The sequence below is a fragment of the Pleurodeles waltl genome, chromosome 6, assembly GCF_031143425.1.
Source record: "Pleurodeles waltl isolate 20211129_DDA chromosome 6, aPleWal1.hap1.20221129, whole genome shotgun sequence".
Taxonomy (NCBI): domain Eukaryota; kingdom Metazoa; phylum Chordata; class Amphibia; order Caudata; family Salamandridae; genus Pleurodeles; species Pleurodeles waltl.
This window is the reverse complement of record NC_090445.1, coordinates 342,130,001-342,376,988: the sequence shown is the minus strand read 5'-3', so window position 1 is coordinate 342,376,988 and position 246,988 is coordinate 342,130,001. Positions and strand designations below refer to the sequence as shown.

Genomic DNA, 246,988 nt, shown 5'->3' with positions numbered 1-246,988 from the left:
TAAGATGCGTTCTCTCAGCTTCAAAGACACGCATCCTTGGATGATTTGTCCCCTTATTTCCTCTGTTTCGTCAGTGAAGCGACACGTGGTGGCTAAGTCCTTCAATATCATATGAAAAGCATCTAGTGATTCTTCTGTTTGTTGTTTCGCTTGTCTGAATATGAAACGTTCATAATCGGTGTTGGCCATTGGCTCAAAGTGTTTATTCAGAGCAGCTATGAGGGTCGTATGAGTTTTTGGGGTGTCTTTGATGAGATTTTTTGATATTTTGTATACGTCCTTCCCCCCCTAAATGGAGGAGCAAAGCGCGCTTCAGCTCGTCTTCGACCTTGGTGGCTTTGAAGTATAGAAGGACTCTCTCCACCCACTCTTTCCACTTTGGCGCTTGCGCTGACAGGCGCCTTCAACAAGGAACGGTTCGACTGGTGCAATGGCCGACATGGTGGTGGGTGTGGGCGTGTGGGGGTGTCGGTTGCGCTGTTGCCAGGGCGTGGTTTGTCAGAGGAAATGCACAGCAGGGCTGGTTAACACTCACAGGTGTGTATAGTGCTCACTGCTTGAGTTGGTGGGCCCAGTATTCTTCCTCTGAGCAGGCGTTTAGGTGAGGGGCTGGCAGCTGCTGAGGGAGCACCTTGCTCGGTTGGATGTGCCACGTGTTGGGCGGGGCCTTCCGCCGGGACTGTGTGTGAGAGCTGGCTGGTGTGTGCTGGCGCCGTGTGCGCAGCCTTCTCTTGTTGCTTCTTTCTCTCTCACTCACCCCCGGCACGAGCACCGCATGAGTAGCAGCCGCCGCGGGGTGGAGTGGGGTGTTGAACCGCAAGGCACGGCTGGTGCGGTGTGCGCACCGCGTCCGGAACAGTCACCGCGGGGCAGGAGCGAGCGTGGTGGGGTGCTGCTCCACCGCTCGTCGCCAATGTAGTGTTGCTGGCGTAATGCCAGGCGACACTGAAATAAATACGAGGACCCGGTATGCTTTAGTGAAATACCCGTGTCCACGTGCGGTTCTGGTGAGCTCAAGCGCAGCACCCAGTTTCCTGGTGTGCCGCCGTTCGTGCCCTCCTGAATCGCCCGTGGCCACGCTTTCTTTATTTATACCCTCAGCCCCATGACCTTGGGGCAGACCATAACGGTACTTAGTATAGGTGTAACAAACACGGAGTGCCTCGGGACGCGCGCACATGAATCACCCTTTGCTGCGCCCCTTAGCAATTGGATGTGTCCGGCGGTCGGTTACGTCACCGACCCACGACACTACATGCACCTGCCTGCAATGGGATGTCTGGGGCACCGGAGGGCTGCCATCAGAGGGCACACTTAGAGTGTGCTACCTTTTTGAGAGCTTCTTTGTCTTTGCACCCGCATCTATAATATGGTGTTGTAAAAGAGGCAAAGAGATTCCTTCACCCCATGCAAATGAGGGAACACCCTCTGATGATAACGCTAGCGCTATATGTACACCAGCACTATCTGTTTTACTGAAGGGGTGCACAAGAGTTTTTGTAATACTAAAAGTGCCCAGGTGGCACACATAGACGGATCTAATGCCCATTGCGCCTCTGGGGCACTTTGTGTAATACAGCCCCTGGTGTCTTTGAAAGGCTGATTCCATTTAGATCTGTGTCTGGGTTTTTTGCACACTTCCCTCCTGTTGACACCCTTGAAAACCACTCTGGTTCTGAAGGAACAGGCGTCTAACAAGGCAAGCAGAAGTGAGCAGACCACACAAATTCATTGTGATAGTGGGTTCTGGCACTAGGAGCTGGGGACATGATATAAAGGCTTGGAATATTATCACTTAATCCCCCTGTGCCTACAAAAAAACATAAATGTGTCCTTGTTTAAGTTAACTGGTGCTCATGTAAAGTGCACCAATACCTTTGGGTCAAGTTTGCACTATAAAACTGCAAAAAAAAAAAAATAATAATGTAAAGCACATGAGCTAATTTACTTCTTCTAAGTTTGTGAGGCCACGTTCCACTAATTTCATATGAGTGTGAGCTACAAGAAGCTCTCTCTTCTTTACATACAGTTTTTCAAAAGCACCAGGCTAGTGGCGCAATGGAAAACACATATGAAACAAAATATTCCAGGTTCGATCCCAAGCTGACACAAACAGTTCACTTTTAAGCATAATTATGCAACAAACAGCATGTTAGAATGCCACCCTACTCCTTTGAAGCATAGAAACTTATTTGCAGAGTCCACAGGGGTTCTCGCTTAGCCCAACACTTTCCAACATATACATGACTTCATTGGCGGATGTTATCCAAACTCAATATAAACATCCTCACATGTACAGGAAACACACAGCTGATCCCTCCTGATACCTAACACCGGGTACAAGTTCACCAAATGCACAATGGTAGGTACCACCTGGATAAAGTCCAACAGCCTCAAGCTGAAGATGGACAACACAAAAGCGGTGGTATTCGGGAAATATGTCTCACCATAGGACTCCACATGGTGGCCTATGGATCTTTATCCCACCCCAAGAAGTAGCTCACAAGCAAGAAACCTCAGAATCATTTTAGATAAACTGGATATGGCCACGTAAACACAGTTGCCTCATCCTGCTTCAACCCCCCCTAAGGATGCTGAAAAAGATTTTCAAGGGGCTACCGCACAGTACCAGGAAAACAGTCACCGAAGCCCTCACCAGCAGACTGGGCTCTGTAAATACCCTAACTCAGAATAACCAACAAGCTCACAAGAATTCAGACCATCCAGAATGCAGCAGCAAGTATTGTCCCCAACTTCTCACGCCAAGCCCATATCACACCTCACCTCAGATAACTCTAGTGGCTCCCGATACACAGGCGTGCAGACTTCAAACTTCTCCCTCACACATATAAAGTACTCCACAATGCAGACCCTGCCTACCCGAATAGCCACATTCATTTCAACCAACTTTCTAGAAGCCTCTGCTCTACCAGACTTGCACTAGCACACACCCCACACATATACCAAAGCAGATACTGATGGGGTCATGCCTTCTCATACCTAGCTCCATAAGCTTGGAAGGACATCCCTCAACACATCATAGCCTCCTCCTCCCTTCTTGAATCTCACAAGAAAATGTTAATTTAGCTCTTTGAATAAGCTTTTCAGTGCTGGCTTCACACCTCTACCACAAGTGACTGGATACCCTGGTGGGTGATTAGTATGCTAATAAAATACAGATAACACAACAATAAGGTAGAGTATCTTCAAATTTAAAAAATAACACATTACTCACTTCAAGAATGTTCTTTCTTGCAGAGACTATCTAGCCGCAGACTCCTCGCCTTTTGAATATTCCCAGGTGTCAGAATGAATTTGTAAACTTTTCAGCATTACCTCTGCACACCAGTGGTGGTGACATGTGGCTCTGCACTGACACCATTCCACTCCAGAAATGACATGCAGAGGCTATAAAAGCACCACTCCTGTGCACTGACATCCATTGCTTTCAAGAGTGTCCATGCTACAAGACGGAGAGCCTCAAAAGCAGTGGCATAATGGAACATGATGGGCCCTCCTTGCAGAATGTGATGAGGAGCAGCAATGTCTCCCATATCTTACAGGTATTCATAGTCTTTGGGCTTAAAGAGGATCCCCTCCTGAAGCCTTGGGGGGCTCCTGACATGTTGAAGGGGACCCCTGCACCACAGCTGGTGCAGGGACCTGCATAATGCGCCTGCCCAAAAGCAAGTTAATGTGTCCAGATTCCTAGACTTGGGATCTTATTAATGGGCAGAGTTCAACCACAGAAGAGGGAGAATGGCAAAGTTAGTGAACAATCTGTGGCTAGACAAAGTCTCCACCAGAAAAAGTGTTACTGAAGGTAAGTAACCTGTTCTTCTGACAGATGCCTAACCATAAATCACCACATTTTCAATAGATACCAAAGGTGCATCTATTTGGAGGGGTCTGTGGATGAACTCAAACCAGAAAGTCCTTCAGAACTGTGCGGGTAAAGTGCACCTCTTGTTGAACCTCACTATCCAGGCAATCGTACTTTGTGCTCCCTGAACATACGGAGGGACACCAACGTGGCCACCTAGGAAATGTCTAGGCCAGGTAGCAGCTCTGGCCCTAGTAGAATTAACATGCAATCCTTCCAGAGGGTGCATTTTAACCAATGTGTAGTAGAGCATAACGTAGAGCACACTCAAGCAGGAGATGACCCTACAAAAAGCTGACCGTCCGGCTGGTGGGCTTTGGTACAATCTATGTAGAAGCCTGGCATTCTCTTGGGTCCAAGAAATGGAATCTCCCCAGATCATCAGAGGGGTGAGGTGGAGCATAGAACATTAGCAGGGTGATGGTTTGACAGATGTGGAATTGAGTCACAACTTTTGGCAGAAAGGGTGTCCGAGTCCACAGAACCAGCTTGGCTGGGAAGAAGGTGGTGTACAGCAGGTTGACAGAAAGAGCTTGAAGCTCACTCACAAGCGATGTTATGGGGATGAAGAATGTAGTATTTAGGGTGAGAAGCTGCAAGGAACAGCTGTGAAGCGGCCTAAATAAGATGCACATAAAAAATGTAAGGACCAAGTTATTATCATACTAAAGCATGACAAGGGGAGAGGGAGGAAGCATTTTGTAATCCTTTAAAAAATCATGTAATAGAGAGGGCTGATCTAGCAACTGCAAAACAGCCAAAAGGTGCCCTGGACAAGGCCTTGCCACCCAAGGACAAAACAAACCAGCTTTTGTCCTGAAGGAGGTCAATCTGCAGAGAGCCACACGAAACCACAGATTGGTCCCAAGGATAGCTGTATACAGTTTTAGTCAAGAGACGCCTGGCTGATCATCTACTTCTGGGGGAATGTCAAAAGTGTACATTTGTCGCTGCTCAATCTTTATGCATGAAGGTGGAGATTGTGTGAGCCCAGGTGCAGAACCCTGCCTTGTTGCTGCGACAGTCAGTCTTCACGGAGGGGCAGCCTGATCAGCGGATATATGCTCAAGCCATGGAGTTCTGGATACCATACGCTCTGTACCAAATCCAGAGCCACTAGGGTGACTTAGGCTGATCGGTCCTGATCTTTTTGAGAATTCGGGGTAGTGAATAGTATCAATGGAGAGACATACCAGAGTCCTGAGTTCCACTTGAGGCAGAACACATCTCCAAGCTAGAGACGCCTTGGAAGCTCTAACATGCAGAATGCTGCCATTGTGTGTTCTCCGCAGTGGCAAACAGATCAAGGCACATTTCTTTGTATTCACAAAAGGGACATCAGGCCATCTCTGGGTATAACTGCCACTTGTGATATACAAAGTGCCGATGGCTGAGTTAGTTCGCAGTGGAATTTAATGAACCTGCCAGGTAGCTCCCCACCAAGAAAATCCCATGGAGGTCCAGCCACTTCCAGAGGCGTAAAGCCTCCTGGCACATGGTCTATGACTCTACTCTTTCCTGCCCTGTTTTGTGCAGTACCACGTGGTGGTGTTGTTGTCTATGAGCACCTGAACTGGTCTTTCCTTGATGGACAGAAGAAAGGTGTTAGAAATGGGTTTCTGCTTGGCTAGAGTATGCATCCAACCACGCAGAAGTTACCACTCTAGTCAGGGCAAGAAGGTTACACAACAAAGATAACTTGTGCGCACCCCCTGGTAGCTTGGCACAGAGCAGTCAGGCTTACCCTCAGAGATCATGTGAAAGCTTTTGCGCAACACACTCACACAACTGACACAATAACTACACCACAAAAGAGACTCCACACAGGGTTATGTAAAAATATGTTTGTGTTATATATCTATCTTAGACCAAAGACAATATGAATCATAAGTACTGCACATATTATGCATTTACTGAAGTAGTTCTTGTTACCCTGGTATTGCACATGGCCAGAACAGTAAACAACATACTATCCAGGCATGAAATGCCACAGTAAACACAAACATTACCAAGTGTCACCATAAACACATGAAGTCTGATGATGGTGCACATTTTGCAAGTATTTCATCTTTCCTCGTTGTACTGATACTACCAGAATCAAAACAATATAAATCACGAAATGCAACAGTGAGGTTACAGCAGAGAATATATAATCACCGTATATCACAAAAACTGTGACTGCAATGCAATACTCGTTATCCGGACATTGAAGGTAGTCAGAACCCCATAGACCAAATCATCCTGGAAAAAGATGCAGATGTCAGGTTGGTTAGAACTCAAACGTACATGCCAAAGTACAATAGCATACCCTTAGAGCACCAAGCATCACTATAGAGGCATAGGTCACCCTAAATTTTCACCATCATGTAGGGCGCAGAACACCTGCACCCCTATCCAAGGTTATAAGATAGAACTGGGTCCCATGTAGAGCACGGGAGTACCTGCGTGCCCTTTAGGCAGTCTACAGTAATTGAGGTGGGTTCCTCTGGGAAACCAATCTACCTCTCTGTGGTGACCGGGGTCTCTGTCTCTGGGTCCACCCTGTAGGAGGGGACCCCAAATGCAGGGAACTAGGGGGCCCAGCGTGGGATGACTGGGTGGCCCACATTCCCCTCCCAGGACTTGCTGAGGCTTCTAAGTCCCTCGCTATGCGGGGAACATTCGCACTGCAATCTTCCAGCAGGGAAACCTCACTGACTGAATCAATCGATGGCTGTCAGAAGTATGCGGGGCAGTTAAGGAATGGCACCAGTCTTGACAGCAGGAGCCTGCCTCTCTGGAGTTCTCTTGCTTGCCAGGGCAGGTCTCAGATCAGTGTCTGGGAGTTTGCAAGCTCCTCTGACATGGTCGAGTCACACAAGAGTGTTTCCTTCTTATGCTGCTGAATGCGGCAGCTATGAAACTCCCCGGGGACCAGGCTGCGTCGGCAAATCCTCCTGTGTGAAGCCTTCCTATGGCTCCACAAGACAAGAGCTTCTCTTGGTGCTGCGGTGCCTCTTGGTCCCTGGAGAGCACTCTGTGGGATAAAGCTCCAGGTGCTTGGCCTCGCACTGGTATGTTGAGGGAGGGGTGTGAGCGCGCTTAACAAGCGCTGCAGAGTTAAGCGTACCGCACACACGCTGATCTGGGGTAATATGCTGAAATTGGGACAGCGCTCGCCCCACTTTGAGAAGAATGGTGGGGTACAGAAAAGAGACAGTATTGGCAAGACAGACCAGCGCATCCAAGCCAGAGGTTCTGAGCGATCTCCCCTGGCAGCACCACACGCTTCAGAGAGCCAAGTCAGGGAGCAGCAGGGCAACAAGCAGAACAAACAATCCAGTGATTCCTTTAAAGATGAGTCCTTTTGCAGCTTAGCAGTCCTTGTGACAGAGGTTAAGTCTCAGTTCCACAGTGCTCTCTAAATCATGGGGCCAGGGCCCTTCTACTTATACTCCAACATGGCCTTTGTTTAGGGGGTAACTACAAAAGAGCCATTTCAAGCAAAGCACAACACCCTTTCAACTCATCCCTGTCTCCAGAAATCAGTAGAGCATAATCAGTCCATTTTGTGGGGGCAGGACACAGCCTATTCACATGTAATGGATGAACAACCCTCCCTCTTTTCAGCCCAGGATGACTATCAGTATGCAGGTGCCTCTTCTGTCACACCCAGACCCTCCTGTGTGATGGCTGTGTGGAAAGTACGCACCAAGTGGAGCTATCACTCTGCCACAGATATGGATTAGTGTCCGGCTGCAAAGCACTAGAGCTATAAGCACAGAGAAATGCCCACTTTCTAAAAGTGGCATTTCCCAAATAGTAATGTAAAATCCACCTCACCATTAAGTAGGATTTCTCTCTACTATACAAAATATACCAAACACGCCCATGCTACTCCTCACAGAACAGGAATTACCACTTAGACACGTATAAGAGAATTACCAATGCAATCCCATGAGAGAAGCATAACTCACAGTAGTGAAAAACGAAATAGGCTGTTTGTCACTACTAGGACATGCAAAAACATAAAGGTACATGTCCGATCTTTTCCATACACAGCACCCTGCCTATAAGGCTATCTAGGGCATACCTTTGGGTGACAGGTGTAGTGAAAAGGGAGTTTAGGCCTTGGCAAGTAGGTTGACTTGCCAAGTCACTATGGCAGTAAGCTGCAGTGGCAGGTCTGAGACAAGTTTGAAAGGCTACTTCTGTGGGTGGTGCAATCTGCGCTACAGGCCCACTGGTAACGTTTACTTTACAGGCCCTGGGTATATGGTATACTACTTTACAAGGAACAGGCGTAAGCCAGTTACACCAAGTTTTAGGGGAGAGAGCACATGCACTTTAGCACTGATTAGCGGTGACAAAAGTACCCAGAGTCCTAAAGGCAACAAAAAGAGAGTCAGAAAAATAGGAGGAGGAAGGCACAATGTTTGGGATAACCCTTCAGAAAGGGCTATTTCCAACAGAAGGCTTTCAGCACCAAATGGACAGCTCTCATCTCCAGAAGGTTGCTATGGAGCTGGGACTTGGCTGGAGACCAGAGGCCTCTGATCTCCACCTCTCCCAGATGGTTGCCCTATCCCAGCAGCGATGCATCCATCACCACTGTGAGCTCTTGATGGGGAAAGGAGAGGAGTCTGCTGCAATCACAGTCCAGTAACCACCACTGCAGGTCTTTTGCAGTCTCCTCAGAAATATGGACATGGTTGGAGAGGCCCCCTTGATGTTTGGCTCACTGAGATTTCCGGTCCCACTGCAGAGCCAACATATTTCACCTGGCATGCTCGACCAACTGGGTGCAGGAAGCCAGCACTCTCAGTCAACCTCACTGAAATCCATGGCCGAGGCAAAAAAAATGAGAATCATAGCATGAATGTCACAGACTCTTTCCAGGAGAAAGACACAAAACCAAACTGTGACCAGAATGGCTCTGATGAAGGGGAGTGGCTGAGAAGGAGTCAGGTGTGACTTCGGCATGTTGATAGGTGAAACCCAAAGGTGACAGGAGGTTGCCATAGTCTGGAGGTGGCTGACAACTACCTGGAGTGAGGTCATCTTCAACAGCCAGTTATTGAGATAGGAGAAGACTGGCATTCCTGATCTCCAAAAATGTGCTGCAGCCATTTGCATGAACACCTGAGAGGCAATGGCGAGACCAAAGGGGAGCACAGCAAACTGAAAATGCTTCTGTCCCACCACAAACCTCATATAATGTCAGTGGGCCCACAGGAACCGTATATGGAAATAGGTGGGTCCATAGCTACCATCCAGTCTGCAGGGCGCAGACAAGACCTGGACCAATGTGAGCATTTTGAATTTTGCCTCCTGAAGGAAAGTGTTGATAGGGTGCAGTTCTAAAAGAGGCCAGAGGCCTCCTTCCTTTATGGACACCAAGAAGTTGTGGGAATAGGAACTATGCTCCACTTCTGGCTCAGACAACTTCTCGATAGCCCCTTTAGCCTAAACGGCCTGCACTTCCTACTGCACAGTGAAATTATGATCCTCCGTCAGCACATGGGGAGAAAAAAGAAGGTGCAGTGGAATGGAAAAGAAGGGCATAGCCCTTCCAAACAATTTGCAGAACCCACCTGACTGATGTTTTAGCCTGCAAATTCAGCAACAATCGTCAGATCCTTCCTTTTACTGGGTGGGTGTGCTCCACACAAGGCACTCTAAAGGGGATTTGTGGATGGGGTTGTGGGGGCAGGAGTGGGGCAGTGAACTGGGTGGTCCACTGACCTTAACTATGGGGTGGTGGGCACCACGGCTGAGACCATGGACCTGGTGGGCACCACGGTGGGGACTGATTGGCTGGCGATATGGGGTACATCTGCTTAAACCGCAAAAGGAGCGGAAAGGCTGATGCTGCTGGCAAGTTGTGGTAGACAAGCCTCAAGTATACCGTAGCTCTGCTTTTCTTGACACGCTGGAGAACAGAGGCTGCCTTGTCCCAAGCAGGTAAGTCCCATCGAACAGCATGTTAATGAGGGATGAAACATATTGCCTGAAAAACTGGTGGACTGCAACAAAAGCATAGCAGCAAATTGCCTGTTGGAATCTGTTGTATCCAAGCCATAACCGAATTGTTAACTTGGGAGCATACCGGCTGTCCTAAATGGCTGGGTAAGGATAGGTCAGAGATGTTCAGGGGCACCTGGGAGGACTTTACCTAGTGAGTGCCAAAGAGCATTGGAATAGTGCCCAAGTAGGCATCTGATGTTCACAGACCTGAGTGGCAAGCTGGTAGATGAAAATAAGTTTGCCAAAGGCTTCAACACATTTCAACTCTGACGGGGGAGAAGGGGTAGTGATCAGAAACGTGTTGGGATTGGTTTTACTTGCAGACACTTGCACTACCAAACTCTCAGTGGAATGGTTCTGAGACAGAAAAGCAGAATTGCCCAGGGCAGGGCGATGCAATTGCACAATCTGGTGGTTGACTGGTGGACCAGAGCAAGGTTTTGTCCATGCCCATAATAAGGTGTCTGTTAGGGCTCATTAAATGGTATGAGGGGCATGGAAGATGTTGGCACTGGCTGGAGAATTTCCATCAATACGTTAGTTTTGAACTCCAAGGTGGAAAGGTAGAGGTCAAGGACTTCAGCTGCCATGCATATTAGTATGTAGTAGGAAGCACATTTCTCAGTGGCTTGTCCGTGGGGTAAGAGGAGGCCTGTTTCAGGGGAGGTATCAAGACTACTCACCTCCTGCAAGTCATCATACCAACTTGATAGGTGGAAGGGCTGACAAACTCATCACCCACATCATATTCATTGTCCAAGTCCATGCCAAAAAGAGAATGTAAATTATGTTATTCTTTTAAAGGTGGCAATGCAAACAGAGGAAGTGGCACCTCAACTGCCGTCAGGCGATGGTGGACCAGCAGTCTCTTAGTTTGGCAGGACTACTGCAATTTTGTACCAGGGACTGGCATGGACCGCAGTGCAGGAGGCATGGTCCAGACTGTGGCCAGAGGCGTCAGGACAGACTCGGAGGGTCCAGCTAGCACCAAGGGTAAACTAGTAGGTGGTACTGAAGGCAAGCCAGAAGGAGTTGGTAAGAAGCCAAAGAGCCAGAGCACATCTGAATGGAACTTTTCAAACTGTTATGCTGAAGTAGGTGGCCCCAGAAACTCGGGTTGGGCATGAACCAGCTGTGGATCAGCTCTAAAGTGAGACAAGTCTAGGAGTGTGTACTAGATTTATGGAGTTGCACCTGCTTAGGAAAATGAGTGGCAAGAGGGGGCCAAGTCCCACTAAGATTTCTTATGTGTCTTTTTGGACTTACCAAGCTATTTGGGCTGCAACGAAGAACAGCCCCATGAACTGCTTTAACGACTCCTGGAAAGGGACTGATGTCCATGCATGCAAGTGGCACCTATTTTGACTCTGCATGTCATTTCCGGAGCGGCATCGATGGGGAGTATTAGAAAGGTGAGGAATCTCCAGCTAGAAGTTTCTTTCAGAAGATCAGATACTATAAAAACTCAACTGTCTGATCATTAAAGGGAGAGGCTTTGTGACTGAACTCTCAAGCCAAAGGTTAGGATGTTTGCTGCAACAAATCAGCCCTAGTTGAGGGCTGCTCTGGGGCTCCAGAAGCGGTGCACAGAAGTGACCTTTAGCATAGCACTACTTATAGTACTGAGGCAAGGGATGTGGTAGATTAAATATAAACAGCTATTTTTTTTTTACTGAGAAGGTATGCTGTGTGATCCACCTTACTCAATTTATAGGCTTGCTATTCTAACTTCTGCTAAACTTTAGCATAGCACCTAAAAGGAGGATTGAGTGTGAGGATGCTAGGAACTTGCTAACCATGTTAGGAATGTTCATAGTGTTTTCTATGGCCAGGCCACGCATTGCTACATTCATTTCCTTATACTGTGTGGTTACCCTTCAGATTTAATGCACTAGACATGGGTTTTAGAAATAGACCTTTTAAAATGTATCCCCATCTCTGAGGGTTTGGAGTTTCACTGTGTCCCTGAACTCATCTAGAGGGACTGATCGTGACCAGAAAACTCCATCCACACAGTATTGCTTAGTGGTTTAGGTATGGGTCGCAATCTGAATGGATTTCTAATTCAAGTTGGTGCATTGAACTAAGGCCCATAATTATACTTTCTTTAGCAGTGCATTTGCGTCATTTTTTGATACAAAAGCGGTGCAAATTTACAAAATACAATTATATTTTGTAAGTTTGTGCTGTTTTGCATCAGAAAATGACGGAAATGCGGAGCTAAAAAAAAGTATAAATATGGCCCTAAGTCCTTGCACCAGGAGTTGAAAACTACTCAAGCAGCAGCCACAGTCTTTGTCAGGACAAAAGTAATTTTTTTATTTCAAGAGTGTTTTATTGGGATTTCAGACAATAGGAAAATTAAATAACACAAATGAAAAGAATCAAAACATTGCGTGGTACCATCAAATTAAGTGGTAACAGTTGTTTAGGATATAGCATGAGGAGTCGGTTTACGATTATAAATGTAGAGGGTAGAGATAAGTGTATTTGTTTGCAATGGTGAGGTGAGGTTAATCAGTGAAACGTATTGTGACAGAGTGTTTTTTGATGCTGTGGTGAATGATTAAGGTACCTCAGTTGTAGATGAATGAGTCAGAGTAAAAGAGCAGAGATGAGAGAAGAAGAAGGTGATAGAGGGTGTATAGTAGGGAGTATAGTAGGGAGTATATGGGGAAGGGGGATAGGTAGGGAGAGGAGGGGCGGGAGAGGGTGGGAGAATGAGTGAGTGAATGCATGAGTGATCAAGTGATCAGATGGTCATGGGTACATAGATGAGCGAGACATAAAGGTGTCCAGTTTGCACCAGAGTTTACCATTCTTCATTGGTGTTGTCTAGAAGTATAAGTTTAGTGAGTTACAGGCAGTTCAGGTGAATTAGACCCATTCCCACCATGTGTGGGGGATAGTACGGATGAGTCTTTCCATTCATTGAGGACATCTTTAAGGCCAGTTTGGAAAAGAATGTCCCATAGGAGATGGTCTTCTTTGTTTAATGCCTGTTTAATGCCAGTGGGGAGGATGCTAAATGTAATAGAGGCTAAAGTAGGAGTCCAATTGTGTATGAAGTATTTGAGATATTGTATTACTCATGTCCTGCCAGATCCTTTTGGTGGAGGTACACTCCATTAGCATGTTTTTAAGTATCCTGTATCCTTCTCACAACTCCAGCATGTGTCAGAGGATCAGAGGCCGTTTAAAGTTTGGCCAGAGTCAAGTGGGCCATATTGGCAATCCAGTATCTGCTTTGTGCTAGTGATGGAGTTATTATGTTGGAAGTGAGATTACTTCACGTAGATGGCCAGTCCCGTGTGACCTTTGGAGTCCTGTTGAAGACTGAAGGTAGAGTTTCCCACTTGTCTTGTGTTGGTTTATTTAGTGAGGTTTTTGTGTGGGACAGGAGGGAGTACAACTTGAAAGATAGACGACCGCCTTTGGTAAATTTTTCTAATGTGTTGGGTAAGTCAGGGGAGTTGGAGGTTTATGTTTGGCTATAAGTGATTTTATTTCAAGGAAAAGGTAAAGGTCTTTTAGGTCAAATTTGTCTTTAATTTAAGAGAACAGAATGGGTTCTGAGGAGCTGCCCATATCTCTCACCAGGAGAATATCTTTTTCTGCCCATTTCTCTATATACATCGTTCTCCCTTCTAGTTTTAAGTTATTATTGTGCCATAGTGAAGCTAGACATGAGTGTTTAATTTTTTTGGGTAGTTTGTTGTCAATTTGTGGGAGTGCCTGTGCTGTGCTGGACAGAATGTTTATAGAGTGGTGTGTTTTAATTTTTTTGATGGATAGAAATTAAGTGAGGGATAAAGGTTTAGCAAGGGTGAGTGTAATAGGAAGCATGGCAGCGAGGGGTTGGTGGTGGTTAGGAGTCAGTGGCTCCCCTGTTTCGCTAGGAAGGCATGTTGGTATCTCCGGTAGTCGGGTAAGTTTTTTAGGAAGTCTCGGTTTCTTTAGGGCAATTCTAGGCTTTTTAAACTTCCAGAGGAATTCGGTAAGTAAAGTTTTTATTTTAGTAAAAAAATGTTAATGAGGGGGTAGTCCTCATTTTAATAGATTCTACTCTACCCAACCAAGTAACGAACCTGGTTGACCATTTGCCTAGGCTATCTTCGATGTTATCTAGCATATTTTTCTCATTGAGATCGATTGAGTCTTTCATGTTATGGGTATTTGAGTCCAGAAGGGCTGATGTGTTGTCCCCAATATGTTTTACACATTGAGAGGAAGAACCATTGTCTTTTCCTTTTGAGGCCGTAGCCTGACATCTTAGAGTAGTTGTTGATGGTGGATGTGATGTGCAGCAAGGCTCAGTCTGCAAAAGGAGAATGTCATCCGTGTAGGCAGCTAGTTTTTGTGGGCCTGATGAGAAAGGGATACTAGCGATGAATGTTATTTCTTTGATTAGTGTGAGTAGGGGTTCTAGCATTAATAGAAATGGTAGGAGGGGAGAGAGAGCATCCTTGTCTGATTCCTTGTTGGAGGTAAAAGGGATTAGACACATTTCCATTGATGTTTATTCTAGCTTCCGGTTCTTTGTGTAGAGTAAGGATAATTTTTGAGGGAGCAGGGCCAAACTTGAGGGAGGTGAGTGAAGCTTGGAGGAAGGTCCATGATACCTTATGAAAGGCCTTTTCTGCATCTAATGCTGTCACGCAGGCTGGTTGGTGCACAAGTTTGCCTATTTCAATCGCATGACTAAAAATTCTGATATTATCCATGGTGATTGAGAGGGATGTATTATGTTTTTGAGAATGGGCTCTATTCTGAGGGCTAGGATATTTGCATATACTTTGCAGTCTGTTTTTATGAGGGATATGGTTCGGTAGTTCTTGGGATTGGATGGGTGTAGGAAGTTGGCTCTGTATGCACTATTTCAAAGTAAGGAATAGTATGCACAGAGTCCAAGGGTTCCCCTTAGAGGTAAGATAGTGGCAAAAAGAGATAATTCTAATGCTCTATTTTGTGGTAATGTGGTCGAGCAGTAGGCTTATCAGAGGAGTAGTGTTAAGCATTTGTTGTACACACACAGGCAATAAGTGAGGAACACACACTCAAAGACAATTCCAGGCCAATAGGTTTTTGTATAGAAAAGTATCTTTTCTTAGTTTATTTTAAGAACCACAGGTTCAAGATTTACATGTAATACTTCCAATGAAAGGTATTGCAGGTAGGTACTGTAGGAACTTTGAATTAGCAAAATAGCATATACAGTTTTCACATAAATCACATATAGCTATTTTAAAACTAGACAGTGCAATTTTCAACAGTTCCTGGGGGGAGTAAGAGTTTGTTAGTTTTTGCAGGTAAGTAAACCACCTACGGGGTTCAAGTTTGGGTCCAAGGTAGCCCACCGTTGGGGGTTCAGAGCAACCCCAAAGTTACCACACCAGCAGCTCAGGGCCGGTCAGGTGCAGAGGTCAAAGTGGTGCCCAAAACGCATAGGCTTCCATGGAGAAGGGGGTGCCCCGGTTCCAGTCTGCCAGCAGGTAAGTATCCGCGTCTTCGGAGGGCAGACCAGGGGGGTTTTGTAGGGCACCGGGGGGACACAAGTCCACACAGAAAGTACACCCTCAGCGGCACGGGGGCGGCCGGGTGCAGTGTGCAAACAAGCGTCGGGTTTGTAATAGAAAGCAATGGGAGACCAAGGGGTCTCTTCAGTGATGCAGGCAAGAGTGGGGTTGGGGGGGGCTCCTCGGGGTAGCCACCACCTGGGCAAGGGTGAGGGCCACCTGGGGGTCGCTCCTGCACTGGAGGTCGGATCCTTCAGGTCCTGGGGGCTGCGGGTGCAGTGTCCATACCAGGCGTTGGGTTCTTAGAAGCAGGCAGTCGCGGTCAGGGGGAGCCTCGGGATTCCCTCTGCAGGCGTCGCTGTGGGGGCTCGGGGGGGGGGCAACTCTGGCTACTCACGGTCTCACAGTTGCTGGGGAGTCCTCCCTGAAGTGATTGTTCTCCACAAGTCGAGCCGGGGGTGTCGGGTGCAGAGTGCCAAGTCTCACGCTTCCGGCGGGAAACACGAGTTGTTTCAAAGTTGCTTCTTTGTTGCAAAGTTGCAGTCTTTGGTGAACAGAGCCGCTGTCCTCTGGAGTTCTTGGTCCTTCTAGATGCAGGGCAGTCCTCTGAGGCTTCAGAGGTCGCTGGTCCCTGTGGAAAGCGTCGCTGGAGCAGTGTCTTTAGAAGTGGGGAGACAAGCCGGTAGAGCTGGGGCCAAAGCAGTTGGTGTGTCCGTCTTCTCTGCAGGGTTTTTCAGCTTAGCAGTCCTCTTCTTCTTAGGTTGCAGGAATCTGAGTTCCTAGGTTCTGGGGAGCCCCTAAATACTGAATTTAGGGGTGTGTTTAGGTCTGGGGGTTAGTAGCCAATGGCTACTAGCCCTGAGGGTGGCTACACCCTCTTTGTGCCTCCTCCCTGAGGGGAGGGGGGCAAATCCCTAATCCTATTGGGGGAATCCTCCATCTGCAAGATGGAGGATTTCTAAAAGTCAGAGTCACCTCAGCTCAGGACACCTTAGGGGCTGTCCTGACTGGCCAGTGACTCCTCCTTGTTTTTCTCATTATCTCCTCCGGCCTTGCCGCCAAAAGTGGGGCCGTGGCCAGAGGGGGCGGGCAACGCCACTAGCTGGAGTGCCCTGGGGTGCTGTAACAAAGGGGCTGAGCCTTTGCCCTCACCTATGGTATAGTGCACCCTGCCTTAGGGCTGTAAGGCCTGCTAGAGGGGTGACTTATCTATACTGCATAGGCAGTGTGAGGTTCGCATGGCACCCTGAGGGGAGTGCCATGTCGACTTAGTCTTTTTATCCCCACTAGCACACACAAGCTGGCAAGCAGTGTGTCTGTGCTGAGTGAGGGGTCCCCAGGGGGGCATAAGATATGCTGCAGCCCTTAGAGACCTTCCCTGGCATCAGGGCCCTTGGTACCAGGGGTACCAGTTATAAGGGACTTACCTGGATGCCAGGGTGTGCCAATTGTGGAAACAAAAGTACAGGTTAGGGAAAGAACACTGGTGCTGGGGCCTGGTTAGCAGGCCTCAGCACACTTTTAAATCAAAACTTAGCATCAGCAAAGGCAAAAAGTCAGGGGGTAACCATGCCAAGGAGGCATTTCCTTACAATGGGTCTTTCCTTTCCTTGGGTATAACAATTATGGTTGCCTCCATGGCAGAGCCCTCAATGGAGCCAGTGGAGGAGAAGTGGGCGAATGAGTCTTTTAAGGGAGTGATTAGGGTGGTACCTCAAGTTTGATAGAATGACACCAGGAAGCCACCTGGGCCCGGAGCCTTCCTGGCTTTCACTGTTTTGATCGCATTTATGATTTCTTTGTGAGTTATCGGTTGTTCTAGTGATTCCTTTGATTCAGCTATCTTAGTTGCATTAATTTTGTTGAGGTAGTTTAAATGTCATAAGATGTGTTGTTACTTTTGAATTAGAGGGTATGGTAATATTTTTCAAAGTTATTTAGGATGTTGTTCTTGTTTGTTGATGTGACGCCCTGTTCATTGGTTATAGAGGTTATTCCAGGGCCAGCTTTTGTGTGGTGCCAGCGGTGTGACCGGACCAGGCACTGACCTCGACGGCGCTGTGTTTAGCAATAACTTCCGAAACTTGCGATTTAAAAGCACCTGCTGAAAAGTTCCTTGTGCGTCCAGCCTTCAGGAGGTCAAGATACCTCTTGTGATTAATGATCCTGCTAGGGAGAGAGACAGGAGTTTTGCCTAGCGGCAGCTTTGACTTCATAGAAAGTAGCGTACAGGGTTAATATGCCTGCTGCAGAAAACAGCACTATGGGGGATATTTAGTAAACCCCTTAGCACCCCCCCAAACGCCACCATGTGCGCGTCAATTTAAAATACAGCGCACTATGGCGGTAGTTAGGGGACTACCGTCAGAATTTTTTTGCTAGTCCGGCGCTTTGCAGGATTAACGTCAAACATTTTGACGCCAATCCTTCAAAGCACCCAGAGGCCTATTGTAACCAATAGAAACCTCCTTTCAATGCCTGCTCTGAGCAAAAAGTGCCGGAAAAAAGTGACACACAGAAATCTGATAGATTTCTTTGCGTTTATTTTGCCCCCCCCCAATGGGGGGATGCCCCCTTTGCATACAATATGCCTGGGGCAGGCATAATGTAGCACAAAGAGTTCCAAAGTGGCACAATGCATGCATTGCACCACTTTGTAAATATGGCGTAGCATTTTTGGCCTTGTAACGCCACATTATCATAAAATAAAAATGACACTAATGTTGCCTTAGAATGGCACTAGGGGCTCTTAAATATGCCCCTATTGGGCATATTTGAAAAAAGTGGCGCACAGTGCTGCGCCACTTTTCTTGTGCCCCTTAGCGCCCCTCTAACGTCACCAGGTGTGCGCTGTATTTAAAATACAGCACACAATGGCGGTAGTTAGGGAACTATCATCAGAATTTTTTACATTAGTCAGGCGCTCTGCAGGATTAGCGTAAAAAAAATTATGCTAGTCCTGCAAAGCGCCCAGAGGCCCACTGTAGCCAACGGAAGCCTCCATTTAACGCCTGCTCTGAGCAGGCATTCAAAGTGTCAGAAACATATGACGTAAAGAAATCGGTCACATTTCTTTGAGCCATTTTTTTGGCCCCCCTAACGGGGCGAATTCCGCCTTTGCATACATTATGCCTGACGCAGGCATAATATAGCGCAAAGGGTTACAAAGTGCGCCACTTGGTAATATATGGCATGGCATTTTTGGCCTTCTAATGCCACATTAGCGTAAAAAAAAAAAAAGACGCTAATGTGGCGTTAGAGGCTCTTAAATATGCCTCTACATTTTATGTGGATAGCTGAGTCGATTAGTAAACCAGCCTTTACAAGTGCTTTAAAACACATGAATGTATGGGAAAGGGGAGCGATGGAGAGATGAGGGGCACAATTGCCGGGTGGTAGTGAGTGAAACAGAGGAGGGGTTCATGGGGTGGAGGGTGCCAAAATAAACTGTCACACATAGCACCACCAGTCCTAAAGCCAGCCCTGGGTTATTCTTGTCTTCTGGCTGGACTGTTTTAAATAAGACACAGGTATTTTACCAGCTTAGTTACGTCCACAGAAATTCACGCCTTTATATATTTAGATGGGCTTTGTTACTCAGAATCTTTTTGTATTCATACTTGAGTTTAATTAGATTGTTTAATTGAGTTTTGTCTTTGGCACGATTGAGCTCTTTCTCTAATGGTTTTATTTTTAGCTCAATTCTTTTTAATGTTTTGTTGTCTAGTTTGTTTTTCTTTGACATAAGTTTAATCATGTGCATGCGGATAGTGCATTTCAGGGCGTCCCAGATTATTTGTGCATTTGGACCATAAGATCTATTTATTCATCAATCTCTTTTTTGAGTATTTCCTTGAAGGAGGATTCCTCCGTGAAGAGGTCATGCATTCTCCATGTTTTTGTTCCTGATGCATTGCAAGTGATTTCCTAGATTAATACAATATGGGCATGGTCTGAGACTAGGATAGGTTCCATGGTTGGGGAAGAGGTGGCTGGGACGTGAGTTTAGTCAATTAAGATATAATCGATGCGAGAGAAAGTATTTTGCGGATGGGAGAAAAATAAGCAATGTTCCCATGTGGGATTGAATAGTCTCCATATGTCTAAGTTTAAGAGAATTGCACGTTTAGCATTTGTTTATGGGATTTGCTGGGTTTAAAGTGACATGTAGAATTCCTGTCAAGGGTGGCATTCCCAGAGTAAATTGAAATCTCCCCCTAGAATAGTTCTGCAGTTGGGAGGTAAAGTTCAGAGTTTTTTTTATTGAGAGGAATCGAAAAGGTAAGGTTGTCGTTATTTGGGGCATAGATGTTCATGACTATAATTTCAGTGTTGTCCCTCTGTAATTTAGTAAGAAGCCATCTGCCTTCGGTGTCTGCTTCTGAGGATAGGATAGGATAGTGAGGCCAGAGGCTTTTGAGAGAAGGGTGATCAGCCCATTTAGTTTTTTGTGTGGCTGAGGCTCATAAGTCACTAACCCATGTTTTTTTGCCTCCTCTTTCATGGCCAAGTTGGTTTATTGAAGGAGAATAAGGTACCCTTTAAGTTTGTGTGTATAGTCTAGGATTTTTGCCATTTGGTTGGGTGATTTAGACCCTTGACATCAAGGGAAAGTATTTTTATGTTCTGCATTGAGGCGAGTCTTCTCTTTGATGCAACCAGCTAACTGCCAGTTATTTTGCTGCTGAGGCGGGGTAGAAAGGGGGATGGCATGGGTGAGAGAGGAAGGAGAGGGGTAGGGAGGAGGGAAAGGAAATAGAGTAGCATAGTAAATGACAGGAGGAAAGGTATGAAAGGTAAAAAGAAAATGGAGAGGAAAATAATAGTATAGTGATTGAATAAATATTTGTGATGAGAATGATACCATGGAGAGGTATCTGACAAAATCTAACTGAGGAGAGGCGACGGAGACCACGAGTGGTTGAGCCTAGATCCACAGTGCAGTCTTGCAGCGCCCTGTATAGAGTGGGGTGTGTATCAAGAGTCATGGCAGTGTCTAAGTATGGTATGTGTACCTATATTGTATGGTGGCTTGAGTTCCTGGTGTTGTTTCAGTAGTGGTGCCTAGTGAGTTAGTTGCCATTTAGTGGGTCTGGATAATAACGTGTGTTCTGTTGTTTATATTAATGTACTCGCAGATATAGTAGTTGTAGTATGTATAGGAGGTCTAATATTTGTAGTGAGTGAGCTGGCTATTTGTGGGATGGGTGTTAGTTGGCGACACGTGTCATTATTTCTGCTGAGTTAAGTTTTTATATTAACTGTTAGGGTTGTGAAAAATGGTATCCGAAGTATTTCATAATTATGGAGTACAATGTACATTGTGCAGTAAATTCTCCACTTACTCTCATTATAGTGCTAATGTCAACATAGAGCCAACAGAGTTTCAATGATTTATCAGTAAGGTGTCTACTTGGAACCAACATATTATCAACATCGTACCATCACAAAGTTCACACAGTGCCAGCATTTTCTCAACAGAGATTCAACACATATCGAAGTGAGTCGGTCATGTGACCCCAGGCTACTGTATTGCAGGTAGTGTAGGCAAACAATAGTGATTTTTGTATTGTCCAGCCTGTGGGTCAAAACGCAGTTTCAAAATCAGTTGGACAATAGATAAGTATCCATTGGATGGCACTAGATTTGTATGATATTATCATCAATGTGAGGCTGGCATCAATATTGATTGTCATTATGAGATTTGATAAATCTAAACTATATTGAAAGTGAGAAGATGAAACATTGCAATAAATCCGTCATCAGGTTGAAGGCAGTTATAAAACATCCAATTTAACCAGAGCAGAATGAAGGTCGTTATAGAGATGCATTACCAGTCACTGAAGAAGAGAAATCTTACCATTGGTTAGGGTTAACAGTTGGGTGTTAGTAGGTGCTAGTTAGTTAGTCTAGTTAAGGTTTAGGTTGCTGACCACTTTATTTATTCTGTCTCGGTTTGAAGAAGTGGAAGCAACTCAAACAAATATTTCAGCCTGTCAAAGTTATTATGGAAGAATGAACTTGTACGTCCATTTGTCGATCCCATGGGTCGTACAGAGTTCTGCAGAGTTATGGGAAGAACGTGACTTGGGTTTTGTTTAGGCCGTTTGTGGGCAGCCTTGATTATTGTATGTTACTAAGTGAGTAGAAAGTAAGTGAAAGTTAGTAGGAAGGATTATTGTTAAGTGTTAGCCATTCCTTCTGAGTTTTTAAGACCAACAGGTCTTGGATTTCCACAACATAGGAGCCCAGTTCCTAAGGGTCTTCAAAAATGATTGCTTTGCCATTTTAAGTTTTTTTTATTTGTGCAGGACCAATAAATTACAATTGTATTGACAGATCTTTCAGAGTTTTCCTTTGGGAAAGGAATGCCTTTCATTTCTTGACAGTGTCTTTAGTATAATCTTGAGCAATCCCAATGAAGGCGCCTTGCCACTTAATTCTCTGTATTTTCTTCATGTGTGTGAGGATGGCTTCAGTATGTGAGTAGCGGAGGGGTCTGAAAAGGAGGGATCTTGGAGCTTCGCTGCTTGCGGGCTTATGTGTGGGCACACTGTGCGCTCAGGATATTTCAAAGTCCTTGTCTAAGTTTATATTAAGTACTTGGGGGGGGATCCATTTTTCAATGAAGGTTGCACAGGAAGGAGCATGGTTTTCCCAAAAATGTGCAAGTTGCCCCTTCTGTTTTAATCATCGAGGTCAGTGACGTTCCTTTCCAGTCAAGCCAGTCTCCCAGTGGTGATTGATAAAGTTTTAGAAGAGTTGTGTATGTGGTCTTCCAGGAGGTATATCTGTGATTCTATTTCAGAGACTCTGCCACCGAGTTGTATCATTTCCTGTTTCAAAGGTGCAAAGTCGCTTTGTACTGTTTCTGTGGTGGATTTCGTCAACTGAGCAAGCATGTGTAGCATGTTGAGTTTCTGCATAATTAGGCCTATAGTTGTGTAGTTCTCAGATTTTGATTTTAGAGGGGGGTGGGGCCGAGGGGTCCTGCTTGTGTCTCTTTTGTGCTGGTTTAGAGTCTTTCAGACCTGCCCTCGCTTCTTTGGGGTTGTGAAGTTTGAAGTCTGCCATTTTGAGTGGACATTACTGTATACTTTGTATTGGGTGCACCGACTGGGATTTCGGTAGTCCTTGAGATGTTCGATGGAGGCGCCGAAAGTTTGGAGGTAGGGTGAGGTGCAGAAGTCTGTATCCTTCCTGGGTTAGTAACACATAAATAATTTTAAATGGTGCTGCAATGCAGATTGTTGAATAGCAAGATACAGCACTTTGGTGTGTAAGGGATTATTCTCAGCCACCTCCTGAAAGCAATGTGATTTGCTGTTGAGATGGAGAAATTCAGGATTCCAATGTGTGTAATTTAGAAGTAAGAAAGTTCTGGAGCATGCTTTAGACAGCTGTATTAAATGGAGGTAGTCACCTGAGGGTCAGGGATGGGAGGGGCCTGTGCCATATTTGCTCTGGTCGGTAGGTTAGTTTTCTGTATGATAGGTTCTTACCCTTATAGAGTGTTGTAGAGTAGTGCCACTAAGTGCTCAACTCTAGGGCTAGGATGTTCATAGTGACACAAGGGTAGTTGAGTAGAGATTCATCCACGTGGAATCCTGGTGTTGGCCATTTTATGGTAAGACGTTGTGAGGCAGCTTCTAAATCACTTGGTTATAAGAGGCGTTTCTGTACGTTTTTTCACCAAAAGCGGGTCATTGAAAGCACCTATTAAGCTGGACACTGTTTAAAATGTCAGTGGAGGCGGTGTATCAGCAGAGCGTGCTATTATTGTCACCTCAGCATGGCAGAGCTCTCCGATTAGGCAACCATTTTCTTCAGGTGGTAGTCACACCCAGGGCAAAGGTAATTAAATCAACCTATACTTAACCCTCTGGTAGCTTGGTACAAAAGCAGTCTGATTTAACTTACAGGCACTGTGCAAATTATGTATGCAGCACTCAACCAGTAATACAGTTAAAACACACACAAACATCAGACACTAATTTAGAACAAAAAATTATAAATAAAATGATACCATTGGGAGTGGAAAATAGCGTCAATTCTTCCCAAGTTTGGAAACAAAAAGAAGAAAACATGTTAGACCACCTAGAAGATAAAAAACTATTTCCCAATCTTGCGACTCCCATTGATGGCCAAGGTCCTAGAAAGACATCAAGGGCCAGATGTATGTCCATTTCACTTTGAGAGTCTCAAACTGTGACTTTTTGCGAGTCGCAATCAGAGACTTGCAAAATGAAATGTATAAATGTGTCTCAGACACTTTTAGCCATTCCCAATGTGGTCGCAAAGACCTACCTCATCAATACATTTTTGAGGTAGGTCGCCATTTGGGACCCCATTGGGAATGGCCACACAGGGATGGTGGCCTGCTGGGGTCAGACCACCATGTTTTTGCCTGCTTTTAAATAAAGCATTTTTTTTTTTTTTTTAAATACAGCCTGTGTTCCTTAAAGGAAAACAGGATGCATGTCAAACAAAAAAAATAGTTTTCTTTGAATTTTTTCCAGAGTAGGCAGTGGTACATGGGACCACTACCTGCTCTGAAAAAAATATTTACGCTTCCATTCACAAAGGGGAAGAGATCCCTGGGGACCCCTTCCCATATGCAAATGGGTTACCACCAACTTTAAGTTGGTGGTAACTGCAAATGTTATCAACCGCATTCACAGTCGCAAAACATTCCTATATGGTAGTGTATTTAAGTATTTGGAAGGGACACCCTAAACACGCCCTTTCCCTGATACCGAATCGCAAATGTAAAATGCAATTCGGTAAACAAGTTACAGATTTGCATTTTGCTTTGGTACCTAGAAAAAAGCATTTTTCCGGTCACCGATGGGCCATTTGAGACTGACAAACATGCTTCATACACCTGGCCCCAAACAGACAAAGGTGGAAAGGCAGCAGTGGTCCTGTTGGATCTATCTGCTGCGTTCAATAGTTAGCCACTCAATCCTAAAGAGACGTTTGGTGGACTCTGGACTCGGCTCTGAACCTGCTATGCTCTTTCTTGGATGAAATAATGCAATCAGTTGCTATGGCAGACTTCACTTCCAAACCATTTGCCCTTCCACGTGGAGTTCCTCAAGGGTCTACTTTAAGCCCCACTCTGTTTAACATTTATATAACCCTTCTTTTGAAACTGATAAGGGATTTTCATTTCCTTACAGTCTCATATGCAGATGATACTCAAATTGTGGTCCCCATTACTGATAAAATCAGTAATAAAGACCTGCGTTTTAAGAATTGCTTGTCCGCAATTGCCAACTGGAAGAGCTCTCACTGTCTAAAGCTAAACTCAGATAAGACCGAGGTCCTCCATTTTTGTCTGGATGCTTCGCAATGGAATGACTGGTGGCTACACCACCTGGGACCACCGCCTATCCCAATAACTAAAGCCAGGACTCTAAACTGTCTTAGACCACACAAATCAGTTAACATTGTTGTGCTTTTTTACTTTGAAAACAGTAAAAAAAGATTACCTCACGAGCTACAGAAAACTGTTGTCACATCATTAGTCCATCCAAAACTTGACTACTGTAATGCCCCATATGCTGGAGCCCAAACAGGGATCTTAAATAAATTGCAAAGAATTTAAAAAGCAGCTGTACGTCTAAAAAAAAAAAAAAAAGCCTGAAGAAACTTGACTCAGTGTCAAGGGCTGGAGAAGAACTTAATTGGCTTCCCATCAGCAAAAGAGTTGCCTTTAAATCACTCTGCATCACACATAAATCCCTCTTCCAGACTAGCTCGTTTCCCCTCAAAAACAGTATCGCCTGGCACATTCCTTCTCGGTACCTTAGATCTTTAACTGCCAGGAAGTTAATCACCCTGAGAATTTTTAAAGCATCCTAGGGTGGTAGGAATTTCTCCCAATACACTTTCTCACCTTTTTAACCTGCCACCTGTTCACTTCAGAAACCATCCAAATGTGCTATCTTTCAGGAAACTCCTTAAACATGGCTTTTTAATTTTTCTATGTAGCCCTAAGCAGCAGTTCACTTGGGAAATCAGCTAATTTGGGTCTCTTAGGAAACACATTAATTGTGGATTTTCAATCACTCTATATTTAGCACCAAGTGGTAGATCTCAATCCTAGGCACTTGAGGCAGCGCTGAGATGCCACTGGGCATGTGTTTGTGCTTTACAACTTGATGTACTCAAACTCAAAACAACAGAAATCCAATCAGTAGAACCACACATATGCAATTTTAAAGTTGTAGGGTAAAATAGTTTATTAGAAATTGGGTCTCTAGGAGGCAGAGGTATGGACCCTGTCCAAGTAGAGACCACAATCCTAGTCGGGGCAAGTCAGTTACACACATGAATTAACCTGTTCTCACCTTCTGGTAGCTTGCCACAGAGCAGGCAGGCTTAACTTAGGAGACAATGTGTAAAGTATTTGTGCAACACTTATAACAGTAAAAAAAGTGAAAGCAAACAAAGATACTACACACAACTGGTTAGAAAACAGAGCTTTATCTAATAAACAAAACAAGCCCAAAACACAAAATAAATGTTTTGGTTCAGACTCGCGCAATAACAGCGAAGCATGGATTTTTGAAATTGCAGCACTTTATACCCACTTCCAATGGCACCACTTGGCAGGGCAAGACTTGCAGCAAGCAAAGTCTGGGTGTTGTTGAAGGTTGTGTTGGAAGTGTTTTGAGTCCCTGAGATTTCAGCAGAACAGGAGACAAGCCAGCAAGCCTTTGGAATTCACTCTGGGTTCAAGTGAGATGAGCCCAGTCCTTCCTCAGTAGGGCAGATGGTTAAGCGGCGCAGCAGAAAAGCAGTTCTTCTAGAGCCGCAGTCCAGAGTGGCAGTCCATGTAGCAACACAGAAGTCCTTCTTCCTGGCAGAATTCTTCCCAGGTCCAGAAGTGTAGTGGCTTAGTAGGGTCAGTTGTTCAGTTCTTATACCCAGTTGTGCCTTTGAAGTGAGGGCCTTTGAAGTGCACAGAGGTCTTGCCGTCCTACCTGACTTACTACAAGGGGTTAAGCAGTTGTTTGTGTGGGAGCAGGACACTGCCTATTCCAAGTCGGTGCCTTGGGTATATCCTAAAGGTGAGGAATCTGCGATTTGAAGTATCCATCAGAACAGGCACCATCCAACTGCCAATGTACTTCAGTGCCTCATCAGTGTTTTCCAGAAATAAGCCCACACAGCAATATTTATGTATGTTTATTATGCAAGTCTCAGGGGAGTTCTAGATAGCTTTAAGATTATCTAACATTATTGCAAGATGCATGATACAAATTATACCCACTAACAAACAATAAAATGAAGAATAATGACATTTGTCATTAAAAATAAAAAACCTTTCATTGGTTGAGTTTATCTCAAGAAACTTGGACCCCATTCTGACTAGCCTCCACTCTAATTCTTAATCAAATGTTATCAGTAATATAAGGGATGATTAACAACCCAAGGCAACAAGCACTAAGCAACAAAAAGTAAAAAAAACCTTCACATGCTTGATAATTGCAGGTGTACAGGTGTGACCAAGTATGTGTCATTCAAAATCTTTCACACCTCATGACAGGCTTGACGGCTATCAAAATTGTCTTCAGTCTCTCACGTCCTTGGCTTGAGATGCTGCAGCCATAACAGGAAAAATATGCACCAGTATATGATGCAGGTTTTCACAGCTTCCATTTGGCATCATTCCAAGCAGCCTCTGTTCAGCACTCTGCTCTCAGACCTCTCGCCGCTGGCTTCAAAATCATGGGCTTTTAAAAAGATAAGGAAAATGTTACCTTGTAAGTATTGGTTTCTGGCATGTAGCGCTGTACATTCAAATGCTCTACATACTCATGTCATCTAATGTTGGGCTCAGACGTTTGCAACTTATTTTTGCTTTGAAGAAGTCTTTCAAGTCATGATGTATAGTGACTCCTATGGTTGGTAGGGCGCGTGGGCATTGGCTCCATAATAAGACTGTTTTCTATATGACGGGTGAGGATGAAGATGGAGCACAGGAAAGGAAGGTTTTATGACCATGCAAAATTAAGAAAACAAAAATACATCTGCAACTATCAAAGCCTTCCGGGGAGGTGCATATGAATCTACAGCATTATACACCACAAACAGATGCTTATACAGTAAGTAACATATTCCATCTGTGGTTTGTGTAGCTTTAAATTCACATGTTCTGCATAGACTGTGAAGCAGTACCCCACTGAGCAGTGGTTAGCTGGAGGATGTTGCAGAGGATTGAAATGAAGTTTGTAGAACAGCTTGGCCAACCTTTGATTGTTGGTATGCTTGGAAAGCCACAAAGTAGTGTTTGATGAATGTGTGTGGACTGGACCACATAACTGCCTTACATGCCATTTATGGGAATACAGCAAAGTAAAGCCATAGACGCTGCCAATGGGATGAACCAATAGGATTCACTTTAGATTGATCCTCAGAACAATCTTGTTGGCATGATCTTGTTAAGAAAGGTTCCTTGAAGGTAAGAACCTGTAGTACACTAAGCACCTTTAAGACATGATAGCAACAAGGAAGGTAACCTTCAAGAACAGGAATCCCATTGAGCACAAGTGTAAGGATTCATAAGGCGGGCCCATGAGTCTGCTAATGACAATATTGAAGTTCCAAACAGGGGCCAGAGGTACCCTGGGATGGATGATTTATTTGAGTCCTTCCATGAACACCGTGATGACATGGAAGTATAAGTTAAGCCTAATTTCTGAAGATGAAAATGGTAGAAAACTATATCCTAAACCAAGGGCCTGAGTGGGTCTATGTGCTTGGGAAGGCACAAGTGGACAAACCGTTTCCTCTCACCCGCATCACAGGCTTGTGTGGTAAATCTACGTGCCTCTTTAAGGATAGACATACATTCTTGAGATAGCTTAAGGTAACTGAATTCTAGGACCTTAGGAGCCAGACCACTAGAATGAGTTGCCTAGGGTTTGGATGTCTGATTGCGCCATGGTTCTGTTTGAGAAGGTTCAGCCTGTTGGGGAGGCACTGAAAGCTCTAGAAGGGTCATGAACCAGGGTTGTCTGGTCCATATAGGAGCCACCAGGACGAGAGAGAGAGATGTTGCAGAAACTTCAGAACCATGTTTGGAAGGAGTGGGAGAGACGGAAAAGCATAGGTAAATACCCCCGACCAGTTCATCCATAGAGCAATGCCCATTGATTCTGGGAACCAAACCCGGAGGTGAAGTTTTGGTATTTTCCGATTTGGGCAGTGGTGAATAGCTCGATGTTGGCAAACCCCCAACTATGGAAGTACAGGAGAAGGACTTGTGAGATGAGTTCACACTAAAGGACATGTTGCTGCATCCTGCTTAGTAGGTCTGCAAAGTCATCAACTCCAGGTAGGTAGTGTGCTAGGAAATGTATCTTGCGGTGAAGTGGACAACACCAAATGCTTTGCACCAGTGTTGACAGCTGTGGGGGAGTGTGTGATTCCCTGCTTTTGAAGGTCATACACGAACATCATGTTGTCTGTCTTTATAAAGACTACTTTGTACTGAACTTAGTGGGAGAAGACTTTGAATGCTATCTGTATGACCAGTAGTTCTGGGTAGTTTATGTGAAAGCCCTGTTGTTGCAGTGTCAACATACACTTCATGGTCAACTGCTGCACACGCACCCCCCACCCGAGGTGCCTGTTATAATATTCACCTACAGAACCTGGGTCTGGAAAGAGATGGCCCTGCAACAGTTTATTGCTGTTCCACCGCTGCAGAAAGCAATGGTTGCTGGTCTGTATCAACACCAGCTCATCCCATTGATCCTCCACTTGTGACCACTGTGCTGCTAGGCATTTCTGTACGGGACACATGTGTAATCATCTATGGGGGAACTATGGCAATGTAAGCGGCCATTATGCATAGGAAGTGCATTACTGCTCTGAACATCAGGTGAGTATGTGGGTGAAAAAGTGGCAGTATAAGTTTGAAAGCTTGTACCCGTGCTTGGATGGGTAAGATTTCTCAGTGACGGCAATGCATCCAAGAAGTACTTAACCTGCAAGGTTTGAATATAAGTTTGACTTTATTTATGAAGCCCTGATTGTGTATTTGGTTTATCGTGGTTGGTGTGTGTGGCTGACAGGGTAGCCTGTTTGCACTCTTGATCAGCCAATCGTACAAGTAAGGAAACACATGGATCCCGCTCTTCCCGATACGAGTGGCGACCACAGCAAGCCATTTATTAAATACCCTGGGGGTTGGAGTGAACCCAAAGGGCAGCACTTTGTACTGATGATGCTGGCCACTTACCACCAACCACAGGTAGCAGCATTGAGCAGGATGGATGGGTATGTGAAATAGGAGTCCTTCAGTTTGAGAGCGGTCATAAAGTTGCCTTGTTGCAGCAGAGGGATTAAATCTTGTGGTGTGATCTTAGGAAAATGGTCTGACAGGACGTATTCCCTGAGAGGCCTGATGTTGAGTATAGGCCTTAGGGTCCATCTTTTATGGGTATCAAAGTTCAGGGAGAATACTTCAGTCCCTAGCAAGTTCTATTGCTCCTTTGCTAAAAGGCACCTGTACCTCTTCTAGGAGAAGGTGCTGATATTCTGCAGAGTGCGTTTGCAGGGTGGGATGTTTGGTGAGGATACAGTGAGCCCTGGACAGTAACTGTATTGTGTGATGGAAAGAACCCACTTGTGAGAGGAAGAAACCCCTGTAACCGACCCCCGATAGGTGTGGTTCGATCAAGGGTTTGAAAGAGAGAGTCACTGCTTTGCAGAGGTGGCTCTCTTGGCTGCACCTCCTTTGGCCCTGCCTCTACGACCGCTACCTCTGACATCATCTCTAGAGTAACCCCGAGTTGTCTGCTGCTGCTATTGGTAAGAGGCAGTTGAGTCTGGGTCGGGGTCTTGCTGCCTCCACTGTATTGGGGCCTACGAAAGGAGACTTGGGGAGATGATGACTGGAAAGCACCCATCACCTTAGCTCTGTCTGTGCCTTTTAACCTTGTCCAGCATCCGATTCACCTGCAGCGTTGGCTAATTGGTTATTTAAAAAAATGCACAACACGCTTTATACTAAATGCACACAATTAGACATCAAATTAAATGTTAATTCTGAAATAGATTAATCATGCTAATTATGTATCATAGGGAGTTTCACAAAATAGTTTACAATAGTCTATGAAAAACGTAAGGTTCGTGTTTGAAGAGGTGGTCATTTTATTCTCTGATTGAAACTTTACAGGTTTATATTTGAAAATGTTAAGGCAAATGCCCGACTTTCTCCATAAATCAACTTATTGCTATCTAATACAATCCGTGGTAGGAACTTGATTTGCCTATTCTAATGCTCTTTGATTTGGTCTCCATGTTTATGCTATCCATTGGATTTAAACTGGTCAAAATAGCACTACTGGCCTGCCTAAATTACTCAACATTTATGTATTTGCACTGGCTGCTGATCTAGCAGACATATTTATTAGAAACCCTTAGCAATTAGGGACTTGCATAACCTGGGACCACTAACCCTCCAACAGCTATTATTCTGGTCCCCCTCCCCCCACCAAAATACAACACTTCTCTTCAGCTTTTTTACTTACAAACTCTAAAGATGAATCTGATCAAGGTGGAAGATCATTTGCCTACCAGGAGCCAAACCCTGGCATTTGCTACCATTAGAACTAAGAAGCCCAACTAATCCTTGTATATTTAGGAAACATATTAAGACCTGCCTATTTACAGTGTATGCCAAATATGGACAATTAAAGAAGTCTATCTTCTTCAGTGCCACAAAGCCATTTTGAAAATGGCATCTGAGTGCCATATGTTAAGACTAGTATTTGCTTTGCATTATGACACCCAATCTAAGTGATGTGAAGCATAGCCACCATACTTACTGTTGAATTTATTTTGGACACCATCCTCTTTTTGTGCCAGTGCACTCAGTGTAGACATAGAAGGTTCTCATGATATTTTTTTTAAACAAACTATAATCAAGATATTTTCTTCTATCTATGCATCACAGAGGGGTTTTGCCCCTTAATTAAGGACTCCCAACTGTGCTTCTACCAATAGCATAATGTATGTTTCCTATAGGCAATCTTGAAATACTAGGGGATAACATTGATAAAAAAGACAGACATCTGAAACCCAACCAGAGTTTGATCCAAAATCAGCTACATAACAGAGTGCATGTTTGTATACTTCTGATTCTAGTAGAAAAGTGGTTTGCTGATCTCAATGGAAACTCAAGATTGTTCAGGGAGATAATAGAACGATTAGGTGAAAACTTGTAGCACTTAACTTTTCAAAATCTAAATAAAGTTTATAAGTAATTAAAGAACGATTTGTTGCAAGTACCCACCTTTGGTGTTCTGGGTGTGCTCCTCCCATCAGTCGGGACTTCATTCCTCTTGACCATGGCTCAATTGTTAATATGTAAGTTATTCAATATAGATATTAACGAGAAGGAAAACCAAAGTTAACCAGTTTGTTCCAGAGCAGCAACTGGTCAACCATATCAATGGCCTTAGAGAAGTGCACACAAAGAGAATACCTGAGCATCGCATCACATCACTCTGCTAGCTTATAGTGCAATCGTTAATACATCGTGTATTATTGACATCCTTTTCTGGACTTCGGTCTGTGTTAGAGAAATGAATTCAATTCCAACTATCCAGCAATAAAGTTCACTCACACAGAAGCAATGAGATGGAAAAATAGTTTATACCAAAGCCAGCAAGTTCTATGGAAAAGCAAATCTTTTCTAATGTGTTAATGGCCAGCATTTTATCGAAAAGGCAAATTTGACAAGAACCTCCATGTAGATTGTGTGTAAATGTAAGTCAATAGCATTTCTAACACAACTGTAAATGGTATGGAGTTGTAGTGCTGCTGTTTGTGCTGGGTAGATTTTATCTTGATTCAGCATTGGAACAGATTATTTTGAATACTGATGGGTGTGTTGATTGGTACACACATTTGAGGATGGTGATTTTCTCTTGCAAGGTGAGTTAAGTGGTGCAAACTACAAAGGTGTAGACTAATCGCCGGCTCATCTCTTTGAGGAGGGGAAAGTGGTAGTACAGGAAGTCCGGCTAAACTGTCAATGATCACAGCTGCAAGTTCCACTACAAGAATAGGGCCAACATCACCACAATGTCTCTGTAGACTATCTAAGCTCCAAGACAAAACATCTGGCTTTAGGCTGGATTTCAAGGGGAGGGGCAAAATGTAATGGGATAATCAGTAAGGGAAGCATTACCTCCATCAAGTTCCTCATACCAGTCCTTATTTACTATGACAGAATGCCAGTGACAAGGGCAAAACCCTTCTCAAACAGTCCTGAATACTTTCACCCGCCTTTGATGTGGACTGACTTCAAGGACAGAGTTGCACAAATCATGTGTGCAATGCCACTGAAAACAGGAACCTGGAATACATGCCCCTTTGTCTGTTCACATACTCTTTGAAGACTACTGAATGACCATGGATTGATAAAGCAAACCGAATGAAGGAAAAAAGAATGGCTGACAATACCTTCCAATTCGAGGACTTAATGAAGTCCACCGTATACCACTGGTCATGAATCTAGAGACACCCCAACACTGCCCTGTTAACCACAACTAGAGGTGTTGCTGGTGAGGAAAACTGATGCTAGCAAGAATTTAAACAAAAACACACACGATGAATACTTGTGAGATTCAGAATCCTCTGTTTTATTAGAAATTACGATACTGTCTTTGAAAATGTACAAATTCTACTAACTATTCTTTTTGTTTACACACACTGCTCGACATTAAGAACATACGTATTTATAGGGAGACTCTACACTGGAGATGTCCCTACAATCTGCTTGTATGGTACACTGAAGATGAAGGTCCTATTGTAGGGTTAAGAAACTTCAACTTCTTAATTTTGTGTTTGGTACCTCATGCTTCCCCTTTGCCGTAATATCTACCTTCCCACCTCCACAAAAGGTAGCAAGTGCAAAACAGTAAGGGTTCGTTTCACACCTATAAAAAGCAGACTGGTTTCTTATCCAGTTGTTAAAATTACTTCTCAGCGCTAGACCTGCCAGCACACCATTACTTTTCACAATGGTGTAGTTAACATTATCTGTTACAGCTGCCTTTGAGTTAAGGGCAACTGTTTTAAAATTACATTTCAGGTAAAGTGTCCGTTATTTGTGGGTTCCTTTTCTCAATCCAGGAAATGTTCACTTTCGAACCATTGATAGCTCATCTAAAGGTGTCTTAAGAATGACTATGAGAAATTCTAACAGCGAGGCCATTGCACCCCGTATACATTGTGCCAGTCAGCGCTTGAGAAATTTTGGTAATCTGGTAACTCCTGTTCCTCAGGAATTAGAGCGCTTAATGGTGGAATGTTCTACAGGAGTTGTCCCTTTCCCCTGAAAGGAAAAGTAGATTTCGTGCAATGCAATGTGTGAATTAAGGTACCCAGATGAAAAGTTCAGTATAAAAATCACATTCAAAGGCACGTCTTTATTTTGTATAAATGTACTGTTTTATTTTGCAGTACCATATATGGTTTTATTATGCAATGCAAATTATTCCATGCAGGGGAATTTCCATTCCACCAATGCAATCCATTTAGAAATGTTTTTGCAATATGTATGATTCAATGTGTATGTATATTCAATGTATATGCTACCAGTCCCTTCTTGGATGTATGGTTTTATTATGTGTTCCGATGTATGGCCTTTTATTGCGGATTTCATTACGTTTCCTTGGTATAAATATTCTGAGGTACAGCAGACACGCTCAAGGCAAAATGTTCCTTTAGTGCTTCTTCAAGGCAGTTTACACTGACGGATAAAGAAAAAAGTGAAAGCAAGCAAACCTATACAACAAGGTTTAATTTCAGTGCTCTAGCATATAAGTAACTAAGTCAGATGAGCACTCCATAACGTTGTGATGAGTATGCGCAACACAAAACGCTTGTAAAAGGCAATATAGTAGTGAGGTTGAACCATGTATGTAAACAAAAAAGGCACCTTTAATGTCTTTGGACTCATGAAGAGCTAAAGAAACCAGTAATTTATATTGAAATACAGAACGGATAGTGCTTACTACAAAAAACCTAGAGCAACAGTGTGGAAAAGAGGAACACACACCTTCATGTAGGAGTGGGTCAGAGACTAAATAGTTAGGAGTAACTGGTAGTGAGCTAAAGAAGCCAAGAGAAATCCGTAATCAGACATAAAGCTACATGAGTTGAATTGTAACTTATGTCATACAGATTAACAGACACAACTTTTAATATCCTGCTCATCAAAATCCTGTTGTATGCTCACCTGACTCACTATTATTTTCTACACTTCCCTTAAATATCCACACAAAAAAAAAAACATTCTTTGTGCTTCCTTCCACCTTATTGCTGACTTGGTCAACCATAAAAGGCATGAAAAGGCTCTATAGAGTCAATCCACGTGCTGCAAAAGCATGTCAGCTGTACTCTGGAATATTTATGTTTAGTAAACACGATGAGAACACCACAAACTCCAATATTAGGACTTATAAGATTAAGAGCCTGATTTAGAACTCAGTGAATGGGTTACTGCATCCCAAGGGTGATGGATATTCTGTCCACCGAAATCTAAATCCCATAGGATAGAATGGGATTTGGGCTTCGGCAGACAAGATATCTGTCACCGCTGTGACTGAAAACATATCTGCCAAGTTCTAAACCAGGTCCTAAGTCTTTAAATCTGGAAACATGAATAAAAAACGTAATGCAGGACAGACTGGACAACATATGTTGGATCTTACATAATGATGATAATGTTTTTTTTCTAAAATGCACATTTGGACTGAAGTCATCTGGCACTTAAGAACTGGTACTGCAAAACAATCAACAAACTGTACATTTTCTCACTGTCTGCACTTCCAGATGCTTGCCACTTATTTACAGTTTGAAGGCCTCCTCATACCTGTGTATGTGTAAACCAGCAGTATACACATTCAGAAGTAAACATTGCTGAGGAGCTCATGCCTATGCAACCTGAGTCCCATCTCTAAATTCCCATGTATCCGGATCCTCATTGCTGTCCATGGGTTTGAGGAGAGAGGGACCTTCTCTAGATCTTTGTTCTGTAGAAGGTGGTCCATATCACAATGCTAATTTCCTCATTGATTGGACTTGCAAAGTTCCTCAAGGGCCCACTTGTTGGTGGCAATCTCCTCCTTCAGTCGTGTGTACTCCTTCACTATCAACTCAAACTCAGGGCCCAGGCTCTCATAGGGGTGCAGGAGCATGCGAGAAGTCATCACCTCTTGCTCTTGGACAAGGATTGCCTTTTCCAGACTGGAACTAAAACACAAAAGTGAAAATAAGAAGGCACAATAGGCAAGCCATGAAAGGAGAGAATGGTGTGCAGGGACCAAGGCAAAACTGAATTTAGTATTAAGGCAGAAATAGCACACATCTATTGAAGAATGTCGAGGGTGTTGAAAACGCCAAGGTGTAAATAAATGACATGGGTGCAAGGTCAATCCATGCAAAATCACCCTTTAAGACATGGAGTGGAAGCAGGGATGCAGACACACACCAGGACAGAGAAAGGAGATGAGGATACCAAAGACAAGACAGCCCGGAGCACGCACATTAGGTCACCTATGCAACATTACACTTAGAGAAGAGTACATGGAACAATATGAAGACAGTTGAAAGGCCAGGAACCTGAAATATAAGAACAGTACAATCCTTCAGTCGTACACACATGGGTCATCATGTAACATTGCCTAAGTCATTTTAAATGAGAGAAGAAAAGAACGAGGTTAGAAACTGTGTAGCTAAACTCTGCCTCAGATCTGTGGAGAGCAGGTATTAACTTACTTGTAACACAAGGTTACCCTGTGCCTTGTAATGCAAAGTTCACTCTTACTGTCATACTATGTAAAACTGAGATCATAAAATTGCGTGGCTCTGTGCTTGAACGTCTAACGCATATAGCTGTGCAGCAGGCAGGACGACAGCTCGGGGGGTTTAAAAATATTCAACATCCCTGGACCCACCACAGTTGCATGCTCAATCAATCAATCAATAATATTTATAAAGCGCGCTACTCACCCGTGAGGGTCTCAAGGCGCTAGGGGGTGGGGGTTACTGCTGCTCGAAGAGCCAGGTCTTGAGCTGCCTCCGGAAGGCGAGGTGGTCCTGGGTGGTCCTGAGGTTGGCGGGGAGGGAGTTCCATGTCTTGGCCGCCAGTTAGGAGAAGGATTTCCCACCTGCAGTGGTACGGCGGATACGAGGGACGGCGGCAAGTGCGAGGCTGGTGGAGCGAAGTTGACGGGTGGGCGTGTAGAAACTGAGGCGACAGTTGAGGTATTCGGGTCCCTTGTTGTGGAGGGCTTTGTGTGCGTGGGTGATGAGCCTGAAGGTGATCCTTTTGTTGACGGGTAGCCAGTGCAGGTGTCTCAGGTGGGCGGAGATGTGGCTGTGGCGGGGTATGTCGAGGATGAGGCATGCAGAGGCGTTTTGTATTCGCTGAAGACGTTTCTGGAGTTTTGCGGTGGTTCCTGCGTATAGGGTGTTTCCGTAGTTCAGGCGGCTTGTGACGAGAGTGTGGGTCACAGTTTTTCTGGTGTCGGCAGGGATCCAGCGGAAGATCTTTCAGAGCATGCGGAGAGTGAGGAAGCAGGAAGACGAGACGGCGTGGACTTGTTTGGTCATGGTGAGAAGCGGGTCCAGGATGAATCGGAGGTTGCGTGCGTGGTCTGAGGCGGTCGGTGCGGTGCCCAGGGCCGTGGGCCACCAAGAATTGTCCCAGGCGGAAGGGGTGTTTCCGAGGATGAGGACTTCCGTTTTGTCTGAGTTCAGCTTCAGGCGGCTGAGTTTCATCCATTCTGCGACGTCTTTCATAACATCCTGCAGGATGGTCTTGGCGGTGTTAGGGTCCTTGGTGGGGGAAAGTATCAGCTGGGTGTCGTCGGCGTAGGAGATGATGTTGAATTTGTGTTTGCGTGCAATGTCGGCGAGGGGGCTCATGTAGACATTGAAGAGAGTCGGGCTGAACGAGGAGCCCTGTGGGACGCCGCAGATGATCTCGGTGGGATCCAAGCGGAACGGCGGGAGGTAGACTCTTTGGGAGCGGTTAGAGAGAAAAGAGGCGATCCAGTCCAGGGCCTGTCCTTGGATACCGGTGGAGCGGAGGCAGGTTATTAGGGTGCGGTGGCAGACGGTGTCGAAGGCAGCCGAGAGGTCGAGGAGGATGAGGGCGGCTGTTTCTCCGTAGTCCAGCAGGGTTCGGATGTCATCGGTGACTGCGATGAGGGCGGTTCCCGTGCTGTGGTTGGCCCGGAATCCGGAATGGGAGGGGTCGAGCAGGTTGTTGTCTTCGAGGAATTTGGTCAGTTGCTTGTTGACGGTCTTCTCGATGACTTTGGCCGGCAAGGGGAGGAGCGAGATGGGGTGGAAGTTCTTCAGGTCGCTGGGGTCCGCCCTGGGTTTCTTCAGGAGAGCGTTGACTTCCGCGTGTTTCCAGCTCTCGGGGAAGGTGGCAGATGCAAACGAGCTGTTGATGATGGTCTGGAGATGGGGGGGCGATGATGTCGTCGGCTTTGTTGAAGATGAAATGAGGGCAGGGTTCCGAGGGGGCACCGGAGTGGATGGTGTTCATGGTAGTTTTGGTCTCTTCGGCGCTGATGTGTGTCCAGGCGTTGAGGGTGATGGCTGGGGCTGTGGGTTCTGTGGTGGTTGGCTGGGTCTGTGGACCGAAGCTGTCATGTAGGTCGGTGATCTTTCGATGGAAGAAGGTAGCGAGGGAGTTGCAGAGTTCTTGTGAGGGCGTGATGGAGTTGGAGCTGGCGTTGGGATTGGAGAGCTCTTTGACGATGTTGAAGAGTTCTTTGCTGTTGTGAGTGTTCTTGTCCAGTCTTTCTTTGAAGGATGTTCTTTTGGTGGCGCGGATCAGCTGATGGTGTTCGCGGGTGGCGATTTTGAGGGCTGACATGTTTTCTACGGTGTGGTCTTTGCGCCTGGTTTTCTCGAGGGTACGGCAGTTTTTTTGGGATTCCTTGAGGGCGTCTGTGAACCATTGAGGTTTCCTGGTGTTGGTCTGTCTTGGGAGGGGTGCGAGGTTGTAAGCGCAGTTGGTGATCCATTGTGTGAGGCTGAGGGCTGCGTTGTTGGCGTCGGCGGTGATGGTAGGTTGGTTGTGGTTGAGAGTGGAGAGTAGCTGTTCAGTGGAGATTTTGTTCCAAGGTCTGCGTGAGATGGGTTGTGTGCGAAGGTGGAGAGTCTTGCGTCTGAAGGTGAAGTGGACACATCTGTGGTTGGTCCAGTGTATTACGGAGGAGTGGCTGAAGGATACGTGGTTGCTGGCGGAGAAGATGGGGTCGATCGTGTGTCCGGCGATGTGGGTGGGGGTGTTCACCAGTTGCTTGAGACCGAGGTTGTCGAGCAGGGTGGTGGTGTTGGTGTCGTTGTTCTGCTCCAGGCGGAAGTTGAGGTCTCCGAGGAGGATGTAGTCTGGCGAGGCTAGGGCGTGCGGGGAGATGAAGTCTGTGATGGATTCGCTGAAGAGGGTGCGTGGTCCAGGGGCCTGTAGATGAGAGTTCCTCTGAGGGTGGTCCTGGGGTCGGTGCGGATCTGGAAGTGCATGCGTTTGGAGGCGAGGGGGTGTCTTCGGTGGAAGTAGCGACGTTGATGGAGTTCTTGAATATGATGACGATTCCTCCTCCGACTTGATTGGTGCGGTCTCTCCTGGCGATCTTGTAGCCGTCGGGGATGGCTATGGCGATATCGGGGGCCGAGGAGGCGTTCATCCAGGTCTCAATGGCGTGCTTGTGGACGGAGCGTGCGTTGATGAGGATGCATTTGAGGTGGTTATTGGCGCGTGGGCTGGCGGGCGGGGTGCAGTGGAAGGTATGCTTGCAGGTAAGACATGCGAAGGGTCCATGAGTGCGTTTCGGGTTTGCTTGGAAGCAGGTTGTAGAACGTCCCGGGTTGAGTGCGTGGAGGGAGGCGGGGTCGTAGCGGCGCTGTGGGGTTTGGGAGTGCTGGGGGCCAGGGGTCGTGGCGCTGGGCGCGGTCCAGGCGCGGACGGGCTTGCCTTTGGCGCGCCAGCGGCGCGGCCGCCATAAGAGGGAGGAGGGGGGAGGAGGTGTCAGCTGGGGGCGGGAGGGGGTGCGACGAATGGGAGCGGGGCCGCACGGGTGGCGGCGGCGGGAAAGCAGAGGGCGGGGGTGGGAGGGTCAGAAAGAAGGGAAAGAAGAGAAAGAAGGGAAAGTGTGAGAAAAGGAAAATCCACAGGAGAAGGAGGCGAAAAACGAGGAGCAAAGGCAGGGGGAGCGCAGAGGAAAAGTGAAGAAGAATGGACGAGGGAGAGAGCAGAGATGGAAGAAGAAAATGGACACCAGAGGAAGAGCAGAAAACGAAGGAAGATGGACACCAGAGGAAGAGCAGAACACAAAGAAAAATGGACAGAGGAAGAGCAGAAAACGATGGAAAAAGGACAACAGAGGAAGAGCAGAAAATGAAGGGAAATGGACACCAGAGGAAGAGCAGAAAAAGAAGGAAAATGGACAGTAAATGGACAGTACAGAAAAACGAAGGAAAATGGACAACAGAGGAAAAGCAGAAAACGATGGAAAATGGACAACAGAGGAAGAGCAGAAAACGAAGGGAAATGGACACCAGAGGAAGAGCAGAAAACTATGGAAAAATGACAACAGAGGAAGAGCAGAAAACCAAGGAAAATGGACAGTAAATGGACAGTACGGAAAAACGAAGGAAAATGGACAACAGAGGAAGAGCAGAAAACGATGGAAAAAGGACAACAGAGGAAGAGCAGAAAACGAAGGGAAATGGACACCAGAGGAAGAGCAGAAAACGATGGAAAAAGGACAACAGAGGAAGAGCAGAAAACGATGGAAAAAGGACACCAGAGGAAGAGCAGAAAACGATGGAAAAAGGACAACAGAGGAAGAGCAGAAAACGAAGGGAAATGGACACCAGAGGAAGAGCAGAAAACGATGGAAAAAGGACAACAGAGGAACAGCAGAACACGAAGGAAAATGGACAGTAAATGGACAGTACAGAAAAACGAAGGAAAATGGACAACCGAGGAACAGCAGAACACGAAGGAAAGTGGACGAGACAGAGGACCGCAGAAGAACAAAGGGAAATGGACAGAGAGAGGACAGCAGAGGTACGAAGAAAATTTAGAAGAGAGAGAGCTCAGATGGCAGAAGAGAGTAACGAGGGGCTGGACAGGGGGGAGCGCAGGGAGTACTTACAGTCTGCTAGGAGGTGGCAGGAGCCTGGGCAGGGGGAGCTGCAGCGGCGGGGGAAGCGACCTACCCTAGGGTCAAGGGTCGCTCATGCTGCAATTTTCGAGTAAGGCATGACACTACCCAATTTTACAAAAAGTATTTAAAAGGACGGACAGAATGAAAATTAAGAAATATCCATATTTCTGAAATCAATTTACATGTACATTTTCATTCTCCAGCATCTTACCTACCAAGTATTGTTTGAGAAATAAATGTGAGTTTATTATGGGCTTCTAGAAGGATGTTTAAAAACAACAGGCCGGGATAACTGGAATAATTATTGCTCCCATATCCCTATGGTCAACATGTTTTAGCCAATCCTACGGCCACCATAAGGAGTCCACGTCTTTCTTCAGAACTGCGATATCTACTAACAATTGACTTTCACTCAAACCATGCAATCACACTCACTAATGCGCAATGCATGTGGTATTGGCTGTAGATTATACACTTCTTATAAGAAATGTCCTATATTTCAGTACATACCCTACGGGGGAAAAAACTGAGTCACCTCTAGTCACACAGTTATTAAGGAGGGTCACTCGTCATTCATGATCTGCTAGGCAATGCTAGCTGAGTTAGTCCTTCCTGGTATTTAACGATTCTTCCAGGTGTTGAACAATCATGAGAAATGCCCTGATAACGTGGCAAGTTTCTAGAGGCAAACACCCTACTGGTACAGTAATCATGACCCTATGTCCTTGAGGATCTGCATACGTTCCTCCTTGATGGTTAGAGGAAAGGATTTTATTCCCAAAAGAATTGCTCTCGCCCACAACTCTAACACTTACAAGTGGAGAATGGTTACTGCCGGAGACCAGAGTCCTCTGTTCTCCACCTCTCCCAGAATCCCTCCCCAACCCAGCAACAATGCATTAGTCATGACGGATGCATGTATCTGAGCTCTGGGAGAGGTAATGAAATAGGTCTGCTACCAGTCTAATTCGGATCCAAAAACCACCACTGCAAGTCGTTTGCAGTCTTCACTGACACCCGGATAAAATCTGACAGTGTTGTCAATGACAACACTGTCCAGAAGAAGACCTCATGGGGTTCCGTCACCAACATCTGTTTGTGGAAATCCTTACAGGGTTTAAATCTTGCTGTTTTTGAGGGTGGAGGTGGTGATGAAGGTCCTTCTGATGTGGCAGCAGAATTAGAGGACAGAAGCTAATTGGCAGATGTTTTGAGTAACACACTCTCCTGACACAACCCGGAGCCACAAAGATGACTTGGGCATGGTTTTTCCTGATCTTCACAACTCTGATCAGGAAGCAGAGGTGGGAAGGCATACAGAAGTCCTGTGCCCCACTCTAGGTGGAATGCATTTCTGAGAGGAAGTCTTTTCCCAGAGTGCAAAGTGCTGATGTAGCACGTTCTCTGGGGTAACGAAAAGATCAATTCAGGGTTCTCCTCACTGCTGAAGATGCCTTGCACCACCTCAGGTATTATTGCCATTTGTGATCTGCTGGGCATTGCTTGTTGAGTAAGACCGTCCTCCACAGCACTATTTGAAGGACCAACATGTTGGATGTAATCCTCTACCAACCGTGGAGGTAATCATTTATCCTGCTTCCTACGGAGGGATAGGGGGCATGTGCTGCCAAAGAAACTAAAGCGGGAGGGGTAGGACACTAGGTAGAATTTTGTCCCTGCTAGCCTAGAGTGTCTGCTGCTGAGGTTATTAGTCTTGACGTGTTCTGTACACTGTATACATTCGGAAGCTGTGAAAGGAGTGGAATTGTTGGGGATACAGTCACAAGGGAACAGAAAGTAAGAGGGAGTGTGCTGTGGCCCCGCTTGCTTTGAAACATTCTAGTGCAGAGTTTGCTTTTTCTGCAAAAAGAAGAATGCCATCAAACCAGACTTTCATTGGTGTTCTGCAACAGAGTTTGCCTCTGCGATCCCTGAATGCCTTGAGATTCATTGGGGCACTGCTCGCAAGACAGAGTTCTGCAAAGACCTTAGACACCAAACACATACCTCATGATGATCTGACACAGACATTTGTTTGTGACAGTCCCTTCAAGTCTTAAACATTGTGTTGGTGGGGGCATGTTCCCTTGTATACTGTGAAAAGAATTTGAAGAAAGTTTGTCAAAGACAAGGAAAAACATTTGGGAGCAAGCTCTGAAACCTGCATCTGAAGGTATGGAATAAAGAAACAGAAATCAAAGCATAGGGGTGGCAATTGTATGCTGCGCCAACGCCACTTCCAGAGCAGGATGAGGCAGACGCGGAGCAGTATGACGGTATCTGCTGGTCCGTGGGAGCAATACTCCGAGTGCATCTTTTTAAAGCTAGGACATTAGTGCAGAAAGCAAATGGGCAACGGTTTTAACTGGTGGGTCCACCCCACACCAATTATTGATTTTGTTTCTAGAAAACTAGTGTACTATGTGCAGATCTGTAAATTTTGAACATAATTCTGTCTTGATATAGGAACCAATCCAGGTTGAAGTGATATAGGCATTTGGCACTTCTAAAGCAAAGCTCCAATATCTGCAATAAGTGTGGACACTTGTCTGAGCAAAGTGACAAATAACTTTGCTCTTTTTCTCATTCCTGGAAATTGGGAGTAGGTTAGTCATGATCTTAAGTTGAGTATGGCTGTAGTGCATATGGTCTCCCAAGGCTCTCTATGGGCCCTGTCAAATGTGCACCAATGTTCTGGGTACTTACTGCGTAATGATTATAACTTCAAAAACTCCTGATCATTCTGAAAAGCTTAAGAATGTATTTTATAAAGCCTGGTACTTTACTGCCTGTCATTTATCTCCTGTATTATTACTTGTGCAATGTACCAAGGTCTAGCAGAGATGATAACTAGTGCCAATACCTTCTCCAATAATATCTATAGTGGATGCCACAGTGTTCATCTTGTATATAGAATCTTTCCTGCATGCTCTCCAGTCACATCTTTTTGACTTTTGTTGGCTGGTCAGCAGGACAGTGATATATAATATTATATAATGCAACAGATTTGCAGAGCACTACTTACCATTAGTATGGCTTTGCAGTGCGGTGAATGGCCCAGTGGAAATGTACCTCATCTGACAGCCCCAGCATGGTTCCCTCGGTTTACTGGTTTTCTAAGTGCTTCATTATTAAGGATGGCCAGTGGTAGGCTAATTGGGTACCATACGTACCCCATGATAGCTTTACTTTTCATGATAGCGTTACTGTAAATTCCATGTGCTCAGGGACCGTGCAGTCTAGTTGACAAACACACAATTGTGCGGGAGCATGACACCATTGCCTAGAGAGGATTGCTGGCCAGCGAGACATACTGGCCATTGGACAGTAAGTGGAGTTTTGTGGACTAATACTGTAAGTCATGCAGGCGCTATGAGGAGTATTGTGGAAGGTTCCCTCTTGAGTTTGTGAAGCACTCTGTGGATAAGGGGAAAAGTATGTTCAAATATCCAGTATCAGCTCATCAAAATGGGTTCCCACTTGTCCCTGGTTGTAAATGCAAGCCTGTGACAAATTTTAGTTTTTTTCTAGGTTACAAATAGGTCAAATTGCAGCATTTCCCCACTGGATGAAGACTCTGAAGGTCTGGTCTGGATGACGCTCCCGCTCACAATGTTGCCACTTGTCTTACTGAGCCCTTATGCCTAACTGTTGGGTATCCGAGGTAGTTCCTTGGCTCCTGAGGCAATGTCCCAGGCTAGAAGGTCTTAGCCTCCTCCCACAGGAGTGTGATCCTGGGTCACCTGCTTTTTCGTGTAATAGACTGAAGTGTTGTTATCCATTCTGATACAACCAAAGGAGTTGTTTATTCTGAGATGAAAGGCCTGGAACCCAGGTGTATCATACACAGTTCCAAGACATTAGTGTGTAATAGATTGTCTGCAGGCTACCAATGTTCACTGTCTTTCAACCCCTACTGCACTAATAAATCCAAATGGTCATGTCAGACTTTGAGGTAGCTCTTTGAATGACACCGAGGGCTTTTATTTCAGGAGTAATGGAATGCAGACCATGTGATCTTGTGTGTCAGTGGCCCCTATCCAGACAACATCCAATCTTTCTTGCACTAAATATATGCAGAAAAAGCAAAATTGGGTGAGAAGGATGCAAGATGCCTCAGAAAGAACTTGTGCACCATCTTTTCAGTCTTTAATGGGTTCACAGATTTTTTTTTACCTTGTGATGAGGCAGAAATATGCTGACTAAGGGGATAGCCCCCTCTATCTTGGAGGATAGCCCTCAAGAAACATGCAACTTGCAAGATACACACTTATTTTCTTGGTTGAGGATAAGGCCCAGATCGCTGAAAAGTGTAAAAAAAGAGCTCAGTTTGCACTAGGATGTCTGGCCCTTTTGTGGTCTGGTCTGCAAGCCACCTCAACATCTGGCCAATAACTGGAGTACTGCTAATATAGGTATGGATGCATGTGGTACTGCTGCTGCTACTGAAATTGATATCCTTCTCCAAGTGTCTGTCCGCTATGTCCGTTGGCACCATGAAAGGGCTATGCCTTGTGAAACTGAAGTTTGTAACCAGCATGTCTGTCTGCCTTTAGGTGATGCGGAACGTCAAACATGCTGGACATTTATGGATTTGCCATAATTCGATAAGTAAAAAAATATTTTTGCACCTCTGTTGTAAAGGAGGCACTCATGAAACAACCTTGGTGTCCTAAAGTGCCATACGTCTTGCATAGGTGGCCTTCATAACAGCCAATGAAGTTCTCAGTCCTTTGATAACAGTTCTTGCCCTGCTGTTCAAACTGGAGGTGAAGAGCTTAGACTTCACCCTAGACAATCAGCTCTATATGGCTTCACAAGCTAACAAGGCAGCAGATAGTTGGTTTGGTCTCCTGAGAGCCCTTAGAAAAATTATAAAATGGCTCCCTGTCGAGCCTCAAAGGATAGTGATCCAAGGGCTGATTCTCTCACTCATCGATAATGACAATTCTCTCTACCTGGGCAGTCCGAAGGCAGTGATCGGAAAACTTCAAATTATTCAAAATGCTGCAGCCTGGCTATTACTATATAATCCAAAATCACAGTCATCCCGGGCAGCCTACAAAACCCTCCACTGGTTGCTCCTAAGTCTTAGAGTACAGTTTAAGGCACTTTGCCTGGTACATTGGACCAAAGATAAGGTGGGCCCCAAAGTTCTTCATCAGTTGATTACACCTTATCAACCGAAAAGGGTCCGTAGATCTAACAATCTTGGTCTCTTGGCTGTGCCCAGAATAATTTGAGCCAGATGCAGCAGAAGGTTGTTCTCTATTTTTCTCTGAAGCTCTAGAACTCTCTGCCTCTTAACTTGAGACGTAAAAACATTTTTTTGAGTTTCAGGAAGCAGTTAAAACATATTTTTTCTCATAATCAGCTCAGTATTTCCCCCCTCACTTTTATCCTCAAGTGATGGGAGTCCCGGTTTGATTGGTTGGATAGAACTGTTCTTAACCTGTTTGCTGCTTTAATGAAGTTTGCAGTCATATCTCTGACTTTTGCCAGATGTGTTTATCTGGTCACCATTGCCACCTGGTCTGGCAGGCCAGTACGTGACAAAGGAACTGTGATTCCTTTAGAGACAGTGAGCTACCACTGAAATGCCAGATTCAGCTTTTGGATAGTCTCTCCTGATAGCTGGACCATTATACATAATTTTAGACATCTTTGCCCTGGAACTGTAGCAGGTTGCAGCATCTTTGAACTCCTCCACCCTTTTTTCTTACTTATTTATTTTACAGAGGTCCTCAACGGTTATGTGTTCAATGATATTGGCATGGTTTGTGTTGTCATAAGTCATGCACAGAGAGATTGTACCATCGCCAACTGTTGAAAAATGGGTGTTGACTGGTACATCGCTGAATTGACAACAATCGGCTGTGCAGTTTTTGGCTGCACAGATGTCAACAACACTAGCAAGAAAAAGTATGGCAGAGAAAATTCCAAAGGTCCCAAGTAAGCAGTTGAGGCTTCAAAATGAAGAGTCAATGGGGATCATAATTGATGCGGATGGACTTCAACAAGGTCTTAGTTGATGAATACTTTATTTTGGTTGTCAACATGATGCCAAAGAAGATTCAGGCAGCAATTCAGCCATTTTATTGACCACCTTTGGAAGAAGACCAGTTCCTCGTAAGATGCTGGTCTTTTCCAGCACAACATAGTTTGAAAATTCACCATCAAGACACCATATATGTGCCTTTTTGTGAGTGCAGGAGAAGCACCCCTCACATATTCTTACCCATACAAGGGGATGTCTTTGGTGGGGAAGGGAGGGGCTTCCCTCAGATCCTCAAACTAAATCATTGACCTCCATTGTTTAGAGCATGGGTGGGTACTCGCAAACATTTTCCCAGGGGCCAACAAATTTGGTCTGTGACGTACCTGGGGCTGCACTGATGGCAGGGCGGTGGCGGTGGGGTGGGGTGGGGTGGCTAGGGGGATTGGTGGCAAGGTAGGTGTAGGGGAAACAAAGGATATACATCTAGTGGCTGAAATAAACAATGGGAAACCAGAAAACCTGGAATTAATCCCAGCTTACCGACTTTTCCAAATTGTGTGATCTTAGGCAATTGTTTAGTCTCACTTCACTCCTTTTTCTGCATTATCACATTTAAGATGACCTCGAAATACATGATTCATGGTGTGCGCTGCACATAACCTGCTTCTATGTTTGATTTAATAAACTATAATGTTGTTTATGTATGATAGGAACCCAGGCCACCGATAAAGTGCACATACCAAGTGACTTGCCTCTTTAATTTACTATTGGTGGTGTTCTCAGGGTAAGGGAGATAATTAAGGTATCCAAATTTATGTTTGAAAACTATCACTTTAAAATAAATACACCTCAATGCACTGATAAAATAAATTGTACTAAGGCAAAAAGGTTCTGCATGTTAACTAAATACACAATTCTTTTTGAAGAGACTGTCTTAGTTTTACACTTATGCTGCAAGATGTCTTTAAAAATGAAGGCGCTTCCAAAGTTAAGTGCAGGAGTTCCTTCCTTTCTTTAACACCAATTAAGTTTGAAATAAAAGATTGTGTGTGTATTTAATATTTTTGTCAGTGCGGAGTCGAGCAAACAGCTGCCCAGTGCTCCTGTTGCCCCAGGGGCCGCATGTAAAGGTCAGAGGGGCCGCATGAGGCCCGCGGGCCGTACTTTGAGTATCCCTGGTTTAGAGCAACTAAAGAAAAAGTACAAAAACTTTGCAGCTGTTGACCTTGTATGGAGGATGGAAGCAAAAAAGCATTTCATGAACACAAGAGGGGTGTTGGTGATGCCAAAGGGGAGCACAGCGAACTGAAAATGCTACAGTCTCACTGTGAACCACAGGTAAGACCTGTGGGCCTGTAGGGCGAGGAAATTAAAATGAGCGCCCTGTAGGACCAACACTACCATTCAATCTCCAGGGTTGGGGCAGACAAGTCCTGGGCCAGGGTGAGCATCTTGAACTTGTACCACTCTAGAAAGGCACTGAGAGGACAAAGGTCTAGTGTGAAACAAACGGCTTTGCCCTTCTTTGGCACCAGGAAGCAGCAGGAATAATAGCCAGTTTCCAATGCGGATACCAGCGCCTTCTCTATGGCTCCTTTGGCCATAAGGGCCTAAATCTCTTGCTATATGATGGACAGATGGTCCTCTGTTTATCGAACTAAGGGTAGTGGTGGAAGGTGGGTTGGGTTGGAAATAAATAGGAAAGCATAACCCTGACAATTTGTAGCATCCACTTGTATGAAGTGATTGTTTGCCACACTGGGAGAAAATACAGGATCCTCCCACTACAGGGCACCTGTACACATGCAGGCTGCTTGCTGACCCAGTTGTCTGCATGGTCTGCGGAAGGAGCGTAGGGTCAGCTGGGCTGGCTGCATTTGAGTCTGCTGGAGTTATTGAAAGTCCTACAGACTCATTGGAGCAGGCAGACCCAAGGAGCATGCTATGGCTCTGCTGAGTCTAGCTTCTCGCCAAAGAGGCAATATAAATCGAACGGCATGTCCATCAGGGAAGATGGGACATGCCTGAAGAAGCCCGTAGATCTCATCCAGGCATGTGTCCAGAGTGTCACACAAGTGCCAATTGTCTGACCAAGGCAATCTGCTGTTCTATCGAACTACTGCAAATTTCGCTGCAGTGCTGCCATCTTAAGCAAGGAGAGGGGGTGGGCTCGCTGGATCACCGAGGCAGAGTGGTGGCCCCTATCTATGTATTTATCAGTGGTCTGGAACATAGCTTTGCCTTGTCACAAGAAAGGTGTTCATGAGGGCCTTACCGAAAGGCAACAGGGGCTTGGGAGCAGTTTGTCTGGGTTAGAGAACTTTGGTGAGAATGTTGTTTTTTTACTTCTTCCAACTAGAGGTCAAGAACCTCACCCGCCCTTTAAATCACAACTGCAAAGGAGGCACTTTCCTTTGTAGCTGTCCCAGGAAGACAGATCAGCCCAGTGTCTGGAGACGTATCCAGCTCACTGGCATCTTGTAGCTCATCATACCAGTTGTGTTCAGTGTACAGTTGAGCAAAGTCATTCCCTTCATCACATCAGTCATTATCAAAATCTGTGCCAAAAAGATTGTGGATGATCTGGGTCCTTCCTTGAGACAAAAGCAGTGTCAGTCTCCAATTGGTTGTCGAAAGGCTATGGTTCAGTGGGATTAGGGTGCAGCCTCAGTCTAAATTGAAGTGGAGTCAGCTTAAAATTGGAAAGCACTATTGGCTGTGCTTCAAAATTTGATGGTGTTAGCATTGGTGCTCCAGGATCTGACATGGGTTGCAGCACCAAACTGATACCGTGAGGCATGGATGCACCAGAGGGAGCTGGCAGAATGCTGAAGAGACAGCATAGCTTAGATGAACTAGTGGATTTGCTGCAGTGGTGCCGAAGGATCTGGTAACTCCGGATGCCTCGTGGCGAGAGCCTGAATTGACTTCTAAGGATATCAAGTTCAGGGTATGTCAGGGAGGCACATTTAAGCCTTAGCGCCTGGTCAGGAGTTTGAGGGTATCAGGAAGGAGCTGCATCCCACTAGGGCTCCTTGTGATTCTTTTTTGGACCAACCCGAGGAATTTGACACCAACGATCTGTCACAAATAGATTCGGGAGAGGGAAAAATATCTTCCCTGCAACCTGTCGTGGCATGGAGTCTTCTGTCATCTAGCAATATACAGCTTTGCCTCAAAGTCTGAGATGATCTTCGGATTCATAAAGGCGCAATCCCTACAAGCTTTGGAGACAAGGTCCTACCCCAAGCATTAAAGACAGATCTGGTGGAGATCTGTCAGACAAATGCTTGTACCAGTCCCTACAAGGCACGAACCTTATTGTTTTAGTGTGTGACATTTTCCCTCGCACATCAGTATTTAGTAAGTCTACTTTTTTGGAAAATTTGTCTCGTGCTGAGACAAGGGGTAGCTCAGGATCCACTTTAGGTGGCGCGAAAAGAAAGGAACTGATACCAGAGTGCATTGGTGGTGCCTGCATGCGGCTCCTCATGTCACTTCCAGAGCGGAACAACATCAGTGCGGACACGCCCGACTTCAACTATCAGCATGCAGGGGTACTACTGAAGATTTTCCAGATCCAGCCCGACACCTGTCCCCCCCCCGCCATCAAGGAGTCCAAACAAATCTGCAGACACCTCAAAAGAAAATGGCGCACCGACAAGACCCCACCAACCACGAAGCCTTCAAAAAAGCAATAAACACACACCACCAACTCATCAGGACCACAGCGAGAAACACCTTCCAGGAATGCATCAACAACAACGCACATAACAGCAAGGAACTCTTCGCGATCATCAGCGAACTGACCAACCCCAGAGCGAACTCCACGGATATCCTCCCCTCAAAAGAACTCTGCAATAACCTCTCTACTTATTTCCACCGCAACATAGCAGACATCTACAACAGCTTCCTGACTCAGAACCTTCCCATGCCCACCACCGGCATATCCAACACCGAAGGTCCTCGAAACCCCCACCACCTACTCTGCTGGGCCAACATCTCCGACGAAGCAACCCTCAACATCATGAACTCCATCCACTATGGCTCTCCCTCCGATCCCTGCCCCACCACATCTTCAACAAAGCAAGCAGCACCATCGCACCCCAGCTCCAGCACCTCATCAACCGCTTCTTTGAAACCGCCACCTTCCCAGAAATCTGGAAACACGCCGAAATCAAGCCATTACTGAAGAAACCCACCGCAGACCCAGACGACCTCAAGAACTTCCGGTCTCTCTCTGCTCCCCTTCCCAGTTAAGGTCATCGAAAAGGCTGTCAACAGACAACTTACCAGACACATCGAACTCAACAACATCCTAGACCCCTCACAGTCAGGCTTCCGGAGCAATCACAGCACCGAGACTGCCCTCCTTGCCGCCACAGATGACAACCACATCCTCCTAGACAGGGGTGAGACCGCGGCTCTCATCCTCCTCGACCTGTCTGCCGCCTTCGACACCATCTCCCACCGTACGCTACAGACTCACCTCCACGACGTTGGCATCCAAGACTAAGCACTAGAATGGATCACCTCCTTCCTCTCCTACAGAACCCAAGGAGTCCGACTCCCCCCTTCTACTCAGAGGCCACCAAGATCATCTGCGGCGTTCTGCAAGGTGCCTCACTGAGTCCCACTTTCTTCAACCTCTACATGGCCCCCCTAGCCACCATCGCCAGACACCATGCACTCAACATCATCTCATACTCCGAAGACACTCAGCTAATAATTTCCCTCGCCAACGACCCGCACACAGCCAAAACCAACTTCCACAACGGAGTGAGGGCAGTCGCTGCCTGCATGAAGAAGAGCTGCCTCAAGCTTAATACCGAAAAAAATTCCTCTTCATCGGCAACAACCCCTCCGCCTGGGACATCTCCTGGTGGCCCAATGTCCTCGGAAGCGCTGCGGACCCCAACGACCACGCCTGCAACCTCGACTTCATCCTGAACTCAGCACTCTCAATGAACCGTCAAGTCAGAGCAGTCTCCTCCACCTGCATCAACACCATGCGCATGCTCCGTAAGATCTTCAAATGGATCCCAAAGAACAGTCACCCAGGCCCTTTTCAGCAGCCACCTGGACTACGGCAACGCACTCTACGCTGGAACCACCACCAAGGTACAGAAAAGACTGCCAACGCATCCAGATCATCATGAACACCCCGAAACACAACCACACCTCCGCTCTACTGAGAGACCGGCACTGGCTCCCAATAGACAAGAGAATCACATTCAAGCTTCTCACGCATGCCTACAAAGCCCTCCATAACACCGGACAGAATACCTCATCCAAAGACTCCACTTCTACACATCCACCAGACAGCTCCACTCTGCGGACTTCGCACTTGCCGCCGTTCCACACGTCCGGAAGGCCACAGCAGGAGGAAGATCCTTCTCCCACCACGCCACCAAGACCTGGAACTCCCTTCCCATCCACCTCAGAAGATCTCCCACTCTACCGCAATTCAGAAAGGATCTCAAAACTTGGCTCTTCACCTGATCCCCGCCTTTCATCGACGACCTCTCACTTACTGCCTCCCCCTCACCCCCACACCCTCTCAGCGCCTTGAGACCCTAGCGGGTGACTAGTTGCACTTTACAAGTATTATGATTGATTGACACCTGAGGAAAATTCAAAAGGTGAGGAATCTGCAGTTAGAATATCCTTCAGAAAAACTTCTTTCCAGTATTGTCCTGCTTACACCACAACAGCGTATGGGTTCAAATAAGGAACCCTATTAGTTCGGTGAGGATATTTAAATACCATGATGGAAATGTTGGATCAGACTATTTAAATATTCCATATATTACTTTGTTACATGCAAATCAAATATGGACATAGTTCCCTATTGTACAAATAAGCTGCATCAGCTTGAGCGCTAAAAAAAAGCTTCATGTGTCGAACCACTGCATTTGAAATGTTACTATGGCTTCTAATGCAGTGTGAAGTAAAACATTCTCACTTTTTCAGAATAACAAGCACAAATCATTGCCCAGTGCACCTCCTTGAGGACTGTTATGCATTCTGACTGTACATTTATATAACCAAATTGACTGGAGCTCTATTATCATGAAGTTCAGCGACTGAGGAATAGAGCACAATACCCTCCATCACTGCTGACAGAGATGTTTGTACAGACATTTCTACCAGATGGCAAAAGCGCGGCTGATGTGCCTGTGGAAGTTAAACGGACTACCTTTACTGGTTGGTGCTTTGTGCATTTCGCTCACTGTATACTGAAGAGCTGGCATTAAGTAAAATCCATACTCTGATATCCCACAGTAATCTACAGCAGGTACATAACCCTACATCTTGATAGCAGGAGGCAAAGTTTAGGAACTTGTGCATTTTTCTTAGTCTAGTGTGTCCTATTCTTGAAAGGAAGTTTGTAAAATTGTGAGATTCAACTGTCACTCTTGAGACTGTTGGTGATCTCTGCTCGGACTGTTTGCTGGCTCATTCTTTACAACTATGCTCTGGCAGGAGATGCATGCGCCTCTCTCTGTGCCCAAAGCCATATATTGTGCCATTCTGGTCAACTGATGTAAATGTGCCCCTTCTTTCCATTTTAGAGAACTACTCCATACATAGTATGCTGCCTGTTCTCATTAAAATCTTGTTGTTATGGTGATCCTTGAGTGCTGCTAGTGCCAAGGCCAATTATTTCAATTCAAACAAATAAATAAATGACTAAGTGTGCTCCTTTAAAAGTCCACATACCCTCCTTCATGAAGTTATTCACGTGAGAGCAAAATACTGCCTGCAATGCATCTGTACTATTGGTCACCTGTAGCTGAAGGTTTGCCAAGGCTCAGCCCTTCACCACAAGACTATGGGGGTTTCAAACTTTAATCTGTCCTGCATCTTGGCATTATCATCACTAGATCTTTTCAGGACCAGTCACCTGAGAACATGGTATTGCTAGTCACTTGTGGAGCAGTCTCATATGAAGCCTTGTGTTAGGATTTAGTGCAGTACACAATGGCATCAAGCCCATTAGGAAGGCTCCCTTCTTTATCATTCAAGAATGGTGTCTGGTAAAGAGGACACCATCTTCATGTCTAGAAATTACAGCATCCTTTCATGTGCAAGGTGATCTATTATGGTCTTTCAATCGGGCCTCTAAAAACAGTTGCATAAATTAAAATTTAAAGGCGAAACTCGGGCAAACAGCAAATACTTTGTCTAATATGACGCTTGCACTGCTGGAATGTTAGATGGATTCAGAAGTAGGCTCACTATGATCCGATGGCTAGGAGCAACACCTAATTCCAAGAATGTCCTGGTGCTGGCATTAGCTTTAGACTAGCCCTGCCACACAGTTTATTTAGCCTTCTATTGTGGCCTTAAGGTAGGTTTTGCATCAACTCCACTGTGTTTCTTCGCATTAAAACAAGTCACAGCAGCTCTGCAGACCTTAGTGTCCGCTGTACACCAAATCAAGCCTTCCCCAAAGACCACCATTCTTCCCGTTACTACAAATGCTTACTTCTCTTTGGATGTATTATCTGCTTGCAGTCTGCATGACCAACATAGATCTGATTCCACATGGAATCCAATTGAAAAGGTTCCGGACGAACTGCTATATATTAGCATTCAATTAGGAGAACACCCAGCCTTGTCTTCAGTAAGTGTTACACAATGTTACTTCCCTGCTTCCCTGAATTCTTCAATATGGCAAGTATTCAGTCATTTACAGGGAGTGCAGAATTATTAGGCAAATAAGTATTTTGACCACATCATCCTCTTTATGCATGTTGTCTTACTCCAAGCTGTATAGGCTCGAAAGCCTACTACCAATTAAGCATATTAGGTGATGTGCATCTCTGTAATGAGAAGGGGTGTGGTCTAATGACATCAACACCCTATATCAGGTGTGCATAATTATTAGGCAACTTCCTTTCCTTTGGCAAAATGGGTCAAAAGAAGGACTTGACAGGCTCAGAAAAGTCAAAAATAGTGAGATATCTTGCAGAGGGATGCAGCACTCATAAAATTGCAAAGCTTCTGAAGCGTGATCATCGAACAATCAAGCGTTTCATTCAAAATAGTCAACAGGGTCGCAAGAAGCGTGTGGAAAAACCAAGGCGCAAAATAACTGCCCATGAACTGAGAAAAGTCAAGCGTGCAGCTGCCACGATGCCACTTGCCACCAGTTTGGCCATATTTCAGAGCTGCAACATCACTGGAGTGCCCAAAAGCACAAGGTGTGCAATACTCAGAAACATGGCCAAGGTAAGAAAGGCTGAAAGACGACCACCACTGAACAAGACACACAAGCTGAAACGTCAAGACTGGGCCAAGAAATATCTCAAGACTGATTTTTCTAAGGTTTTATGGACTGATGAAATGAGAGTGAGTCTTGATGGGCCCGTGGCTGGATTGGTAAAGGGCAGAGAGCTCCAGTCCGACTCAGACGCCAGCAAGGTGGAGGTGGAGTACTGGTTTGGGCTGGTATCAAAGATGAGCTTGTGGGGCCTTTTCGGGTTGAGGATGGAGTCAAGCTCAACTCCCAGTCCTACTGCCAGTTCCTGGAAGACACCTTCTTCAAGCAGTGGTACAGGAAGAAGTCTGCATCCTTCAAGAAAAACATGATTTTCATGCAGGACAATGCTCCATCACACGCGTCCAAGTACTCCACAGCGTGGCTGGCAAGAAAGGGTATAAAAGAAGGAAATCTAATGACATGGCCTCCTTGTTCACCTGATCTGAACCCCATTGAGAACCTGTGGTCCATCATCAAATGTGAGATTTACAAGGAGGGAAAACAGTACACCTCTCTGAACAGCGTCTGGGAGGCTGTGGTTGCTGCTGCACGCAATGTTGATGGTGAACAGATCAAAACACTGACAGAATCCATGGATGGCAGGCTTTTGAGTGTCCTTGCAAAGAAAGGTGGCTATATTGGTCACTGATTTGTTTTTGTTTTGTTTTTGAATGTCAGAAATGTATATTTGTGAATGTTGAGATGTTATATTGGTTTCACTGGTAATGAAAAATAATTGAAATGGGTATATATATTTTTTTGTTAAGTTTCCTAATAATTATGCACAGTGATAGACACCTGCACACACAGATATCCCCCTAACATAGCTAAAACTAAAAACAAACTAAAAACTACTTCCAAAAATATTCAGTTTTGATATTAATGAGTTTTTTGGGTTCATTGAGAACATGGTTGTTGTTCAATAATAAAATTAATCCTCAAAAATACAACTTGCCTAATAATTCTGCACTCCCTGTATTATCACCGTCACACTGAAGAAAATCTTTGATTTCTCACCAGTTTCCATTACCCCTCGTTGAGGGTATGACATCCTCTGAATAACTGCATTACATGCTGAAGTGGCATCTGATGGGGATGCCTCTTGGGGTAGGAACACAACTGCTCTTCATAGGGGGGATTCAACTGGAAATATTATCTGCAATCAACCTATTCCCAGTACTCCTGCTGTGTGGGTCATGCCAATGAAACTGGCGAAATATATAAGCCTCCCGTGTGTCAAGAAGTGGGCAATAAACTGTGGCCGATTGGGTTTGGAAATGTGGTTGTTCCCCATGAATCTTATTTGCCACTAGGTTGCGAGTGAGCCCTTGGTGTAGTGGAAACATCATTTAAAACCTTCTTCTACTTGTGATAGAAAATACTTTATGTTCCTGCAAGAACGTCTCTTAAACAGCTCATTTTTAGAAGCAGTTTCTACTTAGCGGTAAGAGGATGCTGGCAAGCTGAAATAGGCTTTATTTCAGGGTTAACGTGGATGGTTGCTCTAAACCTTTGGCCAAGTCCAGTCTTCAAATACTTGAATGAAAAATTTCTAGAACTCACAATGTTATCCTCTGCAAAATTGGCTTCTGGGTTGAGGCCAATAGTTTTTGAGGTTTTAAAGTAAACACAAACAAGACTATTGACTTCAAATTGTCTTCAGGAGAAATAGGTTTCTTTTAAGGAGGAGCGCATGTTTCCCCTTGGGGTCGTTCATTGCCCAAAGTTTTTTTTTTTTTTTCCATTATAGTTTTTGCAGTCCAATTGAACTGAAATATGTAACTGTTTCGAGGCTGGCAATCAAAAGGGCTTTACTTTTGTTTAGTATTGGGTCCTTCTAGGTTGAAGTCACGCCTTTGCCTTGCTGGCTTTTTTGGACAATTGTTAGTGTAATGCACCATTCAACAAGCCTTTTTTCTATACTACTGATAGGGAAAGGGTGAAATATACTTCATCTATCTAATTTAAGGTATAAAGCTTCAAACATTCTGACACTTTTCTTTTTCTTATTCGTTCTCAAAGGTTTTCAGGTCTTGGTAAAAACCTTCTGCACCACCGAAGCCGTAACTGGCACATAGCAGCTGATACCACATTGGAACAGTCGTTTAAGCTCTAAAATGTGCAACACTAAGTTGTCATGGTCCCTACGCAAACAAAGGTTGCAAAGGCTCTGAAGGGCCTTCCTGCAATAAAGGGTGCTGCACCTGGGGCATGGGATGTTTCCCATATTCTTTAACTCCTATCCCATCCTCAATTCAAAGTCATTCTCATAAGAAAAGAAACAATATGCGTCTTACACAGGGACCAAGAGTTGAATATTTTCGTTCCACCGAGTGGCAATGTCCAGTTGAAGATTTTCTTTGCTCTTTGATGTCAATGCTTTGTGGGCTTCATGTTAGTAGAAATTCCGAATGTTTAATCAGAGTATAGCTGGACCAACCTAGTCTATGTTCTTGTCTCTTTTTACTTCAAGCGCTAGAGTACCTACAAATGTCAATGGATGTCCCAAGAGTACGGTTCGGACACCAGTGATGGCAAACAAATAGGATCATGCAGCGTGAGCAGGACCTTGAAACTCAAGTGCAAATGAGACAGGCATGAACAAGTATGCTGGTCCATGCTTAGATACATTCACATGTACATGGTGAGAATTGTACAAGCAGGATCATTCCTCGACTGCTAGCCCAGGGGAACACACCAAGCCATAATGCAGTAAAGGAATAGGCACAAATGGGAAGCTTAAACAATAACCTTCACACACAGACCTTACCGTATAATTCTATGGACCTCCAACTTCTCTGGCGTGTAGGTGTCAATCAAGACCTGCAACTTTTCCAGCCTGAGAAAAGAATGGATGTCAATACTGGCGAACAAATGAACTGGGAACAGTGAGGAGTGCTCTGCATCTTACATCCATAATCAGAATTTAAAATAACAACTATTCAATGCCCTATCTAGAAAATTGCACTCATTTCTAGCCAAGCACAATTGTTTATTTAACCCCTTCCCCGCCACGGACGTAATGGTTACGTCCATGGCAGCGCCCGTGTGGCGCCATGGACGTAACCATTACGTCCGCAATGCTGCCCTCGGGAGAAGCGCTAGCGCTCCTCCCGAGGGCCGCCCCCCCCACCCCCCTAGGTCAGGGCTGACCGGGGAATCCCTTCCCCTTCAACCCCCGACCATCGTCCCACCCCCCCTGTGATGTCAGCACGCGCGCTCAATCACACAACCTCCCCCATCGCGCTGGAAGCAGAGCTTCCAGCGCGATCGAAAGAGAAATGCTCAGCATTTCTCTTTCGATCATGTGGGGGAGGCCCGGAGGGGCTTCAAAGGGAAGGAAATGTATTTCCTTCCCTTTGAAGTCTCTCCGAGGGTTTCAAAAGCCGGATTGCTTGCAATCCGGCTTTTGAAACCCCACTAGACACCAGGGATTTTTTTTTTTTTTTTAGATGAAATTGACAGAAGGGAGTGACCCCTTGGGCAAGGGTCGCTCCCAGGGGGTCATTATTTTTTAAGGCCTTTTCTGCCCCCCCCTGGGGGCAGATCGGCCTAATAATAGGCCGATCTGCCCCCAGGGGGGGCAGAAACCTCTAGACACCAGGGATACTTTTTTTTTTTATTTGTTTTCTTTTGTGTTTTAGGTGTGGGATGCGACCCCTTAGGCAAGGGTCGCTCCCATAGGGGGGAAATTATATTTAGGCCATTTCTGCCCCCTTTGGGGGCAGATTGGCTTATTTTTATGAGGCCAATCTGCCCCCAAGGGGGGCAGAAACCACTAGACACCAGGGAGTTTTTTTTGTTTGTTTGTTTTTCACGTAAGGGGAGCGACCCCTTAGGCAAGGGTCGTTCCCATGGGGGGCAAATTTATTTTAGGCCATTTCTGCCCCCCATGGGGGCAGATCAGCCTATTTTTATTAGGCCGATCTGCCCCCACGGGGGGCAGAAACCACTAGGCACCAGGGATTTTTGTTGTTGTTGTGTTTTACAGATGGGGAGCGTCCCCTTAGGCAAGGGTCGCTCCCCTGGAGGGGCAAATTGTATTTAGGCCATTTCTGCCCGCTTTGGGGGCAGATTGGCCGATTGTAGGTCAATCTGCCCCCAATGGGGGCAGAAACCACTAGGTGGGGGGGCAAATTTATTTTAGGCCATTGGTATTAGGCCGATCTGCCCCCGGGGGGGGCAGAAACCTTTAGGCGCCAGGGCAATTTTTTTTTTGTGTGGGTTTTGTTTTTGTTTGTTTGTTTTTTTAGAGATCGGGAGCGACGCATTAGGCAAGGGTCGCTCCCCTGGGGGGCAAATTGTATTTAGACCATTTCTGCCCCCTTTGGGGGCAGATTGGCCGATTGTAGGTCAATCTGCCCCCAATGGGGGCAGAAACCACTAGGCACCAGGGATCTTTTTTTTGCGCCGTCACGCAAGGGGAGCGACCTTGCAGGCAAGGGTCGCTCCCCGGGGGGGGGGTGAGGGGGGCAAATTTATTTTAGGCCATTTCTGCCTATTAGTATTAGGCCGATTTGCCCACAGGGGGGGGGCAGAAACCTCTAGGCGCCTGGGCAAATAGTTTTCTTGTGGTTTTTTTTTGTTTGTTTGTTTTTGTAGAGATGGGGAGCGACCCATTAGGCAAGGGTCGCTCCCCTGGGGGGCAAATTGTATTTAGACCATTTCTGCCCCCCTTGGGGGTAGATTGGCCGATTGTAGGTCAATCTGCCCCCAAGGGGGGCAGAAACCACTAGGCACCGGGGATTTTTTTTTTGGCACCAATGTCACGCAAGGGGGGGCGACCCCATAGGCAAGGGTCGCTCCCGGGGGGGCAGGGGGGTTGGGGTGTGGGGGACAAATTTATTTTAGGCCATTTCTGCCCCCCCTGGGCCCGGCTGAGCTAGAGGCCAAAATCCACAGGTAGGCACTGTTTTCTATGAAAAAATGTGATGTGTCCACGTTGTGTTTTGGGCCATTTCCTGTCGCGGGTGCTAGGCCTACCCACACCAGTGAGGTATCATTTTTATCGGGAGACTTGGGGGAACGCTAGGTGGAAGGAAATTTGTGGCTCCCCTCAGATTCCAGAACTTTCTGTCACTGAAATGCGAGGAACATGTGTTTTATTAGCCAAATTTTGAGGTTTGCAAAGGATTCTGGGTAACAGAACCTGGTCCGAGCCCCGCAATTCACCCCATCTTGGATTCCCCTGGGTTTCTAGTTTTCAAAAATGCGCTGGTTTGCTAGGTTTCCCCAGGTGCCGGCTGAGCTAGAGGCCAAAATCCACAGGTAGGCCCTGTTTTCTATGAAAAAATGTGATGTGTCCAGGTTGTGTTTTGGGCCATTTCCTGTCGCGGGCGCTAGGCCTACCCACACAAGTGAGGTATCATTTTTATCGGGAGACTTGGGGGAACGCTGGGTGGAAGGAAATTTGTGGCTCCTCTTAGATTCCAGAACTTTCTGTCACCGAAATGTGAGGAACATGTGTTTTATTAGCCAAATTTTGAGGTTTGCAAAGGATTCTGGGTAACAGAACCTGGTCCGAGCCCCGCAAGTCACCCCTCCTTGGATTCCCCTAGGTCTCTAGTTTTCAGAAATGCACAGGTTTGGTAGGTTTCCCTAGGTGCCGGCTGAGCTAGAGGCCAAAATCTACAGGTAGGCACTTCGCAAAAAACACCTCTGTTTTTTTCCAAAATTTAGGATGTGTCCACGTTGCGCTTTGGGGTGTTTCCTGTCGCCGGCGCTAGGCCTACCCACGCAAGTGAGGTATCATTTTTATCGGGAGACTTGGGGGAACGCTGGGTGGAAGGAAATTTGTAGCTCCTCTCAGATTCCAGAACTTTCTGCCACAGAAATGTGAGGGACATGTGTTTTTTTAGCCAAATTTTGAGGTTTGCAAAGGATTCTGGGTAACAGAACCTGGTCCGAGCCCCGCAAGTCACCCCTCCTTGGATTCCCCTAGGTCTCTAGTTTTCAGAAATGCACAGGTGTGGTAGGTTTCCCTAGGTGCCGGCTGAGCTAGAGGCCAAAATCTACAGGTAGGCACTTCGCAAAAAACACCTCTGTTGTCTTCCAAAATTTAGGATGTGTCCACGTTGCGCTTTGGGGTGTTTCCTGTCGCCGGCACTAGGCCTACCCACACAAGTGAGGTATCATTTTTATCGGGAGACTTGGGGCAACGCTGGGTGGAAGGAAATTTGTGGCTCCTCTCAGATTCCAGAACTTTCAGACACAGAAATGTGAGGAACGTGTTTTTTTTAACCAAATTTTGAGGTTTGCAAAGGATTCTGGGTAACAGAACCTGGTCCGAGCCCCGCAAGTCACCCCTCCTTGGATTCCCCTATGTCTCTAGTTTTCAGAAATGCACAGGTTTGGTAGGTTTCCCTAGGTGCCGGCTGAGCTAGAGGCCAAAATCTACAGGTAGGCACTTCGCAAAAAACACCTCTGTTGTCTTCCAAAAATTTGGATGTGTCCACGTTGCGCTTTGGGGCGTTTCCTGTCGCGGGCGCTAGGCCTACCCACACAAGTGAGGTATCATTTTTATCGGGAGACTTGGGGGAACATAGATTAGCAAAACAAGTGTTATTGCCCCTTGTCTTTCTCTACATTTTTTCCTTCCAAATATAGGAGTGTGTGTAAAAAAGACATCTATTTGAGAAAAGCCCTGTAATTCACATGCTAGTATGGTCACCCCGGAATTCAGAGATGTGCAAATAACCACTGCTCCTCAACACCTTATCTTGTGCCCTTTTTGGAAATACAAAGGTTTTCTTGATAGCAATTTTTTACTCTTTATATTTCAGCAAATGAATGGCTGTATACCCGTTATAGAATGAAAACGCACGTCAGGGTGCAGCTCATTTATTGGCTCTGGGTTCCTCGGGTTCTTGATGAACCTACAAGCCCTATATATCCCCGCAACCAGAGGAGTCCAGCAGACGTAACAGTATATTGCTTTCGATAATCTGACATTGCAGGGAAAAGTTACAGAGTAAAACGTAGAGAAACATTTATGTTTTTTTCACCTAAATTTCAATATTTTTCTTTTTCAGTTGTTATTTTCTGTAGGAAACCCTTGTAGGATCTACACAAATGACCCCTTGCTGAATTCAGAATCTTGTCTAGGTTTCAGAAATGTTTAGGTTTCTGGGATCCAGCATTGGTTTCATGCCCATTTCTGTCACTGACTGGAAGGAGGCTGAAAGCACAAAAAATTGTAAAAATGGGGTATGTCCCAGAAAAATGCCAAAATTGTGTTGAAAAATTGGGTTTTCTGATTCAAGTCTGCCTGTTCCTGAAAGCTGGGAAGCTGCTGAGTTTAGCACCGCAAACCCTTTGTTGATGCCATTTTCAGGGGAAAAACCACAAGCCTTCTTCTGCAGCCACTTTTTCCAATTTTTTTGAAAAAAACACATTTTCCCTGTATTTTGGCCAATTTCTTGGCCTCTTTCAGGGGAACCCACAAAGTCTGGGTACCTCCAGAATCCCTAGGATGTTGGAAAAAAAGGACGCAAATTTGGCTTGGTTAGCTTATGTGGACAAAAAGTTATGCGGGCCTAAGCGCAAACTACCCCAAATAGGCAAAAAAAGGCCTGGCACAGGAGGGGGAAAAGGCCTGGCAGCGAAGTGGTTAAACTGAAGCGAAAATCACGTCAACAAGGGAATAAAATCTTCCAACCATTGACCAGTGTAGAGGAGAAACATTTCACAGAAAGACTCAGCAAAAGCATGAAACGTTTTCACCCAAGAAGAATTATTTGCCTACAATATTGGTTCTACAGCAGTGGCATTGTTCAGAGAATTGCATGTTTTTAAAAAAATCTTCTTTAGCTTAGTAATGGCTACTGAATATTTTTATGTGGAGATTTTCTTTGTCAGGCCATCTTTATATTAATGATTGTAGGCTGTATAATGACTCCTTCTGTGACAGTTTTAAATCATATGAAAGCATGTAGAAATAGTAACCCCTCAACCATTCTTGAAGGGCACCTGAGAAGGGTGTAAGTTAATCTATATACACCTATGTTGTCAATCCTCCACGTTACTACATGTGGGACATGCCCACACCCGCACCCACTCACTCACTCATATTCCCCCAGAGCCTCTTCTCTTAATTCAGAAGGACAGTGCTTGTGGTGTACTGCTCCTAGGCTGAAGGCCTGCACTTTTCATTTCCTTCACTTGGGATTCTTCTGTATTAGTGTTTCCTGGATTAAAGAATGCAGTTCTTACCATGGACACATCCCCTTAAGGGCACTGACTTAAGCCCGTCTTCCTCCTTGAAGATGCCACTTCCGACTCACAATACCATCACATACACACACAAACATACCAAATTAACATTAATTTGAAAAAAACGTAGAAAATTAATTGTTGCTGTCAGGATGATTTTGGTAGCCCCGCTTCCTTGGGGGGTTCAGTGACTGCACTGTAAGGAAGCAGCATACCACTTCTTTTCACACCCCTGGAAAATCTTTTACTTCAGTACATGAAAGGAAGGGGCTCTGTGCACCAGCAATGTAGCCTTCTCAGGCAGCACACATACTAGGGGACATCTTGTCATGCAATCAATGCTCAACAAACAGAATAGTGTCAGTGTGCCCACACAGCCCATAATAGGCTGTATCAAGGAGCTTGGCTCAGAGATGCCTGCATAGCATTACGCTAACCACGTTCCAAACGTAACAGTAAGGCATACTGTGCTCAGGCCCAAGGTGACACATTTTCTCTGAAAACTCTCTTCCAGTATTGTAGAACAACACCCATATCACTATGCAGGAGCCATTGACAACACACCCACATGCTAACTCTGTCTCCTAGGGATCCTCGAAATCCGAAAGTGCTGAAAAGTACACATCAACACAAAAGTGGTGCCATGGCCTCTTTAATGTAAAGTTGGTCCAGACCACCTCTGTGTATAATGCCCCAGGATTCGACCTTAAGTTTGAGAAGAAATTGGATATCAACTCCTCAGAGGAGGTTAGAGGGCTACTCAACCAGTATATTCATAGCAAGTAGGACACTGAGAAGCGAGTCGTACTAAATAAACTAGAAGACCCAAAAACTCCACCACTCAATAGTGACTGGATTCTCAACACACATAAATAATTACTTCTGTTTGGTCAATTTCAAAAAACTGTTTTCCAACTAATGGGGTCTTCAAGATTGTTTGGGCACTAGACACGGTTCTGGGGAGGCCAGCTATGCATCAAACTGATAATTAAAAAACAAGTTACAAGGACATCAGAGGGTGGTGAGGAATATGCAGTGTCCATCAAAAAGAATGTTATTGAAGGGAAGTAACTTGTTCTTATGATACTTTTATCCGCAGTTTCTTCACCTTGTGAATATATACCAGCACGCTACCTCCAAAGGCTTTGGGTCTGTTGAATGGCACAGAAGAAAAAGTCCTGCAACGTGCCCCTCCCACCGGACCTGGCTATCAAGGTAGTACTGCTCCGTTAACATGTGAATTGACGCGATTCATAGCCTGACAGATGTCCAGAACAGGCACTTCCCATGCCAATGTAGTGGTTTCAGCCTTAGCTCTGGTCAAATGGGCCTGTAGACCTTTCGTGGGCTGTTTCTTGGCCAGTGCGCAGTAGATCTTAATACAGATGACTATCCATTTAAATATGGAACTTTTCTGCAATGTCTTACCCTTCTTAGTCTCGAAACCCCCCACAAAGAGAGGATAAGATCAATGGGGAAGCTCAAAGCGCTTCTGGGGTCCAAGGGATGAAGACTTTCCTCCTGTTTTGTGGGGTGAGGTGGAGGAAAGGACATCAAAATGATGATGGATTTTCCTACATGAAAACGTGTCACAACCTTTGGCAAGCATACTGCCCTAGTTAGCAACATCAGTTTTTCTGAGGAAAATAGTTGTGTAGGATTGATGAGCAGACAGAGCTTGTAGCTACCTCAAGTGACAAGTAGCAATTATTGCTATAAGAAACTGTTTTGAGAGTCCGTAGACACAAAGGACAGCTGTGCACTGGCTAAAATGGGGCACACATAAGAAAAGTGAGAACTAAATTAACGTCCGGCTACTGCAGCATCACATGTGAAACATGGAAACATGTAAACCAGACCTTTAGGAAAACACATTGTAACAGGTGAGTTAAATAAGGACGGCTGCTCCAGTAAACACAAAAAAGGCTGAAAAGGCCAATAAATAACATTTAAGATTGCCCATGGCAAGTCCTTGCTGGGCTGAAGAGAGCACACAAGAAAAGTCCAGCTTTGCATACAATGGATCTGTATGACCGAAATTACACCATGCCACAAACTTATCCTAGCATCTGGTGTAGAGAGTTTTCGTGAATAGACACGAAAGGCTGCTAGAATGACCTCCACTATTTCAGAGAAAGATCAAATGCAGTCAGCTATCACTGCTTAATCTCCATGCATGGATCTGTAGTTTGCAAAGGCTCGGGCACAGGACTCAATACTGTTGCTGAGAAAGAAGGTCCTCCTGAAGTGGTAGCGTGATTAGAGGACAGATGCCCATGCCCAGAAGTTCCAGATAGCACATACTGCAGGCCCAATCCGGAGCCATTAGGGTATATTGGGTCTTGTCATTCCTCATCATCTTCAATAATTGGGGCAGGAAGACAGAGGTGGAAAGGCATACAAAAGTCCCCTGCGCCACTCTAGGTGGAATGAGTCTCCGAGAGAGTGGCTCTTTGCTAACTTCAGCATGCAAAAGTGTTGATATAGCGAGTTCTCTGCTGTGGGTTTTCCCCATTGCTCGGAAAAGTCATACACCACCTGCTGGTGTCACTGCCATTCGTGATGTGTCACCGGCTGAAGTTGTCTCTGCGAGTTCCAATGTCTCAGTGCTTTTTGGCACAGGGCATAGGATACCATTCCGCCCACTTTGTTGCAGTACCACAGGGTGGTAGAGTTATCCGTGAGGACTTGAACCCGCCTACTTTTACTGGACAGTAGGAAGGCCTTCACCCTTAAAAGAACATCCTGCAACTCCAACAGATTGATGTGGTTGCAGTCTCTTCCAGAGACCAGATTTACTGATCTGCACGCCTCACCAGATCCTTTTGTGGATGAAGGAACTAGCAGGAGAAACAGCCAGCGCCTATTTCCAATGCAAGGACCTTCTCCCCATGGCTCCTTTGTCCAAAACAGCATGGACCTCTTGCTACAAAATGGACAACTGACACTCTGACAGCCTCACTGATGTTAGTATATGTGGCAGATCTATGAGGAATGGTAGGGTATATCTGAGGTCTCCGGATTGCAGCTATATTCCCCCTTCCCAAAGAAAACAAGTATTGTCAAAAACAATAGGTTTTGCCTATTTCAAAACTATTTTGTATTTGTACATTTTTTTTTTACATGGTGGACAGTAAATTATTAACTGAATTAGTTACTCGAGTGTTAGTGATTTAGTGCCTGACTTAGAGATGCTTTCCTTCATTTTGGTGCAAGGGGTTTCTGATGTGTGTGGACAAGGAATGAAGCAGTTTAAACACCCATCCATTAAACATGCAATCAACACAGATTCACTCAACCAACCAGTATCTCGCACACTTACCCCATCATCCATCCAATCATCATCCACTCACAGCACACTATATAAAGATTTACCAACCATCCAGCCACAAAGATTCACCAATCCATCCATCAAAACTCCAGAGACTGCTTCAGATACTTGACAATACTCTGAATGGCCCTGGACAAAAGCACAGATGTCGCTCATCCAAAGACACGACCTGAGGCAGCCTAGGGGACTGAATGCTAGTCTAAAAAAAAATGCCTCAAATTGTGAATAGAATGTACCTGAGGCAACATGTATGTAAGATAAGGACTTGAGATCTAAACATAATACTACAGATAAGCACATTGTTGTGTCTCTGCACTTTCAACCAGGCTGGTCATAGTTCTAACCACTTTGAGGTCATCCAATATGACAATACATTGATGTTCAAGGTCACCTGAACCCCCTGCACGACCCTGGACAGTGTGACCATTAGCTACGTAAAACATACCTATCACCAGGCCCACACCCAGGGAGACGACCTACAAAAGGGTGCAGGAGCTGCTTTCAGAAGTCTTCCTCTGACCTGGGACACATACACAATTAAAGAGGACAGGCGGTGCGAGTTTGGCGTCGTCCATGGAACTAACAGACCAGATCTGCCTGTCATTTGCTGCGACTTGTCATGTAACTGTTATGTGTATTAATTCAGTTCACGCAGCTTCTGCTTCCACCTGTGTACCCCATGTTGTTTGCAATGCTGCCCCTTGCTGTACTTTTGCTTTTTAGTGTAAGGTATTAAAATCGTTTTAGTTGCACAAAAATCAAATTGACTGTCTTTTGTCAAGCCTTGTTTATTTGTATCCACTTCCCAACCTAAACAGTCTTGTGCTGGTTTAAACTCCACCCCCCCCCCCCCCCTCTGCCCCCCCCACCACACCCCCCTCTAAAACGTTCAAATGCCAGGAATTTAGTATAAAAGCAAAAATATGAGGAGAAACAGTATTAATGCCACACAGGAAGATGACACCATGGTTGCCTAGTCAATGTTTATTCTAAATGGTGTGCTTATTCAAACGCTCTTACAGTCAGAACATGGAACACATCTACATTTACGAGGGACATGATTTTGTGAAAAGATCATATTTTTCTGTGTGATGCCTGTAAATACATAAGTAAATTCAACAGAGCCGTTGGATAGCCTCGCTTCCTGAAAGGAATGACGGAATCAAATAATGCAAACATATTTGGAGCCTAAACATTGACGAGCTTTATACCTCATATAATGCTCACAATTCAATTCTTCCTCCACCAGGAAGAAAAGTGTGTTGATGGGAATAATGCATTTCTGGTCATGCAGAACCAACAGTTTCCAGATTCATGCTGTCATGCACATCACTGGTTCTCTTCCACGCTGCTAAAGCGGGCTTGCAAAGAGAACTTTCTGAATGGACCGCAACAGTTTGACTATGCGCACCTCTTTGGTGTTTGTAGCATCACGAGGTCATGCTTATGCCGTGGTTTGGGTCTGTCTTCTTTAAACAAAACTAAATGAAGAGAATTAATCATGAATAAATTTAAACTCGTATTCATAATTCATCACTGCTGTAGATTTGGAATAGTAATGTAACAATTTGAATGAGTATTTACAGGAACGTTACTGTGAGGCAGGACCAGTTACAATATTTATCGGAAGGCGTGTTACATAACTGTTTTTCCTATCTGTATAATGTGCCCATGTGTGAGAAAGTAGCCTCTTTCTAGCCTTGTTACCCCCACTTTTGGCCTGTTTGTGAGTGTATGTCAGGGTGTTTTCACTGTCTCACTGGGATCCTGCTAGCCAGTGCCCAGTGCTCATAGTGAAAACCCCATGTTTTCAGTATGTTTGTTATGTGTCACTGGGACCCTGCTAGTCAGGACCCCAGTGCTCATAAGTTTGTTCCCTGTGTGATGCCTAACTGTCTCACTGAGGCTCTGCTAACCAGAACCTCAGTGGTTATGCTCGCTCTTTACAAATTGTCACTAACAGGCTAGTGACCAATTTCACCAATTTACATTGGCATACTGGAACACCCTTATAATTCCCTAGTATATGGTACTGAGGTACCCAAGGTATTGGGGTTCCAGGAGATCCCTATGGGCTGCAGCATTTCTTTTGCCACCCATAGGGAGCTCTGACAATTCTTACACAGGCCTGCCACTGCAGCATGAGTGAAATAACGTCCACGTTATTTCACAGCCATTTACCACTGCACTTAAGTAACTTATAAGTCACCTATATGTCTAACCTTTACCTGGTAAAGGTTGGGTGCTAAGTTACTTAGTGTGTGGGCACCCTGGCACTAGCCAAGGTGCCCCTACATTGTTCAGGGCAAATTCCCCGGACTTTGTGAGTGCGGGGACACCATTACACACGTGCACTACATATAGGTCACTACCTATGTGTAGCTTCACAATGGTAACTCCGAATATGGCCATGTAACATGTCTAAGATCATGGAATTGCCCCCTCTATGCCATCCTGGCATTGTTGGCACAATCCCATGATCCCACGGGTCTCTAGCACAGACCCGGGTACTGCCAAACTGCCTTTTCAGGGGTTTCACTGCAGCTGCTGCCAACCCCTCAGACAGGTTTCTGCCCTCCTGGGGTCCAGCCAGGCTTGGCCCAGGAAGGCAGAACAAAGGACTTCCTCAGAGAGAGGGTGTTACACCCTCTCCCTTTGGAAAATGGTGTTAAGGCAGGGGAGGTGTAGCCTCCCCCAGCCTCTGGAAATGCTTTCATGGGCACACATGGTGCCCATTTCTGCATAAGCCAGTCTACACCGGTTCAGGGACCCCTCAGCCCTGCTCTGGCGCGAAACTGGACAAAGGAAAGGGGAGTGACCACTCCCCTGACCTGCACCTCCCCTGGGAGGTGCCCAGAGCTCCTCCAGTGTGCTCCAGACCTCTGCCTTCTTGGCAACAGAGGTGCTGCTGGCACACTGGACTGCTCGGAGTGGCCAGGGCCAGCAAGGACGTCAGAGACTCCTTCTGATAGGCTCCTTCAGGTGTTGCTAGCCTATCTTCTCTCCTAAGTAGCCAAACCCTCTTTTCTGGCTATTTAGGGTCTCTGCTTTGGGGATTTCCTTAGATAACGAATGCAAGAGCTCATCAGAGTTCCTCTGCATCTCTCTCTTCATCTTCTGCCAAGGAATCGACTGCTGACCGCGCTGGAAGCCTGCAAAACTGCAACAAAGTAGCATAGACGACTACTGCAACTCTGTAACGCTGATCCTGCCGCCTTCTCGACTGCTTTCCTGGTGGTGCATGCTGTGGGGGTAGTCTGCCTCCTCTCTGCACTAGAAGCTCCGAAGAAATCTCCCGTGGGTCGACTGAATCGTCCCCCTGCAACCGCAGGCACCAAAGAACTGCATCACCGGTACCCTGGGTCTCCTCTCAGCACGACGAGCGAGGTCCCTTGAATCCAGCAACTCTGTCCTAGTGACTCCCACAGTCCAGTGACTCTTCAGTCCAAGTTTGGTGGAGGTAAGCCCTTGCCTCCCCACGCCAGACTGCATTGCTGGGAACCGCGTCTTTTGCAGCTACTGTATGGGGGAGGGTGGGCTAGAAAAAGAAAAAAAAGTTACAGATGATGTAAAGGGGGGTTCCTTGTGGGGGCAATTCAGGGTGGGCATCCAAAAACAGAGAGGCCACAGAAATGTTATGGTCAGATGGCAAAGAAGGGCTGGATGAAAGCTCTAATGCATCTACCTCCCAGTCTGATGTGGGTAGGCGGTTTTGGGTGCCTGTGTGTAAAGACGTGTGTAAGGAGAGCTTAGAGCGAGGCAAAACAAAGGCCACAGTCCCTGTAGGTTGTGGCGACTTGCAGGGCCTCAGAGGGAGCATGCTGCATAATGAAAGCAGATGTAGCTGGCAAAAGCCGGATTAGTTTGGGGTGACTTGGGAGAACCGGCAGTAAGTGAGGGAGAGGTTCAGAGCAACTGTGCCGACAGCGAGGGAGCACCAAATGCCTTCACCTGCGGTACAAAAGAAAAGTATGGATTGGAAAAATGTTGATAGGGAGTGAGTTTTGCTGAGCATGATGATGTTGAGGTGTGCAAACTGGACTATGACGAAGAAAGTGAAGATTTGGATGAAGGGGAGATACCAAACTGGCGTAAAGATGGGGAATGAAAGGAAAGTTTGAAAAAGAAAGGGTGTGGGGCGGAGGGGATACTAAATCCTTGTCCAAAGGTTATCTTTTGCAGGTTTCCAATGATGTTGAATATGCAGAAAAGAGTCGGGGTGTTAAAAGAGTATGAGGGAGGAATGAACGGCACAGTTTGGTGATGGACACAGGAAATAAATTGAGTACAGGTGAGACACAATTGTGGTGCAGTTGGGGAGGGGGAAGGAATGACATACGGGATGAGGTTGGGGGACGGCCTAAACTGTTTTTCAAAAGTTCAGTTGATAAGAGTGTGGGAACTGAATCTGGAGTCGAAGTACAAACAACGGACACGCAGGTGTCAGATGTAGAGAATAAAGAAGTATCCAAAGGCAAAAGTGTAGAGAAGATCGGGGACCAAGCTGGAGGGGATAAGAAGGAAAAAAAAAACTGATGATGAAGTAAAAAAGTAGAACAGAAGGTTTGAAAAGGTTACCATACATAGGGCTTTCCATGCCTTTGGGGAGAACATTTGAGTGTAGGGATGAAAGAAAGGATTTGGAAAGGTGAATTTATGGATGTCTACAAACTTTTGTATAGGGAGATACAGTCGAAGGAGGGATCTAGAGAAGAGTCATGGGAGTTGGCAAGGAGACCTGGAGTTCCGACTACAATTGAGAAGTGGACGGCAGCATTTTTGATATTCACAAGCGTTTATTGCGAAACATTTCCTGAGAGGGCGGTAGCTTTATTTAAATACATTGACACAATGAGGAAATCTAGTATAGAATTTGGAGGTTTTGGATGGCTGCACTATGATGAGGAGTTCAGGGCTAGGATGGTCCTATTGCCTGAAAAACCATTGGGGGGTGCAACAGGGTTGAAACAGTTTCAAGATAAGGCAGGAGAATTTGGGATATCTTTCGCTCAAGAGAAAACGGAAGGCCCGAGTACTTGTTTGGTTTACCGTGGGATCAAATTAGATACAGTAAGAATGGAAGCAAGGCTTCCACATGAAAAGGTTTGGGAGATTATGGAGGTTTTGGAAGAAGCAGTCCAGGCTAACAAGTTGCAGTTGTATCATATACAACGTTTGCTAGGTCTACTTAATTTTGCCTGTAAAGTGGTAAGAGATGGTAGGTCTTTCTGCAGATGGCTGGGTTTTTCGATGTCAGGAGTCAGTTTGCCACATCACAGAGTGAGAATCACAACCGGCATAAGAGCAGGCTTTGGGGTTTGGTTAACTTTTCTGAGAGGTTTTAACGGGATAACCATGTGGTGGCCTGATTAAGACTCTGTTTGGACAGTCTAAATATTTTCAGACACAGCAGCTGCTAAGGCAGTGGTTCCCAATCTGTGCGCCGCGGCTCGCTGGTGCGCCATCAAAACTAGCCAGGGGCGCCGCACACAGTTTGGGAACCACTGAGCTATTTATAGCCCTTGGGCCAGTTCGTACAAAATAAAACTACTCAGTTGTAGCAGCTCTTTTTTTAATTTTGTCCTTGAGCGCCCTCAGGTGGTTAAACACAACTAAAGTGATTCTACATTTCACACTATTTAAACAGTTACGTTATAACTACATAAAAATGAGACCTGCCCATTTTACTAGGGTTACCGTCAACCAATATTTTCCCCTTACTAAAAAACCCTATGCATGCTGTAATTAAACAACTGTTACATTTTTATTTTTTACAGTTATATATAGAATTACAATACCTTCATTGGCGTCATCCCAATTCTTTTCAGGGAGAAAAATGGATGTACTCCCTAGGCCAGGCTTACATCCCCCACCCGCCAACAAAAAGTAACAGAATGGGGAGCCGCAGCCAGTGGCCAATAGATCAAGGGAGCCGTGGGTCGAAAATGTTTGGGAACCACTGTGCTAAGGGATTTGGGGTGCTTTGGGATGGAAGATGGTGTGCAGAGGAGTAGCTGGAAACATGGTTAAAAGAGAAAAGAAGCATTGCTTTCTTTGAGTTTTTCCCTTTGTTGGTTGCTTTGGCAGTGTGTGGGAAACATCTAGAGAATAAGACAGTTGCTTTCAATGTAGATAACAAGACAGTGGTAGATTTGGTTAATGGTCAGAGGGTCAAAGATAGGATACTCTTGAAAATGCTGCAAAGATTTATGCTGGACTGCTTGATGTTTAATATTGTATTCAGAGCTAAGCATGTGCCAGGCGTGAACAATAATATAGCAGACACATTATCTCATTCACAGTGGCTGAGATTCCGTGGTTTGGCACCCAGAGCAGATTTACTGAAAACACAGGTCCCAAAGGAGGTATGAGAGCTTGCAAAATGAGGGTGCTAACATTGGTTGAGAAGTCATTAGCGTAGAGCACTAAAAGGGCTCACAGGAGAGCATGGAAGGAGTTCTTGAGCACAGGTGCAGTTTCTAGGCCTAATAATGAACAAGGCTGGCTACAAAGGAGAGATGATGTGCTGTCCTTTATAATGAATAATATTGACAGACAGATTACGACCACAACTATTGCGGGCAAATTGGCCGGTTTGAGTTTTTACAGCAAGTTTTTCTGGGGATACGAGCCTTCTGCTGAGGAAATGGGTAGGAGATTACTGCAAGGATGGGCAAAAGAGAAGCAGACTACTAGCCCAGTCAGGGATCCTATATCCATGAACGTGTTGGTAAGTTTGTTAAAAATGCTGGGGCAGGTATGTTTTTCGTATTTTGAGCAAACATTGTTCAGGTTATGCAGGTCAGGGTTGGTTTTTGGCGCATTCACAATATCTGAGCTATTTGGGAAGAATCAGGAGGCTGGGTTGAGGGAGGAACATGTGAAGGTGTCGGGCGAGTATGTGTGAATATTTCTGGAACAATCTAAGGCAGATCAATAGAAAAAAAGGTGCAACTTACACATTGAAGAGGATTGGAGGTATAGTATACCCGGTAGTTAATTGGCTCCGTTTTAAGGCACTTAGGAGAAGTGAGTTTTTTTTTGTATTTAGTCATCAAGACGGTACGAGGCTAACAGCTGTGCAAGTGTTGGGGGTTTTGGGGAAAGTGCTTGTTATGTAGGTTTGGACCCTTTGCGTTTTGGCACCCACTCTTTCCGTATAGGTGCAGCACCTGATGAGGCAAGATTGGGGTTTTCAATCAAGGATTTGAAGAAGCTGGGTCGATGGTCATCTGTTTGCTGTCTTCGTTATATTAGGGATCTTGATGAGGCTTAGTGTGTCCGGCATGTCTAACATTTTTCTCTCATTTCAGGTTGTGTGGCCGGCCCGGCTGTTACATTCATGTCAATGGATAGTTCATTCGTCAAATGGGTGGCAAAGCAAGCGGGCAGCAGACCATTCGGAAGGAATCTAGGTTTCAGAAATGATGAAGTAAAAATTGAATGGTGGGGTAGAGGAGGCATGAGATGGGGACAGTTGCTTCCTTATTTATAAAATTTGGTATCTGTCAGAGTTTGCCCTGATGTTCTTATTTTACATACAGGAGAAAATGATGTAGTACAGTTGTCAGGTTTAGGCTTGATTAAGGAGATGAAGAAGGATCTGGACATCATTGGGAGGTCTTGGGCTGGGACAGAAATGGTAGTGACAGCGCTAGTGCCCGGAGGGTCTGGAGAGGGGCAGTAAAATACACAGCGGTGGAGAGAGCAAGACGGAAAGTGAACAGAGAAATGTCCCGCTTTTGCAAAAGGGGTTGGGTGGAACACAATGACATTAAAAAACAAGATTTTCATTTTTTTTTTTTTTTTAGACAAGGTGCATTTTTCAATTATGGGGACGGAATTATATCTTCTTGAAATGAGAGAAAAATTGGCATCCACGCTGGGTATTCAAAGATGGTGTGGGTAAAAGAAATGCTAATTTCAGTTTATCTCTTTTCTTGAAGTAACAGCAAGGCATTTTGGCGATGTTTCAGCTGCTCTTGCGGCGTTTTTTTTCAAATCGGAGTTCTGATGGTGGGGTCGGGAAATAACTTCTTATCAGGGTTTTTCCTGGTCGCGCAATAATCAGGAAGGATTGGGGTCATTACAGAGTTGGGGTTGGCTGAGGGGATACCGGGGAGAGATGGGGGAGTCACGGGAAAGGTCAGTGGAAGAAAGAAAAGGAATGGGGAAGATTGAAGCCTGGAAGACTGCTCTGAAGTTTTGGGTTGTTTGGGGGGGGAGGGGGTTTAAGAGTTGGGGGGTGTTAGTATTAGTTATGTATTAGTGAGGCCATGGTTTATATTTTTGTAAAATGTGTTAAAGGTGGAACGGCTTACCTGTCCAATAAAGTGGCCTTTAACTCCCTTGGTTTTTGGTCTGGTTATTTTGCCACCTGCCCGATGTGGGCTCCCGGGGGTGGCATCCCTCAGATGACCACCCCCAGGCAGCTTCGGGCAAGTGGTAAAGCCCAGCCCCATGGGGACATTGCGATTGGTTGTTTACTGCAAAGGGGGCGGGGGTGAGGACTTTAGCAAGCACAGCGTGCAGGCGAAACCTAAAAAACACGGTAAGGAACCTCTGATGGAAAATCTGTACTTGGGTTGACTCTGGACTGTGCTGTCAAAGCTTTAGAAGTTAGGTTACATGGCAGCAAAGTGTCTGACTATGACGGTCTATATAATCTGATTTTGAGAGAGCATATTTTGAAAAGCTGTGTGTCTGATTTGTTACACCAATACTTGGTAGACTCAGATTGGACCTCTCCCCAAGAATCGGGAAAGAAGGCAGACAAATGGGTCAGAACAAGGGTGAGCAGAAAGGTTCATACAGGTGGTGACAAAGAAAAGAAGAAAGATGGTGAAAAATCTCAGGACAAGCATGGGGACAAATAAACAAAAATTCCTCTTCAGGTCACAACACTCCTCTGGGGATAAAACTTCTTCTTCTTCCTCTTCTACGCACAATAAAAAGCCTTGGTGCTATGTGTGCAGAGGTAAAGGCCATAGTCCAGGGGGTAAGTCCTGTCCAGGTAAAGCCCCTGAGCCTACCACCACTACTACATCCACTTCCACTTCGAGTGCCCTTTGTAGTAGTAGTAATAGTGGTGGGACTACTGGCAATAGTGAAACTAAAGGTATGGTTGGCTTCACTTTTGGGTCTATCATAGAAACTGAGGTAGGTGTAGAAACCCCCAAGACAGTTTCTGTCTCACCCAGTGGCATTGGCCTTGCCACCTTGGTTGCTTGTCCCCTTAGCATGGATGTGTACAAGCAGTCATTTGAAATATATGGTGTTGAGGCCCATGCCTACAGGGACACAGGTGCCAGTATCACTTTGGTGACTGACAACTTGGTGTCACCTGCACAACACCTCCTTGGACAAAAGTACCAAGTTACTGATGTCAACGACTCCACTCAGTCTCTCCCCTTAGCTGTAGTGCAACTTAGTTGCCGTGGAATTACTGGCCCAAAGCAGGTGGTGGTGTCACCTACATTGCCTGTAGACTGCATCTTAGGTAATGACCTCCTAAAGGCCTCAGGTTGAGCGGAGGTAAAGTTTAGGACCCATGCATCCATGCTGGGTATCCCTGAGGAAATGCTTCCTCTCATTTCAAGTGTAATGAAAAAGCAAAGAGGAGAAGGAGCCCTGAAGCTTCAGGATCCTCTTCGCCCCACAGTTAAAAAGGGTATCAAAGTATCCCTTCCCCACCCTACCACTAAGGATACCATGCCTGTGGTGGGGGATACCCCTCCTAGGGTGGAACCTGTACCAAGGGAGACCACAGCTAAACTCCCAGAGGTAAAAGTCCCTCTCTGTGGAAACACTGAAACAGATACACATAACTACACTGTTTTGGTAAATTTGGAGCATCCCTCCCAGAGAAACTTTAGTGCAGCACCCCTGCACTACCTCTAAAGACATAGGACAGCAGCCCTGTCCTTATGTGGAGTCTTTAGGACAGCAGCCCTGTCTTGCTCCAACCCAAGAGGGACAGCAACCCTGTCCTCTCTTACAGCCATGGGTCAAACTTTTTGCCCTGCTCTGGCCTTGCTAAGACACCATCCCTGTCTAGCACTGCAATCCTTAGGACAGCAGCCTTGCCCGGACATAGGATCCCAAGGACAGTCACACTGCCCAACTTTAAAACTTTTTAACCTTACAAATAGGGAATCTCAGAGTACACACTTGCACTGTTCTCTAGCTACAAAAACTCTAAACAGGGCGGTTTACCCCCCACAGGGAAGGAACCATACAGTGGATGATAAAGGGAGTAACCACTCTATTGCAGATCTGCTCTCCACTTATCACCACTTAGACAATAAAGTCTCAACTGGCCAAGGTTAGCCTTATTGTCCTTCATTTGCCGGGTGGTGGGGGGTTGTGTGAGGAAGTAGCCTCTTTCTAGCATGGTTACCCCCATTTTTGGCCTCTTTGTCAGTGTGTTTGACTGTGTCTCTGGGATCCTGCTAGCCAGAACCCTAGTGCTTATGGTTTGTGGCCTACTTGTCAGTATATTTCACAGTTTTTGTCAGTATGCTTGACTGGGTCACTGGGATCCTGCTAACCAGGACCCCAGTGATTATGCTCTCTCTGTTCCCAAAATTTGTCACTACATACTGGTAACCCAGTATTTCATCTCAAATTGGCATACTGATCATCCCTTATAAGTACCTAGTATATGGTACCTAGAGCATTGGGGTCCCAGGGGATCCCTATGGGCTGAAGCATTACTTTTGCCACCCATAGGTAGCCCATGCAAAGGCTTCTGCAGGACTGTCATTGTAGCCATTTTCACTGCATCAGGTCACTTATAAGTCACCTATATGTCGTGCCTTCCAACCCTGAAGGCTGGGTGCAAAGTACCTGTGTGTGAGGGCACTCCTGCACTAGCAGAGGTGCCCCCACGTTGCCCAGGACCCATTTCCTGGACTTCGTGAGTGTGTGTGTGGGGGGGGGGGGGGGCACCATTTTACACGTGCACTGGACATAGGCCAATACCTATGCCCAGCTTCACAAAGGCAACCCCGAATATGGTCATGTAAGGTGTCTAACAACTGGGAATTTTCCCCCAATACTGATTCTAGTATTGGTTGTACAATCCCATGCATTCTGGGGGCTCCACAGTGGACCCCCAGTATTGCCATACCAGCCTTCTGAGGTTTTCCAGGCAGCCCCAGCTGCTGCCACGTCACAAACAGGTTTCTGCCCTCCTGTTGCTTGAGAAGATCAAGCCCAGAAAGGCAGAACAAAGCACTTCCTTTAGAAGAGGGGTTTTACACCCTCTCCCTTTGGAAATAGGTGTTACAGGCATGGGATGGGTAGCTTCCCAGAGTCTCTGGAAATGCTTTGAAGGGCACATAAGGTGCCCTCCTTGCATAATCCAGTCTACACCGGTTCAGGGACACCCTTTCCCTGCTCTGGTGCGAAACTGGACAAAGGAAAGGGGAATGACCACTCCCCTATCCATCACCACCCCAGGGGTGAAGCCCAGAGCTCCTCCAGAGTGTCCCTGGGTTTTGCCATCTTGGATTCCAAGGTGGTGGGGCACTCTGGGAGCAACTGCAACTGTTTCCATGTCGTGCATCCTCAGAGGACTGCCTGTCTTCAGCTGGCACCAGAAGAACCAAAGGAATCTCCCGTGGAGTGACAGTCACTTTTCTGCTTCAGCAGGCACCTCTCTGCAGCGATGACCGGTGACGTGGGTCCTCTCTCCAGACAACGAGCGCGGATCCAGCAACACAGGTGGTGGACTAAAGTGACAGTCCCAAGGCCCAGCTGTCCAACTTTGGTGGAGGTAAAAGCTTGCCTCCCCACGCAAGACAGTACCCTGAGCACCGCATGACTTACAGTTGCCAAGGCTTGTGTGCGACCTTCCTAGGTTTGATTTCTTACCTTTGGAGTTTGTTTTCTTACACTACCAGCGCCCCTCTACACACTGCACTTGGCTAGGTGGGAAACCGACTTTCACATTCCACTATTTTAGTATATGGTTTGTGTTCCCCCTAGGCCCATTGCAACGTATTGTGATTTTCACTATTTGCACTGTTTTCTGACTATTTTTACAGCTATTTCTGCATTCTAGTGTATATATAATGTGTATATTACTTACCTCCTAAGGGAGTGTATTCTCTAAGATATTTTTGGCACTGTGTCACTAAAAATAAAGTACCTTTATTTTTTAAACACTGAGCATTTTCTTTCATGTGTGTGAGCCCTTTGTGACTACAGTGGTATTGCAAGAGCGTTGAAAGTCTCCTAGATCAGCCTTGGCTGCTCAGCTACAGCTACCCCTAGAAAGCCTGGCTGCTAGACACCGACTAAATTTCACTAATAAGGGATAACTGGACCTGGTATAAGGTGAAAGTACCTTTGATACAGACTACAAACCAGGCCAGCCTCCTACACTCATGGCCCACAGTTCAGTCCCTTGTAAAAGGTACCCATGGTACCAAGGGCCCTGTGGCCAGGGAAGGACCCCAAGGGCTACAGCATGTATTTATGGACCCCTCACCACACACATACACCCTGCTTTGCAGCTTGTGTGCTGGTGGGGAGAAAAAAGCAAAGTCAACATAGCACCCCTCTCAGGGTGCCATGCCCACAAACCACTGTCTATGGCATAGGTAAGTCACCCCTCTAGCAGGCCTTACAGCCCTAAGGCAGGGTGCACTATACCACAGGTGAGGGCATAGCTGCATGAGCAATATGCCCCTACAGTGTCTAAGTCCATTCTTAAACATTGTAAGTGCAGTACAGCCATATTGAGTATATGGTCTGGGAGGCTGTCATTACGAACTCCACAACTCCATAAGGGCTTCACTGAATACTGGGAAGTTTGATACCAACTTTCTCAGCACAATAAACCCACACCGATGTCAGTGTGGGATTTATTGAAAAATGCACCCAGAGAGCATTTTAGAGATGCCCCTTGTATATTAGTCAAACTGCCAGTGCAGGACTGACCAGTCTTTGACAGCCTGCCACTTCCAGACGTGTTTCTGACCACATGTGCTCTCTGTGGCCAGAAACAAAGCCTGCAAGACCAGCGACCTCTGCCAAGCTACAGAGAACTGTTCTGCATCACAGAGGACCAAGAATCCCTGTGGACAGTGGCCCGGTCCTAAAAGAAACTACAACTAAGGACTCCAAAACCTCCCCGGATTCAGAAGTATTGACAACCCTGCACCAGACACCCACGGCCTGTGTCTAGGTGGCCCAACTGAATAGAGAGGATCCCCAGGCGATTCTGAGCAAGTGCCCACCGTAGGTTGACCTCTCCTGCCCCTCACGACGACACCTGCAGTGTGAATCCAGGAGGACCCCTCTGACCGGGAAAGCTCCGGACAAAGATATCCAACGCCTAAAGGTACACTGCACCACAACCCTAAGGCCTTGGAGAACCCGACCACTGGTGCAGCAACGTTGAGCAGGTGACCCCCTATTTGTCCAGCCTGTGGTTTTCCCGAACCGACACCCTGGACCCAGCCTGCAGCATCTAAGTGACCCTCGGGGTACCCTTGTAGAAAAACATTGGGAGCCCGATGCTCTGTTGGCACCCTGCACCCGGCCGCCCCTGCGCTGCGGAGGTTGTGAGTTTGGTGCCTACTTGTGAACCCCCTGGTGCTCCTCTAAAACCCCCAGGTCTGCCCTACGAAGACACAGGTAGAACCTGCCAGCAGATCTGAAACCGGGTGCCCCCAGCCTCCATAGGAGCCCATGTTAAATTTGCCTCAACTTTGATCTCTGCATGGCTGGCCCCGTGTTGCTGGTGGTGGGTGTCTGGGGTTAACTTGAACCTCAACCTGTGGACTTCCTAACCCCCAGAGACTGGAACTGTAAGTCAAGTACTTACCTGTAAATTGTAACAACTTTTCTTCTCCCAAGGAACTGTTTCTGAAAATTTCACTGTCAACTTTTAAAACAGATTATTGCCATTTATTCTTAAACTGTATAACTTACTGATTCCAAACAAAATAATATAGATTCATATGTGAAATACGTATTTATTAACGTACTTGCCTGCAACTTGAATCTTGTGGTTCTAGAAATAAATTAAGAAATGATATTTTTGCTATATAAAAAACATTGTTCTGGAGTTGTCATTGAGTATGTGCCTCTTCTATTGTCTGTGTGTGTACAACAAATGCTTTGACTACCCTTTGATAAGCCTAGCTGCTCGACCACACTACAACAAAATAGAGCACTAGCATTGTCTACTTTAGCCTCTGTTAAGCGTCTGGGGAATCCCTGGACTCTATGCATACTATATCTCACTTTGATATGGTATATACAGAACTAGCTTTCTACAATATATAAATATTACAATCTAGCAATTTGAAATCATGCTCCTTAATGTTTTTCACTCAGATCATATTTTTTGATCAAAAATACAATGGGAAGCCGTGGTTAAAGTTTGTCGCTATATCTTTGATTTCATTGCAGCCTTCATACTTAATGTGGCTTACGCGCATTGCAGCACATTACGCCTTCTTCAGGAAAGCCACGTCCCAGTAACAGCATATATCTGTTTCTCCATAATAGGAAAAATATTCTGCCGAGTCACAATTTCTTAATATTTGAAACTGAATTGCCTAGTCAAAACCTTCACCAACAACATGCTTGAAGTGTACATCCACCACCCTGTTCAAGGAGGTTTATAGTTGCAATTATTGGTGCCAAGCATTTTTAGATCAGGAGTGATCTCATGCAGATAAGTGCCAAGAAATACTTGCGGGAACAGAGAAAACGGACTGCCCTTGAATGGCTCGGGTGATCTTAAAATACTGTGTCGGCCATCTTGAAACAGACAATAAATTGCTTCTACGCCTAAAGAAGGAAGCCTATTGGGCATCGCTCATTGTTGGAATAATTACCCTCCTGTAATAATGTGTATGGACATAGGAAGCGCAAGGCGGAAATGCCTATTCACATTATCTGAAATAAACAAGGAGGAAAAGGCGAGGACACAAGGTCTCCTTGTTCATATCCAGCCTGCCTAGAACTGCCGTAAAGTATCACTAAACAACCCACAATCGTGTCAGCCATCTTTCAATCGGCGACTTAGTCTGTTGAATACTTAAGACCAAAGATATTCATGTTTACAATTACATGCTCATGTAGTAACCAGATGTCTATTTTGCTGAGGTACGGTATTACAGCTTGTATATTCTATCTCACTGATGGGGCATTGTTGACTTTGCAATTGTTGTACTTTCACTGTGTGTAATAAACATTTTTTTTTTAAGAGACTGAGAAAAAGAAAGGTGATAAGAAATGACAATGCTTTCAGTTGGTAATTCGCATCCCTTCTGAAGGCAGCTTAAAGAGCAAAGGAAGAGGAAACTTGGTATTCACTGAAATGTTATCAAAAAACTAAAGAAACAAAACAAAAGAAAAGTAAAAACAAAAGGAGTATTTGTAGATGTCTGGGACCAGTAGAAGGACACTGGCCACAGGAAGCTGCACTTGGGTCATACTTTACGGCAGGGACAGAAGACTGAAGCCCAGGAAGAAGCCTGATGGCAGGAGGAGACGCTGACCAATAGGAACCATGGAAATGAGAGTGACATGGGAGCCAACAAATGGTAAGTAAAGGTAAGTAATGGTAAGGCTCTAAGCGGCTTTTAATATATTTCTTTACAAACGGTTAAACAAGCACAGTGCAAGCATCTTGCAGATGAAACCTAAAAATGTACATCAGATCCTGAGTAATTTACGTTCAAACCATATGCTCACTGGAAACAAAGATTTGCAAGTTGACCTTTCACCAGAAGAGAGGCTGAGTAGAGCTCCAGGATTCCTGTTGTCTCTTACTAGGTGGTACAAAATCTGGCAGTTAGAGCCTCTGCAGAGAATTTTAGTCTGAAGCCTCTCCACCTGAATGGCTGGACATTACATCATATACCGAGGAGGAAGGGCCAAGTGTAGTGTATAAATGTTTGTTCTTGGTTTTCAATGTTAGTTGCTTTATTGAAAAACTGCTATGTTAAACATTGACTTTGAGGGGTTCCCAGCTTGATGTCAGAAGATGATTTAAACATATGAATCTATACAAGATCTAATGTTGCAGAAGGAAATGTTAGTAATTGTGGTCCTAGTTGACTTGAAAACTTCACCTTCCCATAAATGCTGCCTACTTAGCGCCATTCCCCTCACTTTCTTTACAGGTTCATTAAAGGTGTTGTCAATCACTCGGCTCTACAGTAGTGTCAAAGTTTAAAAAAATGTTGGCCTCTCTTCAAATGAAAAAAAGAAATCATAATTAATGTCAATATAATCTGTAAATAAGAAATAATGTTTTTTTCCCGTCTTTGTTGTAAAAGTGATCTTTGATGGCATCATGGGTGAATCTAGTCAATATTTAAAACTATCAATGAAGATCCTATGGAGAACAAACACAAACAGAAATTTATCAAAATGTCAATAAAAGTCTAGTCCTGCCAGCAAGCGCATTTCATATCCTTTTTTATAGGGTTAGCAGAATACTACTTCTAAGTTATAGAACCATTTTTGTAAGATATTACACACAACATGCTTATTGATGGCAACTGAATGTGTGTATGCTCTGGCGCTATTATGATACAATATGAGATTTGCAGAAAAAGAAGAATGAGAATCAAATATGTTTGGTGAACCCATTCTGAAATGGTTGAAGCCATTGTGGAAGGGTCACCTAAAAGGAAAAGGCTGGATGACTTTTATAAAGACAAGGCCAGCCAATGAACCGTTGAGTGATGCGAGCATGATTAAGGTTTTGTAAATAGTACAGAAAAAGTCTGAAAGGAAGCAGTTTAGTTAGGATGCATGAACAGCTTAATAGTTTAAGTGCCATCAATTGGTTTATCACAAATGATTACTGGTTCCTGGCCTTGGACAAGGAGCTTTAAAAGCATGTGAGGCCTTGCATAATGTGGGCAATCAGTAGTAATTTGCTCAAAATAGTATAAGCACATTAATGCTGTCTCAAAGATTAAGCCATGCACGTGCAAGTACACACGGCCGGTACAGTGAAACTGCGAATGGCTCATTAAATCAGTTATGGTTCCTTTGATCACTCTAATGTTATACATCACACTTCTTATGTATATTTGTTAAAATGTGGGGTGCCTCATATTGTTTTTCTTGAACTTGTAAGGTTTATTTGAACCTGTTAGGGTTGGGTGTTTCCCTTATGTAGGTGTCCCATTGAGTAGTATATAAGGGCTGACTAGAATCCTGAGCGACTGTTTTCCTCGTTAATACACCCCATTAGTATAAGCACATTGCAGAACAGTCAATTGTTTGTCTTATCCATAACAGACAATTGCATTACAGAAGCAAAAGCTGTATTGCACCTTGAGTGAAAGGTCTACGTATGCTCTGGTAATGATTGATATTTATTACCACACAAGTTACCAGGAAGTTTCATGTTCTGCTGATAGAAAGATTTCCAGAAGAGATACAGGCATAGTAAACAATATTGGAGATAAGATATTTGAAAGATAGTACTACTGAGTATCATATCTCCCACCACCCGGATACCATGGTACAAAAATATCAAGGACAGACTTTCGGGTAGAAAAATATCAAAAGGGTAAGTACATATAGAGAAGTACAGATTCACTATTCCCAACTCCACATCTATGTACCTTGAAGATATATGTCTTCATTAGGTACATATACGTTGAGTTAAGTATAGAAAATCTATACTTACCTGTTGATATTTTGCTCTCGAGATTGTGTTCCATCAATATTCTAGGTTTGATATTTTAGGTGAATACCCATTTGAAATCACTGAATGGGTTACTAAAATGCTGTGAGATCAATCACTGTAGAACTTCTCTGAATCAACAGAGTTGGTGTATTAGTTTTAGGTTCTCTAGATTACCAAAAGCTGAAAAAACATAGTGAGCTATTATTCTACTCTTCATTCACCACTGTTGTGTACCTGCTTGCACTGACGGGGGAGGGTTGATGTGCAGAAGTGCAATTTCATGCTCGGATACATACCTAGTCAGATGTAAAGAAGGGTTCCGTGGTCCTGCATGAATATGATGAAGGGTGAAGAACAGATGATTACTTATTTGGCTCATGGCAGTAACCAAAAGGTTGCAGATAAGAGTTTTGATATGGCTACTAGATAAGGCTTAAAAGTTCGAGTTTGATGGAAAGGTGAATGTCTCTGACTTGGGAATTTAGAAGGATATTGTGCGAACTAGAAAGCAAAATCTGGCAAGTCCACATAGGTGGGGTACTCCAACAGTATCTTGATGGCTTTAGATAAATTCGTCATGATGATGGTGATTTTAAGGATAGATTAGCTGACCACGAGGAGGCATTTAACAGTAGCACTCAGATGATGTGCAAACAGTGCATATTTGATTCAGAATGTTTTATATTTGCACACAGTTGTAGGACTACCTTATCCAGACCCCAGGAGAAATGTACAGCTCTCTTCATTATGCTTTGTGTTGTGTCATTCTATTCACAGTCTTAGGGGAGTACGGGCTGGATGTATTCTAGCACTGTGTTGTGTGAAACCCTTTAAATCAATTGATTCACTGAACCCTCCTGAAAGTCATGAAGCTGGCAGACTCTCACAAGCTTCTGGAGGTTATTACAGTATAAAGTTAATCTTAGTTCACAACTCATTGAGTGTTCATACTTTCTCCACTATTTATCAGAAATCTTTATGCTAAGAAAACTGATATGATCTGTTGCTATTAGTTTATGGCATTCTAAAAGACCAGAGTTCTGGTTAAGTCAAATGACTACAATTGAATAATAAAGTGTTTCAAGACCCCCTGAACGGCAGACAATGTTTAAAATTAATATTGTTCCAATCTGAGAAACACAGTTGGAAAAAAACGATACAGCCCGGTCTAGACGGCTTTTGCCAGCTTTGCATTTAATTTCTGAGTGGTTAACATGGCTTACCGACAAAAGCAGGTTATTTTGCCAGACAAACTTACCGGATCTTAATGGAAAAAGCGTCACATTTCTTATTCCAATAATCAACGTTCCAGCGGTTGGCATCTGCTTGGGCTGAGAGTCGAAACTTTGTTGCCATCGTCTGCAGCAAGGAGAGGCACCGAAGCAGGACCTAAGCAAGATAATGGACGAAATAAGAGATCAAAACCATGTAGGAGATTTACAAGCTCCTGTACCACCTCTATAAAATTAAAGAGCTTATAGAGTCTCTACAGAGAGCAAAATAGACTAAAATTAGTAACAAAACACACCATGGCTTAGATATGTCCGGAATGCGGCCCAATGTATGAACAGTTCTTTATTCTAGTCACTTGAAGATTACACATACCAGCATGCATGCACCAAGAGGTGTAAGATGTCCTCAGTGCTCAGCTGCTTCTTCTCTACGTCTAATCCAACATTTTATAGATACATTTTCCATGCAAAAAGTTTGCTATAAAATACTGCTATGTTCCAACAGTAGAATACACTATACACCCAGCAAAGTATGTAGGATAAGACAATACTGCTTCTGAGGCCTGTTAAGCTTTCATGCACTTCAAGAGCCAAGACCAACCATTATTGTTAGCATCAACTAACAACTCAGTTACTTGTAATTGTATTTATATAGCGCTTACTACCCCTGAGGAGGCGTCAAAGCACTTTTTGTGAGCAGCACGCTACTCCAGGACCCAATGTGGTAGATTAGTGTAGGGAAATATAAGTTCATTTGAGCAGTAGACATGCATGTCTGTTAGTTGGATTGAATAGGATAATGGAGGGATAGAGGGGGAAGAGTTTGGAAAGAGTTATTTGAGAGATCACAGTGGTAAAATGAGGCTTGGGATAAATAAAACGGATAGATGGAGGGGTGAAGAGTCTATAGAAAGGGATTAAGGAGGTCACAGAAGTAAAATGAGGTTTGCAATGAGTCAAAGGAATGATACATGAGGGAAGAATTTAGAAAAGGTTGTTTGGGAGATCACAGTGGTTAAATGAGGTATGGGTGAGCCAGGAGGGAAGTCTAGAAAGGGTTATTTTGTAGACCGTAGCAGTAGAATGAGGTTTGGGATGAGCGTAAGTATAGGATATATTGAGAGAGGTATAAGGTGAGAAAGTAGTGAATTGGAGAGAATTAGAGTTTTTTTTCTCTATTTTCTACAGTAGGAGTAAAGTATCAAGTATATAGATAACATGACTACATAGAAAGGGTATATATGTGTAAGGAAGATAATATACTGAGGTTTAAAGCTGTATTGTATAAACTCAGTCTCTCAAGTGTTGCTGTACTCAAAGCAAACTTATGACTGTATTTTTATGTCTTTTTTAATTTTATCTTTTCCTCAATATTTCAATAGTGAAGCACTTGTAGATAAAGTAGTTATAATATTTACTTACTGTGATAAATAAAACCAAAACCCATAAACATCTACTCAAACAACTTATATAAAAACAATGCAATGACCTATAAACATGTTAAACATAGAATATATATGTTTAACCGTAACTAATATATACATTTGTTGAGCAGACCTAAAGAATAGCTATATATTTTGATAACCATAGTTATTATACAGATTTGTACAATGAAATACATATATCTAGATACATACATATAGTCAAATTATAAATGTTTACATACACATCGATATGCTGTAATTAGTGTTTTAATATGGTGGCTACATAGGAAACAGACAACTCTTGAGTAGTCTTCGGAAGATAAGATAGTTATCCGTGGATCTTATATTTGGGGGTAATGAATTGCATAGTTTGGCTGCTTGAACAGAGCACAAGAAGGATGCTGGAAAAAAACTGCTGGGTCTCCAAGTGCAAATCGGTTGTGTACCTGGGGGCAATCAATGGAAAAGTTCTTATGTTTTGAAGAATCTGGTGCCTCCTGAATAGGACTACAACCTATAGAGGCCCATACATCAATTCCCACCAAACGTGGACATGTCAGATTTACGCCTTCTGGGCCATTGTGTCTTGATCCAAATTTCTTAAAAACTGGGGATGGGAAGCTCTTGTAGAAAACAAAACCTGGCAACTGACTTTCTCCCTACCTTCCAAAACCTTTCCAGTAGGTTAGAATACCTGCAAGATGGGTAGAGGACACCCCCAATTGCTCAATATGCTACCTTATGTATGGATCACAATTCATATTTGGACATAAAAAAACACAGCATGAATTCATTAGAATACACTCCTGAACTCACCTTACCAACTTCAACACCTCTGTATAGGTTACAAAGCACTTTCAGCCACCACATAAAACTGCCCCCGATAGACTGGGACCAGGGTAGGGAGGCAGGAAATATCAAACATCTCTAGGGAGAAACCCCAGAAGCTCAAAAATTCTAGTGTGCTGCAGAACGGATATCCACTACTAAGACTACAAGTTTCAAACAATGCTGTGACTGAAGAAAATAGATGTCGGTCACAGATCCACCCAAGGTGTTTCTCAAGTGTTTGGGCTTGGGACGTGACTCAAAGTCATGCTCCAGGAGTGCAAAGAGAAGCTGTATGTGGCCGAACATAAGAAGTCTTTTGCATCCTTGCAAAAGTCCTCCTGAAGGTACTGGGCAGACTTATTCTCACTCCCGAGGCCATTCCGTGAAAGGTCAACCTCGCAATCCAGCAAGCCTAAATCAAAGTACAAGTGGAAGCATAAAAAACACATTGCAGACTCAAACCCATCCCATCACTCCATATAGGTCAATTTGGTCTGTTTGTTGGGTTGCTAAACAAATGCCCTCTGGGACCTGGGATATTGCCAGTGAAGAGCTCAGTGACTCTCTAGATTAAATAATTCACGATGGTCATGACACAGCCAAATATGTAATTGGTGCATGCCTAGATACTACTGACTGCTTCAGAATGGTGGTTGTACCAGTGTTGTGCTCCACCACCATGCGCAGATACGTTCCACAGGTTTTTCTGGAGCCACACAAACCTCTCTCATGGATTATGCTATTTGATATTTTAATTGTTTCGGTTGAAAAACTGATTCTGCCCTGGACGGTTTTAAGGCAGTAGAGCCTGGGCATGCTCCCGCTTTTGATGCCTGCCAAACAGTTTCCAGATCAGATCAGAAAATTCAGAGGACATTCCAGAGGGCTAGCATGTAAACAGCGACAGTCACCTCATGCCCTACAGTTATCACTCCGGTTCTTTTAAAGCTGGGGACATGGGTCTGGTAGGCAAACACAGCCCAGCAAGGGCACCAGTCCTCCTAGTCCCCTTCACCTGTAGCAGCAGTCACGAAACCGATTTAGTTTTGCCTTTAGCAAGTTGACTTTAGCAGTGACTGCATGATTCAGTATTTCCTCTGAAAGTGGCGATCCATAACGTCAGACAGAAGGGTGATATAAATTGTTCAGGATGGCAATGCCCTACCCTTTCTTTTTGATCCTCATCTCCTCCACATCAGATGGGTTGTTGGTGCAGCACCTCTCCAGTCTGTTAGAGGACGTGCAACTGTATATCCCAAAAAGCGTTTTTAAGTGTTTCAGCCTCAGAAACAGCAGAGGGGTTTTACTCTCACCATTTCCTTTTGCTAAAAAAGGTTGGAGACCTATGGCCTACATTGGATCTTCGATCTCGGAATGACAGGCTGGTGAAGGACAAATTCTAAATGCTCAGTCTACCTCAGATGTTGGCTGCTCTGGACCTAGGTGACTCAATGGCATCCTTGAGCCTGCTGGACACATATTTTCATATACTGTTCATAAAGTCTCACAAAAACTACTACATTTTCAGTTTGGCATTGCGAGCACCTCTTTGGTGTTCACGAAAGTGAAGAAGGTGGCAGCGGCACACAATGGGAGAGTGTGAGTGACAGTCTTCCCCTACCATGACGACTGGCTGTTGAAGACAGTCAGCTGAAGATCCTCTACTGGCGATGACAAACTTCTAGACATCATTGGGGTTCACGATGAAGAAGCTGAAGTTGCACCAGACTCCTTCAGAGAGGCTGCCATTCGTTTAAGCTATCCTGGATGCAATAAAGTGCAGGGCCTTCATTCCACTGCAAAAAGTCCAGGAAAAGGAGGCTATGGTCCCAATGTTTCAGCCTTGATCATGGATCTCGGTGAGAGCAGCTAGCGGTGCGCAGGAGCATTGCAGCAATGTTTTCAGATTCAGTCTTGTGTTTGGGGAGATGAAGAATTTCCATTTAGATACAGTATTCACTAGAAAGAATTACCCAAGGCAAATAGCTTGTTCACTGGACGCCATGTCATATTACCTTGATAACGTTTCCTGGAGAAGGGTAAAACATTAGTTTCAATGCATTCTTCGATAAGTCCTCTGAGGTAAAGAAATACAATGTATTTTTCTATGTGAACCTTGGATTTGCCGAGAATGTAAACTTGGATCTCATCTTACCAGACTGTGTCATCCTGATTTAGGAAACAGAACATGAGTTCCCCTTGGAATATATTACAGGACTCATCCTCTACCCCTGTGCCACTATTTGATATGAAAAAGGTCTGAGCCCAAACCCTTATGCATTTATACAAGTAACTATCACAGTCAGTGCAAGAAATAGAGTTTGCCATCTCCAAACCTGAGAACGATCAAGATTGCCCCAGTATCAGGACGCGATATAGGACCAAATATAAGGGGGCACTCTCTCAGGATCGCATGCATCTCACAACAAACAATTTTACCAATTATCAACCCTGTAAACCTTCTAGGTGTTTCTTGATAATAGTGTAGGAAACTGAAGATTTTATGTTGTAGAGCATTTTCAGGTAAGAAAATAATCATAAATTTACCAAGACTGCGTTCACTCACGTTAACGTTGGCAGTGCCTCCATGTCACTTCTCGGAAAAGCTTAAAAATAGATATTCTGCAGCAGAGTGCCCTGATGACTTGCCAATGGTCATAGTCTTGCCAAGCTATTTGCTAATGCTGAACTCCTTGGGGGATTATTTGGGCTCCTCATCTTCAGATACTTGAAGCAACACCCTGGAACAAGACAGGAACCCTGGGATGCAAAGGGGAAAGCAACAAAGCTGGAACCCCAGCCATGTAAAGCATCACCCTGGAACAAGACAGGAACCCTGGGATGCAAAGGGGAAAGCAACAAAGCTGGAACCCCAGCCATGTAAAGTTGTGGACTTAGGGGAGCAGACACTAGCAGAGGCAGGGAGAATCAGTAGGGGGCAAAGCATATTCATAAGCGAAACTCTAAACAGTGATTTGCCTGGCCTATGATAGGAGACAGAATTGCAACCAAGACAAGCTGGGAACAAAAGCAAAGAAAGGACTGTAATCAGCCAGTGCCACACTGGCAGGTTAAGAGGTCAAGAGTCCTCAGGGTCTCTCTCCGAGACACACGTGGGTATCTCGAAGTTCATACAGAACACTATGAGCGGGATGAGAGAGATAGCAAAATAAATACACATGGAAGCGCAGAAGGTTTTCAACCTACTTTCAAGCATGGCAAACGGTGGCAGAGAATACGTAGTCCCATAGAAGTAACTCAAATGTACTAAATATGTTTGAAGAAAGGCAGCCCTGAAGGAGCCCTCCTAGGCATGAAAGGTATATGTTGAGAATAAATATGGAGCACATTTGAGGACTGTAGGAAGTTGGCTCTGTATGCACTATTTCAAAGTAAGGAATAGTATGCACAGAGTCCAAGGGTTCCCCTTAAAGGTAAGATAGTGGCAAAAAGAGATCATTCTAATGCTCTATTTTGTGGTAGTGTGGTCGAGCAGTAGGCTTATCAGAGGAGTAGTGTTAAGCATTTGTTGTACACACACAGGCAATAAATGAGGAACACACACTCAGACAATTCCGGGCCAACAGGTTTTTGTATAGAAAAATATATTTTCTTAGTTTATTTTAAGAACCACAGGTTCAAGATTTACAAGTAATATTTCAAATGAAAGGTATTTCAGGTAGGTACTTTAGGAACTTTGAATTAGCAAAATAGCATATATAGTTTTCACATAAATGACATATAGCTATTTCAAAACTAGACGGTGCAATTTTCAACAGTTCCTGGGGGAGGTAAGTGTTTGTTAGTTTTTGCAGGTAAGTAAACCACCTACGGGTTCAAGTTTGGGTCCAAGGTAGCCCACCGTTGGGGGTTCAGAGCAACCCCAAAGTTACCACACCAGCAGCTCAGGGCCGGTCAGGTGCAGAGGTCAAAGTGGTGCCCAAAACGCATAGGCTTCAATGGAGAAGGGGGTGCCCCGGTTCCAGTCTGCCAGCAGGTAAGTACCCGCGTCTTCGGAGGGCAGACCAGGGGGATTTTGTAGGGCACCGGGGGGGACACAAGTCCACACAGAAAGTACACCCTCAGCGGCATGGGGCGGCCGGGTGCAGTGTGCAAACAAGCGTCGGATTCGCAATAGAAATCAATGGGAGACCAAGGGGGTCTCTTCAGCGATGCAGGCAGGCAAGGGGGGGGGCTCCTCGGGGTAGCCACCACCTGGGCAAGGGAGAGGGCCACCTGGGAGTCGCTCCTGCACTGGAGGTCGGATCCTTCAGGTCCTGGGGGCTGCGGATGCAGTGCCTTTACTAGGTGTTGGGTCTTTGAAGCAGGCAGTCGCGGTCAGGGGGAGCCTCGGGATTCCCTCTGCAGGCGTCGCTGTTGGGGCTCAGGGGGGGTCAACTCTGGCTACTCACGGTCTCGTAGTCGCTGGGGAGTCCTACCTGTGGTGTTTGTTCTCCACAAGTCGAGCCGGGGGTGTCGGGTGCAGAGTGCAATGTCTCACGCATCCGGCGGGAAATGTGTGTTGTTTCAAAGTTGCTTCTTTGTTGCAAAGTTGCAGTCTTTGGTGAACAGAGCCGCTGTCCTCGGGAGTTCTTGGTCTTTCTAGATGCAGGGTAGCCCTCTGAGGCTTCAGAGGTTGCTGGACCCTGGGAACGCGTCGCTGGAGCAGTGTCTTTAGAAGGGGGGAAGACAGGCCGGTAGAGCTGGGGCCAAAGCAGTTGGTGTATCCGTCTTCTCTGCAGGTTTTCAGTTCAGCAGTCCTCTTCTTCTTAGGTTGCAGGAATCTATCTTGCTGTGTTCTGGGAGCCCCTAAATACTCAGTTTAGGGGGGTGTTTAGGTCTAGGAGGGCAGTAGCCAATGGCTACTGTCCTTGAGGGTGGCTACACCCTCTTTGTGCCTCCTCCCTGAGGGGAGGAGGGCACATCCCTAATCCTATTGGGGGAGTCCTCCATCTGCAAGATGGAGGATTTCTAAAAGTCAGAGTCAGCTCAGCTCAGCTAAGGACACCTTAGGGGCTGTCCTGACTGGCCAGTGACTCCTCCTTGTTTTTCTCATTACCTCTCCTGGACTTGCCGCCAAAAGTGGGGGCTGTGTCCAGGGGGCGGGCATCTCCACTAGCTGGACTGCCCTGGGGCATTGTAACACGAAGCCTGAGCCTTTGAGGCTCACTGCTAGGTGTTACAGTTCCTGCAGGGGGGAGGTGTTAAGCACCTCCACCCAGAGCAGGCTTTTGTTTCTGTCCTCAGAGAGCGCAAAGGCCCTCACCACATGGGGCCAGAAACTCGTCTCTCAGCAGCAGGCTGGCACAGACCAGTCAGTCCTGCACTGAACAATTGGGTAAAATACAGGGGGCATCTCTAAGATGCACTCTGTGTGCATTTTTTAATAAATCCAACACTGGTATCAGTGTGGGTTTATTATTCTGAGAAGTTTGATACCAAACTTCCCAGTATTCAGTGTAGCCATTATGGAGCTGTGGAGTTCGTTTTTGACAGACTCCCAGACCATATACTCTTATGGTTACCCTGCACTTACAATGTCTAAGGTTTTGCTTAGACGCTGTAGGGGCATAGTGCTCATGCACCTATGCCCTCACCTGTGGTATAGTGCACCCTGCCTTAGGGCTGTAAGGCTTGTTAGAGGGGTGACTTACCTATGCCATAGGCAGTGTGAGGTTGGCATGGCACCCTGAGGTCGGAATTTTGGATTTGTTCTGAGAACTAGTTTGTCTTTATGAATTTGAAAGAACCATTCTTCCAGGTTAAAGATTAAATGTCACTAACTCTTCTCAGAGAAGTTATTGCTACTAAGAAAGCAACCTTCCATGACAAGAATTGTAGATAACAGGAATGCATGGGTTCAAACGATGGGCCCATAAGTCTTGTGAGTAAAATGTTTAAGTTCCATGCAGGAGCTGGAGGAACTCTAAGTGGAATTTCTCTCGAGTCCTTCTATAAATGCTTTAATAACATGAATTCTAAACAGTGAAATACGTTGTCTGTTTTGAAGATATGCTGCTATAGCTGCTAAATGAAGTCTAATAGAGGCGTATGCCATGTTTGCTTTTTGTTAGTGTAACAAATATCATACAATATCCTGTACGGAAGCTTTAAGTGGGTGTATGTTTTTGGGTTGGCAATAGTACAGAAAAATTTCCATTTGTCAGCATAACATTGTCTAGTTGTGGGTTCGCGTGCTTCTTTTAAAATATCCATGCATTCAGATGGAAGATTAAGGTAACCAAAATCTGACTTCAGGAGCCATATAGCAAGATTGAGTGTGCTAGGATTGGGGTGTATGATTTGACCTCTGTTTTTGGTCAAGAGATCTGGTCTGTTTGGTAGCTTGTGATGAGGTACCACAAATAGATCCAGCAGTGTTATGCACCAATGTTGGCACACCAGTGTGGGGGCTATAAAAATCAAAGGTGACTGAGGTTTGTCTCATCTTCCTTACCAGTAATGAAATTAGTGGGAGAGGTGGAAAAGCGTAAGCAAATATCCCTGACCAGTTCACCCAAAGAGCATTACCCTAGGATTGTGGATGTGGGTACCCGGAGGCGAAGCTTAGGCATTTGAGTTTTCTTTTGTGGTGAACAGATCTTTGTCTGTTGTTCTCCACATTTGAAAGTATTTCAGAATTACTTGTGGGCAAATTTCCTATTTGTGGACTTGTTGCTGCATCCTGCTTAATAGGTCCACTAGCTGATTGTTCATCCCTGGGAGATATTCTGACACTATTTGAATGTGGTTGTGAATCACCCATCTCCAAATTGACTGTGCTAAGCTGGAAAATTGGGATGTGGTCCCCCCCGTTTTTGCAGATAATATATTGGCGTCATAGTGTCTGTGCATATTAACACTACTTTGTGTGAAATTTGTGTAAGAAAAGGTTTGAGTGCTAGGAATACTGCTAGTAATTCCAAGTACTTAATGTGGCAGGTTTGTTGGATGGAGTACCATTATCCGGGTATAGCAAGAATGTGGAGATGAGCTCCCCAACCTGTCTGTGATGCATCTGTTGTGATTGTGGTCTGAGGCACAGGGCCCTGGAAGAGCCCCCGTTTGACAGGTTGGTGTGATTCCACCATTGCAGAGAGTTGTAAGTCTGGCGGTCCAACAACGCTAGATCTTGAAGTTGACCTTGTGACTCAGACTACTGTTGTGGGAGGCACTGCTGTAATGGTCGCATGTGCAGCCTTGCACTTGGAACTATGGCTATGCACGAGGCCATCATTCCTAAATGTTTCATCACTGATTTCACTGTGTAAGTGTGGTTGTGATGCAGCTGAGCTATTAGATCTTGAAATGCTCGAGTCCTTACTAGACTTGGGTATGCTAATCCTGATTGAGAATTGCTCCCAAATACGGCTGAATTTGTAATGGTTTTAGATGGGATTTCAGATAATTAATGGTGAATCCCAACTTGTAAAGAAGATCTATTGTGTATTGAGTGTGCTGACATAATTGGCTTGTATTGGCTTTTATTAACCAGTTGTCCAGGTATGGGAAGACATGTATGTGTTGTCTTCTGAGGAATGCTGCAAATACCACTATGCATTTGGTGAACACCCTTGGTGTTGTTACTCCGAATGGTAGTACCTTGAAATGGTATTGCTTTCCTGCAATGACAAATCTTAGGTACTTGTGATGTGCTGGATGTATGGGAATGTGGAAATATGCATCCTTGAGATCTAATGCGGTCATGTAATCTCCTTTCTGCAGTAAGGGTGACATCTTGAAGAGTGACCATGTGAAAGTGTTCTGAAAGAATGTATAGGTTGAGATGCCCGAGATCTAGAATTGGCCTCAATGTGCCATCTTTTTTTTGGTATTAGGAAGTGTAATGAATATACTCCTGATCCCTGTTGGGATATGTGTACTAGCTCTACAGCTCCTTTGAGTAGTAGTGACTGTACCTCCTCTTTTAGTAATTTAAGATGGTCCTGAGTAATTCTGTGTGAACAAGGGGGAATGTTTGGTGGAGTGGCAACGAGTTCCAGACAGTAACCATATTGGATAATTGATTGAACCCATTTGTCTGTAGTGATCATTGTGGATAAAAATTGACCAGCCAACCTCCCACAGGAGATGTATGTGCTGTGGGGATGGTGACAGTTTGGTTGCACTGGAGGAAGTTTTGGAAGTGGATGACTTGCCTCTAATTCTAATATTAGACCCTCTGTATGAGCCTCGAAAGGAACCTCTTGAATAGAAGTGTAAGGTTTGTTTCTGTTGAGAAGTGGATGCTGAATCTGGGGCTGTTTGCCTGAAGCCACCTCTGAATTGTGGCCTGCAAAAGGTACCTCTAGCAAGTGTAGTATATAATGCCCCCATTACCTTGGCTGTTTCTGAATCTTTCTTTAACTTTTCTATGGTTGTGCACACTTCTGGCCCAAACAGGCGCTCCTTGTTGAAAGGCATGTTTAAAACTGCTTGAAGAATTTCACGATTGAAGCCTGAATATCTGAGCCATGCATGTCTTCTATAACTATGCTGGTATTTATGCCCCTAGCTGCAGTGTCTGCTGCATCTGTAGCACATCTAATGTCATTATTTGAGATTGCTTGTCCTTCCGTAACTATCTGCTGTCCCCGCTTGTGGTGCTCTGGTGGGAGGTATTGGAGCAACTCTTCCACCTCGTCCCAGTGGGCCCCGTCATACCTAGCTAAAAGAGCTTGAGAGTTGGCTTTTCTCCAGAGACTCGCTGCTTGTGAGGCAACCCTTTTTCCTACAGCGTCTAGCTTTTTGCTCTCCTTATTTGGAGGAGGAGCATCCCCTGCTGACTGGCTGGTGGCCCTTTTGCTTGCTGCCCCCAACCACTATGGAGTCTGGTGGTAACTGAGCTCTTAGGAAGACTGGGTCTGATTGAGCGTGTTTATATTTTTATCAACTCTAGGAGTGATAATCCTGGCCTTCACTGGTTCTTTTAAGATGTTTGATGAGTACCTGAGCATCTCAGGTAGCATTGGGAGACATCAATACTCTTTTTGAGTGGATGTGAGAGTATTAATGAGAAAATTATCCTCTATGGGGTCAGTGTGCCTATGCACATTAGGGTATGCAGCTGCTCTCCCTATGAGCTGATTGTATGCTGCAGTGTCTTCTGGGGGAGAAGGTCTAGCAGGATATAAATCTGGCTCATTGAATGTAATGGGATCAGGGTCACACAGATCCCATGGATCTGTGGCCTGTTTAATGCCACTAAAATCATCCCTGTGTGTTGATGCTGAGGATGCCTGCGTATCTGGTATGTGGGTGATGGTGGTGGTAGTGGTAGTGTGGGGGAAGAAGAAGAGGAGAATGTGGTGGCGAAGGTTGTTTCTGCTGCACCTTCTTTTTTCTCTTTGCCCTTTGAGACCTTTTTTGGTGGAGATCCAGCATCCATAATCTCCAGAATTGGCTGTATTTCTGAGGTTTCTTGTGTGGAAGTAGTAGTTTTTCCACTTTCGGTTCCGAAGTCTTAGGCACCAAGTGTTTTACTCGGACTGAAATTATCGGCTCTGAAACATATAAATGTTTTTTTGGTTCCCAAATGGATGTCTGTAATTTTCGTCTCCACACCGAAACAGCTGGACCAGTCTGTTTTGCCAGTGCAGAAAGCACTTTGGTCTTAATTTTCGGTTTGAACCCGAAGGTTGATTATCCGGACTTCTTTTTCGGATTCCACCATGGAAAATTGCTGGCTGTCACTTTGTGCATTGATGCGAAAGAGAAAGTCCAAAGGCATCCTCAAGTGACAGTGCTGTTTTGAATCCTTATTCTAGCTGCATGTCTACATAAACACCTTTAATTTTTTCTTCCTTTTTTTTTTTTTACAAAAAAAGGAAATAAAGTTTTTTTATTTTTGCAACAAAGCTGTAATAATGCTATTTAGCCCATTTCTAAATCTATAGGATGGATTCTAATATTTATCGTCATACAGGGATTTTTCAAAGGGGGGAAGTAAATAAATGTTTATTTGTACAGGCACGGTAGGTTGATTTTTATGAGTTTTAAATGAATGTTCGGAGCCTGCACATGACAGGACCACTTAAATGTTTATAAATAATGAAGATCAGCTGAATAACAGAATAAGTTCTCAGAACTAAAAGGCTTAAAAAAATAAAAAAATAAAAAACTCATGCAACAATATTGATTAAATAATGTCTGACGTGCTTTCACTTCAAAGAATATGTAATAATTTTAATGGCCAGACAGTTCTTACATAAAAAAAGAGGATTTTATCCTCAGGTAACTAAAACATGTAACATTAAAATTGAGATAGTGAAAAATAGAAATGCTTATCAAACTTGGGACCAGTTAGGAGGAACAAAGTTATTTATATAGCCTAAGATTTAGACTCTACAATTTTTATTTAACGTTGGATTATATGCCCTAAATTATCCTAATGGGGGAAGGGCGTGAACTACTGAAGATGTCATACAATCACACAGTATGCCTGTGGCCAAAACTAAAGGCTGTTTCTTTAAAGGGTTTAGAATTAGAGTTACTTCAAAGGTAATTCAGTTACATCAAACGACAAACCCAATCAGTTTTATTTTTTATTTTGATGATATAGAGGAATGCATTTAGAAATACTGCCTGAGCTCCTGCCATGAAACCAAAATACTTCCAAAGAGTACAACACCCAAAGAATAAAAATGCACTTCCTCCTTTTTGGCAAATAATTCTTAGTTTTTGGGAACTCCCAGTGGTGCTTGCTTATGGTGACCGTTCATCGGAGTCCAGGGGATACAGTCACTAAGCTAAAGTACAGTAGTCACTGGCTGTTAAGTTGCTAGTTTGCCTCGAATGTCACTTTAGGGACTGGTGTTGGCCTGGGAAATCCTGAGCCTCTATGGGATGGAGATGTAGTTGTGCTTGATGTGGTTTCCAGTATGCAGTTGGCTCAGCAACCTCCTGTCTTCAGGGCAACAGTCCTATTCCTAGCTCTTCGGTGCGCTTTGTGTACACATTAGCAGTGCATTTGGTGGGTGAGTTATGGTCTTCATGGCAGGAGAACGAGATATAGTTTGTATAAGCATAACAAGACAATTTCATAGGTCTTTAGTTTTTATTTTGTAACCATAACTGCACTTTAACTTTGGGTTTTAATGGAATTCCAGAGTTGTATTATAAACATACATCATAGTATTTTATTTTTTTAAATTATATTGATAAGGGGATTTTTGTAATATTTTTTAAAATTTATATTGCTAAGGGGAGCGACCCCTTTGGCAAGGGTTGCTCCCCGGAAGGGGTGCAATTTTATTTTTACTAGGACTTGCAGATCAGCCTATATTTATTTGGGGCAGAAGCCATTAAGCACCATGGATGTTTTTTTTCTTTCTTATGTATATTGATAAGGGGCTGGAGGCAGAAACCACTTAGGCACGAGGGATTGGTGTGCGTTTTGTTTGTGGGGGCAGCCCCTTGAGCAAGGGTCCACCCCCATGGGGCCACATTACTGTTGGCCATAGGAAGCCCACCAAGGAAGATTTTGTATTTTCAAAAATAAAAGGGTGGGGGTATGGCTATACCCCCACTCCAAATAAATGGGCCCAAAGTTGTACAATTACCCCCCGATCCACACCCTCGGAAAGGGAGGATGGAGGGAGAACAGAGTCTACTAGATGCCAGGGAATTAAAAAAAAAAAAAAAAATAGTGGCGTGGTGGCTACCAACCAGTATGGGCCTGGTTATGCCCCCACCGCAACTGAAGGGGGTAACAGTCTTTCAGCTCTCCCCAGCACAAAAAAACATCTTATCCCACGGCAAGCAAGAGGACATTTGATTATTTTGGGTTTTGGTTTTACATTTGGGCCATGAGAGCTTGGCTAACTTTCAAAATCGTCCCACTTGGAATAATGAGGGCTGCACTTTTTTAATTTTAGCACGTTGTCATGTAGAAAAATCCACAGGACCTAAACACATCTGAAAACTAAACATCTGGGTGATTCCAGGGTGATGTGCTTCACATGCACCCTGCACCATTTTCTTACCCACAATGCCAGGCAAACCTCCAACTTTGCTGGAAATCGCACATTTTCCCCCCATTTTTGGAATGGAACCTTCCGGAATCTGCAGGAATCCACAAAATCCACAAAATTCCTACCACCCAGCATTGTCTCATCTATACCGATATATATATTTTTTTTTAAACTGCCCTTTTGGACCAGCTTTGGTTCCCCCTTAATTTCAACATGTGTTTGGCTCTTCCTTTCACAGGCACTTGGTCCACCTACACAAGTGAGGTATAATGTTTACCGGGAGACTGAAGGGAACGTTGGGTGGTAGGAAATTTGTGCCGGTGCAGTGATCCCACACAGAAATGTGGGAAAAATTTGATTTTTTTTTTTTAGCTAAACTTGAAGTTTGCTGGTGATTCTGGGAAAGAAAACACTGGGGACCCACACAAGTCACACCTCCCTGGACTCCCTGGGGTGTTTCGTTTTCAGAAATGTCTGGGTTTGGTAGGTTTCCCTGTATGGCTGCTGAGTCCAGGACCAAAAACACAGGTGCCCCCACCCCCAGTTCCGTTTTCTTTGTGAAAATGTGATGTGTCCACGTTGTGTTTTGGGGCATTTCCTGTCGCGTGCGCTAGGCCTACCTACAAAAGTGAGGTACCATTTTTATTGGGAGACTTGGGGGAACACAGAATAGCAAAACAAGTGTTATTGCCCCTTGTCTTTCTCTACATTTTGTTCCTTCCAAATGTAAGAAAGTGTGTAAAAAAAAGACGTCTATGAGAAATGCCCTGTAATTCAGATGCTAGTATGGGCACCCCAGAATTCAGAGATGTGCAAATAACCACTGCTTCTCAACACCTTATACTGTGCCCATTTTGGAAATACAAAGATTTTTTTGATACCTATTTTGCACTCTTTATATTTCAGCAAATGAATTGCTCTATACCCGGTATACAATGAAAACCCATTGCAAGGTACAGCTCATTTATTGGCTCTGGGTACCTAGGGTTCTTGATAAACCTACGAGCCTTATATATCCACGGAACCAGAAGAGTCCAGCAGACGTAATGGTATATTGCTTTAAAAAAATCGAACATCGCAGAAAAAAGTTACAGCGTATAATTCACCTCAATATTTTTTTTATTTCAGTTGTTTCTGTGCCGAAGCTGCAGGTGCAGTGCGCACACTGTGTGGCTTCAAGGAGTAGGTGGGTCTCAAAAGGGCTGCCTAAAAGCCAGGAAACATTAATTTGCTATCTTCATCTGGTGTCATAACCCTGAAGACCATCTTAGCTCCCACCCCGGTTATTACTGGAGAATGCTTAAAGTAAAATGTGTTTGAGAGCATCAGTGATCATGTTTAAGCTTGTCGAAGATGTATGATAGCATGACTAACTTCCTGGAGAGACACTGTAGGCTAAATTGTGGACCTGTAAGTGCGTTTTGGGATACAATGGTGAAAAATGCTGATCTCTGTATAAGGGATGATGGATGTTTGGATGTACAGTGATAAGTATGGGTACAGAATGGTAGCTGTATTACCACTTGGTGTGGGTATATTGCCCCGTTTTGTTATATTAACATGACTATGTGGCTGATGGGGAGTGTGTGGGCATATAATGATGACTGGAACATAATGTAGTTAGTAAATTGTGTTTTGTAGCGTTTAGTGTTAGTTTTTATTTGAATGTCTGACACCACTAAGACTGTAGGCCAGTGCTTAATTTGTAAATAAAAAGGTGCCGGTGCTCAAAGCTCCCCTCTTAAACAAGGGGCTGTTGCAATTAAAAGTGCGAGCACACAATACTGAGGCAGCGTAAACCTGAAGCCACCTCGGGCCTCTTCAATCCATTTACAGCCACCCCCTACCCCTTCAGCTCACTCTTGTGGTTTCCTGCTTCTCCCCTTTCTGACGTTTTTTTTGTTTTTCTCTTCCTCCGTCTTTCCCACATATCTTTTGCTCGCAGTAAATGCTTGAGACAGAAAACTAAGCCCCGGCCCTCAGAAATAAGTGCCGGTGCTCAGCACCGGAAACAACAAGCACAAATTAAGCACTGCTGTATGCTCGCTAGGATGTATTCAGACCTAGTACGGCAGTTTTGTGACAAGAAGTGAAGGTAGCGCCGTATGCTGTGCATCACACGACCGTAGTTTTTACAACGAAACCACCATTAACATTATTTAATCAAAACTTCCTTTCAACTTAAGTTTAATACATATATAGACATAACTATGCATGCATAGATATAAATATATAACACTCTGGTCACTGTATCGTTATAGTCCAGTCTCCGTTTCTAAAGATAAAGCCATTTGTTGTTTTGCTAATAATGTTGCTGCCATTTGACAAATCTGAACCAAACCTTTACAGTAAAATATTACATTCAGCTTGGAGTCGGTCCATCTTTTTGTAGATTTGTCAAGGGTGAGTGAAAAATAAGAAAGGTGGGGACAAAAACTGGTGTATCTTAACTTAAATACGACTATTTGCTTTTGCTCTTTAACAGTGGTGTAACCAGCCCTTAAAGGACCCCCTTGCAAGGAAAAATGGGGGCGGCACCACCACACTGCCATCTCATCCTTGTGCTCCACTAGCTTCGTTCATGATGCTTAACTTAAGCTTAACTATCACACAGTCTGCACAGCACCACGGATTCTGTATCTGGCGAGTCATACCTTTCATGTTCCAGGCCTCACAGCTGCTATCTGTCGGAGTACACAGGTTTGACAATGCGGCCTTAGACAGTAGACCTATTCTGCAGGTTAAACTGCTACTGTTACATGAATGTGTAACCATCACATTGCTTAAAGACTGAGTTGCCCGATCTCTCAAAGAATCAGCAAGAATGTGACATACCCTTGTCCCCTGTTCTTTGACACGTGATCAATCAGAGGTTTTCAACACGGAGGCATTGCTTGGATTATTTTGATTAACTGTGATAGTTTCAGCTGTGGAGTTAATCTGGTTACATGCTACATTAACACTAGGGCCACCCACAGCAAAAAGAAAAAAGTGGTGGTGGGGGGGGGGGGTGTTATCTGGCCACGATCAGCGATGGCCGCCTAAGGGAAGTGCTCCGCAGGGCGGCAGGCTGCGTGGCGAGGATGGCGGCGCCGGGGTTGCACCGAGTCTCCCAATCATTGCCCGGTCGGATGCGGGGGATCGGCGGCACGGGTGCGACGCTAGCTGCGGAGGGGGACGCGCGCTCTCCCCGACACAGCCAAGAAGAGCGGAAGCGGAGATCGAGGCCTGCGGCAAGACGGTGAGCCGCAGTCTCGAGTGCGAGGGGGCCTAACCTGGGAGGCACGCCTCCCTCTGCTGCAAACCTCGGGGGCGCCGGGAATCTGGAGGATTACTCCTTGCCCCCCCCCAGCTCACCGCCAAGACACGCGCCGAGGATCAAGGGGCGGAGGAGCCGTGGACCCTGCTGGAGGAAGTGCGCTATCCCCGAGAAGATGGGGAGGAGCGGAGCTGGCAAGCCGCGGCATCGATTGATTGGGAGATCCGGTCCTGAAGTCGGACGGTCTCCTTTTGTGAACCCTTGGGCGGGGGGCGCCCAGGAACGCTCCTGCCTGCCCCAAAGCCCTCAAAATCCAGCAGGGAACCCCAAAACCCTTCTGCCCGCGAGGGCATCGGCGGGGCCGGTGTAGCCCGCGAAGACGGATCGGAAACGCTGCGAATCACAGAGCCCCCCCCCCCGCCCTGAGGACCGAAGACCCTGGACACACGCGCGCTCCTGCAACGGGTCGAGTGAGGGCACCGCATAGACCTGAGTTGCGGCCCTTGCGGCTGCACCTACCCCTCTACTCCCTACCTTATTTTTTCAGGGTGGAAGCCTACAGGGAGAAGAGAGAAAGGTAGAAAACAGTCAGCAACAATACAAAGCTCAACAACAAACAAAACTACTAAACAAAAGTTAGAAGACAAAATAAAGTTAAATTAAAAAAAAAAGGAAGGAACAAAGAAGAACAAAAAAGTGTTGAGGAGAGGGGAAGGTATGCAGCACTAACAGCTGAGCCCTTGAACACCCAGGGGACTCGACTTAGGGGGCGCACCCCACCAGCACTCCTACTCCTTCTCCCCTACGGACTTCTTCGCGGAGGCGGGGGACGACGAGCGGCAAGCGGTCCCCTTATCAGTGCCCGCTCGGTCGTGCCTCTACTCTGCCCCACTTCCTCTTTTAGAAAAGTGAGGGGATAACAGGGATCACCTGAGTCTGCACCTAAAACCAGGTTCCATGCTCCGACTGTGTACTTCATTGTCAGTCTTCTGAGGTTGTCCTGGGAGACGAAGTACCCACATGACCTTGTTGACCGCCTGGTGCTCCCCCCCTCTCTTTACTTTTCCAACACTAATCACGCTTCCAACAGCTGCCACGTCGAGGACAAGTACCCTTCGAAACCCTGCCTGTGTGGGGGAACCTGCAATGCCGAGGGGCAAGGCGACGGGCAAATCATCGGGTAAACCAGCCTGTCAATTACTCTTTTCTGAAGCACTGCGACAATAGAAACTTCCTTTGGCGGAAGACCCTCCACCCTGCCCAAACATCACTGGCAACATGGCGGAGGGCACGCAAGGGGCACCTATGGACTGTATACTACAGGAGATATCAGTGGTGGGACGCAAACTGGAGGGGATGGTTAGCGCCATGGCGGCACTGACGGCAGAGACAAGATCTATGCGCTTGGAGATAGCGGGGTTCCAGTCGCAAATCTCAGGGTTGGATCAGTGGGTCACAACAGTGGAAACCCATGTAGCTTCCTGGACCGACAGATCAAGAATTTCTGCACCTCCATAGCAAACTGACTGACTTGGAGGATAGAAGCCTTAGGAACAATATTCGCCTTCTTGGATTTCCGGAAGGTATAGAGGGCACGGACACACTCTCTTACCTCCGGGACATACTCCCGAAGCTAAAAGACATAACATTTGATCCTCCTCTGGAATTTGAAAGGGTGCATAGTCTAGGCCCAAAGAGGCAAGACGGAAAGGGACGCTCTCGCCCAATCATAGCCTGTTTACTGCGCCACGGACAGGCTTGTCAATTAGTGCAGGCAGCCCGAGCGCAAGGTCCACTCCGGCTGGGCACCCTGGAAATCCGACTCTCAGCTGATTTTTCCAAAGAGACTGCAGATAGAAAGAGAGCTTTCCTTTCCCTCCGCCACCTGGATGCGAAATTTGGTCTGTTCGAACCGGCCAAGATGTGGATCACTAAGAATGGCGAATCACAGACCTTTTACAACCTGGAGGACCTGAGAATATTCCTAGAGAGACTTCAGGAACAGACACAACCTATGGAAACAGCAGCCCAGACCCCCCCAGGACACACAGGGCCTATCCCCGGGAGTCGGTCACCTAGAAACCGCATCTAACCTGGAGGGAGGAGCATTCATGGATACCCAAAACAAGGGGTACACTTCCTTAAGGTACTAAGATGTCTGATTCGAACAAGGCACCGGCAGTGCCTCTACGGATCATATCATGGAATGTAAATGGCCTCACCCACTTCATAAAGCGGAAAAAAGTTCTGTCTTACCTTAACAACAAACGGGCCGACATTGCCCTCTTACAAGAGACACACCTGGACAGACTAGAATCCGATAAACTACGACCGGATTGGGTCGGCACCGTCCTATCTAGCTGCAGCTCAGACTTCTATCACTAGGTTTATTGTGGGTAAAGCGAGTGTAGCAAAATAGATTTTAGTGTTAGATGTAGGAAGACATTAAAATTACAAAAGTACACTCTTCACACACATACAACCAGCCAACAGAGCCCCATATTAAGTGTGGCAGAAGCAGTGCTTAATGTGTAAAAAAATAAAAAAAAACACGTGCCGGTGCCCAAAGCCCTACTTTTATACACTTGGCTCTTGCAATTAAATGTGCAAAGACGAAATACTAAACCTACGTAATCCTGAAGCCATCTCTGGACTCTTCAATCCACTTACAGCCACTCCCTGCCCCTTCAGCTCACTCTTGTAGCTTTCTGCTTTCCCCGATTGTGAAGCTTTTTCATTTTTCTCTTCCTCCGTCTTTCCCATATGTGTCTGTTGCTCGCAGTAAATGCCTGAGGCAGAAAAATAAGTGCAGGCCCTCAAAAAGTGCTGGTGCTCTGCACTGGAAACAACAAGCACAAATTAAGCACTGAGCAGAAGACATTTGACTTCTTGAAAAATGGCAAACATGGGTAGGGGTGGCCCTGGTAACTGTTACCTCGTTGGTTAGGGCAGATTCCCAGGAGTCATTCCCACCCACTCGCTAGTGCAAAGAATCAATGAGGCATCTACAGGCACTCACTTCAGAACAAGCTCTGCAACTACAGAAGATCAGACGGGAACTTCAACTGCCATCTGTGGCTTTAGAGGAGCCCTGAAGGACTGGACCTGTGCACTCAGCTGACCAGTGGCAACAGGAGCTGGAATGGATCCTGCTGTTGGCCTCTGCTCAACAACCTGTGAGTATCTAAAAGGCTTTCCCTCAGGTGCTGGGGGACACTCCTGTGGTGGATTGGGAATTAAACAAATATGTTATAAGGTCAATTCTTTTACCAGAACCAAACTTCTTGGTGTACTAGACCCGCACTTCATAGAAGTTAGCATCAAATTGCCCATGGGCCCCAATCGGTCACAACCATTGATCATCACTGGTGCTTTGTGGCTTTTGGCGCTATTTCTAATTATAATGTTAATTTTTTTTTTTTTTAAACCATCTCTGGTTCCTTTGGGGGATTTTTGTCATTTTGTTTATTAAATCTTACTCTAATTTGGTTTCTGATTATTTATTGATTTGCATTTTAACTTTTTTGGTACTGCATAAACATTTTACACACTGCCTTAAGTTACACCGGTCTGCTGTGTGCGATAGCTATGCGGGGTTGAGCTCAGGTGAATTTAGTGACCCTGACAAGGGTTATCATTGTTCCTTGTGGTAGGTAGTCACCAACCCAAATAATAATACAATTTCTTACAGTGATCGTTTAGATACTCTTCAAAATCTTGATGTGGGTCTTAATTGCATTGAAGAGTACACAGAACACTGCCCAATTAAATGGCATTTCAAAATGTGTGTTATTCAAAAGGCTACATGACTAACCTCCCTGCCCCCACCCCGCCCCCAATTGCTTCTTACATGGCCCCACTGTCTAAGAGACAACAGTGAAGGTGAAGTTTCTAATCCAAAATGAACAGTAACCCGGCAACACATACAGTGACACAAATTCACACTTGCATCCTTTGTAATGGTGTGGCTGTGTATCTCTCATAGATCACATGAAGGCCAAGTTTCTGAAATGTAGTCCATACAGTATGGATACCTTGGAGTACTACCTGTTTTGAATCTGCTTTCAGAAGGCATCCATCTGGGCAGGTACATGTGAACATGCCTCTTGTACTGAGGTGGGCTGCCACTACCAACATGCTTTTGCATTAAGTCCTCATGAATTCTAGGCATTCTGTCTTAGAGACTGAGTCACGAAGACATGCATCCCAATTACAAATCGTACAAATCTAGTCCCTTTGCTGGAACTGTAGGAAGATGTAATGCATTGCCAATACCCTGAGTGGTCCTTTCTTTACCTATTTGCTTGTTGTTCTCTGGTCTAAGATCGATGCGACCTGTTCCCTTTAGATTTTTTTCTTCCCTTGAACAGATGATTCTGTGCATTTCTGGTACTATTTCTGCCCTACTTTTGTTGTATGACGTCTACTTCTCATTGTGGTTTGGTTTCACTCTTGTGGGCTATATATTTAGCACTCATGCATAACGCATTAACAATAAACGGCACTCATGAGGAAGACATTATGGCATCCACTTTGGAAAAGCCTGTAGAACAGTAAACTACTTTCAGTTCAGCTCCTGCTTTCTTAAGCATTTTCTGCTTTAATGTTTATTTTATGCACTTGATCTTCAGTACATGATCCAAAAAGCAATAAGTGAATGATAGATTTAAAATAATTTTCTGGGTGCCAGGGTTTAACCTAGTCAAACATAGCCATAGGAGCAACTCATCAACACCATATGGAAGTATCCAAAGGCGAGAAAGTCACGTCAACTGTTGTGCTGATTTCTCAGTTTGTCAAAACGTTCTTTACAATATCAACATGCATCAAAATGCAAAGTAAATCTTAGCATTTTTCATTAGGTAGGCCCACCCTGAATCTTTGGACCAAGTCCCTTAAACATTGGTCATACCAGCTTAGCAAGGCAGTTGAGGTGGCAGCCTGCACTGTAAATGTGAAGTTACTGCAAATGTTCTCAACTGTATTGATGTTTCTGTGGTGTGGGAAAGAGGTAAAATCACAGCATAAATGGCACAGAGGGTGCTCCGTATTGAAGAGTTTAAAACATATACTACTGTGACGGAGGCCGTAAAAAGATTGGTTCCTCTTAGTAGGTGCTTTCTCCTTTAACTCTTGTAAAGTGAAAATCTCTACTGAGAATCTTGTTAATGATCTTGTATGGATATGTATGAGGATGGCCCCCATGATGCTTCTGATAATAAGCCTGGCATCAGAGATCTTCCAATTGTTTTAGGTGTTCTTCATCTTTCTTGCTGTGCTGTTCTTCACCTATCTAGTAAGCGCTGGGTACAGTCACCCAGGTTTCTGATGGTTCCTTTATAGGCAGATCGCTGTGCCTCACTATTTGTGTGTTTTAAGGGGGTAGATAAGATTTCAGTTTCTGAGTTCACTTTGGAGAGTATGGCTCCTCTTCAACCAGTATTCTTCTTTATGGTAGCAAGTAAATATGCTTTGTCAGTATCAGCCAGCTTGATGTCTAAAGGCCTAACGCTACAGGTCTCAGCATTGTGTGCCATGACAGCCAGCCCCTGAACGTCACAGACTTCAATGTTCTTGGTTGATGAACTCATGGACATCGTATGCCACAATCTCAATAAAGATGGCAAATATGCTGCAGTTCCTTGAATAATTGCTTTAATAACACTGAGGAATGGTATTTATGACAAATAGTGTTATTTATTTTTATAGGGCTTCCATATTTGAGGTTTAGGCAGGAATTCTCCAAGAACTTTCATTCAGCTTTGGAACAACAACTGCAGTGTCACGGCAGGCTCTACAATGATACTTGCATCACAGGTTTATGGCTTCATGATCCTTTAATATCGCATTGAATACATTTTTGCCAGACGACACATTTGGCATTTTATACCAAGTAGACAAAGGCTACAGAGTTGACCATGAAGATCTCTCAGATGTATTCTTGACACAAGACTATAAATTAGGAAGGTACTGGGGTTATTTAGAGAGAAATAGTAAACTTCACTGAAAATGTTAACATGCATAAAACAGAGAAACCGCAAAGGATGTAGAGTGATTTCTTATTAAACATAGGTCCCACTAAACTTTATCTAGCAAAGCAATCAATTGGCACTGCTCTGTTCTATAATCCTGTACTCCTGTCTTCATGTAGCAGAAAGATACACAAAAAGCAGACACAACAGGTACCTTCCATCCCTCTGCATATTTTCTTTGTTTAGTTTTTTAATGAGAAATAGCAACATTTCCAAAATCGTCTGCTGTTATGGGCCCATTTAATTGGACACTAATAAAACATAATACAAGAGAAAAGAGAATGCACCAGGTTCCCCCCCCCCAACCCCCCCCCCTCTGTTTTGCTATCATAGCAAAGTTCTCTTTCATTATCTGAATTGAAAGAAGTCCACCCTCATTAATAAATCTGAGAGGCTGGCATATCACTTGTGTTAAGTGATTAATGAATCAATTTGAACTATAGAGTGTTAGCATTCCTTACATTTTCAGTGAAAATGTATTACATACCTACGCTAGCTCTACAGATTTACTCGGAGGTCGAAGCAGACAGTGTTGTTTTGAGTACTGACTGAACAACTTGGGCCAGTTCCCTTCATTTTGTGGACTCAAATATGTAGAAAGATAGCGTTTTTCTAATTCTTACTTGGTTGTTTAGCTCAGGGTGATCACTCACAAGTTTACTTTTCCTTTCCCTAGCTTTAATCTGCTTGCAAGGAAGCAAACAACGGAGGGGCTGATCATTTTGCGTTCAATTGTGCCATTTTGTTGCACATTTCCGACACTGGAACAGAATCTATCAATAAAGAGTTCAGTTTTACTAACGTTGCACTTAGTTTTACTTTAGCTAATAGAAATTCAGCTTCTAAGTTTTAAGATCCAAGCAGGTTTTTTTTTTTTTTTAACTAAATTCGTATAGATTTATCCGAGTTTCATTTTTAAAATGCCAGCCTCCTGTTATGTGCACTTTGAAAAAGAACAATGAACAATGACACCTTCATATAGGACGGATGTCAACTTCTATCCTCAGGTCCCCATTTAAGATAAGGTCTAAATAGTGCCCTTTTGGATGTTTGGGAGCCGTACTTCGAAGAGTTACATTATGAGGGTTAATAGTTTTCTGCAACATTGTTGTAAGTGGTTGCATAAAGAAAATGAATAAATGCACTGAGATGTTAAAATCCACTAGCATCAGGAAATCATTAGTAGGTAATGGCCGTAAAGTTAACAAGTTTTTAACAGGGTCCAAAATGATGCCTATTTTTCAGAGGACTTCGACAAATTTGTGTTATCTGTTTTAATGTTCACTAATAAGGCCGATGTGCTTCTCAGTGTTAAGTGGCTTTAATTTATTTTTTTATTAGATTCACAAATTGGAGCTACAGGACCACTTCTTTTTTCAAGACTAATAATTCTTGCAGTGGAATTCCTATGCCCGGGACATCTTGTTTGGGGTCAAGGGCAACAAGTTTCTTATGTTTACTTTGTCCTTGGGACAAGTAGGCCCAACCCCCTGCAGCACAAACCCTTTGGCTGTCTGTTTACAGAGAGTGGAACTCTCTGCAGTTGAGGTAATGTGTTTCCAAGAGATAATGCTGTTCGAACTTGTATTTATGGTTCATTATTTGAAAGCCTTCATTATTAGGGTGAGTGCTGTAAACTAATGTTTTAAGGTCACACTTCACTACTGACGTTGGTTCCAGTAAAAAAAAAAAAAAACGTGTATACACATGTTTGAAAAGTTTAGCCTATGAGGCTAAGTATAATGCTCCCAGAATGCTCTCTGATTATATGCAAATGAGGTGTCATTTAGTAAAATGTGTTGATGCATGCTAGTATTTCCCAAAAATATTTCTAATGGAAAATCAGTGTAACCATTTTCAACACTATTATGGGAAGCATGAAAATAAACAAACACTGACAAAGCCAACTGATCTGACAAATTTTTATAAGTCTTTTAGTTTCATCAATGCGTGTCTTGTTTTGACATGGCTTTTGTAACACTTTATTGTTGTGGGAGCTACCAGGCCCTCAATATTGTAACAAACACTGGCAAACCCCCCCCAAAAAGTTTTTGAACTCTAAAAGCACACGTTGCCACCAGTGGCATAACAAAGGCCCCGCAGCCGCCCTCCAGGGGGCCCCTTCAGCACAGCACCTGCCCTGAGTGCGTCTGGAGAGGGGGGCTCCTCCATGTTCTTTACAAAGGGGCACCCTCCAGTTTCGTTACGTCACTGATTTCCACTGTAGTTCCTGACACTGAACAAAACTACTTTGTGTGGCAATATGCTCCTTGTGGAAGAGCAGAATGCGATCACTCACAGTAAAGCCGGCCGAAAGAGAGAGAAATAGAAGTTTAATAAAAAACAAAATGTCTTTGTTAACACCAGACCTAATTAGGGACCAAGACCCACATGTAGGTAGCTTTTTGCATGTCGCAAACAGCGACTTTCGCTGTTTGTGACATGCAAAAAGCACATTGTGATGCACAAACCCAGTTTTGCGATTCGGTAACCTGGTTACCGAATCGCAAAACAGGTTTGCGACTCGCAATTAGTAAGGGGTGTTCCCTTCCTAATTGCGACTCGCAGTGCAATGTAGGATTGTTTTGTGACCGCGAACGCGGGCGCAAACCAATCGCAGTTTGCACCCATTTCAAATGGGTGCTAACACTTTCGCAAAAGGGAAGGGATCCCCATGGGACCCCTTCCCCATTGTCAATGTCACTGTAAACATTTTTTCAGAGCAGGCAGTGGTCCTGGGGACCACTGCCTGCTCTGAAAAAATGAAACAAAAACGTTTCATTTTTCGTTTTTGTTATGCATCTCGTTTTCCCTTAAGGAAACCCTTACTAAGGTGTTGCACCAAGGGTGTCAAATAAAAAATCTTCGTCTATTGGCTCATTGTACATGTGCACATTATGAAATTCTGCTGCTCTTGATACAACCTGTTGGTATGATGTGGAATCCTCAGGTGGTGAAGGTCTAGCTGGGTAAAAATCCCTGTGAGGGCCGCCATTCGCGAGGGGGGTCGCAAATTGCGACTCGCCTCATGATTATTCATGAGGTGGGCATTTGCGAAGCCCTTGTGAATCACAGATGGTGTCAGGGACACCATCCTACATTCGCAATTTGCAGGTCGCAAATCTGAACCTACCTACATGTGGCCCCAAATTCTTAAAGAAAGTCACAAAAGTGCACCCATGGTATATGTCGTACCCCTATAAAATATTTGTGAACTGTATTTTAGCATGGGTGAATACGATGTGTAGATTTGCTCATGTAAAAATCTATTGAGAATTCGCAAGTTCATTTTCCCTCCAGCCACTTTCTTCCCAACCCTGGAAGAAGTTCTAATTCTGCCATTGTCAGGAGTAAATGTCCAACCTTTCTTATTATGGGAAAATATTAGAGAGAAGCTGGTAAAAATCTTTAAAACATGCAGGTTAGTAGGTTTGCAGACTCAAAGGCATTCCAGCCCTGGAACTATTGCTTACTGCTTCCTCCAGCCCCAGTATGCAGATCTGCAGAAAGGTGGCAAAATAAGGAAATTGCTACAGTAGGGATTGAAACTGCAAGTATTCAAGCCCTACTATGGTAGTAGCCCTGGCATAATCAGAGAGGCTATTATCAGAGCACTTACATAATGAGATTGCTACCATAATTTGTCGCCACACTACATGGCACCAAAGGGACAAGTAGATCTTTTTACAGGACAAGTAGATTTGAGAAGCAACCTGTCCACTGGACAAGTAGATATTTTAATAAATTCCACACCCCTGATTAAATTGCTATGGTCATTGTGTACAACCAGATCTAATTATAGATGCCAAGATTTTTGCAGCCAGTTTTCCATGATAAATGTGTTGTATTGGGCACTTCAGAATGTGCACTTATTAAGGCAAAGGTGCATTATATTCTTCTAGTCCTGTTATTTATCCAAAACACCCCTGTACTTGTAGAATGATTTACATTTGGTTATTTTAGAAGGGATTAAACACACAAAAGGTGACTGGCGGAATGCTTGCAAATAGTTTGACCACTGGCAATTACTTTGAGTAGCATTCCAATGCACAGTTTTTTTCTGGCCACTACGCCATTTCAGATTTCCCCATTCATTTGCATACCAACCTATATCCTTCTCCAATAGGAACAGTCCAGTCGGAAGTGCCACGCCAGGCCCTCTCTGAAACTGAACACAAGGAACCCACCAGTTTTCAGCCTAGATGGGGCTCTTCGGGTAAGTGCAGTTTGTTTCCAGTGGGATAGTGAGCACTGTACCTACGTTTACGCATAAAATTGGTCACTCAGGCTGTAACACCAAACACACAAAAAGTAGAGGGAGAAATGCTTGCAAATATTCCAAGCAATGTGGAGAACAGGGCCTTTACATTGATGCCGGCGACAATGTGGTGGTGCGGCGGGTGCAGCAGCACCCGATGTGCATTTCACAGCTCGTAATTCGGGCAGTGAAATGCGCGATGGGCGGTGCATGGGGGACCCCAGTCACCCATTCTGGCAGTGTAAACCACCAGGAAAAGGCTAACGTAAGGGGACTCCAAATACAGTCGGTGGTATAAGGTGGACCCACTGGGCTGAAGGTGATCAATCTTTGGCCAGGCGGTCTCACACCCCTGGTAGTACAGGTGGTGTACTGGCTGCGATACAGCCTGTTAACCGCCACACTCAGAATTTGGCGGCCTGCTCTTCCACGCTGTCGGCGGTCCGCACCGCCAGTGTGGCAGGAACGCCAAATTCAGAATGAGGGACAAAATGTTTCCATTTTGCCGCATAGCATTGTCTAGTATTAGGTTTTCTTGCTTGTTTAAGGATATTCATACATTCCTGTGGTAAATGCAAATATTCAAATTCTATGACTTCAGGAGTCATATTGCTAGGTTGAGTGATTTGGGATTTGGATGTCTTATCTGTCCCTGTTTTTGTGTTAGAAGATCTGGTCTGTTGGGAAGTTTTTGATGAGGAACAACTGAGAGTTACAAAAGTGTTGTATACCATGGTTGACGTGCCCATATAGGGGCTACTAAGATATACTGAGGGAAGATTGATTTATCTTCCGGACTACGAATGTAAGAGTGGAAGAGGGGGGGAAAAGCATAAGCAAACATCCCTGACCAACTCACCCATACAGGGTACCTGGAGGCGAAGGTTTGGCATTTTTTTGTTTTGATATGTTGTGAGCAGATCTATTTGAGGTGTTCCCCAGTTTTTGAAGTACTGTTGAAGGACTTGTGGGTGGAGTTCCCACTCGTGTGTTTGTTGATGCATCCTGCTTAGTAGGTCTGCTAAGTGGTTGTCTGTCCCCAGGAGATATTGTTCCACTATGTGAATTTGGCCACGAATCGCCCATTTCCATATTGTTTGTGCTAGGTGGGGCAGTTGTTGAGATTGTGACCCCGCCTGTTTTTGAAGATCGTACATGGCAGTCATGCTGTCTGTACGTATCAACACTGTTTTGTGTTGCAACTGTGAAAGGAATGCTTTCATTGCTTGTAGTTCCAGGTAATTGATATGGAGAGACCGATGAGTATTGTCCCATATCCCCTGAATTGTGAGGTTGAGGAGATGAGCTCCCCAACCGTTGTTTGAGGCATCTGTTGTGAGAGTGATCTGACGCACAGGGTCTACAATGGGCCGACCCTTCACAAGGTTTGTGATATTCCACCAATGTAGAGAGAGATAGTTTTGGCAGGCCAACAACACTAGATCTTCCATTTGACCCTGTGCCGGACACCATTGACGAGAGAGACATTGTTGAAGATGGCACATGAAGTCTGGCATGAGACACTATGGCAATACAAGATGCCATCATTCCTAACAGTTTCATAACAGTTCTTACGGTGTATGTTTTTTTTTTTTTTTAATGTTGCAATCAATGTCTGAAAGCTTGGACCCTGTTTTGATTGGGAAAGGCTATTCCTAATTGTATATTGAGGATAGCCCTTAGATTTGGTTGTATTTGGAGGGGTTGCAGATGAGATTTGACGTACTTTATAGTGAGCCCTAGAGAGTGTAGGAGACGAATTGAACTTTGAGTATGTTTTTGACACTGTGCGAATGAATTGGCTTTGATGAGCCAATCGTCCAAATAAAGGAAAATGTGAATTTGTTTTCTTCTGAGATGTGCTGCCACCACTGCGAGGCACTTTGTGAATATTCTGGGAGCAGTTGTGACTCTGATTGGTAATACTTTGATTTGGTAATGTTTTCTTGCAACTCAAATCTTAGGTATTTGCAGTGAGCAGGATGAATGGGAATGGGAAAATAAGCATCCTTTAGATCTAAAGCTGTCATGAAGTTTCCTAGTTGTAAAAGAGGAATAACATCCTGAAGAGTGACCATATGAAAATGTTCTGACAGGATGTAGTGGTGTAAGGGTCTGAGATCTAATATTGGTCTGAGAGACACATCTTTTTTGGGTATTAGAAAATAAAGGGAGTAAACTCCTGTTCCTTTGTGTTGCAATGGTACTGGTTCTATAGCTCGTTTTAGAAGAAGGGAAGGTACTTTCTCTTTGAGAAGATGATCTTGTGAGAGTCTGTAGGTTTGAGGGGTATATTTGGTGGAGCAGAAATGAGCTCCAGACAATAACCATTTTAGATAGTTTGAAGTACCCATTGATCTTTGGTAATTTGAGACCTTCCCCCCTACAGGAGTGGTGTGTGTTAGTATTGTTTGTGGTAAGTCATTGTTTAGGGACGGATGAGGAGCCTCTACATGTAGATGGTTTTCCTCTTCCCTTATTGTTTCCTCTATACGAGCCCCAAAAGTAACCTCTTGTGTACTGAGAGGTGGGTTTAGTTTGATTTTTGGAATGTTCTGGAAATGATGAGCTAAATCCTCTGGTAAACCCTGCACGATGAAAATTACCCCTGTGTGTGCTGGCTTATAAACCTCCCATACCTTTGGCGGTTTGACTGACTTTATATAATTTTTCAAGTAAATGCTCTTTATCAAAAGGCATATTTAAAAATGCCTGTTGAACCTCCTGTTTAAACCCTGAACATCTGAGCCAGGCATGGCGCCTTATGATGCCACTTGTATTAATGCTGCGTGCTGCTGTATCAGCAGCATCAAGCGCACATTGAATAGAGTTATTGGAAATTGTTTGTCCCTCATTTACAATTTCTACCTGTAGGAAGTTGGCTCTGTATGCACTATTTCAAAGTAAGGAATAGTATGCACAGAGTCCAAGGGTTCCCCTTAGAGGTAAGATAGTGGCAAAAAGAGATAATACTAAGTTCAAAGTGGTGCCCAAAACGCATAGGCTTCAATGGAGAAGGGGGTGCCCGGGTTCCGATCTGCCAGCAGGTAAGTACCCGCGTCTTCGGAGGGCAGACCAGGGGGGGGGGGGGGGGAAACACACAAGTCCACACAGAAAGTACACCCTCAGCAGCGTGGGGGCGGCCGGGTGCAGTGTGCAAACAAGTGTCGGGTTTGTAATAGGAATCAATGGGAGACCAAGGGGTCTCTTCAGCGGTGCAGGCAGGCAAGGGGGGGGGGGGGGGGCTCCTCGGGGTAGCCACCACCTGGGCAAGGGAGAGGGCCTCCTGGGGGTCACGCCTGCACTGGAGTTCCGATCCTTCAGGTCCTGGGGGCTGCGGGTGCAGGGTCTTTTCCAGGCGTCGGGATCTGAGAGTCAGGCAGTCGCGGTCAGGGGAAGTCTCGGGATTCCCTCTGCAGGCGTCGCTGTGGGGGCTCAGGGGGGACAACTTTGGTTACTCACAGTCTTGGAGTCGCCAGGGAGTCCTCCCTGAAGCGTTGTTTCTCCACCAGTCGAGTCTGGGTCGCCGGGTGCAGGGTTGCAAGTCTCACGCTTCTGGCAGGAAACGCAGTCGTTTTAAAGTTGCTCCTTTGGAAACAAAGTTGCAGTCTTGGGTGAACAGGGCCGCTGTTCTCTGGAGTTTCTTGGTCCTTTTAGAGCAGGGCAGTCCTCTGAGGATTCAGAGGTCGCTGGTCCTGGGGAAAGCGTAGCTGGAGCAGTTTTCTTCCGAAGGGGGGGCAGACAGGCCGGTAGAGCTGGGGCCAAGGTAGTTGGTGTCTCCGTCTTCTCTGCAGGGTTTTTCAGCTCAGCAGTCCTCTTCTTCTTAGGTTGCAGGAATCTGAGTTCCTAGGTTCAGGGGAGCCCCTAAATACAGAATTTAGGGGTGTGTTCAGGTCAGGGAGGGCAGTAGCCAGTGGCTACTAGCCCTGAGGGTGGCTACACCCTCTTTGTGCCTCCTCCCAAGGGGAGGGGGTCACATTCCTATCCCTATTGGGGGGATCTTCCATCTGCAAGATGGAGGATTCCTAAAAGTCAGAGTCACTCCAGCTCAGGTTGCCTTAGGGGCTGTCCTGACTGGTCAGTGACTCCTCCTTGTTTTTCTCATTATCTCCTCCGGCCTTGCCGCCAAAAGTGGGGTCGTGGCCGGAGGGGGCGGGCAACTCCACTAGCTGGAATGCCCTGTGGTGCTGGAACAAAGGGGGTGAGCCTTTGAGGCTCACCGCCAGGTGTTACAGCTCCTGTAAGGTGGAGGTGATAAGCATCTCCACCCAGTGCAGGCTTTGTTACTAGCCACAGAGTGACAAAGGCACTCTCCCCATGTGGCCAGCAACATGTCTCGAGTGTGGCAGGCTGCTAAAACCAGTCAGCCTACACAGGTAGTTGGTTAAGGTTTCAGGGGGCACCTCTAAGGTGCCCTCTGGGGTGTATTTTACAATAAAATGTACACTGGCATCAGTGTGCATTTATTGTGCTGAGAAGTTTGATACCAAACTTCCCAGTTTTCAGTGTAGCCATTATGGTGCTGTGGAGTTCGTGTTTGACAGACTCCCAGACCATATACTCTTATGGCTACCCTGCACTTACAATGTCGAAGGTTTGGCTTAGACACTGTAGGGGCACAGTGCTCATGCACTGGTGCCCTCACCTATGGTATAGTGCACCCTGCCTTAGGGCTATAAGGCCTGCTAGAGGGGTGACTTATCTATACTACATAAGCAGTGTGAGGTTGGCATGGCACCCTGAGGGGAGTGCCATGTCGACTTACTCGTTTTGTCCTCACCAGCACACACAAGCTGGCAAGCAGTGTGTCTGTGCTGAGTGAGGGGTCCCCAGGGTGGCATAAGATATGCTGCAGCCCTTAGAGACCTTCCCTGGCATCAGAGCCCTTGGTACCAGGGGTACCAGTTACAAGGGACTTACCTGGATGCCAGGGTGTGCCAATTGTGAAAACAAAAGTACAGGTTAGGGAAAGAACACTGGTGCTGGGGCCTGGTTAGCAGGCCTCAGCACACTTTCAATTCAAAACATAGCATCAGCAAAGGCAAAAAGTCAGGGGGTAACCATGCCAAGGAGGCATTTCCTTACACTACCCCTTTTTTACAATGTTCTTCTGGTAGGTATTGTAAAGGTTCCTCCATAGCATCCCAGTGAGCTCTGTCATATTTGGATAGTAAAGCTTGAGCATTAGCAATTCGCCAGTGATTGGCTGCTTGAGCTGCCACTCTTTTTTTTCCCTGCCGCATCTAATTTTTCACTTTCCTTATCAGGAGGAGGTGTGTCTTCTGTTGACTGGCTATTAGCCATTTGAGTGCAGTAGATGCAACAACAGTGTCTCTGGAGTAATTTGTGTTTTTATATATAAAGTATCAGTGGGTGCAGCCTTGTACTTTTTTTATCAACTCTAGGAGTGATAACCCTTGCTCTAATAGGCTCTTTAAATATTTCTTCTGCGTGTCTGAGCATGCCTGCAAGCATTCAAAGGAATTGACTTTCTTTGTGTTGCACCAAGGGTGTCAAATAAAAAATCTTCGTCTATTGGCTCATTGTACATGTGCACATTATGAAATTCTGCTGCTCTTGATACAACCTGTTGGTATGATGTGGAATCCTCAGGTGGTGAAGGTCTAGCTGGGTAAAGATCTGGATGATTTGGTGTAATAGGATCTGTATCATGTTCATCCCAGGGTTCCTGTTTGTCTAATGTACCCCCCCTATATCTTGACACCCAGCAGGTGGTGAACTAGGTAATGTGAACCCTGAATGAGGGGGAGATGTTGGTGGACAAGTATGTTGTGGAGCATAGGTAAAGGTGGAGATGTACGAGTATGAAAATAAGTCTTTTCTTTGGTAATCTTCTTTGGAGGTGTAGAGGAATCAAGACTCTCTTGAAAAGTTAATTTCCTTTTAAAGGTGGTGGAGGTGATGTGATAATCCGCCCGGCTCCTTGTTGTATTTGAAGTCAGCGCTGTCTAATGTCCATAACTTCTAAAATTGGTTCCACCTGTGATGAAGGGGTTGCTATAGGCTGTCTAGAGTCACTGAAAGTCTTTTGTGATGTTTTAGGTTCCGAATGTATTTGGGATGGAAACTTTTTTGGTGCCGAAATATTAGCTGACTGTTGTCTCTTTTTCAGTGACAAACTGGTCGGCACTGAAACACCATATAGTTTTTGTTTTGTCAGTGCCGAAATGGAGGTACTGGAGGCGGATGCTGAAGATTTATCTTTGGCTTTTTTCGGTGCCGAGCTGGTATATGAGGCATCTGAATAAGTTCCTTGGCTCAGACCATGGCTGGAAGGCAGTGGCAGACCGGTGACCTCTTTTGGGGTTGTTTTGTCTGATGGGAAAGGGAGCTTTTTGCTTACAGTTTGCTGGTTGCAATGGTTGACTCTCGATATCCGACTGCACATCAGAGTCTGAATCCTGAACGGAGAAGACCCCTCTTGTTCCAAGTCTTTTTGTGTGTTCTCGTGGCTGAAGCTGTCCAGTGTATCATCTGGATGTCGAGATGTCATTTCCATTCGACGAGGTCTTCGATCTCTAAGTGTCTTCTTCGACCAAAAAGAACGGCACGCTTCGCAGGTGTGGTCGTTGTGGTCTGGTGAAAGACACAGATTTGACAACTGATAATGGTCGGTGTGTCAAATGGCATCGAGGCAAAATCGAAATGGAGTACGTTGCATTAGGGCTGCATTGTTCAATACACGTGGAAGAATTAGGTCAGAAGAGGGCCTTTCAGTTCCCGAAAGGGAAGAGAAATTCGATTATGTGTATGGAAAAGGAACCGAAAGTTGAATTATTAAAAAATACGCATTCAGAAACAATACCGACTATGATACTAAGACAGAAAGACTACCGTTTTAGACTGTTTGGAGCCAAGAACTCAGAGAGAGAGGAACACATATCCGAACCAGAAGGTGGCAAAAAACAAACAAAGGACTTGATGCCCATGCGCAGTATTACCAAGAGGAGGAGTCACTCGATCCCATGACTCGAAAACTCTCTTTGAATAAAAACAAGTTGTACTACTCCAAACCAAACTCTAGATGCGAGCTTATGCACAGCATGTGTATCTACAGCTACACATGCCATCGAACATGTGTAGGTCAGCCAGCACTCTATAATTAATGCTATAAAATAACAAAGCCTTGTCTTTGATCCATGCACCAATGCATTCGCAAAACCCAGTTCTCTTCCAGGCTCTGTTCATTATCAAGAGCTCCAGCCATAACCAGTACCCATAAAAACATGCCACATTCTCCAACAGAGCAGGAAATGCCAGCACACTGCTGAGCTGCCCAGCTTCCCCGTCAAGGTCAGAAGGCTTCTCCTCCTGAACAAGAAGGTAGGAACATCAGAGGCATATTGTCAGACTTCGTCTGAAGTGCCACGGGGAAGGCAGGAGCTACTGGCTCACCCCTGTGGAGGCTGGGGTCAGTTCTCTCTAATGTCCCAGGGTTTGTCCTACAATCGGTCTGCAAAACTAGGCCAAGTACCAACCTTTAGGCATTGGTAGAGATGATAAGCAGTCACAGGCTTCTCAGGCATATTAGTGGTGAGGGGGTTCAACAGACTAATCGAAGCGATGATGTGTTTGGCCAACACAGGGCTGCTCATTAACTGAAAAAATGTTGTTGTTCTCTGCAGTATTGTGTTTTGTAGTGTAATAGAGTATCAGATGCCTGCTAGGTGGGTGTGAAGCTCATAAAGATAAAAACTCTGGCCCACTCACTCCACACCTCGACCTTCTACTTCTTCCCAGGAGTTTGTAATACAGTAACCAGTCGAGATGCAGCACTTCCCCTCTTGTGCCTATGAGTCTCCGGTTAGGTTTATTAGCAGTTCAGTGTCTCATCCATCTACAGGGGCGGGACATTAGGTCTTGGGCCAAGCCTCTGACTCACAGTCTGTGTTCACCAAAGATACGCCAGTTGAAGTCTAGTCAAGAAGTTGCCCTACTCTGGTCAGACAAGCAATAGTCAAATGGTGGTGGTCCTGGAGGCAATGGCTGTCTTCTGACTGGGGTCCATCACCCGGACTTAACTGCACTGGCAACAGGTAGGCCACAGGGCCAGGCTGTCTACTGTGCCTTTTGGTGGACTTGCAGGGTGGGGGCTGATTTTGTTGCCGTAGTCCTGCTGGCCAAGTTACTACTTGCAGCTCTTCTAAATAAAGAATAGAAAAACAAATGGTTTTAAAGTATGCCTTAAGCACGCTTTAAAAGCAATTTGTTTTTTAATTTTTAATTTAGAAGCACTGCATGTAAGAATGTGGCCGGCAGATCCCCATCAACAAACCGGTCCCCACACTGCCAGACTAACGAAATGCCCGGTAGCCAGCCCATCCTTGGTAGGCCTTGCAGGTGCAGTGGTACACATCCTCTGAGCTGATGAGCCAAGATCGTGGTTGCTTGGGTCTTCCTTTGATACAGCACTGAGCTAATCCTCCCTTCAGTTGTAAGTTCTGGCAGTGAAATGGTAGCTTTAAGGTGCTTTTGGTCAAGGTTGCTGCATCTGCTCTGGTGACACCGGTTGCAGGATTCTTCTTTGGTGAAGGAGACTTCTCTGGCACAGATCTACCAGTGCCACATTCATGCTGACAACAGTTACTTGGGGTACACCAGCAGGTGTAGAACAACAAAGTCAATCCCTTGTCAGTTGGACAGACGATCGGGCAGAGTCAGACAAGTGTCACAGTCTCTGGTGCATGAATCCCTACCACTAGGGTCAAACGCTTGTGTCCATACCATCAGTTATATCCTCCTGCAGGATTGGCTCGCTCATTCCCCTCTCAGTAAGGCAGGACTATCAAGGCATTTCTGGACCAGACAGGCAGTTCTTCCTGCAGATCAGACTCCAGGTGCTGCCCCCTCACGTCTGACAAGTTAGCCGTCTGGTTGAGTAGGAGTCCTCTGGGTACTCCATGGGACACCACCTCCTTGGTCAGGGAAAATTTAATTGGAACAAGTGTCAACAGCGCGTACACTTGAACAGCTACAGCAGATAGAAGATGTGTATTCTAGGTCTGTACTTTTAGGTCTGCGCCTTTAGGAGTCCTTCTCAAGCCTCTTCCAGACTCAGCCTTTGTCTTTAATGAAGCTCACCACATCAGGGTAGTCTCCAGGTTGCAGCAACCCAACAGAGATACAAAGAGGTGTGAGCGGTCTGCACCAGACTATCACAGTCACACATGATTTTGATTAGGAAGAGACACAAAAGGCTCAAAATCATCAAAAGATCTTAAAACCATGATAATAGGAACTACAGTCCCACCCTTAACTCATACCATCCAGCAAATGGAAGACTAATCAGCAGCCCGCCTTTCTGCATCAACTGGTCTAATCAATATTCTAAGTGGAACCCAGTCTCCTCTTGTCTCACTTCAGAGCCTGAGTTCCCTACTTCCAGTCTCAGGAATGTCAGGTGCCTGGGAAAATAACCTCACTCCATCTTGTGCACAGGGAAAGGTCAGGTATTCAAAATGGAACAAGTAGGCCTGTGTGACTGTGGTTGACACATACAAACATAGTGTGTAGCTCACCCTTCACACACAAGCATCCATGCCCTCGGGATCTTACACCAGGATTCCAGGTTCAATGTTAGAGGTGGAAAAAGTACAAAAGAGGGCCAGTAGGTTTCTACTCCTGTAGCACAGGTAAAAAAGACTGGCCATACTACGAGTTTTATCAATTGCAGTATGGTGCCACCTGACATACACAAACCTGGGACATGTAGTCCTCTGCCACTATAAGTGTTTCCTCCTCCAAGACAAGGACAGACTCTTGTCACAAGGCAAGCCTAGGCCTTTGCATACACACAGATTTAGCATGAGGCTGGGGGTACAAATCTAAAAACCCAGAGGATAGCAGGAACTCTTATATGGGCACGCAGAGCAGAGGCCCCGTCTTCACATAATGCAGAGGACAGTCCTAATCCAACATATATCTTCCCAGATTGGAGAAGCATCAACCCAGAGGCAGGGAAGACTCTAAACCTAGGGACAGAAAAATGGAACACCAAACCATGTGCAGGCCTCATCCCACCACATCTAAAATACTCTACTCCAGTTAGTAGGGTAAAACAAACCCAATATATGCTATTTTATTCAAAATTTGCTGTGCAAGAGATGTGAGACACTTGGTATGTAGTCATGATATCCAACAAATAGATAGGATGGTGGACAGGATGTACCAGTATTCTTACTTGCTCCCACACTGACAAAGTACACCTAATTATGGTAACATGGGTATACAGTTGTGACAACACAACAGTAGATTCAAGTTAGCAGCTCTCCTCCCTATTTTCACAAACCTTGCATCACTTTTATACAAAGACCACGATTTTGGGCTTGTAAAGTATATGTATTCACCTTGCACCATGTTTCTGAAAGAGATAGGGCTTAAGATCCATATAGAAGACACTACACCCCAAGACACTATTCACTACCCCTCAACAGTTACACTACAAAGGCAACTCACTTTCCTCTAAAAGGCAACAGGGAATAATTTGATTTGATTTTTATTAACCATGATGTAGTTAATTAAAACCTTTACATAATTAAACAAACAGGTTACAAGTACAAAAGAAACAAGTAAAAGATACCAAAACGCACAAGAATCAGGAGATCTCTTTAGTAATTTGTCCCTCTTGGTGCCAAACATACTAGAATGAAAAGTGCCAATGCATGGAAAGTGCAAATGAAGTAGGGGGGAGCATTTGGAAATGATAAAAAGATCATGTTCCAAGTGTTACAATTATAAGGTGCAACAGCATACAAGAGTCAGAAGATCCCTTCAGTAATTGCCTTTCATGGAGCCAAACATGCCAAACCAAAAGTACTAGCGTGTGGAAAGTCCCAATGGCGGAGGGGGGAGGATTTAGGAAAAAGTCCCACTGGTGGGATGTACACCAACTTTAAGTAGCTTCTCCGCAATGAGGATACGTTTTACCAGGCTGGCTATTACTTGGGCACCAGGACCTTGCAAGCAGAAAAGTAGGGCTTGCCGACATGTACTTAGCAATAAAAAGATTTCATAGAAGCTTCCTGCGTGCAATTTGGAAAATGGGACATATGAAGAATTTGTGCAAAAAAGATTCTTCCAGCCCCTGGCAAAGCCTGCATGATAGCGAGTTTGGTTCCGGGGCCCACAGTGGCAGTGCATCCTTCGTTGGTGGCAGGCTGAAACTTGGCGCTAAGAATCTCGATTTATAAAAGCCTTTAGTAGTTCAAAAAGATAGCTCTGTGGAGGTGGTGATTTATACGTGTTGTTGCATAGCCATGCATGTTTACGCTTTTAAAAGTGTTCTTTGTCTAGCACCCATGATAACAACTCTGTATGTTTGTTCAATGCAAGTTTAAAAGCGTTATGAGGTAGGTGTGCTTCCCAAAAATATTGCGCGTCCAGCACTTCCAAGGCCTCACTTCTCATGTTCACCTAGCAGTTCGTATGACTGCTGTCCAAAATTTCTTTCCAATTTAGTGCTTTTAGTGTATTCGGGAGGCCCATTCTTAAAGATGACAGGTACTTGACAAGGGAGCTTTGCTGTACTAGCCCTTGCTCTTGTAGCCCAAAATCTAAGCAAATTTGCACAGGAGACATTTTCTCGGGGCAGTGGAATACGAGGCAGAAGCCTTTGCTCTGGGCATTGTTCAAAAATAGGCTTAGCTTTCCCAGGAAGGCTATTGATCCGTAGGCTAGTATTGGGATTCATTTTGCTTTAATTGCTGTCAGGATTGGTTTCAAAGTTGGCGTGAGGAATATTTTATGCAGTTTTTAAAAGGCAGTGATGAGTGAGGCGAGGCTTTAGTGTATTTAGATGGAGCCTGGGAGAGTGGCGCTCATGGAGCCAGATCCCCAGGTATTTATAGCTTGAACTCTTTTCTACTGGATTGCCTCCCAGGTGCCATTTACCCTTCTTTTGATGGCCATTTCCAAGGACTATCTTGGTTTTCTCTAAGTTAACTGTCATCCGGTTAGTTGCACAATAGACGGCCAGTGTGTTCAGCACGTTTTGCAGGCCAATAGGGGTTAGATTCATGAAGACTATATCATCTGCGTACTGGAGTGTCGTCAGCAGTTGTCCCAATTTTGGGGGATGTGAATGTGCCTCATCCTGTGCTTTACTCAGATCTGAAATGAGGACATTGAACAATGTTGGGTCAGGTACACAACCTTGTTTTAGGCCGCGTCTTGCTGAGGCTGGACATGTTACACCCTTATTTGTGCACAGGCTAATCTTTACCCAGGTTTAAAAAGAGTACAAAAGCTGTAATGCTTGCAGGAGATTAGCTGGGATATTCTATGACGCCAATTTATGCCACAGCAAATTCCTGTTGACATGTTCATAGGCTTTTGAAAAGTCAAAGCACCTATAAAGAAGTTGCCTTTTTCTGAATTTGTTTCTCTGTTACCACGCAAAGGACAACAAGATTATCTGTCATACTCTACTTGCGGCGAAAGCCTGTTTGGTTGCATGAGAGCCAGCGCGTTTCTTCCTCCCAATTTTCCAATTCCTGCAGTAAGGTGCCAGCAAATATCTTTGCATCAGTATCTAGTAGCACAATCATGCATTAGCTGTCCAGGGCTGAGTAAGGACCTTTTTTGTAAATTAGGTGAAGACTTGCACCCTCCAAGAATCTGGTACGGAATTCTGTAGGAGGCAATAATTAAAAAGTTTGCTCCACAAGACTGAGTCATGCTTGTAGATTGAAGGTTGCACCACATTTCCCTCAATTTTCTTTATTTGTGCTTCCATAATTGCACAGGGGAAAGGAATGAGTATCGCATCGCTCTTGTTGATTGCAAGTCGCGGTGTATGATCTTCACTGCAGTAGAGTCCCAATATGAGCAAGCCAGGATTGTAGTGGAACGTTAATGCCAGCAACGCAGGTGAGACCATACTCTTACTAGTTAATCAAGGCCCACAGGGCTTTGTTCTTTGATTTGCAGGCTTGTAGAATTTAAAACCAGTCTTGTTGGTTTCTGGCACACCTTGCCTCCCAAATTTCTTTCTTATACTCCTTCCTAAGATCTGTGAAAGTGGGCAATTGAGATCCGGGTACTTGGAAATGTTGCATTGCCTTCACTGTTTTCAATGCCTGCCTCTGATGTTTAAGAGCACTGTTGTACCACCTGTTTTTGGCCGAACGTTGGTGAGGCAAACGTTGCCTTGTGCTTCCACTGAGGAAGTTTATTTTTTTTAATTTACTAAGTTTCCTAGGCAGCCAGTGTAGTCAGCGGATCCCACATGCTCTGCGGATTGGCCTTTTTCCACCGCTCATATTTTTCTTGGGCGACTTCCATCCATCTTATCTAATTCCAAGTTGCTTCTGGGACTTGAAAGCCTGTATTGCCCCTCTGGGCGACTTGTTTGCTGTTTGTAAACTCTACCATTAGAGCTTGATGGGCGCTTTCTCGGCAGTCTTGTGCTGTAAACATTGTGATCCTGTGGAACAGGTGAAAAGAGGCAAATACGTAATCCAGTACTGACTGCTGAATTGGATTTCGGAGTTGCTGCCATTGGACAGTCTGTAACAAACCTTCCATTTAGTGCTCCAAGTCCCACTGCTTCGATTGATGACCGCAGCTGGTGATCAGATCTATCAAGAATTGCATATTTTGAGGCCTGCGCAGGTATGTTCCATCTTGCATTCATGGCGTGGGCTTCCATACTGCTCTTATGGTGGTTAGCAAGATTCAGATTGAAGTTGCTGCTCACTATCCATTCTGCACACGAATAACAGCTATTTAGTTCGAGCAGTGCTTGTTTCAAAGTGCTACCGGCACCCTTTGGGTTCAAAAAGAGGTTCACTATCAAGGCTGTAGTTTTCTGAATCTCAGATTGTCAATTGTAATTAGCAATGCCTGTATAAAAGGAGAATGTATTTCCTGCTCAGTTAAATTTATAGCTTTGTTGAGGGTCACATATATGCTTAACCAGCCTTTGCCGCAGCTTTTTACTGCAGGTTTGTGGAATTGTGCACATCCCATAAGAGGTGTTCCTCCAAGGCTCAGAGTCTCCTGGAGACATTATGCCCAATGTGCGTAAATAGGTTTCTAGCTTGGGGTCTATTGCAATTTTGGCTGCACCGGAGTTGTTCCAGCAGGTCAACACAATCCTGCTCTTAGGGGGTGTGTCTGAGTCTCTTGTTGCTGCATGAGTGCATTTGTGGAGGGCAGCTGTGATCCAGTCAAGGTTCGTATTACCTGGTGATGTTAAACCAGCACGTCTATTTCCATGTTTCGTTGACAGTCATTTTGTATTGTTTGCTGCAATTCGCAAGAAACACTTGCACTCCCCAGCTTCAGAGAAATATCCTCACTTCTTATCGGAGAGGCCAACTACATGTACCCGGGACCCTTAGTCTCATAAGAACCAGCCAAACAGTGAGAACTAGTGCAAAAGATTCATCCCCCACTCTTCCAGCAGGGAGCTGTGCCTAAGTACATGACCCATAATTTTTTGTTGTGGAAGTGTGTTTCGGCAGATTCCCTGTTACCCGCTGGTCCGTCTGGCAAAAAAGCTTCATAGTCTTAAGTCCTTGCTATTTAGTTTGTCAAGGCCTGGAAGGGAAGAACAGATTGAGTATGTTTGACCTGTTTAAAATGTCCCAGGGGCCTCTGGAGCTGTAAGTAGGGCAAAAAATTAAAGTGGCCAGTGAAGCGGGCAGTATACTTGTCTTGGCATTTGTGCTGCGTTGCCCTTGAGCATTGCTGGAGACCAAAGGATTAACGGTGTGTGGCCAATTTGGCTTTCGTACTTGAGCGAAGTGCCTCTCTAGGTCCACCTTTAAAAGGACTGGTGAGGACTGCCTGAAGTACACTATTTGTTGGGAGTTGCGCTGGGTTGATCTATTATTTTAGGGCATGCATAAGCATTTTGATGTTGCAGGTGTTGGATTTTTCCCTCATGTTGGGTCTCCTCAAAGCCTGCTTGCATGCTATGGTCGCTTCTCCTTGGATCCCTTTGGCTCATTAAATTACTGTCAAGAAGTGTGGGCCGGTCTAAAACTGTTAAAGATGAGGTAGCAGTCATGCTTACCTGAGTACTCTCGTCTCACTCGGGGGCTACACTTCCAGCTTGGCTGGGGTCAGGAGTCAACGGATCTAGCAGGTCGTTAGATTGCTTCCCCATGCATTGCAGAGGGAGGTTGTGTGCTCTTTTGGTGTAGTCGTGGGAAACCCTTCTGTTGTTTTGGAGTGCGTTGTTTGTTAAATGCTTGCAAATTTAGATCTAAGTTAGTGCATACTCCTGACTTCCTTTGGCCCAGTGCTCTAAGGCTCTTGTTTAGGAGAGTTTAACACTTAGTTGGTCAAGCCGTTGTCTGTGTTATTCTGCATGAGGTATTGTGAGAGTGTCCCCTGTTGCTCCGGTGAGCGGGCATCAACCTTGGCATTTTGAGGGTGTCTAAAGAGATGGTAGACTTGCACGCCTTCTAGATTGTTTGTTTTCTTGTACTTGTGCGGTCTTGAGGATTTTTGTTTACATTTTTTTCAGTCTTTTTTCATCATCCCTTGAGAATACGGCTTCAAAGTGATTCTCCATAGTTATGTTCTCCTGAGGGAGGGTCACAATGTACTGAGACATTTTCCTTTGAATTTGAGGCCAAGTTATTTTGAAGTGGATTGGCTGCTGGTCCTGCACTGTCTTTTAGGCCTACTTCTCCTGTGCATGCTTGCCTTTCTGACCTTTTCAGGCGTAAGGGGAGGGACTTTCTCATCCTCTAGCTGGTTGTGGTTTGTCTTTGAGGACTTCATTCTCAACTTGTTGAGAATGCCCAGCATTTTGAGTGGGATCTTGTTTGCCCAGTGCACAGACTAGTGTTTTTATTTCCACTATCATGTCTTTCATGACATCAGGTCATCCCTCCCCCACGAAGATACACTATCGCAAAACTCTACACACTTGACGCCACACCAAACACTGCCACCACGCTGACTCATACTCAGCGCTAGGACCTTTGACCTACACCCACTGCCACTTCACTTGTCACAGCACACACACCAGCCCACCAACCTGCCCCACCCAGAACATACCACAGACACCACCTGAACAAAAACACAAACTCCCATGCACTCTTCTCAACACACACTTACTGAATTATGGGACCTCATCGCAACACTCGCACCCAACAGCATCTTCCTCACCGAGACCTGGCTCAACCACACATCCGCCCCAGTCATTGCCACAGAGATTCCTGACGGATATAAAATCACTCACCAGAACTGCACCGACAAGCCGGGAGGAGGAACAGCAATCATACACAAAGAGACCATACAGAGCCCCACCGACAACACCACCACCCCCACGGAACACCTCAACTTCGGGCTCCACACGGATGACAAAACAACCATTTGAGGCACCCTAGCATACCAACCCCTAGGCCCGCACTCCAGCAATACCATAGCAGACTTCATTGCACCCTTAGTCTTAGATTCCAATTACTACATCTTCCTTGGCGACCTAAATTTCTCCATCGATTACCTTAATGACTACAACACTGCACACCTCCTCGACAGTATGAGCAGCCTCAGATTGACCCAGATCGCACAAAACCCTACACACACACACAGGACACATGCTGCACCCCATTTTCACCTCCAGCAACAGCGCCAAATACAGCCATGTCACAGGACTAAGATAGACTAATCACTCCATCATCCATTTTGGCATCTCCAGCCCCCGCACCTCCACCCCCAAGATGACCAGCACCCTCCCAAAAGAGGTGGAACACAATCTCAGAGACCAGCTGGGCGGACGCCCTCAACGCTGCCAACCCCGCTACCACCACCAGCCTTGAACAGGGAGTGAAAAACTTTACCGCCTGGATCACATCTTCAACCTTAGAAATCAAAGGATCAGTCAGGAACTCATCACCTTGCTCAACACCTCTATCACCACCGCAACATTTCCAGACGTCTGGAAACACGCCAAAGTCAAACCACTACTTAAAAAACCCTCCATGGGTCCTAGCAAACCCAAAAACCACCAGCCAATCTCCCTGCTCCCATTCCCAGCAAAAGTTCTGGAACAAAAATCATCAACAAACAACTCATGACATACCTGGAGCAGGACCAGCTACTCAGCGCCTCCCAATCTGGCTTCCGCAGCAATCACAGTATCAAAATTGCCCTTATCACAGCCCTGACAACATCAGAACTCTCCTCAACAGAGGAGAAACATCAGCTTTGACCCTCCTTGACCTCTCGGCAGCCTTCAACACATCAGCATCCAAGGGGACACATTCAGATGGGTTATCTCCTTCCTCATCAAAAGAACCCAGAGGATCCACCTCCCACCTCCCACCTTTCACCTCCAAACCCAAACCCAAGAAGATCAGCAGCATCCCTCAGCCCCAGGCTCTTCAACACATATATGACCCTGCTGGCCAACATAGTCAGATCCCACTTTCTCAACATAATTTCCTATGCAGACTACACCCAACTCATCCTCTCACTTACAGACGACCCCTCCACTACCAGAACCAACTTCCGCAGATGCATGACAAGCGATGCTGCGTGGATGAAGAACTGCCTGCAGTAGAAAACAGACAAAACGGAAGTGCTGATGTTTGGCAACAGCAGCAACACACTGAATGACTCCCGGTGGCCATCAGACCTAGGACCCGCACCCACTCCCTCTGAACATCCCAGAAACCTAGGAATCATCATTACCAAGCTCACCATTAAATCACAGATCAACACAGTCTCCTACGCCTGCTTCCTCACTTTGCACATTCTGTGTAAGATCTCCAAGTGGCTACCCCTACACACGAGACACACCGTATCACAGGTCCTCATCACCAGCCAACTGGACTACAGTAACGTCCTTTACATAGGAATCACCGCACACTTCCTACAGACCATACAGAACGCCATAGCTACACTCATCCTCTCCGTCTTCCCCTATGAACCCATATCACACCCAACCTCAGGCAACTCCACTGGCTCCCCTACAGAAGATATGTCAAATTTAAAACTGCTGACCCATGCAAACAAGGCTCTACAAAATCAAAGACCCACCTACATTAACCACCACCTGAACTTCCACCAACCGTTGAGAAGACTACGCTCTGCCTCCCTTTCACTTGCCCATAATCCCCACATCTACCGAAGCAGAAGTGGAGGATGCTCTTTCTCTCACATTGCAGCAAAAACAGGGAACAGCCTGCTCATGCACCTCCAGACGATCACTTCACTTCTGGAATTCTGAATGGCCCTCAAGCCCTGGCTATTCGGATAAGCTTTCAGGACCTGCAAGTGTCTGAATACCCCATCGGGTAATAAGCTGCGTTTTATAAATCCTGATTGATGGATCAGGTAGCTCTGATAGTTTTTCTACGGCCGGACTGCAGCTACAGTACTATACTCCTTAGTTTGCTAAGTTTTATGCTCTTTTTATCGTGGAGTTTAATTTTTGCAAGTTAGCGTAATTTGTCATTGTGTATGATGCCAGTGTTTGCAGAACTGATATCTGTATATCCATTTTGTCGGTGTTCATAGTTGTTGCAGTTATTGCGGTCAGGCGTCTGTAGAAGCTGCTCCAGTCTGAATAATTAACGTTCTTTTTCTCATTTTGACCATGCGCCTTTGTTCATCAGAGGCCAGGATTCTGTATGTAGATCTCAGAAGTTCAGGTGTGGTTGGACCAGATTGAAGCAGCGTTCACATATCTCCATTACTATTCATCATCTCTTTTTGACTCTGTGCCTCAGACTCACTTTGTTCATCAGAGGCCAGGCTTTTACTTATAGTTCTCAGGAGTTCTGGCATGGTCAGGTGACTTGTTTGGCCGGACTGAGTGACTTTCTGTGCCGGTTGGCCCCTCTTCTACCGTTACCTGTGCTTCCTGAGCTTTTATTTTGCTCCTCATGTGGGCTGATGCGGTGGCTATGAGCAGCGCATGCTTCTCTTGCTCCAATATGATGTGATGACTGTGGGTGTTAATCCGGGCATGAGGAGTGAGATGAGAGGCTCTCATGTGTGGCAGGTTATCATTTAGTTGATTTGCTTGGGGGGTACGTTTGTGCTGTAGGTCCACAGCACATTGATCGACTGGTGCAAAAGAGGCGTACTTTTGCCCCGAGTGCTTTATTAGCTTGACAACTGGTGACAGAGGGTACCCTCAGCTTTAGGTGCAGTGGAGGAGGAGGGCTCGAGGCTGCTGACATTTTTAATGGTCTCCAGCTGTTCATATTGTTTTTCCGTTTTGACTGGGCTCTGTTCAGTCATCAAGTCCACTGCTTTGCCTTCTATTTGGTCTTGAGCTTCCCTCTCCAGATTTACATTGTGGTCAGTGGTTGATATTTTTTTTGTTACTGTTTTTCCTTATGTTAAGGATAGAAGGTTGTTTGTTTCTTAATTTCTTTTTCTTTAACATGTTTTGTGCTCTGTCATGAGACATTAACAAAAAGTAGGTGCGGGTTCTCATTCTAGTCAGTTTTGTGAAGTTTGTAGTTTGCACACGAATACCCAGGGGGGAGTGAGAGCAGCAAGGCTTTAAATTGCGATCTTTTTGGGGTTTATGTAAGTGACCTTGCTTTAGTTAGTCTGCCGGGCTCAAATTAAGTGCAGTCGGTTGAAAGCGGCACTAAAGTTTTCGTGTCAGAAGTTCCATTCGTGGGCTCTGCCTTCCTGCCACCATGGGCACAAAAGATTAAGTATGTTTAAGCTGTGATTGATGGCAGCAGGAGAGGGGGGAGGTAATTTAGGAGCGCTAGGAGAGTGAGGGCTGTGCAGAGGGTTTAAATGTACATTTGTATCAGCTGATGTACCACTACATAAGGACTGTATCTACCTCCCAGAGATGAATCCTTTGCAGCAGTAATGAAGGTTATGTCAGGTTATTTTTAAAATAAATATACAATGTGTTTGGCGACTAGACAGCTGTTTCCTGTTTCCAGGTGCTTTGAAGAGCTGGACCTAATGGGCTGCTGTCTCCCCTGCCGCCAGCAGGCGTCAGGAGGACTCCAGGAGGGTGCAAGGAGGATTCCAAGGAAGAGGGAGGCTAGGGGTCAAGAGGGAGCTCTCCAGACAGCCCTGCAAGCCACCTAGCTGAGCCGCTTCCGCAAGGCCGCCGGCCTCTCTCTCTGTGGTGGCTGACTACATTCAACACGCTTGACTTGTTTCCCCGGGGTTAACGCCAGACCTAGAGCCTGCTATTGCCACATAAGTAGTTTCCACGAGTATGCCGGTAGAAGTGAGAGGGGGAAAAGATGGCACCAGTGGCTTTGTGGCTAGCAGCTTTTGGCCTTCTGGCCACGCGCTGCTCTTACTGCGGCTAGCTCCACCGCTCTGCAAAAACCATGAACAACAATACTGATTGCATGCAACAGAGAATAAGATGTGTGGAATGAACCCAGTATGACTCTCCTTACTCAATTCTGTGACTGGTACATTGGAAATAACACCTCAGGTCTGGAAGAATATATTCACCAAGAGCCAGTGCTACTGCTCCAAATACAAAGTAGGATTGGGAGATCAAAGGGATAAACTCCTAGAAATGACCTCTGATGTCCCTGTCCCACACAAGTCAGACAGATTAAATCAATTTTGCTTATGCTGAACAAGGAGGCCCGTGCCCATTACCGGAGGAAAAGCCATCTTCTGCTTTTCAAGCGTTACTGCATTCGCTTTGCACTTCTCAGACTCGCTCTGTAGTCTTCTCTTGTCATCTTGCAGGTTCACCACCAATTGAAGGGATTTCATGGACTTCAGCAGATCACAGTTTTTATCTTATGGAGAGAGTGAAAGAGTTCAGACAGTAGCCAACAGTGGGCTTCAGCATGAATGCCAGAGTAGCATTCAAGCTATTCTTGCCAGCAGATGTCTTCATAACTACAAGCACTCACCTGTCTCTGGTTGGTGGAAGGTCAACAGAGAGATGCACTTTTCCTCAAGTCTAGCCTCAAGTTCCTTCTGAAGTTTCTCCCTCATATGCTGTACATCCTGTTGAGGAGGAAAAGCAAAGGGGGCACACACTATTGCATTAGATTTTAACCTGACTGCAGCTGAAACATCACAGCAAAATATTGGGGCTTAGAATGAAAAAAACGGCAAACACATGGATGGTGAGAGGAAAAGCTAGCGAGAAAGGGAGCCATTTTGGGGGGGGGGAGGGGGGGAGGAATAGGAGTGGGATTGCAGACCCAATAATAATGGGGTTAGTGAGGTGAAAAAAGAAATGAAGCAAGACCAAAAAGGAGAGTGAGAGACTCAAAACCAATATACAGAGAAACCTAGCTCCTTTAGGCAACTATCACAGCTAGACTCAACAAAATCCTTACCTAGCCAGCTGAGAAATATAAGATTCACTCTGATGCGCTTTACCACATCCCATTTCAAAACTTTAACCATTTGCTCTTATTATGTGCCCTGGTAGACACCGCGTCACAGTCAGGTTTTCATTTAATAACACACACACAGGTGTATTGGTAACAAGGCAGCTAAGCTAGAGATAATAGTTCCTCATGCTGTGAAAGAAAACGGAAAAATTAAATATAATCCTAGATCTCGATTATGGCCTAACTCATTCAGCAAACACAATATTGCATCTTACTAGAGGAATCTCAGAATATTTTTCTGAGTATCCAGATCCAAAAAGAAAAAGGACAACCGTCTGTCTGGCCATTCTGAGGTAACTTTAAAACTGCAGATCCTTACCTACCGGTGCCTTATCAGTCCATATTTTTTGAAGTCCTCCTAAATCTGAATTCTTATCATAAGCATTGAGCATCAAAGGTGTAAGCTCATGCAGGGTCTTGGTGTCTAAGAGAGGAATTCGAGCCAGGAGTTTCTTTTATCCACACAGAATAGTTTCCACCACCATTAACACTAGCAGGTCAATGAAGCTGCGCACATTCCTATATGGTCCAGGATTCAAGGTCTAGATGTGCTTGGCAGTGACAAAGTAAGTTAGTAACTTGTCTTGAGAAAACAAATATATAATAGAACCATGAGGGGAGCGTGAACAGAACAAAAGAGTGGGCGACACTCAAGATGAAAGTGACAGAGGGTAAGACAGTGAGTGGGGATGCAGGGTGACTGGTTTGAGCAAGTAGGATGATGCTTGTTACTGAAGGTCTAGAAGTCTTATCCTTTCCCTTATCAGTATGCACAGACTGGTGCAGACACAAGTAGGCTTCCAGGGAGTGCATCTATGGTTATAACCGACAGGGTGAACCCAAGGGCTTAGCGTTTGTAGTTTAATGAGTGAAATGCTCCTCCTGCACAGCACATACAGGTAATGTAAATGTTAAAGGAGAGCAGTGCATCACCTATAGTAGCACAAGTAGAGTTACAACCTGGATTAAAGTGAGTGCTGTAGCTTTGGAGAGTGAAGACTGTCCAGGCATGTCTATGAAATGCACCGCTGCTGCATAGCAGGGTCATGAAGCACATACATGCCTCAGCGGGGGTTGAAAGCAGGGAATTATCCAGCGAAGCACAGGCGCCTCAGCTGTGATAAAGGCAGGACAGGCTTGTGCAAAGTACAGGCACTGTACAGCAACTCAAGGCAGTGCATTTTCTCGCAGTGCATAGCTGATGCATTTGGCGCTGAGAATGCTACTTCAGTGCCAAAGTGTTTCAGCTAGTGTTGGAGAAAAAGAACATCTTTCTCTTGCAGTCTTTCAATATTATGCTACTGCACATTCCTGCATTGTTTAGGGACTGTGGCTGAATGCTGCAAGGTAGGTTTCTTCAGTAGCCAGGTTCGGTAGCTCGCTATGAATACAGAGCCTGCTCTAGAGTACATTTAAGACTGTAAAGGTGATCAAACACGGTCACTGCTTTGCTGTAAGATGTTCTGTAAACATTCTTTGGCAAAATAAATTCTCAGCACCCACCCTTTCTTTGATCTATTTACTTGCATTTTCACCCACCCTTGCAGCCTGCCTGTTGGATAGCAGCCTGCAGGGTCTGTTTCCACTGTCTCATGCCCTATTTGAATTTCATGTTACGGCTAAAACAAAACAATGTCTATATTTCTATGACCCACATTCATATTTTTTCTCTTTCTCCCTGAAGATGGATGTTACATGTATCCTGCGCTGGTTTTTCTTGCACCACTCACGACCTATTCCTCATTTATCAGAATGGTGGAGTTTGCTGCAGCAGCAGGCCTGCACTTCTACTTGCACTCACAGACTAGAGGTTCCAGCTTAGAGACAAACTGAGGTGCTGCAGTTTAGCTTGTTAATAAGTGACACACACTGTGCACGTTTCTCTGGCACAGAGAAGCAAGTACATCACAGGCAGCTGGAATGCACTTTCCCACACACATACGCTAGGTAACGCATGTGTAGAAGCAATGCAAACTTTGTTTAAATACACAGAACAGGCACAACAGAGGTAAGAGCAGAACGTTCTTTCCTTACATACAGCACTATTACAACAATGCACAGCAGTGCCGTACTCTCATGTGCTCGAGCAGCTTAGATTTCTCGTACTGGGTGATGAAAACTAGGCAAGCAGTATGACACAGTAGCAGAGAGATCAAAGGAATACTGGGGTGAAGGAGAAAGAAGTATCTGCGGAAAAGTGTGGATGCTTTACAAAATTACAGTACAAACACACCAATGGTAAGGCTTCGTCCGAGGTGCTGTGTTATTGCCTTGGAATAATGTGTCTCATTCTCAATGTCCCAGCTAGGGTATTGCTGCAACTTTAAGCAGAACCCTTTCTATACTGTATCCCTAACAGCAGACAACCTATGGATTAATGCTTTCTGATCAGAATAACACATTTGGAATGTCCTGTGCTGGAAACTACCTACTGTGTTGGGTTCATCAGTTGCAGAACAGATATTTATGAATGAAGCATTGACTGCCAATGGTGGGGGCTCAGGAGGTATAAGGAATAGTGCAAAAACATAATAAGGGGGAGGTACAAGTGGAATGCGGAATGCAGTCTTGCCGTCTCGGGTCGGCCGAACACACATGCGTAGTAGGCTCTCTCCAGCCCAACAACATAGTTGATGGGCTGGAGAAAGCCTGCACAGGCTCCCAGTCTGCCTTGGAGTGCCAGGCCGGGATGCTCCCAGCCAATCCTGACGATGCTCTGAGCAGCGTCATGTTTGGCCGCAGCACAGGCTAGGAGCCTGTGTCTGCGTGCAGCTAGCAGGAAAGAAGAGTGCAGCATGGGATGCCATCAAAAAGGTGTGTGTGTTTTTTATTTATTTATTTAATTAAATATTAGGTCCCCCTCTGATCCCCTGTCCTCCCGTGTGCGCCGCACATGCCCCGCTACTTTAGAACGAAGCAAGTCGCAACTGGAAATGACACACCATAATGCTGACTGCTGTTTTAAATGCCGACATCTACTCTTCCCCCCCACTTCCAAAACATACCAATCAAATTTCATACATCAAAAGCAGATGGTAGCAAGCAGGAAGTAGGAGGCCTGTGCGGAATATTTTTGACAACTGAAATATGGAACCAGGACAATGAGTTTAATCGTACAGCACCCCGCTGACAGAGCAGCTAAAATCTGAAAACATTAATAGAGAAGCAAATGAGGGGAGGAAGTGTAGTTGGAGTGAGGGAGAGGGAAGGCAGGTAGTGTATTTAAGGCTGAAGTATAGTTGAGTTTTAGGTTTAGTTGGCATTGTGTGGAGGTTGAAATTACGGTAAGCTTAGTTAAGATTAGGTGAAGTCAAAATGTCAGTTTAAGGATTGTGAACCTAGAAAGACCTACATATGTTTATACTAACTCCATTTTGTACCAAGCACCTGCAGTAAATGATGTCAATGCTCCAGAGAATAGAGGGATGGTAGTGTGTGGGAAGGTGAGGGGAGCGGGAGTAATCACTGAAAACGGCTCTGCAGAATATGGGGATAAAGGTGCAAAGTTTAGGACAATTTTCTAAATTTATTTTCTAAAAAGCCAAATGTTTACAGCATTTCTTAAAGTTAAAAAAGGACTAAAAAAATAATCAGTGCTTCGCTTCAAGCTATTGAATCAACATTTCGCTCCACAAAACCAAAGATACGACTCTATACAAATTGTGCACTGGTGTATAAAATAATGGATGCACAGAAGGAAATTGTCTTTTTGCCATAAGAACAGGGGTGCTTCTCTCCTATAGTGTGCCCCAGTGGAAATAGATTCTCTACCCTATTTAAAAATCACATTTCAGGAGAAATTATTATAAATGAAATGTCGGTATGTATTGCTTATTATAGTACAGCATCAAAATGTCTGTGCCAGAAAATATAGCATCAGCATTGGCACTCGTATATGCAGGTTTACTGCCAACATACCAGGAGGTTGCTTAAAAAATATAGGGATTGGTCTCGCATATGAAAAACACTGCACAAGTGTTCCAGGATGCTGCTCATAGTTTACTCACAGTATCACCCTGCCAAGGGTGCCTCTCAAATTGATCAAAGTTCTGGTCAGTGTGTCAGACTGTCATGAGTGATAATGGATGCTTGCAGATGCCAAGGATCCTCATGTACCATAGGGCAAAGCATTGTCAAGCGGTGTCTTAAGAAGATAGGACTAACACTTAGTGCCAAAACTGATCCATTATTTTTCAGGTTCAAGCGTCTGCGAGTGCAGCTATCCTTGAAGCTGCAGATACTGCCAGAATGCTTACATTCCCGTGACCTCAGAGAGTAAAATACACACACCTCCAACAGTTTACACACATTAACATTATAAGTAAAATACATTAATGCATACAATTGTAGAATGCCTCCCTACAAAATTATGCAATAACCCATACATGTTGGAGGGGCATTGGAAGTATTAAGATTTGCCATTGTATGTGTGTGTTTTTTGTGGTAAGTTTGGTGCTCATGTTACTAATGGCATGGAATGGATTACCCGTTTTGAAGGAAGAAATTCCAGGAGATCCTTCTTCTCTAGGCCCAGCAGAGGAGACATAACCTGGTTTGGATCTGTGCTGGGGTCCAAGATTCTAGTGCATTCCATCACTAGCAGGACTTGGGACAGGGTCTCATAGAGCTGAGGGGGGCACAAAAGGTGATCAACTTAGTTTGGCATTCAAATACTGGTTAGACAGAATGATAACAAACCCAATGAGGAAATCTCAGTAGGATGTAGAAAGGAGCCCCAGTGCTCTCCTCCTCTTATCTGAAAACCTCACAATCCTTTAGAGCTCCTCCCTTTACTGTCTTGCAGCCCTCTCGCCTTACCCTTCTCTCCAGTAGCCAGCCTAGGCTTCCTCCCCTGTAGCCTCAATCTCCAGGTTCCTGCAGTCTTTCTGGCTCACCAAGCTGCATTGCGGTCTCCACACTGGCCAGCTGCTCTACCTCGTTATCTTCTTATCAAGAATCCTTCCCTCATTAATTTTCAGCAAACACCACTTTTTAACTTCATGCAGCCCAACCCTCCCCACCAAATCCATCTTCACTTTTGAACCTTATTGTGCTGCGGTCATCCATCTTTTACCATCTGTAGCAATGCAACATCACTGGGCTATTCTTACCAATACATTCATCAATATTACTCACCCGTTCTGCAGTACCTTTATCCAGGTATTCCTGTTCCTACATTCCTCCCTCCTAAACAACTACATATCCTACTGCACTAGCCCTTCTTGCTTACTTACTTGAACCACTGTTTGTACCAAGCCCATCCTTCCTTATAATACAGCACACTGTCTTCCCTCCCAGATACACACAGACTTCAACACTCTGTTCATAGTGGTCTGCAGACTTCAGCTCTTTGATCATCACCCTGCAGGTCTCCTCGCTACCCATCATGCAGCCCACTGATGCACCTTTCTGAAGCCCCACCCCCATTTATCCATACCTGCATCTTCTCTTCCTTGTAGGGGACATTTTTACCCTCACGTTTCTCCTCTTTCTTCGAGTAATATTCGTGAAGAATCTCCTGCAGCATGCGGTGCACTACTTCATACTGCAGCCAGGCCTTTTTCTGCACCATCAGTTCATTCTGAGCCTAAAGAGGAGCAAGCAAGCAAAAACTGTTTACGGAGAAGAGGGGTAAATCATGGAATGATGTGTGTGTTTAGAGGGTGCTTATGGAGGGAGAAGCGGGGTAAGAGGTCGAGGGTGGATCTCTTTACAGTAGAGAGGCCGAAGGTTGGCCAGGGAGGTGTTTTGAAGACACATGTGTCATTTCATTACCTATCGGTGTTTGTGTTCACTTGAAAACAGGCAGCTAAGATGTGTAGAGGGGAAGTGGAGGGATTCAGAAGTGTGCTGTGTGTGCAGGGGACCTTTCAGCCCCAGGTTTCACAGTGCTGCCTGCACAGGAGAAATGGGTGTTCACCAGATGACCTTAGACAGATGCGGTGCGAAGGAACGCATGATCAGTACATTAGGGATTGCTATATAAACAATTATAACCTCTTTCCTTGCAATCCTGGGTGCTTGAGTTGAATGAGACGTTTACCACGTGTCCTGAATTCAAGTGCTCCATCCCCTCTCAAAAATTGGCCAAATTGAGAACCATCTTAGAATTGCACACCAGGAACGGCTTTAGGACAGACCAAAGGGGCACCAGGAGTCAATGACTGACAAAAGCAGATCCAGTCACAAAAAACATAAATGACAACAATAATTCAAGTACTGCAATGCAGTGTGCTAAACACCAATGTGGAGATTTTAGACTGTTGAAGGGAGACTGGTTTATTGGTCTTATCCCTCCTCCAGAAATAGCTCTCAAATATAACACAAAAAATGCATTTCACAGCGCATTTTCTTAATATATTGCTTAACAAGACCTACATGCCACCCACATTTTAAATGGTCAATAATACAATATTCCAATAACCAGGTTCAAGCAAAAGGAATGTAAGGAATAAACGTTACACTCCCACTCCCATAATGGCATGCATGCCTAAAGCACTGAGACCAACCACTGAATATCATTCCATAATGCTGGAGCAGAGCTTATGGAAGCTCCCAGAAAAGGTAGTGCTGGCCCACCTTCCAGCACAAGACTATTTAAGAGCAACAGTTTAGTTTCCAAGAATGAACACTCATCAAATCAGTTTCGAAGAACAGAAATAAAGAACATCATAGCTTTAATATCAGTAACTCAACTTGAGTGGTCTTCCTAAACAAAAACAAAAAACTTGGAAACACTATGGAATAAATGACTCATGCACAAGATAATCTGGCTCAAGGCACTACTTCATAAACCTAGTATTTGTTGCACAATAAGAATGCTTCACAATCCATTCTTGCACAGGTGCCACAGTGAAAAAGCATTGGACATCTCCTGTTCAATACCTTCACAAATGACATCCCAGAGAATACTTCAGCTAACCGCCTGACAGTGCTCAGGTGAAAATTATCTTTGGCGTTTCAAGGTATAAATGGAATGTTCTAAATGAGTTTGATGATCTGTGAACTTGGGTGAATCTAAAGTGACACTCTTGGATGAGGAGAGATGTATTTACTACTCACAAGGTATGTCCTGATCCTCACCAGAGGCTAGGTTGTGGTGCCCCCAAATGGCTCCAGTACGTCCTCTGCTTGGCATCAAAAAGCTGTGCTGCACTGGCTGGTTTGTTTTAGCACAACTAGTCAATGTTTTTTCCAGTGAAATAGACAAACTGGCCTGTCTATTGTAGGTGTTCTTTTTTCCAGTAGAGCTTGTTCTGATGGTTGGGGACATTAAGTGCAAGGCCGTTCCGAAGGAGAAGATGTAGTTAATGCTCCCTTCATCCACAGACCTTTTAACTTCTGTCCCTCTAGGGAGAATGCCTGTTTGATCATTAGGATAAGTAGTGCCAGTATCTGTAGTCACGTGGATGCCCAGGAGCAACACTGTGTTTGCTACTTTTCTGCATTCTGGTGTCCTCTTTGAGACCTGGCTACTGTGACTTGTGAGTTTATACCCAGCTACACAAGAATCTGGAGACACTGCTCTAATCCCAGAATGCTTGCACAAGGGCCAGCTGACTGGAGAAAGATGCCCAGGAGCTACAACAAATGCACAGTTCAACTGGCCAGGAGAAAAAAGAACCAATGTAAACATCTGCTTCATGAAGCTATAGGGTTACCAACTTCATGAGCCCACAACGTCCTGGCCCATCCTATAACTGAGGAGGGCAGTATCACTTCAATCACATTCCATACCATACCATTATATTACATACCAGTATCTAAGAAAAGAGCAACCAGGGCACTCCAAACAAAAGAGTCCAAAAGTCGGGTGACTTAGTGTGGAAACGTTTAATCCTCAATGATCGGTCGTTGAATCATAGTTCAAAGATGTTTGAGTCCACATATGAGAAAGTGTATAGCAGGTTACAATAACAAACTGACTCCTCAGAATGAACAGGTATAGATGAGCAACAAAACAGCCAACACGTGTTTCGTCCTCTCGGACTTTTTCAAGGCTGCAGACAGAAACAAAATAGGAACTATTTACAATTATTGGCACTACCCTCTGGTAGCTAAATTTTGAAACGTGCAGATCATGCACGTGTAAAATAACAAAGTGATTATGCCCCAACGTGAAGAAATAATAATAAGTGAAGAAAAACCCTGTGGACTGTTCCTTTGCATGCATTTGAGAGCAAAGAAGAGAATGCAAAAAGGGGGATAGATAATCACCCTAAGTGAACCCATTGTTTTGATAACGCTACAGAAGTGTCTGGAGAGAAATTTATTTATAATAGGACGAGTGAGAGACAAAAAAAGAGGCAAACATAGATGAAAAAAAGGGAAAGAAGAAGGCAGAAGAAAACGAGTAATATAGATGATTTAGGATACTGTCGAACAAAGTTCGTTGTACTCTTAATTTACCTCTAGATACACTTTTTAGAGAAGAGTGGCTGATGGTGTTCAGTTAGACATCCACACGATGAAATAATTCTGACTAGGCAAGGTAAAAAATTAGAGAAGACAGTGTTTACTCTAGAGTTGACCTCAATGATACTAGTATAAAATTTGCAAAAAAATAAGATATTTTTAGCAAACATTGAAATATTTAGAGCGGAGAGGCGAAGGAGGTGAAAGTTAGAGGACCTACCAAAAGTAAAAAGATCCAAAGTACTGGAACATGTTCCTTCCAAATCAATACCGGGTGTTCCTTATGCGTAGTGACTTCAAATTCCAAAATGCATGCTCCCCAGTAGGGGACATGCAGACACACGAAAAAGTCTAAATAGACCCTGTCTGTGGAAATAGAGCGGAACGGCAAAGAATAAAAACTATGCTGAATCAAGTGTATATTGATCATACACAACACAAACCCGATGTAGTAGACCAAAAAACCACTTCGTAATAGAAAACAAAAGGCATTCCCATTGCGTATTGCACTATCCACCTAAGCATCCACCAAAACATGCAGCGAGGGCAAGTCCCTTCCAAAATCCCGGCTGGAGTGTCTATTTGAGGCAAACCAGTTACAAAGAAAACCGCCCAGTTACAAAAACAGGTCTGCGGGTGGCACCCCGTGGGTCTTAATGACTAAGGAATCTCTCGTTAGTGAAAAACTGCGCTACTATATCTATAAACTACGAGAGAAAAGCCTCACCGTCTTTCTCTTTTGAAATACGCCGTCCCTTACACCCCTCAAAAACAAGTCCATGAAGTAGCAGTCTAACATGCCAAAACAAATTAATAACCGACTCCAAGTGCGAATAACCCGTTATACTGTAGCAAATACAGCGATATTCAACTAAGTTTAGGAGACCGGCACACGAACATAATCCCCTACCTGTTTCTAACCGTAGAGTGCGGGAAGTGAGTAACGACGGCGTATGTACTTGCCACTTCAGCGTCTGATAGCGCTGCCGTTTTACCATATGGCGTGAAGCCGCTAAACAGTCCTCGTTAATAAGCGTGAATTCTAGAAATGAAAAAAGGACTGGGGGGATAACAATGAAAGGGAGTTCCTGTTATCTGTTAGAATTGGCCGCCATGTTGGAGAGTATCCGTGGCAATCGGAAGTACAAGGCTGCGTTCAGTCCACACAGAGAGTGAGAAAGTGAACCAGAGTAAAGTAAATCAAAGAGCCCCAGAAGTTGACAGACTTTCGCATTGGCAGCACGAAGTACAGGGGGAAAGTGTTGTTAGGAGACGTAAACATGCTTGGTGGGAGAATAGATAAGAACGCGTTGTGATTATGGGTGGAACAAAGTTATAAAGGCAAAAAATAGTAAACCGAATTAACAAAGTTCCTCTGGTGTCATGATACAAACAATCATGAATGCAGATCCGCGGGGATGTCCTGGTTCCCCACATGACAGAGTGTATATAAAGTAACGTCAAATATAACGATGATACATATAGTCTATATGCCAATTATAAAATAAAACGTTACCAACCAAAAACCCACCACAATCAACATCTTAACATGTTATACACAGGCATATACATGCATGGCTATGCAATCAAAATCACATGAGAAATATGGAAACATCTTAAAGGAAAAACACCCATATTTGTTTAAGTATATTGCAAAACTACCCTAATTGCACGGTATAGATGCATAATGAAAAAATAGTACGATTTACATACAGATGCGTGCTTAGAGAAATACATGGAGGTCCTTATGGATGTTCAGGCCCTGTTCAACCGCTCGTAGCTTGATTATCCACCTGCTCTCTAAGCGTCTTAGGGCCAAAATACGGTTACCTCCTCGAGGCAACTTTCTAAGAGAATCAATCCCATGTATATGAATGTCTAAGATTTCCCTTTGTCCATGTGTCTCATTAAAATGGACCGCAAAAGGATAGTTAACGTTAGAAGAACGTATGGCTCTAAGATGTTCCTGAATTCGTTCTTTCAATGGTCTGATGGTACTTCCGACATAGATTAGCCCACATGTACACACAATACAATAAACAACATAGCTTGTGTTGCAATTGATGAAATGTTTTAATTCATGTGTGATCAGAGTATTGTACTGGAATCTCAGTGTCTTGTCTTTGATGTACTCACAAATATTGCAATGTCCGCATCTGTATGTGCCTGGTGGTGGTTTAGGAAGCCAGGTGTCCGTGTTCTCAGGGGGCAGAAAGCTGTGACACAGTTGGTCACGAAGGCGGGTACCCCCTCTTGTATACAATACTAGGTTGGTCAGTCAGGCCATTTTTAAGTATCTCATCTGTCAATAACATGGACCAATGCTTTTGTATAGTTTTGTGAATTTGAGAACTCAATGCACTCTGTTGAAAAACAAGGGAGATATGTTCTCGTGGGTTGTTCTTCTTAGTATTAGTGAGTAAGGTTGGGCGTTTGATTTTCATGATCTTGTTGCAGGCTTTGCTAAGGGCCTGTGGATGGTAACCCCTGTGTCTGAACCTTAGTTCCATGTTATGTAATTCTTCATGGAAAACCCTGTCCTCACTACAGTTACGGCGGATCCTTGTACTTTCCCCGTAGGGGATGGCATTGATTTGGGGCTTTGGATGTGAGCTGGTGGCGTGCAGGATAGAGTTACATGCCGTAGGCTTCCTGAAAAGTTTAGTGCAGATTTTTCCATGCTCAATGTAAATAGTGAGGTCCAGAAAATTGATGGTAGATTGACTGGCCTCATGCGTAAAGCTAATGTTAAAGGTGTTGTTGTTAAGATGCTCTACAAAGGCTAAAAGAGACGATGCATTTCCTGACCAGAAGACTAAGATGTCATCGATATATCTGCCCCAATAAAGATGTGCTGTGATAGGAGTGGAGGGCATGAACGCCACACATGTGTTTTTTCCATGTACCCCATATATAGATTAGCATATGATGGGGAGAATTTGGCTCCCATAGCCACTCCTCGTACTTGGCGAAACCAGTCTCCATTGTGTAGGAAGATGTTATTATCCAGGACCACACTTATCAAGTCGAGAAGCATGTTAGTGTGATCTAGTAGAGAGGCATCCCTAGTATCCAGGTAGTGCTGGATGGCAGTGAGGCCCTCTGCTCTCGGGATGCTCGTGTAAAGTGAGGTCACATCCAAAGTAACTAAATAATGGCCCTCTGTCCATTCATAGTCAGCCATTTTACACAATAAATCCTTAGTGTCCCTGATGTAAGAGGGTAGGCTATGGACAAACGGCTGTAGGAAAATGTCTATATATTCTGATAGTTTCTCCGTAGGGGAGCCAATGCCAGAGATGATGGGTCGGCCTGGAGGAAAATTGCCACTCTTGTGTATTTTTGGCAGAATATAAATACAAGGTGAAGTAGGCGTGTTGTTATATAGATATTTGAACTCCATATCAGATAATAAGTCAAGGTTAAGATAACCTTGTAGTTTTTGCATAATGACTCTATTAACCCCCAGCATGGGGTTAGATGTGAGTTTGAGATATGCAGTGCAATCAGAAAGTTGGCGATCCAGTTCCGAAACGTAATCAGTTCTGTCCATGATCACAATGTTCCCACCCTTGTCCGCCTCTTTGATGACTATGTCCTTGCAAGATCCCAGTGATATTAGCGCTTGCTTTTCGGCTAATGTGATATTATGTGCAGGGATGGACTTGTGTCCCAAAACGTACTGTTCCTCCATGTGATAGAACTCATTGGTAACCCTGTGGCAAAAAGCGTCAATGGCGTAATCCCTAGGTATAGTGGGCGTGAACTTAGAGGTTGTTTTTAGACCACTGGTGGCCCTAGTGCCAGACTCTATATTCAATTCATTGATAATCTCTATAAGTGATGGCGTGGGGCCCTCTTGATGCTCTATTGATAGCAAGGTTTGTATGTCCTTGACATCTTTGATGGTCATGGTGCTAGGAGTATGGACAAGGGCATTGGTGGATCGAGCTGAGGTGTTAACATCATAGAAGTATTTATAGAGTTTACACCTATGAATGAATTTAAACAAACTGACATGTAGTTGTGTAAAATCAGGAAGTGAGGTAGGTACAAATCCCAGACCTTTCTTCAGAATGTTGCTTTGGTCAGGATTCAAAGTTATAGAAGAGATATTTACAATTGCAATGGTGTCTGGGGTATCTGCCGTAGAGACATGTGTGCCCGTCATTGTTGAAGATTTCGAGTCGTTGAACGTGTTGCCACGCCATCCACTCGTTTGTTTGTATTTGTGCCTGCGCTTCCCCCGTCTAATGGTCTTAAGGTGTTTTCTTCTCTCCTTTGGGGTTGTTTTTGGCCTCTCCGGAACCTCTCTAGCTCTAGTAAAAAAGGTGACCTATGTGTGGAGGTAGATGGAAGAGTTTGGTCCCTTAAATCCTCACTAGTTCCACTAGAAATGCTAGATATGTCTGTATCACTAGTAGTGAGATTAGCCGAAGGGGGATTTTTCTTGATAGTGGGGGATGTCCTATTCCTATCTGTTCTAAGATTGTCATATTTGCGAGCAAAGGTGAAAACCCTTCCGTTTTTATAATCGTTGTCATCTCTCTTGAGCTTGCGTAGTTTCTTATCTTTTATGTATAGTTGGTGTTTATGTAGGACATCCTTCAGTATATTAAAGTTTTTTGCTTTATTGTCAGTACAGTCAATGTCATCAATCTCTTTTTCTAGTAATGTGATCTCCTGCACAAGTTTATCCCGCTTGGCCTTAGCGTCCCGAATAAGTATGTCCATCATACCATATGATGACGTGATCAAAAGTTGTTCCCACTCCTTGAGTAGGTCGGGGCTGAGATCATCGAAAGATGGAAATAAAATGACCCTCAACCCCCTAGGTATTTGTTCATTTTCCAGATATTTTTGTAAAATCGTATAATCCCACCAGCGTGAGAGTTCTTGTTTTTTTAGACGTTCGAGCTTAATGAACTTAATTCTAAGGCCCTCATGTGTGGGATTGGAGGTGCTAGAAACACTGGTTTGGGCACTAGACTGGAATAGTTCTTGAAACAGGGTATCTCTATTATCATCAAAGTTTGCCATTTTTCTACCAATTGTTCAGATGTTAGGGCAAGTAAAAACAAAATAATGTACACATTAATACAGAGTTGTTGAACACAAAAGGAAAATATTACCAAATGTTATGAATCGAGTTAGGAAAGTGACAGAGTGCAGACAGCATCAAATTACAGAACAACTATAAAACTGAAAGAAAGGTGGTTGATGCTTAGCGACGCACCTCTGAAACCAAGAAACAAATAACAAAGTAATATGTCATCAGAAAGTCCTGTGGCGGGTGCCAATCTGGTGTCCATAACCTATCCTCTTACATCAGGGACACTAAGGATTTATTGTGTAAAATGGCTGACTATGAATGGACAGAGGGCCATTATTTAGTTACTTTGGATGTGACCTCACTTTACACGAGCATCCCGAGAGCAGAGGGCCTCACTGCCATCCAGCACTACCTGGATACTAGGGATGCCTCTCTACTAGATCACACTAACATGCTTATCGACTTGATAAGTGTGGTCCTGGATAATAACATCTTCCTACACAATGGAGACTGGTTTCGCCAAGTACGAGGAGTGGCTATGGGAGCCAAATTCTCCCCATCATATGCTAATCTATATATGGGGTACATGGAAAAAACACATGTGTCCACTCCTATCACAGCACATCCTTTATTGGGGCAGATATATCGATGACATCTTAGTCTTCTGGTCAGGAAATGCATCGTCTCTTTTAGCCTTTATAGAGCATCTTAACAACAACACCTTTAACATTAGCTTTACGCATGAGGCCAGTCAATCTACCATCAATTTTCTGGACCTCACTATTTACATTGAGCATGGAAAAATCTGCACTAAACTTTTCAGGAAGCCTACGGCATGTAACTCTATCCTGCACGCCACCAGCTCACATCCAAAGCCCCAAATCAATGCCATCCCCTACGGGGAAAGTACAAGGATCCGCCGGAACTGTAGTGAGGACAGGGTTTTCCATGAAGAATTACATAACATGAAACTAAGGTTCAGACACAGGGGTTACCATCCACAGGCCCTTAGCAAAGCCTGCAACAAGATCATGAAAATCAAACGCCCAACCTTACTCACTAATACTAAGAAGAACAACCCACGAGAACATATCTCCCTTGTTTTTCAACAGAGTGCATTGAGTTCTCAAATTCACAAAACTATACAAAAGCATTGGTCCATGTTATTGACAGATGAGATACTTAAAAATGGCCTGACTGACAAACCTAGTATTGTATACAAGAGGGGTACCCGCCTTCGTGACCAACTGTGTCACAGCTTTCTGCCCCCTGAGAACACGGACACCTGGCTTCCTAAACCACCACCAGGCACGTACAGATGCAGACATTGCAATATTTGTGAGTACATCAAAGACAAGACACTGAGATTCCAGTACAATACTCTGATCACACATGAATTAAAACATTTCATCAATTGCAACACGAGCTATGTTGTTTATTGTATTGTGTGTACATGTGGGCTAATCTATGTCGGAAGTACCATCAGACCATTGAAAGAACGTATTCAGTAACATCTTAGAGCCATACGTTCTTCTAACGTTAACTATCCTTTTGCGGTCCATTTTAATGAGACACATGGACAAAGGGAAATCTTAGACATTCATATACATGGGATTGATTCTCTTAGAAAGTTGCCTCGAGGAGGTAACCGTATTTTGGCCCTAAGACGCTTAGAGAGCAGGTGGATAATCAAGCTACGAGCGGTTGAACAGGGCCTGAACATCCATAAGGACCTCCATGTATTTCTCTAAGCACGCATCTGTATGTAAATCGTACTATTTTTTCATTATGCATCTATACCGTGCAATTAGGGTAGTTTTGCAATATACTTAAACAAATATGGGTGTTTTTCCTTTAAGATGTTTCCATATTTCTCATGTGATTTTGATTGCATAGCCATGCATGTATATGCCTGTGTATAACATGTTAAGATGTTGATTGTGGTGGGTTTTTGGTTGGTAACGTTTTATTTTATAATTGGCATATAGACTATATGTATCATCGTTATATTTGACGTTACTTTATATACACTCTGTCATGTGGGGAACCAGGACATCCCCGCGGATCTGCATTCATGATTGTTTGTATCATGACACCAGAGGAACTTTGTTAATTCGGTTTACTATTTTTTGCCTTTATAACTTTGTTCCACCCATAATCACAACGCGTTCTTATCTATTCTCCCACCAAGCATGTTTACGTCTCCTAACAACACTTTCCCCCTGTACTTCGTGCTGCCAATGCGAAAGTCTGTCAACTTCTGGGGCTCTTTGATTTACTTTACTCTGGTTCACTTTCTCACTCTCTGTGTGGACTGAACGCAGCCTTGTACTTCCGATTGCCACGGATACTCTCCAACATGGCGGCCAATTCTAACAGATAACAGGAACTCCCTTTCATTGTTATCCCCCCAGTCCTTTTTTCATTTCTAGAATTCACGCTTATTAACGAGGACTGTTTAGCGGCTTCACGCCATATGGTAAAACGGCAGCGCTATCAGACGCTGAAGTGGCAAGTACATACGCCGTCGTTACTCACTTCCCGGACTCTACGGTTAGAAACAGGTAGGGGATTATGTTCGTGTGCCGGTCTCCTAAACTTAGTTGAATATCTCTGTATTTGCTACAGTATAACGGGTTATTCGCACTTGGAGTCGGTTATTAATTTGTTTTGGCATGTTAGACTGCTACTTCATGGACTTGTTTTTGGGGGGTGGAAGGGACGGCGTATTTCAAAAGAGAAAGACGGTGAGGCTTTTCTCTCGTAGTTTATAGATATAGTAGCGCAGTTTTTCACTAACAAGAGATTCCTTAGTCATTAAGACCCACGGGGCGCCACCCGCAGACCTGTTTTTGTAACTGGGCGCTTTTCTTTGTAACTGGTTTGCTTCAAATAGACACTCCAGCCGGGATTTTGGAAGGGACTTGCCCTCGCTGCATGTTTTGGTGGATGCTTAGGTGGATAGTGCAATACGCAATGGGAATGCCTTTTGTTTTCTATTACGAAGTGGTTTTTTGGTCTACTACATCGGGTTTGTGTTGTGTATGATCAATATACACTTGATTCAGCATAGTTTTTATTCTTTGCCGTTCCGCTCTATTTCCACAGACAGGGTCTATTTAGACTTTTTCGTGTGTCTGCATGTCCCATACTGGGGAGCATGCATTTTGGAATTTTAAGTCACTACGCATAAGGAACACCCGGTATTGATTTGGAAGGAACATGTTCCAGTACTTTGGATCTTTTTACTTTTGGTAGGTCCTCTAACTTTCACCTCCTTCGCCTCTCCGCTCTAAATATTTCAATGTTTGCTAAAAATATCTTAATTTTTTGCAAATTTTATACTAGTATCATTGAGGTCAACTCTAGAGTAAACACGGTCTTCTCTAATTTTTTACCTTGCCTAGTCAGAATTATTTCATCGTGTGGATGTCTAACTGAACACCATCAGCCACTCTTCTCTAAAAAGTGTATCTAGAGGTAAATTAAGAGTACAACGAACTTTGTTCGACAGTATCCTAAATCATCTATATTACTCGTTTTCTTCTGCCTTCTTCTTTCCCTTTTTTTCATCTATGTTTGCCTCTTTTTTTGTCTCTCACTCGTCCTATTATAAATAAATTTCTCTCCAGACACTTCTGTAGCGTTATCAAAACAATGGGTTCACTTAGGGTGATTATCTATCCCCCTTTTTGCATTCTCTTCTTTGCTCTCAAATGCATGCAAAGGAACAGTCCACAGGGTTTTTCTTCACTTATTATTATTTCTTCACGTTGGGGCATAATCACTTTGTTATTTTACACGTGCATGATCTGCACGTTTCAAAATTTAGCTACCAGAGGGTAGTGCCAATAATTGTAAATAGTTCCTATTTTGTTTCTGTCTGCAGCCTTGAAAAAGTCAGAGAGGACGAAACACGTGTTGGCTGTTTTGTTGCTCATCTATACCTGTTCATTCTGAGGAGTCAGTTTGTTATTGTAACCTGTTATACACTTTCTCATATGTGGACTCAAACATCTTTGAACTATGATTCAACGACCGATCATTGAGGATTAAACGTTTCCACACTAAGTCACCAGACTTTTGGACTCTTTTGTTTGGAGTGCCCTGGTTGCTCTTTTCTTAGATTCTGTAACCTACAGCGCATGACGTAGGTGTTTGCCGCCATCCACCTTTGTGTGTGTGCACCTCGAAACCCTTGGTGGTTGGGTTTCTTTGCACCAGATTGGCACCCGCCACAGGACTTTCTGATGACATATTACTTTGTTATTTGTTTCTTGGTTTCAGAGGTGCGTCGCTAAGCATCAACCACCTTTCTTTCAATATTATATACCAGTGTTTACCAAACTATGGGTTGCAAACTCATTTTTGTGGGTCACTGACGTCAAATGTCAGGCTTTGTCTTCTGCTGCTTATTTTTTTAACACGGAGACTGATGTTTATGAACTCCTCTCATTTTGCAGTCAGAGAAAGAAAAATAAAGTGGATTATGCAACAATCCTGCTTGGGGTATATGAAGTGTAAAAGGAAAGCTGGGGGTGTCATTTTGTTCCTAACTCATAAAACGTAAATACCCGTAAATAAAATAAAATGTACACATTCAGCTGTTGGGAAAGCAAAATGAAGAACTTTTTTTTGTAATTCTAAAGTGTGATGGAAACAAAGATTTTCTAAGGATCAGAACTAATCAAGACATTTTACATTAAAACATGTAAAACATGAGTTTACATTATGATGCACAAATAATAAATATTCACTTAAACCAGTTTTCCACACATCATTTGTGTGAAATACAGTTTTATTTATGAAACTGCGTGTCTGTGCACAGTTAGTGGCAATTTCAATGAAAAATGTGCTGTCTGCAAATAATGTGCTACCATACAATGCTTTATGACAAAGAAAACACCTGCCTCATGTGCATTAAAGATAGATAGGTCACAAAAGTTTCTTACTAAAAGGTGGGTAGTGGTTCTTAAAAGTTTGTAAAGCACTGTACTCTACAATAACAGACCATAACACATTGTACTATACAATAACAGACCATAACATACCATATTCTACAATAACAAACAATAACATACTAAACAATAATAGGATATATCATAACATACCGTACGGTATGACCTGTTCCTGTATATTATGGTGTGTTATGGTATGGTTTGTTATTGTATAATATGGTACATTATGGTCGGTTATAGTATGGCATGGTGTGGAATGTCATGGTTTGTTATTGTATAGTATATTATGGTATGAGTGTGTTATGGAGTTTAATGAGGCATACAACCTACAAACTTAACAGCTCATATGCACATGCATTTAGGAGAGCAACAATCAAATCAAATCATAAATATTTATAAAGCGCGCTACTCACCCGTGCGGGTCTCAAGGCGCTAGGGGGAAGGGGTTACTGCTGCTCGAAGAGCCAGGTCTTGAGTAGTCTCCGGAAAGCTGAGTGGTCCTGAGGATGGTGGGGAGGGAGTTCCATGTCTTGGCCGCCAGGTAGGAGAAGGACCTCCCACCCGCCGTGGTGATGCGAGGGACGTCGGCGAGAGCGAGGTTGGCGGAGCGAAGAGGACGGGTGGGTGTGTAGAAGCTGAGGCGGCCGTTGAGGTATTCGGGTCCCTTGTAGTGGAGGGCTTTGTGTGCGTGGGTGAGGAGTCGGAAGGTGTTTTCCTTTTGTTGACGGGAAGCCAGTGCAGGTGTTTCAGGTGGGCGGAGATGTGGTTGTTGCGGGGTATGTTGAGGATGAGGCGGGCGGAGGCGTTTTGAATTCGTTGCAGACGTTTCTGGAGTTTGGCGGTGGTTCCTGCGTATAGGGTGTTGCCGTAGTCCAGGCGGCTTGTGACGAGGGCGTGGGTCACGGTCTTTCTGGTGTTGGCGGGGATCCAACAGATGATACGGTGTTGACTTGTTTGGTCATGGTGAGAAGTGGGTCCAAGATGAAACCGAGGTTGCGTGCGTGGTCTGAGGGGGGTCGGTGCGGTGCCAAGGGCCGTGGGCCACCAGGAGTCATCCCAGGCGGTCGGGGTGTTTCCGAGGATGAGGACTTCTGTTTTGTCTGAGCTCAGTTTCAGACGGCTGAGTTTCATCCAATTGCGACGTCTTTCATTCCATCTTCCAGGTTGGTCTTGGCGCCTGTGGGGTCCTTGGTGAGGGAAAGTATCAGTTGAGTGTCGTCGGCGTAGGAGGTGATGATGATGCTGTGTTTGCGTACGATGTCGGCGAGGGGGCTCGTGTAGACATTGAAGAGAGTCGGGCTGAGCGAGGAGCCTAGTGGGACGCCGCAGATGATCTCGGTGGGGTCTGAGGAAAAAGGTGGGAGGTAGACTCTTTGGGAGCGGTTGGAGAGGAAGGAGGTGATCCAGTCCAGGGCCTGTCCTTGGATCTCGGTGGAGGGGAGGCGGGTTATTAGGGTGCGGTGACAGACGGTGTCAAAGGCAGCCGAGAGGTCGAGGAGGATGAGGGCGACTGTTTCTCCGTTGTCCATCAGGGTTCTGATGTAGTCTGTGACTGAGATGAGGGCGGTTTCTGTGCTGTGATTGGCTCGGAATCCGGACTGAGAGGGGTTGAGTAGGCTGTTGTCTTCAAGGAAGTTGGTAAGTTGCTTGTTGACGGTCTTCTCTATGACTTTGACAGGGAAGGGGCGGAGCGAGATGGGGCGGAAGTTCTTCAGGTCGCTTGGGTCCGCCGTAGGTTTTTTCAGTAGAGCGTTGACTTAAGCGTGTTTCCAGCTCTCGGGGAAGGTAGCAGACGAAAACGAGCTGTTGATGATGGTCTGGAGGTGCGGGGCGATGATGTCGTCGGCTTTGTTGAAGATGAAGTGTGGGCAGGGGTCCGAGGGGGCACCGGAGTGGATGGAGTTCATGGTGGCTTTGGTCTCTTCCGTGTTGATGTGAGTGTAGGCGTTGAGGGTGATGGCTGGGGTTGTAGGTTCTGTGGTGGTTGGCTGGGTCTGGTGTCCGAAGCTGTTGTGTAGGTCGGTGATCTTACGATGGAAGAAGGTGGCGAGGGAGTTGCAGAGGTCTTGTGATGGCGTTGGGGTTGGAGAGCTCTTTGACGATGTTGAAGAGTTCTCTGCTGTTGTGGCTGTTTTTGTCCAGTCTGTCTGTGAAGAAATTTCTTTTGGCGGCACGGATCAGTTGGTGGTGTTCGCGGGTAGCGTTCTTGAGGGCAGTCATGTTATCTGCGGTGTGGTCCTTGCGCCAGGCTTTCTCGAGGGTGCAGCAGGTTTTCTTTGATTCCTTAAGGGTGTCGGTGAACCAGAGAGGTTTTTTGGTGTTGGTCTGTCTTGTGAGGCATCTGAGGGGAGCGAGGTTGTCTGTGCAGTTGGTGATCCAATTTGTGAGGCTGAGGGCTGCGTCGTTGGGGTCGGAGGAGAAGGTGGGTTGGTTGTCGTTGAGAGTGGAGAGAAGCTGTTCCTCGGGGATTTTGTTCCACTGTCGACTTGGGGATGGGTTGTGTGCGGAGGTGGCGAGTCTCGCGTCAGAAGGTGAAGTGGACACATCTGTGGTCGGTCCAGTGTATAGCGGAAGAGTGGCTGAAGGATACGTGGTTGCTGGTGGAGAAGATGGGGGTCGAGCGTGTGTCCGGCGATGTGGGTGGGGGTGTTCACCAGTTGCTTGAGGCCGAGGTTGGCGAGGTTGTCGAGCAGGGCGGAGGTGTTTGGGTCGTTGTTCTATTCCAGGTGGAAGTTGAGGTCACCGAGGAGGATGTAGTCCGGCGAGGCAAGGGCGTGCGGGGAGATGAAGTCGGTGATGGAGTCGCTGAAGAGGGCGCGTGGTCCAGGGGGTCAGTAGATGAGAGTTCCTCTGAGTGTGGTCCTGGGGTCGGTGTGGCGAGGGGGGTGTCTTCGGTGGAGGTGGTGGCGTTGATGGAGTCCTTGAATGATGGCGATTCCTTCACCTACTTGGTTGGTGCGGTCTCTCCTTGAAATCTTGTAGCCGTCGGGTATGGCTATGGTGATGTCGGGGGCCGAGGAGGCGTTCATCCAGGTCTCAGTGATGAAGGCGACGTCCGGTGCAGTGGAGTCCAGGAGGTCCCAAAGTTCAATGGCGTGCTTGTGGACGGAGCGTGCGTTGATCAGGATGCATTTGAGCTGGTTGATGGCGCATGGGCTGGCGGGCGTAGTGGTTTTGCGGTGGAAGGTGAGTTTGCAGGTGCGACATGCGAAGGGTCCGTGGGTACGTTTCGGGTTGGCTTGGAAGCAGGTGCTGGAGCGCCCCGGGTTGAGGGCGTGGAGGGTGATGGGGTGGTAGCGGTGCATCGGGGTTTGGGAGTGCTGGGGGCCAGGGGTCGTAGCGCTGGGCGCGGTCCAGGCGCAGACGGGCTTGCCTTAGGCGCGCCAGCGGCGCGGCCGCCATAAGAGGGAGGTGGGGGGAGGAAGGTCAGCTGGGGTGGCGGGAGTGGGGCGACGAATGGGAGCAGGGGGAGCGGGGGCGAGCAGGAGGTAGCGGCGGGAAAGCGGAGGGTGGGGGGGGTCAGGTAGAGGGGAGAAAAGATAGGGGAGGGGGGGTTAAAGGTGGCGGGGAGCTAGGAAGAAAAAGGTAGGAAGATAGGGGAGGGGGGGTTACAGAGGTGGAGGGGAGTGAGGAAGGTCAGAGAGAAGAGTCAGGAGCAGAAGAGAGAGGAGAGAAGAGCCAGGAAGAAGGTAAAGAAGAAGAGGAGCGAGGAGCAGAAGAACAGAAGAGAGAAGAGCCAAGGAGAAGGTAAAGAAGAGGAGCGAGGAGCAGGAGAACAGAAGAGAGAAGAGCCAAGAAGAAGGTAAAGATGAAGAAGAAGAGGAGCAGAAGAACAGAAGAGAGAAGAGCCCAGAAGAAGGTAAAGAAGAAGAGGAGCGAGGAGCAGAAGAGAGAAGAGCCAAGGAGAAGGTAAAGAAGAAGAGGAGCGAGGAGTCCAGAACAGAAGAACAGGGGAGAGAAGAGCCAAGAGAAAGGGTAAAGAAGAGGAGGAGAGAAGAGTCAAGGAAGAGGAGTCCGGCAGAAGAGGAGAGCCCTGAGAAGCAGAGGATACGAAGTACACAGATGAAGTACACAGAAGAAGAATACAGATGAAGAACACAGAAGAAGGACAAAGAAGAAGAAAGCACACGCAGGTCGCGGTGCAGAAGAGAGGAAGAAACACAGATGAAGTACAAAGAAGAAGAATACAGATGAAGACAGAAGAAAGCACACGCAGGTCGCGATGCAGAAGAGAGGGAAGAAACACAGATGAAATACACAGAAGGAGTGCACAGAAGAAGAACCCAGATGAAGAATACAGATGAAGAACACAGAAGAAGGACAAAGAAGAAGAGAGAACATGCAGGACGGGGTGCAGGGAAGAAAGAAGAGCACAGAAGAAGAACACAGATGAAGACAGAAGAAAGAACACGCAGGACGGGGTGCAGGGAAGAGAGAAGAACACAGATGAAGAATACAGATGAAGAACACAGAAGAAGGACAAAGAAGAAGAGAGAACACGCAGGACGGGGTGCAGGGAAGAAAGAAGAACACAGAAGAAGAACACAGATGAAGACAGAAGAAAGAACACGCAGGACGGGGTGCAGGGAAGAGAGAAGAACACAGATGAAGAATACAGATGGAGAGGAAGATCAAAGATGAAGAAAGTAGCAGGAGAAGAGGTGAGTAGCGCGGGGCAGGGCGAGGGGCTGGGCGGGGGGAGTACTTACTGTAGTTTCGCAGGACTTGCTTGGAGGTTTCAGGAGCCTGGGCTGGTGGAGCTGCAGCGGCAGGGGGAGCGACCTACCCTTGGGTCACCAAGCATACCATAGCTTACTATAAAATGACAGGACATACCCATAATGTACTGTAAAATGACTGGCTGTACCATGCCCATGTCACCCTCACCTTATTACCTTGGTCTACCCCTAAACCCTCAGTCACACTCACCTCATCCAACCTCTGAGCCCTCAACACTTAAGGACCCTTCACCACTATCCACCCCTGAAGCCCTCTATCCCTTTACCTCTATCCACTCGAGTCCTCAAGTCACCCTCACCTCACCACCTCTTACCTCTACCCTCCCCAAAACCCTCAAGTCACTGTCATTCGCTGAGAACGGAGGCCATATTAAAAGGAATGGAGTCCAAAATACTTCTGGAGACAGGGAAAGTGATTTATAATGGACTACAAACACTGCTCACAGACCTCCGCTTTAGTGCAATGCTTTGAAGCTGAAGCTCTTTGAAATTGTTTGACATTATATCACACCAACCTCCCATACGGTTCTAAGACCTCTGCTTTTTATGTTTCTTATTTAATTGTTCTACATCAGTTGTTTTCAACGTGTAGCTTATGTGCAATATTGCTCAAGGAACCATAAAGTGTTGCTTGCCACGTTATCCATACAACTATATATTTTATCAGTGAAACACTGGACAAACGTTTCTTTACTTTGAATTAAGATGCAGATGAGGCTGTGCCAATTGGTTCTCCTCTCTCCAGATACTCCTCATATCCTTGGTTCCTGGGGAACTGTTTTGAAGAAGCAAAGAAGTTTCAAGATCACATGGTCTGAGGCATTAAAGCCAGGTAATCCTGATTGATGGGTTGTCATTTGTAGAAGGAAACTATGTTTTTAGGTTGAAGCCTACTAGGTATCACAGCTGTCTGGGTTGCAAAGACTTCTTGGGGACTTCCAGAAAGCTTCCCAGGGAATGCGTTCTGCCCATTGCTTACTACTGGAGTTGTGTTTTGTAACTCACTTTCTATTTGCTAGCTTATTTGGTGTAGGCTTTCCAGTATGTCTAACACTCCCATGGAGCATAGCCTCTTTACCATATTCTTCCATGAGTGCTCACTTTCTGCAAACAAACCTTTACATCTTGGTCTTATCTTAAGTGAGATGATTTATCTAACAACCATGCTGGGTATTGGGGTGTGTGCTGTAGGAAGGCTGTGGGATGTTACTTTTTTCCAGCATGCAACAAAATGTAAATGTCTGTAAACAAACTGTGCAAATATTTCAGAATATATTAGAATCAGGAAAGCAACAATGAAGCACATTTTTTGTAATTCTCAAGTGTGGTGGAAACAAATATTTTAATACAAACAAATCAAAGGTGATGCCATTTTCACACATTATCGTTTGGGCGCTGAATAGTTTTATCAGTAACGTCTGTGCAAATGTAATGGTCATTTCATTCGAAAATGTGTTATTTAATGGAAATGCGGTACCAAACCCTTTACTCCGCTCTATGCAACAACATTCTATGCCACAACACTCCACTCCACTCTCCTCTACGCCAATAACATTTAGCCATGCTGAACAGCAGTCACATTTGTGTAAGCATGGCTAAAATACATTGGCAAAGCCAATAGCCATTGCATAGGCAAGTCCTATTGGGTTAGCCAATGCTTGTTTGCTGACGTCCCCGTAGGAGCAATCAAGTGGCTGCTCAAAAGCAAAGACATAGAAAGAATGTCTCTGGTCCTCCTACCTTTCAGATTTTAGCACTGGACTTGCCACACTACCTCTGTCTTGCAGGAGCTGGTATCTTCTCCTTTGTGAGTAAATCAATCACTATACTACTACAGTTCTGCCCCCAGTAACGTGACTGTGCCTGGTGAGCCAAAGACTAACTAGCCTTAGCATGGCAAGGTTTGCACGCTTTACTTAAAAGAGCCTTATAAAGTTTCTGAAGTGTGTATACTAGCATCTTTATGGAAAATACAGAGTGCGCATACTGATTGTACTGTGAAAGATTACAAAGTGAACTGAAAGCAGAATTAAGGAAACATTCAAAGTGATAGCTGGGATTTTTTTTAAAAAGTAGCAAAGGGTTTTAGGTGAACTCTGCCAAAAATCAAAATTTGTAGTTAATGTTAATTAACAAGATTACAAGGTGAGAAAATTGACGCATAATGGTAACTTAATTATAATAGTGGGAAACTATATATTTTCTTATTTTTTCCGTTTTTGTTTTCCTCCATTTTTCACTCTTAGAATTTTGCCTCCTGCTGCGGGTTGAGGACTGCTAAAGATAACTCTGTCACACATGCTCTTCCATAATGGTGTACTTTGGCTCTCGCAGTGAAGCTCCTGCTACTGTGAGACTAACATGACTGAAAATCAAGACCAATGTAAGGCAACTGAGGAGTGCAGCCCATCCTGCATAATGCATCTGGATAGAATTGCGAAGCAGGATATTTTCCCCATAATTCAAGGGAAATCTTCTACAATTTACAAAGATAAATGTAGTTTATTTCTTAATTTGGAACTCCAAAATGGTGGCTCCAGTAAGTGGATTTTGTGGCGTCCTGCTTGCTGAAACAGTCAGTGGAATCCTATCAAGGGCTCCTTCACTGGACATTCTTGTACACACTCCTTGTTCAATATGAACTTTCGAAATCAGCTTACCTGACAGGGCTGTGGATGAGGTGTCTAATGAAGAAGCAGCTGACCCTTACCACTGAATGCTGGGATTTGATTTTCTGTGGGTTTCACACAAAAAGCGAGTGGAAAGCTTCGGCCTCCAACAGGAATGACAAAAGAATGCATGCATTTAACTACATTTTCACCAGCTGGTGCTAATAACCAGCTGACATTGCCACTCAATTTACTCTTGGCCTTTTGTTGTTTATTTTGTGTTTGTTAAAAGAGGGTGGCGTGTGGCATCCTGCTTGCTGCTGCAAACCCTGGAAACTTGTCAGTGTTACGTGTTCTATGCTGACTTCTGAAATCTGTCAATTTACCTGGAAAGCTGTGGATGAGGTATGGAAGAAAGAAGAAGCTGAACCGTTTCTCTGCAGGCTGCAGTTTCCCTTGGACTTTCACAGATTTCCCTAAAGGGCCATTGTTAAATTAGCAATGTGTGTGTATAGCAAGGTCACTGTGAAAGCTTGGCGAGTAGAGGGTACTAAATAACGCTTCATGGAAACTTGCTAAGTGTTGTAATTGTGGCATTATGGAAAATTTCAAAGTGTACTATAACCCCAGTGTCTTGTATCCTAACAGCCGACCACCGGTACTCCCCCAGTGAACTCAAGCAACTCAAAACAGAAGACTCCCGCCCCAGACCACCAAAGAACCCTTCCCCTGCTGCAACTGTCGCTTCTCCTGCAAAGCTGAACCCACTTCAACCCCACACAATGAACCACCAGCCACAACACTCAACTCCAATGTACCCTCCTCAACACTCGATCTCTGTGCAAACATCGCCATTGAAATCTGGGACACCATCACCACCCTCGCTCCCGATGTGATGTTCATCACAGAAACCTGGCTCACCCCTGACATCGCCACCACAACCCACCCAGGATACAAAATTATCCACTGCGACTGCCCCAACAGACACGGCAGAGGAGTCGCTAACATCCACAAGCAGTCCATCCACTGCTTCCAGATCAAACCGGATGCTAATACAACCATAAGGGGTACCCTCAACTACAGAGCACCAGGCCCTCGGCCCTCCTTCTGCAACCCCATACCAAACTTCATCGCCCCCTGGAAGTTGACACCGATCACTACATCTTCCTGGGAGAATTGAACTTCCACCTCGAACACCCTAACGGTGCTAACTCCACAGCGCTCATCGAAAACCCAAGTACCATCAGCCTTAATCAACTAGTCTCCGCCACCCCCCCCTCCACAGCCACATTGCAGGACACACGCTGGGTCCCATCTTCTCCAGCAGCGGAAAAACTAGGTATTACCTACACAACCAAAGTTACATGGACTGATCACAGCATTGTACACTTCTCCATCGACCTATGACACAACATCGCCACCAAACCTCACACCCTACCAACACACCCTTAAGCAACAACTACGAAACCTCTCCAACTGGCTCTCTGCCACCGCAGACACCGCAGCCCCACCTAAAATGATCCTCAAGCAACAAACCCACCAAGCCAGCCACCTGGGTCACCTCTGAACTACGTGCTCTCAAGCAACATTGCAGGACCCAAGAAAGACACTTGCACATCAACAAGACCCCTACCAATCTCAACTCCTATAAGACTCCCCTCAAATTCCACCACACCCAACTCAGGATCAAAGAACAAGCGCTCAACTCCTGCATCGAAGCCAGCTCCAACGGCCCCAGAGAACTCTTCAACATAATCTGAGAATTCTCCTGCCCCTCCACCAGTACTAACGCCATCCACCCCTCCCAACCCTTCTGCGGCAAGCTTTCTGACTATTTCCACCCTGAGAATCCTCAACATCTCCAACAATTTAGAGACCCAGATATCCAAACACCTGACCTTCGCACCCCAACCAGCACCACCCCCACCCCTTCCCCCACCGGATCTCTGAATGGAATCAGTTATCCAAGGAAAACACCTCCAACCTCATGATCCCCATCCACTCCGGATCTCCCTCGGACCCCTGGCCACACCACCTCTACAACCTAGGCCAAGAAGAAATAGCACCTACTCTCACAGAGATCTTCAACAACTCCCTCACCACTGCCACCTTTCGACGCCTGAAAACATGCAGAGATCAAACCCCTACAAAAAAAAAAAAAAACTCAGCCGACCCAAGCGAACTCCAGAACTACTGCACAATCTCACTGCTCCTGTTTCCCCGCAAAGGTCCTGGAAAAAGCAATCAGCAGTCAGCTCACCCACCACCTTCTTGCCCCTTCCCAATCTGGTTTCTGACCAAACCATAGCACGGAGACAGCTCGCATAGCAGCTACAGACATCACCAGGAACATCTTAGAGCTTGGCAGCACAGCAGCCCTCATCTTCCTAGACCTCTCGGCAACGATTGACACCGTCTCCCACCACAACCTTATCACCAGACTACACACAGTCGTCATTCAAGACCCGACCCTCAACTGGATCTCCTCTTTCCTCACCAGTCGCACACAGAGGATCCTCCTCCCTCCCTTTATCTCCGCCTCCTAAAGACATCTGCGTCCCCAGGGCTCCTTTCTCAGCTCCACCCTCTTCAACATCTACCTGGCTCTGCTAACGGACCTCATCCACACCCATGGCCTCAACATCACCTCATACACCAATGACACCCAGCTCGTCCTCTTCTTCACCAACGACACCACCTCCATCCAAGCCAACTTCCAGGACACCATGACAGACATTGCCGCCTGGATGAAGAACAACTGCCTAAAACTCAACTTGGACAGAACGGAAACACTAATCTTCGGGCACAATTGTCATGCGCCTGGCCCCACCTAAGTGGTAATCGCTTGCCCTCCCAGGGGATAACAAATGGTGGCCCGCAGCTCTCGGCCCCCGTACTACTCCTGCGGACCGCGTACTCAACCTCAGGATCATCCTGGACACCCAGCTCATCATGAGAAAACAAGTCAACGCTGTCTCTGCGGCGTGTTTCAACAACCTCCACATGCTGTGCAAGATTTTCCGCTGGATTCCGCTCTTGACCAGGAAGACGGTCACACAGGTTCTCATCACCAGTTGCCTCGACTAAGGCAACTCGCTCTACGTCGGGACCACCAAACAACTTCTAGGACACCTCGAGATCATCCAGAAGACCGCTGCCAGAACTGTCCTTGACCTCCCCAGAAGAACCAACATCACTCCCCACCGCAGGACCCTCCACTAGCTCCCCGTACAGCAAAAATGCCTCTTTAAGCTCCTCTCACATGCATACCGAGCCCTCCACAACAACAGACCTACCTTCATCAACCAGCGCCTCAAATTCCAACAGCCCACAAGAGATCTCCGCTCAGCCACCCTCGCCCACGTACCCCGCATCTGACAAACGCCTCAGAGGATGCTCCTTCTCCCACCTTGCTGCTAAATCCTGGATCAATACCCCCAACCTCCTTCACTGCTTACGGACCGCCCCTTCTACCCTTCTTCACTTGGCTACCACAATTCATGCATTACATTGATCTAAGATATAAATCAAGCTATCACTTTGCCCACCATTTCTACAAATCCCTTCACACAAGTTAAACAAGTTCACCGTACACTAAACCTCATATTATCTTCTGAAATCAAATCAAATGTAACCAATTATTTGTTAATTATGGCCAAATCCATACAGGCATGTCGACTCAAACAGCTGAAAATTTGTTGGATTGCATCACAATCATTCTAGATTAACAGAAGGCAAACAGATTCTGTAGGAAGCTGGTCTGGTGTGTGGTGGGTACCTATGGTACTTACACCGTATACAAGGATCAGGAAATCATATTGCTAGACACCCGAACCATGTTGGTTTTATGACAGGCAACAAGATTTAATGTCTATTTTGTCCGACGGACAAGTAGACATTAAGTCAGTAAATAGTATTGAAGCTGTGGGCACTCGTGCTTTCTTTCAGTATAGCCTTTGTAGGTATCTGATCCATCTGTGAGCACTGAACTGCGCTCCCCTTCCCACAACACGATCATATTACCACTCCAGGCAGAGGAACAGTCTGTGGCCCGCACCCTCCAAACACTGGATTAAGCACTCTGTTTCCACACATTGAAACCGTGGTGGGTAAACACTGGCCTTTGTCTACACCCACACCGAAGAATGGCGCAAGTGGCTGCCACACCAGAGGAGGCAGAGGCAATGGCTGCAGGGTGCTCTTTATTAGTGCTTTTTTAGAAAAAAGAATGCTGTTTGTTCGAGTTTTACTTCTGTCTTAACGCAGCTCAACTGTTCCCAAACTGTGCGCCGCGGCACCCTGGTGAGTCATTAGAATTAGCCAGGGGCGCCATGCACATCTTGGAAACTGAGGCCAGGCGATTACCACTTAGGTGGGGCCAAACGCATGACAATTGGCATACACCACACAGTGATGCTGGAATGGATGTTGCTGCGTGTGATCATTAGGTTGGGCAGGCCATCATCATTACAAGCACATACGTACGTTTGTGTAATGACAATGGCCTGCCCTGCTTAATGATCACCTGGGGAACAAGGCCCTTTATTTACTGTCAAACAAGGACCGTGATCATTAGGCAGGGCAGGCCATCGTCATTACACAAACGTATGTTACTATTAAACAAGGGGGCTTGCGCAAACATTCAAAATAGTGAAGGAAATGTGAAAAGCCGAGCAAAAAGTGCTGCTGGGATTTGCACCATTTCTTCCATTTGACCTTGTCTGCACGGTCGTCGTTCATTCTGTGACATCAGTTCAGGGCCAGCTTTAGCACTGGTGGAACCCTGTTCCACAGACTTTTTGGGCGCTCCCCCCACTCAATGACCACCTTGGATTCCCTCACTAGCACCCGACCCCTCATCTCCCCAATGCCCCCTTTGACATTCATTAATTTGTTTGAAAGCGCTTGTAAAGGCTCTGACTTTACTTAGCCACTCAGCGAGGACATAAAATATAAATCTGTTCTTTGCAGCAGGCATATTTATTAACCCTATTTATTAAACCTATACGCTACTTTATGGCTGCCGCTAGAGAAAACTCCCATCTCTCTCCCTAACAGGAGCATCACAAGACGTGTCTTGACATTTTGATTGCTTCCTGAAGGCTGGACGCAAAAGGAACTTTTCAGCAGGTGCTTTTAAAATCACAAGTTTCTAAGTTATTGCTAAACACAACCCTCGCCTCCCCGCGATCAGCGCCCCCCCCTAATTCAGGTCAACACCAGGTGTGTCTGCACCGCTCACATACCCCTAAACCAGCCCTGCGTTGGTTCGAAGAGCTGTAGCAAGAGTGTGTGGAGACAGTGAATAATTGCACTTTATGCTGCCCAGGCAGCTTTACACTTGTAAAGACACACTAAGTGTCTTGCGAGATGTGGAAAACAGCATGGCTTGCCACAGGCAAAATTAGTTTTAATACCAGGGAAATCAATTGTAAAACTGCTTAGCAGACCATAAAACTGTGCCCACAAACAGTCAAAATACTGGCCCACATGCAGACCTATCGAACCAGCCCATCGGGCTGTGCCTGATTGCCTACAGGCCAGTCAGACCCTGGTGACACATGGGAATGTACACGACATTGGCCTGTTGGAACACATGGGTCCTGAGCTTCACACTGAAATATATTAAACGTTCAAGTACTCTCTAGTACTGATTTGTTACAGGAAAGTAAGTGTGCTCTCTTGCAAAAAAGTATTGCACCTATTCTGAGAAGTGCAGGTTCCCTCCCTTCACACATTATTAAATAAATATAGATACTTCATACCTGCACCTTTATATCACTGCATGAGTCTGCACGTCAGAAATGTGGGCCCATAATGTGCAATAAGATCTGTGTAAAAGTGTGTTATGCGCAGCGCTCATCTGATAAACAAATGTGAAAAGTTTGCATTTCTCATAGAAAACGTCTGCTTGGTGTGTTCTGGTTTTGTGTTTGTATGCCATGAGCAGGTCTCATGGTATGTGTGATGAGGGCCTTGTATGTGGTACGAAGGTTTGAGAAAATTGAACTGAGAGCTGTAGTTCTGTGGTATGGCACAGGACAGTGATTTATAAGTGGTGTGTCTGAATGTGAGGCTTCAGTCACCAGTTTACAAGGGTCCATGCGGCCGACACTTGGATCTGCATGATTTATTTAGACGAATTAAGCACTGTCATTGTCAGTGTGTAGGAAAAGTAAAGGATATAGAATTTGGGAGGTCGGCTGGTCAGGTAAGAAGAGAATCCCACAGCTCCATCTAGCTACCTAGTAGGACATGAAACAGACAATTATCTGTAGGAAAGCCAAAGAGTGTCCATTTTTTATCAGTACAAGTGCACATTCAAACCATAGGTGCATTTATGTTGAAGCATATCCTTGCATACACCCTCTTACATATGCCATCCTTGCAAATGGTCTCACATCATCATGCCTGTTTGTTTTTGCTCTAATTTTTACAATGCTACACGGCTTCGGCCAAAAGCTTTTTGCTAATGCTGCACAGCATCAGCAAAAGGCACTGCCAATAGGTCAGAAAAGTGAGATCTTTCTTGAATCAGTAAAGCAAAATGGCAGTGGAGTTATTCGGCTCGTATGCGTTCTGATACATGTATACATGATCACACATGTATATTGCCTGTTCTAAATAGAATGGCATGTGGTTGAGTCATCATAGCCTTTTAGGTCTGGCTTTAGCCATGGCCTTTTGATTTTTACTAACATTATAAGTTTTTTTAGCCACCTGTTTTCACCTATTGGTCTGTTATTGTCATTCCCAGTTTGCGTTCACCCACTACAGCATTCAGCAAGCATGGGGCCAGCATACTTAAGCCTATAGTTAGAGTCACTTTGAGTGACTACATCTCTCTTTCACAAGGTGTGCGCCCACATTCAAGGAGTTCCCTTTAGTACCATTTTTGCCAGAGGTTGAATGTAGGACACATTGGAAGTGAGCAGATGGCACATTTCAGCTTCATTAGTCCGTATTTCTTTCCAATACTATTTAACATTCTCCTTGAAGTGGACTGCTGCTATTTCATGGTATTCCTAGGCTCTGTTTCACCATTGTTCTTTAATAAACTTTGCCTAGGGAAAAACACATTTTGTGGAGTATATATTGCAGCACTTTTATTTAAATAGGTGGGGTGTAATTTTTATACTAAGGAACCTGTTTCCTTCCATCCATTCTTCTTTCTTTCCTTTTTGCCTTCCTTATTTCTTTTTAGCCTTTCCTTTTTTCTTCCCTTTTTGACCGCTTTCTTTTATTTACCTTTTTTTTTATTTTTTACCTTTTTTCATTTTTCCTTCCTTTCTTTCTGTTCGTTATTTGCTTTATTTCTTTTATTAATCTTCCTTAAGCAGTCAATGATACATAATTTATAATGGTTTTGAATTTTGTTTGATGGTAACATGGATCTGGTACATTTGAATCCCATTTAGGTAAGCTTGTCCTTTTCCAAATCTCACATTCTTGTTCTTAGTGTAAATCTTTTCTTGGCTTCTAGGTCTACTTTGCAGTCAGTGTAGCACCAGACTCAGTACGTTCACAATTTGGCAGGAAACAGAAGCACTACGAACCATAGCAGCATGAAGCTTCATTGACGCAGGCTCCCTCAGCCTCTTGTTCTGAGAGTTTGGAAAACTGTCTCTGATTTATTGGAGTCTATGTGAAAGGCTTGTTGCAATAAAGAGCTCTACATTTCTGGACTGTGAGTATAAAACTGAATCAAGTATAGTCTCAGACTTGATCACTTTGTCCTGTTGACAGGGAAATATGTCTCAGCAAAGTCTTTTCAACTTTGGATTCAAAAGAAGTTAAGACACTAATAAAGAAAAGCCAGGAGTAGGAAACCAGAAAGAACCAACTGAGGTTCGGTGTTGTACCACCCCACATAATCCTAATCTAAACAAGAACAAAAAGTATGATGCTGGAAAAAGAAAATTAGTTTTTCACCAGGTGGAATCCTGGCCATAGCTAGCCCTGAAGGAAAGCCAGGAAGGAGAAGTACCAAAAATGTACTGCACTATTTTCCAAAAATATCCTACTGTGGCACTCCGCTATTCAGGCTCAGGTAGAAATGCATTCTTAAGAGGATTTGACCAGTTGTACATTGAAACAGTTAGAGCTCATGAAACTAATAAGGCACATATGAAGTGTTTCATGGCAATGCCATGAAATTAAAGAAATGGCGTTGCAGTCTCAGACTCTTAGAGCAAGTACCTCAAATTCCAGTCCCCCTACAAAGCAGCCACTTATCATGCAAGCGCAGCAAAAGCTGAAGGAGAGAGAAAGAAAGAAACTGACCATCTTGTTTAACAATGCTTCCCTAATTGCAAAACAAGGTAAGCCACTCTCAGACATGGAAACCATATGTCGGGTTATGAAGAAGGCTGGTGTGGTTCAAGGAGAAAATTATACAAACGGTGAAAAAGCCTAAGAGTTCATAAGATGTAAGTAAGATATACTTCAAAAGGACATCAAAACAATGGTTTCAAATTCTTGCTTCATTTGCATTATTGCTGACGGAAGCACAGATAGTACCATCATTGAACAGGAAACTGTGCTAATGAGAGTAGTCAATGATGGGAAACCCTACACTCTATTTGCAAATCTTGTTCCACTTTAACATGCACATGCTCGGGGTATTCTGGATGGTATAGCTAAAGGAATCCAAAGGTTATCTTTGGATTTAGAAGTTATGAGGTCTACAGAATATCCAGGCCCATCACTAATAGCTGTCAATTGTGATGGTGCTGCAGTTATGATGGTATCTAAGGGAGGAGTTGCAGCACTTCTAAAGTAAGACATTCATTTTCTTCTACCGTTCCTCTGTGTAGCTCACAAACTTCAACTTGGGATTCTAGACGCTGTAAAATCCAAACCCTCTATTTGTCAGTTTGAAGAAACTTTGAAATGGATTTTCAATTTTTTCTGGTATAGTCCTAAGAGGCGAATAGATGCCAAAGAAATTTCAAGAATAATTGATGAAAACTTTGCATATTTCATTGATATTAAACAGGTTAGATGGGTATCCAGCAAAACCAGGGCTTTGGAAGATATGCAACAAAACGTGCAGACAGTGGTTCTAAACCTGGCACAGGTTGCAGCTGGGAGTGATGATTCTGCTGCTAAGGCAAACAAGTATCTCACAATTGTGTTTTTAGCTTTACATTTATTTAAAAAAAACATTACAACCTGAGAGATGTTCTGAAGCCAGTGTCTCAAGCTTTCATAATTCTTTCAATCTAATAAACTGCTATTATTGCATGTTCTACCTGCTGTAGAGAGGTGTGCATTGACCCTAGTAGGCCTTAAGAGTAAGTTGGGTGAATACATGCAGCAGTTATAAAACAATATATATATATATATATATATATATATATATATATATATATTTTTAAACTGTACTACCCTGAAGAAAAAAAGTTTGGAAACATTTCTACTGATGGCTGGGAATGAAAATGTCACTTACCCAGTGTACATCTGTTCGTGGCATTAGTCGCTGCAGATTCACATGTTTAGCACAGTCCGCTGCCTGGTGTTGGGCTCGGAGTATTACAAGTTGTTTTTCTTCGAAGAAGTCTTTTTTGGTCACGGGACCGAAGGACTCCTCCCTCTTCGGCTCCATTGCGCATGGGCGTCGACTCCATCTTAGATTGTTTTCCCCGCAGAGGGTGAGGATGGAGTTGTTTGCTATAAATAGTGCCCATGCAATGGAGTGAATACGTATGTACATAAAAAGTTTATAATAATTATTTACAAATGTACAAATGTTTAAGATTTAAGATCTACTTCTAAACGGCTACAGGCTTCCCGGGGAGGCGGGAGGGCACATGTGAATCTGCAGCAACTAATGCCACGAACAGATGTACACTGGGTAAGTGACATTTTCAGTTCGATGGCATATGTTGCTGCAGATACACATGTTTAGCATAGACTATAAAGCAGTTACCTCCCCTAAAAGCGGTGGTTTAGCCTGTAGGAGTTGAAGTAGTTTGGAATAATGTTCTTAGTACAGCTTGGCCCACTGTAGCTTGTTGTGCATTTAGTACGTCTACACAGTAGTGTTTAGTAAATGTATGAGGCGTAGACCAGGTTGCAGCCTTACATATTTCGCTCATAGGAATGTTTCCTAGAAAGGCCATTGTAGCACCTTTCTTTCTGGTTGAGTGTGCCTTTGGTGTAATAGGCAATTCTCTCTTGGCTTTAAGATAGCATGTTTGAATACATCTGACTATCCATCTAGCAATGCCTTGTTTAGAGATTGGATTTCCTATGTGTGGTTTTTGAAAAGCTATGAACAGTTGTTTTGTTTTCCTGATTAGCTTTGTTCTGTCAATGTAGTACATTAGTGCTCTTTTGATGTCTAATGTATGTAGTGCCCTTTCAGCCACGGAATCTGGTTGTGGGAAGAACACTGGCAATTCTACTGTTTGATTTAAATGGAATGGTGAGATTACTTTTGGTAAAAATTTTGGATTTGTTCTTAGAACTATTTTATTTTTGTGTATTTGAATAAATGGTTCTTGTATGGTGAATGCCTGTATTTCACTTACTCTTCTGAGGGATGTGATTGCAATGAGAAATGCGACTTTCCACGTTAGATATTGCATTTCACAGGAATGCATGGGTTCGAAAGGTGGACCCATGAGTCTTGTTAAGACGATGTTAAGGTTCCATGAAGGAACTGGTGGTGTTCTTGGTGGTATAATTCTTTTTAGCCCTTCCATGAATGCTTTAATAACTGGTATTCTAAATAGAGACGATGAATGAGTAGTTTGTAGGTAAGCAGATATTGCTGCGAGGTGTATTTTTATAGATGAAAAAGCGAGATTCGCTTTTTGCAAATGTAGTAAGTATCCCACTATGTCCTTCGTAGAGGCATGCAATGGTGGATTTGATTGGTATGGCAGTAGCAAACAAATCTTTTCCACTTAGATGCATAGCAGTGTCTAGTGGAAGCTTTTCTAGCTTGTTTTATGACCTCCATACATTCTTGTGTGAGGTCTAAGTGTCCGAATTCTAGGATTTCAGGAGCCAAATTGCTAGATTCAATGATGCTGGGTTTGGATGCCTGATCTGTTGTTTGTGTTGTGTTAACAGATCTGGTCTGTTGGGTAGTTTGACATGCGGTACTAGTGAAAGGTCTAGTAGAGTTGTATACCAAGGTTGTCTTGCCCATGTGGGTGCTATCAGTATGAGTTTGAGTTGGTTTTGACTCAATTTGTTTACTAGATATGGAAGGAGAGGGAGAGGGGGAAAAGCGTATGCAAATATCCCTGACCAACTCATCCATAGAGCATTGCCTTGTGATTCGCGGTGTGGGTACCTGGATGCGAAGTTTTGGCATTTTGCGTTTTCTTTTGTTGCGAACAAATCTATGTGGGGTGTTCCCCAAATTTGAAAGTACTTGTTCAGAACTTGGGGGTGAATTTCCCATTCGTGGACTTGTTGGTGGTCTCGCGAAAGGTTGTCTGCTAGTTGGTTTTGGATCCCTGGAATAAATTGTGCTATTAGGCGAATGTGGTTGTGAATCGCCCACTGCCATATTTTTTGTGTTAGGAGACACAATTGTGTTGAGTGTGTTCCTCCTTGTTTGTTTAAATAATACATTGTTGTCATGTTGTCTGTTTTGACAAGAATGTATTTGTGTGTTATTATGGGTTGAAAGGCTTTTAACGCTAGAAATACTGCTAACAGTTCTAGGTAATTTATATGAAAGTTTGTTTGGTGTACATCCCATTGTCCTTGAATGCTGTGGTGATTGAGGTGTGGTCCCCACCCTGTCATGGAAGCATCTGTTGTTATAACGTATTGAGGCACTGGGTCCTGAAATGTCCGCCCTTTGTTTAAATTGTTGCTGTTCCACCATAGAAGCGAGAGGTATGTTTGGCGGTCTACCAACACCAGATCTTGAAGTTGACCCTGTGCCTGTGACCATTGTGATGCTAGGCACTGTTGTAAGGGTCGCATGTGTAGTCTTGCGTTTGGGACAATGGCTATGCATGATGACATCATGCCTAGAAGTTTTAGCACAAATTTTGCTTGTATCTTTTGGTTTGGAAACATAGCACTTATTACCTTGTGGAATGCTTGCACTCTTTGTGGACTTGGAGCGGCAATTCCTTTTGATGTGTTGATGGTTGCCCCTAGATATTGTTGTGTCTGACACGGTTCGAGGTGTGACTTTGTATAGTTGATGGAGAAACCCAGTTTGTGAAGGGTTTGTATGACATATGTGGTGTCGTTTGTGCACTTTTTTACTGTGTTGGTCTTGATTAGCCAATCGTCTAGGTAAGGAAACACATGTATCTGTTGTCTCCTGATATGTGCTGCTACTACTGCTAGACATTTTGTGAATACTCTTGGTGCAGTTGTTATTCCGAATGGCAACACCTTGAATTGGTAATGTATTCCTTTGAATACGAACCTTAGGTACTTTCTGTGAGAAGGGTGTATCGGTATATGAAAGTACGCATCTTTTAGGTCTAATGTGGTCATGTAATCTTGCTGTTTGAGCAGTGGAATGATGTCTTGTAGTGTGACCATGTGAAAGTGGTCCGATATGATGTAGGTATTTAGTGTCCTGAGATCTAATATTGGTCTTAATGTTTTGTCTTTTTTTGGAATTAGAAAGTACAGGGAGTAAACTCCTGTGTTTTTTTGTTGTACTGGTACTAACTCTATTGCATCCTTTTGCAGTAGTGCTTGAACTTCTAGTCCTAAAAGTTCTAAATGTTGTGGTGACATTTTGCGTGTTTTTGGAGGGATGTTTGGTGGGAATTTGTGGAATTCTATGCAATAGCCATGTTGGATTATTGCTAATACCCAATTGTCTGTTGTAATCTGCTGCCAAGATTGGTAGAATTGGCTTAGTCTTCCCCCCACTGGTGTTGAGTGAAGGGGTTGTGTGACTTGAAAGTCACTGTTTAGGTGGAGGTGTTTTTGGAGTTTGGAATCTTCCCCTACTCCTTGGGAATTGACCCCCTCTATATCCCCTGAAACCTCCCCTTTGGAATGAACCCTGATATGGTGTGGTTCTTGTTTGTTGGCTGGTGGTGTCTGTGGTTTGGCCACGAAACCCCCCTCTAAATGGAGTTTTTCTAAAAGAGCCTCTGCTCTGCGGGGAGTAGAGTGCGCCCATGGCTTTGGCCGTGTCTGTGTCCTTTTTAAGTTTTTCAATGGCTGTGTCCACTTCAGGGCCAAAAAGTTGTTTCTCGTTGAAGGGCATATTAAGGACAGCCTGCTGGATTTCAGGTTTGAAGCCTGAAGTGCGGAGCCAAGCGTGTCTCCTTATGGTGACAGCAGTGTTGACTGTTCTCGCTGCAGTATCGGCTGCGTCCAGTGAAGAGCGGATTTGATTGTTTGAGATGGTTTGTCCCTCTTCAACTATTTGCTGCGCCCTTTTTTGGTATTCCTGGGGAAGATGGTCTACGAGAAGTTGCATCTCATCCCAGTGTGCGCGGTCATATCTGGCCAGCAGCGCTTGAGAATTTGCGATGCACCACTGGTTGGCTGCCTGTGATGCTACTCTTTTTCCTGCCGCATCAAATTTTCTGCTTTCTTTGTCCGGAGGTGGGGCGTCGCCAGATGTATGGGAATTTGCTCTCTTGCGAGCTGCCCCTACTACTACGGAGTCAGGTGGTAACTGCGAAGTAATAAACACTGGGTCTGTGGGTGGTGGTTTGTATTTCTTATCCACCCTTGGGGTGATGGCTCTTGATTTTACGGGCTCTTCAAAAATTTGTTTTGAGTGCCGTAACATCCCTGGTAGCATTGGGAGACATTGATATTGGCTATGTGTAGCCGAGAGGGTGTTAAATAAAAAATCATCCTCTATAGGATCGGAATGCAGTTGGACATTGTGGAATTCTGCAGCCCTAGCCACCAGTTGCGAGTATGAGGTACTGTCCTCTGGCGGTGACGGCTTTGTGGGGTATGAATCGGGATCATTGTCCGGCACTGGGGTGTCATATAGGTCCCAAGCGTCTTGATCCTGATTATCTTGACTTATGGTAGTTTGCGCTGGTGAGTGCATTTGTGGCGGTGTTTGTGCCGGCGATGCCTGTTGTGGTGGAGAGGGCGGAGGCGTGACTTTTTTAACCACTTTGGCTTGTGGTTGTGCGTCATCCTTAAGAAGTCCGATCCTTCTTTTCCTTATTATTGGGGGAAGGGTTGATATCTTCCCTGTGTCTTGCTGGATGTACAGTCTCTTTTGTGTGTAGTCTGATTCTACACTTTGGAGCTCTTGTCCAAATCTGTGCATCTGGCCACTTATTCCTTGTTCCTCTGTGTAGGATGAAGGTGTGGAACTTTTCGGCGCCGAGAGAGAATCTTTTTTCGGCTTCGGCACCGACAGAATTTTTGTGGATTTCGGCAGTGTGTCTCGGTGCCGAGGTTTTTCGGTGCCGGCATCTTGTTTTTGCCTCTCGGAGCCGCTATCTCGGCTCCGAGGTTGCTCCATGGCGGTCCCTCGACCGGAGTCGGGTGTCTTCGCTATGGGCGTGCCCTTTTTCGGCGCCTTCGACGGGTCGCCGGTCTTATGGGTCGAGCCATGGCCTGTTGGCAGTGGCGTCCCCTGGGCTTTTGTCTTCTCGATGGTTTTAATTTTCGACGTCTTACTCACTGTTTGTTGCGGTTGTTCGACGTCGGAGTCTCCGGATTCTGATTCCGGAACCGAGAAAGTTTCCTCTTCGTCGTCGAAACGTTGTTTTGTTGGCGTGGACGCCATTTGTAGACGCCTAGCTCTTCGGTCCCGGAGTGTTTTTCTGGACCGGAAGGCTCGACAGGCCTCACAGGTATCCTCCTTGTGCTCGGGGGGACAAGCACAAGTTACAGACCAAGTGCTGATCTGTATAAGGATACTTACTGTGACATTTTGGGCAGAAACGAAACGGGGTCCGTTCCATCGGCTTCGATGTCGCATGCGGTCGGGCCGACCAGGCCCCGATGGGGGAATCGAAGCTACCCCAAAGTCTTCCGATGATCGGTGTCGATGTACCTAACTATCCCGATACCGAACGGAACAATACAGACGCTTTCTTCCGAGATTCTGACTAACTTTCCGAACCGAAACACGGAGCGAAAAGGAATACGTCCGAACCCGACAGCGGTAAAAACCAATCTAAGATGGTGTCGACGCCCATGCGCAATGGAGCCGAAGAGGGAGGAGTCCTTCGGTCCCGTGACCAAAAAAGACTTCTTCGAAGAAAAACAACTTGTAATACTCCGAGCCCAACACCAGGCAGCGGACTGTGCTAAACATGTGTATCTGCAGCAACATATGCCATCGAACATAAAGTTATCAGGCTGCTGTCCACAAGCAGCAACAATCCAAAGTGACAGTGAACTCATTGACAGTGTAGCGAAGTACATTGATGAGAGGTTTGCTATTTTAATTCCATGCCAGTTCAAGGATTTCAGGCATTTGATTGTACACTATGGCCAGAGATAGAGAGAAACTATATAAATATGGGGTCTCTGATATTGAGGCAATTGTTCAAAATTTTGAAGTACTTTTCACCACAGAGCAGCTGGCAATTGTAAAGGAGTTTTGTGGACTTAAAACCCATATGAACAGCTTTCAGACCAAAGGTATTCCTGTAATGCCTGCATACTCCACCCTGCTAGCAACAACACCTTCTACATTAACTAATATATTAAAGCTCGTGAAGATGATGTTCACAGTTAGTGTCTACAGCAGAAGCTGAATGTATCTTTTCTGCAATGAACGCCATTATGAACCCACTAAGAACACGGTTAAATCAAGATGTTCTCCAAGATCTATTGCTTCTTAAAATAGAAGAGCCCAACTTTGAGGAATGTGACCCCAGCAGAGCTATTGATCTCTGGCTTACAACAGGAGGAACAAAGTATTCCTGCGGACTTAAGAGGCCACATCTATCATAACTATTGAAGTATTGTCAACAAGGAGTCTTCGAGCAGCTTGCCATGCAAGATCATTTACTGCTGTGTTCCTATACAATTTTTATACTTTTGGATAATAGGGATAATGTAGCTGCTTTTCAAGTTTTTCTTTAGCATGATTACAAAGCACTGAATAGTTATTGGTTAATAAAACAAAATAAAAACATATTACATGTTTCTGTGTCAGCACTTATAATTGATGTAGGAAGTAGGTGGGACAAGTGGATTTTTCAGGACATGTAGATCTTTTAGCATTTTGTCCCTTAGCCAAGCAAATTATTTTAAAAATTCCACACCCCTGCTTATACGAGGTATCCCCTTCTCAGTGAAGTGTAGAGTGTGTCTAGAAGCCAGGCTCTCTAGAAGTAGCTGCGGATGAGCAGCCAAGGCTTATCTAGGAGAATGCAAAGCTCAAGCAATACCACTACAGTCACCCAGTACTTACACACAAGAAAGAAAACACTTGGTTATACAAAAATAAAGGCATAAAAAGGTTAGAAAGCAGTGTAAAATAGCAATAGTGGCCCTAGGAAAACTACACAGGTAAGTAATGCAGTACCCCCTAGCGACCCGGAATGCAGGAATAAAACACTGGATTTCCCCAAAACCACCTCAAAGGACCAAACAAACAAAAATAAGACACCCAGAACAGCCTGCAAGGAACCAGCAGTGGAATACTGAAGATGGGGGACATGTGGAGAGAGGGGACCAAGTCAAGAAGTGTCTGTGGAGTCCAGGGGGAGTAGGAGATACTACATACCCAGATGTGCCTTTAGGAGTTGGTCGACGAAGAAGGAAGACAGGTCAGCATTGCCACGCAAAGGCCCAAGAGATGCAGGAGGGAGTGCTGGGGGCTTGAGCTACAAGTCGCATGAAGTTCCCCTTGGAGGGAAAGCAAACAAGCCTTGGCAGCTGCAAATGACACAGTGCACGGGGGTACTGTCTTGCGTGGAGTGGAAAGGACTTGCCACCACCAAAGTGTGACAGCTGGTAGAGAGGTCCAAGGGAGACTCTCCAGACCACTACCTGTGATGCAGGACCCACGCCACTTAGGATGAGGGGAGATCCACACAGCCAGTCGTCGTTCCAGCCAGGTACCTGTAGATACAGAGGTGTAATCCCTTCACCCCAAGGGAGATTCCTTCTTCTTGTGCAAGATGAAGAGTTGTAGTCTTCTGAGGATGCATGGCTGGGGAAATGTTGCAAAGCTGGCAGGAATTCTGCATACAATGTTGCAGAAGAGTCTTCCTTGTGGAAGTCGAAACAGAGTAGTCCTGCTGGTATCTTGCAAGCCAAATCTGAGAACCCACCCCAGAGGAAGACCCTATATAGCCCAAAGAGGGGACTTGGTCACCTAACCAGGTAACTACCTATCAGAGGGTGCCTCTGACGTCACCTGCTTGGCCTGGCCACTCAGATGCTCCCAGAGTTCCCTGCCAACTTTGGATTCAAGATGGCAGAACCCAGGGACCCTCTGGGGTGGTTATGGACAGGGAAGTGGTCACTCCCCTTTCCATTGTCCATTTTCACGCCAGAGCAGGGACTGGGGGTCCCTCAACTGGTGTGGACTGGTTTATGCACGGACGGCACCAAATGTGCCCTTCAAAGCAAAACCAGTGGCTTGGGAAGGCTACTCCTCCCAAGCCAGTCACACCTATTTCCAAAGGGAGAGGGCGTTACCTACCTCTCCCAAAGGAAATCCTTTGTTCCTCCTTCCTGGGCTTGATCAGATCAAGCAGCAGGTGGAGGGCAGAAACCTGTCTGAGGGGTGGCAGCAGCTAGGCTGCCCAGAAAACCCTGGAAGACTGGTGGTAACAATGCAGGGGGTCCTCTACGGAGCCCTCAGAGAGCATGGAATCATACTTACAATACTTGCAACAGTATTGCGGTTTGAAACCACACATGCCCAGGTTCGGAGTTACCTTTATGTAGCAAGACACCTGTGTCCAGTACACGGGTAAAATGAGTTCCCCGCACTTACGAAGTCCAGTGCAATGGAACTGGAGTTTGTAGGGGCACCTCTGCTCATACAGGGGTGCCCTCACACAGAGACCTGCTCCTTGCCCTTTGGACTGGAAGGACCTACCATAGTGATGACTTACAGTGACCTACTGTAGTGACCAGTGCTGAAAGGGTGCATGCACCTTTTCATGCAGAATGCAAACATTGGGCCAGAGACGTGCACCACACAATATTCGGCTTCCTAGCTGCCTCATACAGTCCCTTTGCGATTTTGCAATTACAGGGTTTTGTCTTCTGGCTGAGAGTGGCCGACTCAGGGAGGACTCAGTGGGCAGCCATTATGAGTGTGGGGTAGCTGTCAAATCGTAGGAGTGTCCTTTCCCTCCTCAGCAGCGCTATGCCTTCCTGGAGAGCTGTCTCAACGGCCTCTCGATGTTGCTCAGGAGTATATACGCATCCAATACTGACCAGGATGATTTCTGGTCGGATTTCTCTGGTCCCTTAGCCCATAGGACACATTTTCCCTGGATTTTTGGGGGAGAATACAACTGCATAATTGATGTTTGACTGGATCTATACCACGCCATCTCCCATGCTCCCTTCCCCGCACTCAGATGACCAAGTTTGTGGAATGAATGAGGCACTAGGCGTTGGTGGATACCTGGAGGACCCTCTACCCTGGCACTCTGGTATATCCCTCGCCCGTGACTTATACTCCAGCTGGACCACATACTCTGTGCCAAGCTCTCGCACCCTCCCTGTGAGTGGCAGATTACTTGGGTCGGCTTGTCTCCTATCATGAAGCCCATACCATGGATATCTTCTGGGGCGCCCCACACCATCCCACTCCCACTTGGTGTCTGCCTCACGAATGCTTGGAGGGCCCAGCTTTTAGGGACTTCCAAGCCTCCCAAATTCGCCAATTTTGTTTTACTGAAAATTAAGGCACAGCCTCCAAAAAGCTCCTCAAGAGGGCGCATTCAAGGTGGTCACCCATGGGGTTTGTATACAGGGGATTGTTGGGGTCCGCTGCACACTGGGCTGGGAGATTAAAGAGGCAGAGTGCTGCCTGCCCCTGCTGGAGCGTCAGACTGAGCAAGACTCCTCCTGTCTGCTAGTGTTGGTGGATTCTAAGAACTAGAACGCCTCCCTCTTGGAGCTTTTGTACTGCTTCAATTTCACTGAGTATGCAGTTAAAACCCACATGGAAGGTAATAAGTCAGGCCGCCTCATTGCCTGGCTGATTCGTCAGGAACAAAGAGAGAACCCCCATGCCAGAGCTCCGCTCCCCTTCGGGAGCATCACTCCACACCCAGAGTGACATTCTCTCTGCCTTATACACTTATTATTCCGGTACGTACAAAATTCCTGAGGGAACCCAGAATGGTGGTGGTGCTGCATTTCTGGACTTCCTTACTATCCATACTATTGACACGCCCACCCAGAATGAGTTGGACATGGTCATAACTCCGGCGAATGTCAAACAAGCCGTCCAGGACCTAGCTAGGAATAAAACCTCAGGCTTGGATGGCCTTCCCGTAGAATATTACAGTGCATTTGTTGTCATTCTTGTACCTTGTTTGGCTGCTATGTACAACGAGGCCCTCCAACTGGGCAAGTTATCATCCTCGTTAAGGAAGTCTTTGTTGATCTCCCTCCCCAAGCCCCACCAGGACATTACAGATGTCACATTCTACCATCCCATTGCTATATTGGGGGCTGATTACAGAATCTTGGGAAAGCTATTATCCACCAGATGTGCCAGATCTCATCCATCTGCATCAGTATGGGTTTGTCCCAAGAGGCAGCACTTCCTATAATCTTCAGGACCAGTTGCATTATGGATATCCTTTTTTGACGAGCCTAGTGCTGGACCTGGAAAAGGCGTTTGATTTCTTATACTGGCCCTACCTCTTTTGTGTCCTTAAACATATGGGCATTGGTCCTCGCCTTCTGGCTTATACACAACTATTGTATAAAAGGCCACTTTCACAGGCATGGGTGAGATGCCTAATACAGGAAATGTAGGAAGCTGGACTGGTATGTGGTGGACACCTATGGTGTCTGCACCTTATACCAGGTCCAGGCAACCCCCATTAGTTAGTGAAACAGTGTTTAGGAAGCCAGGGCTCTAGTTGTAGTTGTGGTTAGCAGACAAGAGTTATCTAGAAGTGTAAAGCACTTGCAACACCAAAGTAGTCCCACAGTTACTTATCGCACATAAAATGAACTACACAGTGTTGCAAAAATAAAAAGGTACTTTATTACTATAACACTGAACTAGATTACTTGTAGGCAATCCCCCTACTGGAAGTATACACAATATATACACGGTAAGTATTAGGAACTAGCATAGAAAAGCAACAAGCATTGGCAAGAAATAGCAGAAAGTAGCAAGGGCCCTATGAGGGGCCAAACCATATACTAAAATAGTGGACTGTGAAGTGAGCTCCCCCACCCCAGAATATGGAATAGTTCGGAGGGAGCTGGGAAACTTGGGACCCCCCGAACGGGAGTGCTTAGATGATCCCCAGCCAGCAGGAGAGCAGAGGTAAGTTACATGCTGTTCCCATGGCCTACCAAGGGGACTTGGAAAAGGAACTTTGCAAGAAAAGACCTGTCCGGTGGAACCCAACAGTGGATTCCAGAACAAGAGGACCTACAAAAGAAGGGGACAGAGTCCAGTCCATGCAGGAGAGTCCAGGTGGGGCAGAAGGCACTACCCACCCTTCTGTGGGTGACAATCCGGGTCGACGGTGGAAGATGAAGTTCAGCTGTGGAGCCCAGAAGCTGCAGAGAAGTCCCTGAAGTCATGCAGAAGCTGTCCCACGCCAGTGGCTGGGTCTCATTCGGGTCAGTAGTCACGAGGCCCACCAACAAGCCTTGGCAAGTGCAAATCTGGACAGCCAAGGATTTGCAGAGCTGAAGAGGACCAGCAAGGTCCAGGGGACTCGACCCATGGAGGGGAGTCCGGGCTAACCCTCAACAGTTGAGAGGCAGCAGAAGCAGTAGTAACCCCCACAGGCAACCCACGGCAGCAGACACAGTAAATTGCAGTAAGGTCCAGTCAGGAACACTTGGAGAGGAGTCCCACATCGTTGGAGAAGCAGAAAGAGGACTTTTCTTGCAAGGATGAAGTGCTGGAAGCTGGGGCTACTTGGAGCATGATGGTCCCTTGGAGCAGGAGTCAACAAGCATTGGTTGCTGCAAGAGTCACGATGCACCGGGATTCCGTTCTGCAAGGAAAGGCAAGGGCTCACCATCTCATAAGTTGGACAGAAGGCAGAGAGGACAAAGAGGACCACTCAGAACCACCACCTGTGTTGGAAGATCCACACAGTTCCAGAGGAGAGCAAATCGCAGCAGCCGGATGTCGTTGCCTTAGGTGCCTGTGGAAGCAAGGGAATGACTCCTTCACTCCAAGGAACATTCCTTCTTGCTTCCTAGTGAAGCTGAAGTCTTGCCGATCCCAGAGGATGCACAGCCATAGAAATGTTGCAATTGCTGGAAGGAGCCAAAGAAACAATGTTGCAAGGCGAGGTCGTTTCCGGAGTTGGAGGCTTGTTTGGTTCCTGTGAAGTCCAGCAGAGGTTACGATAGCCAGGAGCAAAAGAGGTTGATGCAGAGGAGTCCTGGTGGAGTCTTAAATGGCAAATCTGGGGACGCACCCGAAAGGGAGTGGCTGAATAGCCCTAACAGGGGGCTTGGTCACTCTGCAGGGTGACCACCTATCAGAGGGAGGTTACTGACATCAGTTACATGTCCTGACCAACCAGATGCTCCCAGGAGTCTCAGAACATCTCGTTTCCAAGATGGCAGAATCAAGTGGCCACTGGAGAAGCTCTGGGCACCACCCCTGGGGTGGTGATGGACAGGGGAGTGGTCACTCCCCTTTCCTTTGTGGGGTTTCGTGCCAGAGCAGGGACCAGGGGTCCCTGGGCTGGTGCAAACCGTAATATGCAAGGAGGGCACCAAATGTGCCCTTCAAAGCAGTCTGGTGGCACGGGGAGGCTATCCCTCACCAGCCCAGTAACACCTGTTTCCAAGGGCGAGGGTGTTGCATTCCCTCTCCCACAGGAAATCCTTTGTTCTGCCTTCCCCTGCTTGAGCTGGTGAAGCAGCAGAAGGGCAGAACCCTGGCTGAGGGAATGCAGCAGCAAGGCCTGCTCGCAAGCCCTGAAGGACTGGTAGGAGGAATACTGGGGGGTCCTGTCAGGAGCCCCCAGAGTGCCTGGAATCATGCCACCAATACCGGTATTAGTATTGGGGTAGGATTCCAACATGTTTGATACCAAACATGCCAAGGTTCAGAGTTACCATTATGTAGCTGGACCACAGGTAAAATGGCTTTTGAAGTCAAATGCATTTCAACTGGAAGTCGTAGGGGCACCTCCACTCATGCAGGGGTGCCCTCACACACAGGGACCTGCAACCTGCCCTTTGGGCTGGAAGGGCCTACCATAGGAGTGACTTGGAGTGACCTGGTGCAGTGATCAGTAGTAAAATAGTGCATGGACCTTTTCATGCAGACTGTAAATGGCAGGCCTGCAAACATTTTGCATGGACTTCCAAGGGTGGGATAATAAATGCTGCAGCCCATGGGGGACCCAAGGTGTAACAATACCCTAGGTACCAAAGTACCATATACTATGGACTTACAGGGGTACACCAGTATGCCAACAGCAGGGTGTAAAGGATACCAAAGCAACCAAATTTAGAGGAGAAAGCACAATCAGTGGGGTCCTGATTAGCGTGATCCCAATGAAAATAGTCTAAGCAAACTGATAACAGGCAAAATGTGGAGGTACCGTGCCAACAAGAGTGACTTTCCTACAGGAAACATTTCCGATATAGCATGGCACTGGGCAGGAATGCCCCCTTTTGCCACTGCTTTTCACAATGACCATGAAACCTTTGGCGATTTGGCTCCGCATGGATGGCACACAATGGGGTATCCCACTTCAGGTCAGGACACACACGGTCTCACTCTACTCAAAACGACCTACTCCTGTTCCTCTATGACTATTGGACGACTCCCCCCCCCCCCCCCCCCCGGCACCCTCACACTGTGTTACAGTCATTTGCCAAGGTGTCCAGTATACAGGTCAACTGGGGCAAATCTGCTATTTACCCACTGTAGGAATCTAGCTCTGTATATACGATACCAAAATGAGGTATAGTGTGCACAGGTTCCAGCAGTTTCCCAGAGACTTAACAGAGGCTAACGTAGATAATACTAATGCTCTCTTTTGTGGTAGTGTGGTCGTGCAGTTAGGCTTATCAGAGGGTACTGCAAAGCATTTGTTGTACACACAAGCAAGAAATGAGGCACACACTCAATGACTAACTTCAGGCCAATTTTTTTTGTTGTAGCAAAAATATATTTTGTTACTTATCACTAAAACCACAAGACCTCTGTTGCAGGTAAGTATAGTTGTAAGTATTTATCAAGCAAGTATATCAAATGTACTTTGTTTGGTCTTAGCAGATAAAGCAATTTATAAGTAAGTAGCAACTTTCAATTTCAAAAGTTGACAGTGCAATTTTTCATAGGAACTAATACATTCCTAGGGGAGGAAAAGTATTACTTCGTTTTGAAGGCAAGCACTCAACTTACAGTTCTAGTCTCCAGGGGTTAGGATGTCCAGAGGTCAAAGTTCAAGTTGACCCCAACCATGCACCACCAGCAACACTGGGACGAACAGGTGCAGAGGTCAAGGTTCATGTTCGGTTTAGAATAGTCCTCGGGGAGCAGACCTGAGGGGGTTTAAGAGGACCACTGGGGGGGGGGGGGGGGTTCAGGGAAACACAGGTCTATACCAAAACACACCCTCAGCCGGGTGCAGGGTGCAAACACAAAGCTGGGTGCCCAATGCTTTTCAATAGGAGGACCCTGGGGGTCACAAAAGATGCTGCAGACTGGGTCCAGGGGGTCTGTTCCGGGAAACCAAAGGCTGGACAGACTGGAGAGGTGCCTGCTGGACGTCGCTGGGCTGTCGGTCGGATTCCCCAAGGACAGGGGGCTGAGGATGCAGAGGTCTCCTTGGGCGGCGGGAATCTTCATTGGATCTGGTCACAGTCCGCGGGGTCCTGTGGATTCAGGATGCAGGCGGTGTCGTGTTGGCCAGGAGGGGTCAACCCAAGGTGGACTCAAGGTTGGAATCACCTGGGGACATTCTCTGGACCGGTGGGCCATCTGGACTCAGGCCATGGGCGTCGGGTGCAGACTGGCCAGGGCTCGATAAGCTGGAGAAGTTCTGGAGTCCTTTTGGAGGTTTCTTCAGGATAGTGTCATTGTCCTCAGGAGTTCTTGGTCCTAGGCTGGGCAGGCAGTACCCTGAGGGTTTGTAGAGGTTGCTAGTCCTGCAGAATGTGTCAACTTTTTAGTGTAGGGGGTCTTTGAAGCTGCAGACAGGCCGGTAGGGCTAGGACCAAGTCAGTTGTCACCTGCATTCTTCTCTGCTGGGGTCAGCTTAGCAGTCCTTCTTCCTTCCTTCTTTCTTCTTCAGGTTGGTAGGAATCTGTGAATAAGGTTCAGGGGAGCCCCGGAATACTAGATTTAGGGGTGTTACAGGTGTCAGAGGGCAGTAGTCGATGGCTACTGTTCCTAAGGGTGGCTACACCCTTCCTGTGCCCACTCCGTTGGGGAGGGGGTGCATTCCAAACCCTATTGGCCCCTGTCCTCAAAACAAGACGGAGGATTCTGCAAGGAGGGCATCAGGTCAGCTTGTCACCTTAGGGGTGGTCCCAGCTGAAGGGGTCATTCCTTCTTGGTTTTCCTAATTTTCCTGCCAGATTTGCTACCAAAAATGGTGCTTGGTCGGGAGGTTGGAGGAAGGGGGCTGGTGGGGGGGAGGGTGGATTGGCGGCAGGGTGGTGTACACGGCGTGGAGTGCCCTGGGCCACTTTAACAAGAAACCTGAGCCTTTAAGGCTCACCGCCAAGTGTTATTGTTCCTGCATGGAGGAGGTGTGAAGAACCTCCACCCAGAGCAGGGTCTGTTCCTGACCCCCAGGGAGCACAAAGGCTCTCACCGCATGGGGTCAGAAACTTGTCTGTTAGTGGCAGGCTGGCACAGACTGGTCAGCCTTACACTAAAGCACTTGTTCCCAGCCTGTAGTCCGGGGACCCCTGGGGGTCTGCAAAGTCTTCTCAGGGGGTCCGTGACTGCTTAGAAAATAGAAATATATTAACATTTTAGGTCCCCAGCTTTCAATAATGACAGAGTGTGTGTGTGTGTGTGGTGGTGGTGAAGGGGGGGGGGGGGGGTGGGGGGGGGGGGGTGAGGGGGGTCCCCAGATTCCAGTAATGATAAAGTGGGGGTCCACAGAAGTAAAAAAGTTGGGAACCGCTACACTAAAAGGCTGGGTAAAATACAGGGGGCATCTCTAAGATGCCCCCTGTGTGCATTGTACAATAAATTCAACACTGGCATCAGTGTGGGTTTATTGTGATGAGAAGTTGAATACCAAACTTCCCAGCCTTCAGTGAAGCCAACATGGAGCTGTGGAGTTCGTAATGACAAACTCCCAGCCCATGTGCTTAATATGGCCACACTGCACTTACAATGTCTAAGAATGGACTTAGACATTGTAAGGGCATATTGCTCATGCAGCTATGCCCTCACCTGTGGTACAGTGCACCCTGCCTTAGGGCTGTGAGGTGTGCTAGAGGGGTGACTTACCTATGCCACAGGCAGTGATTTGTGGGCATGGAACCCTGGAATGGGGTGCCATGTCAACTTTGCCTTTTTCTCCCCACCAGCACACACAATCTGCAGTGGCAGTGTGCATGTGCTTGGTGAGGAGTCCCCTTAGGGACCCTCCTTGGTCACAGAGCACTTGGTACCACTGGTAGCTTTTACAAGGGCCTTAGCTGTGTGCCAATTGTGGAAACAATGGTACAGTTTAGGGAAAGAATACTGGCGCTGGGGCCTTGTTAGTAGGATACCAGCACACACTCAGTCAAGTTAGCATCAATACCAGGCAAAAAGTGGGGGGTAACCATGCCAAAGGGGGCATTTTCCTACACCTACTTCATCACACTATAGCCCCCTAAATAATTATGGATGGAACACTCCTTGCTTGGCAAGCCTCTGCTGTGCACAACCTAGGAATCCAAGTGCATCATTCTCCGGATTTAAAGTAAGCTGCACCAGTGCTTACCTTGCTTAAATCCCTAGTAGCCTTTTGTACAAAATTGCCTTTGACCCTGACGGGGAGAGCCACTCTGTCAAAGATGGTTATCCTACCTCCCCTTATGTATTACTTTACAAATCTCCCCATAATCCCACCCCAAGCTGTTTCTTATTTTTTAAAGATCTAGATTCCTTGATTATTGAACTGAGATGGGGAGGGTGGCGCCGCATAATTCCTTTACGCAAGTTGCAACTATTCCCAGATGACGGCAGGCTAGGGGCTCTTTCATTTAAGCAATACTTCTTGGCAGCTCAACTACAATAGGTGTCTTGGTGGATAGTAGGCAAACGCCTTGGCGAAACCAGTCATCACTCCCTCTGCCCCCCACTCACTGCTTCTGCTATCAGGAGGCTCCTCCTCCCAGACCTGTCGACCCACCCTTCCCAGGCATTCCAGCTGCGCGTAGCGAGTGGGTGTGTCCATCCATGCAATCCATGTTACTCCATACACTCCTGGCTTTCCATTAGTGGGTCTTCCATGCTATCGAGGTTCTTATTCCAGTGGGACACTATGTGCCTGGCAGGAGCGTTTGATCACCACTGTTGGGCATCTTTTCTCAGACGGCCATTTCCTTCCCTTCCCCCAGCTCCAGGGAGACTTTGACCTTTCGCTGGGCAGTTCCTTACCTGTCACCAACTGCACAATATTTGCTGTGAGTTGTGTTGGAATACAAGCCGAGGATCCTCCCACACAATGTTCTGCAGACCCTGCTTACTTTTGGAACTGGTCGTCGCTTGATCACTTGGCTATATAAAGGGCTGCACAACTACACTGGCATTTCATTAGATCCCCTACGAACTAAGTCAGAGGATGACATTGGGAGGGTGTTCAATGATAAGGAGTGGACTCGGGCACTGGCATTTCCACACATCGAGAAATGCATAGATTTCACACTGTGCATACCTCACCTCAGAGAAACTCAACAGACACTTCCCCATTGCGAATTGGACTTGCTCCCAGTGTAGATCTGGTGAGACAGATCTCAGACACAGACTGTGGTCATGCCATGCCCTTCACCCCATCTGGCAGGATCTACAAAGCATTTTACAGGATGTCACAGAACTCACTGACCTTCAAAACCTGGGAAGCATGTGGCCTGGGCATCTTTAAATGGAAGAAGTGTCAGGTGGTTTAAACCCGGTTCACTAGCCTGGCCCTACTATTAGCCAAGCGCACACTTACCATACATTGAAAGGCACCCACCGCCCATACTGGCAGCAGCATGGTATGGGGCAGTACAGATGTGGGGAACTGCAAAAATCACTGCTCTCCACTAGGAGGCAAGGCACATCTGTCGGCATCCCCTGTCCCTTGCATGGGACACCATACTCTCTCACTTTCTACAACTCACCACTCCAGTTGACCAGACCTCGGTATCCACGTGACGGGTTATTTCCTTGTGATACCCCTGGGCACCCATCCCTCAGTCAATACAACCCTGCTGGGCTTCAGCCGAATCTCTGAACTTGCGTCACATGTTCCCTCTCCCATATCCAAGGATTGCCCCCCCTCGTCCCATAACCCCCAAGCATGGTAACTTGTATCAATCTCCTTGGCCCCTACCGCTTTTGCTAATCTTCACTATCTGCTGTGTAGCTTCCGACACCAGCCCCCTTCTCCTCCACCGCACCCCCCACCGGGCCCCCGGCTCCTAGTTCATTAGTTGGTACTTGTTCTGCAATTCTTTGGTCACAAGACTTCATCTACAAGGACTTCCACTGCTCTCACTGCTCTTTTAACAACATGTATTACCTACTGTGTCAGGTACTGGTTGATGCTATTCACTCTCTAATGGATGTTCATCCTTGCTGCTCTTCTCTGTATCTATATCACATGTGCAAAATTCTCAATGAAAAGAATGTTTAAAAATAAAAATGGGGATAGGACGAGATTGCCATTGTAGTCAGTATTCATGCACTTCTTAAAACAGTCAGTGGTGGAGAAGAAAGTTACTTTTAATCCTAGCTCTACATCATTGAAATCGTCACTGTTTAATAAACAGCCTTCCCCACCACCAAAAATCCTGAGGCAAATCTCTGATGGGCAGCATTAGATAAATTCCCCATATAGGACAAGAGTTTCAAGAGGAACTATCTCAGCGCCATGTTCTCTGGAATAACATGGTCTGACTGGAGCCATTAAGTATGTTTTTTCCTCTGAATTTATACTCTTATTCTCTTTTGGGTTTGGTAAAAATAGGCAGCAGTTAAAATTAGAGCGTGCAGCCTACATCATTGCAACAAGTTTGCTAAAAACATACATCTTAAAAAGGATAAAGATAAAAAAGTTTATGTAAATTTATTTCAGGATATTTCTCCAGGGCAGATACAGTTGTCAGTGCATGAATGTTAGTAAATATCCTAAAATAAGGAAATCCTCGATTTAAACTCTCAGCCACCAAAGTAAGCTTTGTCTGCACAGCCACCACGTCCTCAGTTGAGACCCGGATAGGAGGACTTGCCATCGAGCAGCATTTACCAGTGAACTGCCAAAGAACAGCTAGCTGGCCAGGTACCTAGAGAAAAGGTATGATATTGTTGGCATAATCACTAATTTTAGAGGAGGGTTGTTGTTCAGAAAATAAGTGTTCTGGAGGAGTCATACATTCGGGGCCTTGTGTGTCAATGATGAAAAAGAAAGGAAAAAATCTCAGAGACCTAGCACAAGAATGAGCAGAGGAATTGCAAGAAGTATTGTATACCTTCTGAAGATGGACTTTTGCATGTGGCAGACAATTGGCTAAGGATGATCTTGTTAGCACCTCTTTTTGCTACAGCATTTAATAGAGAAACAGAGTCCATAGGTATGACCCTAAACAAGGAGCCTGGAGTCCTAGAAGAACATTTGTGCTGATCTAAATATGGGTCTGTATCTCTAGGAGTGCACAAATCTAGCCCTTGCCAGAGCAGAAGACAACAGCTGCCCAGGATAGCATGTACATTAGATTCCTACAGAAACAGAACAATGAACTGATGTTTTTTTTCATTCTGTCAGGAATAGTTTAGGTCATGTGAGTTAAAGAGTTTTAGAATTCAGGTGGGATGTCATCAATAGATTAGAAAATAAACACACAATCAGGCTAACCTTGAAGAAGGAGAGTGATGCATTTGTTGTCCAGCAACTCGGAAACTGCAGAACAATCATCAGGCTTATTCACTGTCTTTTCATTTGTTCTATCGCTCCAACTGAAACAAAGGTATTGGTGGGGTCTGAAACAGCCACCAAGAAATAGATGTCCTCACTTTTCAGTACTGGGCCAGTGCCTCAATAAAGTGTGAATGAATGTTAGACTGGAAGGGATAGCACAACAGATAACTTGGCTGATGCACCAAAGTATCCACAAAATACCAGTCGGTGCCAGGTCTAGGGTGTGTACCAACAGAGAGAGCACCTACACCAAGAGAGCCAACAGTGATGATGTTAGATCATAGCAAACTAGCAAAGCATCCTTGCTCAACTGGAACTTGCATCCTGGATCAGGCACCTGGTCCAAATAGTGCTCACATTAATCACAAAAATACAAGCCAATATTTACAAAGCCAAACTTTTCTGAGAGACGAGAAGTCATAAGAAAAAGAGGGGCTTCTTCAGACTGGGACTCCAGAGGAGGAACCATGCAGGGCTAGTGCCATCCCCTGTAATCAGCAAAGGAGTTGGTAACCTAATGCTGCATAACACATCCACAGAAGAGGTGCATGCTGATGTAGCGCCCCAGCCGTGTACACAGAATAAGAGGCACCTTTACCTTGATGGCCCAATCTGCTAACTAGCGATGCTGCATCTGGATAGGGAGATGAACAGATCCAATAGTATCTGAGTACAATGGAAGGGATGTCCTGTTGTGGGTGCTATGTTCTTCTTTCCCTGATATACAACACCTGGATCCAATAAAACAAGTAACTGGGTACTAAAGAGAAAGTGTTATGTTCTTACTGGTCACTACGTATGCTGTATTATACACAAGGAGGAGCAAGGATTCCTGGAAAGGGGGTGAGCTTGCCTAACTTGACAGAAAATGTTCTGGATCCAGGTCCGAGCAACTGCACTTCCCTGGTAAAGATTATCTCATATTCTCCCTGTGGACAGGTCCAGATTTACTTTTCAGAAACTGTCAGGTTGTTGAAGAGATGTCTCACCTTAGAGTTGCAAACAGAGTGCAGAGAGGCACTGGATGGTGTTTGTCCTAGACCGGGTGTGCAACCGGTATGGGGGTGAGCTGCTGCAAACTTGGTTTGAAACCAGGTGTGAGGTAAAGGCTGCCTAAGAGGAAAAGTAGTAGAGGAAGCAATTGTAAAAATGTAAAAAAATGTGTGTTAGGAGTGCATCCATTTTGAGCGAGAACCAAGTTCCAGTCCACACCAACAGGATAACAAAATGTTGAGGGCAAGCACATGGTCCATATTAACAATGTTACCGTGTATACACAATGACAGATGAGATACAGGCTCAACAAAGTTGTGAATCAACTCAAAACTGCAGCTTATCACCTTGCTATCTGCAGGACATTCACAGGTTGTGACAGTATAGACCTATGACAAATAAAACACACAAAATGTCGCCTTTGTTTAGGCATCGGTTTAAAAGTATTTTCTGAAACAAATATGCCTTAAAAGAGTGCTGGCATCCTGCATATACACAGGGGCATGTGGATTTTAATAATGGCCCCATAACAGAAAATACATGAATGACTCATTCAGGGTAAAATTCTTACCCCTCCTCAACTTTCCTTTAACCATCACCACTTGGTTGAACCCTCTCCTTACCGACTCCAGCTCTTTCTTGAGGTCAAGGCTGAGGCCGCTTTCATCAAATTGCTGAGAAACCTCCAACAGCAGTTTGGTGAACTCTGGGTACTGGGTCAAGTCATCTTCTATTAGCTGGCACAGAGGAATCCGGTTGCACACTGGTGGAAATAGAATTGAGTCATTAGAGAGAATGTATCATCAACAGGTGGAATGTCAGAAAATAATACACCACCAACTGAGAGTGGGCATGCTTAGTCAATAAAGAGAGGGAATGATGAAATGCCAACAGGGCAACTACATCACCCAAAACAGGGCATTTTGTTACCAATAGAGAAGTACTTCCATAGACAATATAGTTTATCAATGAAGTACTTAATCAATAGCTTGCAGACACTGTCAAAAGACAGATCCTTTCTGAATAGACATTACCTGTATTACCAGAAGGGCCACTTCATTAGTAGGGGAAATACTGGTTTAATTAAAAGAATGTCATCAATTAAGGGAAGAATTTATGGCCAACAGAAAGATTAATACAGTTCAGGCAACAGAGGGGATACTTTGGTGTCAATATAGTGGATGCTCCACATATAGCAGAAATACTTAATCAAAGGAGAAAAACTTATCAAAGTAAGTTAGGCATCATAATGGGTTAATCATCTGCTACAGTTATCTGCATTTAATCTGCAAGGCCTACTTGAAACTTGCCAGGGCCATCCTGTTTTTTCCTCTAGTGTGAACAATAAAATGGGGGCCTCTCTGTTCAGTAAGTATATGAAGAGAAGTTCACAGTTAGGAAATAATATCTCACCATCGTGGATTTATCAATAGAGGAAATACCTATATAAAAGAATGATAAATAAGGGGATAGTTAATCAACAGAAAACTCAATTTCCCATGACCCTCATATGACGTCATGTTCTATACACGATCACAATTACCCTATTGCCATCTTATTGAAGATACACACGAGGAGTATGTAGATGAATATTTCTTGGACGACAGCTTTGTTGAGGCCTTAGAAATCTCTGTCCAACAGTCACTTAACAGAGTGCTTGCAGTGGCCCTTGCAACCCTTTACAAGGCAGCTACTCAAGTACGCCACTCAAGTACGCCCTACATATGCCTCTGAGTATTCCCTCCATTGAACACAGTGTACTTCCCAAAGATACTCTCCTTAAAAGAAGCAAGGCCACTGCAGAATCCAACAATTGGCCTCATGTGGCCGCCCTGGACAGGTTCTCCAAAACCCTCATTCCTGATCATGCCTATCCAGCTCTAGAATCTTCCAGTAGTGTGGCTCAGTTCCCACAGCATACGATGAACTGACTCAGATAAAGCTTTCTCACTCTTCCCACTCAGAAGACTGACAGAAATACCCTAGGAACCCTAAACGCTGGAAAAACGGGTCTTCCCTCCCCAACTCGAATGCAACGTTGCCATGCTTATGTCCGTCCGATCCAGTCACGCTGACTCTCAAGCAGAACGCCGACCGCCTCCACCGTTTTCTACCTTTCGCAACAGTGCTCGCCCACCCCTTTTGCATTTTCTGCAGCACCACAGCGAGAGGTGAAAGTGGGGGCATCAGGAGGGTGGACCTAAAGTGAGTCACAAAAACTCATTCTCCAGAGACAGCAAAAGCCCTGAGGGCAAACCAAATGACTGAACAAGGGGTTCAGGGTGCTGCTACTGTGCCTGCTCAGCCCAGGGAGCCGAGAGGAGTGTGGCATGAAGCAGAGAAAGCATGAAGCTCGTAGGGGAAAGGTTTAGCAGGTGGTTGCAACCTGATACTTTGGATCAAGTTTGGAGAGAGCAAATGAAAGCCTTGAGTGCCATGGGACACCGGATTACTAGGAGGATTACCAACGAATAAGAGACCTAGATAAGTGAAAGGGTAGTGGTGGCAGCAGCTACTCTGAGTCAAAAGGGCAGGGTAAGTGCAAGAGAGATCTGTGGGAAACCAGTGATACTTGGAGAATCTAACATCTCCTCCCTATTGTGGGCAACCTTGGGACAGTAAGTAGGATAAGATAAAAATGCCAGGGAAAGAGGTCTCTTGGCCTCTCAATTTGGATCTGAGCCAGCGGTATAAACATTTCAGTAAAGAGAGGGATTCTAGTACAGCCCAAGTATGAATGGCCCCAGTTAGAAGCAGAACTTGCAAAGGACTGAACCAACAGAAGGGAGTAATAAATGTGGCATAAAACAGGACCCTTGTAGGTGATCAAGTGGAGTAAAAGACTGAAGAAAGGAATATCTCACTAAGAGGTTATAAGAATAACCCCCAAAAAAGCCCTTCATTGAGTAAGACTGGTGATTCGTCAGTAACAAAAATCATTCAAGAAATTTGTGAGTAAACATTTAAAAAAAAAAAAAAAAAAAAAAAAAGGGCATGCTCAAACCGATGCATCAGACTAAAGAGAGAGGGATATAAGCAGCATGGGGAACAAACGTTTGCGGTCACTGGACCTAAGCCTACCTTCTATAAACAATTAAGATGTTATGGAATGCAATCAGCACTTGCTAGAACAGAGGAACAGAGGCTGCATCTTCTTCTCTGTTATTTTCCCTACTAGACAATGGGGTGACGAAAGAAGATGGAACAGGGAGCATACAGGACGAATGGGCAAATATAGGGACTGCAAAAAAAAAAAAAAAAGAAAATAGGCTGTTAAAAATAGAGTTCTCGGTTTGCTAGGGTAGGCACCTCAGCAAGGCAGGGACCACCACGCTAGCCAGGGCAAGGGAGCTACACACCTATGATAACCCCTGTTCACCCCCTTGATAGCTTGGCACGAGAAGTCAAACTTATCCCAGAGGTGATGTGTAAAGCGTTTGCACAACACACACACACAACACTAGTGATTCAATACGTACACCATAAAGAAGACTTCATGTAGGAAGCTGGCCTGGTGTGTGGTAGGTAACTATGGTACTTACACCTTATACCAGGTATCCCCTATTAGTGAAGTGTAGGCAGTGTCTAGGAAGCCAGGGATCTCTAGTGGTAGCTGTGGATGAGCAGCCAAGGCTTATCTAGGAGACATGCAAAGCTCATGCAATACCACTGTAGTCACACAGCACTTACACACATGAAAGAAAATACTCAGTGTTACGAAAATAAAGGTTATTTATTACAGTAACACAGTACTAAAACACTAGTTAGGCAATACTCCAATAGGAGGTACGTAAACACACTATATATGTACAGTAGTAATCAGAAAGTGGCATAAAAAGCAATAGAAAACAGTGAAAAGCATTAGAGAATACTGAAGGCCTGGGGGAGACCAAACCATATACTAAGAAAGTGTAATGCGAATGTCGGGTCCCCACCCAAGGAAGTGGGATCAGTAAAGAGGAGCTGGAGGAACTAGGAAACCCCAAAAGGTAAGTACCAGAGTATCCCCCCCCCCCAAAAACGACCAGGAGAAAAGAGGTAAGTTACTGGATTTTCCTAAACCCACCAAAAGGACTTCAGAGAAGGATACTGCAAGATCCAGGTAAGACTGCAAGAAACCAGAGGTGGATCCTGGAAGAGGAAGACCTGGAAAAGAAGGGGACCAAGTCCAGTTCACACTGAAGTGTACAGTCGTGGCACGAGCCACTACCCATCTGTCCGTGGATGCAGGAGTTGGTCGCCGGTGAGACGAAGACGTTCAGCAATGCAGCACTGGAGTAGCTGAAGAGTTCCTGGGTGATGCAGTCGAAAAGTGGAGCTGCTGGGGACCAGCAAAGTCCAGGGGGACTCAACCCATGGAGGGGAGTCCTGGTGACCCCAAGCAGTGCATAGAGTCCAAAGTAAGGTAGCCCCCACAGAAGACCCACAGGCAAGGAACCTAGGAGTCACAGAGAGGCCCACGAAGGACACCTGAAGAAAGGTCCCACGTCACAGGAGAAGCACGCAGAGGACTGTGCATCGCATGTTAGAGTGGTGTGTGCTGAGGCTACACGGGGCCTGAAAATCCCTTGAAGGAGATGTCAAAATGCCTAGGAAGCTGCAAGAGACGTGGTGCACAAGGGTACTGTCCTACATGGGAAGGCAAGGGCCTACCTTCTCCAAAGTTGTACAGCAGGCAGAGAGGACAAAGGGGACCACTCCAGACCACGGCCCGTGATGCAGGATCCACGCAGCTCAGGATGAGAGGAGATCCATGCAGCCTGTTGCCATTGCAGTTCGTGCCTGCAGATGCAGGGGAGTGACTCATTCACTCCATGGGAGAGGCCTTCTTCCTTCTCGTGCAGACTGAAGACTTGCCATCCTCAGAGGATGCACAGCCAGGGAAATGTTGCAGAAGCTTAAAGGAGCCGGAGAAACAATGTTGCAGGGCGAAGTCATCGCTGGAGCTGCAGATGGTAGGTTCCTGTGAAGTCCAGAAGTCGAAGTATACGTTGCAGAGGAGTCCTGCTGGAATCTTGCAAGTCGAATCTGAGGACCCACCCAAAAGGGAGACCATAAATAGCCCAGAAAGGGCGATTTGTCACCTAGCAGTGTGACTATCGATCAGGAGGGGGCTGTGACATCACCTGCCTGACCTGCCCACTCAGATGCTCCCAGAGGTCTCTTCCCACCTTGGATTAAAGATGGCAGAATTAAGTGGCCATCTGGAGGAGCTCTGGGCACCACCCAGACGTTGTGATGGACAGGATAGTGGTTTTGGGGTATGACTGACATGTTTGATACCAAACATGCCCAGCTTCGGATTTACCATTATGTAGCTGGACATAGGTAGTTACCTATGTCCAATACATGTGTAAAACGGCGTCCCCGCACTCAGGAAGTCCAGGAAAATGCAGCTGGAGTTCGGAGGGCAATCTCTGCTCATGGAGGGGTTCCCTCACACACAGGTACCTGAACCCTGCCCTCTGGGCTAGGAGGGCCTATCATAGGGATGACTTATAGTGACCTGATACAGTGACCTGAAGAGAAAGGGTGCATGTACCTTTTCACCAAGGCTGAAAAGGCAGGCCTGCAGACACATTTTACATGGGCTCCCATGGGTGGCATAATATATGCTGCAGCCCATGGGGAGCTGATGGTGCCCCAATGCCCTGGGTACCATATACTAAGGACTGGGGATGTGAGTGGTCCAAGCAACCAAATTTAAAGGGAGAGAGTACAGTCAATGGGGTCCTGGTTAGCAGGATCTCACTGAACACAGTCAAAACATATTGACAACAGGCAAAAAGCGTGGGCAACCATGCAAAACAGTGGGTACTTTCCTACACTCCACAACCAGCTATATATAAAATACAATGTATTGCATAAAACATCATCACCAAAAACTACATGGATCAGTAATACCCTGCTACCCAAGCAGTTGTCAGATTATCACACCGGTTACTAGTATTGTGCAAGAATAAGCAGTTGTCAGGTAAACACATAGGTTACAAATATTCTGCAACACAAGCAGTACCCTAGGAATACCACTCAGTATGTACATGTACTCCTGTTAAACCTCCACTTTCCCTGTGTAGTGGCTGTCTGAAAAGTATGCACAAAGCCCAGCTAGCACTCCACCACAGACATGAATTGGAGTAAAGCTGCAAAAGGACCAGCGTTATAAGCACAGAGAAATGCCCACTTTCTAAAAGTTGCATTTCTACAATGGTAATAAAAAATCCTCATACACCAGTAAGCAGCAATTCTCACTCCCATTCCAAACATGCTAACCATGCCTACGCCGCTCCTCAAAGATCAGACAATAGCACTTAGGCATGTTAGGGCATTTCCAATGCAATCCTTTGAGAGGAGCAGCGCTTACAGTAGTGAGAAACCAAATAGGCCGTTTGTCACCACTAGGATATGTGGTACATAAAGACATATGTACATACACAACACCCTACCCATAGCGGTATCTAGGGAATGACTTAGGGGTGACTTAGGTGTGGCAAAATGTAGTTTAGACCTTGGCAAGTAGTTTGATTTCCAAGTCAGGGTAGCAGTAAACTGTGCACGCACGTCTGTCGTAGCACAAGCTGCGCTGCAGGCCCACTAGTAGCATTTAATTTACAGGCCCTGGGTGTAAGGGATACCACTGTACAAGCGACTTACAGGTAGATTAAATATAGGTGTAAGCCAATCATACCAAGTTTATAAGGGAGAGCAAGTGCACTTTAGCACTGGAGGGATAAAGAGCTCAGAGTCCTAAAGTGAACAAAAAGAGGGTCAGAAAAAAAGGAAAAGGATGGCAAAACGTTTAGGGATGAACCTGCAAAAAGGGCCAGGTCCAACACTGGCAATGTGCTGGGGCAGAATATGGCCACAGCAAATGAGGAACCAGGTGTATTTGCACAGAATTCCAATTTAAATCTGGAAGACTCCGCTTCCCCTACAGCCTCGATGCTGGACATAATGTTATTCCTGCAAAAAAACTTTACAAGGAATACTCAAGGTGACAGTGCTAAACAATGATATCCCGCAGAGGTCACAACTACAGACCACCAAAGGGGAGCTAAAACAAATTAATGACCATATGCCGAGCCTAGTAAGACCAATAGGCGAAAACAAGAAACCCATGTCCTATGATGGTCAAAGGGAACTGGAAGGTGTTACATCTAAAGTGGAAGGTGTTACTACTGTATACTTCTCCAAATATCCAATGTTGGTAAAAAAAAAAAAAAAAAAAAAAAAGGGTAGCTCTCACAATGTATAAACGGTATATACCACGCTGTTCTGCTTTGCTTCAGACTTAGAAGGAAGGAAACTAAAGAATGCGAAGAATGCAGCACTCTTAGTCTGAGTAATCAGTTTATTAAGGCACTTCCCAGGTTTCAAATATAAATATGCGAAAATCATAACGTTAGCACTTAATTTGAATGCAGCAACACATGCACAGCTACTTAAATAATCACAGCAATTGGATAATAATCAGAGAAAATGCAATATATATTCAGTGACTACGTATATTAATGCAGACAGTAAAGACAGAGAGGAAGAATTAAAAATGCATCACCACGGGGATCGAATCCAACATCATCCTTGTCTACCAATGTCAAGCTATGGAACCCATGACAGCGGAGACAGGAGAAACTTCCCCAACACGATTATTCTGAGCAAAGCGTCCACTCTCAGGAAGGAATTCCTTCTACATCAGTGTCAAGCTTCTCCACCTTATATACCTTAAACAAACTTAAGAGAAAGGTTCTAGAACCACCACCCCCACACCTGTCGAGTAAGTTGTGAAATTCAAGCGCTGGCCGTACTGGGTTAGTGTTGGAAAAAGCACACAAGAGATTGGCCAGGTCCCAAGGTGTATATTCAAGACCGAGCTGTACTCTTCTCTGCCATAAACATGTCATCCTTGTACACTCTTATCAACGTTGCATCCCCCATGTTGTGTTCCCTTCCCTGGTGAGTAAGGCGAAAACACACTAACAAGCTGTGCGTGCAAAAACACCCGCGCCACCAATGTGACGGCATTTGAAGCTAAGCACAAAATGGAGTCAGTGGTCAAGATGGTTAAATACAGATAGCATTACACATGCATAATGAGATAGCATTACACATGCATAAAGAGATTAAGAAAAGGCCAGGGGGAAGGAGGTCCCACGAATAAGAAAAAAAATGAAACAGTGCATAAATACACAGAGAAAGAGAAACCAACTAGTTAAAGTCCTTAAAAAAACAAAACAAAAAAAACACAAAAATAAATACACAAAGGAGATATAACAACCTTTAAATGGAAGAAGGGGGGAGGGAAGGTCTGGGAATCGAAAACTTGAATATTTACTCACCCTTAAACAAGAATGAGTTTGGAAACTCTAAAAAAGAGGTAGCAAGAACAGAAATAGAGGAACCCGTAAGCCAGGGTAAGCCACAAAAGTGACAAATCGAAGGTGGGAGCAAGTAAGAGAGGCGAAACACGCAGAACAACAGCAAAGAATGGGTTGGAAACATGACCTATGGATATATTTATATTTATATCCATATGAAAGGAAAAAAAGGTTTAAAAAAAAAAAAAAGCAGGAAAATTAGTCCACTTGAATCGCTCTCAGTGATTATTTTCCCTTTAAAAATGCCTTAGACTGCAAGCAATTGCATCAAAAGATCTTAGACAAGCAGGGTTCACTAACAACAAAATGGGAATGAAGTAACTATTTATTACTGTACTCAGAAATTGTCAAGGCAGCGTTTGAGAAGGCTGAAGCCAAGATGTTAAGAAAAGACATTAAATTTGTACCGGGAAAAGAAATACCAAAAGTGGGATTCACTAACAAAAACTTTTTGAGGTACCATGTTGGGCTGGGTCCAAGGCAATTAATTGAACAAGGGAACACGAATAGAATGCATATAGAAAACAGTGAAAAGGAAAATTCAAAAACACTTGCCTTAGCCCTGAAAAACACCTGGAGGGTTAGTGGTAGAGTGAATTGATATGCGGTTCTGTCCTCATCAGCCAGTAACGAGCCCAGTAGTTCCCAAACTGTGCGCCGTGGCACCCCAGTGCGCTGCCCAAAAAAAAAAAAATCAGGGGTGACGCGGTCACAAGACCTTACTTGTTGTTCAGCAGGGATACTTTAGCAGAACGTTTCAACAAACTGCAGTTGCCGTAATTGCCACTAGATGCCAGTATGAGCACACGTTTAAAGTATTGCTTCGCATTCTCAAGCAAAATATTTTAATGCCAGGATATTCATTAAATTTCAGGAGTAACTGAAATTCAACACAAATCAAAGTCCAAGCAGGATAAAAAGGGACCGCACCACCTAGGGATTCAACCATGGATTATCTGTGGATCTGTAAATCTGTCACGTTTGGAGAGGGCAATATGAAATTGTTTGTCTACAGGAAACATGGCTGTCCGACGAATCTCCTACAACAGACGGGGTTGTGCAGGTAAATAAAACACCTAAGAAAAGGCAACAGGGACATCCATCTGAGGGGGAGGGTAGGGAACACTTATATCCACTAAGAGAGGAAAAAATGCATAATTGATAAAAGTAAAATGTAACTGGTAGAGTACACTTGTACAAAGCAGACAATAGATATGATTGTATGATAATGTATACATTCTAGTGGGGAATGTGGAAAAGTGTGGATGTGGACTAGGAAGATTTACGGAAGACGTGGAATAGATATGTACAAACTTCTACAATGATATGATCTTATTATTTGGATATTTTAAACACAGACTGGACTCGAGAAAGACTGGTCCCTTGCTCAAAGAGATACTGTCATCATACAACAATAACTCTGCAAGCTTCCCTGCAAGTACCATAGCAGCATGCGATGTTCAAAGGAAATGTTTAGTTAAATATTCACATCACCTTGCAAGCCAGACGTGTGGCTTTGGCAAAAATCTGTAAACTTTTAATGGTACTTAGGACCCATGAAATTAGGAACCGTTAACAAATACAAGTACTTCTACTGGTTCTACAGATTATTGTGGAACGAAAATATCGAATAGCTCAAAGTTAAAGCCATATCATCAATAAGTGGACTGGAAAAAAAACAAAATCAACAAAGGTTATGGAGATATGTTCCCAAGACCAGTAGGAACTACTTATTCTGACATGATTCACCCACCATTCCAGTATGGAGCGGATTTGTTAAGGCTAAACGACAAAATGAACTAGAAATATGAAGAGGGGAAACATCTGAAAAGCCGGTTATTGCCGAGGTCTTCACGGACTCCGGCAATAAGAATGGCGACAGGAACAACACCATAGAGCCATCTGGTGTGTGCCGAGGCGGTTAGATTGTGGCTACGTCTGTAAACTGAAGTCAGGCTAAAGTTATCATTACGGTGTAAAAATTAGATCAAATATAGCGAACTGATGTGGGCTAAGGGTGTTAGGAAAAACCTGATTGAAATACGTAGGGTGCCGGGGTGAAGTATAAATGCTAGAATTTGCAAACAGATCCCACAAAGAGTGGCCTCCTGCATTAATAAAAAATAAAGCAAGATAACATGATATGTAGTATTTAAAGAGAAAGCCTTCTGTCCAACTTATGCTTAACTCAAGGCAAAATAAGGAGTGATTTCCCTATGTGGACGCATTATCAAACCGCAGGTTCAGATCTGAGCTATTAAGACTCAGAACCGGTATCTGTGCCATAATAATAACAACAAGGAAAAATGGCTGCATTTATTACATGTACCTGTGTATTAACCATAAAGTGTGACAGTCTGCATATCCTTATAGATTCTTCAAAATGTCAGATGCTTCGGAAAGCTATTTTGAAGCCATTTTTTTTTTTAATATAGCATTCGAGAACATAGGCAAGCGATATCTGGATGTGACATGTGCCTTTTGGAGATTTGGGGTTGATGTTCAAGATGTTTTATTCCGGCACTGTTTTATGCTGTGTAAAGACCAAGGTCTAAATAAACACTCTTTTTGACTGACACCCTGAAAGCACGGTACCCTTTAAGGCGCCATAAATATTCTTGACTTTGATTGGAATGACATAGTCCACCCACTGATTGGGCTCCAATCCCAGGGTGGCAGAGTACAGTTATGTAAAGTTTTTTAAGGGCTACAATAAAAAAACGCCAGAAATGGACACTAACATCAGGGCTATGATAAGAAAGGCCAAAACTCGACACTAACATGCAGGGGTGAGGAATTCCTATAGCCCGACACCCATGCTTCAGGTCAAGGACAACAAGTTCTCAAGTTTATTTTGTCCTTGGGACAAGTAGGCCTGAACCCCTGCAACACAAACCCATTGGCTGGCAATTGACAGTACCACATTATGAAGCAGGGAAGGGAGTTGTCTGCAGTTGAGGTAATATTTGTGTCCATATGGTAATGCTGTTTGAACTTTTATTTATGGTTCATTAATGCAAAGCCTGTATTTTTAGTGTTAGCACTGTAAATAAATGTTGTAAGCTCGGACTACACTGCTGAGCTTGGTTGCAGTAAAAAAAATTGTACACACGTATGCAAGGTTTAACTATATGAGGCTACGTATAATGCTCCCAGAATGCTCTCTTATTAGATGAAAATATTTGCAGAAGCTTGAAAGCAAGATTTATGATATTTCCTTTCAAAATAAAATGTTCACAAAAAATGCAAGTAGGGAACAAAAACGTTTTGCTATGCTTCTTTAAAATTTTAGGTACAATTTCTTTGAAGCCCTATTTGGTCAAATGTGTTGATGCATGCTAGTATTTCCTAAGAATATTCATAATGGAAAGTTAGTGTAACCAGTTTCAACAAGATTATGCGAAACATGAAAATAAACTATCATTGGCAAAGCCAATAGGTCTGACATTGGTGGTCAGTCTTTTGGTGTTGTCAATCAATGGGTGCCTTGTTTTGGAGCAGCTTTTGTAAAGCCTTATTGTCATGGGTGCTTCTTTGCCCTCACTATTGTAACAAACATTGGCAAAAAGCAAGAATATTTTTGGTCTAAAAAAACCCACAAATAGTAGGGCCTGGCACTAAACAAAATTACTTTCACTGCCAATATGCTACTTGCTAAAGAGCAGACTGCAGTCATTCACAATGAAGCCAGCAAATAAATAGACTGAGATAGAGATATAATTTTAATAACCCCTTCTGTGCCCAGGACGTAATTGTTACGTCCTGAGGCACAGTGCTCGTGTGCCCAGGACGTAACCATTACGTCCTGGGCACAGAGCCCAGAGGGAGCCCAAGGTAGGGATGGAAGGGGAAGCCCTTCCCCTTCCACCCCCGAGCTCCCCCCCACCCGTGACGTCAGCGTGCGATCGCGCGCTGATTGTCACAGAGGCCTCCTCCCATTGCGCTGGAAGCTCAGCTTCCAGTGCGATCGGAAGAGAAATGCTTTGCATTTCTCTCCTGATCACGTGGAGGAGACCGGAGAGGCTTCAAAGGGAAGGAAATTAATTTCCTTCCCTTTGAAGTCTCTCTGAGCATTTCAAAAGCCGGATTGTAAAGCAATCCGGCTTTTGAAATGCCCACTAGACACCAGGGATTTATTTTCCAAAAGGAAACTGGCATGAGGGGAGCGACCACTTGGGCAAGGGTCGCTCCCAGGGGGGGCATTTTTTTGAAGGCCGAAACCCCTAGGCACCAGGGATACATTTTGTTGTTGTTTTGTTAGGCAAGGGTCGCTCCCATAGGGGGCAAATTATATTTAGGCCATGTTTGCCCCCCTTGGGGGCAGATTGGCCTATTTTTATGAGGCCAATCTGTCCCCAAGGGGGGCAGAAACAACTAGGCACCTGGGATCTTTTTTTTTTGCGCCAATGTCATGCAAGGGTAGCGATCCCGTAGGCAAGGGTCGCTCCCCAGGGGGTAGTTGGGGGGGCAAATTTATTTTAGGCCACTTCTTCCCCACTGGGGGGCAGATCGGCCTATTGTTATTAGGCCGATCTGCCCCCAGGGCAAATTTTTTATGTTTTTTTTTTGTTTTTTTTTTAGAGATGGGGAGCGACCCATTAGGCAAGGGTCGTTCCCCTGGGGGGCAAATTGTATTTAGACCATTTCTGCCTCCCTTGGGGGCAAATCGGCCGATTTTATGTCAATCTGCCCCAAAGGGGGGCAGAAACAACTAGGCAGCGGGGATCTTTTTTTTTTTGCGCCAATGTCACGCAGGAGGAGCGACCCCGTAGGCAAGGGTCGCTCCCCAGGGGGGTTGAGGCAAACTTATTTTAGGCCATTTCTGCCCCCACTGTGGCCGGCTGAGCTAGAGGCCAAAACCCACAGGTAGGCACTTTGTAAAAAACACCTCTGTTTTCTGTGAAAAAATGTGAAGTGTCCACGTTGTGGTTTGGGCCATTTCCTTTGGTGGGCGCTAGGCCTACCCACACAAGTGAGGTACCATTTTTATCGGGAGACTTGGGGGAACACAGAATAGCAAAACAAGTGTTATTGCCCCTTGTCTTTCTCTACATTTTTTCCTTCCTAATATAAGGCAGTGTGTAAAAAAGACGAAATGCCCTGTAATTCACATGCTAGTATGGGCACCCCGGAATTCAGAGATGAGAAGCAGTGGTTATTTGCACAACACCTTATCTTGTGGCCATTTTGGAAACACAAAGGTTTTCTTGATACCTATTTTTCACTTTTTATATTTCAGCGAATGAATTGCTGTATACCCGGTATAGAATAAAAACCCATTGCAAGGTGCAGCTCATTTATTGGCTCTGGGTACCTAGAGTTCTTGATGAACCTATAAGCTCTATATATCCCCGCAACCAGAAGAGTCCAGCTGATGTAACGGAATATTGCTTTAAAAAATCTGGCATCGCAGGAAAAAGTTACAGAGTAAAACGTGGAGAAAAATGGATGTTTTTTTCACCTCAATTTCAATATTTTTTTTATTTCAGCTGTTATTTTCTGTAGGCAACACTTGTAGGATGTAAACAAATGACTGAATTCAGAATTTTGTCTACTTTTCAGAAATGTTTAGCTTTCTGGGATCCAGCATTGATTTCTCACCCATTTCGGTCACTAACTGGAAGGAGGCTGAAAGCTAAAAAAAAAAATAGTAAAAATGGGGTATGTCCCAGTAAAATGTCAAAATTGTATTGAAAAATTGGGTTTTCCAATTCAAGTCTGCCTGTTCCTGAAAGCTGGGAAGATGGTGTTCTTGCCACTGCAAACCCTTTGTTGATGCCATTTTCAGGGGAAAAAAACACGAACTGCCTTCTGCAGCCCTTTTTCCCCATTTTTTTGAAAAAAAACAAAATCTCACTGTATTTTGGCTAATTTCTTGGTCTCCTTCAGTGGAACCCACAAAGTATGGGTACCTCTGGAATCCCTAGGATGGTGTAAAAAAAGGACGTGAATTTGGTGTGGGTAGCTTATGTGAAAGAATCGTTATGAGGGCCTCAGCGCGAACTGCCCCAAATAGTCAAAAAAAGGCTCGGCACAGGAGGGGGAAAAGGCCTGGCAGCGAAGGGGCTAAAAAACAAAAAGGTCTTGGTTAACACCAGATCTAATTAGGGGCTCAGTTCGTAAAAGTCACAAAAGTGCAACCATGGTATATGTCTTTGCATTAGTGCAAATTTACATATTTCATAAATTCAGAAGAATATACAGAAGTAGACCAGGAAATCGTATTCCTAGTAAATATTTGCAAACAGTATGTTAGCACGAGCAAAATACGCATTTGTACATTTGCTCATAAGAAAATCTATTGAGTGTTTACACGTTTACTTTCTCTGCAACCACTGTTTCTCAACCCTGGAAGAAGTTTTACTTATGACCCTAGTCAGGAGTAAATTTCCAATCTTGCTCAGTAGCGGAAAAGATTAGAGAAGGGCTGGTGAAAACCCACACAACATGCAAGTTAGTAGGTTCGCACAGACTCCAACCATGGAACTATTGTTTACAGCTATAACCAGCCCCAGTGTGTAGATCTGCAGAAAGATGCAAAAATAAGGAAATTGCTAGTGTTCAAGCCCTAGTATAGTATTCGCCCTAGCATAGTCAGAGAGGCTATTATCAGAACTGTTATATAATGAGACTGGTGCCATAGTTTGTCATCACATTACATGGCAACAAAGAGACAGGTAGATTTTGTTTCAGGACAAGTAGATTTATGAAGCAACCTGTCCCATCAACAAGTAGATATATTAAATTCCACACCATTGACATGGCAGCCTTCTTGAAACTTTCCTCTAAAGATTCTTAGATAGGTACTAGAAGGCATGTCAAGACAAAGGTATGGATCACTAAGGCTCCCTTTGTAACATTTTAGAGATGGTAGTACAAGCCAAAGAATCAGGTATGCATATTGATCCCAACGTCTTAATAGGCTGGGGTCTACATGCCGTTTGCCAACATGGAAACGCAAATAGCTCTCTCTCAATGTGACATAGGAGATCTATTTTCCTCAGAATTGATCCAAAATGATCAGAACTCGCTACAACAAAGGCATACTCAATAGCAAACAGTCTCCCGTTTAGGGACAAATTTGTTAAAGACCTAGGAAAGTTTGTCCGAACATTCACAGTTTTAGATATATCAACAATGTCGCTGCAAAAAGTGTTTTAACAACACCTTTTTAGCCAGGCAGACCGACAAAGAGGGCTATTGCACAGCCAATCAACATTGCAAGGCCCTTCCAAAGGTTTTCAAGATAGATGGAGAGGATGGTCAGGTTCTGCAAGATGGACATTCTTTCCCTCTAGAGCATGCGTGGGATGTTTAAAGCAGATATAGAAGTGGAGGGTTGCGCTCCTCTGGAACTTTAACTCAGGGACAGGTTCAAGAGGTAAGAATCATTCAAACTTCTTCAGTGATCCTTGGGGCAGGATAAAAGTCATTCTGGCCAACTGGTAAGAGCTGGTGAAAGATGCACGGGTACTGTAAACCATAGAAGATTGGAAAACAGAGTTCTATGGTTCTCCCAGACAAACTAGCCCCCCTCAACCACTCCATTCAACTCATCCCCCCCACAGAGAACGAAACTTTATAGTCAGAAATCAATCAACTTCTATTGAAAAATGCAATTTGCAAGTCTCTACCCCATCGTGTGGGTTTCTGCAGCAACGTTTTTGTAATTTCATACTTCAAAACGAAAAGGGATCCATCTGATCAGGGATCTTTTCCAAGATAACGACTAGATAGACCATCTTGATTTAAAAGACCCGTATTTCAGGATGAAAATGTTTCCTCCCAAAGAAATTTTTTAACAATTCTCTTGGAACAGGCATTAGAAAGTGTTCAAAGTTCTCCCATTTGGACTATAATCCTCTCTTTCACGTTTCACCAAAGTGATGAGGCCTGTAATAGAGACCCTTTGTGTCACAGGAGTGAGATTGACAGCTTATCTCAACGACATTCTTCTGATGGCCCAGGACAAAGTCCTTCTGACAACCCATATGAATTCGACTATCTATATCCTTCAGGAACACTGTTTATTAGTGAACGAGAATAAGTTGTTGTTGAGCTCAAAACGGTGCATAGACTTCCTGGGGTTCCAGATCAATTCAGTGACGGCAAAATTGTCACTTCCAGTTCAGAAAATGGAGATAGTGAAGAAAGAAAAGTAAGCAACCCTGAGCAAAGCCAAATTGTCCATGAGAGTCTTGGACCAGAACTGTGGGACTGCTAGCCTCGTACATCCATGCCATATTCTCTGAGCCTCTGCACTAAAGAACCCTTCAGAGACTCAAAATCCAGCACTTATAGAGGGGAGTTTTATACTCTGAACAAAAGAAACGGGAGCAGGGGTGCAGTGATGGCTAGACCACATCAGCCTTGAACACAGAGCTATATTTATCTCTCAGCTGGACGTAGTTAGATACTCAGACGTCAGGCATTGGGATTGAGAGCTAGCTGAGGAAAGGCATCCAATGGGGGGGGGGGGTCAGGGGGAATAGTTGCTCAGGAGACATATTGCATCTTCACATAAACTGTCTGAAGCTACTGGTGGGCTCCTTCGGGATCAAGATGTGGCCTCCTTTCACACTGAATGTAGGAAGTTGGCTCTGTATGTACTATTTCAAAGTAAGGAATAGCATGCACAGAGTCCAAGGGTTCCCCTTAGAGGTAAAATAGTGGTAAAAAGAGATAATACTAATGCTCTATTTTGTGGTAGTGTGGTCGAGCAGTAGGCTTATCCAAGGAGTAGTGTTAAGCATTTGTTGTACATACACATAGACAATAAATGAGGTACACACACTCAGAGACAAATCCAGCCAATAGGTTTTGTTATAGAAAAATATCTTTTCTTAGTTTATTTTAAGAACCACAGGTTCAAATTTAACATGTAATATCTTGTTTGAAAGGTATTGCAGGTAAGTACATTAGGAACTTTGAATCATTTCAATTGCATGTATACTTTTCGAGTTATTGACAAATAGCTACTTTAAAAGTGGACACTTAGTGCAATTTTCACAGTTCCTGGGGGAGGTAAGTTTGTGTTAGTTTTACCAGGTAAGTAAGACACTTACAGGGTTCAGTTCTTGGTCTAAGGTAGCCCACCGTTGGGGGTTCAGAGCAACCCCAAAGTCACCACACCAGCAGCTCAGGGCCGGTCAGGTGCAGAGTTCAAAGTGGTGCCCAAAACGCATAGGCTAGAATGGAGAGAAGGGGGTGCCCCGGTTCCGGTCTGCTTGCAGGTAAGTACCCGCGTCTTCGGAGGGCAGACCAGGGGGGCTTTGTAGGGCACCGGGGGGGACACAAGCCCACACAGAAATTTCACCCTCAGCAGCGCGGGGGCGGCCGGGTGCAGTGTAGAAACAAGCGTCGGGTTCGCAATGTTAGTCTATGAGAGATCAAGGGATCTTCTTCAGCGCTGCAGGCAGGCAAGGGGGGCTTCCTCGGGGAAACCTCCACTTGGGCAAGGGAGAGGGACTCCTGGGGGTCACTCCTCCAGTGAAAGTCCGGTCCTTCAGGTCCTGGGGGCTGCGGGTGCAGGGTCTTTTCCAGGCGTCGGGACTTAGGTTTCAGAGAGTCGCGGTCAGGGGAAGCCTCGGGATTCCCTCTGCAGGCGGCGCTGTGGGGGCTCAGGGGGGACAGGTTTTGGTACTCACAGTCGTAGAGTAGTCCGGGGGTCCTCCCTGAGGTGTTGGTTCTCCACCAGCCGAGTCGGGGTCGCCGGGTGCAGTGTTGCAAGTCTCACGCTTCTTGCGGGGAGATTGCAGGGTCTTTAAAGCTGCTCCTTGAAACAAAGTTGCAGTCTTTTTGGAGCAGGTCCGCTGTCCTCGGGAGTTTCTTGTCTTTTTCGAAGCAGGGCAGTCCTTAGAGGATTCAGAGGTCGCTGGTCCCTTGGAAGGCGTCGCTGGAGCAGAGTTCTTTGGAAGGCAGGAGACAGGCCGGTGAGTTTCTGGAGCCAAGGCAGTTGTCGTCTTCTGGTCTTCCTCTGCAGGGGTTTTCAGCTAGGCAGTCCTTCTTCTTGTAGTTGCAGGAATCTGATTTTCTAGGGTTCAGGGTAGCCCTTAAATACTAAATTTAAGGGCGTGTTTAGGTCTGGGGGGTTAGTAGCCAATGGCTACTAGCCCTGAGGGTGGGTACACCCTCTTTGTGCCTCCTCCCAAGGGGAGGGGGTCACAATCCTAACCCTATTGGGGGAATCCTCCATCTGCAAGATGGAGGATTTCTAAAAGTCAGAGTCACCTCAGCTCAGGACACCTTAGGGGCTGTCCTGACTGGCCAGTGACTCCTCCTTGTTGCTTTCTTTGTTCCCTCCAGCCTTGCCGCCAAAAGTGGGGGCCGTGGCCGGAGGGGGCGGGCAACTCCACTAAGCTGGAGTGCCCTGCTGGGCTGTGACAAAGGGGTGAGCCTTTGAGGCTCACCGCCAGGTGTTACAGCTCCTGCCTGGGGGAGGTGTTAGCATCTCCACCCAGTGCAGGCTTTGTTACTGGCCTCAGAGTGACAAAGGCACTCTCCCCATGGGGCCAGCAACATGTCTCTGGTGTGGCAGGCTGCTGGAACTAGTCAGTCTACACAGACAGTCGGTTAAGTTTCAGGGGGCACCTCTAAGGTGCCCTCTGGGGTGTATTTTGCAATAAAATGTACACTGGCATCAGTGTGCATTTATTGTGCTGAGAAGTTTGATACCAAACTTCCCAGTTTTCAGTGTAGCCATTATGGTGCTGTGGAGTTCGTGTTTGACAGACTCCCAGACCATATACTCTTATGGCTACCCTGCACTTACAATGTCTAAGGTTTTGTTTAGACACTGTGGGGGTACCATGCTCATGCACTGGTACCCTCACCTATGGTATAGTGCACCCTGCCTTAGGGCTGTAAGGCCTGCTAGAGGGGTGTCTTACCTATACTGCATAGGCAGTGAGAGGCTGGCATGGCACCCTGAGGGGAGTGCCATGTCGACTTACTCGTTTTGTCCTCACTAGCACACACAAGCTGGCAAGCAGTGTGTCTGTGCTGAGTGAGAGGTCTCCAGGGTGGCATAAGACATGCTGCAGCCCTTAGAGACCTTCCTTGGCATCAGGGCCCTTGGTACTAGAAGTACCAGTTACAAGGGACTTATCTGGATGCCAGGGTCTGCCAATTGTGGATACAAAAGTACAGGTTAGGGAAAGAACACTGGTGCTGGGGCCTGGTTAGCAGGCCTCAGCACACTTTCAATTGTAAACATAGCATCAGCAAAGGCAAAAAGTCAGGGGGCAACCATGCCAAGGAGGCATTTCCTTACACTGAACTTTTGCATTATTATCTAAATGACGGTGTTGGCAGTCCTGTACGTAAACAAACTAGGAGGCACCAAACCCAGAGTAGTAAGGGAGACAGCAAAGACTTTTTGCCATCTTTGCCTCCACACAAAATTCTGGTGAGAGCAGAATACCTTTGCGATAACGATGTGGACGACTGAAGCTCATTGTACCTTCGGGATTCCACGACTGGAAGTTGAATCCAACAATCTTCCAGACCCTACAAGATCGTTGGGGTCTGTGCAATACAGATCTCTTCTGAACATACAAATAGAGAGATTTTTTCAGTTGGAGACGAGCTTTGATGGATCTGGCCACGGAACACCTTTGACCAGGATTGGCATGGTACACTGCAATATGCATTTCCCCAGTTTTTTATGACTCCCCGAGCATCAGCTCAGGTTTGGAATCAACAAGTGGAGGTGATCTTAGGTGACCCATCTCTCCCCCTCCTGAAAGCATAATCATGGTTCTAAGTACTGCTAAAGAGGTCTTCCAACTCTCTAGTGGAACTTCCTCTTTTTCTAGATTTACAGTTAAACCCACCAGGGTTTTAATGTCCATTGATAACTTAGAGACAGCTGCACCTCTTGCCAGAACATCTGCAACAATCAGAGTCGATCATTAAGCAGTCGGGGTCCACGTCAACCCACAAATTATATTCATCAGCTTGGCAAAAATGGGTGGGTTGGTGCAAAAAAATAGATTTAAAAAAAAATAAAAAAAAATAATACAGCGTATGGATCCTATGGGGCTCTGATACAATTTCTTATAAAAAAAATGTTTTTTTCTTTTAAAATCAGAATTCGCCTCAGGAATGCAAGCCTTTACATCAGTGATTAACTATCATACAGCTATTTAGGCAGGGCACGCCCCAGCGGGGGTGATGAGAGGCTCCTCTGTCTAGTGTCATGTAGGCAAGTATCTAATGCAAGGGCCTTAGATTTTTAACTTGAAAGTGTTCTATTTTGCTATTTCTAGAAGTACAAAATCTTTTTTTAAGACATCTCATTTCCAGTTTTTCATGTAACCCAAAACTGTGCATTGTTCATGTACAAAGAAGTATGAGATTTGTACAAGAGAACTCCGACAAGTTAGAGGGAGACAACTGTTGATTGTTTAACAGAAGCCTTACCTGTTTCATCAGCTAATTTGGCTAGATGGGTGAAATGTTTAACATCGGAGGTAGGCATTGGTGTCAACAGACTTGGGGCTCACTTGATGAGGGGAGGTATGACTCACAAAACTTCCCAATTATGTTCCCGGCTAGAAGACATAATGAGGGTGACAGACTGGTCATCAGATTCTATTTTCAAGTCTTTCTATTGTAAACCAATAATGGATGTTGCCTCAGTTGTGATGGAGAAGCTTTAGACAAGTATAATCAAAAGCCTCCGGGACTGATACAGAATACATTTTGTCTAGCTAACTGCCTATAATTTTGAATTCTATTAAGGATTCCGAGGCAAGGATTCTCTCTCCCTGAGGTAATGTTGCTGATTATTTTGTTTTCTTACATTTAGTTTGATTCTACTCCCTTGCAAATTGATTGTAAAGTAATTGTGTTTTAAATACCACAACGGGCAGTACAGTGGGGTATTCTCGATGTTTTCCTTCCAGTTTCAAAAAAGAAACAAGAATAGAGGCTCCTTGTTGATGAGGATGCACAAGATGTTTTAGTGGATTTTCCTTTCCAGATGAAAGAGTCCGATCAAGAACCCCTCGGCAGTGTCATTGTTTCCAGAGATGCTGATTCTGTTTTACTTCCTACATGGTGGACTGTGTTATGATTATTCTTCTTTGGACATGAGAAGTTACAGTTATGTTTTAGCAAGGAAAGAGGGACTAATATGGCATCAAGGATATTTATGCACTAATTAATGGCAACTGGTGTGTGGGACATGACCCTGTAAGGGTCATGGGAAATTTATTGTTGTTTAATATGTTTAATGTGCTTGGCCGCTGTGAAAAATATTAAACAGCAAAGAAAGAAAAAACACAATCCTCGCGTCAGAGTCCTTATTAGAATTAAAAATTCTGGACGTGCAACCTAAAAAAATCTTTTAGCAGGAAAGAAAAGCAGGCAAATGGGAAAGGAGGATTAGGAGAAGAATGAGCAAGCGAGAAGCATGGGAGGAGACCAAAAAAAGTACCAATGAAGGAGGCCATGGGAAAGCCTTGCTTTGTTTCGGAATGCCCCTGAAAACATTATAAGGCACGAGAGATTACTGTGCAAATCATTCTCAGGAGTAGGAGAGATTGAGCCAGTAGAATCAGAGGTATTCTCATGACAGAGAAAAGGGCAGCTAACTAGGTTAACCATAGGGAGTGGGTGACAGGAACTGAAGAAGAAGAGGAAGAAATTGGACAAGGGGGAGGCAGACCATGCACTCACTCCGAGAGACAAAAATTAGCCCTATAAGCACAGTGTTTGGTGATTAACATTTTGTTGCAGGCCCAGCATTCTTAAGTACTCACCTTCTTGCAGGATCTTGGAGTACTCCCCTGATGCAGATGTCATTGTGCCTTCTGTTCAGTACCAACAGGCCTTTACCTAGGGTAGAATAGGTAAACAAAAATAAAGCAGAGAACTAAATCAAACAAATAAGTAGTGGGGTGTCCTTTTTCCGATGCTGGCCCTTCACTGGGGCTTTACATTTGCACCTTAATCCTGTCCTCCATTATTCTCCAACATGGTACCCACAACCAGGGTTCCAAACTCCTCAACCTACTCCAAGCCATACTAACAGGCTGAAGAATATTCTTCACGCACCCCCGGTCTTGGCCCTGAGCCAGGGTCTGCTTTCAACCCATACATCAACTCAGGACCCATACTCCTTCAACCACATTGCCCTAACTTGCTAAACGTTCTCTTTCTCTCCAAGACAACAATGCATCAAACCCCCAGCCAACATCCCCTAACTCCAAGCAACACACAGCATAAAATCCACTATGGCTGTGATAAGAGCGCTTTACCCACAAATTGCTCAGGACTCAGATATTCCAAAATAACTGGATCATGAAGTAAACGTATATTTTAGAAACTATAAGTAAGCAGAGCGTTCCTCTTGCTACTAACACCAATCCACTTTAAACCTTGACTTGTCCAGCGTGCATGAGGCCAGTATTCCAGAGGTGGGGGAACGATGAGTGCCACACTGAGATGCAGGTGAAGTAAAGGGAAATGACAGCCTTTCAATGAGTGGAACCTGGAATTTTGATTGATGGAAGCAGATAGACTAGGTTATGCACAACTATTTAACGGGATGATGCAAAGGGATAACAAACTAGACAGCTAGCAGGGACATCCCCAAAACTGAATCCTCTGGGATGTGATGCATAATATCAGAGGGACAATCTCTAGCATACACAGGCTGTTTAACCTCTTTAATGCTGTGGGCAAACCATTCATGTCTTTAGTGTGGTAGACGTGAACGGTTCATCCACCACACTAAAGGAGAAAATCCTTCTGGCGCCAGCACCAGAAAGCTTTCCTTTAAATAAAAAAATGTAAAAGTCGAAGCACAAGAGAATAGCTTCTCTCTCATCCCAAGTTAGGGTTTTTATTTTTAAATATGTGTGACCATCAGTAAGCGGACATCATACAAATTAAACTGAAAGCAGCGCCATTACGCACTGCTCTCAGTTTAATCAGTGCTGGGGAGCATCCCCACTGGCAAACTAGAGAAACTTTGGACTCCTTTCTGCATAATTGTGACATATGTAGGCAAAAAGGGGGTAGATTGCAGATTCCTCTCACTTGCCATGGTAAACGACCACACAGTAAGTAATTTGAGTCTGCCAGCAACCAGGCAATCTGACAAACATTCTGTGTGACAGGCATGCAACTCACTATGTGTTCTTATCCACAATGCCCTGCATCAAATCTGGCAAAAAAAAAAAAAGAAACATACATTTTCCTCACATTTCTGTGAGGGGATGTTCAGGACTTTGCAGGGATCCCCAAAATTCCTGCCACCCGCAGTTCCCATAAGTCTACCGAGGAGTACCCCACTACTGTGGCAGAGCCAATTACATGGGACAAGAAGGGATCAAACCAGGTGCTAGGCCTAGACCACATTGACTTCTTATGGTTTTTAGTTTTATTCTGCTCCTATTGCGGGCAATAGTCCCAGCCACTCAAGTGGGGTACCCTTTTTAAAGGAAGAAGTGTGGGAATACAGAACAGTGTAACATTTGTTATTAACGATAAAACGTCTTTGACCGGATGAGTAACTAAATTTGCAGTTATAGAAATAACCACTACTTCAAAATTCAGTGTCCTAAGCGCATCTAAAAATGCATAATTCCCTCTTTACCCATTTGTATGCATTAGATTTTAGCATAATAATTGAAGCGTAATGGGTAGAGCATAAAAAATTATAAGATGCAGCTTAGTTGTTGACACTGGGTTTCGCATGTTTTTGGACAACCAACAAACACCACATATCCCTACAACAAGAAGTGTCTTGACTGACAGAACGGAATATTGTTTTAGTAAATTGACCATCTGGACGAACAATCAGATGAAGACATTGTCACCAATTTTTATTTTTTTCTATTTATTTTCATTATGTTTTATTTCAGCTATTCCATTCTTTGGAAAAACATGAGCAAACTATACAAATGACCCTGTGCCGAATTCCAAAGTTTGTCTAATTTTCAAAAACCTATAGCTTTCATATATTGGTTTCACACCAGAAACTGCAAGCACAACGAAATGAGAAAATCACAAAATAAAAATAGGAAAAATTGACTACCACTTAGAAGAACGTTATTATTATTATTATTATTTTTTACAACCAACATTTCATGAAACCTGCAAAGATGTTGATCTTAAAAGAGAAAGACTTTTGATTATGCCACTTCTGGGTGAGAAAGAATGCTTTCTTGCACAGAACGTCTTCCTCCATTTTTCCCAAAACATGTTAAATCAACAAACACTGGGTGCCTTTAGAATTCCCAACATGCGAGTAAAGGGATGCAACTTTGGACTGCATACCTTTTCTGCAGCAATATGTGAATTGTACATTTCTGAATGTCACTGTTCTTGAAGAGCCTGCTAGAGAAAATCTTTTAGCAACACATTTCAAGGTCTTTCCGGTTGCATGCTGTATTCAATTCATTCAAAATGGTTCACTGTTGTTTATCTCAGTAGTTTGTTCTAACATATCTTGATGTCATTAGGTAAGAAGGGGGAGAATCAATATTCATGTAGTGGTTTAGTATTAACGGGACAAGGTTTAGTGACATCTTAAAATGTGATTTGCTGGGATAATGACTATACCATGCAGACTTTGCAGTTTAAATCATTGTCTGTGCAAGAAAACTGTACCCTTGAATTTTGGGATGAGGAAGATTCTTTTGGCTTCCTCTAAGAACGCTGACCGATTTGTTACTGATTTTGCTGCACACTTGGAACTTAGCATTATACTGATGTTGCCCATTATTTTGTACTATTTCCATGGCAAACGATTTCTATGTAATTCTATGAATGTATTGCTGACTCTAAATTTACTATTTTCTTTACTGCACCTTTGAATTTTGAAAAACAATCTTCAGGGTTTTTCTGAGTTTCAATCTCAATCTTCCTTTCGGAGTCAGTCCTTTCTTTTGATTGCATTTCTGAAATGCTGTTTTGAAACAGATCTCTAGGGGCGCATTGGCTCTTAACCTTGGAAGTTAACACCATCCGTGATCCACCCAATGTTTGGGCGCTCTACTGTAATGCAGATTTCTTAGGTTCCTGCACACACACGGGCTGACAAGGTAGTCCTTGTTAGAGGGAGATTAGGGACATTACCAGCTGACTGGTTAGGTCTTCATTAACACTAGTTAGTTAGGTCTTTCCTTGCAAATAACTATTAGTATCTGCCGGGGAAGCAACAGGGGAATGGGGAGTTGATTTTGTTGAGGTTCAACATTTTGTCTTTCTTTTTGCTTGTCCCAGCTCTCTCTTTTGGAACAGATCTCATACGAGTTGACTAAGCCTTCTTAAACAATGACTTTTTAAGTGAGGTCCTTAACTGACTCATTCTAAGGTTAGTGTGAAATGTTGCCCCCTCATTAATTGGGCGGATATAGGGGACAGAACCCTACACTGACATCTTTCAATCTGGTTGTACCCAGTCATCAACTAGGGTTCTCACTTGTGGAGTTCAGCACAGATCTTCTGTCCAACACAATTTAATTTGTACATCACCCACTTGCAATGATTATATAATCTGTAGTTCATCTCTTATCCTCTATGATTTACATACATACACAGATAATCTTACATCTTGAAGGCAATATGACCCTGGTCCAGTCAACTGCAAGAGTTGCTTCTTGGTCAAACACCAAATACTTCCAAAATAAAATTTAAGTTCTCATCGTCATAATTTTTCCACCTGGTTAAATTCCTGGTAGCAGTCTGACTTCATCCATGCCAATAAGTGTAATTTTCTCAAACATTTACTTCACCCAAACATTCTCAGTACAGCTGTCTTCCTTCTCAGATCATCTGCTACAGATTCCAAGGATTTTCAAGACCATTCTATAGCAAGCAATCCTTTTCATACTTCAGGGTAAAGTGTTGAAATATGAAAACATGTAAGATCCTCATTGGGAGAAACCTTTGTTCAGTCCTATAATCACCACCTCTGGAGCCACACTGACTCAAGTGACAGACGAGTTTAACAATCCATGGAATCAACTATCACGGTGGTGAACGGGGGAGAAAGAGATATGGGCAAAACCATATGCAGGATATTTGTATATTTACATTTATCTAAATAAGGCTTTATAAAACTCATGAATCAACACAGCCAATGAACAGTTAAATATTAACATTACAACATAAAGCATTGAAATTCTTTGCATATTCGTACTGAACCCAACGTTTTCAGATTTCTCACATTCCTCAAAACCTGGCTTTCTGTACTTTATTAAAAGGACTATACTTTCATTTGAGGGTCATTGCCTCCAGTTTCAGTATTTAGACGCATTACAAATATGGTAAGAAATGTGAACGGATCATGGACAATGGGCAGGCATTCCAATGACTTCCTTAAGTCACTGACTGAGAAATTTACAAGGAACTCTGTGTTGAGCAAATAATCATCCAACCTAAAGGTTGTACTGAGTCATGGGGACCCAACAGGAACAACTGGAAAGGCTCCTGGAGGCAATGGTATGTAATAAAGACCACACCCTCTGATTTTTTTCCTCAAATTTTGGCAGGTCAAAACTGCTGGAATTTAGCAGGGAAAAGGTCTAGTAAATGCCAGGACATGCAGATTTTGGTGCACCACACACCATCTTTTATGTGTTATATACCATTTTGGTGGGATTAGTGTATAATATATGTAATTTATCATATCTGTTAAATCTCAAACTCCCGGGGACCGGGTGTAAACACTCTGAAGCCTATTTCCCTGCTAAACTCCAAGATGTTTGACCTACTGATATTTATTGAGGTTGGAAATCTCCTGGTGCAGCATGTACGGCACCTCGCAAGTATGGCAAACCCCATACAACTCGTAATTGCGATCCCTGCACAAACAGTTTGCTCAGTGATTGCAATTCAATGAAAACTTCACAATCAAGGCCCAAGTTGTAAGTAGCTAAAAAAGCAGCAAACTTATTAGGCACTACACAGTAACAGGTACTGAAGGCGTATTGCAGTCTATGAAATCTATCTTCTTATCAAGACAATGATTGTAATTAAGATAAGGGCTGGAAAAAACATAAGTCCCAGAGAAGAAGTGATGTCGAATTAAGCAGTTTCTGAAACACACGTTCATTAAAAATGTTCAACAACAGTTGCTTGTTCTCCTGCGGTTCCTCCAAGTCTGCATGCACATATCCAAACCTAACACTCACCGCACCAACAGCAGCCAACACCCCACTTTTTCATACAGTCCTGCAACCACCCACACAACACTCCACACTCACTTGCATACTCCTCAAAACCTGCTCACTCACCAAACTCACCACAGAGGTCAGGGACCTGCTGCACATCAATACCCTGGACTTACCTTTCCTCACAGAAAAGTGGATGAACCCCACACTGGCACCTGGCATCACAACAGCTATCACTCCGTGGCTACAAGATCACCAGGCAAGACAGACAGACAGCCCAGGAGGCTGAAGCACTATCATCCACTAGAATGCAGTCAGCTGCACCACCTCTACGGATAAATCAACATGGACACCTGCCCTTCACCCTAACTTCACCATAAGCAGCACTCTCATCTATAGACTTACAGTACCGTGCACCAACTACACAGACAACATCACAGACTTGGTGATCACCACTCACCTTCAACACTAGCAATTACCTGAGGAGACCTGAACTTCCACCTGGACGATCATGCTGACCTAAACTCAAAGCACTCATTGAAGACCTAGGAAGCTTGGGCCTCACCCAATGAATAGAGGGCTACCCATGTCACTGATACCTCCTGGACTCTATATTCATCACACCCAAAAAAACACCTGAGTCAACAAGGCCAAACCAGTCTCCTGAACAGGCTACACACTTGCCAAGCTCAGCATCCCTTCCTGGTCCAACACACATGCACCACTGCCAGACCTGCCTGCCGAAACTGGAACAACATCACTGACAAGGACTGCAACAATGCTCTCAACACCCACTAACCTGAACATAGCAACAGCTCCCCCAGAACCATTAAGAACTTCAACAATTGGATCACCTTCTGCACAAACTCACTTGCCCCTGACAAAAACAGCAATACAACAAGATCTAGACCCCAGGCCAGTTGGTACACAGAGGAACTAAGACTGGTGAACCACCACTGCAAACAACTGGAGCACAAACTGAGAATGAGGTAAACCAGGTGTTTCCAACCAGTTGATCATGAGCTACCAGTAGCTCCCAGACAGCTTCAAAGTACCTTGCAGCACAGAGTTTATTTTTACCTAACCACAGGGCCACATTTTCCTAGGCTGTGTTTATTTTAGATTATCATCAGGATGCAGATCGAAGGGCAATGAGCAGTGCTCAGTCAGATTTATGACCCAGGCTGGGGCAGTGGTGAAGAAAGCACAGAGGTATTTAACTCTTAAATTAAAGTGCTTGTCAACTTAATATTGGAGAGTGAGAACAAAATTATGTTTCTGAATGCTGTTAAATGGGAGAAAATTCAAATGAAAAAAAAGTTACCTTAATTATTAACTCTTCGTTTGAATTTTCTCCCCTTTAAAAGTGTCACATTTACAAACAGCAGGCCTCTTAGTGCCAGTGGACCCTTAGACACTGTGTCATATGTGTAACTGAAATTTCTCTGGTTAAAAAAAATGGTTGCATGTTTGTGTTAAACATGTAATGGTGCCACATATGGCAAAAGGTATGTCCCGTGCCATAAGTACATACAATACAGGCTCTCAGTCACCCATACACATATATCCTATTCATACATCCCCAAGTACCATGTTTTCACTGACACATAGTCATAGTGCCCCTAATCAAAGTATTCTGTTCAAACCTTAGTATCTGGCTCTATGGGCTTTAGGCTCAAAGTCAATGAAGCTGGGCGTGGGGGTATCTAGTAACAATGCACAAGTTGTTTAGCCTCTGTAGTGCATGATGATTTTCATTCATCAGAAGTAGCTATCACTACAGTTTTGGCTAGAAACTCCTGAGCTAGACAGACAACCTAGACAGGAGCATGTTAAAATTTGCCCCAATATAATACCACCAAATGATATATACCATTAAACACACTGTTCTGGTGGCCTGCATCGATGTCAGCATCCACAGAACCTAAAAATGTTTTGTCAGTGTTAAGGATTTCACCGCACCAGCAGCCACCTCCAACTCAATCACCCACCTCACAGGACCTCTGCAACAATCTCTCTTAATTCTTCAGCAACAAAATCACCACCATTTACACCAACCTCAACCTGCAGCCAGACAAGACAGACCTCGCCAAATCTTATCCAAAGAAGCTATTCTAACCAAATTGCCCGTCAACGGCCTGTAGGAAACTGCCACCACCATGAAGTCCATCCACCCAGGGACCCCATCAGTCCTGTGGTCCCACCTCACCTACTCCCGTGGAGTGCAACCCATCAGCCCCATGATCATATCCATTCTGAATGCCTCCACCTCTTCTGCCACATTCCCAGACAAGCGGAAATACACAACTGTCCTCCTCTCATTGCCGAAGAAATCATCTGTGGACCCTTCAACGCTCACCAACTACAGACCATTCCCTGTCAAGGTCTTAGAGAAAAATAATCTATAGACTCCTCACCGAATAACTCAACAATCACCAAATCCTCGACCCCACTGTCCGAGTTTCAGTCCCAATTGCATGGAAACTACCCTCATTGCCTCCATGGATGATATCCTCATGACTTTGGACTGAAGAGACAGGGCGACGTTCATTCTCCTGGACCTATCCATGGCATTTGATATGGTCTCCCACCCATCCCCATCCAAGGCCTACACAACATTAGAATTCAAGGATATGGACTCTGATGGATCTGACCTGGTGTGAATGGAAGGACTCAGTCACCTTGGCACCGTATACCTCAGATGCCTCCAACCTCATCTGCAGGGATCCTTTCTAAGCATGAAACTCATCAATGCATACTTGATTCTTCTAGCTAGCATCATCTGCTCTAGCAACATCATCATCCTCTCCTACAATAAAAACAAACCACAACGCATTCTCTCCCTCGTGGACAAGATCCCCAGTACCCGGATCAAATTCAATGCCTGCATGATCGAAAGCGTCCACAAGATGATGACCAACCGTCTAATGCTGAATACTGACACGACCACAATCATGATCTTCGAAAAGAATACCTAACTGTGGGACCCCACATGATGGCCAACAGAGATAGGCTCAACACCCAGACCAAAAAATCGTCATTGACAGCAAACTCAACATAACCGCCTAAGTCAACATCATTTACCACACCATGCTTCCATACCCTGGTGATGCTGAGAACGATTTTCAAATGGCTCCCAATCATCACCCAGACAACCATAACAAGGAAGCTGGACTACGGGAACACCCACTATGCCGGGATCAACAGAAACTCCCCAGAAGGCTACAGACCATTCATAACTCTGCTGCAAGAGTAACTTTCAACCTCCCACGCCGCACTAACACCTCACTTGAAGGAGAACCACTGGCTCCTCATGCACAAACTAGCACAATTCAAACTCTTTACCCACAATTTCAAAACACAACAAAGAACTGTCTCAGCATACCTCAACAACTGCATCTACTTTCACACCCGCTGCCTCACCAAAGTGAGTGAGTCCTGATGAGCAGACATCCCTGTTCGACAAGACTCCTCCTTGAACACATTCCACACATACAGAAAACCATGCCCAGTGGTCTAGCTTTCTCTTACATAGCCCCTAAAGTGACTACTTGAATTCAGCAAGAAGATAAAGATCTGACTTTAAGAGAAGTCCCACTAGGGCCTAAGTGTGGCTAGACTCAGCAGCAGGTTACCCAGGTAAACGATATTGCGCTCTATAAATCTGTATAACATAACAGAAAGAAGTAACTAATTACACTATCTGATCAGGCTACCTGAATATTTGCCATACCTTTATGGTGCGAAACACACAAAGTGCACAACTAACTCAATCTGCCTATTCACATACGTTAATACACACATCAAAATTCTGGAGTTAGTCATTCAGCACTTCTTGGCACTGTCCCCGGAGATCTCACCACCTTCAGCCAATCCAGCCATATATTGTACATGCAGTCCCCTCAGAAAGCAAAGGCACATACTACACATTTAACATTCACTTGGTTTTCAAAGGAGCAACTCTCCTAACAAACTCTTTGGTTACATTACATACATACATTAGTTTGTATACACTAAATTTAACTCTATATAGCTATTTCTTCTTGTATTCACCACGGTTTGCAACTTAACGCGAGTTAGCAGAAGTAAAAAAATGCCAATAGAACATTGTAGGGAAATGCCTTCTGTGGCATGGTTACCCCCGACTGTTGATGCTAGTTATGATTGAAAGTGTGCTGCAACCCTGCTAACCAGGCCCCAGCACCAGTGTTCTTTCCCTAAACTGTACCTTTGATCCTACAATTGCCACAGCCCTGGCACACAGATAAGTCCCTTGTAAATGGTACCCTGTTACCAAGGGCCCTGTGGCCAGGGAAGGTCTCCAAGGGCTGCAGCATGTCTTATGCCACCCTGGGGACCCCTCACTCAGCACATGCACACTGCCTTACTGCTTGTGTGTGCTCGTGGGGAGAAAATGACTAAGTTGACATGACACTCCCCTCAGGGTGCCATGCCCACCTCTCACTGCCTGTGGCATAGGTAACTCACCCCTCTAGCAGGCCTTACAGTCCTGCAGGCATAGTTGCATGAGCACTAGGCCCCTACAGTGTCTAAGCAAAACCTTAGACATTGTAAGTGCAGGGTAGCCATAAAGAGTATATGGTCTGGGAGTCTGTCAATTATGAACTCCACAGCTCCATAATGGCTACAACCAGTGGTTCCCAACCTTTTGACTTCTGTGGACACCCATTTTATCAATACTGGAGCCCGGGGACCCCCACTGAATCATTATTGGAATCCGAGGACCCCCATTGAGTCATTACTGATAGTTGGAACCTAATATTATTACATGTTCTGAGCAGTCGCGGACCCCCTGAGGAGGCTTCGCGGACCACCAGGGGGTCCCCGGCCCACAGGTTGGGAACCACTGGGCTACACTGAAATCTGGGAAGTATGGTATCAAACTTCTCAGCAAAATAAATGCACACTGATGCCAGTGTGGGATGTATTGTAAAATACACCCAGAGGGCATCTTAGAGATGCCCCCTGAATACCAGTCTGACTCCTAGTGCTAGGCTGACTAGTTTTTGCCAGCCTGCCACAACCAGACGAGTTCCTGGCCACATGGGGTGAGTGCCTTTGTCACTCTGTGATCCAGGAACAAAGCCTGTACTGGGTGGATGTGCTTCTCACCTCACCCTGCAGGAACTTTAACACCTGGCGGTGAGCCTCAAAGGCTCATGCCTTTTGTTACAGCACCCCAGGGCATCCCAGCTAGTGGAGATGCCTGCCCCTCCGGCCACTGCCCCCACTTTTGGCAGCAAGGATGGAGGAGATAATGAGGAAAACAAGGAGTCACCACCCACCAGTCAGGACAGCCCCTAATGCGCCCTGAGCTGAGGTGACCCCTGCCTTTAGAAATCCTCCCTCTTGAGAATGGAGGATTTCCCCAATTGGAATAGGGATGTGCCCCCCTCCCCTCAGGGAGGAGGGCACAAAGAGGGTGTAGCCACCCTCAAGGACAGTAGCCATTGGCTACTGCCCCCCAGACCTAAACACACCCCTAAATTTAGTATGTAGGGGCGACCCTGAACCCAGGAAATCCGATTCCTGCAACCTACAACAAGAAGGACTGCTGACCTGAAAGCCCCGCAGAGACCACAACTGACTTGGCCCAAGCCTACCGGCCTGTCTCCAGACTCAAAGAACCTGCACAGCAACGCATCCGACAGGGACCAGCGACCTCTGAGGACTCAGAGGGCTGCCCTGACCCCAAAGGACTAAGAACCTCCTGAGAACAGCGGCACTGTTCAAAATCTGCAACAACTTTACAACAAAGAAACAACTTTCAAAGAACCCTCTTCCCACCGGGAGCGTGAAACTTCACATTGTGCACCCAACGCCCCCGGCTCGAGTTCAGGAGAACCAACACCGCAGAGAGGACTCCCAGGCGACTACGACGTTGGTACCCAGAGTCGACCCCCTGAACCCCCAAAGCGATGCCTGCAGAGAGGATCCAGAGGCTCCCCCTGACAGTGGTAACAAAGGAACCAACGCCTGGACCAAGCACAGAACCTGCAGCCTCCAGGACCGAAAGGAACCACCTACCAGTGCAGGAGTGACCAGCAGGCAGCCCTCATCCCTGCCCAGTCGGTGTCTGGCCCAAGACATCCCCCTGTGCCCTGCCTGCATCGCCTAAGTGACCCCCGGGTCCCTCCATTGCTTTCTATAGCAAACCCAACACCTACTTTGCACACTGCACCCAGCCGCTGAGGGTGTGTTTTGTGTGCCTGTGTTCCCCCTCGACCCCCCCCCCCCCCCCCCAGTGCTTTTCAAAACCGCCCTGGCCTGCTCCCAGAGGACACAGGTATTACCTGTAAGCAGACTAGAATCGTAGCACCCCTGTTGTTCATAGGTGCCTATGTGTGTTGGGCCCTCCTTTCACCTCTGCACCTGACCGGCCCTGTGTTGCTGGGGCTGTGGCTTTGGGGTTGCCTTGAACCCCCAACGGTGGGCTGCCTATGCCCAGGAGACTGACTGTGTAAGTGATTTACTTACCTGAGAAAACTAACCAAACTTACCTCACCCAGGAACTGTTTATGTTTGCACTGGGTCCACTTTTAAAATAGCTAATTGCCATTTTAACCTAAATTGTGTGTACTACTGTTTTAAATCAGGAGTTCTCTACTTACCTGTGTGAAGTACCTTGCATTGTATGTACTTACCTCAAATCTTCTGGTTCTAAAATAAATTAAGAAAATATATTTTTCTATATATAAACTATTGGCCTGGAGTTAAGTCTTTGAGTGTGTTTCCCTTAACTTCTGCTAAATAGCATTGCAGAAGCAGTGTAATGTTTATCCTTACACCATATTCTGCAGAGAGAGGCTATAGTATGTAACATTACCATAAACTGAATTGTCCAGAGGTGTCCTGCTAACAGGCATTTTGTAACCAACTCAGAGGTACTTATAGCTGGCATCAGAGGGATGGACAAATGTGCTGGATCAGCACTGTTAGGATCGGAATTTATAACATAAACACCAATTCTCTCACTTTGAGATTATCTTAGTCTGCACTGCACTACTGTACCTCAGTAAACAAACCTTCTTACACTTCCACCTACCTTAGGGGAGCAATGCCAATTGTCTCATTTGCTGATTCGAGCTGCAGCACACTGAGCTCTCATAGTGCCGCCTCTTCAGTGGGGGTCCGCAACTTAACATCTCGCTTCCTCCTCAAATGTGTTATGGCAATACACACAATTCTTAGTTCAGTAGGAGAATGCATTTTCCCCACTGAGATACACTGAAGCAGAGGCAAGTTTAGGCAGGAGGACATTTTAAAAAAATTGTCACATTTGTTTAAATAAATACTTAATCTCCCGCCTGAATCGGCTCTGCTGGCATGTATGGCAGAGGACAGCCTATGGTGCAAGGGGTAAATCGTTCCACAGTCTTGTGGATAGGCATACGCCAGTTGTTTCTTGGGTGACAGCCTGCTCCAAAGCATCAACTGGTCACAATATTAACCACACCTCCTTCCCCTTGCTTCTGTCCCTCGGTCCTCTCTAGTGAAGGGGGGAGCGAAGGGTCCCCGACTACGACACCACCATAGTCCGCTTACCTCCGCCGGAATCTCGGCAGAGCCGCAGCACCGCAGCAGACGACGCTCACGGCCGTACCAGGACTCCGAATTTGCCGCTGAAGGCAAAATACGAGACGCACATAGGCCAACTGTATGGGTTATGGAAATAGAAAAGAGACCAACAGGCAGATCCCAGTAGTAAAACTGTCAAACAAAGGGGCCATCTTAGAATGAAGTCGCTAAAGCAGGAGTCTCAGACCTTTTCAGTAATAAGGCCTACTTGTGCTCAACGAAACTCATCGAGAGCTACTAATATCATCAGTGTTAAAGTAGTGACCACATCAGACAAGTTTACATTACTGGCCATTATAGTTAAGATTACTGCCAACTCTGTAAATAAGGTGTGGCTGCTAGCCATAACAAGCATTGGCAAAGCCAATAGGTCTCGCAATGGGTGACCTAATATCTTTGTCAATTTGTCAATGGGGCAGGGGTAGTGGACAGTAGGGTGGTGGGCATGGTGTACAGGAGGGCAGGCGGGGTGGTGAACTGGAGGGTGGGTGGGGAAGTGAGAAACCAGTGGCTCATGTCCTTCGCTGCTGCAGTGCTGAGCAGGTCCAGCTCCAGGATTAGCGATCCGGGTGGGCCATGATTAAGAATGGGTAGGCCATAAAGATGAGTGGGGTTGTGCAGATTTAAATAGAAAACATGTTTTTGGTTCAAACAGATCAAAAGTTACTAAAAAACGCAGTGATTCGTGTTGCGGCGCAGTGGAGACCTTTCGCGAAAGTTGACTGCTCACCTTTCAGTGCCTATTGCTGCACTTTATTATTAAATTTGTACTACCAAGGTGTAATCTTGGCCAAGACAGTGATAACATGTAAAAATAATGAAGAAATAATGTCAGAAATTGTACCCCATTACTTGTGAAATATGCCTTTGCTTGCCTCATAATTGGGTCAACCCTGCCACATAATTTGGTTTTCCCTGGCCGCATAATTCCAGTGACCCCAGCCATAAGGAAGGAATAGCGTCACAGCAGAAAGTAAACAAAACAAAACACTACTATGATGTACATCCTGATAGCATGGGATTTTTCACACACATTTCTTGCACTGGCAATCCTTCACACTGTTTGTGACATAATGCTGTTTTTATCTATTAATTACTGTAAGACTGGAGCTTACGGTGTCAGTATAGTGGGGTGTCTCAAGTACCCCTCCCCTTTACACATCCGCAGTAACAACAACCATCCCTGTGACCACACCCCTGCCCTAAGGCACTTAAAATAGCCCAAGGCATTGGCGTTATAGAAATAAACGTTACAGAATTGGGCTTTGAGAGTGAGGCTGCAGGCAGTGTGATTGTTCCATCAAGAAAAAGAACAAAACGTTTTCTGCTTTCAAATAGGCCTTGAGTGGGCCACAGGCTATCTTAGGAGGGCCAGGCTAACCTGACCCACCCTATAGAACTGGGACTGGTGCTGAGTGCAGAGCACGGATAGGGCAGAGTGGCAACAAGACCGTGGCTGTATTTGGGCCCCATAGATAGTTGTGCCTGTACCCAGCATTCTGCCGTCAGCATCTACGCTTCCATGAAGGGAGACCACAGAGGGAATGCAACAGTCATGACCAATTTGCCCATCCTTTACCGCCAGTGGTCAAAATGGCCAGGACCAATCTGTGAATAAAAGTGGCAGCAAGATGGAACCAGTGCTCCTAGCCTGTGGAGGGACCGTCACCCATTTGCAAAACAAAAAAAGTAGTCCCAAAACAATGCCAGAAAATGCCAACTGTGTATGTTTAGCAGTAGTTGGGTGGTGCACTCTGGGAGGGCTAAGCCCCAGAAGAAGCATGATGTATGCATTGCCTTGCCAAATTGGGAGAAGGCAAAATGGAGCTAATCGGTCTCAACAGTAGAAGAGATATTGGCATTGTCAATGTTAATGTCTTTTAGCCATATGTTATGGAGTGGAGTGGATGTATGTGGTGTGGAGTGGGATTCTGTGAGTTGGATTGGAATTGCTTGTTTTGGAATTGTGTGGCATGGAATTGTGTGGTGTTGAGGGGAGCTAGGTGTATTGGAATTATGTGGCCTGGTATGCAGTGGAGTTAAGTGGATAGTAATTATGATGAATAGAGTGTACCGGAATTGTGTGGAGTGGGTCTGTGTGACATGGAGGGTAACTATGTGTAGTGGTATTGTGTGTCGTGAAGTGTCATGTAGTGGAGTGGAATTGTATAGTGTGGTGTTGAATTTTGTGGCATAATGTGGAATTCTGTGTTGTGGATTGGATACATGAGGTGCGGAGTAGAATTGTGTTGTGGAGTGGAATTATGTGGTTTGGTGTGGAAATATGTGGTGTGGAATGGAATTATGTGGCGTTGAATTGTGGTTTGTGGTATTCAGTGAAATTATGCTGAGTGGAATTATGTGGCATGGTGTAGAGTGTATTTATGTGGATTGTTGTTATGTGGCATTGAGTGGATTTATGTGGGTTATATTTATATGGTATTGAGTAGAGTGTAATTATGTGGAGTGTGTAGGAAGTTGGCTCTGTATATACTATTTCAAAGTAAGAAATAGTGCTCACAGAGTCCAGGGGTTCCCCTTAATGGTAAGATAGTGGCAAAAAGAGATCATTCTAATGCTCTATTTTGTGGTAGTGTGGTCGAGCAGTAGGCTTATCAGAGGGTAGTGTTAAGCATTTGTTGTACACACACAGGCAATAAATGAAGAACACACACTCAAAGACAATTCCAGGCCAATAGGTTTTTATATAGAAAAATATATTTTCTTAGTTTATTTTAAAAACCACAGGTTCAAGATTTACAAACAATACTTTAAATGAAAGGTATTTCACTCAGGTATCTTAGGAACTTTGAATAATCACAATAGCATGTACAGTTTTGGCAAAAATGGCAATAAGCTATTTTAAAAGTGGACACTGCAAAAATCAACAGTTCCTGGGGAAGGTAAGTAAATGTTAAGTTCACAGGTAAGTAAAACACTTACAGGGTTCAAAGTTGGGTCCAAGGTAGCCCACCGTTGAGGGTTCAAGGCAACCCCAAAGTTACCACACCAGCAGCTCAGGGCCGGTCAGGTGCAGAGGTCAAAGTGGTTCCCAAAACACATAGGCTTCAATGGAAATAGGGGAGCCCCGGTTCCAGTCTGCCAGCAGGTAAGTACCCGCGACTTCGGAGGGCAGACCAGGGGGGTTTTGTAGGGCACCTGGGGGGACACAAGCAGGCACAGAAAGCACACCCTGAGCGGCACAGGGGCGGCCGGGTGCAGAGTGCAAACAGGCGTTGGGTTTTCAATAGGAATCAATGGGAAGACCCGTGTGTCTCTTCAACAATGCAGGCAGGCCAGGGGGGGGCTCCTCGGTGTCGCCACCACCTGGGCTAAGCAGAGGGTTGCCTGGGGGTCGCTCCTGCACTGAAGTTCGGTTCCTTCAGGTCCTGGGGGTTGCGGGTGCAGTGTGGTTTGCAGGCATCGGGTTCCTTGAAGCAGGCAGTCGCGGTCAGGGGGAGCCTCTGGATTTCCTCTGAAGGCGTCGCTGTGGGGGCTCAAGGGGGTGTCAACTCTAGTTTTCCTCAGGCCGAGCCAGGGGCGTCGGGTGCAGAGTGGAAAGTCTCACGCTTCCGGCGGTAAACGTGTGGTCTTTAAAAGTTGCTTCTTTGTTGCAAAGTTGCAGTTTTTTTGAACAGGGCCGCTGTTCTCGGGAGCTTCTTGGTCCTTTTAGATGCAGGGCAGTCCTCTGAGGCGTCAGAGGTTGCTGGTCCCTGTTGGATGCGTCGCTGTTGAAGTTTTTCTTGAAGTGGGGAGACAGGCCGGTAGGGCTGGGGCCAAAGCAGTTGTCGTCTCCGTCTTCTCTGCAGGGCTTCAGGTCAGCAGTCCTTCTTTGTCTTTAGGTTGCAGGAATCTGTCTTCCTCGGTTCTGGGAGCCCCTAAATACTCAATTTAGGGGTGTGTTTAGGTCTGGGAGGGCAGTAGCCAATGGCTACTGGCCCTGAGGGTGGCTACACCCTCTTTGTGCCTCCTTCCTGTGGGGAAGGGGGCACATCCCTAATCCTATTGGGGGAATCCTCCATCTGCAAGATGGAGGATTTCTAAAAGTCAGAGTCACCTCAGCTCAGGACACCTTAGGGGCTGTCCTGACTGGGGAGTGACTCCTCCTTGTTTTCCTCATTATCTCCTCCAGCCTTGCCGCCAAAAGTGGGAGCAGTGGCCGGAGGTGCGGGCATCTCCACTAGCTGGGATGCCCTGTAGTGCTGTAACAAAGGGGGTGAGCCTTTGAGGCTCACCGCCAGTTGTTACAGTTCCTGCAGGGGGAGGTGTGAAGCACCTCCACCCAGTACAGGCTTTGTTCCTGGCCACAGAGTGACAAAGGCACTCTCCCCATATGGCCAGCAACATGTCTGGTGTGTGGCAGGCTGGCAAAACTAGTCAGCCCACACTGGTAGTCGAATATGTTTTCAGGGGGCATCTCTAAGATGCCCTCTGGGTGTATTTCACAATAAAATGTACACTGGCATCAGTGTGCATTTATTGTGCTGAGAAGTTTGATACCAACCTTCCCAGTTTCCAGTGTAGCCATTATGGTGCTGTGGAGTTCGTGTATGACAGACTCCCAGACCATATACTCTTATGGCTACCCTGCACTTACAATGTCTAAGGTTTTGCTTAAACACTGTAGGGGCATAGTTCTCATGCACATATGCCCTCACCTGTGGTATAGTGCACCCTGCCTTAGGGCTGTAAGGCCTGCTAGAGGGGTGACTTATCTATGCCACAGGCAGTGTGAGGTTGGCATGGCACTCTGAGGGGAGTGTCATGTCGACTTAGTCATTTTCTTCCCACCAGCACACACAAGTTGGCAAGCAGTGTGCATGTGCTGAGTGAGGGGTCCCCAGGGTGGCATAAGACATGCTTCAGCCCTTAGAGACCTTCCCTGGCATCAGGGCCCTTGGTACCAGGGGTACCAGTTACAAGAGACTTACCTGGATGACACAGTTGTGCCAATTGTGGAGACAAAGGTACAGTTTAGGGAAAGAACACTGGTGCTGGGGCCTGGTTAGCAGGCCTCAGCACACTTTCAAATCATAACTTGGCATCAGCAAAGGCAAAAAGTCAGGGGGTAACCATGCCAAGGAGGCATTTCCTTACAGAGTGGATGTATGTGTGAAAGCTGAATTAACTACTAATACATTTCCAATGATTAATAACTGAGAATTAGCATGAATTATGCTAAAATAGTGAACTCGAGAGTTATAAAAAAATGTGCCTACCTTGGTGGTATCCATAAGATGTACAACATTAAGAAAAAAGAATATTAACTGCTTAGAAATAATATTAATTTGCTTAACAAAATGTATTAGTGGATTATATGAACGTATTAATGAAATGGTTTGCCTAAAATTAGCTGGCATAGAGTAATGGTGAAATAATGGGCCTAGCCAACAAGGCCTCAGGTTAAGCTTTATGGCATAAATAGATGTTAGTAAATGTTTTACTGTCTCAACAGAAGACACAATTGTGTTCATTGTTCCTTCTTCACACAGCGCAGACCAAGATTTGTAATGTTGCAATGTTATACTAGTTGATGCCTCAGACTTTCTTGTGAGAACCATGTACTTTAATGCTATGTCCTAACCGTAGATACATTTGTATATTTTGTGCATGAGAAACTGATGTTCCCAGGGGGTGACAATGGTTCTACTGATTGAAGTTATGTTTGCAACAAAATGTTGCCTGACTACAGCTGGTGATGGGAAGGAGAGAACATGTGAAAGACTGTCTAACTATATCACAGATTTAAGAATTAATGTTTGTTGGTTCTACTGTGAACACCCTACGTATGGACCAATAATAGATCGAGAAATTACTTTGTGAATTTGACTTATACGGACTGCACATATGAGGAGAAGCAAAGTTTCAGATGCCCTTCCTTCCTAGCCTTTAGCCTCATCGCATAATTACTGTTATTGATTGCTAATGCTATTGATGCTGATTCTCGTAGTTTGATGCCCTTGCTAAGTTGGTTCAGGTAACTTAGAGACAAATCATGGCTGAGACAATCCCCTTCACTTTCCCTTACCAATGAAAACTTGACGAGTTTCCCACTGACGAAGAAGTCTCTGATTGCTGATCAATATAGGAGAGGTATAACAACTGCAAATGTCTTTGTTATAGGTTTTGTCTTTCTTTATGTACCAACCGCTATTTTTGTAGAGCCATAGTCTGATGGTTTCCAAATTATGTTTTTGTCTATTCTTCTATTTGCATGAAGTCCAAACATGCCATTCGAATTAAAGGGTTAGTTAGTATGTCATAGTCACAATAATCATTATCAACAAAGGATTGCCTTTATTCGTCTGTTGACAAATGTATGCCATTTCTCTTAGTTAGTTATTGTTAGTTTGTACAGTAACCACTGAATGTTTGGTGATAAATGAGTTGTCTAAATTGAGATTCTTCCGCCGTTTTGGTCAGCCTGTGCTGTTTGTATATGCACATACTTTTGTGCTGAGATTGATTTACATCATATTAGCATTGTTAATCTAGGGAAAAAAGCGTTTTAACTTTACTAAAGGTGTGGTTATTCATGGCCACATGGGTCATGGTGCATGAAGTTTACTGACTCAAATGTCACGATAACGATTTATTGAACTTGTTGTCCTGTTACTGGTTAAGGTCATGAGTAACATTTGTATCCATGGTGGATCACTCTTCACAGAATCAAAAGCTCCATTGAATCTCTAATGCTTCCCCTTATCAATAAAATATAAAAGATCAAATAAGGCCAGGCGCGCTCACATATGTGGTGTGGAGGGGAGTGGAATTCAGTGGGTTGGATTGGAATTGTGTGGCATGGGATTGTGTGGTGTTGAGGGGAGTTAGGTGTAGTGGAATTAAGTGGCATGGTGTGCAGAAGAATTATGTGGATAGTAATTATGTGGCTTTGAGTGTACTGAAATTACATGAGTGGGATTGTGTGACATGGAGTGGTATTATGTTTAGTGGTATTGTGTGTCATAAAGAGGCAGGTAGTGGAGTGGAATTATGTGGTGTGGTGTTCAATTTTGTGGTGTAATGTGGAATTCAGTGTTGTGGTTGGATACATGTGGTGTGGAGTGGAATTGTGTTGTGGAGTGGAATTATGTGGTTCTGTGTGGAAATATGTGGTGTGGAATAATGTGGCATGTTAAGAAGTTACATTTTGTGGAGTGTAAATATGTGTAATTATGGCCCTCATTACAACCCTGGCGGTAAATCCCGCTTACTGCCATGCAGAAGACCGCCAACATACCGCTGCTGCTGTGGAATTCCGCTACAGGTATTACCACCCACAGCCCGGAATCCGCCACAATACAGACACTCACACAAGTCCGCCACACCAAAGGTCAGTGATAAACTGGCGATAACAAAACCGACACCGTCACGCCAACAGGAATACGCCCACAGTATCACAACCCACGAATCAACGCAGCGGTCTTTCAACCGCAGTAATCAATTGGCGGTACACACTGCTGCGCTCAAAACACACACACACTTACAAAACACAACCACATTGGACAATTCCAAATACACACACCTGATGCACATACACACACCACACCCACACACCCAATCCAATATAAAGCACACTCCCGCATCACCCACAAACCCTTACTACCAGAATTTTGAAAGCACGCCAGAGAGAGACACCACCTAAAACAACACCAGCATCCACAGACACACAACACTATCACTCACACAACATCCCCACACCTCAAACAACACACACCAACACACCCCCTCACACATCACAACAGACACCACCTCACACATCACGCACACCACATCATGGCACCTCAACGACACCCCAGGTTTTCTGAGGAGGAGCTCGGGGTCATGGGGGAGGAAATCGTCCGGGTAGAGCCACAGCTATTCGGATCACAGGTGCAGCAGACCTCCATTGCAAGGAAGATGGAGCTATGGCACAGAATTGTCGACAGGGTCAACGCAATGGGACAGCATCCAAGAACACGGGATTACATCAGGAAGAGGTGGAACGACCTATGGGGGAAGGTGCATTCCGTGGTCTCAACCCACCAGATTGCTGTACAGAGGACTGGCGGTGGACCTTAACACCTTCTTCCTCTGAACCAACCCAATGTCCTCCGTGGTTGACACCAGTCACTTTGTTTGAACAGCATGGATTCACTGGGGAATCCACCATAGCCCAGTGCACCAAAATAATTTTGTCTCTATGAATTAAACAACTTTGCATTAATCAAGATATAGGCCCTCATTACAACCCTGGTGGTAAATTCCGCTTACCGCTGTGCAGAAGACTGCCAACACACCGCTGCGGCAGCCGCCGCTACAGCTATTACGACCCACAGCTCAGTATCAGCCATCAACCAGACACCCACGCAAGTCCGCCACACCAAAGGTCAATAATAAACTGGTGATACCAAAACCGACACCGTCACGCCAACAAGAATACGCCCACACTATCATGACCTACGAATCCACGCAGCGGTCTTTCAACCGAGGTATTCCGTTGGTGGTACACACCGCTGCACTAAAAAGACACACACATCTACAAAACACAACCACATTGGACAATTCGAAATACACACACCTGATACACATACACACACCACACCCACACACCCAATCCAATATAAAGCACACAACCACATCCTTGGCAGGATGAAGCACTCTGGGCACCATGCCCCCTCCAGAACCAGTGGAGAGATACATCCACTACCTCAGTCCTTGGCAGGATGAAGCACTCTGGGCACCAGGCTCCCTCCAGAACCAGTGGAGACTGTTTTCCACTACCTCAGTCCTTGGCAGGATGAAGCACTCTGGGCACAAAGCCCCCTCCAGAACCAGTGGAGAAAGGCATCCACTACCTCTGTCCTTGGCAGGATGAACCACTCTGGGCACAAAGCCCCCTCCAGAACCAGTGGAGAAAGGCATCCACTTGAGAGACTGTGGCTTTGCACTCCCCAGGATAAAGCAGTGTGCAAACCAACCACTGGAGAGACTTGAGAGACTGTGGCTTTGCACTCCCCAGGATAAATCAGTGGGCAAACCAACCATTGGAGAGACTTGCAAGACTGTGGCTTTGCACTCCCCAGGATACATCAATGGGCATAGAGCCCCCTCGTGGAACTGGCGTCGTGCTCTCATCCGGCTGAGGTGCTTCCCCTTCCCATCCCCCTGAGGTGCCTGTTGTATTTCGAACTGATGCCCCAGCAGTGTTCTCTCCGTTTTGATCGGGTATCTTGTGTGGGCCTCGCCCATGCATTTTGGGCCCAGTGGTCCACAGACTGCTTCTTGGCGCACTCCAGAAGCCGGTTGCTGCTGGCAGCACTGTTCCCGCTGATGTTGTGGCTGAGGTGCTGGGTTGGGACCTGGAAAGGCAGGCCCAAGCGGACTGAAGGGGTGGGGGAGGTGAGGGGAAGAGGTGATTGGCGGTAAATCCCGCTTACCGCCGTGCAGAAGACTGCCAACACACCGCTGCGGCGGCGGAGTTCCGCCACAGCTATTATGACCCACAGCCCGGAATCCACCAAAATCCAGACACCCACAAAAGTCCGCCACACCACAGGTCAGTGATAAACTGGCGATAACAAAACCTCCACCGTCACGCCAACATGAATACGCCCACACTATCACGACCCACGAATCCACGCGGCGGTCTTTCAACCGCGGTATTCCATTGGCGGTACACACCGCTGCGCTGAAAATACACACATATTTACAAAACAAAACCACATTGGACAAATCAAAATACACACACCTGATACACATACACACACCACTCCCACACATTCAATACAATATAAAACACCCACCCACATCACCCACAAACCCCTACGACAATAATTGAGAAAGAAGCCCAGAGAGAGACACCACCATCAACAACACTAGCATCCACAGGCACACAACACCATCACTCACACAACATCCACGCACCTCAGACAACACACACAAACACATCCCCTCACACATCACAACCGACACCACCTCACACATCACCCACACCACACCATGGCACCTCAAAGACACCCCAGGTTCTCTGAGGAAGAGCTCACGGTCATGGTGGAGGAAATCATCCAGGGAGAGCCACAGCTATTCGGATCACAGGTGCAGCACACCTCCACAGCTAGGAAGATGGAGCTATGGCGCAGAATCGTAGACAGGGTCAACGCAGTGGGACAGCATCCAAGAACACGGGATGACATCAAGAAGAGGTGGAACGACCTACGGGGGAAAGTGCATTCTGTGGTCTCAAGACACCAGATTGCAGTTCAGAGGACTGGCGGCGGACCCCCACATCCTCCCCCAAAACTAACAACATGGGAGGAGCAGGTCTTGGCTATACTGCATCCTGAGGGCCTCGCAGGAGTAGCAGGAGGAATGGACTCTGGTAAGTCAAATCTTAACTATTGCATCCCCCACCCTACCTGCATGCTATCACATACCCCACCCTCACTCCAACTCCTCACAAATGTCCCACTAGGACACCCATCACCAAAGCATGTCCACTACAGATACCCACACAGATCCGCAAACCAATTATCATACAAGGTCCTACACAAGAATGCAAGCACTGGAGTACAGGGTCACCCACCCATTGCACACAATGGCACACACAGATGCAATAATCATGCCTTTACACCCCTGCAGGACCTCTACCCAACGTCACCGGACAGGAGGTTCCAGACATGTACACTCCCCCCACAGAAGAGGCCCACAGTGATGACAGCACCTCTGTCCAATTGGATCAAGATGACCAGCCCGGCCCATCTGGGACCTCGGGACAGTCGGTTCCCCACACACTGGCACAAGCCACCACAGAGCCTCCCCCCTCAGGAAACACCAGCACCCACCCAGTGGGCCCATCCCTCTGTTCCCAGAAGCAGCAGTGTGTCCACCACTACAGGGAACCCAGGCAAACCCACCAACCCAAGAAAATCAGGGACCTGGGGGCAGTGTCAGTGGGCACACGGTTCAGGGGACAGAGGCACAGGAAAACACGTGAACTGGGAGGACTGCTGTGCGACAGGGGGAGGACAGGCCCAGGGAACCCACTCTCCACGAGTCCCTCTCCAACATCATGGGAGCGTACCATCATTCCCAGGAGACAATAGCAACGGTACTGGCCACGTTTCAGGAGACCCAGCGGCTGCAGGAGGAACAGTATCTGGGGATCAGGGAGGAACTGAAGTCCATCAACACCACCCTGGTCACCATTGTAGGGGTGCTGAAGGACCTTGTGAACACCAGGAGGGACACTGTGGCACAAGAAGGAGCCCCTGACACTAGCCTGGATGATGAACAGCCCACCACCTCCGCCGGCGCTAGTGGGGAGGAGGCGCCGCCACAGGACCATGACACCAGCACCCCACCCCTGCAGATGGAGAAACACCCCGCAAACGGTCCCTGAGATCCAGGACAAAGACAGAGAACAATGCCAAGACACCCGCCAGGAAATGAGACCCCCCTGAATGTCATCCTTCTGTCCCACTTCGTCACCCTGTCCATCCATCAACTGCCCTAGCTCCACTTCCTATGCCCCTTTGGACAATGCACGTGTGAAACAAATAGAGTGGACTCTGCCATGGACAATCCTCCACCATCACCCCAGCCCATTTTACAACCCCCTCCACTATTTTGCACTGAAATAAACACCCTTGAATCACAAAACAAGCTGGAGTCAGTCTGTGCTTTCACAATGTGTATTTGCAAAAACTATGGAGTATAGCAATGCCAATTGTATTGTCAACATACCGATGTAACACAGCTCTAGTCTATGAGGTAATATAGCAGAGGTCACACAGTGGGACCCACATCTGTGAAATGGAAAGGCAAAGTGACAAGTCAAGGTCCATACACTGGGTGAAAGTGATAGACATATGTGTATGAGAGGTGTGAGGCAGTGACATCTTCTTACCTGTGTCTCACTGGAAGTATTGCTGGATTACGTTGTTTCTGTTGTCGATATCCTCTTCTTCTGCCTCCTCTTCTTCACTGTCCACAGGCTCCACAGCTGCCACAGGACCTCCATCTGGACCATCCACCTGCAGAAAAGGCACGTGTCATCGCAAAGCCAGGTTGTGCAGCATACAGCAGGCCACGATGATCTGGCACAACTTCTTTGGTGAGTAGTAGAGAGAACCACCTGTCATATGGAGGCACTGGAACCTGGCCTTCAGGAGGCCAAAGGTCCTTTCGATCACTCTCCTAGTTCGCCAATGTGCCTCATTGTAGCGTTCCTCTGCCCTTGTCCTGGGATTTCTCACTGGGGACACTAGCCATGACAGGTTGGGGTACCCAGAGTCACCTGCAAATGTCGAGGGACAACTGTTAGACACACACTAACCCTTATGGACAATCCCAGACCCAGACAACTATTCACAAGGTATAGGGTCCTTGTCCTTACCTATTAGCCACACACGATGCCTCTGGAGTTGCCCCATCACATAAGGAATGCTGCTGTTCCTCAGAATGTAAGCGTCATGCACTGATCCAGGAAACTTGGCATTCACATGGGAGATGTACTGGTCGGCCAAACACACCATCTGCACATTCATTGAATGGTAGCTCTTCTGGTTTCTGTACTCCTGTTCACTCCTGCAGGGGGTTACCAAGGCCACATGTGTCCCATCAATGGCACCTATGATGTTGGGGATATGTCCCAGGGCATAGAAGTCACCTTTCACTGTAGGAATATCCTCCACCTGAGAGAAAACGATGTAGCTACGCATGTGTTTAAGCAGGGCAGACAACACTTTGGACAACACATTTGAGAACATAGGCTGGGAAATCCCTGATGCAATGGCCACTGTTGTTTGCAAAGACCCACTTGCCAGGAAATGGAGTACTGATAGGACCTGCACTAGAGGGGGGATTCCTGTGGGGTGGTGGATTGCTGACATCAAGTCTGGCTCCAACTGGGCACACAGTTCATGGATTGCTTCACGATCAAGTCTGTAGGTGACTATTACGTGTCTCTCTTCCATTGTCGACAGGTCCACCAGCGGTCTGGACACCGGAGGATGCCGCCATCTCACCACCTGCCCCAGCGGACGTGCGCTATGGAGGAAAACACCGAGCAGAGAGTCAGCCAACACTGAGGTATTACTAAATGTTATTAGCAAACATTTGTAAATCAGCAATGTGCCTGTTACTGTGTGTATGCAAGGCCTAGATAGGTGTGACGCAGTTAATATTAATGCCATGTGGCCCCCTGAAATGGAGGCTGTCTGACCTGTAAATTGGGACAAGGGGATATGAGGTAACTGCGCTGGCGTTCTACACAGTCGTGGTAGGCGGTCGAAGACCGCAGCGCAATCCTGCATTGGTTAACATTGGACCCTATGGGTCCCAGGAGCCGAGGACGATGTATGCCGGGGGTGACGGTATGCACCGGCGCGTATGTGACTGCCATTTTCTGTCTGTTCACTCACTTGATACCTGACCTTCGACAGGAGAGGACCTACACTGCAAGTGTTGCTGTGACCTCAGACTGGAAGTGACGATGGCTCATGTGTCTGGGGAAAGGGCCCCTGCCTTCACTTCGGAGGAGTTGGAGAAGTTAGTGGATGGCGTCGTCCCCCAGTACACGCTACTCTACGGTCCTCCAAACAAACAGGTGAGTACACTGTGAGCATGCCTCATGGGCAATGCCTGTTTGGAGTGGTGTGGATGGAAGATACATGGGGGGGGGGGAATGTGTGGACGGTGAGTGTATGTGCGTCAGGGCAAGGGTGGGAACGTGGGCCAATGACTGTGATTGTCCGGACGGTTAAAGTTTTTCCTTTTCCCCTATACTATTCCTCTAGGTCAGCGCCCACCAGAAGAAGGATATTTGGCGTGCCATCGCCAAGGACGTCCCAACCCTGGGGTTCCACCATAGACGGAGAACCTACTGCCGTAAAAGATGGGAGGACATTTGCTTCTGGAGCAAGAAGACGGCGGAGGCCCAGCTGGGGATGAACTTCCAACGTGGGAGGGGTGCCCGTCGCACCAGGACCCCCCTGATGTTCCGGATCCTGGCGGTGGCGTATCCGGAGTTGGATGGGCGCTTGAGGGCATCACAGAAGCCACAAGGGGGTGAGTACCGTCACATCCATCTGACTCTGCACACATTACGAGGTGTCTGGGTGGGAGAGGTGGGCAGTGGGTTACCCTAGGCCAGGGCGAGCTTTGTAGGCAAGGACCCTTTGTGAGGCATGCTATGTGGCACCCCAACCCCACCAGTGGTAAGAGCCATCTACACCTAGTCAGGCTCCTGTGACTTCCATGTGTGCAGCAATCGGGCATAGGCCTTGTACCTCATGGGCATGTGATTAATCTAGGAACTCTAAGTGCATGGCATAGTGCAGAGGGCTGCTGTGTCAGTAGTGTCCGCCAACGGTAGTGGTATTGCATGCACTGAACATGTATTACTTCCTTCTTACCCCCACACTTTTTGTGGTCTCTCTGTTCTTGTGTGCAATAGCATCATCAGGCGGAGGAGCAGTGGCACCGGAGCAGGAGGGAGCTGCATCCCACTTGACCCTGGAGGGCGAGAAAATGGAGTCTGAAGCCACCAGTGTGACGGAGGGTGACGGGAGCTCCGCGGCGGGGACAGGAGGTGACATCAGCGACAGCGACTCCTTCTCTGATGGGAGCTCCCTTGCGTACAGCCTCCATCCCCCCTACCAGCACCGCCCTCCCAGCAGCCCCTCAGCGTGTGTCCCGTGGCCGCTCACCCAGGAGGGTGGGCATCTCCTTCGCCCCAGGCACCTCAGGCCCTGCCCCAATCAGCCCTGCTGCCCTCAGTGTGGAGGCTATTGACCTCCTGAGATCCCTCACTGTTGGGCAATCTACCATTGTGAATGCCATCCAGGGTGTCGAGAGGCATTTGCAACAAACAAATGCATACCTGGAGGGCATTCATTCTGGCCAGGCAGCCCAACAGAGAGCATTTCAGGCTCTGGCCTCAGCAGTGATGGCAGCCATTGTCCCTGTGTCCAGCCTCCCCCCTCCGACTTCCTCCACCCAGACCCAATCCCATGTACCTCAGCCTATCCCAAGCACACCATCAGACCAGCATGCACACACCTCATCACACAAGGGTGGCTCTGGCAAACATAAGCACCACACATCCCATAGGCACTCACACAAGCATCATTCCCATGCAGACATACCAACATCCACTGCCTAACACCTGCATGCACAACATCTTCAGCCACTACCTCCATCACCAGCACGCCCATCACCACACACCGCTCACGTGCACTCACCATCCCAACTACCATTCACACATCCCCTGTGTCCTCTACCAGTGTGTCTGTGAGCCCTCCTCCCAAAGTACACAAACCGAGGCACACACCCATCCAACAGCATCCACCTCACAACAGCCTCCTGCCCATGCACCTTCACCCAAATTCAGCAATCGTACACCTCCTACAACCACTACCTCTTCCTCCACTCCCAAACTCATTCCATCTACCCGTCCCAGTTTGTGTAAAAAATAATTCCTGGCTAACATTGACCTCTTCCCTACACCCCCCCCATTCATCCCCGAGGGCCATGCTTTCCAGGTTCGAACCCAGCACCTCAGCCACCACATCACCGGGCAAAGTGGTCTCAGCAACAGCGGGCTTTTGGAGTGCGCCAAGCATCAGGGCAACCAGTGTGCCATGGAGCGAGGGCAAGGACATTCCGCCACCTGCGAAAGTAAAAAAGCTGCCCACATCCCGGAGGGAGAAGGCAAAAACACCTGCCACCAAGGGCTCAGGGAAAACAAAAGGGGATAGCGGCAAGACAGCTGCGCCACCATCCAAGGTGGGGAAGGGCCAGAAAATCAAGGGCAGGTCAGGAGAGGGCATGGTGGCACCGACTATGGGACCAGTGTCACACCTTCTGTCCACGTCAACGCCAACCGGTACGGCGGAGAAGACCGCCACCTGCACTGCAACCTGCACCGCCACATGCACCGCCACCAGCACCGCAGTCCCTGAGCCCGCCACCATCACCACAGTCACTGAGCCCGCCACCAGCATTGCCGCCACTGAGCCCGCCACCAGTACGGCCACCACAGAGCCCGCCACCAGCACGGCCCCCACAGAGCCCACCACCAGCACCGCCGCCACAGAGTCTGCTACCAGCACCGCCACCACAGAGCCCGCCGTCAGCACCGATGCCACAGAGTCTGCCACAAGCACCGCTGCCACAGAGTCTGCCGCCAGCACCGATGCCACAGAGGCCGCCGCAAGCACCGCTGCTACTGACACCGCCGCAAGCACCGCCAGCAGCCCCGCGACGTCCTGAGCAAGTGGCACCACCGCAGACATGGCTGCCAGCCCCAGTGGTCAGTCGACCGAGCCTGGTGGTCAGTTCCAGGAGCCTGGGCAGCTTCCATGATGCAACACCTTCAGTGGAGAAAGGCATCCACTACCTCTGTCCTTGGCAGGATGAAGCACTCTGGGCACAAAGCCCCCTCCAGAACCAGTGGAGAAAGGCATCCACTATCTCAGTCCTTGGCAGGATGAAGCGCTCTGGGCACACAGCCACCTCCAGAACCAGTGGAGAAAGGCATCCACTACTTCAGTCCTTGGCAGGATGAAGCACTCTGGGCACAAAGCCCCCTCCAGAACCAGTGGAGAAAGGCATCCACTACCTCAGTCCTTGGCAGGATGAAGCACTCTGGGCACATGCCCCCTCCAGAACCATTGGAGAAAGGCATCCACTACCTCTGTCCTTGGCAGGATGAACCACTCTGGGCACAAAGCCCCCTCCAGAACCAGTGGAGAAAGGCATCCACTTGAGAGACTGTGGCTTTGCACTCCCCAGGATAAAGCAGCAGGCAAATCACCCACTGGAGAGACTTGAGAGACTGTGGCTTTGCACGCCCCAGGATAATGCAGTGGGCAACCCACCCACTGGAGAGACTTGAGAGACTGTGGCTTTGCACTCCCCAGGATAAAGCAGTGGGCAAACCACCCACTGGAGAGACTTGAGAGACTGTGGCTTTGCACTCCCCAGGATAAAGCAGTGGGCAAACCACCCACTGGAGAGACTTGAGAGATTGTGGCTTTGCACTCCCCAGGATAATGCAGTGGGCAACCCACCCACTGGAGAGACTTGAAAGGCTGTGGCTTTGCACTCCCCAGGATACAGCAGTGGGTATGGAGCCCCCTCGTGAATCAGTGGCGTTGTGCACTCATCCGGCTGAGGTGCCCCCCCCTTCCCTTCCCCCTGAGGTGCCTGTTTCATTTCGATCTGATGACCCTGCAGTGTTCTCTCCGTTTGATGTCTGGTATCGAGTGTGGGCCTCGCCCGTGCATTTCGGGCCCAGTGGTCCACGGACAATTATTTGTGCACTATCTGGACTTGTGTAGTGGGTGTACATAATTGTATATGCTGTATTTCGAGTTTTGACTACTGTTTTTTTCATGATTACAATTGTTCAACTCATTTCCTTTTGTCCTTGCGTTCTTGAAAGGAGGGTGGGGGGCGTAAATGTAATGCTGCAGCATGTATTTGTGTGTATGGTGTTGTGGGTGGGGGTGGGGGTGTTGCGTGTTGCGTGTGTGTGTCACTCTCTTTTCCCTCCCCACTCCCCTGTGTTGTAGGTGCAGTACTCACCGTGGTCGTCGCCGACGTCTTTGTTGCTCCTGATAGAGGAGCAGGAATACCATTGCAGGGAGTATTTGGAGTTCTGGCTCCATGGCGTCCTGATTCCTCGTGGGGTGTGGAGAGGTGAGTGTTTTCCCTTCCAAGTCCTGTTTCCGCTGTGTTTTTGTGCGCGTTGGTTCCCCCCGGAAAAGGTGGTGGATTGGCCTCTCATAGTAGTGTGGGCGGTACATTGTCTTCTGCCTGTCTGTTGGCGGTGACCGCCGCGCTGTTTGTTTCTACCGCCGTGGAGGTCGGAGTGTTAAAGTTGCTGTCTATGTTGGCGGTTTCTGCCACGGTCGTGATTCCATTTTTTTTTACGCCGGCCTATTGGCGGTCTTACCGCTGCTTTAACACCGACCGCCAGGGTTGTAATGAGGGCCTAAGTCTAACCCGCTGTGGGTGACATCTGTCGCTCCAATCCGGGTTTTGCTCCAGCTAACTAGCAGTGCCTCATCTCTACCCAAGGATAGTGATGACTGGGCAGCCGAGCGCATGACATACTTAGCTTCTCAGGGAAGTCGTAATCACTCAGATCTCATCCGGTTCTCTCATTTACAATTCAGTCTCATATATAAATGACAAACAGAGGCAGTATATGTTTCAATAATGAATTTAATAAAACAACTGCATCTTAGATAGCAAAGCGTGAGCTGCAATAACCAGGACGACACAACATGACAGTATTAAAATTGTGACGAGAAGAGTGGAGCATAAAAACAATGCTATCATATTGTCACTATTTTCAATGGACTAACCCCTACCTAGGCTAGGATAGAGCACAGCATGTTAAGCCTAAATCTGCCCTTCAGGTTCCCCTGGAAAGACATCAACCCCCATACCTGAGCAAAGGCCTGCGATCTGCATTAGCATCTGTAGCGAAGCATTCAGCAATCAGCATACTGTTGTGGTTCACTGGCTGGAATCTCCCTCTAACGTGTAAGGGACAAGGAAGTGTTTTTATAATAATACAGCTGATATTCTGAGAAAGTGTCCCTACGTAAGGATGTGTATTTTCTACGAATGTTGGAGACTAAACTTCTACCACATTCATGTACTGTAGCCTTGGAAGAAGCACAGAGTGATCAAGAATGTCTTGTTTGAGAACAGAGTGCTGGCCTAGGCAAAAACAGTTAGATAAACAGAAAATAAAACAAGACCGTAAAAATGGTTATTGTAACAATAATAAGATGAAGCTGAATAAAATATATCTAGGTTAAAGTGCACAGTGGCCTAGTGTGTTGAAATAACGTGCATGGAGCTATAACTAAAATGGCTACACAACACCCTCCCCTTGTCGGTTGAAAATGGTTCAAAGCCAAAGATTTTTTTTTTTTAAATACTGCTAAAAAGCTCAACCTAAAATATATATAGAATCATTGTCGATGATGACAAGTCTAAGGACGCATGGGCATCTAACGTGACAATTTAAAATATAAACATGTGGTTTTATACCGAATTTCAAAAGGCAGAATCAATTTTAAAAAGTTCCAAATGATTCCAGGACCATAGAGGACAGGAGATCTTCCACTGCGGCCGATGTTAAAGTCGGGAAGCCATCGCCAAGAAGGATCAAGGAGCATTTGTGTTCCGTAGCCTCAGCCAAGGCGGCATTCCGTGGTGTGCCCAGTGATGAGTCGTGAGCTGCATTCTCTAACTCATAAGTAGCTTCTCGTAGCAAACGCAACCTCAATGGCCATGTCCGGTGATGAACCCTCAGTGAGAAAATCAACAGATCAGCGTCCACTGTAGGCAAGTGCTGCGATGAAAGACAGACATCCAGTGCGTGTTCAAAAGAGCACCAGAGGCACCGAAACACGGGCTGCACACAATGCAAGACCGGTCTAATGACAAAGACCAGCCACACTCCAATTGCTCCAGGAGTGTTGCTCCAAAATACAGCATCATGCGTTCACGACACAGCTGCGCTGATGGGAGCGCCGTGATTCCTCTTTGTTGCGGCAGGACAGCCATTGCACATAAAACTTAGCAACAGCAAGATGCCAGCTAATAAAGCCAAAGTGCTAGAGAAAATTGAGTGAATTGCTCATGGTATCAAACCGAATACGGAGGAGAAGGTGTGAATGAAACCAGTACCAACAACTTTGAAAAAATGTGCGATTCCAGTTGTGCTCGACACATTAAATATCCGTCCCATGAGTTCACCAAAGTGTCTCGGAAAGTTTGTATTAAAAAAGAACTGTATTTCTGCCGACGACCTTGCCACCTGAAGTGTGTATGTCTTGCGCGCAGATGTAAGGGCCACATGCTTTTGGAACAATAAAGCCTTGAGTCTGCTCAACTTGTCAAAATTCACCTTTGAAGTAGCACTGTGAGGCCAAATATCAGCTACCTCCTTAATTTTAGTGGGGGGAAAGAGTAAGTTCCCACAGCATGTAACGACCTTAGAGACCGAAACAATATAAACTATCCCGGCTCGGATACCACAATAGTCTTCACTATTGAGAAGGACGTAGCTGCCATTTGAAAGCACCTGGAACGTAGGTCTAATCAAGGGGACTGGAACTCCCTTCAGATAACAAGCTAAGTTCGCAGCAGAGGCGTTACATGCCCCGTGCAAGGACAGGTGCTTACAAACCATCGACTGACTGAAGTCTTAACATTCACTACCCCTAAAAAAGACTTCATTCATGCCACTGAGGCATTTGTATGAGAAGGGAAGCTTACACACCTCATCGATGTAACTATCTCCCAGCCTTTCATATCTGCCTACCGGAATGTGTTTTAAATACGAGGTGAATTGAAGTGTAGAAATAGGCAAATTAATGACCCCATGTATTAGCCACTCAGCAGATGGTATTTCAGCCACAGTAAAAGACAACTTTTCAAATTTTTCAATATGAAGCATAACATAAGTTGCTTCCTTCTTAGCCATTAGTTGTTGTTGTCGCGTGAGATTAAAGGAAGAAAATATCTCCCTCACACTGACATGCTGCCAGGGAACGCGACCCACCTTCAATGTTTGAAGTGTCCAACCCAACTGCATAATGGGCCTTAGCTGACTCTGTCCATGGTGTAAAGAAGACATATCTGTTTGTATAATGTCCATAGCAGAGGAGACAATGTTATTTAACGTGTATATCCGGTGAGACAAGGTATTAATCCCATTATCCACAACAGCTAATGCCTTTTTCAAATTTTCCTGATCTATTTGCCTCAACCGGGCAGGGGCTTCTTGTTAGGAATGCTTCCAAATGTCATTATATACTTCATATAAGAAGCGCTACCTATGATGTTTTCTGGGTCCTAACAGGAAGTCCTGTAAGTCAGTGTTATTGGACAGGAGACTGAGGTGTTCTCTAACCGCATCTAGTGAGGAAGTCCTTAGCCATTGCTGACATAGTTTCCCTACACTATATGTCGTGACTATACCCCCATGTTCGGATGATATATAGCGAGGGTCCAGCCTACTAGTTCTAAAAAAAAAAAAAAAACAAGGAGTTGATAAAACGTTGATGACACCCATTGGTATCTATTGGCCACAATAACCAGCCACCAGGATGTGACAGTGAAACATTAAATGTACCATTCTGGACCCATTCGTCGAGCTGATCTTCAGTTGCATTTGTATATTTTTGCCATTTCTAAAACTTTGCAGAGGCAGGTATACTTGGCATGTTTAATTCCTTAATTTTAGCTAAGCCTAAACAACTTTTTTGTTGTACTGTTTCATTTAAGAATATAATTTGTACAGGTATTAGGCATGTTCTAAACAAAGCTTCCTTTCCCTTAATTTGAAAATGTCTTGTTCCCCATACACTTTTCAGATCGATCGACTTCAGCTAATATTCATAACCTTCTATAGACAACCGGGAAACA

General features: G+C 45.4%; 1 protein-coding gene across 2 annotated transcripts; it reads right to left on the bottom strand.

The window, feature by feature from the left end:
- Positions 1-33,043: 33,043 nt before the first annotated feature.
- LOC138299719 (HAUS augmin-like complex subunit 4) lies at positions 33,044-225,633 on the bottom strand. 2 transcript variants are annotated; one of them, XM_069238233.1, is made up of 11 exons: positions 225,518-225,620; positions 212,588-212,663; positions 211,245-211,375; positions 191,070-191,209; positions 139,904-140,053; positions 138,953-139,093; positions 133,975-134,071; positions 133,712-133,857; positions 85,376-85,506; positions 57,669-57,737; positions 33,044-35,691 (listed from the first exon to the last, which is right to left on the bottom strand). In XM_069238233.1, exons 3-11 carry the CDS (start codon positions 211,300-211,302, stop codon positions 35,508-35,510), a joined length of 1,116 nt encoding a protein of 371 aa, XP_069094334.1. In that variant the 5' UTR covers positions 211,303-211,375; positions 212,588-212,663; positions 225,518-225,620; the 3' UTR covers positions 33,044-35,507. The 2 variants fall into 2 exon arrangements, with proteins under 2 accessions (XP_069094334.1, XP_069094335.1); XM_069238234.1 differs by lacking the exon at positions 211,245-211,375 and having other exon boundaries at positions 225,518-225,633.
- Positions 225,634-246,988: the final 21,355 nt, after the last annotated feature.

Bases quoted from the DNA above. Each gene is read 5' to 3' on its own strand.
- LOC138299719 (XM_069238233.1), bottom strand. From the start codon at position 211,302: ATGCCTACCTCCGATGTTAAACATTTCACCCATCTAGCCAAATTAGCT. The intron at 191,210-211,244 runs GTAAGGCTTCTG...TATTTCCACCAG, and splicing joins CAAATTAGCTGATGAAACAG to TGTGCAACCGGATTCCTCTG. The intron at 57,738-85,375 runs GTAAGTTTGTCT...TTCTTTTCTCAG, and splicing joins GCTTTTTCCATTAAGATCCG to GCTGGAAAAGTTGCAGGTCT.